At 36.5% G+C, this 288358-nt stretch overlaps 27 protein-coding genes, 1 long non-coding RNA gene, 1 other non-coding gene and 3 pseudogenes across 36 annotated transcripts; 17 read left to right on the top strand and 15 right to left on the bottom strand.

Moving 5' to 3' along the window:
* Positions 1-12461: 12461 nt before the first annotated feature.
* LOC143531333 (thymidine kinase a-like) lies at positions 12462-17693 on the bottom strand. Its single transcript, XM_077026651.1, has 4 exons — positions 17398-17693; positions 13896-14040; positions 12931-13052; positions 12462-12837 (listed from the first exon to the last, which is right to left on the bottom strand). Exons 1-4 carry the CDS (start codon positions 17691-17693, stop codon positions 12585-12587), a joined length of 816 nt encoding a protein of 271 aa, XP_076882766.1. The 3' UTR covers positions 12462-12584.
* Positions 14874-15765, bottom strand: LOC143531332 (uncharacterized). The gene is made up of 3 exons (XR_013135003.1): positions 15434-15765; positions 15302-15356; positions 14874-15193 (listed from the first exon to the last, which is right to left on the bottom strand). It is a non-coding gene; the product is annotated as an uncharacterized LOC143531332 (long non-coding RNA).
* Positions 17694-24444: 6751 nt separating the features above from the next.
* Positions 24445-28773, top strand: LOC143531388 (heterogeneous nuclear ribonucleoprotein 1-like). 2 transcript variants are annotated; one of them, XM_077026697.1, is made up of 5 exons: positions 24445-24563; positions 24643-24737; positions 24956-25178; positions 25968-27171; positions 28233-28773. In XM_077026697.1, the coding sequence occupies exons 3-5, from the start codon at positions 24957-24959 to the stop codon at positions 28244-28246; spliced, it is 1440 nt and encodes a 479-aa protein (XP_076882812.1). In that variant the 5' UTR covers positions 24445-24563; positions 24643-24737; position 24956; the 3' UTR covers positions 28247-28773. The 2 variants fall into 2 exon arrangements, with proteins under 2 accessions (XP_076882812.1, XP_076882813.1); XM_077026698.1 differs by lacking the exons at positions 24445-24563; positions 24643-24737 and having other exon boundaries at positions 24781-25178.
* Positions 28774-31228: 2455 nt separating this feature from the next.
* On the bottom strand, positions 31229-33716 carry LOC143531331 (ras-related protein RABA5a-like). Its single transcript, XM_077026650.1, has 3 exons — positions 33566-33716; positions 32333-32742; positions 31229-31616 (listed from the first exon to the last, which is right to left on the bottom strand). Exons 2-3 carry the CDS (start codon positions 32667-32669, stop codon positions 31273-31275), a joined length of 681 nt encoding a protein of 226 aa, XP_076882765.1. The 5' UTR covers positions 32670-32742; positions 33566-33716; the 3' UTR covers positions 31229-31272.
* A 13056-nt stretch (positions 33717-46772) lies between these two features.
* On the top strand, positions 46773-50078 carry LOC143531329 (inositol transporter 4-like). Its single transcript, XM_077026649.1, has 6 exons — positions 46773-46905; positions 47541-47611; positions 47953-48288; positions 48364-48471; positions 48897-49508; positions 49605-50078. The coding sequence occupies exons 1-6, from the start codon at positions 46773-46775 to the stop codon at positions 50076-50078; spliced, it is 1734 nt and encodes a 577-aa protein (XP_076882764.1).
* Positions 50079-50178: 100 nt separating this feature from the next.
* On the bottom strand, positions 50179-53413 carry LOC143531367 (subtilisin-like protease SBT5.4). The gene is made up of 11 exons (XM_077026674.1): positions 53330-53413; positions 53123-53217; positions 52944-53041; positions 52704-52868; positions 52511-52613; positions 51883-52420; positions 51712-51806; positions 51383-51619; positions 51167-51281; positions 50896-51085; positions 50179-50789 (listed from the first exon to the last, which is right to left on the bottom strand). Exons 1-11 carry the CDS (start codon positions 53411-53413, stop codon positions 50248-50250), a joined length of 2262 nt encoding a protein of 753 aa, XP_076882789.1. The 3' UTR covers positions 50179-50247.
* A 1365-nt stretch (positions 53414-54778) lies between these two features.
* On the top strand, positions 54779-56685 carry LOC143531328 (cytochrome b561 and DOMON domain-containing protein At4g17280-like). The gene is made up of 3 exons (XM_077026648.1): positions 54779-55456; positions 55587-55841; positions 56333-56685. The coding sequence occupies exons 1-3, from the start codon at positions 54824-54826 to the stop codon at positions 56651-56653; spliced, it is 1209 nt and encodes a 402-aa protein (XP_076882763.1). The 5' UTR covers positions 54779-54823; the 3' UTR covers positions 56654-56685.
* Positions 56686-58533: 1848 nt separating this feature from the next.
* On the top strand, positions 58534-62381 carry LOC143531327 (uncharacterized). The gene is made up of 9 exons (XM_077026647.1): positions 58534-58663; positions 59694-60178; positions 60268-60369; positions 60483-60564; positions 60682-60701; positions 60874-60934; positions 61115-61185; positions 61704-61808; positions 62137-62381. Exons 2-9 carry the CDS (start codon positions 59723-59725, stop codon positions 62200-62202), a joined length of 963 nt encoding a protein of 320 aa, XP_076882762.1. The 5' UTR covers positions 58534-58663; positions 59694-59722; the 3' UTR covers positions 62203-62381.
* Positions 62382-63040: 659 nt separating this feature from the next.
* LOC143531326 (uncharacterized) lies at positions 63041-64032 on the bottom strand. The gene is made up of 2 exons (XM_077026646.1): positions 63883-64032; positions 63041-63565 (listed from the first exon to the last, which is right to left on the bottom strand). Exons 1-2 carry the CDS (start codon positions 63895-63897, stop codon positions 63140-63142), a joined length of 441 nt encoding a protein of 146 aa, XP_076882761.1. The 5' UTR covers positions 63898-64032; the 3' UTR covers positions 63041-63139.
* A 5558-nt stretch (positions 64033-69590) lies between these two features.
* On the bottom strand, positions 69591-77556 carry LOC143531325 (uncharacterized). The gene is made up of 8 exons (XM_077026645.1): positions 77404-77556; positions 77238-77331; positions 76182-76301; positions 76045-76093; positions 75856-75955; positions 75715-75776; positions 75560-75618; positions 69591-69965 (listed from the first exon to the last, which is right to left on the bottom strand). Exons 1-8 carry the CDS (start codon positions 77553-77555, stop codon positions 69858-69860), a joined length of 744 nt encoding a protein of 247 aa, XP_076882760.1. The 5' UTR covers position 77556; the 3' UTR covers positions 69591-69857.
* A 1616-nt stretch (positions 77557-79172) lies between these two features.
* Positions 79173-82980, bottom strand: LOC143531387 (uncharacterized). 2 transcript variants are annotated; one of them, XM_077026695.1, is made up of 6 exons: positions 82472-82980; positions 81303-81414; positions 81048-81219; positions 80785-80969; positions 79636-79780; positions 79173-79449 (listed from the first exon to the last, which is right to left on the bottom strand). In XM_077026695.1, exons 1-5 carry the CDS (start codon positions 82957-82959, stop codon positions 79658-79660), a joined length of 1080 nt encoding a protein of 359 aa, XP_076882810.1. In that variant the 5' UTR covers positions 82960-82980; the 3' UTR covers positions 79173-79449; positions 79636-79657. The 2 variants fall into 2 exon arrangements, with proteins under 2 accessions (XP_076882810.1, XP_076882811.1); XM_077026696.1 differs by having other exon boundaries at positions 80785-80966.
* A 1582-nt stretch (positions 82981-84562) lies between these two features.
* Positions 84563-87539, bottom strand: LOC143531324 (alkaline ceramidase-like). Its single transcript, XM_077026644.1, has 3 exons — positions 87420-87539; positions 86386-86744; positions 84563-85362 (listed from the first exon to the last, which is right to left on the bottom strand). The coding sequence occupies exons 2-3, from the start codon at positions 86433-86435 to the stop codon at positions 84849-84851; spliced, it is 564 nt and encodes a 187-aa protein (XP_076882759.1). The 5' UTR covers positions 86436-86744; positions 87420-87539; the 3' UTR covers positions 84563-84848.
* A 1059-nt stretch (positions 87540-88598) lies between these two features.
* LOC143531323 (mitochondrial pyruvate carrier 4-like) lies at positions 88599-91724 on the bottom strand. The gene is made up of 5 exons (XM_077026643.1): positions 91513-91724; positions 89477-89575; positions 89344-89396; positions 89127-89200; positions 88599-88747 (listed from the first exon to the last, which is right to left on the bottom strand). Exons 1-5 carry the CDS (start codon positions 91565-91567, stop codon positions 88702-88704), a joined length of 327 nt encoding a protein of 108 aa, XP_076882758.1. The 5' UTR covers positions 91568-91724; the 3' UTR covers positions 88599-88701.
* A 526-nt stretch (positions 91725-92250) lies between these two features.
* On the top strand, positions 92251-97385 carry LOC143531385 (carboxylesterase SOBER1-like). Its single transcript, XM_077026693.1, has 6 exons — positions 92251-92557; positions 93713-93765; positions 95890-96013; positions 96156-96283; positions 96875-96982; positions 97064-97385. Exons 1-6 carry the CDS (start codon positions 92293-92295, stop codon positions 97151-97153), a joined length of 768 nt encoding a protein of 255 aa, XP_076882808.1. The 5' UTR covers positions 92251-92292; the 3' UTR covers positions 97154-97385.
* A 1958-nt stretch (positions 97386-99343) lies between these two features.
* On the top strand, positions 99344-102791 carry LOC143531386 (putative carboxylesterase SOBER1-like). Its single transcript, XM_077026694.1, has 6 exons — positions 99344-99499; positions 99794-99846; positions 100775-100898; positions 101005-101129; positions 101615-101722; positions 102529-102791. Exons 1-6 carry the CDS (start codon positions 99349-99351, stop codon positions 102616-102618), a joined length of 651 nt encoding a protein of 216 aa, XP_076882809.1. The 5' UTR covers positions 99344-99348; the 3' UTR covers positions 102619-102791.
* Positions 102792-102969: 178 nt separating this feature from the next.
* LOC143531322 (epi-neemfruitin B 7-O-acetyltransferse L7AT-like) lies at positions 102970-104936 on the bottom strand. The gene is made up of 3 exons (XM_077026642.1): positions 104654-104936; positions 104122-104563; positions 102970-103917 (listed from the first exon to the last, which is right to left on the bottom strand). The coding sequence occupies exons 1-3, from the start codon at positions 104794-104796 to the stop codon at positions 103006-103008; spliced, it is 1497 nt and encodes a 498-aa protein (XP_076882757.1). The 5' UTR covers positions 104797-104936; the 3' UTR covers positions 102970-103005.
* A 1759-nt stretch (positions 104937-106695) lies between these two features.
* LOC143531321 (uncharacterized) lies at positions 106696-113652 on the bottom strand. Its single transcript, XM_077026641.1, has 4 exons — positions 113535-113652; positions 109587-110036; positions 108401-108707; positions 106696-107171 (listed from the first exon to the last, which is right to left on the bottom strand). The coding sequence occupies exons 2-4, from the start codon at positions 110028-110030 to the stop codon at positions 107035-107037; spliced, it is 888 nt and encodes a 295-aa protein (XP_076882756.1). The 5' UTR covers positions 110031-110036; positions 113535-113652; the 3' UTR covers positions 106696-107034.
* A 3220-nt stretch (positions 113653-116872) lies between these two features.
* LOC143531409 (small nucleolar RNA snoR111) lies at positions 116873-117003 on the bottom strand. Its single transcript, XR_013135021.1, has one exon. It is a non-coding gene; the product is annotated as a small nucleolar RNA snoR111 (small nucleolar RNA).
* Positions 117004-119335: 2332 nt separating this feature from the next.
* Positions 119336-121790, top strand: LOC143531384 (protein CLMP1-like). The gene has a single exon (XM_077026692.1). The coding sequence runs from the start codon at positions 119336-119338 to the stop codon at positions 121631-121633; it is 2298 nt and encodes a 765-aa protein (XP_076882807.1). The 3' UTR covers positions 121634-121790.
* A 19916-nt stretch (positions 121791-141706) lies between these two features.
* LOC143531366 (disease resistance protein RUN1-like) lies at positions 141707-157882 on the bottom strand (annotated as a pseudogene).
* Positions 157883-165758: 7876 nt separating this feature from the next.
* On the top strand, positions 165759-171690 carry LOC143531383 (chromatin remodeling protein EBS-like). The gene is made up of 5 exons (XM_077026691.1): positions 165759-165831; positions 166701-167043; positions 170947-171015; positions 171113-171248; positions 171330-171690. The coding sequence occupies exons 1-5, from the start codon at positions 165759-165761 to the stop codon at positions 171354-171356; spliced, it is 648 nt and encodes a 215-aa protein (XP_076882806.1). The 3' UTR covers positions 171357-171690.
* A 1764-nt stretch (positions 171691-173454) lies between these two features.
* On the top strand, positions 173455-181286 carry LOC143531382 (cytochrome P450 CYP72A219-like). Its single transcript, XM_077026689.1, has 5 exons — positions 173455-173741; positions 178856-179076; positions 179178-179422; positions 179505-179889; positions 180667-181286. Exons 1-5 carry the CDS (start codon positions 173468-173470, stop codon positions 181090-181092), a joined length of 1551 nt encoding a protein of 516 aa, XP_076882804.1. The 5' UTR covers positions 173455-173467; the 3' UTR covers positions 181093-181286.
* Positions 181287-183495: 2209 nt separating this feature from the next.
* Positions 183496-188477, top strand: LOC143531379 (uncharacterized). Of its 2 annotated transcripts, none has more exons than XM_077026686.1 (16): positions 183496-183623; positions 185036-185115; positions 185206-185296; positions 185818-185944; positions 186022-186205; positions 186332-186476; positions 186655-186745; positions 186921-186979; positions 187049-187126; positions 187237-187320; positions 187401-187540; positions 187605-187733; positions 187800-187872; positions 187973-188058; positions 188136-188220; positions 188311-188477. In XM_077026686.1, exons 1-16 carry the CDS (start codon positions 183561-183563, stop codon positions 188341-188343), a joined length of 1548 nt encoding a protein of 515 aa, XP_076882801.1. In that variant the 5' UTR covers positions 183496-183560; the 3' UTR covers positions 188344-188477. The 2 variants fall into 2 exon arrangements, with proteins under 2 accessions (XP_076882801.1, XP_076882802.1); XM_077026687.1 differs by having other exon boundaries at positions 183497-183623; positions 185039-185115.
* Positions 188364-190401, bottom strand: LOC143531381 (chaperonin-like RBCX protein 1, chloroplastic). Its single transcript, XM_077026688.1, has 6 exons — positions 190125-190401; positions 189425-189519; positions 189131-189248; positions 188821-188837; positions 188656-188718; positions 188364-188580 (listed from the first exon to the last, which is right to left on the bottom strand). Exons 1-6 carry the CDS (start codon positions 190276-190278, stop codon positions 188506-188508), a joined length of 522 nt encoding a protein of 173 aa, XP_076882803.1. The 5' UTR covers positions 190279-190401; the 3' UTR covers positions 188364-188505.
* An 877-nt stretch (positions 190402-191278) lies between these two features.
* Positions 191279-206432, top strand: LOC143531365 (chitin elicitor receptor kinase 1 pseudogene; annotated as a pseudogene).
* A 1164-nt stretch (positions 206433-207596) lies between these two features.
* On the top strand, positions 207597-211684 carry LOC143531378 (lysM domain receptor-like kinase 3). Of its 3 annotated transcripts, none has more exons than XM_077026684.1 (11): positions 207597-208244; positions 208834-208867; positions 208950-209212; positions 209586-209785; positions 209895-209984; positions 210110-210206; positions 210598-210749; positions 210823-210917; positions 210986-211124; positions 211206-211304; positions 211374-211684. In XM_077026684.1, exons 1-11 carry the CDS (start codon positions 207623-207625, stop codon positions 211536-211538), a joined length of 1956 nt encoding a protein of 651 aa, XP_076882799.1. In that variant the 5' UTR covers positions 207597-207622; the 3' UTR covers positions 211539-211684. The 3 variants fall into 3 exon arrangements, 2 of the variants coding, with proteins under 2 accessions (XP_076882799.1, XP_076882800.1); XM_077026685.1 differs by having other exon boundaries at positions 211365-211484; XR_013135015.1 differs by lacking the exon at positions 211374-211684 and having other exon boundaries at positions 210996-211124.
* Positions 211685-215110: 3426 nt separating this feature from the next.
* LOC143531377 (lysine-specific demethylase JMJ26-like) lies at positions 215111-228719 on the top strand. Of its 2 annotated transcripts, XM_077026682.1 has the most exons (12): positions 215111-215224; positions 215977-216974; positions 217088-217188; positions 217273-217366; positions 217467-217599; positions 217686-217749; positions 218310-219003; positions 219969-220298; positions 221123-221531; positions 221610-221695; positions 228261-228380; positions 228464-228719. In XM_077026682.1, the coding sequence occupies exons 2-12, from the start codon at positions 215982-215984 to the stop codon at positions 228533-228535; spliced, it is 3096 nt and encodes a 1031-aa protein (XP_076882797.1). In that variant the 5' UTR covers positions 215111-215224; positions 215977-215981; the 3' UTR covers positions 228536-228719. The 2 variants fall into 2 exon arrangements, with proteins under 2 accessions (XP_076882797.1, XP_076882798.1); XM_077026683.1 differs by lacking the exon at positions 215111-215224 and having other exon boundaries at positions 215572-216974.
* Positions 228720-239044: 10325 nt separating this feature from the next.
* LOC143531320 (uncharacterized) lies at positions 239045-242087 on the bottom strand. The gene is made up of 7 exons (XM_077026640.1): positions 241839-242087; positions 240872-240938; positions 240330-240376; positions 240165-240252; positions 239946-240079; positions 239755-239853; positions 239045-239314 (listed from the first exon to the last, which is right to left on the bottom strand). The coding sequence occupies exons 1-7, from the start codon at positions 242070-242072 to the stop codon at positions 239240-239242; spliced, it is 744 nt and encodes a 247-aa protein (XP_076882755.1). The 5' UTR covers positions 242073-242087; the 3' UTR covers positions 239045-239239.
* A 1196-nt stretch (positions 242088-243283) lies between these two features.
* LOC143531376 (protein TRANSPARENT TESTA GLABRA 1) lies at positions 243284-244574 on the top strand. Its single transcript, XM_077026681.1, has one exon. The coding sequence runs from the start codon at positions 243381-243383 to the stop codon at positions 244386-244388; it is 1008 nt and encodes a 335-aa protein (XP_076882796.1). The 5' UTR covers positions 243284-243380; the 3' UTR covers positions 244389-244574.
* A 17424-nt stretch (positions 244575-261998) lies between these two features.
* Positions 261999-263924, top strand: LOC143531319 (putative pectate lyase 2). The gene is made up of 4 exons (XM_077026639.1): positions 261999-263207; positions 263296-263399; positions 263468-263606; positions 263706-263924. Exons 1-4 carry the CDS (start codon positions 262503-262505, stop codon positions 263922-263924), a joined length of 1167 nt encoding a protein of 388 aa, XP_076882754.1. The 5' UTR covers positions 261999-262502.
* A 1109-nt stretch (positions 263925-265033) lies between these two features.
* LOC143531318 (pollen-specific leucine-rich repeat extensin-like protein 1) lies at positions 265034-266591 on the top strand. The gene has a single exon (XM_077026638.1). It carries the CDS (start codon positions 265201-265203, stop codon positions 266458-266460), a length of 1260 nt encoding a protein of 419 aa, XP_076882753.1. The 5' UTR covers positions 265034-265200; the 3' UTR covers positions 266461-266591.
* Positions 266592-269522: 2931 nt separating this feature from the next.
* Positions 269523-273385, top strand: LOC143531317 (cardosin-F-like; annotated as a pseudogene). The gene is made up of 10 exons (XR_013135002.1): positions 269523-269951; positions 271135-271229; positions 271325-271437; positions 271536-271704; positions 272029-272068; positions 272146-272210; positions 272313-272390; positions 272474-272593; positions 272690-272769; positions 273108-273385. The product of XR_013135002.1 is annotated as a cardosin-F-like (transcript).
* The last annotated feature ends 14973 nt before the right edge of the window (positions 273386-288358 follow it).

The raw sequence follows: 288358 nt of genomic DNA, 5'->3' as shown, positions 1-288358 counted from the left end.
CGCACAAAGGTAAACCGTATATTTGGGGCTCGAAGCAAGAAGAAGCCTTTCTAACGCTCAAGCGTTTGTTGTGTGAAGCTCCTGTTCTTGCGCTACCTGAGGGTAATGATGATTTTGTCGTGTATTGCGATGCATCCAACCAAGGTCTCGGTTGTGTTCTTATGCAACGAGGCAAGGTTATCGCTTACGCATCAAGGCAACTCAAGGTTCATGAAAAGAATTATACAACTCACGACCTCGAGCTTGGTGCAGTTGTTTTTGCCTTGAAGATCTGGAGACACTACCTTTATGGTACTAAGTGTATCCTCTACACTGACCATAAAAGCCTTCAGCATATCTTTGATCAGAAGGAACTTAACATGAGGCAACGCCGATGGAACGAACTCATCAGCGATTACGATTGTGAGATCCGGTATCATCCTGGTAAGGCTAATGTGGTAGCCGATGCGCTCAGCCGAAAACCCTGCCAACTTAACTGTATCTTGCCGCGCACCCAGCTTCACTTCGCGCCGATTCAAAGCAACCTTGAATCGCGTATTCGTGACGCGCAGCGCGCATCCATCAGTAATGGTAACCTTCGCGCCGAGTTAGCGTGTGGCGCGGAAGCACTCTTTGTCCCTAATCTGAGTGGAATTCTCTGCTATCTCAATCGCATCTGGATTCCCTTTGATGAGAATCTTCGCGCTGATATCCTGAGTGAAGCGCACAAATCTCGGTATTCTATTCATCCTGGCGCTGATAAGATGTACAAGGATTTGCGCATTACTTATTGGTGGCCCGGTATGAAAAAGGATATTGCTGTGTTCGTAGCTAAATGCCTGACTTGTTCTAAAGTGAAAGCTGAACACCAACGCCCATCTGGTTTGCTCGAACAACCAGAAATTCCTACGTGGAAATGGGAATGTGTAGCGATGGACTTTATTACCAAGTTACCTTTGACAGCAAGCAAACATGATAGCATTTGGGTAATAGTGGATCGATTGACTAAGTCTGCTCACTTTCTGCCCATTCGTGAAAACTACCGTGTTGAGCAACTCGCGCAGCTTTATGTCAAGGAAATTGTCTGCCGCCATGGTACTCCTTTGAGCATCATATCCGATCGCGATGGCCGTTTTATATCTCGCTTTTGGAAATCTCTCCAATCTGCGCTAGGAACTCGCTTGGACATGAGTACGGCATATCATCCTCAGACTGACGGACAGTCTGAACGAACTATTCAAACTCTTGAGGATATGCTCCGATCTTGTGTTCTTGATTTTGGAGGTAATTGGGATTCGCACCTGCCTTTGATTGAGTTTTCTTATAATAACAGCTATCATTCCAGTATTGGTATGGCCCCATTTGAAGCACTTTACGGTCGTAAGTGCCGCTCCCCGATCTGTTGGAGCGAAGTGGGTGAAACTCAAATCACAGGACCCGAACTTGTTCAAGAGACAACCGATAAAATCGCCAAGATCCGTGATCATCTGCTGACTGCCAGAAGCCGACAGAAGAGTTACGCAGATCGCAGGCGAAAGCCTCTCGAATTTCAAGTTGGTGATCTTGTTCTCCTCAAAGTGTCGCCCTGGAAAGGTGTTGTCCGCTTTGGGAAGAAAGGTAAGCTTGCTCCTCGTTATGTTGGACCATTTAAGATTCTCGCGCGCGTGGGAAAAGTTGCCTACAGACTTGACCTGCCGCCCGCGCTCAGTAATGTGCATCCAACGTTCCATGTATCCAATCTCAAGAAGTGTTTAGCTGACGAGAACCTTCACATTCCACTTGATGAAGTTCAAGTTGATGAAACTATGCATTTCGTTGAGAAGCCTGTTGAGATTATGGATCGCGAGGTTAAGCAAACCAAGCGCAGTCGTATCCCTATCGTGAAAGTTCGCTGGGAGTCCAAGCGCGGAGCCGAGTTTACATGGGAAAGGGAAGATCAAATGAAGATCAAGTACCCGCACCTGTTCTCTGCGCAACCTACTTCGAGATAAATTTCGGGACGAAATTTCTTAAAGTAGGGGAGACTGTGACATCTGCCCGATCCGACCCGACCCAGGTACCCGTTTCTCTGACCCGATCTCTTTCTTTTATGATTTAATATTTATTTATACTTATATTTTACTTTCAATAATAATAATATACTTTTCCCTCCCGCCTCTTTCTCTCTCTTTCTTTCCGCCGTTCCGTCCCTCTCCTCTCTTTCCGCCTTCTTTTCCCTCTTGTCGCCGTCCCGCCCTTAAGCCTTGTTTCCCTCTTTGCTTGTCCTTTGGTTCTTCCCGCCTAAGGATGTCTGCAGCTCCACGCGCCAGACTCCTTACATGGAAGCCTGCGTGAAGACATCTTGTTCCTGCGATGCGTGAAGAGAACTCTTCTCGCAGCGCGCTAAGAATGCATATTCTTCCCGCAATGCGCTAAGAATGTATGTTCTTCCCGCGATGCGCTTAGAATTCTAGTTCTTCACGCAGCACGCTAAGGATTTGTGATTCTTCCCGCAGTGCGCTAAGGATTGTTGTGCCAGCCTTCGCGCTCGCGCACTCAGCCTTCCCGCGCTTAACCCTTATATCTTCTGTTTATTCTAGCCGTTTGCTTTTGTCATGTCTTTTCTTCTGAGCTGTTGACCTAACCTATCTAATGTCTGAATAGTTACTTTCGGCGCAGCATGCGTACCAACCCCATTGGTTGGTAGAAAAAGTGACTGACATTATCTTTTGAGATCTGCTTTTTCATGCTTTATCCAGTACCTTTATCTGATCCGCCCATGCTTTTTACTGTTCCCTGGCAGCTTTCCCTTTTGCCTTTTTCCTCTTTTTCCCTGCTACCATATCTTTTGATATCTTGCTTTTGGAATCTTTTTACTGTTGATATCTTTTCTTTTACTTTTGGAGATCTTTTCTAGGGTTTGTGTCCCCTAGGGTTTGCCTATATATAGTACTATTTTCTTAACACTTCACACACTACACTTATTATCTCTTCCTCCCTTTTCGCTCTCTGCCGTTGTCCTCCTGCCGCCTCCCTCCTCTCTTGCCTCCGTTTTCTCCTCTCCTCTGCCCTGTTTTCCGGTAATATATTATATATAATAACTTATTAATTATGCTAACTTATAATCAAGACTTAAAACAAATCATTAAAACAATAATCTTGTTTATAGGTTAACTTGTGCTTGTTTAAAGTTGGTTCTTACTTTATCTTACACCGCATCGTTTATCAAGTGAGTTATCTCGTATCTAATCCCTTTTTATTTTAAATGCTTTGGGATGTTCATGTGTTCATACAAAACTTGAGTCTTAAACTGTTTATGAACTTTAGTCGCGCAGTATCCCATGTGTTGAGGACGTTTACTTGGCTGTTTATTTGTATGTGTGTATCATTAACCGCTTTGTTCGGCCTATTCCGAAGTTTTCATGGTACCATTAGATGAACACGGGAGACCTATCGTTTACGGTTTTCTTTGTTTACACTTGCACAGATGTTTTCTCGTTTTTGTGCTCAATTGGGAGCACGGATTGAACTATGAACTATGAGCTATGATCTATCTAGGCTTGATCACAATCTGATTGCACCCTTGTTAAACACCAGACATACACGTGTTGCGCGCAGATTTATTGTTATCTATGTATTGTATTAAACTTGATTTCTCACCAACACGCAAGTGTTTGACGTTTATTTTAACACATGTTCAGGTTTGCAGTAGCTGTTTTGGAGCTTGTGGACACGTAGGACGTTTTTACTTTTGGACCTAGAATTAAAATGTATCAAGACAAGTTAATGTTGTTTGAATGTTATAATTTATAATATATTGATTTATGTTTGATTTATGTTCTTTATTTTCCCCGCTGCGCGTGCGCGATAAAATGTGTATTAATAAATATTGACACCAATAGTGTCGCGAGTAATGAAGCAATATGTGGCGCCCCGATGTATAATCCGCCTTTGGTCGGGGTGTTACAGTTTTGGCGGATTTCATCACGGAAATCCCAGAGGGAAAGATTGAAGAAGCTCAGCGCGAGGTAGACCCTCCGCGAGCAAATGATGAAGAAGATGTTTGGAGGCTATTCACTGATGGAGCCTCCAACAGCGAAGGGTCCGGCGCAGGCCTCAAACTGGTGGACCCTGATAATCATGAATATACTTATGCTATTAGGTTGGACTTCAAGAGTACCAACAATGAGGCTGAGTATGAAGCCCTGCTGGCTGGTCTGCGCATTGCGCGCAAGTTTGGAGTTAAAAGGCTAGAGGCCCATGTTGATTCTTACTTGGTAGCTGCTCAGGTCAACGGCCTATATGACGCCAAGGAGAACACAATGCCTCTATATCTAGAGCAGGCAAAAAAGTTCGTTGAGCAGTTTGACTTCTTCAGAATCATACACATCTCGCGCAGCGAAAACAAGTCCGCTGACGCGTTGAGTAAGATGGCATCAACTAATTTTGATCACTTTGGCAAAGATGTCAGGGTGGAAGTGATGAGCAACCCGTCAGTACAAACGCAATCGGTCCTTGTAATTCATACAACCCCTTCATCCTGGATAACTCCGATAATGGAATTCCTGAAGGAGGGGACGTTACCGGATGATCGCGCACAGGCGAGAAAGATAAGACACAAGGCGCAGAACTATGAACTACTTGATGGTACATTATATCGGCGCTCTTATCTTGGACCGCTCATGAAATGCCTGGATGCTGAAGAAGCAAGCTATGTGATTAGGGAGATTCATGAAGGAATCTGTGGAATACACGCTGGTCCGCGCATGGTGGTTGCCAAGGCAATGAGCTCAGGCTACTATTGGCCAGGCATGTACTTGGATGCGCTAAAAGAAATCCAAAAATGCAAGGCATGTCAGAGCTACGCGCCAAACACCATGCGTCCAAAGAACAACTTGATTCCAGTGACCTCCGCATGGCCTTTCCACAAATGGGCCATTGATATTGTGGGGCCCCTGCCGCAAGCGCAAGGGCGAGTGAAATTTTTGGTAGTGGCGATAGACTATTTCACAAAATGGGTTGAGGCCAAGCCACTAGCAAAAATCACAGCTGAGGCGATGAAGCAATTTATCTGGAGCCACATCATTTGCCGTTTTGGCCTTCCTATGGAAATTGTGAGCGACAATGGCAAACAATTCACTGACAGGAAGATATCAAGCTGGCTCAAAGAATTGCACATCAACCAAATCTTCACGTCCGTCTACCACCCTCAGGGGAATGGCCAAGTGGAGCGCGCGAATCAAAGTTTGCTAAATGGGCTGAAGAAAAGGTTAGAGGGAGAATCCCATTCTTGGGTCGAAGAGTTACCTAATGTCCTGTGGGCGCACAGGACATTAAGCAAAACTAGCAATGGCGAATCCCCGTTCAGCCTAACCTATGGGACAGAGGCTATGATCCCAGCAGAAATTGGATGCCCATCCCATAGGGTACTCATGATGAGCAAAACTGATAACGAGCGCGAAAGAAGATTGGACCTTAACTTGCTTGAAGGGCGCAGAGAAGCGGCTATCATCAATGAAGCCAGATACAAGAAAAAGCTGGAAAAATATTATAATCAGCGCGTTAAAGAGTGCCACTTCAAGAAAAATGATTTTGTCCTTCGAAACAATGAAGCTAGTCGCGCAATACCCCCAGGAAAAATGTCCCCCAATTGGGAGGGACCTTATCAAATTTCAGAAGATTTGGGGAAAGGCGCGTACACTTTAAAAGATTTGAATGGAAAAAAGATACCGCGCGCGTGGAACGCGGCACAACTTAGAAAATGCTTCAGGTAAAAAGTTCAAATATGTAACCAAGGCTTTTAAGCCATCATGAATGATGATTCGCGCTATCTTTCAATATTTGTCGCGCTATCTTTCAATATTTGTTCTATTACCTTTGCATACATGTTTCACACTTCCTTTATTAATTTGGAACAATATGACAACACTATATTGACTTCAAAGCAAAATAAAGCGAAGTAAAACATACATGCGCGAGCCTTAGCTCAAACGCGTTAACGAGTCTTAACTCTAAAACGCCAGGGCCTTAGCCCAAACTTACGAGCCTTAGCTCAAACACGTTAATGAGTCTTAACTCTAAAAACGTCAGGGCCTTAGCCCAAAACAAAGAGCCTTAGCTCAAAACACTCACAAACATCCATCTTACATCCCGCGCAGCCTGATCATAAAAATCCTTAAACACAACTAAGGCAAAGCACATGCCATATCATGTTAAGGTCTCAGGTCGAGGTCGCGCGCGGAATCATAGTGGATATCTGAGTAACACACGCTGACATGTAATGGCTAAACTCATACTTCCATATAAATACCGCACGACAACGACGCGCAAAAAAGAAATAATGAAAAGTTAGCGCGCATGTCAGCATGAGCAAGATACTGCGAAACCACAAACAAAATAGAACAGAGGTTAAGTGAATAATTTCCTTACAACCTTGTTCTTATTTTAACGTGCAAGCATATCTTATATCTATACAAGCAAACATGAAGAGATGAATGGAAATGCGCAAGATGTGAAAAAGAGAAAACAAGTTTCATTCCATTGGATTGAAATTTACAAGTATGATGAGTTACAAATTACAAGTATAAAAAATTAAATATGTAAAATTTGATGAAGGGCTTCTCAAGTCTCCACGTCGACGTCAGCCACTTCATCACCTTCATCATCTCCCGCAGCATCTGACGCGGCCTGCTCCTCATCTCCGAACTGACCATAGTCAAGTTCTTCCTCCTCATTGGAGTCTTCTATCACGACGGTGGCAGGAGCAGATTTATTCGCAGCGCCAGAGCCGCTGGCAGGGGCAACATCCCCCGCGCCACCATCATCGCCACCAGCCCTCTCGCATTCATCGAGCAACTTCTTTAGCGCGCCGAGGTCGGGCTGGTCAGCAAGCGCAGCTATCTGCAAAATCATTAGAAAAATATTGAGTACAAAACACTTGGAAAAATTAGTCAACTAAAACTCATTAAGGTCAAGGTACCTGCATAAGGATGGGGATGGGAGTATTCATATACTTTTCCCCCACCGCGGCCATGTCCGCGCAGGCCGCGTCGCTCTTGTAAGGGTACTCGGATGGGTTCTTCTTCAACATGCCATAGTCATACCCATCCGTAAACCCTTCAGCTCGGCCCACCAAGCGCGCGGCGGCATTGCAGTCCATCACAAGGGCCTGAAACTCGGCGGAATATTTCATCGCCAAAGCGCAGCGAGTTATGCCCTGTGACACCAGCCATTGGCGATCTTGCGCTAGGCCAGCAACAGACGTCTCGAGGACAGGAACCTGGGAGTTTAATAACTCAACAGTTTCCTTAGTCTTTTGTAGCTCCTCCTTATCAGACGCTGCTGCCGCCAAGATTTTTTCTTTCTCCGCCTGCGCAGCACCAAGTGCTTCCTGGCTGGACGCCGCCGTCGCCAAGGCCTCATCTCTATCGGCCTGCGCGGCCGCCAACTCCCTCTTCAGGCGCGCAACCTCGCTCTCCAGTGATGATTTTTCAGTGATACTCTGGACGATAGCTTGGTCACGCGCCTCAGCCTGCTGTTCCAAGACACGCACTCTACGCGCGTACTTGGCAACTTCGGCCTCCGCCAACTGCTGCTTCTCCCGCGCAGCTTGGAGCTCATGCCCGCGCTTAATATAGGCGGTGTTGGCACTTGCTCTATTTTCGCTGAGCTCAGCCTGGAGTTTCTCAGCTCGTGCGCGAGCATCAGAAAGGTTCCAGGCAGCCACCTTAGCCTCTTGCTGGGCTGCCACAAGAGCATCGCGTACTTTAATATAATCGCGATGAAGCTCTTGGGAGGCAGCAAAGAAAGCTGACCCAGCGAAAATGTGATCGTTGAGCAAGTCAGCGCGAGTGCGCTCCTCCTGATACCTCCTTTCAGTAGGAGGCACGGCATGAGCCCAGAAGTCCTCGCATACGCCCATGGATTGGAAGGAACTTTCTTCATTAATATTCCATCTCGGGCGATAAACGTGGTCACCTTCCTACAAAACACAAGAAATGTTCTAAGTCATAAAACATACTTATATGGAGGTACGCGCAGCGGAGCAACAAATTAAAACATACCTGCGGGGATGAAGCAGAAAAGTCAGCGCCAGCCCCACCAGAAGTATGCGCTGTGAAGACTTGTGGCATCGCAGGGCTGGCGCGGTCTCCCAAGGAGCCCTCAGCTTGAGCCCCCTCATCCTCCTCATCTTCTTGAATAGGCCTCTTCTCCTGCGACCTGGGGGGCTCCAAACCAGCCTCGCGGAGAGGGCTGCGCGTAGGAGGAGGCGAGGGAGGTCTCGACGCCGCCAGTTCGGCGCGCAATACGGCTTCCTGCTCTTTTGTAACCCTAATAAGGGGAGAATCAGCACTAGCAGGAGCAGGACCAGAACCAGCGGCGCCGCCAACGGCGCCAGGAGTGTTGCCAGCAACTTGTACGCCAGCTACAACTCCTATGAACAAATCAACAAGGAAAAATGGTTTATGACTGAATCCAAAAGAAAAATAAAGAAGACAAGTGTGCAAAACATACCTTGGCGCAATTCTGTTCGCGCGGCGAACATCGCCATAAAATTCATTCTACCCTTTTCAGAGGGTAGAACAGGGGACTCCGAAGCAGCCCCCGGCGCAGCCTCAGCACCTTGTGGCGCCTGTGGCTCATCTCCTACCGTCGCCGGTTCTGCAAACATTCAAAGGAGGAAAGGTTTAATAACAATTCAGCCAGATGAAGATAAATAAAGTATACCTGTTGCAGGCGCGGCACTGCTTCTCTCTTCAGCCGCGCGAAAGGAGGAGGCGACGCCACCATACCTCAAGTGGACAGGAGGTCTGCCCACTCTCACAGGCAGAGAAGCTAAAGAAACCTTTGTGGTAAACACCTGGGTTTCCTTAGGTCCCTTCGTTTGAGCATGGGGATGAGCGACAGGGGTGTCATCTTTCTTCTGTTTCTTACTGGCCCCTGCGCCAGATTTCCCCTTAGCTTTGCGCTTTAGTAGGGGCGCCTCCTCTTCCTCCTCCTCCTCTTCCGCGAGCTCTAGCTCGTAGTTTTCAAGCGCATCTACAAAAACAACCAACAGAACTGTTAATAAACTTGGATATTCTAAAGGAATGAGCATAAGTGCGAAGGCTTACCAGGCGCGTCACTGTCAAAGTCAAATTCCAGATCCACTGGGATGAACATGTCATCGAAGCGATCTGGGAAACCAACTTCCCCAGCGCCAAGCGCGACGGAGCCACCCTCCACTTGTTCATCATAAGCGGCAAGGACATAATCCTTGGTGACTGCGCAAAAACAGATCAAGTGATATCAGCAAAAGAATTATGTTCGCGCAGAAAAAATAAATAAACCAATGAAATAAACTTACACAACCCGTCGACTTGGATAACGGGCTCAAGCGCGCTATCGGCCCAAAGCTTACTCATGCCGACCCCAACCAGCGCCTCCTTTCAAATTTTCTTCGCGGGGGATGGTTCGGCGGTCAGTTTCTTAACCCAGGCGCCAGTTGGGTTCTTGAGGACACCCTCATCCGCAGGCGCAGAAGAGATAGAGCGCATGGTCATACGGATGGGGATCACACCAGCCCTTATGTAAAAGAACCTCTCAGACCAGTCATGAAGGCTCTTGAATGAAACAGTGGAGCACTTCACCTTCTGACTGCGAGGAATGAAAGAGATCCAATTGTCCTGGATCTTGGGCTTGTAAAAATATTGAAAGCGCCGAGGAGTGGGTTCCTCGCGCTGGGATTTGCACATGAACTCAAAGTGAGTCACGCGCACGAGTCCAAACGGATGGACTTGGGATATATGAATCCCATAGAACTTCAGCAGTGCACCCACAAACCTTGTCATCGGGAGACGAAGGTTGCAGTGGGTGAAAAAGTGGCTATATAGGGATATATAGCCGGCAGGCGGGTCCGCCGCCGTTTGCCCGGACCTAGGCAACATGCAGCCAAACAGGGTGGGAAAGCCCTGAGAGGCGATGAGGTTGTCGAGGTCGGCCTGCTTCAATTTGCAGAGGATTTCATTCCACCTTTTGGTGGCCTTGGTCCTCCCTACTTCCTCCGATGTGGTCTCAACAACCCTCTTCCCTTTCCCCTTTTGCTTCAATGTCGACATCACCACAGACTTCACACGGCGTCTTCGAGAGGCAACAGAGGTGATTGAGGGGCTAGACGAGTCTGAACTATCAGACATACAACTGCACCAGCAAATAATCGAAAAATCGAAAAGATGAATATACTCAATTCAGAATATGAAAGGCAGAAAATAGAAAATTTGAAACAATGAAGATGAAGATAAAAATTTCCTAAGGGCCTGCTTTTATAGGCCCAGGAGAGAGAAATGTGGCAGCTGATCAGATTTCACGCGCCTCAACTCGCGGGTACAAGCCAACGAGGGCGCGACACGTGTCCCTAACACTGTTGAGGGGACATAAAATTGTAACCGACCTGCCACGGAACAGAGACGCGCCCCCACTCGCAGGTGCTAACCAATGCGAGCGCGACACGTGTTCAGGACAGCTGTGTGAGGGGACATGAAAGGCAACTGTAGCACCTCGAGCACACGAAACGTCTGACACGTTTACGGCGCACGTCACCACCAACTAACCACGTGTTTGGACCCTTCGTTTTCAACCAAATGGATAGAACTTCGCGCAACGATGGAAGCAACCAGGAAAACGACAAAACCCCATTAAAAGACAAAAATCAGTAAGTCTAATATCCATCTTACCGCGCTCGCGCGAGATAAGACACACATTAGACTGGGGGGGCTTGAAGAGGTATGTACCCGCCTCAACACCGAGCAAGGCGGGTCAACCCACAAGATAAAGACATTATGAAGGCACAAAGCCAAAACCTATGCGCATGGCGCATACAAAACATGCTCAGGCATCATATGCCCAGGCACACATATGCTCGCGCATCACATATGCGCGCGGCGCATCAGCGCGCGGCGCATATCACATGCCCGTGTATATCGCATCTGCCCAGGCACACATATGCTCGCGCATCACATATGCGCGCAGCGCATCAGCGCGCGGCGCATATCACATGCTCGTGCATATCACATCTGCGCATGAAATATCTGCGCGTGAGAATAAAGAGAAGACCCCGCGCATCCTCAGGGTGAGCGCATATCATACGTGCACATCATCAACCTCGTCCTTATCCAAATCAGGATTAGGGCAACCTTGATTGTGCACATCAGACAACCTTCCAGAAGGCATCTTTTTAAGGAGAAAGAATATGCTGATGTTGATAGCTGCCAAATGAAAGGTCGACAACTCAGCATGACACATGTGTTACCACGTGATTACAACCAACGAGAAAGCGCCAGGTGTCCCAAAGGACACGTGGCGCAGTGCGATTGGAGGAAGCCAACGAGGTTGAGCCCAACCGGTGGTAACCCTAGCACTATAAATACAGCATCAACTCCACTTTGATGACACATTTCATACTCAATCATTGACAGTTACAAGCAGTGATCACACATTCAATCATATTGAATCACATTCATTCACAGTCAGTTACATACAATCACACAGTCTCACAACCAAAGGGTATTGAGCAATTAAGCAAATACTCTTGAGATTCTCTGACACACATTATTATCTTCTCCACAAATATACTGATTCTCACGCCGGAGGGTTACCCCAAAGAGGACCCCTCTGTCCCTTTCTGAGGGGTAAGTAACGGCGCTGTTCATTTTGTAGGTGGAAGAACACTGATCCAGAAGAACCATCGGTGAAATAGTATAATCACACCCGAGGAAAGTAGATCTGCTACCAGTGAGTAGATCCACGTTTCTTCAAATGTAATAACAAATAAACTTCAATTCCTAATCAAAATGAAGTAACCTACTTGAATGAAGAACCCGCAACAAATTGTAAAACGTCACAGCCTCACAGGGAGACCAAATATTATTGTTAACTACGTAATTAATAATTATAATATATATTAACCGTAAATAGTTCTAAACAATAAATAGGCTTACAGTCAACATGTTATAAATATAGAATGACAAATTAAAGGAAAAATAAATGATGGTCAATATTTAGTTAATTAAATTAAAGAGCAAATTCTTTGTATTTAACGCACCTTATATATATAAAAGAAATCAAGTTATCGAGTCGAGCCTACGAGCCGAGCCACCCTAGGCTCGAGCTTGACTCGTTTACAAAATGAGCCGGCTCGGCTCGATTTTAAATCGAGCTTTTTTCAAACGAGCTTTTTTCGGACGAGTTTCAAGTGAGCTTCGAGCCACGGGTTTTTTGAACACCCCTTTACTCGCTAGCCTTCTCAAAATGTTGCAATTTTAGGACCAACCTCTAGTTGCCAAATCCATCTTTGAGGTTCTCCATAGGTCAAAAGAGTCCTCAATGGTAAGGTATTTCACTCCTTAAGTTTTCATGACGGTATAGTGAAAGCAGCGTCGGTTCAACGATTATGGAGGCCTAAATCGAAACCAGATTTTCTGACCCTTTCATGACAATTGTGAAAAAAAAATGTTGACATGTCCCTCTTAACAAGAAAACACCACATAAACATACACTCAACTTTAAGCCAATATTCGTTTTACACAAACTCCCATCAGTAAAAGAATAACACAAGGCAACCAACAAAAGGGTAGCCAAACAAGACCGGTTTATGACAATGTGCCATATTGAACCTTGTGTGATTGAAGAACAGTTCTTGCAGCCACTTTGACCAGTTGACCAGTCGAATAGTGATGTCTACAAACCGGCATGTAAACATCTGCACCCGCAACAACTTCTCTCTCTGTTTCCTCTGTCTTTCTTAAAGTAAAAGCAGCAGGCTTTCCGCATAACCCACATCTTGCCTTTAACTTGGTTACAGACTCTGCAATCGGTACTAAATCAACCACTCCAAAGCTCCATCTGAAAACAGTATTCATATTCAGTCATCAAATCACAGTGTCTACAACCTCCATAATTACCACATGGAGGATGAAGCTTAAATCTGAGTGTTACCTTAAATAATCGCCATCCAATCCAGCAACAATTACAGTTTTACCATCATGGTCGGCAGCGTTGATGCAGAAATCATACAAGTCGTCAAAAAACTGAGCTTCATCGATCCCAATCACCTCTAGCTATTGTCATGCAACAGCCACATGAAAGAAAACATCACTAAATAGGATTGTAAACGAACCAAACGAATCGAAGGAACCAAGCAAATGATCAAACAACAACCATACCCATTAAACCCCACCCATAACAAACGATCGAGCACTAAGAACTAAAGAACGGGTTTTCTTGTTCATTCATTCGTTAAGAAAATGAGCGTGCTTCTGGTCTTTTATGTTTGCTCGTTAACATTATAAACAACGGGTCACAATCGTAAATGAACGAACATAACTGAGCATAGATGAAAGAGCATAATTAAGCTAAAACCAATTAAAGGTAAATGTGAGCAACAGTTTGTTGGGCCTAAAATGTTAATAAAACAAGATTAAGTTGTAATGGGCCAGAAAATTTTAAATAAATATATTAATGAATGAACATAAACAAACGTTTACTCTACGAATATAAATAAATACAAACTAACGGAAATAAACGAATTTATATGAACAAACGATATGTGTTCATGTCCGTTCGTTTTACTTCATTCAATTTATTAAGTAAACAAAGCGGTTCACTGAACATTTGGTTCACTCACAGGCGTACAAAACAAACTACACACAAACCAAAACACTAACAAAGATAGAAGACTCTGTCTGTAATGCGGCCCACTACATATATATATTTAAATTTATTTCATTATTATTAAATTTTTAACAAAAATGAAGGCAGGGTCCCCAATTTGCTTTAGAAGCTAATTTTTCAAAACATGACAACAGCTCAAACGTGCACGTATTTATCTGTCAAATTCATATTAAAGTGTTATATGTTAACCAATTTTAAATGTTGACGAATAAGTTTTATTATGAAGTTACCTTATGATAGGCTTCATGACCAATTCTTTCTTTAAATGATGATAAAGCAGCCAGTGGCCAGCATGGTAATTTCTCCCCGTCATGTGTCACAAAGGAATCCAATCCGTATCTTGTTTCCTTGCTGGACTTTATAACAGCTACGTTTCTGATAGGAAATACATAATTAATATAACACGTATGATTGCCGACAACATAGAGCATACACAGATAAAGAAATAATATCTGTAATATAGTGAAAAACAGACCTATTCACAAGAAAAGTCACTAACTCTCATATCTAAACTCTCAACCAATGCAAGCAAACAAGCAGATTCACATCAAACTAATGAACATAACAAAAACCACAATAGAGTATAAACATGAAAAATAAAGATATGTTAGTTAAAGTTTCTTAGAAGATACCAGTTACCACCACTGAAAAAGATATATATACAGCACTCACCCATACTAATAGATTCTCTAATACTAACTTTTATTTGGTAATCGATTCTCTAGGAATACCACCTATTTGGTAGCATCGTTTAAAACACTCAAATATTTGTAAAGTTTGTTCATAAAATGCCATGTCCCATTAAGACTAAAGACTATTAGAGATAATAATCTCCCTCCAAAGAAATAATTCAAATTCAAATATTGTAACTCCTATTTTATATTTAGATAGTCTTAACTAGGTTTGATGATAGCTTATTTCTTGGGATTTATTCATGCAGTTTTGGTTTATATTTGTGTACATATTGAACAAGCAAATGCAATTTATTTCTTGCAACAAAGTGAAAAAACATGCAAGTTTATGAAAAGAACATCAGACTCATTTTGTACTTCAAAACAAATAAATTCTAGCTGGCATCCAGCATCAAGACGAGTTGTCATATGAAGAACCAACATGTCGAATGCCAAACCCGTACATCTTTTTTGCCGCACTAGCCACCGACCTCGAAGTTGTTTCCCTTCTATCAAAACTAGGAATCGAGTTCCCATCTCAAATCGTGAAGAAAACCCATCCACAATCAGAGAAACAATCTCTACAAGAAACACTCGAAAGTCATTTGATGATTTCTTCCTGTAAGTCATCATTTAGTGGGCCATGGGACGAATGAGACTGTTGCATTAGGATTGTTTCTTAATTGAGCCAAGATTGTTGCATCCTTACGCTCTTTCTCATCGCGGTCGACGTTCATGTGTATGTTGATTGTCTTCAGTGTCAAATAACTAAATGTCTTGACTCAATGCAGCTTCTAAATATTTGATCCTCATTTTTGTTGATTGTCTCTCACCTGTATACATCCAACATGATATCTCTGCAAAAAAAATTTAAAAAAAAATTAAAAATAATTCTATCATTTTCAAGAATCTTTAAGAATAAAACCCTAGATTGATAAGTTATAACAAGATTAAGACCTGAAGACCTGCCCATGAAGAAGCCCATATTGCAGCTCCAACCACAAGAAAGTAGAATGCATACTACAAAAACAAAAAACCCATCAAGAAAAAAGTAATCTTGAACCAAAAAGATCAATTATTTTTAATAAAGTTGTTACCTTTAACACTTCTTGGCTCAATTAAGAAACAATCCTAATGCAACAGTCTCATTCATCCCATGGCCTTTCATCCATGGCCCACTAAATGATGACTTACAGGAAGAAATCATCAAATTACTTTCGACTGTTTCTTGTAGAGATTGTTTCTCTGATTGTGGATGGGTTTTCTTCACGGTTTGAGATGGGAACTCGATTCCTTGTTTTGATAGAAGGGAAACAACTTCGAGGTCGGTGGCTAGTGCGGCAAAAAAGATGTACGGGTTTGGCATTCGACATGTTGGTTCTTCATATGACAACTCGTCTTGATGCTGGATGCCAGAATTTATTTGTTTTGAAGTACATGATAAGTCTGATCATAAACTTGCATGTTTGTTCACTTTGTTGCATGAAAGAAATTGCTTTTGCTTGCTCAATATATACACAAATATAAATCAAAACTGCAATAATAAATTCCAAGAAATAAGCTATCATTAAACCTAGTTAAGACTATCTAAATATAAAAGAAGAGTTACAATATTTGAATTTGAATTATTTCTTTGGATGGAGATTATTATCTCTAATAGTCTTTAATCTAAAGGCTGCATTTATCATCCTATGAAAGCTTTTCAAAACCTCCTTGACATTTTTAACAGAGAATTTATGAAATAGTGAAATACTAGACAGTCTTCATATGTACAGCAACTTTTGAAACAATTAAGAAACCAATATGTATCGATTTATCGGTTTGCACCATTAAAATAAAATAAAATACGAATACTGAAAACAAAAAAGCCTAGTACCGATTGTGTTAGGTACATACAGTATTGAATTATTGATACTAGTAAAAAGTTAGGGGTAAGCAATAACTAAACCAAACCGAAATTAACCGAAAACTGGTTATTGGTTAATTTTTGTACCCTAAGTTAACCGAACCGAACCATTCATATTTACATATATTTCTAGCTATTATACCTTTATTTCATGTGTTAATGCATTCATTTCATGAATTTCTATGTGAAAGTTCTAGGGGTGTGCATGGTGCGGTTCAGTGCGGTTTTGGGCTAAAACCAAACCGAAAACCAAACTTTCGGTTTTTTTTATTTTTCAAAACCGTTCGGTTTCGGTTTTTGGTTTTCGGGTTCAATCGGTTTTGAATTCGGTTTTTTCGGTTTTCCTACTCGTATTTTGGGCCAAAAAAGTTTGACCCAAGATATTGAATTGGGCTTAATATTTTTTTAAAAAAACATAATGATTAACAAAATATTGTTTATTTGTGCATTGAATATTAAGAGCTAAAAAAGATGCCTACATTTTAAATTATAAATAAAAATTTCATAAATTCAATAGCAAACGTTAAAAATAAAATAAATATCCAAGTGAATAAAACATAAATGATTTAACCAAAAAGTAATTCAACATAAACAATGCACATTTAATAGAGTAATATTATTTGTTGTTATTATTATTATTATTATTATTATTATTATTACTAATCACATGAAAAATTAAACAAATGGTTATAGGTCGGTTCGGTTTTAATGATTACGGTTTGGTTCGGTTATTACGTTTTTTATTTTAGTTTTTTTGGTTATTTCGGTTCGGTTCGGTTTTTCGGTTATTCACAAAACACAAAACCGTACCAAAACCAATATTGCGGTTTTTAATAAAACTCAAAACCGAACCATTGGTTTCTAATTCGGTTTGCTTTTTTCGGTTTTTCGGTTTCGAAACGTTTTTTTTTTTCATGCACACCCCAAGAAAGTTGTAACCAAAACCTGAATTTGGTTATTAACCGAACCGAATTCCGACAAGTTAACCGAACAAACCGAACCGGGTTAACCAAAAACCGAGTGGTTAATTTAGTTGAGGCTAATAACCGAACCGAACAGAACCCTATAAAAAATTGGTGATATCTGCATACAATAACTTTATTAACCAACGTATCTTATGAGTTGATATACAAACAAACAAACAAACAAACAAACCTGCCATTGGAGCTTTCGGATTGAATCCGGCGAAGCAAACTGGTGGTTTTTCCGGCGAATATGGGCCCCACAATCACGTGAATTTCACCATTATCATTTGTGCTTGAAGAACAAGAACATGATGATGATGATGATGAAGATGAACTAGCAGAGACTATATGAAGAAATTTAGGGTTTCGAACATGTACGGAGTTAGAAGAGATTGAAGATAGCGACTTTGAAAACCTGATGACTAAATTAGGGATTAAGGTTGTTGATGTCATTCTTGTGGTTGAAAAGATTAATGATTTCATCATCATCATCATCATCATCATCATCATCATCATCATCATCATCATCATAGTATACGAGGGTTTTGGGTTTTAGTTTTAAGGTGTGACTATTGTTGTTGACTATTTATGATTGAGCATTCCTAGTATGCTGACCACTGTTGACAATCACAAACTTTATTACAAATGTGTCTGCTGCGGTTTTTGACTAAAACCGAACCAAAAACAAACTTTCGGTTTTATGATTTCGGTTTTTGGTTTTTGAGTTTGTTTCGGTTTTGAATGTGATTTTGTGTTAATGGTTACGGTTAAGATATTATGATTATTTCAATATTTTTGGTTATTTAGGTTCGGTTCGGTTTATAACGAAACACAAAACCGAACCAAAACCAATATTTCGGTTGTTGCTAAAGTTCAAAATTGAACCGTCGGTTTCTAATTCAGTTTTGGTTTGGTTTTATCGTTTTGGTTCGGTTTTTTCTTTTTTTTTTTTCACACCCCTAGACTTTTATACATGATCTCTTCTTTAGAAACCGCATCCCTACTTACAATTAATTACCTTTGGGCTTACATCATCTAGCCTCCGAAGTCTATATCATTTTACCCCTTCAGACGACCCAAAAATTACACAATTTTTATAGCCTTTGGTTCAAGCTTCTCCTAGTTCACATGTGAATGAGCTAGGCACCCAAACACTTTCAACTTCCCATAATCATTCTCATGTCCAGACCACCAAATAACATGCAATTCTCATGGCTTCTGCCCAAAATGCTCTTGCTAAGCCATAATTGGACAACATGCATCTAACCTTATTATATGTTTGTTTTTTAAAACAGACTTCGCGTAATAATGTACAGCTCTTTGAAGCACACATGTATACACGCTTCAAACTTTGTTTCTTTCTTTTTTTTTTGGTATTTTTAACTACATTTCGATATAAGTGTTTTTTTTCACGGATTGATGACCGACGTACAAGTCTTTGAAACCAAGCCTTACAAAAATAAACAGTCCTGCCACGAAGCACGGCTTAACATCCTCGTTCCATCAAATATGTTATACTCTTAAGTAGTTAGGTTCTACCCAATACTCCTAATTTAGTCATTTGTTTGGTTTACCAATGACATGTAGTCATGTACTCTCTTCTGATCAACCTTCTTTTCTTTTAACAATAAGTGCCATTTATTTGGATCCTAACTAGAACATCAACACACCAAAAACATGTTGTGTCTTATGTACCATTCACTTTTCGACGATATTTCTTTTCTTTAGGACCGGTTTGAGTGTCAAAGAACGTCCCACTCTTAACTTTCAAGAGGTTATCTAATGATTAACTTTATATATTGTTAATAATAATATAGCACACATAAATATAATTATGTTAGATCTTTTATTATGTGTATTTACTTATTCATGTTTTTAATACATGTTACCTTGGATGCTTTACACAAAATTAAGTAGTATCGATCCGGTATTGTTTTATCCAAACTCTTTTGGACCAAAGTACGTAGTAGACAAAATTCTCTAATAGTAAGCTTGCTATCCAAGTAATTGATAAGCTGTCTTTTGGTGACTTGATCATGAAGTTTATTATAGATAAGGTTTACTCTTAGCAATTTAACCCACATTAGTTTTTGGCCTAGCAATAACTGCTATTATATGAAAATAATGATAACCCTTAGTGGTTTTTTTTCACACTTTATCAATACATGATCAACTCAAAACTGTGTTCAAATCCTTCATTTACGATTTTAAGATGAAACAATTAGGGTGTTAATCCATGAAACCAATCAATGTATGGGGTTGTTCAATCTAATCTTTTAACAAGTCTCGTTTTGAGTTGACTTTTCAAACTCATTTCATAAAAAGGTATTGGTCAGCATAATCTAAAACTAGATGAGTCGACCCGTCAATCCGTTTAAAGTTAGAATGTATAGATGAAAACATATAAGATCAACTCATCAACTCACAACTTGGTTAAAAATGCCCCGGCAAAGAGTTATTTAACCTTGTATACAATTTAATTACAACCCGTAAAATCGTCTGACCCTAAAATAATTTCATGGGTCGTGTTCGGGTAAATGATTCTAAACATGTCCTGATACAATTTAAATATCTTTAACATGAATGTGTATATAGTTTGGCCTCAACAATTTTAACCCGTTATCATTCACACCTCTAAAATGCTAATAAAATGATAAATCTAAGACCAATTTGTTTTTGTTAAGAGGGTTAGCTTTAGTCAAAGTGGCCGACCACGAATTATACCAAACCACCCAAGACTTGTTCGTATTCTCTCTATAATATTTATATATATACACACTATACGTTTATCAACCATTTCATATTATAATTTAATAACAGTACAATTTGCTTTTAAATAATATATATGCTAATTTTAAATAACTATGAAATAAAGGAATATATTGTAAGTCATTGTAATGTTGATTTAGTATATATTTTTGTAAATAATACAAAAATTATTTTGTAAATCCACTATTCTATTTTTATTTAAGGGGACAATCCCTTGTGCCTTAAATTATTACACATCGGAAATTTAATATCTATATTATTATGTCTTAATTATTGAGGTTAACATGTCACGAAAAAGGGTGATTAGCTTTTCATTACATTAAATAATATAAATTCTAAATAACTTATTTTTGTAACTAAAAGTGTTTCTATATTATTTAACTATCGTTCTTTTAAACACATATTCTGTCATATTATATTATTTTTGAATTGCAAACAAAAGTCGAATTAATATATTTTCATTTTCATAGTTTGTTGATTGACTAAAAACTGGGGATCATCATGAGCATGTTCGAGCCATTGTTTTAGTCGGTCTAGACCATATGATTGCATGTTGATTGACTCAAAACTCAGAATCGTCAATTCATGAGCATGTTCGAGCCATTGGTTCAATCGGTCTAGACAAGTTTTTGAATTACAAATTGATTGATGAGGGGATTAGGTCATTGATTATGTACTTAATTGGAGAGCATGTGGACCAAGCAAGTATTTAGGGAAATCACCATAGGTGTCCTTGTGTGTGAGAGGGTAAGGGGACAAGTGCCTAATGCATATGGATTACAATAATTGATTTTTAGCAAACTAATTAGCAAGTATTTAGTTGTTCAATATAACTTTTTAATTATATATTTACTATTTTTTTGTAGTTTAAGGAAATCAGATTAACAAGAAACTAAGAAAAATAGTTGTGTAGCTATGAATATTCGCTCTAATCGTTTTCTTACATTTACACAAAATTGTGTAGATCTAGATGCTAAGTATCGTGTCAATAAAAAAAATAGTGTTACATGCGTGTTATGAAATTTGAATGTTATCGTTTATTATAGACAATTACATGAAAAGCTCAAAAGAATGAGAATTGAGAGGCTTTTAATTTTTAAAGTTACCTTAGTGATTATCATTTTGTATTTCTAGACCTAGAAATGAACGTTATTCTTAAAAAAAAATCGGTGATAGTTAACTTGGTGATCTACTCTAATATTATGAAAAAAGAATTTCTCTAACACATCAAAGGCATAATTAGATTAGGGTCTATTGTTGGAATTACAATTTAGGAGAAAAAATGTGAAGAAAAAAAAAAGAGTTGGTGATAATAACAAAGTTGCATTGCAACTTTCCAACTAAGAATGAGGAACAAGTAATATACACCCTAGCAATCCCTTCTGTCTTTCACACATCACCCCCTCCATTTCAACTTCTTTCTTAGTTTTAATATTCCCTTAAATTCAATAATCTCTTAATGCAAACTATAATGATTTAATTAATAAAACCCAACTGTCCATTTGTATAATAACAACCAAAAATTAAATATGTCAATTAAATGGTTTTCCTTATGCACACACCGCAAAACCAAATGTTAAATGAATAAGGATTGCATTTTTAAATTTTTTAATCTATTAGCATTTTAACTTTTTTAAAGTTAACCTATTTATTAGAAAGCACACAATATTAAATGATGTGATCTTAATCTGATTGAAGAGGTTAGTGTATTTATGATATTGAGAAAATGATCTTTTCAAAAGTTAAAAAGTTGAAATTAGGAATTTCATGATCGTAGAAGATCACGAAGGATTTCGGATTGCTAATCAACTTAATATATGGACATATGGTGAAGCCCTTGGTCCAAACAAAGGGTTATAATATGCAAAACTACTTTGAGTTTTGCCACAATAAGAAAATATTTCATCTTATGGCTAAGCCCCGTTGTAACAATAAGTATTAAATTCCGCAAAAATTTTGTAAAATAATCTAACCATTTTGTTCGTAATGACGATTATTCTTACGTATCTCGAGAAGTGATGTGGCATTCTTCACATTTACTTGATAAGTCTAGATTATTCAGGGTAAATAAAACCAATCTAAAAGCTAAATCTTAAATCGGTTGTGGTTTAAACCGATTAAAAAATCTGAAGATACAAACTATATTCTAGTTTATATAAAAAAAATATATACCCATAACAAGGATTTATTTTCACATAAGAAGAAATTATATATAAGTTTAAATTTTGTGTTTGGTGTTGCAATTTATTTATTTTATTTGAGTTTTTCCTTTTTTTTTTCGTTTTAAATTAACATCTGATGAATTTATATGTTGAGTTTAGTTTCGGTATCATAACGAACATGATCAATACCAAGCGAATTTGTATTGCTTTAATCATAGGTTGTATGCGTGTTGATATCGTTTTGGGCGTAGAGATTTATTATTTGGATTTAGTTGTGACATAATGAACTCAATATATACATGCCGAATGCGTGTTGCTGCGTCGCGACAACAAAGCGAGTGTTGTTACCTAGTCATTACTCATTACTAATTCTTTCCACGAAACACACATTTACATATAAAACAATATATGAGAAACCCGTGTATCAGACGAGTTAAACAATGAAAAAAATAATAAATACGTAAAAACTTTTTATAACTTTAAATTACGTATTACATTAGGGATTTTAAGTTACTATTCAGAAAATACTAAAGAAATAATAGTGTTGATATTAGTTTATATAATATAAATTATTAATTCATAATGAAACCAATATACTAAATAAGTAATGATAATAATATTAATATTATATATTGATTTAATTAATGTCTAGACGAAGGAGGGTTTGTCGTCCCTTCTTGGCGACCGCATAGTGGTTTTACTGTTCGTGTTGACTTGGCTGATGTGAAGGTTTGTTGACGCCCAAGAATAAATCCACGACACATAAAAAACAGGCTTTTTCAAAACTCAAAATATACAAATAAAGCAATTTCATGAATATGTTATTCCGTGACACATAATAATGCATCAACTAATAAATGTTGTTTACGAAAAAAAGAAAACAATCTTCAAGTAGAGAATAAAAGTATGTCAATTTTCAATAAAACGTGTTGATTACTGTAATAAATTTAGTAGAATAAAAAATGTCATGTGCTCAAAACTACCAAAAGTTTATTAACTTAAAAGCATGTTTAAGTAATTTCTAAAATTATTAAAAGTATGCTCAAACTACCATATATGTATATAGTCTATTCATAGTAATCAAGTAAAGAATATAGGCGTGAAAAATAAAGAATCAGGCTACAAATATTAGTTAAGAAATTTCTATATATACAACTTATAATGGAAATTGAAATCTCGTGACAACTGTTTAGAAAAAACGGTCCTACTTTTTTCTCTAAAACATTTAAAGAAAATAAAGCTTTTGACATCTAAATAATATCTGCTAGTATTTACGACCCGCACGTTGTAATGAAATCGTTAAAGACAAATACAAATTTTATGCGTTAAACTGTGGAAAGTTTAACGTCTTCGAATTTATGTAAAATAAATAAAATTTTCTATATAAACTCACGTGTGATAGCATTCATGTTGATAATGTCCAAAAGCTTAATAAAGATCAGGCGTGTTGCGGCGGAACCATTAAACTGAACAAAATTAGACGTAAAAACACTAAACCACGTATGCATATTGTGACATATTAACTCGCATCAATCGAATTTTAATTATAACAAATAAACCAAAACTCGTCTAGTAACTTGTCAAAACCATTTAACATCAGTCTAAAACACTAATTTCTTCTACAACGTTCACAAATGTCTTTATACTTTCACATTATCTTTAACTTTTATATTTACTTTTTAATACCAAATTATTTATTATACTAAACTATATAGTTTTAATATGTATAAAATTAAATTTAATAACCTTAAATAATTACATAATTGAAATATAATAAAATTTTAACAAGTTAATCTAGATATATACCATCGTTTTATTTGTTTACACTACTTTCAATTTTTATATGAATTGATATTATAAATGTTTAGACTTTAGTAAGTTGATATACTTATAAATTGTATAAATTCTAAATTCGTGACCCTTATTTCTTTCAAAATTTATTCTAAATTCAGTAGTATATAATATGCAAGTTCTTAAAATAACAACCTTACATATTTATCTCTTATAAAAAAAACTAGACGAAACATCCTTAGAGGCGCTATATGATAATCTTATACTTAATCATTAAGTCTGATGATCAATAAGTAGCCATCGAATTATTCTAACGTATTTTAAAACTTTTATCAAAATTATGATATGACAAATTTGAATTTTCATTATAATCAAATCCAACTTAAAGTTGAAATACATATTATTTATTTATTATACCAACATGACAAAATTAAATAAAAAAACATTCCAATTTTCACATAATGTAGAAATTGTTAGAAAATTGTGTTAAAAAGAGTAATTTAAAACATTGCAGTCACCCCTTCATTAAGATCTTCTTCTTCTTCTTCTTCTTCTTCTTCCTCTTATTATTCTCCAATCGCCATTGTTGCATCTCATAATTCTCCAATCAGATCTTTAATTCTCAATCTCTTTGGTACAATTACCACTCTCCTCACAATCATAATTTATAAAGCTTCAATCTTGAAATCAAAATCTTTAATTTCTTCTTGTAGGATCAACTATCGATCTCCGATCCGATGCTTTCTGATTGAATCCAACAATACCCTTTTGTTACTTACTTGTTCAGTAACACTCAATCCGAAATTGGGTACTTTTTCTTTATTATTTTTACTTAATTTTGGTCTTTTTTTTGTTTATGCACGCCAGGTGTTTGATAAAATCCCTGACAGAATTTATATTGTTTTCATGAGCTTTGATGAGATCTGTGTGATGGGTTTTTGCTTAAATTTTGTTTTAGTTGGTTGATGAATCATGAATTGATGAATATGGGATTTGATGTTGAATTTGGTTGTGTAATTTGTGTAGAATGGAGATGGAGAGTGGGAAGCTGTTTATCGGTGGGATTTCGTGGGACACGAATGAAGAACGGTTGAAGGAGTATTTTCAGACATTTGGTGAAGTGATTGAAGCTGTTATTATGAAGGATCGGGCCACGGGGCGTGCGCGTGGGTTTGGTTTTGTTGTGTTTTCTGATCCTGCTGTTGCTGAAAGAGTTGTGAAGGAAAAGCATATGATAGATGGTAGAACTGTAAGTTTTTATGTGTTTAACATTGATTTATTGTTATAATCTTGTCTTATAAAGTATATTGATTATTAATCTACTATATTATTGCGTTAAACAACTGCTTATGTAATTCTCAATCAAAGTAGTTATTTAGACCAGTTTTAGCTGTTTCAGACCTGTTGAATTTGCGTCTGTGCGCCTTCATGGACGCAAGGCGCTATTGTCCGTGGGCAAGCGCTTGGTTTCAGAAAGTTTGAGGTGCACTGATGCAAGGGGATCTAAAACGAAACGAAAAGCACAAAAAGCGCCAGCTTTTTTTATGCGAGGCGCACTTATATAAAATTTTTATTAGTTCTCATAGGTTTCTAGCATTGGATACCTAAAATTTAGACATTAAGCATTATATATGGTCTAATATATACATAACCTATATATGTACAACTTAAAAGTCATATGTACATCCCCTGAACGCAAGGCTATATGTATCCGACATTTATGTTTGTATAATTTTTTCATTTATATTTCTCATAGGTTTCTAGAACCATGCCAAAATTTAGTTATAAACAATCTCTATATGTGGTTTAATATATAATTAACCTATATGCACAACATAAAAACTATATGTACAATATATTCTTGATGCACAAAACCTTTCTATACACCCTCACCTTTTGAAGTCTGAAGCGCAAGCCTGTGCGCCTTAGGTTGGGTTGTGCCTAGACATGCTTTAGGGCTGCTGTTTTGTTTCATTTTCTAATTTTTGTTTTCTGCCGTGTGCCTTTGACAAAAAATGACTGAAACATTGACTTTCAGGTAGAAGCAAAGAAGGCGGTTCCAAGAGACGATCAGCAAAACGTCAACAGGAGCAATGGCAGCATTCAAGGCTCACCGGGCCCCACCCGCACAAAAAAGATCTTTGTCGGAGGATTAGCATCCTCAGTAACCGAAACCGATTTCAAAACCTACTTTGACCAATTCGGAACAATAACCGATGTCGTAGTCATGTATGATCACAACACACAACGGCCCAGAGGTTTCGGATTCATCACATATGATTCAGAAGAGTCTGTTGATAAAGCATTGCTCAAAACATTTCATGAACTTAACGGTAAAATGGTGGAAGTTAAACGCGCAGTTCCAAAAGAATCCTCTCTGGGTCAGAACAGGGGTCAGATGAGTGGATTTAACTATGGGTTAACTAGGGTTAATAGTATTCTTAACTATGGTTTAGGTCAGGGGTATAATAGTCCGAATTATGGGGCGCGATTGGATGGTAGGTTTAGCCCGGTTTCGGTTGGTAGAACTGGTTATCCACCGTTTAGCCCTAATTATAATTTGGGAATAAATTCCGATTCGATTTTCGGTTTAAATTATTCTGGAAATGGAAATGGAAATTTTGGCCATAATGTTGGATATGCGCGTGCAGTTAGCCCTATGTATGGTGTGAATTCAAACCGGTTTGCTGATCCGGTTGGATATGGCATCAGTGCCGGTGGCGGCGGCGGAGGCAGTAATGCGTCTGTTTTGAACTCCGGTAACCATAATATGTGGGGGAATGCAAGCCAAAATTTTAGCCAAAATATGATTACTAATTCTTCGAATTTGAATAACTTGTTGGGTGCTGGAAATGGTGACGGGATTGGAGCGATTTGGGGGCATTCCGGTGGCGGTAGTGGTGGTTTTGTTGGTGGGAATGCTAGTTATGGTGGTGAAGAGAATGTTATTGGGTATAGGAGGAATAACAATAATAATAATAATATTAATAATACCAATAATGGGAATGGTGTTGATTCTGGATCCTCTTACGGTGTGGTTGATAGTGGTGATGACGTGTTTGGCAGGGGTGGTGGCGGTGGTAGTGGTTCGTTTTTTGGGGATTCGACTTGGCGGGCATCGTCTCCTGATCTGGAAGTGTCTGATTTGTTTGGGTATAATATTGGCAGTGGTGGTTCTGATAGTATGCCTAAAAATTCAGTTGGTTATGTTGGTTATAGTGTCGCAAATAGATCTAATACAGGTATGTTTTCCGTTAACCCCATTTCTTTTTTATTGTTAGATGTTACATGAATAATCGAATATATGGACACCGATAAATTGTTATTTTTATCTTTACCATTTACTCTAGAAAGCAATGCGTATCTAGACCAATAAATGAAAGAATTTATCTCATAATCTATACACGGAACATGAATAATAAACATGCATTTTCTCATATGTTTATTAAGTTTCCTATTTATACAAATTAAAGATTGTATTGATTTGCAGTCAGAATATTTCTTTATTCGGATTTTTACATAGATATAATTTTATTCTCACCGAGTTATTAAAATTCGGTTTTGTGTATCGGTGAGGTCAATAAAAGTTTAAAACCCTATAAAATAGTTAATTTTTTATTACATTTACTATCATATATTGTTATGCATATATTTAACATTTTTACACGCGTAATGCCATAGAAAGTTAGAAACAGCATACTCTCATTTTGCATCAAAAACTCCTCAGCCAACTTGTTTAACTTTTAAAATACATCCACTTTTGAAATTTTTTAAATACATTGATTAGTAACACAATAAGTGCCTATGGCGAGACTGTGTCGACAACTTTTTGTTGACGTGAATGACATGCAGTCTCTTTTGGCGACGTGGAAACATTTTTGAATATTTGGAATGTCGATACATCAAATCCTGACTCATTTAAGAGTTCACAGGCTTTAATATGCCAAAATTGGGTTGAGTGTTTTTTTTAGCGCAAAATGAGGAAAGTATGTTTTCTTTTTACAATTTTTTTTATTTAACTCTGTATTCTTACACATATAAACACCAACCGAGCTACATCTGGATAATGGGTAAGCGAGCTACAAAATCAACTTTTTATTTAAAATAGTATCATTTTTGAAACCATATTTAATTAATTTTTTTTGTAAAACCATATTTTAATGTTATAAAAATCCTCCTGATGTTAGATTTTGCATACATATATGAATATCAATTAATATCCCAAAATGTTAATTTATATACATTCACATTTTTATCATAAAACATGTTTGGTATCTCATTATCTTTAGTTATCTCGTTTCAGGAATTGCTGCATAGAAGATTGTTATCTGAAGATACGGAAAGTTATGAACATGAATTAAGATTGAATGGTTTTGTGAATTCGTTTAATACAGCACGCATTGAAAAAGGTACATCAGTTTTAGAAAACCGTACATTTCGTTAGCCCTAATCAGAATCGTCACCCGTTCTATAGAACAACATATCACAAGATTTGGTTTTCAAAATAGGCTTTTTTTTTAAATGTGAGTTCATATGAGATGTGAAACTTGGATTGCAGATATAGTTGGTGTCATTACTGATGGTGACATCAAGATACATACATATAAGGAAAAGAAGAAAAAGAAAAATTGAAACTTTTTATTATTATTATTTTTTTAATTGATATTTGTTGTTTTTCAAACTTTGATATAGTTGTAGCTTTTGTAAGGTATGTGGTCTTTTCTTCCAATACCCATGTTGGGTTGTGTTATTGATTAGATTGTATGAAATGATTGGTGTGAAACACTCTTGTTGGATGCTAAATTGGGATCCCATTTACAATGAAATTTCTATATGTTATAGTATATGTGTTTATCATGTTGGGAATCTATCATGTGCTTGTTCATATCCCTTTGCTTTCATACAATTTAAAGAGTTTCATAAACTTTGCTTTCATATAATTTAAAGAGTTTCGTAAAGCGTTGAAACTGATCAAACAGTCTAAATCATAGCGGGTTAGTTGGTTCAGCTGGTTTGAGATCTATGTTGTTTAGTTTTGACGTTTTAATGGTCACGCCGACATATAGAATTTGTAAATTGGTTATTTAATCTTTATTTAATTTATTTTTATTAGAAAATTTATTCATGTATATGTATTATGCTTTTAGAAAAGTTAGTAAAACTTATATATCTATTATATAGATGGGTTATGTTGTCCCTTATCCATATACTAGCCTTTCAGTTGTTTTCCAAGGATATTGGTGGTCCAATTCTTTAAATAGGTTTTTGTCCCATTTTATTTATTATTTTCCAAATTGAGGGGTACATATTTGTTAAAAGAAAATCTTGTGTTGTTATAAACTTATAATGGTTTAAATTGAGGGGTACCCATTTTATTTGTATCAATAGTGGAATGTGTGACCCATCACAAATTTCAAATAAAGTTAACAAAAGTTTGATAATAATAATTTTATAACAATGGACAATAATTTGGATGTTTGGTTTGGCTATTTGGTCCAAACGATTTCAAATAAGTAGGTGTACAAATACCAAAAAAAATCAATATATTTTTTTTTATTTTATTTACTGTGCTACAACGGATATAGCTAACAATATGGATATGGCGGTTCAAGAGTATGTGTCTAACAAAGCTTCCTAACCTGCTAAGATTCAAAGAAAACACGACCGGTTAGTCTCACCGTAGGTGGGGGCCTCCTACGATTAACCTTCAGCGTGAGAATCAGTGATATGATATAAAGATTGATATGAGAGTACGTATGAAGAGAAAGTAGTGAGAAATAGAGTGAATGTGAATGAGAATACATTTGGCTGAAATGTTCCTTTTATAGGTAGTCAGAAGTTTCTCTCGAGGAAGCTTAAGCATCTTAAAGGGAAATTGTCAGCTCTACATTCAGCTTAAGCTTATGCTGACTGGGTGAATGTCATTTCCGTGCAAGCTTTGTCTAGCCTTTGTCTGTCCTGTCGTTGCTTTTACTTTTATGACACGCACCAGCTTTTTGATAGTCATGGCTTTTTCTGTCATTTACTGTTGCTAGAGCTTCCCTGCCTGGCTTCCTCCATTTGTGTATTCATAAGATGCTTCTATATTCCTAAGCTTTCTCCATTAGTGAGCTTCAGCTTGTGGGTGGGTAAGGCTACACACGTCATCACTCACAAAAGTTCCTTGGCCTAACTTGTGCATTATAAACCCTCAACTATTATTTTTAATAAAATTGGGAAGTTTATATAAAATAAAACCTGAAACCACTATCATGTTATAATGTTAACATGGTTTCCTTTTTGAACCGAAGTAAATGTTGAGTGCCTAAGTTGGATAAATCTACTTTTCTTTCGACTACGGAAATTGTTAAAAGCTAATTACGAGACAGAAACATCTTGACAAGAGGAAAGGCAGAAATAATGACAATGAAAAAAGCATAACCATAAACAACATGTTGTATAACCGTAACTGATTTCACAATTTTATTTAAAACTAACAAGTAGAGGGACTTTGGTATGCAAAAACCAGGTTGATGGACTTTTGTAAACAATACAAGAAAGTAGTTGGTTTTTGTGGTATTGGATATATATTTTCTTTGAACATTTTTTAATAAATTTTAGAGTAACAGGTTTATAGTCTAACATTTAAAGTAACAAGTTAGGTATTGTAGTTGTAAGTTAAGAAACTTTTTAGGCTCTAACATTATTTTATGTTAAAACCTTTTAATTAATTACCTTTGCAGTTATACGATAAAAGAAAAAGAAGCTTTTAGGGTTGGGCTTAAACTAATTAAAAAAAGATTTAATTTTAAATTTTTTTTAGAACCAAATTCTTTTATTGTAATTTTTTATGATTTAATATTTATCTTTTTTTCTTGATTTCTTTCACAATTTATTTGCGACCAAATCTTAATTTTCAAAATTTATTTTATTTTTCTGTTTTGCCACCCAAATAAACCACTGCATGTTCACAATGCAGTCTACACGAACAACTTAGACGACGGAGCTCTTCATCGACCAGTGGGAGACACTCGTAGCTATGATAACATGCCGATGCTAAGGTGGCTCAGGCTGATGCTGCTGTGCTCAGGTTGCTGATGGGATGCGTGGTCGTGTTGGTGATTGAGGAGGCTGCCAAATCACTCCAGGCTCCACAAATAGAAGACCACCTAAAAAGTCCTATGCGGCTCGTATAGCATCTTTGCACTTATCGTGTGCAGAAAACTTATAAAACAACATATAAAATACAAACACAAACCAAAAATCCCCTAATTCTTTTCCCATTCTCAAATCCTCATGTCATTTACATTATCTAATTAATACAATTTCACCTATACCCAAAAACCACAAGATAACATTTTAACCTAAGATGAGCAACACCAACTTTTTTTAGGCGCCTCTTCTTTTTTCTCTTCACTGTTAGCATCTTGTTTTGGGTCTAAAACAACCGTCTTTTTGCTTCCAATCGACAGGTCTTTTTTCAATTCTTGAGATTGCATCACCTTCTTGCTCAAAATGTTGTAAATCTCTGTGACGATTGTTAGAAACGCAGCGTTTACGTTTGAGGAATCGAGAGCTGAAGTTTCCATGAAAAATAGGCTTCGGGCTTCTGCTAATGATTTCCCCTCTGTGGTTGAAACTTCTCGCGCGTCTTTAAGATCCGACTTGTTTCCCACGAGTATTGTGACTACATTCATGTCACAGTGAGCTGGTAAACAAGTCAAAAAAAGTCGACTTGGTTAATAGCACAAAAAAACCAACTGCCATGTCATCATTTTTATCTTGTAACTTGACTGTATTAATTTAAACTAAAAAACTTTAAAAGTGTGATAGTTTTTATCAATATTATTTAAAATTTAAGGCTTTGAGAAAAAAGATTGTTACCCTAAATACACAATGAAAAGACCAAGATCAAACAGATACTTTTGACTTAGAATACAATAAGATCCTCTTCTTTCTCAAAAAGTAATAGAAAGAAAACTTTGACTGCAAAAGTCAAAAAATCAAAGGCAAATGCCATATTTTAAAGACCTTATTATTTTCTTTAAATATCAACAAAAAATATATATGGTTACTAATTACTAAACTTGATATCTTATTTTGAAACATCAATGTTAATTCGTTAGTATAAACTAGAAAAAAACTTGACTTGGTCGAAAAAGTAAAATGCAAAGCTAGAAAACCTTATTTTCTTGAAATACCAAAAAAGACGATATTTTTAGATACTGATTCCTAAACTTGATTTCTTAATTTTGCAACATTAGTGTAAATTCTTTGTTATACACTATAAACTTGACTTGTTTGACCAAAACAAGTCAAAATGCACAATTATCCTAAAAAAAAAGTCATAATGCACAACTTTTTGACCCAAAAAAAGTCAATGCACAAATCCTTAATAAAAAAATTTAAAATGCTAATACTCACTGTGAAGTTCATTAAGCCATCTACCAACACTATCAAACGTTTGGCGTCTGCTGACATCATAAACCACAAGAGCTCCAACCGCCCCACGATAATATGCTGATGTCACCGCTCTAAAACGTTCCTGTCCAGCCGTATCCCATATTTGTGCTTTAATTTCCCTCCCGTTGACTTCCATTTTTTGAGTTTGAAATTCAACTCCAATGGTTGACTTTGAATTTGAGTAAAACTCGTTTCTTGCAAATCTAGCAAGCAAGTTTGACTTTCCGACACCCGAGTCACCAAGTAAGACGATTTTGAAAAGGTAATCATCGTGTGAACCGTCTTCTGATAACGCCATCTTTTTTATAATTTACAAAAACATAATCAGCAGCGCGTAGCTTCTTACAAATGGCAGTCCCATTATTGTTAATCTGCACATGCAAAAAAATATTAATCTTTATGAAATGCAAATAGGTTATAACATATGATGATTTATGATGGTAAATATATGATTTGTGCAATAACTTTCATCAAAGATGACTGAAGGTACAAAGTTGCCGAAAATCATGATGTTTGGGGTTCAAAATTATTTAAGTTATGATTAGTGCTAATATTTATCATCGAAGATAATTAAGGATAAAAAATATGATTTGTGATTGAAAATTATGATTTTCAGGGCTGACAGCTATTTAATTTATAATTTGTGCTAATACTTTAATCAAAGAATGGCAGTTCACTCGTAGAAAAAAACTATAATTTGTGGTTGAGAATTATGATTTTTGGAGTTGGAAATTATTTAATTTATAATTTGCTCTAGTATTTTCATCAAAGATAATTAAGGGTAAAAAGCTATAATTTGTGATTGAAAATACAAGTTATGGGGTTAAAATTATTTAATTTATGACTAGTACTAGTATTTTTTATCAAAGATAAATAAGGGTAAAATAAATTCATCAAATATTTTACAAAGGACAGATAAGTAATACTCAGAACAAAAATTGTTGCACTGTTCATGTGATAGATGGAAGAAAACACAGCAGAAAGACACATTAAACTTCTAAACCATATTATTAAATAAAAAATCAAGTTATGATTGTGATAATATAACTTTTGTAATGATATTAACAGGATTAGACTAATGTAGTCCGACCGCTTAACTGGCACTAAAAAGTTATCGACTTTGACCCAAACACGTATTGAACCTCTATCCAACCCGTCTATTTTATCATTTTTAAACGACCCTCACGGCCTCACCTAATTATTTTTACGGTTGTTGAGTTCCTGCCCAACTGCTATTCATTGCAGACCTCAGATATCAAACCTGAAAAAAAAACAGAGAATAATCTTTAGGATATTTATGCACAAATGCAAGATGTTTGTATGCACTACCACAACCATAAAAAGGTTTAAATAGACGCGCTAAGATAATATATATGCTATTTTTAATTCTTATCACCCTATAAATCTTTTGCTGTCTTACATGTCAATCAACTGACGATTTAAAATATTTTACCTTCCAAAGAGCCCCTTAATCAATGTCAAAGTGCGTAAGTGGAAACTAGCATCCATAGTTATCAAAAGCGCTAGACGCATAGGCCTTGCCTGAGGCCTAGGCGCAAGGCGCACAAAAGTGAGGGCCTTAGAAAAAAAAGGTGCACTTAAATAAAAAAATCAAAATATTTTATGTATTAGAAAAATAATACTATTCTTCATATAGAATAAACAAAAAGCTATGATATAACATTTAGTATTTTAGCATCATCTAATTAGTACCAAAAGTTCTAAAAGAGTCAAGATTCAAAAATGTAATTCCAAAAGTTCAAAACATGAAAACCAAAATTTCATAAAGTAATAAACAATCTGGTACAGAGATCACTATCACTGAAAACTAATATTTACTTTACATTTTTAACGGCATTACCATCACAAAAAATAAAGATCCCTTTTGATCAAAGGTGTGTCAATAAAAATCCTCACTTTTATATGTTACTTGCGCATCCGACATGCGAGAGTCGAGTGACACCAATTCACCAAACAATCTCAAAGGGCGACCCCACTAAAAAAACCTTCTAACACCAACAGCTTTCAATTTGCAGATAATGAAAAACAAAGATCACTTTTGATCAAAAGCGGGCCCGCTTACTAAACAACTTATAGTATCCGATACTCGTTTTTATGTGTCGTTTACATATCCGACAGGCAAGTTAAACCAAATAACCAAACATCTAGTTAAACAAACCTCTACTAAACAGGTCCAACAACATTCAAATGCCATCATATCTTGACCAACATAAAAGTCAACACATTTCGAAAGTCAAAGCAATTAACCCTTTTGAATCCAAGACAGATCCTCTAAAAAACACACAAATATAAAATGATTACTCTACCAAGAACAAAGCAAGTGCATTAGCAACAAAATAATATTGTTTTCTGAATAAACCCATAAATTAAAAGGCATTAAATCGCAAAAATTAACAATCTTTATCAAAACTAAAGATTTTTTTTTTCAAGAACCAAATTATTGAACGTACCTTTGACTTATTTGGCATTTAAAACAGACCATTTTCATCTTATGCTGTGAATTTAACAATGAAATCAAATTAAGCAGTCAAAATGTGGGTAAAATGTGGTTGATTAATTAGTGAGAGTGAGAATAATAAAGAACTAGGGTTCGTGGGAAGGTAAATGAATCGAAGGGGAGTGACGAGACGAACCAGATTCAGAGTAATGGAAGACATACACGCATTTGGTGTAATTTTGGGCCTTCAATTGGGCTTATTCAATGGGGCCAAACTGGTTCGGGTTATAAACCGGTTTAGAACGAAAATATTCAAACCTATCAAATTGATTTAGTCCGGGTTATAAACCGCTTGGTGGCAACATCGGGTCGGTTTGGAAACTGGTTTGCATCTTAAAAGCCCGAGCGGTTGTACCAACCTATGAGTTGGGCTGATTTGGAAACCAATTTGGCCCAGATAAGTACCGGGCTGGTTTGGAAATTGGTTTGCATCTTCACAGTCCGAACCTCTATACCAACCTATGAATTGGGTTGGTATGGAAACAGATTTGGCCCAAATTAGTTTACGGTTGTTATCGGGCTGGTTTCGAAACCGGTTTACCATGTTGGAGCTTGTTTTTCCTTAACTTGATATGGGACTAAAAGGGGGAAAAAGTAGTGGTTTTATAATAACCCAAATATAAAGATAACAAATAAAATATATTAATAAATAGGATTATTATTAATTAAGGTGTGGTTGTGAATTTAATATAAGTATTTGAAATTTGAGATTTTGTGATTTGATCAACTAATATTAAACAAAATGATACAGATGCATATTATGATTTGAATTTCGAATAGGAGGAGAAATCTAAAAGATATATAGTATTATTAAATCAAGTATAAATCGTATAGCTATACTGGATCAATAATATTAGATCAAGACTAATTAATAACCCATTCAGCCTCTTCAAACTAACCACCGGATATTTTGGCAAATATGTTTCGTGCGTTATCCGTATCCCCGACGATCGACGATGTATAAAGCTTCAAATCAAACTTCACAAAACCATACCAACTTTTTCTTACTCTCTGCCTCACCACCACATCACACCATCACCCTAAATTAGCCTCGCAACGAAGATTGTCCGCCATCACAGTGCCGCCAACGGCTGCTGCAAATCAGACGACAATCGGCAACTGCCGCAAGCCAGACGCCACCGGTGCCTTCGTTAGTTCGCATCTAGTTCGGTGACAAATTTCGGGCACCGCCACTCGTTTCTGTTTCTCTCAAGTACCGACCGCCGTTTTTCCCTCCTCGAGTAAGTCACCGTAACGCATCGCATACCACCACCGTTCAAGTTCCGCCTACGATCTGTTCTGTTCTGTCGAGAGGAACCGATTAAGTCACTATCACATTTACGTACATCACCGACCTGTTCGAAAACTAAGGTAACCGTCCGCTCCTTTTCTTTTGGTTCGTACACCTAATTAAGTCGTTCGGATGAGATCGTTGATTCGTTCCTGTGATGGATAACGTTGTTTAATTAGAAACTCTATTTAAATTGGTATGTATAATGCATGCATGTCATTAAAGATAGGAGGACAAGAGTTTCTATATGCATAAAGTTAACTGAAGCACCATAATAATAAATATGAATGGCTTTACAGCCACTACGTATAACTTAAAATCAAATCTGAGAAGTTAGGAATTTAAAATGATAAATTAAATTTTGAAAGTTTTTGTGATCATAGGTAAATAATAGTTTTGGTCAGTTACTTTATTCATAATATTCCCTTATAATGAAGATGAGATTTAAAATTCAACATTTACATATTAGTACTTATTTTTGGTAGCTCTAACGATATTTAAATAACCACCTAAACAAGCCTATGGTTAAACAAGTTTTCTTATGGATTCTTAAAGTGTCTTCCCGGGAAAAATCAACGAATCATCCATCGTAATTATGCGAGTATATCTAAAATAAAATGTGAATAAACCGTAGGTTCTCATAATTATTGAAGACAGGCCAACTTTTTTTACTTTTACATAATAATTAAGGTACGGATTCTGTTTCTTGTTACTTTATAGTACGGTTTCTGGTTTCTTTCACTCATAGTATTAATTATATTCCGTTACTTCGTAGTACGGTTTCTGGTTTCTGTCACTCATAGTATAAATTATATTCCGTTACTTCATTACGGTTTCTGTTTTCGGTTACTTATAGTATTGAATCTATTCCGTTACTTTGTAGTACGGATTCTGTTTCTTGTTACTTCGTAGTACGGATTCTGTTTTTCTTCACTCATAGTATTGGTTCTAGTCCATTTTATATTCGATGTCCGTCACTTCGTAGTGCGGATTTTTGTTATCTAGTTCGGTTTATTCGTATGATATGGTTATATTAATTTTATAGCATGCAATAGGTTATATATGTTTTGAATTCATTATTGCATGTTCCTGTTTAAATATCTTTTAGTTATACGACTTTAGTTCAGTACTCTGTTACCCGAGCATTTCTGACTTGTCGTTGGGGCGTCAACGACATGGCACTTATCGTGACAGTGCGTAATCAAAGTTCACGGCGTCTCTGAAAGTACTCATGTAGTACCTTGGCCACTTAGAGGCGTATAGATCGATCTTAGCTCCGACTCCTGACTCCTGACTCCTGACTTATGTTTGAGATGGAACAAATGTGTGCACGCCACCCACACCGTCTCCTTGGTGCATGGACTAGCTAGCTGTGTACCCCTCTGTTTAGGCTCTGGGTGCTTCCGTATTACACGACCTATTTATTTTAACATCATCGTCATGTATATTAGTAATTATATTTTGTTTCGCTATATTTCTGGTCCGTTTTGATATGTGTGTATGCATTTGGTTAAATTTGAGTATATTCATATTACGTCCCGATCGTGTATCGGATTATGTTTCGCATCTAATTATAGTTCGGTCTAAAACGTGGTTTTATATCCGCAATAGTTTCAGTTTTATTTCAGTATGTGTTTTGTCTTATGTATGCCTTTACCTGTACTATTGTTCTCTTCGTTACTGGGCAATTTTTGGCTCAGCCGTGTTTTCTTGTTTGTGTCTGTCTTATTTGCTAACAGGTAATTCGGGAAATTGGGGAGATCAGTGATGAGAGTAAAATGAAGCTCAAGAATAAGGACTTGATTTAATTTTCTTTTATTTAAGCATTTAATAAATTTGACTTAGAATTTCTTTCAGTGTTTTTAACTCTTTTGGTTGCCATGGGATTCTTTTCATTTCGTTTAAATGGTTTTTGTTTGGTTTATGATATCTGTAATAGTGACACGTCAGCCTGCTCCGGGTTGGGGTGTTACAGTTATGGTATCAGAGCCCAGGCTCTTTCTTGTAGAAAACTTACACGAAAATAATTAAAAATGTGAGTTAATGGGTAGACGTCGGGTTAGGATTTTCCTTTTCGTCTTTCGCGTATTCCGTAAATCCTTATCGATCAATTCATACGTTATCTTACTTTCAGATGCCTCCTAGAAGACGTGTTAACCGCCAAAACGGGAATGATGCTGGAAACGACCCACCTCTTGCGACCCTTGTCGCTAACGCCGTCAATGCGGCTATTGCTGCGGCAGTCCCTAACATCATACAACAGTTGCAGCAGAACAATGCCGGTGGCAACAATGTCGGTGGTAACAACGCCGGTGGCAACAACGCCAGTGGAAACAATGCTGAGGCAACAATCCTCCTGTTGGTATTCATGTTTGGCTTGAGCGTTTTCAAAAGCAAAAGCCAAAATCCTTTAGTACTGCTAGTTCTCCAGTAGAAGCTGAAAACTGGATCGCGCACATCGAGAAACTGTTTGAAGTGCTGGGTGTTGAAGATGTGTTTAAGGTTCGATTAGCTACTTACAAGCTCGAAGATGACGCTCACAGATGGTGGAAGACACTGAAAGCTGCCCGTGGTGGAGACAATTATGCTGCTACACTTCCTTGGAATGAATTCCGTACATTGTTTTACCAACAGTACTTCACTGATGCTGATCGCAGTGAATATTTGAGAGAATATTCTTCAATTATTCAGGCTAATGATGAGCCCATCGTTGAGTTTAAAAATCGTTTCAGTCGATTGGTTAGTTTTCTTGGCCCAACTGTAGGCACGCAAGAACAACAGACCAACCATTTCAAGTGGGCCATTTGTGACCGAGATAGGAAGTTTATCTTGAACCTCCGTTTTAATGACATAAATGAGATAGTTGATGCGGTTAAGAACCTTGATAATGATAAGAAACACCGCCAGAAATCTTTTGATGAAAGTCGTAAGCGGCGTAGAGAAAATAATCAGGGTCAATCTTCTTCTCAAGTTGGAACCGAACAGTCCCTTGTGCCCCGAGACCGTAGACAACGTACTGATAGGAATTTCAACAATCAGCCACGAAATGGGGGAAATCAAAATCAGAATCATAGGCCCGCACAGAATAATATGCAACAACATCATAACCCCACCAGAGCTCAACCACTTAATCAACAAAACCGAAATACTCCTCTGTGTGGCACGTGTGGGAAACGTCATGGAGGTGCTTGTCGTCGAGCTGAAGGTCGTTGTTTTAGATGCGGAGATGCAGGACACATGATCAGAGACTGCCCTCAGCGGGACCCTAGGGCTAATACTAGGGAAGATGCTAGATTTGCTGCAGGAGGACGAGTTTTTACACTTACAGCTAATGATGCAGCTAATGCCCCAGGTATGGTTTCCGGTAATTTACAAATTGGTGATCGTGATACGTATGTTTTATTTGATACTGGTGCGACACATTCTGTGGTATCACTCTTATTTGCTAAATATTTAATGACTATGCCTACTGCCTTAGAGTACCCTTTAGTGATATCTACTCCTCTGAGAGACACCACTGTTATCTCTCACGTTTATAATGAGTGTCCAATCCGAATCAATTCAGTTATCCGTGCCGCAGACTTGTATCCTATGCATATGAGCGACTTTGATGTTATTCTGGGTATGGACTGGTTATCGCAACATAATGTTACGATCGAATGTCAGACTCGTCGTGTTTTATTTGGAAATCCTCAGTGTCCCGAAATTATCTATCAGGGGAACCAGCCTCGAAAATCTTTAAAAATTATTTATGCGCTTAAGGCTCGTAAGTTTCTATCGCACGGTTGTGTGGGATTTATTGTTTCGGTTAAAGCTACATCTTCTAATGAACCCAAAATCTCCGATTATCCGACTGTTTGTGATTTTCCGGACGTTTTTCCTAAAAAATTGCCTGGACTTCCACCTGATCGCGAGGTAGAGTTTACTATTGATCTTGTCCCTGGTGCCGAGCCGATTTCTAAGGCACCCTATCGTATGGCACCTTTGGAGCTTAAGGAGCTCAAAGAGCAGCTACAAGAATTATTGGAACTGGGTTTTATTAGACCGAGTGTCTCTCCTTGGGGCGCACCGGTCTTATTTGTGAAGAAGAAGGATGGTTCATTAAGACTCTGTATTGACTATCGGGAGTTGAATAAAATCACCATTCGAAATCGTTATCCCTTGCCTCGTATCGATGATCTATTCGACCAGCTTCAAGGCGCCAAATGTTTTTCTAAGATTGATTTGAGATCTGGTTACCATCAGCTTAAGATCAAAGATTCAGATGTTTCTAAGTCAGCCTTTCATACTCGTTATGGCCATTATGAATTCTTGGTGATGCCGTTTGGGTTAACCAATGCCCCCGCCGTTTTCATAGACTTGATGAACCGAGTTTTTCGAGAATTTCTTGATAAGTTCGTGATAGTCTTCATCGACGATATTCTAATTTATTCTAAAAGTAAAGCAGAACATGAGGATCATCTTCGTATCGTACTCGAGATTTTACGTAAAAAGAAGCTTTATGCAAAATTCTCAAAATGCGAGTTCTGGCTAAGCAAGGTAGCGTTTTTGGGTCACATTGTGTCGGCCGAAGGCATTACAATGGACCCGGCTAAAATCGAGGCAGTCACTAATTGGCCTAGACCTACCTCAGTCTCAGAAGTCCGTAGTTTTCTCAGCCTTACCGGTTATTATCGCCGATTTGTTGAAGGTTTTTCCGCCATCGCCCTACCCCTCACGCAACTGTTAAGGAAAGGGGTTAAGTTCTCCTGGAATGATGATCGAGAGAAAAGTTTTGAAGAACTAAAGAAGCGATTGGTTTCTAATCCGATTCTTACACTTCCTTCAGGCACGGGTGGATACCAAATTTATAGTGATGCTTCTAAGAAAGGTCTCGGTTGCGTTTTAATGCAGCATGGTAAAGTCATTGCATACGCCTCACGACAGTTGAAACCTTACGAGGTTAACTATCCGACGCATGACCTTGAACTCGCTGCAGTTATTTTCGCGTTGAAAATCTGGCGTCATTATCTTTATGGAGAGACTTGCGATATTTTCACTGATCATAAGAGCTTGAAATATATCTTCACTCAGAAGGAACTGAACATGAGGCAGAGACGTTGGTTAAAACTTCTAAAAGATCACGACGCTAACATACAGTATCATCCGGGGAAGGCAAACGTTGTAGCCGATGCTCTTAGTCGGAAGAGTTCCGGAACGATAAATTCTTTTCAGCTGCAACCTCATATCCTCAATGATCTGGATAGATTGGGTATTGGTCTCCATTTTGGTGATACCAATGGATATCTAGCCAGATTTCAGATTGAGCCTGATCTAATTTCTCGAATCAAGAGTGCGCAATATGAAGACGGAGAAATTTGGGCAATTATGCAGAATTTGGAGGTTGGTAAACAGTCAGAATTCAGAGAAGACGAACATGGCGTAGTTTGGTGTGGGAAACGGTTATGTGTTCCTAGCGATTCCACCCTACGGGAGTCGTTGTTAGCTGAGGCTCACAGTTCACCGTTCTCAATCCACCCCGGATCCACAAAGATGTATCGGGATCTTCATCAACATTTTTGGTGGAGCGGTATGAAAGAGGACGTGGCCAGTTATGTCAGCAGATGCCTTACTTGTCAGTAAGTTAAAACTGAGCATCAAAGAGCTGGGGGTTTACTTCAGACACTTGACATTCCGGTATGGAAGTGAGATGATATCTCAATGGATTTTATTACCGGACTACCTAAAACGTTCAAAAGAAATGATGCTATTTGGGTTGTAGTCGATCGTTTGTCAAAATCGGCTCACTTTCTTCCGATTCAAAAAGGATTCTCAGTCAGTAAGTTTTCCGATATTTTTACTCGAGAGATTGTGAGACTCCATGGCACCCCCGTCTCTATTGTTTGTGATCGAGACCCACGTTTCACTTCGCGTTTTTGGAAGGGGTTGCAGGCCGCATGGGGTACTAGATTGAGATTCAGTACCGCGTTTCATCCTCAGACTGACGGTCAGTCAGAACGTGCCATTCAGACACTCGAAGATATGCTTCGAGCATGTGCCTTAGAGTGGAGTGGAAACTGGGACGAGTATTTAAGTCTGGTTGAGTTTGCCTACAATAATAGTTGGCAAGCTAGCATCGGTATGGCGCCATTCGAGCTTTTATATGGTCGTAAGTGTAGAGCCCCTAATTGTTGGGATGAGGTTGGTGAGAAAATTATTGAAGGGCCCGAGTTGGTACAGATTACAAATGAGAAAGTTACCATTGCTCGTGAGAAGCTAAAAGAGGCTCAGAGTCAACAGAAGAGCTATGCAGACCGACATCGTCGAGTTTTGGAATTTAATGTCGGTGATCGGGTATTCTTGCGAGTTTCACCTTGTAGAGGCGTTCAACGTTTTGGAATCAAGGGAAAACTTAGCCCAAGATTCATCGGACCGTTTGAAATTCTTGAAAGAGTTGGCGAAGTCTCTTATCGTTTGGCTTTACCACCTCAGTTATCTCATGTGCATAGAGTCTTTCACGTATCCCTTCTTAGGGGGTATAATTATCACCCGTTACATGTTGTTACCTATCCGCTCCATCAGATTCGCGAGGATTTAACTGTTGAAGAAGAACCTGAAGCTATTCTTGACCGTCAAGAACGCATTATGCGCAAGAAAACTATTTCGTTCGTTAAAATTCTTTGGAAGAACCATTCTGAACGAGAAGCTACTTGGGAAATGGAGGATACTATTCGTTCCCAATATCCGTATTTATTTTCATTTTAGCAGTTGGTGATTTCAGTTTGGATGGTTTTGATTTCATATGAATTCTGTTTTATATGACCCAATATTTGCTTCTGAGACTTTGAAATTGTCATGTCTGAATTTATGAAAGTTTAAGTTTGTTTCGTTTCCGTGATATCCGAAAGTATGTGTCACCGTCTTACAATTTCGAGGACGAAATTTTTTTAGGGGAGTATAATTATAATAACCCAAATATAAAGATAACAAATAAAATATATTAATAAATAGGATTATTATTAATTAAGGTGTGCTTGTGAATTTAATATAAGTATTTGAAATTTGAGATTTTGTGATTTGATCAACTAATATTAAACAAAATGATACAGATGCATATTATGATTTGAATTTCGAATAGGAGGAGAAATCTAAAAGATATATAGTATTATTAAATCAAGTATAAATCGTATAGCTATACTGGATCAATAATATTAGATCAAGACTAATTAATAACCCATTCAGCCTCTTCAAACTAACCACCGGATATTTTGGCAAATATGTTTCGTGCGTTATCCGTATCCCCGACGATCGACGATGTATAAAGCTTCAAATCAAACTTCACAAAACCATACCAACTTTTGCTTACTCTCTGCCTCACCACCACATCACACCATCACCCTAAATTAGCCTCGCAACGAAGATTGTCCGCCATCACAGTGCCGCCAACGGCTGCTGCAAATCAGACGACAATCGGCAACTGCCGCAAGCCAGACGCCACCGGTGCCTTCGTTAGTTCGCATCTAGTTCGGTGACAAATTTCGGGCACCGCCACTCGTTTCTGTTTCTCTCAAGTACCGACCGCCGTTTTTCCCTCCTCGAGTAAGTCACCGTAACGCATCGCATACCACCACCGTTCAAGTTCCGCCTACGATCTATTCTGTTCTGTCGAGAGGAACCGATTAAGTCACTATCACATTTACGTACATCACCGACCTGTTCGAAAACTAAGGTAACCGTCCGCTCCTTTTCTTTTGGTTCGTACACCTAATTAAGTCGTTCGGATGAGATCGTTGATTCGTTCCTGTGATGGATAACGTTGTTTAATTAGAAACTCTATTTAAATTGGTATGTATAATGCATGCATGTCATTAAAGATAGGAGGACAAGAGTTTCTATATGCATAAAGTTAACTGAAGCACCATAATAATAAATATGAATGGCTTTACAGCCACTACGTATAACTTAAAATCAAATTTGAGAAGTTAGGAATTTAAAATGATAAATTAAATTTTGAAAGTTTTTGTGATCATAGGTAAATAATAGTTTTGGTCAGTTACTTTATTCATAATATTCCCTTATAATGAAGATGAGATTTAAAATTCAACATTTACATATTAGTACTTATTTTTGGTAGCTCTAACGATATTTAAATAACCACCGAAACAAGCCTATGGTTAAACAAGTTTTCTTATGGATTCTTAAAGTGTCATCCCGGGAAAAATCAACGAATCATCCATCGTAATTATGCGAGTATATCTAAAATAAAATGTGAATAAACCGTAGGTTCTCATAATTATTGAAGACAGGCCAACTTTTTTTTACTTTTACATAATAATTAAGGTACGGATTCTGTTTCTTGTTACTTTATAGTACGGTTTCTGGTTTCTTTCACTCATAGTATTAATTATATTCCGTTACTTCGTAGTACGGTTTCTGGTTTCTGTCACTCATAGTAGAAATTATATTCCGTTACTTCATTACGGTTTCTGTTTTCGGTTACTTATAGTATTGAATCTATTCCGTTACTTTGTAGTACGGATTCTGTTTCTTGTTACTTCGTAGTACGGATTCTGTTTTTCTTCACTCATAGTATTGGTTCTAGTCCATTTTATATTCGATGTCCGTCACTTCGTAGTGCGGATTTTTGTTATCTAGTTCGGTTTATTCGTATGATATGGTTATATTAATTTTATAGCATGCAATAGGTTATATATGTTTTGAATTCATTATTGCATGTTCCTGTTTAAATATCTTTTAGTTATACGACTTTAGTTCTGTACTCTGTTACCCGAGCATTTCTGACTTGTCGTTGGGGCGTCAACGACATGGCACTTATCGTGACAGTGCGTAATCAAAGTTCACGGCGTCTCTGAAAGTACTCATGTAGTACCTTGGCCACTTAGAGGCGTATAGATCGATCTTAGCTCCGACTCCTGACTCCTGACTCCTGACTTATGTTTGAGATGGAACAAATGTGTGCACGCCACCCACACCGTCTCCTTGGTGCATGGACTAGCTAGCTGTGTACCCCTCTGTTTAGGCTCTGGGTGCTTCCGTATTACACGACCTATTTATTTTAACATCATCGTCGTGTATATTAGTAATTATATTTTGTTTCGCTATATTTCTGGTCCGTTTTGATATGTGTGTATGCATTTGGTTAAATTTGAGTATATTCAGATTACGTCCCGATCGTGTATCGGATTATGTTTCGCATCTAATTATAGTTCGGTCTAAAACGTGGTTTTATGTCCGCAATAGTTTCAGTTTTATTTCAGTATGTGTTTTGTCTTATGTATGCCTTTACCTGTACTATTGTTCTCTCCGTTACTGGGCAATTTTTGGCTCAGCCGTGTTTTCTTGTTTGTGTCTGTCTTATTTGCTAACAGGTAATTCGGGAAATCGGGGAGATCAGTGATGAGAGTAAAATGAAGCTCAAGAATAAGGACTTGATTTAATTTTCTTTTATTTAAGCATTTAATAAATTTGACTTAGAATTTCTTTCAGTGTTTTTAACTCTTTTGGTTGCCATGGGATTCTTTTCATTTCGTTTAAATGGTTTTTGTTTGGTTTATGATATCTGTAATAGTGACACGTCAGCCTGCTCCGGGTTGGGGTGTTACAGGTTTTGGGGCGGGTGTATTGTTAGGCGATATCAAGCATGTTTGATTTGAGCATATAGTTGATTACTTTAAGCTTACACGGAAGTTTTTTGTTTTTTACTTTTGGTTTTCTCTATACTTGGGTTGCGTGTGTGATTTATCATATTTTGAATTTGTTATAGTTTTATAATAATCAGGTACTCAACAAGTAAAAGGTCGTGTATAAGACACATTTTGCGATTTGATATGAGACTGATTACTTATGCACAATACATAAACAAATACATATGAAAGTCAATTGTTCAACCTACAAATACAATAGCTAAAAACGAAATTTATTTAGTACACCAATCTTTCCACATAATATTTTTAGGGGAGATTTTGATCCAAAAGAAACTTATCGATTTGACATCTGCCGATGTTTTGGATAAGCAAGCCGATTTGTTTTTAAAAATGATCTCATTCATTGTCTTCCAAATGCACCAACAAGCCGAAAAATGATCTGTCATATAACCTTATTTATAGATGACCCAAGTTGATATTTTCATGAATAGTTAACAAGTCACGAACTGAGAACGCATAGAGGGAGGTAAATTGCACCAATTAAGGGTTAGAAACAAAAGTAAAAATCAAAGGATATGTGAACTAGAACTTTACATTTTACATTGGAGTTCGTGATCATAGTAACAATAAATTCATGCTGAAATTTATAGCAAACAAATTCAATGCAAGTGTCATCCAACTCCTATTATTCAACTAATTTCCATGCTATAAATTCTGATGACTAACCAGCAGCACTCATTAATGACCCATAATTAAATCACTGTCCTATAATATTCACCAGAGAGAATCAAAGGAGAAGCAAAACAAGATCAAAAACCACAACTAGGTATTTGTAGATTATTATGTTCTTTGTTCATCTTGCATGCATGCATCAGTAGTACTAGCAAATCTTGATGAGTTTACTTTTGCATCATTACATTACAGATTGTATCCAGAAGAAACTGGAATATGGAAGGAGGCGTTGTCAAGCCGGATAAGATGGTGTTTTTGGAGTGTTTTAAGACCATTTGGCATAGACCTTATATAATGTTGCTTGCTCTTACAGCCGGTATTGGAGGGCTATTATTTGGTTATGATACAGGTGAAGTTGATTTTTGTTATTTGGGTTCTAATTTGATTAATATCAATCAACCAATCATACCCAGTGAAGTCCCACCAACAGCAAAGCTATAAGTAGGGTCTGGAGAGGGTGAGATGTAGGCACACCGTACCTTTATCCAAATGGATAAAGAGGTGGCTTCCAGAGACCCTCAGCTCTAATATGTATGAGGCAATATAAGGAAATCAAAGTTCAACAGTAAATAGTAATAATAATACAAATAATAATAATAATACTATATATATGGGAAGAAAATACCATTATTGTGTGTGACCAGAATAAGGTAAATAGACGCCCTAAAATGTTTATTTCTCCCTAAAAATTGTTAACTTTAATTCTACTTCTCCAATAATTCTTATCCTCAATCATGTCCTCTGAGAGGTTTAGGTCTATCAGATCATGTCTAATCCTCTCATCTTAAGTCAATTTAGGCCGTCCTCTACCCCTCCTCCCCTCTATAGTAATGTTTTCTACGGATCTAACAGGATTCGTCGTCTGTCTTCTCTTCACATGTCCAAACCATCTCAATCTCCACTCTCTAATCTTGTCTGATATGCTCGTTACCCCTAATCTCTCCCGAAGTTTGATATTATTATTTATGGTTGAATCTTATTCAGGAGTTATTTCGGGCGCCTCTCTATATATTCGAGATGATTTTCAAGATGTCGAAAGGCATACGTGGTTGCAGGTAGCTAGATCATTGTATTCGGGCTTGTATGTGAAACAATTCTTTTCTTTAAAGGGTGACTTGATCTTAAATTAAAAGTGTTCCAAATGACTTAAACAAAATGTAAGTTATATAAGTTTTTTTGTTATGCTAGCTACATCTTATAATATCTATCACACATTATGATAAGTCATTCTTTATTGGAGATATTAATAAGTCATTCTTCATGTTTCTTTATTGGAGCTATTAACAAGTCATTCTTCATGTTTAACAATATAGAGTAAGAAACAAATTTTGATAGAAAAACCAAGTCAATAAGTCATTCTTCATGTTAAAGCCATGAATTTAATTTGAACTTGAAGGAAACCATAGTTAGCACGGCTGTAGCTGGAGCTATTGTTGGCGCAGCAATCGGTGGATGGACGAATGATAGATACGGTAGGAAAAAGACTATATTATGTGCTGACCTTTTGTTCTGTCTTGGTTCAATTACCATGGCTCTAGCTCCAAACCCATGGGTCATTATTCTTGGCAGACTTTTAGTTGGTTTGGGCGTTGGGCTTGTCTCCATCGCATCACCATTATACATATCCGAAGCTTCTCCAGCCCGAATAAGAGGCGCACTTGTTATCACCAATGGTTTACTCCTTACCGGAGGACAGTTCTTATCATACCTCATTAATTTAGCATTTTCGAAGGTAAATTAGTCACAATCATGATGTTTTTTGAGACAACTTGTTTGTTTTGTTGTTGGATTAATAAATTTGTTTCAGACGCAAGGAAATTGGCGTTGGATGCTTGGGATTGCGGGAGTTCCACCGATGGTGCAGTTTATCTTGATGTGCTTTCTACCCGAGTCACCAAGATGGTTGTATCGCCAGGTAGAGCTCATAGTTTATGACACAACACTTTGACACAACACGACCTGACTCAAGACACAATTGAACGAGTAAGTGTTTTGGGTAAATGGGTTTGGGTCATAAACGAGTTAGCAATGCTCGTTCATACCAACACTCTTTGTTAATCTGGCTCAGACCGAAACGCAAATATAAAAGAGAAACCTTTTGACATAAATGTAGCACAAGTTATATTGTTTTAAAGTTGTGCCATTTACTAGCTCAATGGGTTTGTATAGTCGAACCTAAACCTAATATGAGTTCGCTAGATTTCGAGTTCTCTGTATCAAAATTTCACATGTTATTTATAAATAAACTGGGGTCTAAATTGTCACCTCTACTCAAAACCTTCCAACATATTTGGTTTCCTGATCTATGTTTATGTGTCAATGTGACATGCCTTTGATCAGAATCAGATAACTGAGGCACGGAATATACTCAAAAAAATTTATTCAACAAACGAAGCGGAGGAAGAAATGAAAGCTTTGCAATCATCTATCCAAACCGAAAAGGAAGCCGAAGGATCCTTAGGAGATGGTTTATTTTCAAAGATAAGAAGTGCATGGGCTAATAAGGTTGTTAGAAGAGGACTATATGCTGGTGTCACCGTTCAAGTTGCACAACAATTTGTTGGAATCAATACCGTCATGTACTACAGTCCCACCATTGTGCAACTTGCTGGATTTGCTTCAAACCGGACAGCATTAGCACTATCACTTGTGACCTCGGGCCTCAATTCGTTCGGTACCATGTTAAGTATGTTGTTTGTTGACAGGTTTGGGAGGAGGAAGTTGATTGTTATCTCAATGGTTGGGATTATTATTTGCCTTGTGGTTTTATCAATTATGTTCTTTCAAGCTTCGGTTCATGCTCCTCGTGTTGATATTATGGAGTCGAATCATTTTGGGGTTAATTATACGTGTTCGGATTTGATATCATCAACAAATCCATCATCATGGAACTGCATGACTTGCTTAAGAGCATCCTCCAACTGTGCTTTTTGTGCCAGTAACGAAAATATTGTAAGTTATAATCCTTTGGATATTCTATTTCATACCCTTTAAATATTTGTTCATATATGTTTTAATTACATGTTATCTAATTAATAAACCAAACAGAATAATCCTGGGGCATGTTTGACTGCGGACACCATCACACGAGCCGCTTGTCGAGCACAACATCGTACATGGTACACCTACGGTTGCCCAAGCAAGTTCGGGGTTTTCACAGTTCTACTCCTTGGGCTATACATCTTATGTTACGCTCCTGGGATCGGGACAGTGCCTTGGATAGTGAATTCAGAGATATACCCGTTAAGATATCGGGGCACTGGTGGGGGGATTGCCGCGGTTTCAAACTGGGTTTCAAATCTAGTTATAAGTGAAACGTTTCTAACGTTAACTGAGACGTTAGGGGCTTCTGGTACGTTTCTGCTTTTCTCAGGTTTCTCGACCGTGGGACTTGTGGCTATTTTTCTTCTTGTCCCGGAGACGAAAGGGCTGCAGCTTGAGGAGGTTGAGAAGATGCTAGAGAAAGGATATCGACCAAGGTTTTGGTGCACTGAAGACAAAGATATGAAGTCTGCTTCTTAGGTTTATGGTTATGTTTTCCATAAAGATCTAATATGTATTTTAGTTGTTTTTTTCCCACAAAAATCATAATATTCCAATTAAATAGCTATAAATTAACAAACTTCAAAACTAAAAAAACTAGTGAATAAGTAACATTGAATTACGTAATTATCAACTACTAAAATATGGTTTAGGCCACAGAAACCACAATGGGGCTCTTCACATGGTACTGCTTGCCATTAGACCATGTTAGTTCCCCAAAAACATGATCACTAATTTGACTTGTGTCATCAACTTCTTTCATCGTCAACTCAAATTTCTGTTCTTCACCCTTCTTCCCGAATGCAAGAGTGCTTGGCTTCACATCCACTGATATCCCAACAGGGCTCTTGACACTAACTGTATATTTGCCAGGTGGGCCCACATTCGTCAATCTTCTTGTGACGGTGACAGTACCGTTAAGTTGATGGACAGTTATGGAAGGGTAGTTGAAGTCTAAGATGTTGTTCTTTTTAGGACATTCGTAAGGCTGATCAGAAAACTTCCGAATCATGGCGTTGTTGTATCCTCTAGTGCACAAGAAGTCAAGATAATCATTTGCAGTTAAGTTATAAACGAGACCAGGATCCATTGCACGATTAGGATCAATATGTCCAGCACCACGGCTAAATGGGCTTGCCTCATTTTTAGTTTCATCCAACATTGGGTTCCCTGTGTTGTCTTTTGTATATGCTGTACAAAAATAGCACGAGAATTAAACAGTTTTTAAACTAACATAATATACATTTTTGTTGCTATGTTTAGATACATGATTAATAATACATACTGTTAAGTTTACCAGTGGTCATGATGGCGGATTTGATGGAAGCAGGGCTCCAGTCAGGGTGGACACTTTTGAGAAGCCCAACAACTCCAGCAACATGTGGGCAAGCCATTGAAGTGCCTGATTCTAAGTTATATGGAGATACTGGTTCTGGTTCTTCGGAGAACGCTGCAATGATATTCACTCCAGGCGCGGTAATATCAGGCTGTTGATTTTCATAAAATTAAAGTAATTATGTTTCAGTTAATAACATGCAAACCAAAATATTAGATGGAAGAACAAAAACCTTAAGAATCTCTGGTGTGATTGAATTCGGGCCCCTGGAAGAGAACCATGCCAAAGATGGAGCAGGCTTTATATCCATGACAACTTTATTTGGGGTTATGTAGCCCAATGGTTTACTACATCAACATAACATATCATGTCATAAATATAATGGGTAACTAAAATTATTGTTTTCAGTTAATATAACATATCATGAGGTTGGGTTAATGGTAGTTACTTGGTGGAGTTGAGGTAGGCATAGAGACGAAGCGCATCCGCATATGTGATGTGTGTTGCTGGGAGCACATAAGGTTCAGTTAGTATCTCATCACCATTGTCTGCATCATTGCAAACAATCATGCCTGCAGCACCAGCAAGCGCGGCTTCTTTGCCCTTATCATTGCTTCCGACTAAGCACACCAAGATTTTCCCTTGAACCTTCTTTGGGTCAAGCGAACCTGGAACGCAATATATTCTACACATGTATACACATATTCACACAATCAATAATAATATACAAAACCGAGAAAAACCAAGTAAATGTTTCAAGAAAATAAAAATACATACGCATCCATAAATGTTGCGTTTTTGGCCATAGCATTTGCTGCATTAATTAGAGGATAATATCCAGAATGTGGCAAGGGTTTGGACATGCTCAATCCCTGTTATTATATATAGTTAAATACACAACAAAGAAAAACAAGATGATAATATATTGCACACTATGGTTGATTGTACCTTTAAGTTAAGTCCACTAGCAAGATGAACATAGGATTGAAACTCGCGGTCAATCGTGCTAGCCCCTACGGTTATAACCCAAGGAGCCACATTGTTGACTGATCCAGGTGTTGGTCCACCATTCCCTGCAGAAAACACAACAGTAATGCCTTTCTTGACAGCATGGAATGAGGCAATGGCTAGACCATCATTCATGTAATCAGTAGGGGTTCCACCAAGAGAGACCGAAATCACATCAACGCCATCTTGAATTGCTGTTTCAAACCCTTTGACTATATCTGCATCATCGCATTCAGCTCCAAAAAAGGAGGGTGGCCAGCAGACTTTGTAAGCCGCCACTCGGGCTCGTGGTGAACCGCCTTTAGCGATTCCATTTCCGATTCCGTTAATACTCACTCCTGGAACAAAGTTACCACCTGCAGTAGATAATGTATGGCTACCATGCCCTTCATGATCAAGGGCATTGCTCACTGAAGGATCCAAATTTCCAAATGAAGCTTGATAACCTTTGTTGTAGTACTTGGCACCAATTAGTTTACTGCCAACATCATCAATAAATAAACAAAAATTGTATTACTATTGGTATATATAAGTTAAACAGACAAGAACAAAGAAGTGATATGCTTACTTGTTGCAAGAAACTGATGTTCCATTCTCACAACCACCCTTCCACTTAGATGGAATGGGCCCATAACCGCTGCCATTGAAGCTTTTCGATTCGGGCCAAACACCTTAAATATGACAAAGTTATAAAATAAAAACTAGATAGATTAAAATACAACACTCAAAATTGATCATTAGTAGAGGACAAAACATGTTACCAGTGTCAAGATTGGCAATGATGATGTTTTCACCAAATCTTGCTTTCCTCCATAAAGAAGACGAACCGATGAAACCATTGTTTTCAAGATTCATGAAATCCCAAGACCGGGTTGTGTGTAAGTTTCGCCCTTTAGTCTGGATCACGGTCACCACATCCGGATGCTCTACATGACATAAATGTGAAAGAGTTCAATATTAAAGGTTTCCATGCAATATACTGTTATAAGATACTAACAAACCTGCAATTTTAGCTGCATCTTCTTCGTCCAAAAGCGCAGCAAAGCCGGTAAACTGCTTATTGTATGAGTAAATCATGGCCTCATCAACCCTCTCTTTGCTGTTTCAAAACATAATTAAGAAAAGATAAGTACAAAGTAAACTTATTATGTTTTGTTTTTGTATACAGATCATTAATTACCTCCCTAATATCGAGCCAAGAAACTCGAAGTGCGAATCTTCAATCTTAGATGCTTCAAATTCATGATCTAATGCTCCAAAGTAGACTATATAAGACTGCAAAAGTCCGAAAAATTATATAAAAATAATTTACAGAAAAAGAAAAGAAAAATATGCATATTATAAATGCATGCATGAATGCTGCTTTAATTAGTGGTGAAAAGTAAACCTTTTTGCTTTTGATTGCCAAAGAAGATGACTGCAACACACATGCAGTGATGAAGATGGCAATAAGAACTGTAAACAACTTCATGTTCAGCAATTGAGTTTTGATTAAGATTAATGTATATATTTATAGTCTTTGGAATATTAGTAGAAGTAGGACTCTTGATTAAGAGCTTTATCCAGTTATTGAAGATAAATAATAATAATTATCACGTTAATCCAAATGGACTTGAATCATATGTGCGTTCGAATTTCAATTTTGAAGATAAATAATAGTTAATACGTACTGCCATACGTATAAATTATAAGTTATACTACAGATTATAAGTTATAAATTATAAATTCTGAATAAATTATAACATACTAATTGTTTAAGTAAGTGAGGAGGAGCTATTCTATACTCTCTAATAAAAGCCTACAAGTTTTGTCATTTGTCACTTCTACATTAAACCTCACTTTGTTTAACAAATTTATAATAGTAAAATAATAGTTACCATATTCTTAAAATTTATGCTTCAATTTGTTAATTTAATATTTACTTCCTGTTTTTTTCAAACATTTGATATTTATAATTATCTTTTACATTAAAATTTTTTAAAGACTATTGTACAACGATTGTATTAATAGTATTTAACGGGTTTATTCTTTCTTGTATACTGATTATTTATTTAATATTTTATTTTCAAGAACTACTCGTGTAATACACGGGCCTCAAACTAGTAGATTAATATAATGTTATTAATTAGTTTTTAGGATATGGAGTATTTGTTTAGAAGTAGAACTTCGATCAATTTTTGTTTAAACATGTATTTTTTATGCTAGAGGTTTGGATTATATTTAACTAGTCCGAGATTCGTAATTCATCAAAATACAATATTTAATAAATAACGGATATACAAAATATATTAAATATTAAACCTATCGAACACTGTTAATACACAGTCGTTGTACAATACTATTTACATTAATTTTAAAATAAACAAACATGTTTATTTTTTGAAGGGTTTTTTTGATGTTTAACACAAATTAAATAAACAAAAAAACAAGAAAAGACCGTTAAAAATTTATTAAACAAGCTTTAGTTTAATTTTAAACTCTAAGTCGATTTCAAGTTTTTAACAAGTCAATATCGAGTACCTCAAAAACAACTCGATTCATTAACTTCATAGGCGAAACTAGTCTAACGATAATACATTAATTATAATACCTAGAGGTTGGCATTGGTTATATACGGTTGTTGTGATTGTGTTTCAAATACAAGCAAACAAACAAACACCTTTTTCTAATTTCTACTCATCAATCAAACTATCAAACTCTCACCAAATTAACAAATGTCACATAAATAGAACCTTCCTTACCAAACTTATAACCTAACTCATTACCTCACCAACTTCAACTCACTTGCCTATAATTACATTACTATAACTCTTTCTCCCTCATACTTTCCTCATAATCAAGGCTTCTTGTAGTTGTGGTTGTATATGTTTTGATAAAAAAAATGAATCAATTTCCCATGAGGTTTGTGTTAAGAAGGGTAGTTTTGTCATTTACTATAATTATAACTGTGTCTACATCATCATTTGCTCAAACATGCTCAAACTATGCATTTGCAAGCAACAAAATATTCACTTCTTGCAATGACCTCCCAGTTTTAAACTCTTTTCTCCATTACACATACAACCAATCTTCCAAAACCCTCAAAATCGCTTACCGTCACACGAATGTGGGTTCTTCTCGGTGGGTCGCATGGGCCATCAATCCAACTTCTCAAGGCATGGCTGGCTCACAAGCACTTGTGGCATTCCAACAATCTAATGGCAAGATGAAGGTTTACACTTCACCTGTTACAGGTAGTACCACACAGTTGCAACAAGGTGAACTGAGTTTCCCGGTTTCTGACTTGTCGGCTACATATTCGAATAATGAGATTATTATTTTTGCCACTTTGGATGTACAAAATGTGAGCACTAAAATGAATCAAGTTTGGCAAGATGGTCATGTTACAAATAATGTCCCAATGCCTCATGCTACTTCTGGTGATAATATTAAGTCTATGGGTACACTAAATGTCATTTCGGGCAAATATGGGAGTGCGGCAGGAGCACGAAGCATAAAAACCAAGAAACGAAACGTAAGTTCAAATAGTATATGTTTATACAAATATACACAAATTAATATATAAAAAAGGTTTCTAATGTAAGTCATTGATTGGCTAATAAGGGAAATATGTAATTGATTTTTCGGCTTGAGGAAATATGCAGATTCACGGTATCCTAAATGCGATAAGTTGGGGGATCATGATGCCTCTCGGCGCTATGATGGCGAGATATATTAGAGTGTTTGAATCAGTAGACCCTGCATGGTTCTACCTACATGTGACTTGCCAAACTTCTGCATACATCATTGGAATGGCTGGTTGGGCTACCGGAATCCGGCTAGGGGGTCAGTCTCCGGGCATCCAGTTTACCTCTCACAGAATCATTGGCATAATCCTCTTTTGTGTGGCCACTCTCCAGGTACCACCTCTAGATTGATATATCATATACATGTATATATTGCTAACCCATGTTTGAAAATTCTTTGGTCAACTAAAAGGGCAAAAGAATATAAAATTTTAAGTTAATAAAACATTGCATGACAAATATTTAATCTAACTTATGTCAAATATTTGAAATTGACAACTTGTAATTTAATATTTAAATTTAAAACGTAAATAAACATGTAAACTCGAAAAATAAGCGACTTACACGTTCTTACACACTAGAAACCGAAAGATTGGAAATTGCAAAAGTTGAGAAATATTTATGCTCGTTCAGTGGTACATGACTAGTAACCCATTTATAGCTAAATTTTACTCGTTTTATGTCGAGCTTCTTTTTGCCTAGTTTTTCCCTGTTGGTCTGTTGGTCTGATCCAAGAGAGCTGGCTAACTCTTGGATCAGAACTTAACCCGTCCAGACTACAAAAAGGGTTCAAATTCAAGATTTGGTGGGTTGTACATGTGTAGGTAATCGCGTTGCTTGTAAGGCCTAGGAAGGATCACAAATACAGGATTTATTGGAACATCTACCACCATTCACTTGGCTATGGCATTATCATTCTAGGAATCATCAACATATTCAAAGGCTTTGATATTTTACAGCCTGAAAAGATATGGAAGAGATCTTATAGTGGCATTATCATAATGTTAGCCATTATTGCAGTGGTTTTGGAAGCCTACACATGGTTTGTGGTTTTAAGGAGGAAGAAAGCCACAAAATCGGAAAAGATGACTAATAGTAGCAATGGCCAAAATGGATATGGCATGGCAACTAATGGTCGAGGTTGACTCGATCACCTTTCGATTGACCTATGATTTTGATCGGACTTTTATATAACAATTGGATTTTAGTATCTAGAACTATTGATCAGTGGCAGATAATAATCTATACTTACAAAGTGAACAATGACACTTTTAACTTTCATTTATGACATTTAAAAACAATTTGCATCATACGGTAAAAATCAGTAAATTGTTTTGAGTATTATTGTCGGCAAATGTTTATAATTTAGATTATTAAAATCCAATTTGCCATGTTAAGTAATTAGATCACCTTTTTTTTCCATTGTATCCTTTCATTGTCTTTAGGATTCATTGATTGGTGATGGTATTGTATTGATCGGGGTATATGTATATTCGTATTGATGTTTTGAGTTTATACTTAGTTTTATTTCATATGTATACTCTATTTGTTATACACTTTTTGTGGTGTTTGGCATAAGAATTCTTCAAATTTGTCCGCATTAAATATCACTAGACGAACTAAAACTGTGTGTTAGAATCGTGCTTTCTATGCCCCCACACGAAAGATCTTAATATTATTATCCGAAGTCGTTTAAAAAAAAGGTTATCAAAAATACCAATCACACTCTAGAAAATACAAGGACAAAAAATGTCTAATTGATCTGCTCAACAAACATACATATAGGACCGTTGTTTGACTTAGTAGATATTATTTCTTTTGTATAAAACCCATAACAGGGTTAAAAGAATGATAGTTCTTCATAATATAGTTGTAACTTGTTTTTTTATTAAGATATTTCTCCAACTTTATAAATTTGTTATTTTTATCTTCTTATTATTAATAAATAATAGTTTTAATATAAAGGACATCTAATAAAAGTTATTTTTTAAGACTCAGTCCAGAGTTCGTAGTAATATAAAGGAAAACAAAATATACAATTTAACATAGGCTCATCAAACTTAAGATGTTAGTGAAATCTAAAAAAAATCCACATGTCTCCAAGACAATGTTAAGAATGCACATCGGCCTTTAGAAAGCCCAAATGAAAACGGAAAATATCAAATCAATTTCTTGTTTTTTAAATGAACTGACTATAATATCAACCCATAAACCAATAGTATGCATTAATTCTTACTTTTCTGCATATATATTTTTGATGCACGGGTAAGTGGGTAACTGACGATGGCGTACATAGGTCTATACAACTACAACGCTCCTGAGTCCGGACATAGTGGCTATTCATTCTACATGTTTTTTTCTTTAAATTGAATTGATTTATGCAATGTAGCTTTTAAAATCAGAACTTACACAATCGACATGTTTTGATCCATTATACTCGACCTGTTTTGACCCGTTACAACCGAGTGTTTATATCAAACATAACCCCCACCACTGGTGAAAGTTCCTGGATCCGCCACTGCAATTTAATCAAACGGTTATTGTTGTTGTTGTTGTTATTGTTGTTGTTGTTATTATTAACGTACTGCTTAACTTAAAAGTACACTCCTATTGGCTCAATTAGCACCAGATGTGCAAACAAGCTGAGCAGGGTGCGAACTACCTGAGTTCGAGCCTTAAATAGAAAGACCGTTTAGACTCGTCAAGCCTTAACGAGACTTGTATACTTTTAAGTGTAAACTATTTTTTACTTCATTATATTAATTTCACACTAAATAATCAAGCTCGATCCAAGCTTTAACTCATTTAAGGCACCGCACCGCACACGAGCTCAAGCTGAGCTCAGCTAAGGTTTTCTCAACATACAAAAAAAATATATTCCTCCCAACTCGTAAAGACCATGAAAAATGCTGAAAAAACTTAAACAACCCGACCCGTATTATGAATTTACCCGATTAATCAGCCCAATTTAAGCCCATGAGCCCAATTTCATTAGCCCAACAAAGTAACAAATCATTACAGAATTGCTCATAATCATTTTCCTGTATGTCTTCTTGGCTGAACCCTAAACCCTAACCACAAATCCAGTCCTAAATTGACAGTCCGGCTGATTCTCGACATAGCTGTTGGCTGCTTGGTTGATTCTTGATTTAAAGGTATTAGCTTTATTATTATTATTACTGTTATTATTATTATTATTATTATTATACTTTGTGTAACTGTAAGATGTATTTCACACAATCAAATAGATTATTCTTGTGTTTAGTTTTGAGGTATGCCAATAGATTGCTAAGCAGAGTTGAAAGTTTGTGGGGTTGAATTCTGTTTATTCGATTAAACCCCGAAAACCAAATTAGCTTTTTATTTGGTTTTCGCCTAGGGGTCGGTTGGGATTTTAACATATATTTACCTACCTCTAAATAAAGATTTCATAGGGGTGGGCGGACCCCTACACTCTACGAATAACCCGAACCAGATAATGAACTAACACCCCTAAGGTATTGCCAGTAGATATTTGAATTGTCAGGGTTTTCAGAAAGTAGTTTATATTTAATATAATTCATTTGTTGAGGTAATTGAGTTGATGATATTGTACATGCACATAGAACATTTTAAAAATTGATTTTTTTTGTTGAATGCTAGTTTCCGGCAAGTGTAACGTATATGGCTTGAAAAGATTATTGAAATATTTATGTTCTTATTTTCTTATTGCTTTTTGTAATCATATCCAACGCAGTGATTATAATCAAAGAGTTTAAAAATGGACACAAATCGTTTGGTTCGCGGGTCGACTGACTCGTTTCAAACCATCATCTGGTTTGCTCTTTTTCCGGTATAAGCTTTCGGATGTCACAATATAATCTTTGAAGTATATGAGAAAACATCGATGTTAATGAATAATAACCAAATACTTAGTTTCAGTTGTGACTGTTGAGTACGATTTTTAGTGGATTTGGGTTTATGAACAATAGTTTTTATACAAATGATTATTGTTTGCGAGTGTTAATACTTTTGAGATAAATTGAGTTATACACTAACTTCCAAACTCTGTTTCATGGTTTTCTTATTCATCTGTAAGTTTGATGCAGTTGTTGTAGAATATTTAATTATGACGGTGGTACAGATAACTTAATTTATGTATACAAACTTGACTAATTAGGAATACTTTGATAATTATATTTTTAGGTTTTAAGCTAAGCAAAAAGATTAGTATAATGGCAGAAGAAGTTCAAATGCAAGAAGCGGGACAAGGTCGGAGGAAGAGAAAGTTAGGACACAAAAAGGGTAAAGGCAAGAAGAAAATGAAAGTGTTTCAAGGCAGCGGTCAAAAGGTCAAAATGGACGGAAAAACGAAAAAACTTTTTCAAAAAAAAGCAAGAGATTATAATTCAGATGATAGTGATGATAATGAAGATATAGACGACATCAATGAAAAGCAGGTGAAGTTTGAAAAGAAACCGTCACATATTAAAAATAATGAAAAAGATGAAAAATCTTCAGATGAGGAAATGGACAGTGATGATGATGATGTGGGTGATGATGTGGACAATGATGTGTCGGATGATGAAAATGAGGTAGCTGACCACGGGATTATGAAGTTTTCTGAAGGAAACATGTCTTTTAAAAAGGCGTTTAAGAAAATATTGAAAAGTAGATCGGATGAAGTACTTGTAAGTATATCATTATATTAATTAACATCAATTTTCGATGTATTTATTTAATTTGGATAATTTGTTTATGAATTTTGATATTTTCTCAGGGTCCTGTGTTGTCTGCTTACAAGAATCTTGTAGTAAAAAAGCTTGCTGCAGAAGCTTCTGAAAAGAAAACTAAGGGGGATGCAAAAAAGGAGAAAATTTTGGTAATAAATTTTGACATGGTTTTAACTTATATATTCATGTTTTTTATATATCTATATGTATGTATTTTGTTCTTTTAGTAATCATTTGTATTGAATTCTATTTGAATACATAGTTAAAAGAGAAAGGTCATGTAAAGCCTGATGCTTTTTCAGTCTCACATGAAAAAATGCTCATAGGAGTTGCTACAAAAGGAGGTAAACTTTATTTTATTTTTTTAGTTTGTTTAATTATGTTTGAAACATAAACCTTTGTATTATTAGATTGTCAAACTAATTAATTTACATTTTTTCATGTGTTGGTGGAACTTTTAGTGGTGAAGTTATTTAATGCTGTAAGTCACTAATTCAAGAATATGATTTTTATTTTTGTTTTCGTTACATGTATGCCTAGAGGTGGAAAATTGGGCCCGTTTTGGCCCAACTCGTCAAACTTGGCTTGTTTTGCTACCTCTAGTTGTGAGCTATATATTATGAATTTGATATCATGTTGGTGGTTGTTTATAGGTTAACAAAGCTCAAAGTGCACAAAAAGGTTTAAATCCATCAAGGTCTAAAGACGCTAAAGGTATGCAATGGAGAATTGTTTTGGGCTGACTTGGTTTTTATATTGCTATTAACTTTTATAGACTTGCATGTACTTTAGCCATCGCTTGTTTTGCATGAGCTTTGCATAACATTAGGTTTTCGTAGTTTAAATAAGATTTAACAATTGAAAGATGGTTTGACTTTTTTTTTGACTTTGTAGTTATTCAAAAGCGGAGGAAAGAAACATTCTTTTCTGAGCTGGGCAAAACTCCATCTGGATCAGATGCTAAGGTTCTCTCTCCCTCTCTCGCTAACACACACACACACATTTATGTGTGTGTGTGTGTATGTAGAATTGTAGATATATCAAATACAAAGTGGTGTTAACATACAAAATGTAAGTGATAAGTGACATATACCCAAAACAATTTAAATTGCTGTGAAGGATAAAATGGTAATAGCCTACAATTATTGAATTTTGTACTCAAATTAGTTTTATATACTTTATTTTTTTTTATAAAATATATACCATAAAATTGAAAATGTAGTTACATTTTAATTTGAGTAAAGTAGTTCTATAAATTTTTTTATAAAAATCCGAAATTTCTTAAAAAGATATTGATGTGTTGTGTAATAACGTGCGTGTAGTTATACAATGCGTAATTATAAATATAGGTCGCGTAGTTGTAAACATTGGTTTTGTACTTATTAAACGTGTTGCAAATATAGATTGTCTGATTATTTACATATGTTACGCACACGCATGTATTTACATAGTCGCTCATTCCCACCATTAATATGTGAGACAGGCTGGCACAAGTGGAAATGCAGGTGATGAAGGTCCTGCTTGGGCTCCTTTACGTGATAACTATATGTTGACGAATTCTAAACTAAAGGATTGGGATAAAGCAGCTGTAAGCACCACCCTCATGGGTTTTTTTTTTTTTTTGTATTAATCTTCTATGGAAATCACAACTTTAATTTTGTATGCGTCAATGCACGTCAGGTTGGGTTGACCCAAAACTCATTTGCTCTAAGATATTGTTCTTTATATATAATTAGCGCGTTAAATATATTCAAAATATGAAATATTTTCTTCATTCGTGCATTTAATCATAGTTTTTACAATTTGGTCATTTTTTTTTTTTTTACTTAATATTTGGCAATTTATAAGTAAATAATGCCACCTGTAGTTGATTATTTGAGTATTTACTAAACGTGAATTGTGATCGATTTGTGTAGGACGAACCTGAAGCAGCAGACGATTTTGGAAGACAAGAAGATAGTTCATCTGAAGATGATGATTAGTTGGCCATATGCTTATGCTAAAAATGCGCTAATTCATATTTTGAGGTAAAAAGGCCGTTTGGTTTAGGGTTGAAATATTTACGCAAATTGTATTTGTGAGTATATGAACGTTTGACCAAAATTTTGGCATGATTATCTGTTGACATTTTTTTGATTTTGTTGATCTTGTATTGAGTTCTAGAGTCTTATTTTATTTACCATTCTCCACTCTCAAGACTTGCTGGATGTTTATTGTTCAGTTTGGAAAAGTATTTTTTAAATCAAACCGTCGGTAATAGTTTTTAATTGTTGTAAACCAGAACCAAACCGTCACTATGTTCTATTATGCCTTAAAAGTTTAAACTTAAGGCATGAGGTGACCGTGGACCGAATAAGCTTACTTTTGAAACCGGTAAGGCCACAGTCTTCCTAATTACAGTATTTGTAGCCTCTACGTGAGTTGGTAAATATTTTGAGCTGGTGCTCGACATTGGTTGTGCGTTGAGCAAAGCCGAAGCCTTAGAATTGAACACAAATCATTTTGTACTAAGCCTTAGACGGCACTGGGTATTCTAAGCAACGATTGTTTAATCCGTTTGATGCTATGAATTATTTGAGTGATTTTATTTCAATATTTTGAAATATGAGTTAAAAGAATTTTGATGGTATTATACTACAAAACTATAGTTATGACTATTTGTAATCGGTTCCATTTAATCTTTTATTATTGTTATGCTTAACATAAGAAAAAAAAAAGAAGGTAAAAGTTCAATACAAAAATTAAAAATATAAAAATAAAACTTAGTATTAAAAATAAAAATCCAAGGTGGCACCCCTTTCTTTTGATCTAATCATTCTTGCCACTTGGATATTAAACATTACACAATAGAAACCAAACAATAATAAAAATAGAAAATAACATAACTTGACACCCAAACAAATATATAGATCACACACTCTATTCCTCACTTGCAACTTCAGTGGTGGTAACAACCTCTGCTGGTGTTTCATCTTTCTCCACCGCTTTTTCGGCCTCTTCGACAACCGCCACCGGAGTTTCCTCCGTGGTAGCAGCAGGGGTTTCTTCGGGAACCGCCTCTACGGTGGGCTCAGTTTCTTCAGTAGCTTCCACAGTTTCTTTCACAGCTTCTTCAGCTGTCTCAACCTTAACTTCTTCCACCTCGGTTTTAGGCTCATCCACCTCTTTTGTCTCGGTCTCAACGGGTTCGACTGGTGATGGTGCATCAACTACTGGCTCTACTGCTGGCTCCACCACCTCAGCTGGCTCGGGTGCTGGTGGTGCATCAACTACTGGCTCCACCTCTTTTGGTGCTTCTTGGGTGGTTTCGACCTTTTCGGGCAAGGTGTTTGCAACAGATTCAACCTGGAATATTCATAAAAGATTAAGAACAATGTGTAAAAACATTTTACATAATATAAAGTTGTTAGTTCTATGGAAAACCAACATGCCAATATGCCGAACCACTAGTGGTGGATCTAGGTGTCACGTGACATGTCACGGATAAAAAATGTTGTGTTACATGTTTTCTTATATGTTATTTACGTATCTGACTCTAAAACTGCTTTGTCAATGATAGACACAAGTAAAAAATTTGTTCAATATATTTTAAGTGAGATGTTATAAGTTTTGAATGTTATAGATGATAAATGGAATAAACATAGAACTAGTGAAGAAATTACCTCGACACTTGCCATTGGGAGTCCTTGAGAGTTGAGAGGATATGAATGATGAGAATATAGAACAAAGAGTGTGGGTTGAGTGGAATAAGAGGCATATGAGACCTATTTATAGTACTTCATGGTGTTCAATACAATTTTATAAAATAAAATATTACGTAATAAATACTAAATATTTAATAGAAGTAAGATTCATGATGTCTAGCTTCTAGTCACATGTATCATAATCTTGAAATATTATTAATGATAACAAATCAAACGAGTAGTTTTAGATATATTTTTGATTTTTTTCTATTTTTATCTGGTACTTATATTATTTATGGGAAAAGTTAACGTATAACTGAAATTAACGTGTTAATTGTGAGAATCATGTAGAAATTACTCTACTTCTATATTTAATTGCCCTACATGATTCTTATAATTAGCACGTTAATTTTATTTGTATTTTATCAAAACCCTATTATTTATAAAGTTTGAATATAGAATAAAATTTTAATTAGTCCTAGCAACTAACACGACCCAAGCATTAGATGAAACTCAAAAGATAACTTGCAAGATGTCTACGGACGGATCTACATGGTGACTACCATTGTTACATGAGATTCGTGAATTTGTTTACGTGTTGCATATATTTGGTATTCGAGTGACATCATATATTTTAAACGACAAGAACATATGTATTCTAAAGCTGGCACGGTAAGATTAAAAGAAAGACACATGGCCGATTTTGTAGTTGTGAGTCACTTTTTTTTTCAATGAATTGGAGCGTTGTCTATCTAAATACGATTGATTGTATATATTTCTGGATTGTTATAACTAGAGAATTAACTGGCTTGATATTTAAATAATATATTATATAATTTTAAAAAACATAATGAATAGCATGTTAAAGCTGCTACCACTTCAAATTAGTAAAACAAATAAATTGTTATAAGTGTGGTTGAGAGTATATGATATTTCACGTCCGTTTGAGATTAGTTTTTGTGTTAGTCACTTGACATCCGTACGGGTATACCATGAACCTGATGGGTAATTAATAACGGACACCTGACATATTTGGGACACGCTTGTATAATTGGGTATGATAGTTATAAAATGGATTTAATCTTTATTAAGAATATTGTAATATTAATATGGACATTTATACAAGGATATGTATAGATGTTTCAAAATATTATTTAGATGTGATTGTAGGTTGTAAAGCATAGACGTAGGATGGGGATAGGGGAAGTTCACATGGTAAAAGGGGTAGTGAACTATGGGTTTGATTTCATCTTTTTTATTTGAGTGGAATCCATGTTGTAGGATTCGGGACAATCATGTTTTCATGTTCATGCTTTTTTTATTTCATTTTCATACTTTTTAATAATTTTATTATTAAATTTTTTTATTGAGTTGTCTAATTGTTAACATTATATTATAGGTTTCTGGTTTCTATACTAATTCCAAACAAATACATGTTTGGTGATGAAGATAGTTTTAAATATTTGAAGTAAAAGAAATATAAAAGGATCAAAAGCCGGGTTAGATTTAGTAAATGAAATAAATAAAAACTTTTTGACCAAAAAAAGAAAAGGGTTAAACAGTTGGATAATTTTTTTTATAGATTATCTTTTCTATTTTTTTTCTCTCTGAATAGTTTTTCGTTTTTGGCTATATCGGCGTAAGTAATTAAAGTTTTTCTATATATACCATAGAGATATATATATTAGCAAAGTCTATATTTTTCTTCAAACATAAAACATTAAAACTTGTGTTCAAAAGCTTTAAAAATCGTGGTCATTTTTAATGATTCTAAACTTAATTCAGCCAGGAATCACTTATGTTCTCAAGAAGCGTTAAAATTTATGGGCCGGATTCGAGAAAAAATTGGGTCTTTAAGTATAAAAGGTTATTTCTATTTGATTTAAATAATTAAATATTATGATTTAGATTGTGAAATTTTTTTTATAAAAATGAGTTTAAATGAATTGAATAATTTAAACACTAAAAATACACATATATTTTTTTTTTCAAAAGAATATATTTTATATTTAAAAAAAATCAGGACTACCAAGGCAATCTGTCCGGGATCAGTCACCCTCCCCGCCTCCTCTCAAATCCGAAAGTCTAAGGATCTATTAGCGTATATCGACTAAATATAAACCAATAGGATCTTCATCGTCAAGATATGATCGATTCGATCATGGCTATTCAGTTTCTTGGTTCTTTCAACTTTTAATCACTTATATGAGACGTGTCTGGTAACATCACTATATTTGTAGTATTTCAATAATGATAGCCTATTTTAGGTGATCTTCAAAATGTTTTTAGAATGTAGCATGAAAAAGAGGGATAAGTTTGGCCATGACATGAAGAGAAGGTTGAACATGAACATGATGCTTTTAGTAGGCCGGTGGCAACATGGCCCACAAACCCAATCAAATTTATAATATTGTGAAAGCTTTCAATCAAGGACCATGATCATGACCATGACCATGAATGATGTGCTGGCGGGACCCATCATATTAACTTTTAACCTTTAGGAAAACAAATAGTGTGACAGTGGATCTCAATGCCTTTTATATTATGTACTGTAGCTTGTGAGTTTGGGACCCATAGTACCATCCCTCACTTGCCATGTGTGATTACACTCATATTACCTATCCATGTCTCCCTAGTTCATTTAATTTTAATTATTTTCTAATTTAGCATGTCTTGGTTTCATTTTTAGACATAGCAAATTAAAAGTAGGCTAGTTTAATTGTTTGTTGATATCTAGTTAATCACCGAGGTTTGTTTAAAGTAGGTAGGATTGCTCAATTATCTAGACTATTATACTTAACCATATAAGTCTAGTAAGTCAAAACATTCAGTAGGCCTACTTCTTCCCACGTATTCCTCTATGTACACATTAATCTGTTCAGACAACCCGTAATTTTACGTATGCCTACAAGTGACACTACTAGCTTTGTTATGATGGTAACATGTGTATTGAGAGGATTCGTTATACATGCATTTATAGCCTGAATTATGTCTAGTAAAACTGTCATACGCATAAAGTGTTTTAGCCAAACAAATCCATGTTTTAAAAAATGTAGTAAATGTTTGATTCAGCTACTTTAAGGCTTTAAAATCATTTTATGTGTCAAAAACATGAGACACCTTTACAATCTACTACAAGGTTTAGAATGTCTAGGAGCTACCATACGTTCATCATAATCTCTAACCTTGGGACTTCCATGATCCAGATAACGTTTTAATCTATTATAAGGTTTGGCATATATACTTGCCAAGTCATTTGAAACGGTTTACAAAATCACTCTGCAACAAATTCCCACTCACATTCTAACAAGAACTTCAGATTGAACTTGAAAGTGACATTACCTAAAAATCCCTAAAAGGTTAAAAATAAAGCAATTAAATTGATACCCCCGAATATGAGTGTTAAAAGACTCAAGAGACCTTTATATTGTTCTCAAGCAATTTTTTTGTACGTCTTACAATCGAGTCAATATATATTTTGAATACAAGGAGTAACGTAAAGTATGAGGTAATCAGCCATATCAACATATCATGAAGTTTATTGTTAAAATGTAAAATGAACTATATGTCTCGAAGAGGGTTTTATAAAGCTTATATGTATTACAAATGTTATAACCTGGCTGAGAGAATTAAACAACATATTTGTTGTAGTGTGATCGGTTTCACTTTCATATTACTATATATGTGAAAATGTTTTAGTTCCACTCATTTTAATATTATTCATTTATTAAAGGTTATTCATACTTAATTAGATCTAATGAATGTCCTTTTTCTCTCACAATTTTCTTAGTAATATATATGAGACTACATAATTTATCCAATAGTGTCAAGTACTAATGTAACATATCTAGAGTTTGCATTTAATAATCTATAATGTGTGATATATGCCTCATAAAGAGTTATAAAGCTTATATTATAAGTACAATTTTATTCTCTCACTTAGAGAATTATAATCAACTTAATTATTGTAAGTAGGTTTAAATTTCGGTTCACTATATATGTATGTGAAATATGTATCTGTAATGTTTTATTTTCTCTCATTCTTAGCATATTCTAATATTCTATATATTTAGATCTAATGAATAACTTTTCTACGGTTATATATAGTAAACCAAAAGGTTATTTAATTTTCGATAATTGTTAAGAGTTGCAACTCAACAACCATTCCAACTGTAAAAGCTATAAGCCGAATCATAACCGAATCGAACTCATATTAAAAATCAGAAAACCAAAACCGATTGGTTTCCTAAAACTAAAAAACCGAAAATTTGATTTTGGTAAGCTTTAACATCAACATCACCTTCTTCGTGGTTAAAATACAACCCAACAATATCAAACCCGTGGGAAAACCACTATGATTTATATTTGACACTTCCTAGTAAAAAGTTTGTACTTTTAGCCTTTTAGGCATGATGGTCTTTTCATCCATGTGGCTTTCAAGTGATATAATACATTGCTGTCAGCTGTACTAATTCATAAAATATAAATTTTAACTAATAACTTCTTATATATGACATATAATTAATTCTTGTAAAATGTTACGTTGCGTAACGCTCTTTTCATCCACTTTCCGAAGAGACACGACACTTTAAAACCGTAAATTTAACTGAAGATCAATACATTTAAGTTTAAAATATGAATAACTATTTCATATATGAGTTATATTAATAATTGGTTCTTGATAATAAAATGGCTGTTGATACGTTGCATGTTAATTTTGCTTGCTTACAAGACATTCAATTCCAATATACATGTGTCCAAATGAAGTGGTTAAAAACTTAGCTTTAAATTTGTTTGAAAATGGATGGAATATTGTATATTTGTATGTAGTCACAAATCATCCATACCCGGAATATGAATGGCCCATCAAATAAATGGATTAATCTGTATGTCAATCAAAGATACCCAAATCCAGGTGTAATAAACAAGCATGATTTTGATTACAGAACAAACAAGAGGAAGGTATGATTATGATTTTTGGAGTAAAAAAAAATATATATAATTGAGATCTTAACCATTGATAGCAAAAAGATGATGTATCCCGCATTTGCATAGGGTCCAAGGAGGGGCCGGGTCGCTTCTTTATCTTATTTACGCAGTCTTACCCTACACTTTGATAAAAGTATGTCTAATTTTAAATTAAAGTTTATACCCACTCAAAACAGGTTAGATACATCTCTTATGATTAGCATAGTAGTTTGATGACCAAAATTTTGTATATTTGAGAATAAAGATGTGTTATAAGATTAGCTTTCGACAAATTTTGATGGAACGGACAAAGTAGGGAATTATATAAACGACTTAGTGTAAGCAAGCAACATGATTGTGATGTTTAGGGTGAAAGAATGATAAGAAAATGAGATCTCACCAGCTTAGTAAAAGGTTACATACATTTTATATGATCAGTGTAAGAATATGATGGCCAAGTAACATTTTATATTTGAGAACCAAGATTTGTTACAAGATAACCTTTTGAAAATTGAAAATCTTGGTGGTGAATGTGAACAAAGGGTTGGATGTATTGAATGCAACATAATTCGGTCGGGAAGTTTTGGAATGATTACGTTGATGTTCTTCTAGCATGTGCACATTTTCGGTCTAAAACTTTTGTGATTATAAACTTATAACATGTATGATTATTCATAGACTTAATTACGTCAACATAGCATGTGCACATTTTCGGTCTAATCCTAACATTAATGGAAATCAACAAATTATCTTAATTGTGTTTGCTACGGATAAAACGGTCATTACATAAACTTAAGATCAATAAAACTACCAAAGTTTGAAACAAAACCAGTATGTCTAAATGAAGTACCTTATTTGAATTGATCCAAAAGTGAGTATTAAGATCAGCATCAAGTAATTTTGATAATACAAATAAGTTTCTTTTAAAAAGTCCCCAAAACAAAAGATCTATAACCATACCTTACCACTAAATACAACATGGTAAGTTAGTTGCTAAGGCGTTTTCTGAGAACAGCTTCGGCTCGCTGCTCAAATTTTGGTAGGACCCAATCATGCTGAACTATATCTAAACCGTCTTTCTCAGCGCCTAAACTCTGTCAAATTAATAAAAACAACATTAAAATTCATTCATTTGTTATTCAAAATTAATAAATAATGCAAAGGGTTTCTGCCTATAAAACTGAACTTGTATTCATGGAACTTAAACTAAATCTAATTTGACATTAAAAAAAAGTCATGATAAAATAAAACCGACATAATGGGTGTGCATGAGTTGATTTGGGTCTTAGGCTCAAACCAAAAATTTGGTTTTTAAGTTTTTTGAAAACCGTTCAATTTCAGTTTTTTTGGGGTTTCGGTTTGGGTTTTACCATATGGGCCAAATTATGTAGGTTCCGCTATTTATTAAATTCTTAACACTCAAATTTGTTGGGCGATGTGGTATCCCCGGACCCACATTTAGACAACTGCATATTAAAGGAGTTAGGGAGGTTATTTTTTTAGCCGGCCCTAACCCTATTGGGCCCAATTGGGTTCTAGCTTGTTTAGCATGGGAGTAGCCCTAATATGCGGTCTATAAATAGTCTCTTGTACTTGTTATTATATATCACCAAAATAATACAAACCTAATTACCCCGTGGACGTAGGTTGTACACCGCAACCGAACCACGTAAAATTCTCGTGTTCTTTATCGCTTTGATTTCTTGTTCGTGTGTGCCTTTTGTTCCTAACAACTGGTATCAGAGCAAGGATCACACTATAAACCCCAGCCGCCAGTCGCCACCAAACCCTAATCAGAAACCCTAGCCGCCGCTACAGTACCGCCGCCGCTACAGTGTTTCCGGCGTGTGAACAGTGCGCGCTACAGTACAATCTGTCTTTTGACCAGAAGAGGTCAAACAGTTCTGATCAGTATTGCAGGTTGCTTCCGTTAGAAACTCGGTAAAGATAATGACTGAGGACGGTAAGATCAGAATCGAGAAGTTTGATGGGCAGGATTTTGGATGGTGGAAGATGCAAGTCGAGGACTTGTTATGCCAGAAAGATTTGCTTCCATGTTTGAGAGGTCAAAAACCCGAGAATATGAAGGATGAAGAATGGGCCGATCTAGACAGGAAAGCCCTAGCAGTCATCAGATGCACGTTGGCTAAGAACGTTGCTTTCAATATAGTGAATGAGACCACTGCTAAGGGTTTGATGACCGCGTTGTCAAACATGTACGAGAAACCTTCCGCGTCTAATAAGGTATTCTTAATTAGACAATTGGTGAATACGCGTATGCGGGAAGGTGCGTCTGTTACCTCTCATATAAATGAGTTCAATTCTATCATATCCCGGTTATTATCTGTTGATATTAAATTTGATGATGAAGTGCAAGCTTTGCTATTATTGTCCTCGTTACCTGAAAGTTGGTCAGGAACAGTCACTGCCGTTAGTGGTTCAGCCGGAACCACCAAACTCACGTTCGAGGGTATTCGTGACTTGATCCTAGGAGAGGATATCAGGAGAAAGAATGCAGGTGAATCATCCAGTACTTTGCTAAGTACTGAGGGAAGAGGTAGAAAGAAAGATAAGAGGGTAAGTAACAGGGGAAGATCAAAATCAAGAGACAGAAAGGGGAGTTCAAAAACAAGAAACGACATAAAGTGTTGGAACTGTAATGAGAATGGTCATTTCAAAAGTCAATGTACAGAACCACCCAGAGACAAGAAAGAAGTGAATGTTGCCTCCTCAACAGCATCAGATTCTGATGATGCATTGATCTGCTGTATTGAGGATATAGTCGAGTCCTGGATTATGGACTCAGGTGCGTCGTTTCATGCTATCTCAAGCTCGAGAAAGATGAAGAATTTCAGACGGGGCAATTTTGGTACTGTAAGTCTTGCTAATAACCAAATCTTGGAAATTACTGGGTTGGGAGATATTGACTTGAAAACAAGTTTTGGAACAATTTGGACATTGAAAGATGTCAGGGTAATTCCAAAATTGAAAAAAATGTTAATTTCCATTGGGCAATTAGACGACCAGGGTTATGATGTAACATTCGGGGGAGGACAATGGAAGGTCGTCAAGGGTAGCATGGTAATTGCCAAGGGAAAGAAACGGGGTACTTTGTATATGGTTGAGGTTTCTGCAGGTAGTGCTAATGCAGTAACGAGTGGACCGAGTCTATCAAAGTTGTGGCATCAACGACTCGGCCACATGAGTGAGAAGGGCATGAAGATGCTTGTCGCCAGAGGAAAGCTTCCAGATCTTAAAAGGGTTGAATCTGAATTCTGTGAACCATGTGTTTTTGGAAAAAAGAAGAGGGTATCTTTTGTGAAGACAGGGAAAGCACCTAAAGCTCAGAAATTAGAGCTTATCCATTCAGATGTTTTCGGACCAACACGTGTTGAATCCTTGGGAGGCTCAAGATTCTATGTGACTTTCATAGACGACGCCACACGCAAGGTATGGGTTTACTTTCTTAAAAATAAATTTGAAGTATTTGATGTTTTTAAGAAATGGAAAACTGCTGTTGAACTTGAATCTGATCTGAAGGTAAAGTGCTTGAAGTCAGACAATGGAGGGGAGTACATTAGCTCAGAGTTCACTAGCTTTTGTGCTGAGCATGGCATTCGGATGATAAATACAGTTCCAGGTACTCCTCAGCAAAATGGAGTCGCAGAAAGGATGAATAGAACGTTAAATGAAAGAGCCAGAAGTATGAGGATAAATGCAGGGCTCCCTAAAATGTTCTGGGCAGACGCTGTTAAAACTGCTGCCTATCTTATCAACCGAGGTCTATCAGTTCCGTTGGGTTACAAAACACCTCAAGAAGAATGGAAGGGGAAAGCGGTTAATTATGAGCACTTATAGGTTTTTGGGTGCAGTGCATATGACCTAGATCCGAATGCTGACAAGATAGATTCAAAAGCCAAGAAGTTTTTTTTCATTGGTTACGGGTCAGACAAGATGGGCTACAAGCTTTGGGACTTGAAAAGCAGAAAAGTAGTCCGCAGCAAACATGCTACATTTAATGAGGCTGAGTTGTACAAAGATGTGATAAATCCAAACTCTAGGGTTCAGAAGCAACAGGTTGAATTCAAAATTGAAAACCAGAGATCTGAACCGATCCCCGAACCGGTTCAGGAACCCGCTACAGAAACTGAAGTCGACACAGTTCCTGAGTTTGAAGCTGGTGGAAATAATGAGTCAGAAGAAACTTCTGACAGTGGGAGTTCAGAGTCTGAAGACGAGGAGATCCCACAACAGCCTGACCAGACTGAAAATTGGGTCAGGAGATCCACCAGAGTTACTAAACAGCCAGAAAGGTATAGTCCCGGTCATTCCAATCCTTCAGTTAACTATATTCTTTTGACAGAAAACGGTGAACCCGAAAGCTACTCTGAAGCAGTCAAGATGAAGGATTCTCGCCAGTGGGAGAATGCTATGAAGGATGAAATGAGCTCTCTAGAAAAGAACAAGACATGGGACTTAGTCAAGCTTCCGCAGGATAAGAGAGCGTTGCAAAATAAATGGGTCTTCAGGGTCAAAGAAGAACATGATGGGTCTAAACGATATAAAGCCCGTTTAGTGGTCAAGGGTTTTCAACAAAAGAGAGGAGTTGATTATGATGAAATCTTCTCTCCCGTGGTGAAAATGACTACCATCAGACTTGTTTTAAGTCTTGTAGCAGCAGAAGATTTACATCTAGAGCAACTAGATGTGAAAACGGCATTTCTACACGGTGATCTTGAAGAAGACATTTATATGATGCAACCTGAAGGGTTTCGGGTTGTGGGGAAAGAAAATTGGGTCTGCAAACTAAAGAAGAGCTTGTATGGTCTGAAACAGGCGCCTAGACAGTGGTACATGAAGTTTGATAATTTCATGGAGAGGTCGGGGTTTAAAAGATGCCAGATGGATCATTGTTGTTATCTGAAGAAATTCAACAACTCTTATATCATATTACTGTTGTATGTTGATGATATGTTGATTGCAGGATCTGATATGAAGGAAATAAGCAAGTTGAAGAAACAGATGTCCCAAGAGTTTGAAATGACAGACTTGGGTGCAGCAAAACAGATACTGGGAATGAACATCACTAGAAACAAGAAGGCAGGTACTCTAACACTATCCCAGGAAAAATACATAGGGAAAGTGTTAGAAAGGTTCAAGATGAATGATGAAAGAACCAAGCCTAGGAATACTCCATTGGGAAGTCATTTGAAGCTCACCAAAGATCAGTCTCCTAAAACTGAAGAAGAAAGATCGAAGATGACCAAAGTCCCATATGCATCAGCAGTCGGGAGTCTAATGTATGCAATGGTTTGCACTCGACCAGATGTTGCTCATGCCGTTGGGGTTGTTAGTCGGTTTATGTCAGATCCAGGAGAAAAACATTGGGAGGCTGTCAAATGGATACTTAGATACTTGAAGGGTACTCAGAAGATGGGGTTATGTTTCAGAAAAAAGGATGCCATACTCAGAGGTTACACAGATGCTGATCTGGGTGGTTGTAAAGGGACGTTCAAGAGCACTACCGGGTATGTTTTCACAGTGGGAGGGACAGCAGTTAGCTGGATGTCTAGACTTCAGAAAAGTGTGGCTCTGTCAACTACAGAAGCAGAATACATGGCTGTTGCAGAGGCCAGCAAAGAACTAGTTTGGTTGAAGACTTTTCTTGAAGAATTAGGAAAACAACAACCCGACTACTCATTGTACTGTGACAATGAGAGTGCAGTTAAACTTGCAAAGAATCCAGTGTATCACGGAAAGACAAAGCATATAGGGATGAGATATCACTTCGTGAGGGGGTTGATCAGTGAAGGAACAATCAGTCTGAAGAACATCCCAGGTGCTAAAAATCCAGCTGATATGTTTACCAAGTGTGTGGTGCTGGATAAGCTGAAGCTTTGCATAGCTTCAGCTGGTCTCCAGGAATAATGTTGAGGAGACAAGGGTAATTAGGATGGTTTGAAGATCAGGAGGGATTTTCATTTACAGAAGTACAGAAGAGATGGTGCATTTCTAGGTCCGAAGACACCAAGTGGGAGATTGTTGGGCGATGTGGTATCCCCGGACCCACATTTAGACAACTGCATATTAAAGGAGTTAGGGAGGTTATTTTTTTAGCCGGCCCTAACCCTATTGGGCCCAATTGGGTTCTAGCTTGTTTAGCATGGGAGTAGCCCTAATATGCGGTCTATAAATAGTCTCTTGTACTTGTTATTATATATCACCAAAATAATACAAACCTAATTACCCCGTGGACGTAGGTTGTACACCGCAACCGAACCACGTAAAATTCTCGTGTTCTTTATCGCTTTGATTTCTTGTTCGTGTGTGCCTTTTGTTCCTAACAAAATTAAACATGAAAATTCACAAATTCGGCCCAGTTCGGTTTCTTTGGTTTTATTACATGCAAATATAAGACAAAACCATTATTTGTGTTTGGGTTTGTTTATTTCGGTTTGTGTTAAATATGATTAGGAAGTATAAGTTATTATGGTAATAATGCAAGTTTTTGAATAAAATGATTTCATGGGTTGTTTTGACTTAAAAATACATTTTCAACATTTTTCGACCAGTTTCACCTATTTGACCCGTTTTAATATCAGTAGCTTATCTGACCCGTCCCAATTCTAGCTAAAGTTTTTTGTTTGACCCATGTTAGAGATCAAACCATTCATATATGTATGTATACCTTTGATGGATCAAAACCAAATCCACTCATTTGCATCATCCGCTGTGTATCATCTGTGGCTGCATTGTTATATAATAGCAAAAAAAAGGCGTAAACAATAACTGACAAGACATTATTAACTAATAAGAACGTAGTAATACAAAGAACATACTAACCGTTTTCCTCTCCAAGAATGAGACTAAACAAACCTCTCAATCCAAACAGATTAAGAAAGTACCTGATAAGCACAAAAAGTTTAAAAATGGGAAATATTATTTTCAACAAAAAAACAACTTTATTAATATATAAAGACGTACCAAGATCGACTGCTAACGTAGCTGACGTCAACAGTACTCAAATCAATCCCGTTCTGTAACATGGATCTAAACCTCTGCGTTAATGGAAAAGGTATCTTTGCTGGATAAACAAACAAGCACATGATTCACAATCAGTTACAACTTACAATTGCATGTTAAATGTAACACAGAAGCAAAAACGGAACTTACCTGCTACGAACCCGGAAAAGAAGAAGTTAACCCATGCAAAAGTGAGGGTCTGTTCAAGTAGGAGGGTGGGGGTGAATTAGGTCTTATATACTCAAAAACCGTGAAAGATATTGATTTAACGATGTAAAAGAACATACCTGTGGTATGATCATAGAAAGATTCTTCTTCATCATATCCATAGCCATGTTTGGATCGGAGAACATCTGTGCCTGCGGATTCTGAGCTTGACCCTTAGGAACATGAAGTAAACCGTTTTCCTGCAAATCCAAGAGCAATGACATATGAATTTGCATGCATTACTTTGTTTTTCAAGTAATTTCTGCATATTAATTGGTCCAAACTAAAATGTTTGGAATTTTTTTCTTTTTATCTTGCAAACATGTAAAACAGTAGTTATACTTAGGGGTGGGTGTAAACAAGCCAAGCTGCTTGTGATCTACTCGATATCGGCTCGCTAAAAGCTCGAATCGAACAGAGCTTAAATGAGCTCAAGCCTAAATATAAGCTTGTTTAACAAGCAAGCCTGAGCTCGAGCCGGCTTGCAAGCCTATTATTTATATACTTTTTTATTATTATCGTATATACATACTTTTACAATTATTTTACTGTACATAAAATAAAATTACGATAAAACTAGATATTAATATATATTACGTTATATATAAAAATTATAACTAAAATATATGCATAAAAAATAATTATAACTTTATATACACTAAATAATAAACAATAAACGAGCTCGATCTCAAGCTCTTGTAAGTTAAGCAAGCCAAGATCACGCTCAGCTTGGCTCGTTTACACCCCTAGATTTATACTTCAAATAGTTTCGAAATTCTTATCATATCAAAAAGAAATCGGCAGCGAAATCCACAAAAAGATTACAACTTTATAAAATCTTAATAATGTAAGACGCCAATCATGCATAGGATCTTTTCAAGCATAGGATCTCGATCTGATCCGATCTTGGTCAACACAGATTAGTAAATTCCAAACCACAAATGACCTAACTTTATTAGAAATAAAAACAATTTGCAACCTAAATCCCTCAAATTAGGGGTGTTCTTCGGGTAATTTAGTTCGGGTTTTACGTTGGCAAAAGGTGACCCCATTTACAGTGTCTGTGTTTATTTGGGATTTTATCTAATTGGGGTTGACTAAAAGCATAAGAATAGAATTGAAATGAAAAGAGAAACCTCATTGGTATAATAAACTTTGCGAGCACGAAAGGCCTTAAGAGGAATGAAATTAGCAGCTGCACGTAGATTTCGAGCCCTAATAATAACCTGCCTAGAATCAATAATAAAATAGGAGTCAGCATTATTATAGAAAAATGGGTTCATGAATTGTAAAATAGAATACCCTTCTTTGATGATTTTGGAATCAGGTAATTGAGAAGTACGCATGAGCTTGGAGACGAAGTATCTGAGGATGCCGATGAGAACCATCACTACTGACAGAGGGATTAACACCCAGTCTCTGATCGCTGTGTCCAATACCAACTCTTCCGCCATTCTTATTCTCGATTCGATTCGATCGCTTCTTCTTACTATCAAAACTGCAAGTGTGCTAACACTTGGTGAAACTATCAAAACTGGTTAGTAAATAGTTAAATTTTAATAACCTATTAAAATTAACCTAAAACTGAATAACCTTATTAAACTATGTTCGGTTCTATGTGAAAATCTATTATCGGTTCCTAATCATTGATTAGTACCTGCTTTTTCCCTATATAGAGTATAACTGGTTTATGCCGCAGTTCGGTTTCAAGTAATTGGTTAGAATTTGCAGCTCTAGTTAAAAGTCTTATACTTTTATAATTCAAGATTTTTCATCTTTTAACTTTGGTCATAAAACTTTTAGATTTTTAACTTTAGCTATAAAACTTTTAAACTTTCAACTTTAGTCACATAACTATCAGACTTATATTGTAACAAACCGAAAACGATACTGCCTAAGTTCTCGCCACATCCTCACCTCAATGAGCGGATTTAAGGGTTTCCAACGAGATAACCGGAGATGACATATGGGTTTATTCGCGAACCAAGTTCAAGTTCTTTAACTTGTTACACTACAATTTATAACTTCTCTCCAATATGTTTTATTTCTAAATTTATTTTCACCTTTTATACTATTAAGTAATATATGACTTTTAACACGATTATTTATTATTGAATTAATTATTTTGCAATATCTTATGTTTGTTAACTTTTTTAAAAGAAAATCGAGTACGCACTTGTGTTTAATTGTTCTCGACATTCAATGTAAATTTTGTTGAAAACAAAGTCGTATTCAAAATAAAGTATTTTTTGGTATCGTTGATCATACAAGTGAAGATACAAACCAAACGGATTTCAACCAAACATCAGTAGCTATAGGTATTATCAAAATTGGTATGGTTATTCGTTGTTATAGCTTTCAGTCAATGTAAAGCACATATCGATATCTTTTTGGGCATATCATGATTTTATGTTTTGGGTTTTACAGTAACATGACAAGCCGAACCGATTTCGACTGAACAACATTGGTACATATATAAATATTATCCAAACTGGTATTGATATTCCTTTTTATGGTTTTCAATCAATGTAAAACATGTTGGTATTCGCTTAAAGATTTTAAGTTTTGGGATTTCTCCTTTGGTTGATATTATAAGTGTCTATAACGTATGGACTGAAACGATATCGACTAAATTCCCACTCATCACGTCAGAAATCCCACTACTTAACTCAATAGGATATCGGACTTTGGCTGCTATAGCAAGTTTCTACACCGTATGGACCAAAACGATATAGACTGAATTCCTGTTGCATCACACTGGAAATCCCACTACTTAACTCATAGGATATGGGACTTGTTCTCTTGAACTCTTGTGATCAGCTTTTCCCACTTATTCTCTCTCTTTTTTGTAAAATATTAGAGCATAAGTCTCTTTCAACTTACCATTGCTTAATATGCTAATTTCCAATAAGAAAAGGATGAACAATTATCCCACACATTCTTATATAATAAGAGTAATATCTACATCCTGAATGATCAGAATTATCATCATCAATCATTGTATCATACATACATACATATGGCTTTCTAGCCAAAAAATGAAAAGAAAAAAAACAAACAAACAAAAGCAATCACACAAGATTCTAAGAACCTTTCCATTAAAAACCAGTCAAACTACATTCTGTCCAAGGTTAGGCATTTACAAACAGGACACACCTAAACATAACATAGGAAAACCGAAACCATGGACATATTTCATTCGGGTTTTACATAAACTCCAGTTACATCTATAACCGACTAACCACGTCAGCAATCAGCACAACCATTAAACACTAAAACATTAGGAAAAAACACCCTACCACTTCCTTCACAGTCAGACAAACCATATAACTATATTAGACTGCATATCTGAAAGAAAAAAAAAAGGATTAACAGAAATATATTGTTGCTTCATATACAAACCACCTAGGTGGTGTTTGGATGCGTGTTTTTAAACGGGTATATGACATTAAACCAAACAACCCCATAATTGCTAATCATGTAAACACATAGTCATTTCATTAAGCAATAGTTTAAAAAGCTGAAAATACGCACCAGTTGATGTAAGTTGATTAAGTTACTGCTTGGTTAAATGATGTCGGATCACCAACTCGGGTATTCCCATTGCAGAGATACTTTCACATCCAAATAGTTCTTTTAGTTTTTCATCACATAGAATCATCACCGAATTTTGAGGATCCTATTAGTAAACAAAACCAGATTAAAAACACATATATAAACAAGTTCACCTATTATGTAAACTATAACGCTGCTTACTTGTATTACTAAAATACACATAAGCAAGTAAACGAGCTCAGCTTAAGTGAACCATTCGTTATGACCGTTTATTTAAATGTTCATGTAAATTCTTTTTGACTGTTACTAATTTCATATCAAAGTAATGTTCATATTTTGAAACCGTTAAAACACCATTTTAGAAACAAGAATTTGGATGCAAGGATAACTATTGTATTTTCTAAACTTTAATTTGGATGCTCACTTTTACTTTTAATTGGTCTCAGCTTGTGTTTATTTATGTTCATGAACCAGTCGTTTGTTTATGTTTGTGAACTGGTCGTTTATAATGTCAACAAACGAACATAAACTAACACAGCACGTTCATTTTTTTAAAGAACGAAGATGAACGAAACAAATCCGTTCGTTTAAGTGTCTGTCTGTTTAACGTTAAAAGAACGAACACTAACAAGCCTCGTTCGAGTCCATTCGGTTTGTTCACAAGCCTAAATATAAAGCCATAAAAAAGAAAAATATATAATCATGTATATCACTATTAACATCTTATTAAACACCCACCGGACATTCCTTCTTTTGCTAAAAGCCAACCAAACTTTGATAGCAACAATATCTTATTTATCAATCTTTAAATCTAAAATTATTTGTTTCTTGGTCAAAACAGGTAGCTTTTGTATCACTTTATGTCAGAAGATTATAAATTTATTATAATCTTATGATTACAAAAAATTATAAACTTTGGTTGACTTTCAATTCAATTGACCTGTTTCCTTTCAAACTACATTCTCTTTAAAGAATATTGTGCAAATGGTCCTTGTGGTTTGACCATGTTGAAAGTTTAAATTTTGGGGACCAAACTTGCAATATGGTCAAACCACAGGGACCATTTGTGCAATTTCTCTTCTTACTATACTAATTTGACCTGTTGCAGACAAAACAAAAAGGTCAAACCTCAAGCTTGTTGACTTTTATATACTCCCAAACAAGTCTCAAAGCCTCTGATTGGGACATCTCTTTTTCACCAATACCCAAACAGTTTGCAAGCGCATCCGATATTATAACTTGACTAGAAACATTTTCTTGACTTTCAGCTTCAGGGTCGTTGACTTTTGCCCTTTTCTGAGACGATTCTTCTGCTAATATCAAATTTTATTTTGTAAATCCACAAATTATAAAAATGTATGATGATTAATTAATGTCCTCGTTTTACATACTTGTGGGCTCGAGTCGGATGATATGTTTAGCAAGCAACTTATTCATCTTGAACATGTCAGTGCAATCGGTTTCAAATACAACACGCAATGCATCATCACAAATAATCTTTCTTTTGTTCCCGGGATCTTGGAGGTTGTTTTTCTTTATGTATGCCCATAACTGCTTCACAATCTATCATCATACATAATAATACAATTAGTTCATAATAATATATGATAGTAAAAAACACACGTTACTCAAACTGTGAATCATACATCGGTTCTTGATAGTGCTGACTCGCCAACAATAACTTGAAGCTCAGGTGTAATGCCACATAGTTTGTTTAGCCCACCAGGCCCACCTCTTCTTTTGGTTCCTGTATGACCCCTGAGATGACATGCAAACAAGAGAATGTTAAACATGATGACACGACAAATTCTTGAATGCTTACATTTTGATTCAAATACAAACTAACATTTCCATGTCAAGCATACAAATCAAAGAAAGATGAGACACGCGGTGGTATTTTCGTAATTACTCAGTAATTATGCTACAACAAAATGAAGTAGGGTGATAATAATTACGCTACTTGTAAAGTGTAGCCTAACTATTGTTACTCTACTTGTATTTTCTTGAAGTGAAATTGCTCTATTAAAAGTAATTACGTAAATGCCCCCATGCAATTTTCTAGTTCACTTCGTATGTTCTGTATGATAATTTTGGTTTTACGTTAACCCTACCCTTGAAGAATATATACATTTTGTGTGCGTGTGTGAAAGGTTTTAACTTTACATTTTATACATAGTAGATAATCAAAAACTATAATCTTGTAAATACTTAACTTAAGAAAGTAAGAAACTATAGTCTTTTAAGCCATCACAATATTCATTGTAAAGATAGATATGAATAAAAAAAAGCCCTTTAAATTTACAATTTCATTTTGTTCTAGTTTAGTTTTGAAGTACAAAGTGTCATAAATATCTACACAGACGCACTGTTGAAGAAACAGCAGTCATGTACTATCAATCAAGCACATTCATTGGTTAGTCAACATGAATCTATTAACACCTAAAAGAACAACAAAGCCTAAAATTTTCCCCAATTCAAAACCCTAAATTTCAAAAACCCAAAACACATTCACAAAATCCATTCTAAAGTTCAAAAATCAAGCACGTTCATTGATGGGTTCACCTAAATCTAAATCACATAACATAACATAACATAACAACAATATTAACTTTTTCCCCAATTCAAAACCCTAATTTTCAAAAACCTTATTCATTCAAAGAAAATCCAAAATTAGTTCATAAAATGACAAAATTACCCTTTTTTCAGCCAACAACAATACCAATTAACCAAATTTTGCCTCAATTCAAAAACCCTAAAACAAAATCCCAAAATTCATTAAAAAATCCAAAAGTAGTTCACAAAAAGACAAAATTACCCTTTTTTAATCTTCTCAGTCGACTTCCCACCGGAACCCTGACCCACAACCTTCACCTCCGGCGGCGGCGAAACTTGCAACGGCGGCGGTGCAGGTTTACCAAAATTAACCTCCACCGGATGCCGTTGCCGCTGCTGCTGTTGTTGATGCTGTTGAATAGCAAAGTGGGTATTATTATTATTTTGAAACTGAGGCGGAGAGGAAAACCGGTAGTTTTGGTGTTGAAGGGCAAAATGGTCTTTTGACAACGGCGGCGGTTGTGGTGGTTGGTGGTGGTATTGAGACTGTGATTGTGATGGTGAATGGGATTGTGATCGGAGGATATGGAGGTTAATTTGGTCTCGAATAAAGAGGGCTTTGTGGGATAAATCAAACCCTAGCTTTTCACCCAGCTGCTGAACGACGTCGCTTAGTGAAGTGAAGGATTTGGGGTGAGATTGAGTGAGCAGGATCTCCACTCCTTTGACTATTTCTTGGTCCGACACCATGGTGGTTCTTTCTACATGTATTATTATTGTTATTATTATAAAATAATAATAATAATAATATTATTATTATTATGATGCTCAATTTTACTCTCTCTGTGAAAATGAAAATGAAAAGTGATAACCACTATCTGTGTGTATTTATGTTTCTCTCTCTATATGGATCTTTGTTTCTCTCTCTAGAAGTTGTCCTCTCCTTATCTTTATTTCTCTTTTTATTTTATGATTTTTACTCTCTCATGTTAGTAGAGGATTTGTTTCGCACAACCAAATGTTAAATTGTTCAAGTCTGTCGGTTTGAAGAATATTATATAATACGGTATTGTAATGATATAATATGTTAATTTAATCTTACTAGATGAACATTCTTGTCAGATTGACACTGGCGTCTATGAGAATTCATATGTCCAGGCCAAGCCCAAAAGAATATGTTCTTTTGGCCTAACAAACTAAATAATGAAACTAATTTTTTTAAATGATGATTAAAGTTATAGCAATAAACATAAAAATTAACAAAATCATGGCATTAGCCGTTAGAGGATTGATGAAGGATGAACGATCGAATAGATGTTGAAAAGGGCTAATCGATCGATTGAAAGATGGTGTAGCATGTAATGTTATTCCGCCTCTTCTTTCTCATTTCTTTCTTTAATATTATTTAACTTTTATTGATAAACTAAAAACAATGGGCCTTAATAATTTTTGAACCTATAAATCTTTGGGTAACTTAAAAATGTAGGCATATAAAGTGTCTGGAAATTATAAAAATAGTGGACTTTTAAGAGTTAAAGAGAATTAGGTAAAATACATATATAATATCAGGATATTTTGAATTTTTTATGGACCCGAAAACAACGTCCTACAACCGGACGCCCACATTGGTCATCCTCAATTCCTCATCCCCATATCCGTATAATAACTCTTACGCCTTGTTCTTGAGTTTTTTAACCAAGAAAAGAAAAGGAAATGACAGGGAAGGATAAGAAAGAGAAGGGAAGGGAATGAAATTTTTTTTAATTAGATGTCTCCTTAAGTTGGAAGGAAATTAGAGAAAAGAAAATGATAACTATGTTAAAAAATAGTTATCCTTAGTAATCATCCCATTTTTGGGAGGATAACTTATTAAGAAAATACATTAATTTAATCCCTCCTAACTCCTCCTACTCATTTCCTTTCCATCATAACTCAAGAACACCCATTTTTTAACTATCCTTAGTTTTCCTTTCCCTCCTTTAAAAAAACTCAAGAACAGGGCGTTAATGATACAATCATGTAAAAGCATTTGAATCAAATACCACTTCAGAAGTTCACGTAAATTCTCAAAAGATCAAACATTCACTCAACTATTCAAGTTTTTATACAAAATGTGAGAGCTATGATGACTTTAAAATACAATGAACAAACTGAATCATCAAGTTGTGCTCTTACCAGGTGGGCTAGATATTCTCCAATAGCCAAACTGTACCAGAATTAACCAATTGAACCGAACCAAACCGAAGCGAGTTAATCAACAAAACCGAATCAAACCCAAAACCGATAGTTCAGTTAACCATTTAAAAAGGTTAAGGTGTGTGTCAAAACTGAATTAACAGAAACAACCCAATGCTATCAGTTTGAAATACCACCCATGCTTTAATGTCCAGAAAATAAAAACTGATTTGTTTTAAAAATACAGAAAGTAACAAAACAAACCTACAAATTTTTTTAGAACAAAAGAACTACAACCCTTAAGAATCATATCATAAGAATCTAAACAATACCAACCAACAAGCATCCTACTTTCACAAACTACAACTTCAAAACAATATCAAATCAGTCCATAAAAATAAAATAACACGTCACCTTCTATCTTTGTGGGCCCACAAATCCCGTATCTACCACCATCCCAAATCTTAATCCGTCTTCGGTTTCTCAATCCTCACATAAGGAAGAACTCCCATAAACTTGACCACTTTCGGGCTCCACCCGCGTTGCTGAGCTCTACAAAACATCAAGAACGTGTTTGCAAAGTAAGAGTTCAAGCCCATGAAAACATGCCACATGGCATGACCTTGCGGGTTGACCTGCCAGGTGGATATTTGACTGCAACCGAAGCGGTCAACTAGCCAGCATAAACTACCGAGCAAAAGGGTGGCGATATAAAACTTTGCAAGGCGTTTGGCGGGTATGTCTTGTGTGTAAATGTAGTATTTGTAAACACGAGGGATGCATAATATGCATAGCATGACATAATGGATTTTGAAACCGATATCGAAACGGATAACTGAGTGGATAACGGCAAATGAGATGCCGTATAGGAAGAGGAATGTGGGCATGGTGCTGCGGTAGTGCCAATCGGGGGAATATAGGATGTAGATGTAGAGAAGCATTTCCCATACCATTGGTGTTTCATCACTTTGTTGTTGCCTGCAAATAGTATTATTCTCATGGTCAGCTTTAATTAGTTCACTATGCTTTTGTTGAACAATCATTTTACCTGATATTAAAGATTTAAAACTAAGACCATGCATAAGCTTATTAAAACATTAAAGGTGTTACTAGCAAGTAGCAACTATCATAAACTTGTTGGAGAAACGAATTACCCTTAAAAAAGAAAAAATATATCAAACTAAAACCAAATATAATCGTTTTCGAACAAATGATTGAACACAAACACTAAATGAATAAGCACGTTTACTTTTAATTGGTTTTAGCTTCGTTATGTTTATCTATGATCACTCATGCTCGTTTGTTAACGTCTGTGGACCGTTTTTTTTAACTTTTAACATATGAACAATTAAAAGAACAGAGTTTTCACTTTACCAAACAAACGATCGAAACTGAACAATTAAACGAATACAGTTTTCACTTTACCAACCAAATAACCGAAAATGAACAATTAAACGAACAGAGTTCTTGAGCATGTTTGTGGAATAAGAAAATAGGCGTAGTCATGTTCGTTTGTTAGTTAAACGTATAAACGAATGTTCATGAACATAAGCAAACAGGCATGGCTGAACATAGATATACGAACATAACTAAGTGAAAACCAATTACTAGTAAATGTTAACAATGGTTTGGGCCTTAAAATTTTTTAGCTGAATTGTAATGGGCGTTAAAAACTTAATCAAAAATTACAAATAACGAATATTAAACAAATGTAAACTAACATACGTAAACTAACGAACATAAACAAATTTAAATGAACGAACGTTCATGAACTTAATAGACGAGACATGTGCTCATGTTCGTTCCTTTGACTAAATGAACAAAAAAGACGTCATGTTTGTTCGCTTATTAAATAAACGAACTTCCCACCAAACGGTTTACAATTAACTGACGCCGGTTCGTTTACAGAATTATAAAGTAACCTTGTTGGTTGGGCCCGTTGCCACAACTACCAAAAGAAGTAACATAAAAAAGTTAAGCTATGAAAAAATGTTTACTTACACATGTTGTAGAGTAGCATGATACATCATGCTTCTGATCGCGAGTGCCATATTTGACAAGTGTAGAACACTAAATCTCTTCTCAAAACGTTGTATTAATGAACTTAGAAGACCAATAAGTGCCAAAAGAATGCACGGGACATTTGATATGGTATTATAAAACTCAGAACATAAGAAGAATACACATAATTCTTCTCACACCATTCATGGGAGGATGTGACTGGCCCCCAAAAGCTTGATATATCATCTGCCGTATAAATGTATATGTATATGTATATTTTCTCACCAAATCAATATGTTGCACTTATATCATCACTTTAAATAAGTTCCTTTCAGTATTAGAATCATCAACTGTTATACCTGCAAGATAAACAAACTATTTAATATTGCATCATTCAAACCCTAGAAATCAATCATCATTCATCAATCAGTTTTAATATATTTCCTTACTAGAACCATCAATTGTTATACCTACAGATAAACAAACTATTTGATATTACAGCATTCAAACCCTAGAAATCAATCAATCAATTTTGAACTGTTTCTGTCACTTTAAAAGCATCAACTGATATATACTTATATCTGCAAATAAACAAACTATTTGATATTGCAGCTTTGAAACCCTAGAAATCAAGCAATTTTCAAATCTTTAAAGTCAATCAAAATGAATTATGATTCTTATGAACAATGCCAAACCAAAAATCAAAATCAATTTGATTCAGTTTTCATTGATTTTGTCAGTATTCAAACAAAAACTCAAATCAAACAATTAAAACCGTTCATATATTGTGCGATTCCTACATATTACAACACGATTCGAACAAACATATTAAACCGCATCGTAATTTCAAATTCCTTCAGATCTCATCATACAAATGTATATGTAAACACTCTCACCTAATAAAAGTATAGTTACGCAATCAATTAAACCAATAGAGCGTAAATGAGATGAAAATGAACCTAAATGAACGATAGAGGACAGAATATGAACCCTAGGTTAAACAAAGAGATGATTTAATATTGTATTAAAAGGACCTGTAAGAGCATTAGATCGGCGTGCGAAGATATTCGATCGGAATGAATGATAACGGCAACAGCTGGTTTTCTTTTCAGGGATTCAATTCAACGTGAGTGTGCCCAGTCGGTATGTTATGTCACCGATTTGTTTTTTGTCGTTTAAAAGTTTATTCTGTAAGCATATTACTTACTTAAATAAATCATATGATGCCATCAATAGATTAAAGTTTTATTACTATTATTATATTGTCACATGAGGGTGAATAACATTGCACGTTTCAATGTTTGTTTTGTTTTAACTTGTGTAATCAAAATTAAGTTTATTCGGGTATTACACGTTATGCGACGCATTTTAATAACTTGTAAGAAAATGGTGAAGTCAAAGCTCTCCAGCAATTATTATTTTTTGTAATATAAATAAAAATATAATTTAAAAGGGGGAAAATATGATTGTTTGGAAGATAATGAGGAGACGTTTTTGAACATAACTTTCACCCTCAAAATATCACTCAAAATGCCAAAGGTTGTGTTCCCCGGCATTATGGACCCATAACGCCATCCATAATTGGCCACTATGGATGGTCTAATTGGAATTAAACATATAATCTTGTTGAAGTGCTTGAATAGCTAGTATAAAGTACATGTATATATATAGACTAGTTTAAAAAGGTAAAGATCTAAAAAATACTAAACCGGGTAGGAACTGTATGTAACCTAACAAGTTTTACTCTAAAAAATAAATAAAGTTTTGAATTATTAATTAAGAAAACTATAAACTAAATACTAGACTTGAGAGATGTAGAGTATGCCAAATAAGTAACCATTTACAGTTTGTTTGTTTGTTTGTTTGTTTTTGGGTGGGGTGGGGGGGTTGACAAAAGTTAACTGGATACTTGGGAAACAGTAGCGAAGGTTGGATGAAAACGTGGAGGGGGCCGAACGAAAATGCGTATAAAAGTTTTCATAAACGAAGGGGAGTGAACTCAACTTTTCGGGCGAAAACGGGTAAATTTACACTATTATAATAATTTTCAGACGAAGACCGAGTGAATCAACACTATACGCAAAAAAACAGAGGGAGCCGGGGCCACCTCTGCCCCTAATAATGCTTCATCAATGTTGGGAAAAGGTTATCACGCCAGTAAACACAAATTGTTGGAGAGGTCATGTAGTTTGAAAGGAAACAGGTCAATTGACCTCCAAATGTATCCAGCAAATACAAGAAATAATATATAAATTCATGAAAACAAATTGTTTTATAACAGGATCTTCAATTTCTTGCATCGAGGTTTTTTTATCGTCATTCCTTTATAGCAGCAGTCTCCTCTTCGTTAAAATAATCGTGCCTGCAAGTCGATATTGTATAAGTTTGTAACAAGTTTCATGTCAATATAGATTTCAAAACTAAAAAATTTGACCACAAAAGTCAAAACTCGTCTCTTCTTTGACAAAGTTAACTTATAGTTACTGATTGCAAAAGACCAGAACTGTTGATTTTGGTCAACAACATTCCCATTTAACATCTGACAAAAAGTCAACACTTTTTTGCTTGCCGGGTCAAACCTTATGGCCATTATCTTTACCAATTTTGTTAACTTATTCATCTTTTTTCATTCTTTTCTCACATAATTCCTATTAAAATAACTCGTGGAAACTGAAAAATAACAAATTATATGTATTGACTAAAATGTAAATTTTGATCCAATAGTTGACCTTTTGACTTACCGAATTTTTCGGGAGAGTTGATACAACCCTGTTCCAGCCATAGCAACATTTACACTAAAAAGGTTCCAATTTTTCTGTAATAGAAAGTATCAAACATGACCAACAAGTCAAAATCAAGAAAAAAAACACCAGTTTGAAAAATTATAAAATGGTAAATGTATATATCGAAATTTTAGATGGTACAGATAGGCCAATAAAGTATAAGAATTTGACTTACCGGGGTGATTACCATGCTGTACCGAGACCAGATTATACCAGTGGCTGTGACAGCTGTTATTAAATGTAAGTCAAATATGGAGCTTTTTTTTAAGAAATAAAATATTTGCAGAAAAAAAGAAAAAATAAAATACCAAATTGTTGAGGGTATGAAAGTTTCTCTGGTGGCTTGGCAAAATCTGCAATATTAGCTATGCTGATTCCCCATTTAAAAGTTGGAGCCCAAAAATGAACTACAAGACCATATTAGTCAATTACTATATATATATATAAACATATATACAAATGGTCAGTGAAACAAAGAAATTTAAGAAATGGAATTTCATATAAGTGAAAACATAAAAAGACTATTTTTCAAAAATCTAAATACCTTATAGAATATAATGATTAATCATATTATAGCAACACCATGAGTTACCAAGTTCTCAAATTTCTAGATTTATGGTTGTAAAGTTCATATTGATTACAAGTTTGAATGAGATTAAAGTACAAAGGCTGATGATTCATTGTGACAAGTTTAAGCTGGAAACCAAACAAATGGTTTGATTTTTAAGAGAAAAAAAACATCTTGAGTTTTAAATATTTACATATTGAACCGTAACACAGATGAATGACAGCATTTTTTTTCCTTATTAGACTAAACGCAGACACAAAATTTCCCAAACGTAACTTCTTTAAAGCTTTTTTGACCAAACAAAGACGAACCTGATTGTGTTTTAAACACTTCTAATATTTTTACAATCGAGCAAGCTAAGACCGAGTCAAGTCCAAGCTCAGCTCAGTTATGTGAATCAGAGCTGAGCCAAGCCGAAGCTGACCCTGACTCGGTTCTATTCGGCTCATGAACAGCCCTAGACAGCGACTCCTTGAGTAAATTAAATAATTTTTTTTGTATACAAATATTCTTGTTAGTGAAAAGATCAAACATTGGACAAAAGAAAAGTTACATAAAACTGTAGAAAACAAGCATAACTGAAAAGTGCTTATAATAAAATAATGTACTAGAACATCTTTTATCCTATATTAATTATTAAAAATTAACCCCCGCAACTCAGTAAAATATATGCTCAGTTTACATGTTTTCTATTCTATAGATGCCAAGACAAATAAGGGTGTGATTGGTTTGCAGGTTCAGGTGTTTTAGGTGTCTGCAATAAGTGCTATTAACAAGCATGGTTTTATATTGGCACATAAATTAGATAATCTACTTTTAAGTTGTAAGAACCAAGTTTCTAACCTAATTACACCAACGATGGGAAATAAAATAAATCGTATATTGTTATTTTGTTTTTCATGTGGCATTACATTAGAAAAATGGATTAAAGTAACGAAAGTTAATTAACAGTTTGATTGATCATTGAACTTTTAAGAGTACTAATTTCAAGATAACATATATAAGTATATGAAATAGCATATCGTCAAATATGCACTCATAAAGTTTAATGTTCGATCACATTTTTAATTATCTTTTGTTAGTTTAATCATTTTTCTAATGTAATGCCACATGATATATAAAATAAAAATGAATAACAACACAGTCTGTTTATTCCCCATAAACACTAACTTTATCAAAGTTAATTAAGTTAAAAATGTTAACTTCATGTCACTAGTCGCAGAACCGACCTTAAGAATTTAAAAAAAAAAGTCATTTCCTTTTCTATGAATTTATATCATAAAACTCCAACATTTTTACAAAATTTTAAACATAACTAATTCTAGTTCTCACATGCATAATCACAATTTCTTATCAGTCAAAATAAACCTTATTAGGAACAAACTCTTATTGCTCTCTCACAAAAGTTATCCTTTGACTTTGACAATCAAACATGTTCCAAGTCAACTCTAAATTCCTTTATGGGTTCTAAATATCTCCTCAAAAAGATTGATGCCCAGAAAAAGTTTATTAAAACATGAACTGGGATTAAAAAATTGGGGAAAATTGGTACCAAAATCCATATCCTTTTTTGCAATTGAAAAGTTTAACCTTTGACTTCAAAAGTCAAACTATGGCACATCTATAAACTAGGTTAACAAAATGGTACCAGAAATCATACAAATAGATCATCAATCAAGTCTAAAAATGTCTAATTTCATGGAATTATCATGATTAAAACATCTATATTTATTAATATATATAAAAAAAAGATTTAATTTAAAAGAAAGGACTTACTGGTTTTGGGGCCAGCAGGGTGATTCCAAAGAGCCTGTAGCTTCGATGTGGCCATTGAAAGCTTTGGTTTTTAACTCTAAAAACGTCTATAAAAGATTACGAAGAGTGTTTGGTGAACACCAATGGTAGGTGAGGTTTTTCTTTTCTTATAATAGCAGCTGATGTTACTAATTGTTAATAATTAATAATATTTAATATTTAATAATGCAACTGAATACTATTAAAAGAATATGTGAGGTAGGAGTTGTCATAGCAAAGATGATGATTGTGACACCTATGTTTTTTATAACTTATAACACGGGTAACAAATTCGTCACACAACGAGATTTGATCAGGATTAGCTTAGGTTGTTACGGTATCAGAATATAAACGAACAAAATAAATGTGTAAACTCTCAATTCTCAAAACATTATCGGCACACTTGCAACTTAGAGTTAATTGCAGAAATCGCCCTTGTGTCAACACCCTTATGGTCATGTATAAGTAGTTTCTGGCGTTGGTGTTACCACAAATTGTTCATGCACCCCAGACTCCTAAACTCCTAAAGTTTCTTTTCTCATAATTTTTTTTTTGGTTCATCACTGGTTATACACTAATTTCGAGTAACACAGCATGCTTATTTTTTCAATGGTTCGATATAACGTTCACTCAAACCCGAGTTATAATTGAAACATACACCTATATTATTAAGCCTAACCGATACCGTCCGATTTTCCGCTTTTGAGAAAATTTCCTTATGTAAATTCTCTAAGCAAGCAAAAGAGAGACCAAGAAAAGAAAATGAAGGGTTTAAAAACAGTGGCATTATTCTTCCTCACTCTCTCCATCACTATTTACACGATATTTATATCATCTCCTTCTTCTTCTTCTTCTTCTTCTGAGTCAACTGTTGCAATGGCGTCTCGAAGCTTCATCTTGTGGCTACACGGTCTAGGTGACTCCGGTCCAGCCAACGAACCCATCAAAACCGTCTTCACTTCCCGCCAATTAGCCAATACCCGCTGGTCTTTCCCTTCGGCTCCATCTCAACCGGTTTCGTGCAATCGTAAGTCACAGTTGTTGATTAACGGACTCATTGTTTGATTTGTGGTGTTCGGCAATCGATTGTATGTGATCGTAATGTGTATTTGTAGGATTTAGGATTTAGGGTTAGGGTTTTGTTGATCTTATTGTAATATAATCAAATTGGTGGTGTTTATGGTCCATAATGTGGAATTGTATGGCAAATATTGAGATGTGAGTTTATATGATTGAAAAAATTATCGATCGAACAATGAGTCGGAGTAACAAATTGAGTGTCGTGGAACTCGCTAGGAGCTAGTCAGGTGGTGTGGTAGGGACTAGCGATTAATTGGATTGAAATTTATCTGAAGTTTTTTTAAATATACAAGTATATGCACACACACACATATATATATACCAAATTATATATATGTACTTTTACGGCTGCTAAGTCCCAATGCTTCGTTTTTAGTAGTATTGGCTTTGCTATTCAAAAGGGGGTCGCCGCATTGCTTGTTGCCCGTTTGTCTGCCATTTTCTTGAAATCATTTTGAATTTAATGTGAGAACGTAGTTTCTTTCAAAAAATAAAAAATTTAAAATGTAAAAAAAAAATTATATATAAAATTTTCAGTTTTGACCTATTTTGATCAAATAGCGATTAATAAGCAAGTAGTCGGTAGCAATTAATCAGTGATTAGCCAACGCCTGGTTGCAATTTTTACAACTATGAACAAATCTGATCAGGATTATGAGAATTTCTTATATTTTAGTGTTTGATGATATTTAACAAGTTAAATATCAGCTGCAAATGATTTTTTAGTACTTTTTTAATAATGAACACGCTTGCTAAACGCATTGGAGCATCTCGCGTCTTTTAAAAGTAAGATTAAGATATGCAAGCTTACTATACAGCCCATAAGCATTATCCCTCAGTTTAGGGATAAGGGATAATGCTTATGGACTGTAAACTTAGCTTGGTATGATGACACAAAATTATAAATTTCTGGGAAGTTGTATGGTATAAGCAACCTTAAGCATTGACATGTGTAGTTCAAGCATCTAATATCATTTTTTGATGTTTATGATTGCAGAATAAGTGTGTTGTTTACTGTTTTTTTTCTCGTCTAGTGATTTGTTGACATTAATGTTTTGGACTTTGTATACTGTTATGATATCTGAACCAACAACTGTTGCAGGTGGGGCTGTGATGCCTTCTTGGTTTGACATTCCGGAGATCCCTGTAACGGCTGTAAGTTATTTTCTTTTTGTATTGATCTTAGTCTCGTAATTTAATGGAATCCCTGTATCATCAAAAGTCAAAACAGAATGCTGCCAATGATACATATTATGTTCCATAATTGTCATTGTTCTTTATGACATGATATATAATCAACTAGTTAATCTGTATCATGTCTTTAAACTTTGTCTACTTTTTAAATGGCAAATATTAGGGAATTTAGATAGCAACTTTGTGTGGAGCCACAATAATATACCTTTCCTAATGCTTATGGTTATTTTGGAAGCAATAATAATTTAATGTGGTTGTTTAGTGACTCGTGTTGATATGTTATAGTACTACTTTAAACAATATTTAGAATGATGGAATAAATATGATTAGCATGACTGATGTTTAGCTGCTATTTTGTGGTACAAGAAAAAACTAGAAATAAAAATGCGTAAAACTCTTTGTAGTAAAAAAAATAATTATGTGGACCAAAACAATATCGTATTTGTACTTGTAAAGATGTGTAAGGCCCCGTTACCGGTAGCCCTACTTTCGTGTTGGATTTACTCATAACGCAGTTCTAAATATCAGAGTTAATTAAAACATTCGCGGAATATAAAAGCTTTCATAAAACATTTCATAACAAAACATATCTTGTCTTAAAACGTCATCTTGTCTTTCAAATAAACAAAACATTAAACTTAAACGTCTTGAGTCTTCCGATGCCAGTCTCTTATTCAGTGCCACGTGTCTCCTCAAGCGAGCTGCCTCATCCTACTCACCTGCGTGCATACTAAAAGTCAGCTACGCTGAGTGAGTTCTAGTTAATCATACATTATACAATACACATAAACTTATATTCTTTCAATCATACTTTCATACTTTCATACTTTCTTTTGTTTTAACTTGCTTTCATATCTTTCGTTATAAAGAGCATTACGCCCTACATTCCTCGAGTATTATTAGGGCTCGGTACCCTCCTTCCTCGAGTATTATTAGGGCTCGGTACCCTCCTTCCTCGAGTATTATTAGGGCTCGGTACCCTCTTTCCTCGAATATTAGTAGGGTTCGGTTCCCTAGTTCTCGAATATTAGTAGGGTTCGATTCCCTCTTCGTTACCATACAACCATACATCATACCTCGAGTATTATTAGGGCCCGGTACCCTCTTCGTAACCATACAACCATCCTTTCCTTCTTTTATTAACTTTATCACATTCATACACATAAGCGTACATATCATACTTACCTTATACATAGCGTTACAACCTGGCAGTACGTGCAATATCCGAAGATCGTTCACGTACCATCAGGCAATCATTCATACATTTCACATCATTCATATAAGGCATACACTTATCACTTAGGATAAGTGTATTAACAAACATATCGAGTATGCACACAGCCCCGAAAACATAACACAGAAGTGGGGCTAGAAACTCACCTGAATCCTGTTACGCTCTCCGTTAATAGTTATTCCCTTCTTGAGCTGTGCACGGCTAACTGTATAATATTTACACGTATCAATTAACTACTACTACTACTCATGTTGTATTTCTATCTTTATATGACCCACAACGAACGGGGGTCCGGGGGCAGCGCCCCTGGCACCGGGGTCTAGGGGCGGCAGACCCTAGCAGGGTCCAAGGGGCAGAGCCCCTGGCTGGGGTCGAGCTGCCAGGTCAGAACATACCTTTAGCGCTCGTTCGATCTTGGTTAGCTTGTTTATGCACTCTAGATCTCGTGTAATAAGATCTAATACCAACTAACGTTTACTCTCTCTCGGATCTTGCTCGTTTATGGTGTGTGTGTGTGTTTGGAGTGTGTAGAGATTATGATGGAAATGAAATGAGGGTTTAGGGTTTTAGGTTGGTTTAGGGGATATTTATATCCCTTAAAGCCCATGGACCTAAGGCCCATTCTCATTTAACCCATCTCAATTAATCTAAGTCCATGATCCGTTCTTTACTCGATATTAATTAATTAATAACGCGAAATCACTAAACGTAACTTTCTTTATTCAACATTATAAATTTTAGGATGTTACAAGATGATGATGGGCGATTAAGTAATTTAACCCAAAATGGATACGTTGTTATTTTTGTGACACGGAAATATTAAAATTTTGTACAACTTTTTAAATCTATAGAAATCTCCAGTGGATGAAAGTTCATTGCTTAAAGCAGTTAAAAATGTGCATTCCATGATTGACAAGGAGGTGGCTTCTGGAATTGACCCTAAAAATGTGTTTCTTTGTGGGTTTAGTCAAGGAGGTCTCTCTCTCTCTCTCTCCCTCTCTCTCCCTCTCTCTCTCACACACACACACACACACACACACACACACACTGACAAAATCATACATACATGTCTGTGTGTGAATATATAATAACAGTAACAACCTTTTACATTTTGCAGGTGCGTTGACCTTGGCTAGTGTTCTGTTATACTCAAAAACTCTTGGTGGGGGTGCAATATTTAGCGGATGGGTACCTTTTAACTCAACTGGCCCTATATTAGAACAAATCACTGCAGAAGCAAAACGGGTACGCTTCAACAATAATAACTAGGGATCTAGACATGTAATGTTGCATACATAAGGTATTATATACGTTATACAAACATAAACATGAACATGAACGGACGTGCTTGTGTTTGTTCGTTTAACTTTAACTGAACAAATGATCTAGCACAAACAATTTAACGAACAGGGCTTTCTTGTTCATGTTTGTTAATAAATGTGTTTGTTTTTTTAATAGTATAAATGAACGGACACAACTTAACATAGATGTATAAATGAACGGACACAACTTAACATAGATGAACATACATGACCAAGCGAGAAGTAAATACGATCAATCTGTCAGGTTTAAAAACTCAATAAAACTGGACTAAAGTGTCAGAGGTTTAAATAATTTAACTGAATATATAAAGTATAGATGACGGGCGACATAAATGAACATCAACGAGCGTAAATGAACATACATAAACGGATGTTCATGAACAAAAATGAACGAACGAGACATGTGCTCATTCGTTTAAGTAAATGAACACAAATTTTTCTTCATGCTTGATAAATAAGTGAACATAAACGAACTTCTTGTTGAATGGTTCACTGAGCATTTGGTTGTATGCAGACTCCTATATTATGGTCTCATGGTACCGCTGATGGGACAGTGTTATTTGAAGCGGGACAAGCAGGCCCACCGTTGCTGCAACGATTAGGTGTAAACTGTGAATTTAAGGTACTAACCCTCCTTGACCTTGTTGGGCATTTTAGGTAATTTATATTTGGTGTTCTAACTTCGGGCGGGGTCAAATGACAGGCGTATCCGGGTCTTGGTCATTCGATAAACAATCAAGAGCTTAAACATGTGGAATCATGGATCACCTCACGTCTACAAAGTTCATCTTGAAGGTTTGACTATAGTTGACTTTTTATACGTATGGCTACTGGCTAGGATATTGAACTTATCTCGGTGGAAGACTTTGATATATGAGGTCAGTACGATCACTTTGGGGATGAGTTATTTTGAGTTTTGGAAGATATGTATGTAGATGCAATAATATGACACCACGTTAGATATTGAATTTGTGATTTATTTGAAATGAAGGCGCGTGTACTTTTTTCATCTATATGAAAAACATGGTTTGATTATACATGTTATGCTCATAAATATATTGCTAGTTGTACTATCTTTGAGTTTGATTATACATGTTATGTTCATTACTATCACAATTTTTATGATCTTAAAAGAGATGTTGAAATGTGTTCGGTCAGCAGCTCATCAAAAACTGCACTGTCCACTCACGGATTTGTTTCCTTCATTTCACACTCTTTCTACTGACTCACTGATAGGAACCTAGTTCGGGTCTATACCCATAATAGTAAACGGGTCAAGTCACATATTCAAGTTCCCCCCTAAACAATATAAATTAAAAGAATATAATGGAGGGAAAGTAGTGGGGAAGTTTTTATCAGTTTCTAGTAACCGTTTTAAGATTAGTATTAATTGCTTTGTTTTTCCTTTGTAAGATATGGATGTTTATGTTTATCAAAATTAGGGTTTTTTAACCTTGTAATTGGAGATCCAGCCTATCTCGAATGTGGCTATTATCTTAATTTTAGTACTTTAGTTTTCCGGTTTCTATCACTCACCCTATCTCTTATCGAAAAACACCTGAAAATGGCTATAGGAGATGGTATTACAAACACGCTTCATGCTATAGAATTCGCAAACAAGTGTCTGGTTGATGTTAATCGGTTTAAAGATAAATTGTAACAAGGTTTTTGTACAATAAATGAAGTGTGAGAGAATAACGGTTTCTTTGTTAAATGTATGCAGGGAAGGGAGACTTATTTAAAAGTCCAAAAGGACTTTACGTGAAAAGGAGTTATAAATTTATGACTTTTTAAAAAGGAGTTTGTATAAAAGTGTTTGGATTAGCTTATGTAAATAAGTTGTTTTTGAAGGAGTGTTTGGTTTAGCTTATTCATGTAAAATGACAAAAAAAAAGGCATTATTTTAAAAATTAATAAGATGTTTTTTAAAAAGTGTTTGGGATTGCTTATTTATACTATTATAATTTTTTTTTCATCTCTAGCATATTGAACAAAAAATACGAAAGATATAACATAAAACTCGTTTTCAAAAGTTTAATTTCTTGATTAGACCATAATAATATAACGTTCAGAATCTTAAAAAAACACCAAAATACACAATTATGACTATAATAATGGCATACTACATCACCCGTACGATTTCATTACTTCTTGCGCACTAACATCTCTTATCGCTGCCATAAGCATATAGCATCATCACCCGTATGATTTGTAACCGGAATTTCTTCAACATCTTCATTACCAGCACCATCTTCTGTGGGATTGTAAGATTCTTGTTAGGCCGTGTTAAATCCTTAATCAAATCTACCCGCCTTTCTAATAAAGTTATGGATCGCCAACGACGCTAACACAATACTCACTTGGTGATTGTATGTGTAATTAACGTGCATGTCTCTCAATAATGCCCACCTAGCTTTCCACACTCCAAAAGTTCGTTCAATGATATTTCGCAATGATGAGTTCATATAGTAAAATGTCTATTTTGCTCCGCGAGGAGCACACATAGCACTAGTTTGTCCACGTCAAAAATCCGGTATATGATAACGAATGTTCGCATCTTTCTATGGAGCAAGATGCCCTTTAGTATTTGGGTATCCGGCATCAACAATGTAATATTATCTACAAATAAAACAAACAATTATTAGTCGTTTCAAACAAATATTAAACACATACAAATTGCATTACTAAAATCATACTAACCACCCGTTGGATGTGGAAACTTAAGGGCAGATATCTGTAAGGCTTTATTGAAGATTCTCGTAATCCCCTCTCATCCGGCCCATACAAAAGTAAAGCACATGTTAAAATTACAAACAATGATTATATTTTGTGTGGCGCATCTCTTTCGACCAATGTATTTTGGTTGTTCGGGATGCAAGTGGTTGTTGAACAGAAAAGTAAAGAGAGAGTAGAATAAGAAGGTATAAAATGGGCGGAGGTTACTACGGTATTATTTTTTCTTTCACAGCATTCATTCATTGAATGGCAATGGCGTGTGGAAGCTTCATCATATGGCTGCACGGTCTAGGTGACTCCGGTCCAGCCAACGAACCCATCCAATCTCTCTTCACATCCCCTCAGTTCGCCAACACTCGCTGGTCTTTCCCTTCTGCCCCATCTCAACCCGTTACCTGTAATTGTAAGTCCCAATTCTTAATTTCATTTGTCTTGTCGGTTTTCGGTTAATGCGTATTTTATTTTAGTGTAATTGAATTGACTTGTCGACCACCAATGGTATCATAATAAACATTAAGCAAGTCAGCAGTGTTTACCAGTATGGGTTCGGGTTAAAAGGGGCCGGGTATAACCTAATACCATACCCGCGGATACAGTTTATTAGTAGATTTGTTTGAAATTGGATAAATCAATCATTGGGCATCAGCTGTGCTGTATGTAACAGTCTGATTTTTTTTATTATGTGATACGTGTGCAGATGGTGCCGTGATGCCTTCGTGGTTTGACATTCATGAGATACCTGTAACAGCTGTAAGTTCTAATTTTAAACTTCAATATTAGTTATTTGTTATTATGTCCTTGTTTTATGAATCCCTGTGTGGTATGAATCCATATTAGACCATGTGTAGTCGTAAAGCTCCACATCCAGGGGTTATGCGCCACGTGGCGCCCAGTCAGAGTTATGGTTTTGTACAAAAAACAAGTGTAGTCATAACTTGGAGGGGGGGCGGTGTTTCCAGAGTTATACACTTGTTTTTTGTTGACATTATCCGCGTTGTATCTAAAACGCACAAAAAAAAATTCAACATAACGCAGGGGGGGGGGGGGGCGGTGTACCCCCCGCGTTTTCACAAAACGTTGGCCAACAACGTGACCACTACACCTGGTCTTATATCCAAATGAAAAACCTTTGCTTTGAACGTTAGGATAATATATCTTGTTGATTATCATTCAATTTTGCGTAAGCATTTTGTTAATTTTTACCTAACCATGAAGTTGTAATCTCTCTAGTCAAAAGACTTGATAATTCAAGTCAACACTCTTAGCCCTAAAGCCCTATTTAAAATAACATACCACCTAAAGGAACAAAACTAGTCTTGTTGCTTAATAAGTAAACTAGTAGAACAAGAAAATTTAATATTAACTAAGTTTTTAACTAGACTCTGATAGTCTGATAAGTAAACTTTGTTGACTAAAACCATTTGAAATTCTGAAAATCGAGATCTTCAACGACGTGGCGCAGTGGTGAATGTCGTAATCCACTTCCACTAATTTACTGCCTTAACCAACTCCCACCCCACAAAAAAAGTTTTACAGTAACATTTCCTCTCATCTTAAATTCGTTTAAAGATTCATCACCCTCCATTTAGTTTTATAAACTTTGCTAACATTTGCAATTTCTAAAGCATCTCTCACACACATATATGTATGTATATTACAATTGTTTTTTAACGTACAGAATTCTCCTGTGGATGAAAGTTCGTTGCTTAAAGCAGTCCAAAGCGTGCACTCGATGATTGACAAGGAGTTGGCTGCTGGAATTGACCCTAAAAATGTTTTTCTTTGTGGATTTAGTCAAGGAGGTTTCTCTCTCTCTCTCTCTCTCTCACACACGCACACACACAAAAACATACATACATGTTTGTGCGAGAAAACAAAACAACATAAACAACTTTTTAAATGTTACAGGTGCATTGACCTTGGCTAGTGTTCTGTTATATCCAAAAACTCTCGGTGGGGGCGCAGTCTTTAGTGGATGGGTACCTTTTAATTCAAGTTCTATAATCGAACGGATCACACCAGAGGCCAAAAGGGTATGTTTCGACCTGCTTACGACTTACAAGTTAAATGGGTCAAACAGGTTGAAAGCTTTATAAATAATAGGCTTGTTTAGGCTTGCCAGCCAGTTCTAGCTCGTTTATCATACAAGCTTATTTTGAGGCTTGAGCTCATTAATCTCAACTCGCATCAAGCTTTTAGCGAGCCAAATTCGAGTAGCTCATGAGCTGATTGGCTCGTTACACCCCTACATACAATATAACATTCTATATAAAAGATATCGGATTATAGATTGACTTAGTAATAATCACTTAGTCTTTTAACAAATACACTATTTATAAATAGGCTCTAAAAATGGACAAAAAAGTGTTTGTTGTTCAACCCAATTTGACCCAGCCTGTTTTGACCCTTACTTAACTTGATCCATTACGCAACCCTACTTAACAGACATATTTGAAACCTTCAATGTTTTTCTATGCACATAATTTATTATTTACTGATGAGTGTTATGTTGTACTAGACCCCGATATTATGGTCACATGGTATAGCTGATGGAACAGTTTTGTTTGAAGCCGGCCAAGCGGGCCCACCGTTCCTTCAACACGTAGGCATGAACTGTGAATTTAAGGTACTACTAACTCTTGACTCATGAAATTGAATGTTGAAAGTTTTGTTCTAATTTTATTTTTAATCGCAACATTAAGTTGAAGGACATTTTAGGTATTCTATAGTTAGAACATTTTCTCAAGGTTTTCGTAAGCTAGCCAGCAGGCCACCTTAGCGGTCTACGGAGCCGTTTCGAAAACCGTATCATGTCATTAACATTTTGAAAACGGATGTTAAACATATATAAATTTAAAAAAAAATATGACGGGTAAGTTGCAGTTTTCGTTTCTTATGGTGTCACACTTTTCGTCTTTTTCACTAACTGGTGTAAAAAATACCGTTAAATTTTTACAAAAATGATTACTGTGCCTTACAACTAAAGGACAAAAGAGTCATTTTGTAAAAAGTCAACAAAATTTTTAACTATAGTCAGTGAAAGGACGAAAAAATGATATCGTACGAACTTCAGGGACATTTTTTTTACTTACTTAAGTTAAAGGACAAAAGTTTAAGTTATTCCATACATAACATAAAGGACGAAATTGTAATTTACTGTTTTTTTTTTTTTAAATTTTTGTGTGGATTTAAGTTTTAGTCTGAAAAGCCTTTAATAAATAAATAAATATTAAGTCAGAAGTAGTAAATTAATCTGAAAATGAGATCTTGAGGAAAAAAAGGATTTGAAATCCAGTTCGACTACCCGGCCTGTTCAACCGGTCTGACCGATTCATATACACTCAATTGGACTAGTTATATAGCCAGTTCCCAGTCTGGTTCGGTTTTGAAAACACTATAACTTTATTAACTACACAGTTCTCAAAATGACAGGCATATCCGGGTCTTGCTCATTCTCTAAACAGTCAGGAGCTCCAACACCTGGAATCATGGATCAAATCACGTTTACAAAGTTCTTCGTGAAGGTTTGACTTTAGTTGACCTTTTTACATGTATGCCAACACTATTGAATTTTGGTAAGATATATGAGGTCAAGCTGATTTCTTTTGAATATCAGCAAATATATAAATTCTTGAATTTGATGAACACTCTAATTTTACAACTTAATAATTAGTTGATGTTGAAATCATGATATAATTCTTATGAATAATTCTCTTTGTTGGTTTCTCAACTGCTGGTTAGTAATCAACAAGCAGGCCTTAACGGGTCGGTGGATAGTTAGTTAGTTACAAACGGGTCAATAATGGGTTGCACGATATCTATACCTTTTTTTCATCATAGGGAAAGTATATTCACAAATGCATTTAACACATGCAACTAAAATGCAAAAGGAAAAGAAATCGGTGTCATTCAATGAACAAATCGGAGAGGACTAGGGTCAACAGTGGCATAGGATAGAAGCTCAGGATTACACTCGAATATCTCCATTTCATCCGGACTCAATGTGACTATAGCTTCAACACCACCACCCGTTAACGTTTCATTCAACGCCACACGTCTTACAATTCCATGATTCATAAGATAGACCCATATTGGTTTTCCCCAACCGAAATCCAACTCATATGCTCCACTGTTCAACAAGCTTGTAGCCACTAAGCAGTCTCCTTCGGCTGTCAAGTCCATCAGTTGGTTCGATGCCCTCAAAATCTCATTGAATGTCTCATGCCCTTTCTCCCCTTTCATGGACTCGATGTGAATGTCGTTTATCTTCGCTATTGATTCTCTTTGTTGACCCATCAGGGTTGGCAAATCTAGCTGACAACCAGGAAAGCAGATTGTACCCGCTGCTATAACAAGGTTTCCAATGGATTCTTCAGGCAAAGGCGGCGATGCCCTTTTTCGGAGATCCACCATTGACAATAAAACATGAGGTGATTGTGGACCAAATTGTCTTACTTTTGTTGCTGCTTGGGCTGCAGCCTTCCAAATAATTGATGTTGTAGCTTCCATGCGACTTGGTGGACGCGCTGAGCTGGCACTAGCAACCGGTTGTGCCTTGAGCAAAGCCAAAGAATTGGAATCGAACACAAATCTTTTAGTACTAAGCGTTTTGGTAGCCAATATCTTGGAAGGCAATGAATATTCTAAACTCATATTGTTAGGAAAGATCTCAGCACCAACAAAACTTGGTGAAATCGTTTCTGGTGAACCTTGAGCAGCTGCGGCCCATGCTTTCATAAGCATATAATTTGTGTGTCCGTCAATGATCTTGTGAGACGTACTAGTCAAAAGCCCAATCCCGCCACATTTAAAAATATTGACCTAGCAACACATCTCAAGTTCAATGTACTCGTTTATTCAAGACTCATATCTTGATCAACTACGTATATGACATTATGGTAGATTATTAGTAACTTGGGACCCGTGATGTACTTTTTCGTACTTAGGGATCAAAAACCCAAATATGGACATACCATAGGCACCATCCGCGTAACTCTTTATAGGATATTATATGCTAAAAATTACCTGAGTACGTATGATGTAATTTCCTATCGAAGAGGTTGTAGTGTTAGGATTTTCAGGCAACAACCCTCTCACTTTTTCGTCATCTGGATGCCTTAGAAAATCTTGGAGTGTCTGGTTGACTCGAGCCTCCGTATAATAAATTCCTTGATCGTTACATTCAATCTGCAAGTTGTCCTTCACCTCTCCAGCAAAAGGATAGAATCTTGTTAGAATCTCCGATAAAGTCTCTTTAAGATGTTTTGACCTTTTGTTCACAACATCTGAGACACTATCGTTGTTGGTATTAGGGATAAAAAAGGCGAAGGGGACGTAGACATCAACCATAAACTGGTCTAAAATAGATAAGTTGAAGGTTCTCAGATGCCGGGGAGTTGGAGAAGATGGCTTGATGGTTTCTCTTGAAATTATTTCAAGATCAACCTTCGTACTACTATCCGAAAGTCTGCAATAATGGTAATAAACCACAACCTATGTATGAGATACATCTTTACACAAAAAAAAATGATCAAAGTTGTCATATCTAAGTTCTAACCTGTTTGATGATTCACTAGCATTTAGGATTCTCGAGGAGCTATAAAAGCGACTATAATATAAGGATGAAGACCGTGTTTGATGATATTGTTGAGAATTTAGGAAACGTTCGGTTGTTTTATAGGCTGAGAACAACCACTTCATTGTCTATGTATTGATGTTGATCTGTTTCACTCACAACATGCTCTTCATTTTAAAGATATACCAAGTGTTGTAACTTTGCTTTCATCATATATTATATTGTCCATGATGATGACTGACCTATTGCTGTATGAATAAAAAACAAGTTAGCTTCTTGACATTTCATGGTCTTTCCAAATGTGCTGCTTATATATCTCACAATATGAATATTGATTAATATCAATATTAGTATATATAGAATTAAGCATGTGTCACCTGCATGGCATGTATAATAGATTATCAATATAATGTTTATATTATTATTATTATTTGCATCATAATAACCACTGTTAAAGGTGTTTTTTGGGTTAACATTTCGGGTTTGTCGGGTCGGACTTTCGGGTTGAGATTTTTGGATCCATAACCGAAACCCGATAAATTTCTTTCGGATTTTCCGGGTTGAGGGGGTTTTAAAGTCAGGTTACTTGGGTTTTGAGTCTCGGGTTACTTAGGTTTCGAGCATCTAACTAATAAAACAAGAAAACTGTATAAAAAGGTACAATGCTATTACTAAAGCAACATAATCATCTTCACTCGCAAGGTAACCAAATAATAAACCAATATAATTCAAAAAGAAGACGCGTGAATGAGTACAATTAAAAAGGGTCCAATGATAGAAAAAAAGAAGTCAAATATTGTAGCATCTTCATTTCTAGTTTTAAGTTTATGTGATTTTATTTTATAACTATGTGAGTGTTATATCCATAAATATTGTAGCTTTTTTACTAACAGTTTTAATTAATTAAAAAGGGGATCTTATAAAAAAGTAAAAACAAAATTTCGAAAAAAAATAAATTGGGCATGTACGAGGTATAGGAATATAACCTAACGATGTCTAACAAAAGTTGTCACTATACAACACGTATAGACCTACACGAGTCGTATAGCTGACACATGGTGTCCGGATATATTGTACTGTGTCCAAATATTGCATGCCTAACTATAACATGACATCAAAAAGCATTACACTACAACAATTTTACATGCAAAAAAAAATATCATTTGATCTCCAATTCAAATTACCTTCAATTAATATCCAATCACTAGTTCATGTATAGTATACTATCCTTTATATAAGGTAATGCAACATAATTCATGGGAAGACAAAGAACCTGTCTGCAAGAAGAGATGACGATATAGGCGCCTTCTAATCCGAGGCGTACTGGTTGGACTTTAAAAAATCGTTAGAAACTAACTGAATAATTTTAAACGAGCTAAATAGGTTGGCTCGATCGTGTTAGGGGTGATAGCTTTGATTATGTGTGAAGAAAAATCGCCCAAAACCTTAACACCGGCAAAACCATACTCTCATACGTACACTCACACTCTTCTCTCTCATTTATCACGTTCAAAAAACGTATTAACTTATTCTCACGTCGGAGGTTGATCACTATAAACTACATCCTGCGGTAAGCTAACGGATGTTCATCTTAGCAAAACAGTTCAAGCTATCAAGATCCGGAATCGTCTAAACCATCCTTGGTCCAGTATTTATCGTAGCAACATTTAATCTTAGCTTTATATTGAACACATCTTAATTTGTAACGAAACTCTCGTTATTTATTATTTTTTTTAGCCAATACTCAATATATCTTCATATATTAAATAAAAGGATCCAATTACAACAGAGAGGTGGATAAGCGGGCAACAAGCTGCGCCGCCACCTCCTTTTGAATGGCAAACCCGATCCTACTGAAAACAAAGTTATAGTTCTTTAGCATCGATAAGTTACTGTGCACGACCCGTTGAACTCTCGTTATTAAAAACACAACTCATCATACTGATATAATATTGATTATAAAGCAATACATCATTTTTTTAAAAGGTAGTAAAAATATAAAACTTTTAACTCTTATGTATACATTTTGGCATACAATAATATGCATAAAACAATTAATAAAATACAACTCCTCATAAGTCACAATAGTGTACCACAAATCTTCATTCCTAAATCACACGTCAGACCACTCCAATCATAGAATGCCCAGAAAAGCCACGTGGCAGTAGTCGCATGCAAAGCAGCACCAAACTTAGACCAATTACCGGGTGCGAAGTGGCGTTGCGACGTACAATGATGTTACAAGACGATCTCTGTCAAGCTAATACACATTTGAGAACACACACAATATGATATCCATCATATTTCTCTAGCCAAATCTTGATCAACAAACTAACTCGGTTTTGGACCGAAACAGGTCATGTTCACGAGAACCCGATGGTTTTGTTAAGCAGCCAAAGTGTGAGTGACATTTCGATTGCGAAGATGGTGTGCAACGATGTTCTATCCAACATGAATCCAAAGACAGTGATCCCGGCTCGGTTGTTCTCAAAATAACTCACTGCAAAAACCAAAAGAAAATAACATGATTCTTGATAACAATCCCGGCATCATGTAAACAAATAGAATGCAGCCACAAGTTAGTTTATTTATTAAACGAGCGAAACTGAGCAAACTTTTTTTGTTCGTTTACTTAAGCGAACGAACATGAACACATAATTGTTTATGAGTGTTTGTTTGTATATTCACTTAATTTTCTAGGCCTGTTACAATTTAGTCTAGTTTATGAAATTAAGAATCCCATGTTACAATTTCATCAAGTTTTATTAAGTTTTTATGCCAATAGGTTATGCCCACTTTACTTTAATTGGTGTTTTCTTAGTTATATTCGTTTATTTTCGTTCATCTATGTTAAGGTATTTTCATTCATTTACGTTCGCTGATCATTTATACTATTAACAATTTACAAACGAACACGAACATGTTCATTTCTTAACAAACGAACATGAACAAGAAAACCTTGTTCGATTAATTGTTAGTGTTCAATCGTTTATTCGGTTAAATATAAATGTAATGTTCGCCATGTTAACAAGCGTATAATTTTGTTTTTCTTTAATAAAGTCTTTTTAGAGGTTTTAATCATTTGCAAAAACACTTAAATTAGGCTTGTAAACGAACCGAACGTACACGAACGGAGCATGCTCGTGTTTCTTCGTTTAGCTTTAACCGAACAAACGATCGAACACAAATGGAGTTTTCTTGTTTGTGTTCGTTTGTTAAGAAAATGAAGATGTTCGTTTACGTTTATCTTTGTTCACTAACAATATAAATGAACAGCTGGACATAAATGAATATAGATGAACAAACATAGCTAAGCTAAAACTAGTTAAAACTTAAAAGTAACATGAAGAATAGTTTTTTGGTCTAAAAAGTTATTAAAACTAGACTAAGGTGTAATGGGCAAAAAAAATGTAAGGAATATATTAGCGGACTTAAACTAACAAACATATATGAACATAAAAGAACAAGCAAACGAATTAAATGAACAAACATAAAAGAATGTTCACGATAAATGAACAAACGAGAAATATGTTCCCGTTTGTTCATTTAACTAAATGAAAAAAAAAAAGTTTGTCCATGCTTGTTTGTTTATTAAATAAACGAACTTCCAACCAACGATGTGCGAACTGTTCACTGAATGTTCGGCTCGTTTTCTGGGCTACCCGTATATAGTAAACAGTTAAAATTCCCAACTATAATTTAAACTTATTATTGCAATTTGCAACTCACCTAAGGCTTGTCTTTTTTGGTATGAGATTGTATCCCTATAAATTGGAACCATTTTAGTATTATCCAATTCATCTTCTTCTCCTTCATCCATATCTGAATCCATATGTGCGTTGAAGTGGTAATTAGCGCGATCAGATATGTTACCAACCGGAGTGTCTTCAGTGGGACCCACATCATCAAACGAGTCGATGGTGGCACACGTGTGCCATTTGGCTGCTAAACTTGTCACAGACTGAGCTTTATGTGTGATCTTTGCCGCGCTACGCAGGCATATGGATAAGCCACTCACAAGTGTCACAGAACACAGCTGCATTACAAGAATAAAGTATTACAATTCTGTCACAGATTTAAGAACTAGTACTTTTATTTCAAAGTATGGAATTATAATGATTATATGTATTTTTGGAAAAACCATATTACAAAGAATTATGGTGATAGTCAAACCGATCATACCTTCTCCAGTTTCACCATTTTTTGACAATATTTTAAGTGAGCTTGGGCCTAGAAATATGGTTGTTTAATAAACGAGCCCCAGCTTCACATATCGAGCTTGAGCTGGCTCGAGAGCCTAAACGAGCCTAGTTTTTAAAAAAAATTTATTTAATAATTATATATATATATATATATATATATATATATTTATAGTTTTATACATTAATTCCTGTATACAAAATTATAATAAAAATAACTAAATAATATACATCATGTTATATATAATAATTTTAGTAAAAATATATACAAATAAGCATGAATATACTTATAAATTAATTAAATAATTGATTAATAAAAAACGAGCCAGCTCGAGCTTGAAAAACATAGCTTGAAACGTAACTTAAACGAGCCAAGCTCGAGCTTAGGCCTGGCTTGTTTTTTAGTTATTTATTAATTAAGCTTTGTTAATAACCGAGCTCAACCTTCACTTATCGAGTTCGAGCTGGCTCGTTAATAATAGCTACTATATACTAAATTATGATAATAATAACTTAATAATATATGTTATGCTATACATAATTATTTTTTGTAAAATAAGTATAAATATATATAAACTACTTAATAAATAATAAACGAGCCGAATACGAGCTTGATAACTCATAATTTTTATCAATTTCTAAACATGTGACGCATAAACAAATCGACCTGTTTGACCCACAAGCGGGTCAACGTAGCTGATAATAAGTAAAATTACCGCAAGTTCTCCAGCAGTGGAAATATTTACAAGCGATCCCGTTTCAGTTGTAACAAGCAGAGAAGCAAACTGACTGACCGTAACGAGGATCAAAGTAGACAAAATAAACGCACGAAACCTGTGACTAATAATCCTCAAAGTTCTTCTAATAGCAAGATGCTCCATTAATATGAGACCGACATCCGCTTGTTTCTCAAACACTTTAGCAAAATCCTCTAACCTTAGTATTTGTAACGAACATGTGAGTTTGAACAACACACAAACAAGATAGAAGAGTGATGTTCTGTATAACCATGAAAATAATAGTAAAGTACAAGCCAATGTGTGGCTTATGTAGATATTTGAAATGTATGGTATTTGGTTTGCACCAGAAGTGAACCACCATATTTTGTATGCACTGTCAGCAAGGAAACATGGAATGATGAATGAACACAGTAGCTTCATTGAGCTCTGCATGTATGTAACAAAACATGTGGTCAACATGTTAGTTTGACCAATATGAAAACAGTAATCATGGGTTTATCTCTATCATCAAATGCTTCTGTAGTTCTGTTTCATATCTAAGTTGTAACTTTTATTAAGTGAAATTTCTTTTGCTTATACATCACGGGTCACGGGTCAAATTCAACTTGACCCGCTTTCACATGTTTGATGAAAAAGTTACATTTATTTGACCCATCCATTTTGTCATCAATGGACATAGGAGTGTGAAATTCTTATGCAACACGAATTCACGGTTTTGGGTTTAGTATAAACGGGTTCAGGTTGGTTTCGGGTCAATCCGGCAAACACGTTTAGCCAAAAGGGTTGTATTCTTGCAGGTTGATCCATTTATTTTCTTTAATTAATTATTTTATAACAATATGTTTATAGTAATCTAGTATTTTGTATGGAAGTTTAAAAGTTAAAATAGAAATTGACCTAATAGAAATTTTTATCTAAAACTTGTATTTTTTGTTGGACTTAATTTCCGTTCTCGAGTCAATGAGGCGGGTTGGATCGACTCATTGAGCCTATGATGAGTTCGTGTCTTGTTTATCAAGTTGAACACGTGACTTGGTTGACATGGAATAAATTACTTGGTGAACAAGTCGAGCGAATGACTTGAACAACAAGAAATTTATTTATTAATTATTATTTAAATATCATCATCATCATCATCGTACTCAGTATATCCCACCAATAGCAAAGCTATAGTAGGGTCTGAGGAGGGTAAGATGTAGACAGCCTTACCTCTACCCCATAAGGATAGAGAGGCTGCTTCCGGTGAGACCCCCGGCTCGTTATTATTTAAATATGTTTTTACTAATTAGTATTTGAGTATGATAATGAGTTTGTATTCTAGTCTAGTTAGGTTTTCATGTTTAAACTAGTATATATACCCGAGCTTGTGGGTTATATAAAAAAAAGAGAGTTTTTAGTATTGTAATTTTCGAGCTAATGAGAATTACAAATATCAAGCTTATGATCTAAAACTTTATTATTGTGTTTATCGATCCTGGTCGCCAAACTTCATTTTTGTTGGCAAGATTTTATAAAGTATTAATAAGTATATGTAAAAATTGGTTAAAACGTGTTCATACATGTCAATCCATGAATATTTATGTTATGTTCAGGTTCACATGTCTCAAACAATTTTCGGGTTTATGTTGGCCCTTTGCCCTAAGGAAAGTAACAAATTTGAAAAATAGATTCCAACTGCATTTAATTTAATACACAAAAAGCAGAGTCTTCTAACTTCTAGACCCCACGAAAATGATACCTTCGTGTCCCAAAACAAATACCAGCTCATCACGCAATTCCAAAATGCATTGAAATTATAGACCAAAATTCAAATCAATCAAATCACAGCCTACTTTCTTAATCATGAATTCATGATTGTAATACACGCATATTCCGTTTTAAAACAGCTAAAAGAATCCCCAAATTTCCAAGCACAAGAAGTAGGTAAAAATTACTTTCGCAAAATGGTTAAAATGTCTATTTTACTAGTCAACATCGACAAAATGTACACCAATCAACTTTTATTAAAACCGGCTAATTGACTCATTTTAATCATTAACTTGACAAAACTTTTAGCCAATCAGATTGTGTCACGTGTCCTAATACATTAAGTCGATGGTTTATTTGAAGTCGTAGCCGACGAGATTCTGTGTCCTCCCCTCTTACGGATTACAACCAAATTTTCTTGGTTTTCTTGGAGGATGATGGGACTTTCTTGTAGGAAGACAAGATCTTCTAGGCAGATGACGAGATTACAACAAGTGGTAAAAAATCTGTTGGCTAAAAGTCTCATCGAGCTAATGATTAAAACCCAACAGATCGATTGGTTTTAGCAAGGACCATTTTGAACGATTTTGCTCAAACGAGCTATTTGTTGATTTTGACCCGTAAAATACACGCTTTTGTCATTTTCCGTTAACAAAATGTAGAGGTGGCAAATGGGTTGGGTTGGGTCGGAACGAGTCATGGGTTGAAATGAGTCATGGGTCAAAACGAGTATGAGTCAGAATGAGTTTGGGTTAAAACTGGTCAATTAAAAAAATGGTTGTTTTGGTTTGGGTCGAAATAGGTTAGGGTCGAACCGGGTTTTGAGTTTTTTTTTTTTTTTTTTTTTGTGTGAACGAGAATAACGGCGGAAACATTTTAGTTTTTTTAGATTTTTCGTTTTTTATTTATATTTTAAGTTATGATTTTTTTATTATTTTTTTTGAATTTTTTTAGGGGTTTTCTATTAAGATAAAAAACCCTCAAAAAAATATTCAAAAATAATAATAAAAAAATTATAACTCAAAAAAAAATCATAAACAAAAAAAATAAAAACATTAAAATGTTTCCTACGTTTTTCTCGTTCCATAAAAAAAACCCACCTAGAATCGAACCGAAACCTAAAGAATCGACGAAAATGAAACAAATAAACAAAAAGCCAAAACCGGACCACATCAATCGAAATCGAAAAAATCAATCAAAAGGAAACTAAAAGAATTCAAACCGAACAAAAACAAAACTGAAAAAACGAACAAAAACGAGTCTGGAATCGACCAGAAAGAAACCAAAACCCAACACGTCACAGGTGAAAACTCGTGGTGACTTGAAACTTGAACTGAACCCGTTCTGATCTGAAACCCGTTTCGTGCCGAAACCTGTCTTGTACGAAAACCCATTCCGATCCGAAACCTGTCACATTTTCTTAGGACACTAACCCACATCGACCCATTTCCTTGAACTTGTCGACCCGTTTTGACCCGAAAATAAAAGGATGGAATTTCAAAAGACTCATTTTGACCCATTTAGTTAAAACCTTTTACCCAAACCAACTTATTTAACTTTTAAAACAACTCAAATTGACTCATTTGAAAGAGTTTGGGTCAAGATTGTCACCCCTAATAAAATGATTTGAACGCATTCAATCCAAGTTATATATTGACCTTCAAAGGCAACAATTCAACAAAGAGTATATATAATGTTCCTCAATTCTGAGTTTTATCCGATCAATTTATTTGTGACCCACAAATAATTTTGATCTGAAAGTGTGATCACGACTCAGAAATCCAATTACCCTTTCTTCTACATAATTCCCCAACATTACATGTGATTAAATCGTGACAGAATTGTTTCGAGAAGTATAGATATAAGATTAAGCGAAATAACTCAATCCGATTTGTAAATTCACCTCCAAAATCACCCAAAAATACAATCAAGGATGAAACTTGTATTGTGGCCCGGGGGCTCCGACCATCATTTTTTTTCCTAATAGTGTAAATTTATGCGTTTTTGTCCGAAAAAATTTTTACATAGTGAAAATTTAACAATTTTCAATTTTTCATTCGAATAATTTAAGCCTGGTTACCGAGCGTTTTCATCCAAGCTTCGCTAGTGAACATGATGATCAAAATTTGATCTAAACTGAAGTCAATTAATTAGGATTAACAGTAGAAAGTAACGTACATGAAGCTGATCGGAATACCCATTGCGAACTTTAACGCTAACATCCGACAACTTATCAAGAAACAAGAACCTCCGGAGGCCGTATTTGCGAGCAAACTAATGAAGGAAAGAGTGGAACAGACGGACAGCGACAACTGGACGATTATATCAAACGGTCTTCGGTGGCTGTGATCGCAGGTGTTGCATTGGTAGACGATGTGTGCGAGTATAGGTACGCAGATTGAGAGCATGAAGAATACAAGCCATGACAAAGCAGACTTCCATGGGTTGGATTGGTCAGTGAAGATCCATGAGAAGGTTGTGGATTCGATCCAGTAGGTTGACTTTGACTTTGACTTTAGTTTGGTGATTGGTAATGGTATGTGAATGTCAGAGTCATGATCAGAGTTCGTGTGCTTTGATGGAAGAAGGTGAAGTCAATTATATGCTACTTTTTGAAATGTTACTCAAATGACCCTTTATGTTTGGCTAATTATAAGATAACACTTTACTCTTGTCTTTACGGTTTTTGGTGATCGAAAGTGTTGCCAAAACTTTAACCCTAATCATACCTATCAAGTGGATATAGACGTAGGAGGCTAAAAGTGGTATGATCAGGACTAAAGTTTTCCTACACATTTAATTATCGAAAAACGTAGGAACAGAGTTTGTTAATTTTCATTTTTTTAAAAGAAGAAATTGAAGCCACTCTTATAATGCCACATATTTGTCTTTTACCTACAACAACACATTATTTATTTTTATTATCACTTATATACGGTTATACTAGATATTTTATATATTTCTTTTGTATAAAAGGTAAGTATTATTGTTATTTTTCAATTCTCAAAATAGATCACTGCATTTCTAAATATCATAATGAAATATCGATAATATATTCTTGTTATAATATTTGAGATATTATATTACTAAAAAAAATTTTTACATACTGAGGAAATATTATTGTAAAATAGACGTTGATAAGGTTTTAATAAATCAACACACCCATTTTTTAAATCTACAAAACTGAGGAAATATGTTTGTGATGAGACTTTTTCTTGATCATATTATAAAAATACCAGAACAGGTTCAATAGTTATATTTAAGGGCACATTTAATAACGAAAAAACTAAAAATGATGTAGTTGGGAATTAAAAAATAAAGCATGTTGACTATATATTTATCTATATAACCTAAATTAAAATGGCTTGCCATTTTTTTATGTCAACTTCAATTCTTAAATAAATCATTATCTTTTTGTTATCTAATCTAACTGGTTGAAAGAATAACTTATATATTTTATTTATTAAAATTATATTTGCATTTCGGTTTACATGATAAAAACAGAATGTTTCTTACATTATGAGAAACGCATGTTGCCTTACAATAATAAAACCAATGTTATTTTTATTATTAATTTATTTTTTCAAACAACTTCAATATACAATTATACATTATAATGTCGAACCCAACAAGTAGCAACCCAAAAAAAAAGTAGGAAATCACAACAGAACACCAATATCAAACTCAGTCACTCTGACCAGTTGTATCATGTAAGGGACTAAGGGAGCTAAGTTTTGATCAATAATTTAACCAACAAAGGACTATTTCTTTTATCATCGCATTAAACTTCATGTTGTTTCTGCTAATCCATAATCTACACAAAATGCCAAAACCACAACCTTAGTTGACTTCGGATCAGGAGGAAACCCCACTGTAATCCACTTGCAAATGTCGTCTTAACTCTTAAGTTATAAGTCTTGTTACAAGCTAAACAGAATAACTCAACTTAAAAGACTAGTCAGGTGAGTGATAGAACTCATTTGACTTAAAAACCATACATCAATTTTTCATACAACCGATGTGGGATAATTCCATACCTTGCAATGATTTCAGCCCGTAATAAATTCATTCTATCTTCTATTGGTTCATATTCTTCTACTGGTCACCGATATTTCTTCATGGTTCGCAATGATCCTCCCCTACTAGGAGCCTTTTTCATCATGTTCATAGATGAGTCCTATTCTTGTGACTTCCTATTTCTATATGTACTACAAGTCACAAACCGGTGAACATGAGGGACCAATATTGACAAATAGGTCATAGTTAGGCCTATAAACGAAACGAACGTTCGATGAACTATTTGTGAACGTTCGGCGGGAAGTTCATTTATGTTTGTTTTTTTATAAACGAACGAACATGAACAAAAATTTATGCTCATTTAATCAAACGAACAAAGATGAACACATGTTTTGTTTGTTCGTTTATATTCATGAACGTTCATTTATATTCGTTAATATATGTTCGTGATTGAACTTATATATGCTTGTTTATGTATAAATATAAGATAATTACATATTATCTAAATGAGTAATTTACTTAAAAAATTTATATTTGTTAATTTGTTTTCATTAATGTTACAATGAACATGAAGAAAAATATTTATTCGATTAAGTGTTCGTGTCATTTAAAGTTAAATGAACAAATTCAGGCATTCCTTTATTCATGTTGTTTAATTCGCTTACAATCTTTTATTATTCACAATGATGAACATATCAGTCTCAATCTCTAGACTCTACCAACTTTATTTGTGTTCATGAACACATTCACAAACACAGACATAAAATCTTGTTCAGTAAATATTCATGAACCATTAAAGATCGTAATATTATTTTAATGAACAAACATAAACAAGGTCTTAATCGTGTTTGTTCGACTCATTTACAGCCCCAGTCATAGTTGATTATGATTCCTAATTGTTGTCATTAAAATTAGCAATTTCTTAACTAACAAGTTATGTTAGTTTACATAAACCGCATAATGGTACAACCATTATAGAACATATCAATCATAACCAAGTTAGGGTTCTTAAAAGTTGAACACATGAGATGCATTAAGTTTCATCAAAAATTAAAAAGTTTAACAACCTGAGTCTGAAATCAGCTTTTTAAATTAGGTGTTCTAATCAATAAACAATAGTTATTTGTTTAATTTGTGTTTGATTATCAATCTGGACATGATACACTTCAGCTAGCTTCTCACATTTGTGTATTATCTTGATTAAGGCAGCCACTACTCTGAAGAGTTTATTTGGCATCACAAAAAAAAAAAAATTACCACACCATTTAGACGTTAGATCAAATCAAGTTTTGAAATTAGTCAATTACAAAAGCCCTTTACGTAACCTAAGTTTCACAATTTATATATCATAACATTGGATCTTGTGTGTTTTACTAAAAAAACATTACCAGCTCGTGAAGTCCAAATTAATTATAAAATGGAAAACATTAACATCGAAATACAACGAAGAAATCAAGTATTTAGAAATTAGACAGATTCGATATAAATAAATAAATAAAATGTGGACGAGCAACAATCAGATCGTCAACAGAGAAATGACGACTGAAACGATATCTCGCCATCTTTATTTTATCCTACTGTTTTCAATTTGATGAGACAATCAATAACTTACTGTCTCCCAAATTTATTATTATATAAACAGAGGAATACAAATTAATTTCGATTTGCAAAAGATAATATGTAAAGAGAAACCAATAAGGACACGAATTTTAAACCTTTAAATTAAAACAGTGGACTGGAGGTTTTAAACATTAACTCTGAAGGAAAAAGAAGGCGGCTGTTTATTTGATGTAACAATGAAGCTGCTTTGCTTTTATAGAGGCCTGGACAAACCCTAGATGCACTCTTTGTGCGTATTTACCTTCTTGCCCCTGTTGCTGTTTTTCCCGTTGAAATAATCTTTTATTTAATTTGTTTTTTTATTTTAACCACGAAAATACCGATTCTGAAAATAGCAAATTCTTGATATCGGTATCGGTACCGAAACATTTGGTTCGGTACGTACCAGTATTGAATGTCAAATTTTGAAAAATACCGATACTGTACCGATCCCGAAACTCAAAACTTTGGTACAGATTCAGTACCGATTTAGGTACAGATACCGAATTTGCTCATCCCTGCTAGTTACACCATAATCACACCCGTATGCAATAAAATTCCTAAAGAAAACGAATATCATGTTTCCCAATCTAATCTCACTATTTTTTTCACATTCTTTACCCATATAAAAATATATCTTCTAATGTCTTCTTTAAGTTTATTAATAGACACTATTGTATTGGTTGAAAAAATGTCTTGTCTCTTGTCTCTTGCTTTCAGTTATTCTATATACACCAACACACCAACACTAACACTGTCATTGATTGAAATGCTTTCTTTTTTCAATTTGTTTTCTCCAAAAGTAAGATGTAGTTTCTCAAAGGCATATACTCGCATGGGGTGTGGTGTTTACACCAACTGCTTACATTTGCCATATCACTAATGCAATATAGCACAATAGTAAGATATGTTCCACCGACTCATTCTCACACTTACATAAAGGGCACCATTTGATTTCATAAAAAAAGATTTCACTAGGAGTCTTTTTATTATAGCTATTATGAGCATTTATGGAGTGATCTCAAACTCCAAAGGTCGTTCACAGAGCCTATCTAGTTGATAATTTCTAAGTAGAAGTGTGTGAGATGAGATGAGTGAGAAGTTATAAATGCCCCCCCCCCCCTTTTGTAGGCTTAGGTCGGCCCATTGGCTCGCCCGTGCCTAGGTGAGCATGAGCTTGACATAGAAGCACGTCCTTCACAGCCTAAACAGATTCCACCGACGATTGTGACTCCAACCAGAATGTCCTACAGGTTGGGCGATTCAAATTTTGTCGAATCTTCTTAGGCGATTTCGGTTGCCTGATCTTACTTGGTAGTTTTGCCCAATCTTACTTAACAAAGGCATTATAGTCACTATGTGTAAATTATTAAGAAAGGGATATACATAACTTAGGTTTTTGGTTGGGTATAATTTTTAGAGGATAAATGTACTTTTCCCTTTGTATTTTAAAGAAGAAAGGCATAAAATACCACATGCAATTAAGAATTATAGATAGAGCCTGTGAAAATGTACCAAAGGAGAAAAAAAGTTAGATAGTTGATATCACATAACATCAAACCATGAGTCTATGAAATTGAATAGCTAACATCCATTGGTCAAGCAAAAAAATAATACTCCGTAACAAAGTTTGACAAATTATTTTTCATATATAAGAAAAGAAACGAAGAAAGTCAATTTGGTAGCAAAAGCATAATAACCTTGTCCACTGAAACCTAAATGTTTTTAAATATCGTCATCCCTAGTCCTCTATATCACCGAACAAATTACAAATGAAATTGCTTGAATTATTAGGCACTCCTCTTCGCTGTTCTTTTGTTTATTAGGAAATTTCTACACCACTTTAAACAAGTCAAAATCTGACAATACCAGTCATTCAATTTAACCGAGATGTGGATAATGCCAAATCCATTGATATCCGACAACGAACCATTAGATGTTTCGAGATTTCAGAAACAAATCACATAACACACCAGTATCATCATCTCCGATGTTTATACCTCTTGTTATTAGTGCTGTTTTTGTTAAGACATTATTTTACGACTAAAAATGCTAACACACAAAAAATAAATGTTACAAAAGTTGAAGGACTATTTATACAATAACAATAATAATTCAAGTTATGATACACAAACACAAGTCGGCCCCGAACTCCACTTGATATTGATATTGTAAACTCATCTTCTCTGCAACTGCAACTGCTGTTATCTAGGGTTTCCAATCCAACCACTCTATACTATAACCCCCAAATCTTCAATCTTTATCTCAATTGCTTCAAAACCCACTTTCACATCAGTCTTCTAATCCAACCCCAGGTAATAATTTCATCTCCAATTAGTTCTGTTTTTACTTAGAAAACAAACATGGGCAAATCTGGTGGTAGGAAGAAGAAGTCTGGTAGTGGTAGTGGTAGTGGTACTAGTGTTAATCAAAGTCAAAACCCTAGTCAAACTGGTAGTCAAGTTAACCCGAAACCCGCTTCCGCCGTGGCCAACGGTGGCGGTATTGATTTGGATTCAACTATTTTCTTGAAAAGAGCTAATGAGCTTAAAGAAGAAGGTAACAAAAGGTTTCAAGCTAGGGACTTTGTTGGTGCACTTGAACAGTATGAGAATGCGCTTAAACTCACCCCGAAAACCCACCCGGACCGAGCCATTTACCATAGCAATCGAGCGGCTTGCTTGATGCAAATGAAGCCCATTGATTACAAAATGGTGGTGTCTGAGTGTTCTATGGTTCTTCAGGTTCAGCCTGGGTATGTGCGGGCCCTGCTTCGTAGGGCCCGCGCTTTTGAAGCGTTGGGGAAGTATGAAATGGCGATGACGGACGTGCAGACGCTCTTATCGGCTGACCCGAATCATCGGGATGCTTTGGAGATTGCTAGAAGGCTACGGGCTCCGATCATTAGAGCACGCCAAGAGGCCCAGCAGGATCTCCAGAGCCGTCCTTCACCGGCGGCTCTTGGAGCTTCTGCTATCCGTGGTGCCCCCATTGCTGGGCTTGGGCCCTGTCTACCGGCCCGGCCGGTTCCGAAGAAGACCGGGTCGGGACCTGCTGGGAATAATAAGGTGGTGGATAAGACGTATCCGATCCCACCCGTTGAAGTTGACCCCGAGGTCAAAACAACCCAAATGCCGAAGCTTGTGTTAAAGCCTTCAAGTGGCTCTAATAATAAACCTAGTGCTAATGGCGATAGTAATAATAATAGTAATAAGCAGGCTGAAAAGCTGATATTGTCTAATAAACCGGCTGCTACTGAAACTGCAATTCAATGGAGATCTTTGAAACTCGTTTATGATCACGATATACGTTTAGCACAAATGCCGGTTAACTGCAGCTTTAAAGTGTTAAGAGAGATTGTTAGCAAAAGATTCCCGTCTTCTAACTCGGTTTTGATTAAATACAAAGACGATGACGGGGATTTAGTAACCATAACGTGTACCCACGAGCTTAGGTTAGCCGAATCCATTGCAGATGGGCCCGTTCTACCCAATAAAGAACCAGACGTCAAAAAAACCGACCTGTTTGGGATGTTAAAACTGCATATAGTTGAGGTTAGCCCCGAGCAAGAGCCGCCGTTGCTAGAAGAAGTAGAAATTGAAGAACCGAAACCTGTTGAAATTGAACAGATCGAGTCTGTCGAGCCGGTTGAAGTAAACAACAGTGGGTCCCAGTCTAACCCTGAGACAGATAATAACAATAAGGCGGAAAAAGAAACACAAAAACTGGCGTCAACCGAAGACCCGGAGTTGAAAGAAGTTGAAATGGATGATTGGTTGTTTGAATTTGCCCAACTGTTCCGAACTCATGTCGGGATCGACCCCGACGCGCATATTGACTTACACGAGCTCGGGATGGAAATGTGCTCAGAAGCGCTTGAGGAAACCGTTACAAGCGAAGAAGCTCAAGTATTATTCGACAAAGCAGCTTCGAAGTTTCAAGAAGTCGCGGCTTTGGCGTTTTTCAACTGGGGAAATGTGCATATGTGTGCGGCTCGTAAACGGATTCCAATAGACGATTCAGGTGACCAAGAAATGGTGGCGAGTCGACTTCAAGCAGCATACGATTGGGTTAAAGATAAGTACACGTTAGCAAGAGACAAGTATGAAGAAGCCTTATCGATAAAACCCGACTTTTATGAAGGGTTGCTTGCGTTAGGCCAACAACAGTTTGAGATGGCGAAACTGTATTGGTCGTTTGTGGTTGCTAAAAAAGATGACCTGTCAAAGTGGGACCCGACTGAAACGATTCAGCTTTTCGATAGTGCGGAGCAAAAGATGAAATCCGCAACCGAAATGTGGGAAAAGCTTGAGGAACAAAGAGCCAAAGAAGCTAAAGAAGTTAAAGATAATAATAATGTGAGCAAGAAAGAAGAACAGTTGAAGAAAAAGTCAAAGGTCAACGAGGTGTCGGGTGATGAAGCAGCGGAACAAGCGGCGGTTATGAAGTCTCAGATTCATCTGTTTTGGGGTAATATGTTGTTTGAAAGGTCTCAAGTTGAGTGTAAGTTGGGTTTGACCGGTTGGGAGAAGAATTTGGAGACCGCAGTTGAGCGGTTCAAGCTTGCGGGTGCATCAGAGGTTGATATAGCTACGGTTTTGAAGAACCATTGTTCTAATGCGGAGGCGGTTGAAGGTGGCGAGAAAAAGGTACAAGAGTAAGTTTAAGATTTGATGGAAGTTGTGTTTATTTTTTTTTAGTTTTATGTGTTGGGAAATTGTGTTTTGTTTTTTTAGATTTGAGGAAGGGTTTGTTAAAGAACAAAATTTGGGGCCAAAATTTTTCATGGTTTGGATCATGAGTTTTTTTATTATTATTTATCTGGTATCTGGTGCTTGTTTTCAAGCCAATGTTTGTTTCAGTGTCTAAGATGCTAAGGTTGATTGGATTAATTGGTGTTCTTAACTTGTTATGATTGCTAGTTTTGTTCCAAGACAATAATATTTGCCTGTTCTCTCTTTATATTATTGTTGCTTTATGAGCAGAAGCCTGTCATGTTCCATACATTTGGTCTAGCAATGTTGACTTAAGTTATTGACCATTGAATTTGTTTGTATTTTGAAACCTGATTGAAATTTCAGTTGCGTGTATTGTGTAAAGAGGTAAGCAAAAACGATTAACGAAAACCAAAACCGAACAGAATTAACCAACCACAAACTATAACTGATGGTGCGGTTTTTATAAACTGAAATTACAGTTTGGTTTTGGTTATACATTGTTTTAGTTCAAAATCCATTAACAAATATTTTGGTCAAATGCTTTTGGCCCAAACTTATTATTTTAGGTTTATTTTTCCAAGCCAAACACATTTCATGCATAAATGCAAAACAAAAAACCGGCTCATAACCGAACTGAACCTATAAGTAAAACTGAAAAAACGAATATCTGAAACTGAAAGGTTTCATAGAACCGAAATTTTGAGTTTTAATTGGATCCTATAAACTTAGTTGATCATTAAAAAAAGTAAAAATAAAAAAAAGAGTAAAGCGCCAAAATCATCCCTGAGTTTTGGTCAAATATGCGATTTTAGTCCAAAAATGTTTTTTTTTTGCAATTGAACCACTGAGGTTTATCACTTTTTGCCATTATCGTCCAAATCTCTAACTTTGTTAGTTTTTTAACATTAAATGAAGGGCAAAACTGTCTTTTTGATCTACTTAATTTCTGGCCGATTTATTTATCCTTGTTAAATAACTTTTCTTCCTCATTCACTATCTACAAACCCTAATTCCTTATACCCCCCGCCACCCCCTTTTCAATTTCTATAACACCACAGCAGGAAACCAACAACTTTTATAACAGCGGAAAACTCAAACCAAGATCGAGATGTTTTGGGGCAAATCGGAATGATGAGAACCACAATTTTCCGGTGAGCAAAATTGATTTGGGGCAAATCGGAAAACCAAAATCTAGACGGCAGATCTGAAATTGTTAGCATGCTCAAAGTATGCTCTCGATTGGAGCAACAACACAACACAACGTAGATATGTGTTTGCTTGAAGTAATGAAGCCGATTTTGTTGTGAAATGAGATCACCGAACTAAGGTGTTGGTGATATTCAAACGGCGGCAGTAATGAGGACTGTATCAGTGATTAAGGTACAAGCCCTTTCCTGGCGAGCATCAGACGGGCGGAAGACGGTGGTCTGTCGTTAGAGACGGTGATGGTTCAAGTGTTGGACGAGCAGTGTTTGCGGTATCTAAGCCGGATCGAGTGGCGGTGATCTAGATGATGAAGATGGCTCAATGGTGGCGGTGGCGCTGTTTGTGTGGTGTCGATACATGGTGGTGGCCAGATGGGGGTCGACAAACCGATGATGGTTGTAACCACCATGTATCGACACCACACAAACAGCATACTGCAGGTTTCAAATCTTTACGTCCTTTGGCTCTAACTCAATTAAATTTGTTCGTTAAATTTGATCATGTGTCAGGGTAAGTTTGTAATTTCCACATTTATTAAATGATTGAAAATAAAAAACATATATATACTTGTATATGTGCCAAAATTTGAAACATGCTTTTCCCTGTCACGATTCACAGTATCATTCCCAGATCTCAAACCTTCATCTTTCTCTTCTTCCAGGTTTTTCCGGCCACCCATACATCATTCCGACGAGTTCTTTAAACTTAAAATTGGATTGCAAATTAATCTAGAAACCGTACAACAAACCCGAAACCTCAAAACGTGAATCATGATAGCGTTTTCACGCATTACAGGAACCATATGTATCGAGGCTACAATCGTGTTCGAGACATTTTACTCACCAAATCAAGTTATCGTTATCGTTCTCTCAAACTTCGTTGCACCCGCCACCTCCGCCGCCACCGTGTTTCCGGCCAGATTCTACATGTTGATCAAGCATCACTTCAAGGTATGAAGTACCGTATTCTTTTCGTGTTGATCCATCGAACAAAAGCCCTAACATCTCGTTCCCAAATTATTAACATCGGAAACGAATTTCAAACTTTTGAATCGGGTCATAGTCTAGAGTTCGATTATGGAAAGGGGATAAAATTGAGTATGTGTTGCAAGGATGATCGAAGAGTGACTTAAGGAATCATTCTGCAATTGTTGTAGTAGATCGGTGTCTGGTAATTATCATCTGATTTGAAAAGGTACGATGCTGGAGTTGGCCGACGGTGCAAACAAGAGTGGGCGAAGTGGTGTGGCCATGCTAAGAGGGTTTTGGTTGAAGAAGATAACAGTTGTGGGTGAGAGAATAAGAAACGGTGGTCGCTAGCCAGCGATGGTGGCTTGGCCGGAGCTGAAGATGATGGACGGAAAGGGACTACTGATGTTGATGTGTGTTTAGGACTTAGGAGAGAGAGAGAGAGAGAGAAATTGATGGGTTTTAATTTGTTTTTAATTAGATTAATAAAATTACAAACTTGCTCTCATGTGTATTGCACATGATCAGATTTAATGAAAAAATTTAACTGGGTTAGGGTTAAAGGACGTAACGTGAAAGAGATTTGAAACATGCAGTATGCTTTTTGCTATTAATTTTGCTAAAGGACGTCAATTGAGAAAACGTTCAAACACAAAGGACGTCTTTTGCCATTTTATTTAATATTTTTTTTTGACATGCGTATATATCTTTGAATCTTGGTCATGTTTTGCTTATTTCAGAATATTACGTGAATCTTGGTCATGTTTTTTTTTACATGCGTATATATCTTTTTAGTTTATGTTGTAATACATTATATAAAATATAATTATTTTTACTTACACCCGTTTTGACATATTACCCGACGTACATAGTGTGTTTATTTTACCATATATGAGAAACCAAAAAAGAGGAAATAACGTTTAACTTAACATCTACGATCATTAACAAAGAGCGTTGGTGGTCTTCAACGACACCTACAATACAAGAACAAATTTGAACAAACCTCATGAAAAACCTCAAGTATAACACTATGAAACTCCTCAAAATTCATAGATATATAACAATTCAAAAGCCTACGAAGATCTTTAGAGTTAGAAATCCGGTTTGTAGTAATCATCTCCATCATGGAGTCTCGAAAATCTTGTCTAAGATTATACGAAGATTTCTCCATTGCCACCATCACAAACAACCTATTACTTTCATCTCTTACCCTTCTCCTCTCTTCATATCTTCTTTCTTGCCTTTCTCTTATTAATTGGTCTAATCTTTCTTGAACCATCGCGTGTGCGAGGCTTGAGACGGCTGGAAATCTGTCTGATTTCCTGCTGTCGGTTTCTTCTTCGGAAGAAGATGAAACACTAAGCCTACAATTGCAACACAGTGTCTTGCATCCTTTATATGGGAGTTTTTGCTTCTTGAGAAGACCTCTAGAGGTTTGCATTTTGATATGAGGGTGTGAGTGTGTAAAAAGATATATTTATGGCAAGTGAGATTAAAAGCAAAAAGAAAAAGGTGGTCAAGTAGGAGATTTCATGATTGTGTCACTAAGAGTACAATGAATCAGCCAATCAATGGGTAATCTTGTATCCCCATTTAAGTTGGAGTGTGATAGGCCAAGGTGAATTATGAAGGTTATACTACAATAAAGAGTGTGTTTGGATGTACTTTCAAATTGGTCGTGTTTTTGGGTTGACAGGTCGAATACCAAACATGAACTTAAACACGACAAGAACTCGAAAAATCAAGCCTGACACAAAAATCCAAATAATGACACCCGTAGTCAGATGTCAACCCATTTTACCTGATTTTTCTTATTTAATATCGTCTATTGTATATTAATATTCTATAAAATTCTATATATACAATAAAAAGCACAATCATGTTCAGACTATTGTGTTTTAAGTTCTAATACTTAATGCCCCCTATTCTTTGATCTTAAAATTTTGACATAAATATAAAAAAGCACAAATATACCATTATTGACTAAGCTAAAACCCATAAGTTTCATGTTATATTAAAATTACATCCTAGAATTAATAATATATTATAACCAGGTGCATATGGCACATGACTATTGCCTGTCATTTGAGAAAACCTATAAGTTACCACACACCACATGGCTTCATTATTGAATAAAGTCCCTTTTTTACTTCAAAACTTAACACCAACAACTTATTTTCCATCTCAACTAGGGATGATCATTCAAACCGGTTCCTGGAACCGAACCGGTGGACCCGAACCGGAACCGAACCGGTTCCTACCCGTTTTTGGTAGGAACCGGACCCTATCTGATTCAACCCGATGATCCGGGACCGGTTCTTGAATTTTTGAGTTGGGCCGGGTAGGAACCGGAACCGAACCGGAACCGGTTCTGGAACCGAACCGGTTGGAACCGGTTAGGAACCGGTTCTAGCCGTTATAACCATTCTAGCCGTTGGAACCTGGTTTTATGGCCGTTTTTTGACCGTTGGGGTCAAAAATGACCGTTTTTTGGCTCCCCCAATCACCCCACTACTAGTATAAATAGGTATTTGGTGTCATGGGTTCATCACAACACTCAAAACGCAAACCCGAACGCAAAAAAATACAAAAAAAACGCTATTACAACGTTTTGAGTTCTCTAATCTCTTGTTTTCTCTTCTTCTATATTCATATTTGTTGTTATGGCTGCCTCACAATCATCGGTTGGTCAAGGTTCCATCGCCGAACCAAGTTTCGTTCGTATTGTACCTCATAATCGTAATCAAGAGATTTGGTGCAATTGGGATTTGGTTGAATTGAGTGACCATTCAATGAAGGCTCGGTGCAAGTTTTGTGGGATTTATTTAAACCTAATTTCGAATTCAAATTTGAAGAAACACATCGAAAAACCGTATTGCAAGGCGTTGAAAAAGAACGTCGATTCGCAACAAACGCAAATGGATAGTGAAGGCGGAATATTTACATACCAAATTGATCGAGTTCAAGATCGTATGGCGAAGTTTGTGATTCAAGAAGCTTTGCCGTTTAGCCACTTCGACAACCCTCGCTTAACCGCCATGATTCGAGATACGCTTCAACCACAATACACTCACGTAAGTCGTCATACTCTTAAACGTTATTGTTTAAAATTGTGGAAGAAGGCCAAAGAGGTACTAATTGCATATTTTGAAAATATAAATACGGGAATAAACTTAACTAGTGATGTTTGGTCGGCTCCACATGGTCTACCCGAATCTTATCTTTGTGTCACCGCTCATTGGGTAGACCCGTCATCGTGGGAAATGATGAAACGCACCATTGCTTTCGAACTCTTTGAGTATCCACATACGGGAGATAATTTGTTTGAAATTTTAGATTATGTTATAAAAACTTATAAACTAGAAAATAAAATATTTTCAATGGCATTTGATAACGCGTCGAATAATACATCGGCGGTTGATAAATTAAAATTAAAATATACGCCGATTTGCAATGGTGTATTTTTTCACTCAAGGTGTGTTGCACATATCATTAATTTAATCGTGCAAGACGGACTTGCTTCGGATGAGGTTACATCAGTTATAAACGATTTTAGAATAATGTTACATGAAGTTTTTAAGAAAAGTAAAAAAAAAAGACAAATGGAATATAGAAAATTTTGTAAAGATACGGGAAGAAAAGCTTTGGGAGCTAATTGGGATGTACCTCATCGATGGAATTCCACTTGCATAATGTTACAAAGTGCTTTGAAACAAAGAGAAACTTTACAAATGTTTCATTCTAGTCTTGCCGAGGATGATTTGGCAATCCCCTTTTCAAATGAGAAATGGGAAATTATCAATGACTTATCGACTTTTCTTGAAGTTTTTAAAACATCAACTACGAAACTATCGGGAACGTATTATCCGACAAGTCCCTTGGTTCTTTCGGAGTTATTTTTAATCGTTAACAATCTTAAAGAATTTGAAAATAAAAGTCCAATGTTTTCAAACATCATATTACCAATAAAGTTTAAATTAAAAAAATACTTTCTTAAATTGCCACCGATTTTTACTTGCGCCGCCGCTTTAAACCCAATGTTAAATGTTACGGGGGTTGAATGTGTTATAGACGAAATTTTTTCAGGCTTAGATATGCATGAAGTTGACCCAAACTTTTCAACAGAGGCAAAAAATTATTTTAACTTGAATTTTAAATTTATGTATGACTTTTATTTAAATAAATATGGGTCAAACATACACATGCCTACGCCGGGGGGGTCTTCATCAAGTTCAAGTGCTACTAGAGTACGAGATCCCATGATTAGCCTTATGAACACCGTTCGCAACGTAACGGCTAAAAAACAAAGGGGTAACACCCCTTCAAGCGAACTAGGAAGGTATAGTGCATATGATTACTCTACCGGTTTATCCGAAGAGGAATATGGCACTTTTGATGTTTTGGCTTGGTGGAAGGTAAAGGAAACCCAGTTTCCGATTCTTGCCACCATGGCCCGTGATTTACTAACTGTCCAAGCTTCTACGGTAGCTTCGGAATCCGCTTTTTCTCTTAGTGGCAGGGTAATAACGGTGAGAAGAACAAGACTAAATTCGGAGTCGGTGGAGATGTGCATTTGCTTAAAGGATCACTTGGACTCAATCGATCGTATTCAACACGTAACCACTCTCGAAGATGAAACACCACTTGATGTTCGAGTGCACGACGAACAAGAAGGCATTTCTACAAATAATTCCGAGGAAGAAGTCGCCGCTCAATAATTACGACGAACAAGAAGGCTTTTCTAGAAATAATATGTCACAACTTTATATTTATAAGTTTAATGTTTTGTAGTTTGTTTTTGAAGATTTTAAAACATGTAACCTTTTTTTTTTGAACTTCTTAAAGTAAATAAAATGAATTTTATGTTAATTGTTTTGTTTATTTTTCATGCTATACAAATACGAATCGTAGTTTAGAATCCAAATCGCAAACGAAAAACGAAAAAAAAAAAAAATTTTTACACTGTAACCGGTTGGAACCGGTTACAGTGTAGGAACCGGTTTAGGAACCGGTAAGAACCGGTTCCATAGGTTAGGGGTCTGAGGGTGGGAGAACCGGTTCGGTTCCCTAACCGGTTCGACCCTGGAACCGGTTTAAAAGGGGATTTTGATTATAGGAACCGGTTAGAAACCGGTTCCGGTTCCTAATCCCAAACCGTTTTGAACATCTCTAATCTCAACCCTGCCAAACAACCACTTTTGATCAGTTTTTAAATACATTTTAGTATCTTGAGAATTGCCACCATGTTTGGTGAGCTGCTGATATGGCAGAAGCTGTATCACTCCTTATAGAAAGTTCATAACTTTGCAGGCTTCTTTACTTTTGTTATTCTCACTGAAGAGGTAGGTCCCAGCAGAGCCCAGTTGGACCCGCAAGACTCACCTTGAAGAGGGACGTCTACGCAAAGACCAACTGGTTCCGCATGACCCACCATGCTCAGAGAGATGAAGACCTTACGCGTAGTACGCCAGCTGTTCCCGCAGGAAAAGCCTCCCAGTGGTAAAGTACCCCGCCTGTTCCCGCAGCTGCGGATACAAGCCATGAGGGAAGGCTACCCGCACTAATAGTAAGGCTACACGCACAAGGCACTAACTCTTAATAATTCAGTAATGTCACCTGAAGAAGGAATGAGCAAGGCTTTAGACCACGTGACTTCTCCAAAACCTTTAGACCAACTGTTGCAAATGCGGAAACGTCCAAGTTTGCAAGGGACATTGCGGAAGCAATCGCCCCAAAGAGTGCCAAACAGATGTCCAACATCGGCACTTATGATGGTATATCCGACCCAGACGATCACTTGAACAGATTAATAGCGGAGGCAACCGTCAGCAACTGGACGGAACCCACGTGGTGTTATATGTTCCAGATGACGCTGGTTGGAGCGGCCAGGGCGTGGTTTGATCGTATACCGGTCCACCACATCTATGATTGGGCGAACTTCCAACACAAGTTCAGCCAGCACTTCAGTCAACAGAGGAAACATACTGAGGAGCAGTGGACGAGCTCAACTGCGTTAGAGAGGAGGATGAATCTTTACTAGACTTCATCACTCGCTTCAACTAGAAAAAGCTGAGTCTGGGCACCATAAGCGAAGATCTTGTTCGCGCCGCTTTCATCCAGGGCGCTGAATACCCGGAGCTTATCCGCACGTTGACGGGTAAAGACGGCATGCCATCCACATGGGATGCCATCATGACGGTGGCCTAGCGCTTTGCCGAAACGGAGAAGCAACTGGGTAGGGATCTTCCCCAGAGTACAAACCCTTTCACGCAGAGGACTAGTGAAAACAACGTCCGGACCGCCCGGCAAAACAAAAAGAGAAAGCTAGGTATTTGGCAGTCAAGGGTAAACTTTGACACCTCATCCAGCTCTCGCCCTCTAGTAGGCGGAAGGGATAACACACACCCATCAAGCCGAAACCCCCGGTGGACGCCACTCACCAAAAGCGTCACGGAGATATTTGCCACCGAAAAACTCCCATGGCCAAAAGCTCCAATGATCCGGCAGCAACATAACGCGGATCAGAGCAAATCCTGTGACTTCCACGGGACAAAGGGTCACACCACTGAGGAGTGTACATCCTTGAAGGATATTGTTAAAACATTCGTCAAGGATGGAAAACTTACACACCTTGTGGCATCAATCAAGAATGGAGGGAGGAATGATAACCGATACAAAAGCAACGGACGAAAGCCCGTTGACATCAGCATCAACATGGTTCATAGTAACGTCAGAGGAAGAAAAAGACGAACGACAGAACCGTACGCGTGGAAGGAAGCTGAGGTGCGCTTCCCGCGAGTGCCAGGATGACCCAGCAAAGAAGGCCCTATCGTCATCAAAAGCCAGCTGGGGCACTACATCACTTCCCGCACTCTTGCTGACAACAGCGCCTCGTCAACGGTTATGTACAGGCAGTTCTTCGACAAGCTAGACGACGAAGACAAGGAACGCCTGGAAACGGTCTACGCCTCGATGGAAGGGTTCGACGGCAGCACAAACACCCCCCTGGGTATCCTATCTTTCCCCGTCATTCTCACGGACGGGAAACACTCCCGCACAGAAGACGTAGACTTTGTCGTAATGAGGAAGCCACACCACACATACGACATTCTCTTCGGGAGAGACGGGATGGCAAGATTCAATGCCGTGGTATCTTCAGTCCACGGCATGATGGGATGGCCAACAGCTGAGGGTGTAGCGATGATCACTGGTATTCCCCAGGTATGCATCGCATCTGTCTCATCTAAACCCAAACCAAAGATGGCAAAACCAACCATCACCGAACCAGAAGAATGGGCCTTCAATGGCAAATACCTTGACCAGGCTGTTACCATTGGCCCAACAGTCACTGATCCTACGCGCACCTTACTCAAACGCTTACTACAGAAAAACGCTGACATCTTCGCGTGGACACCAGCTGACATGACTGGTGTACCTCGAAGCAAGGCAGAGCATAAACTCAAGTGTGACCCTGCTTTTACGCCAGTCATACAAAAGCGCAGAGTAATGGGGGCGGAACAAGCTAACGCGTGTAGAACCCAAGTCAAGGAACTCCTTGACACGGGCATCGTACGCGTTAGCAGATATCAAACATGGGTTGCAAATCCCGTCATGGTACCGAAATCTAACAAACAATGGCGCATGTGCATAGATTTCAAAGACTTAAACAAAGCATGCCCCAAAGATTGTTACCCGTTACCCGAATTTGACCTCAAGGTAGATTCGTTAGCACCGTTTCGCCTTAAATGCTTCCTTGATGCGTATAAGGGGTACCATCAAATCCACATGGCCGTTGACGATCAGGACAAAACCGCATTTCGGACGCCCGATGGCACATTTTGTTATCAAATGATGCCATTCGGACTTAAGAATGCCGGGTCCACATACCAACGCCTGATGGACACAGAGTTTCATGCCCAAATTGGGAGGAACTTGGAAGTCTACATGGATGACTTGGTCATCAAAAGCCCTGACCCAGAAGCGATGTTGAAAGACATCGAAGAAACTTTCAACACGCTCAGAAAGAAAAACATGAAGCTCAATCCGAGCAAGTGTTCCTTTGGGATGGAAGAAGGGAAGTTCTTAGGAGTCATTGTTACTAAAGATGGCTTCAGAGCGAACCCTGAAAAGGTCGAAGCCATTATCAAAATGGAATCACCTACTACCATCAAGCAAGCTCAGACACTGAATAGACGACTAGTCGCACTTAACCGCTTTTTGGCAAACCATGCGGATAGGTCGTTCCCATTCGTGTCAACATTGAGAAACTGTTTAAAGAAAACGCACTTCCGCTGGACACCAGAAGCGGAAGCAGCTTTTCAGGAAATTCGGTCACGCTTGATCGAACTCCCAACGCTCACAGCACCAGAAGCGGGGGAGGAATTAATCCTATACCTTTCCGCCACAGATAGAGCAACCGGGGCAGTCCTGCTAGTAGAGCGAAAAGGCATCCAGATGCCAATCTACTATGTTAGCCGTGTCCTAACAGACGTAGAAACCCGGTACTCTACCCTGGAAAAATTAGTCTTAGCACTTGTACAGGCTTCACGCTGGCTAAGACGATATTTCCAGGGTCACCCAATCACCATTCTCACCAACTTCAAACTTGCAAATGTTCTAGGCAAACCCAAATTGTCAGGACGCCTAGCCAAATGGGCAATAGAATTGGGAGAATACGCGATAAAGTACAAACCGAGGCCAGCCATAAAAGGCCAGGTCTTGGCCGACTTTATTGCAGAAGTCCCCGCTTCGCGGGAGAAAGAGTGCCAGGAGGAGGCTCAACCCTCTCCAGCACAGGACATCGATGATGTCTGGCGACTCTACACTGATGGAGCAGCCAGCAACGAGGGTTCAGGCGCAGGGTTGAAACTAACCAACCCAGCAGGCCAAGAATACACTTACGCTATTCGACTGGATTTTCCAAGTACGAATAACGAAGCGGAGTATGAAGCATTCCTGGCCGGGCTGAGAATTGCGCGTAAGATGGGAGTGAAAAACTTGGAAGCCCACGTGGATTCCATGTTAGTAGCCAACCAAATAAACGGGACGTACACGGCCGTGAACGACACAATGGCCCTGTACCTCGCACAAGCAAAAACCCTTATGCGCGATTTTAACGATTGTAAGGTCATACACGTCAAGCGTAGCGAAAACAAATCTGCAGATGCGTTAAGCAAGCTTGCATCATTAGCCTTCACCCACTTGGGAAAGGACATCCGCATTGAACTCCTTGGAGCACCATCAGTCCCGCACAAGGAAATCTGTGTCATCCAAACCGGCACAGAAACGTGGATGACACCAATAATAAATTACCTTGCGGCGGGTATACTACCAGAGTCAAAAACACAGACAAGAAAAATACGCTGTAAAGCACTGAACTATCAACTCATCGATGACATCCTTTACAGGCGTAATTTTCTTGGCCCACTCCTAAGATGCGTGGACAACCAAGATGCTGGCTACCTCCTAAGGGAAGTGCACGAGGGCATCTGTGGAATACACGCAGGTCCACGCGCTGTTGTAGCTAAGTTAAACAACGCGGGATACTTTTGGCCGAGGATGCATACAGATGCGCTGGCATACATCAGAAAGTGTAGGTCTTGCCAACTCTACGCACCCAACACTCATCGCCCGAAGAATGAACTTGTTCCAGTCACCTCTTCATGGCCATTTCAGAAGTGGGCCATCGATGTGACAGGCCCATTTCCCACAGCAGCAGGGAACGTTCAGTTTCTAGTGGTAGCCATCGACTACTTCACCAAGTGGATAGAAGCAAAACCCTTAGCCAAACAACCGCAAAACATATCAAAAAATTTATTTGGGAATTTATTATTTGTCATTTTGGACTTCCACAGAGTTTGGTGAGCGATAACGGAACCAACTTTGCTGACAAGAAGCTACAAAAGTGGCTGGAAGAACTTCAAATCACCCACACCTTTACCTCAGTGGCGCACCCGCAGGGTAATGGTGAGGTGGAAAGAGCAAATAAGAGCATCGTCGACGGCATAAAGAAAAGACTCTTGGAACACATATCCGGTTGGGTGGACGAAGTTCCACACGTCCTTTGGGCAAACAGAACGTTGAAAAAGGCAAGTACGGGAGAAACCCCGTTCAGCCTCACTTATGGCACTGAAGCCATGGTCCCGGTCGAAATTGGTCTACCCTCACCAAGGGTCTTGACTCAGCCAGAAGACAATGATGCAGAAAGACGGTTAGACCTTATGCTAACCGAAGAACGCAGAGACTTAGCCGCAGCGCGTGAAGAGAATTACAAGCGACAAATGCAAAAATACTACAACACGCGGGTAAAACTCTGCAACTTCAATGTAGGAGACTACATATTGCGTAACAACGAGGCTTCGAACCAAGAACGCCCAGGAAAGCTGGCCCCGGTCTGGGAAGGACCATACATTATCAAAGAAGTTTTGGGAAAGGGCGCATACCGGCTCGAAGGGCTCGATGGCACCCCCATCCCAAGAACATGGAATGGAGCTCAATTACGCAAATGTTACATGTAGATCAATTCCAAACTTATAAAGAAAAGGCCTAGAGCCACTTCTAATGGAAATGATTCTCCTTTATCACATTGTGTTGATAGCCTTACCTTTATACTTATAAACTTTCCACACTGATATACCGGTATTCACCGCATAAATAAGTGGGAAAGTAAGTCGTTGCGTGTGGAAGGCGGCAAAACCCGCATAAACACAAAAAACGGTAAAAATTTCTAAGGAAAAGATGAGGAAAACCTTCACGCAGGTCAGTTATGGGTGAAGTTTGGTCATCCTAAGTGAAAGTGACGGTCCTACCCGCACAATCATGATAGAGGAAACTGAACATTAACCTATTGACAACCACGCATCGAAAGGTTAACTTATTCAAAACACTTAGAAAATTTCTAAGGAAAAGATGAGGAAAACCTTCACGCAGGTCAGATATAGGTAAAGTTTAGCCATCCTACTAAGTGAAAGTGACGGTCTTACCCGCACAATCACGAAAGAGGAAGCAAAACTTTAACCTATTATCTGCCACGTTGAAAGGTTAACTTATCCAAACTACTCAAGAAATTGCTAAGTTAAACTAAAATATGCGTGAAACAAAGATTCAAAAATAAGAGGGAATATACCCCCTTACCTTGGAAAGCGAGAAACCATAAGACGACTGCGGGTACAGTGTCAAGGCGAAACTCTTCACATACTTAGCACTTGCAGGGAATCAAAGCTAACAAGATACCTTGGGAAACAAGAAACCGTAAGACAAGTGCGGGTACAGTGTCAAGGCGAAACCCTTCACATACTTAGCACTTGCAGGGAATTGAAGCCAAGAAGGATCTTATGGACCGTGCTTGCGGAAAGGGAAATAACACATCCGCATAGCGGGAACGTTGAGAACTAACTTGTTTGAAACTTCAAGGTGGAATTGGTGGTTTAACATAACTGATCACTATGTCCAAAACTACCAAAACCTCGTGAAGAATCTATGCAAGTGAAACTCAACGCTCCCGACGTGCGAAGGGGTTAAACACCTACCCGCATCATAACCAAAGATCAGGCAGAAAAGTCGGGAATTTCTGCGAGTGACATTAGGAAAACCGCGGGAAGAATCCCCACGGAAAACCTTAAAACTAAAAACCCTTTTCAAAACCCCTTGCTTAAGTCCAAAAGTTCACCTCACTTATTAACAATTCATGAGAAGAACAATGGACTGGGAGGACTTGAAGAGGTAGGTCCCAGCAGAGCCCAGTTGGACCCGCAAGACTCACCTTGAAGAGGGACGTCTGCGCAAAGACCAACTGGTTCCGCAGGACCCACCATGCTCAGAGAGATGAAGACCTTACGCGTAGTACGCCAGCTGTTCCCGCAGGAAAAGCCTCCCAGTGGTAAAGTACCCCGCCTGTTCCCGCAGCTGCGGATACAAGCCATGAGGGAAGGCTACCCGCACTAATAGTAAGGCTACACGCACAAGGCACTAACTCTTAATAATTCAGTAATGTCACCTGAAGAAGGAATGAGCAAGGCGGGAATACTCCCGCCCAAATGAGCCAGTCCGTACGCTTCTGGAAGATCTTTTGTACTATACCTGCCAAGGTATGGACAAAATAGACAAGATCTGACCAAAGCAGCCCATGAACCAATCACAGGGTGACAGCTCATCGACAACAGTACTAGGAGGAGCACGCTCTAGTACAAAATGTCACTATCAGCCGCTGCCTACTCACCAACCCTCATCGTGGCACGTACATAGCCTGTAGTTGGTGGAAAAGGAATAGTACACAGCCGGCCATGTCACTATCAGCCGCTGCCTACCCACCAACCACCAGCATGGCACGTACGTAGCCCACAGTTGGTGGAAAAGGAATATTATACAGCTGGCTGTACCTGCTTGGAAACCTACCTTCGGCTATAAATACTCCAACACCTTGGAACGATATCACATCTTATCACATATCATCTGATATTATCTTATCTAGCTATTTCTCTTAATATACACTTATATTCAGAGCAATCTAGTCTGATTCTCACGCCGGAGGGTGGTCACAAGGAGGTACCCCCCCCCCCCTTCTCAGTGACGAGCTCACGGTGTCTGTTTTGCAGGTCATCAGAAGAATAACCATCTTTGCCGGACCTAACCCTCGTGGGAAACATCTACTTAACCCTAAGATTATCCTTAATCCGCCGGGGTCACTTAGTGTTTCTTCACTCACCTACTGAATTATGGGTACATAATGATTAAAAACAGCTTACTTTAATCAACACAACATATATAATATTATCTCCATTAAGGATTAATTAACTTCAATAATCAATACTTGTCGGGGTGATTTGGATAAAAGCGAGATTATTATGTGCTGTTTTTAGGTGGCTCCCAAGTTACTCTCACTCTTGCTTGATCCTGAGTCCCTAATCATGCTAAGAATCTCAAGAGGATTGTACAACTAGATAGAACCTTTACTTTAGATATTTCTACTTTTCATCTGATCTCATTGCACATTCTATGCACAACATAGAAGAGGTATATGAAGGTTTTAAAGTAGGTACTTGGTGCTTATAATGATGCTTTTGTTGGAGAGACGTGTCTCCCGAACAAACACATGCGAACAATTATAAGTTTTCGCACAGAGAGTACGTGAAAATTATCTAGATAGCTACTGATATGCATAAACTAAGGAATACAACTAGAAATGGGAAAACTATAAACAACTAATAAAAGTGAAAACAAAGGCAGTTTTCACAAACATATGTAATTTCACACTGTGCAGCAAACATAAATCCAAAACTCGCGCAATAATCCATATTCGGATACAATTATTCAACAATGATGTAATTTGATGATGTTAAGCCAGAAATAGAATTAAGGCTAAGGACTTTTGGGGATTAGACATCAGAGAGGATTAGACATGATTTGCTAGACCTAAACCTCTCAGAGGACATGGTTGAGGATATGAATTCTTGGAGACTTAGAATTAAGGCTAAGGACTTTTAGGGAGAAAGAAATACCTTAGCGGTCTTCTTTACCTGATTTTTGGTCACACACCATATTGTTTCCTCTTCTCATATAGTTTTATATGGTTATCTATAAATGTATTGGTACTATTAATTTTACTACGTGCTACTATCAATTTTATTACTATTGTACTTTGATGCTCCTTATTTTCCCCCATACAATGTTATTTTGAGCTGAGGGTCTCCCTGAAAGCCACCTCTCTATCCCATCGGATAGAGGTACGGTGTGCCTACATCCCACCCTCCCCAGACCCTACTTATAGCTTTGCTATTGGTGGGATTCCACTGGGTATGATTGATTGATTGATTGATTGATTGATAAGCCAGAAATAATGAGTAATCTGAACTATTGAACCACTGAATCAAACTAGAAACAATCTGTACACTCAAACAATCACCGATCCATTGAATTCTGAATGAACTGATGCTGAATGGCTTTTAAATTTGAATCGCACATCAAATAATACCGAAACACACTTAGATCATCAATCTTACAAGCACTATAGCATCTATCCAAGATCAAAATAGTTCTAAAATCAATCCAATTAAACACTCTCAAATGAGCTCCAAGCTCCGATAGCACGGGTAGGACCCCTAATCTTCACAAGATGAATTGATATGACAACATTAAGGCGGAATCAAAGTGTAATTAAACAAAAAAAACATGATTATAGAGTAGAATCGTGTAACAATACCGTAAATATCAGTTATAGCTTCATTCATCTTCAAAGGATTTTACAGAGAATCTGACAATACAATGAAAACAAGTGTTACAAAAATGAATAAGAAAACCCTATGTATACACTAAGCAGTTTCTAGTTTTGCAAATATAGAGTTCTCGCATTCTTCAGTTTTCGTACGCCTGTGCCAAGACTGCAACTAGCGTTCGTATGCCCGTTGGGGATACTTATTGAGCATGTTCCTTTTTGAAGTAGTCTTGGACGAACTGTCAAAGTCGATTAAGGAGGCAGTTCAGTGGGTGCATGATGTTCGCAAACGATATTGTGTTAATTGAGGAGAGAAAGCAACATTTGAGCATAAGGCTAGAGGAGTGGCAAGCAACTTTAGAGAGGAAAGGTCTAAGGATTAGTCGCTCTAAGATTGAGCATCTCCACTACGACTTTGGTGGGGGTAAATGACGACGAGGATGCACATATCACCATTGAAGACCTTGTGGTTCCATAGGTAACGAAGTTCATCAAGTATCTATCATCGTCTGTCCATAGCGATTGAAATAGATAGTGGCATCATCCACCGCATACAGGTAGGATGGTATAGATGGAGTGGAATATTGTGCGATAGGAGATTCCCAAATAAGTTAAAAGGGAAAATTTATAGGGGTGGTAGCATATCAGAAACGATAAGGGAAGGGAGAATGAGATGGGTTGGACATGTGAAGGGAAGACAGTTGACGACTCCAGTTAGAGCCGTATAAAACATTACTAAAAGGGGGGGGGGGGTGAGACTAATCCAAAATGAGTGTGATAAGATTAGGCATGATATGTTAGATTTACACATTTCCGAGGACATAGTTGAGGATAAAAATTCTTGGATATATAGGATTAAGATTAAGGATTTTTAGGGAATATACCGTCTTGATTACAAATGTGTCTTACAGGTTTATTTACCTTACTTTTGTCATGTGACATGCTAATTATTAATTTTCATATCCCTATACATCACGTTCATTTTATTTCAACTTAATTTAATTTTATGCATATGTATCTTTTAGTTTTTTTAGTACTAAATAATATATTATTGTAATATTTTATTTTTATATTATTATCTTGTATTTTGTTATTTGTTACCCTATATTATCACCATTGTTATTAATCTATTTAGTACTATGACTAATGTTAGCATTATCATTACTACTATTTATTTGTTTATTGTTGGTGTTTCCTTCTACGGTGTCACACCTATGATTTTAGAGCTTGGTATCTATGAAAAGCAACTTTTTTATTCTTTGAGATAGATGTATGGTTTGCCTAACCCTACTAATAGTTGTGTTATTGGTGAGATTTTCTTGGTATGATTATTGTTGTTCTTTACATTTGTCAGTTTTCGCATAGCCAACTTCAACTCCTCTGTTTTCGCATATAAGACTGTTTTTTTCTTATACCATGTCAACTTCAAAATGTGTTTTGATTCCCGGGCATCTTTTATAAGCTTTTCAGTGAGTTATACGGACAAGGAGTTACTCCCTCCGTCCCATTAGAAGTGTCCACATTTCCTTTTTTATTTGTCCAATTACAAATGTCTACTTTCAAAATTTATTAACCAATTTCCAAAATTACCCTTAAACACACACAACTAACATTAATAAATAGGGATAACTCCATAAAATAGTAACTAACTTTGAAAGTTGTTTCAATCAGGTCACTGATAAAAACTTTTGTTTTAATCAGGTCATTGAACTTTTATTTTTGTTTCAATCCTAGATATTTTTCCTGGATAGCAGGTAATCTAGGTTTTTTTAAATTTTTCAATGTTTTTAATTTGCATAATAACTTTTATAGGTTGCGAAAATTAGTAAAAATGCGAAATATAATTTTAAAATTCCGAAAATTTGCAAAAAAAAGTTCGATAAATTGCAAAAATTGAAAAAAAAATGAAAAATGTTCAACTTTTTTTTTTTGGAAAATTGCAATAATTTACAATCCTTTTAGTTATATTGTTAATGGGTTGGGTCGAAACGGGTCATGGGTCGAAACGGGTCACTTAAAAAAGGGTTGTTTTGGTTCGGGTCAGAACGGTTAGGGTCAGCAGGTTCGGGTTAGAACGGGTCAAGGTCGGAATGGATCAAAACGGGTTTCGAGTCAGTTTTTTTTAACCAGCGAATCAGCGCGTTTTCAACACGTTTCAGCTCATTTTAACTGCAAAAGCTCGTTTAAGCGTTTTTTTCAGTTCGTTTCAGCACTTAACAGCTCGTTTAAGCAAATTTTTAGTTCGTTTCAGCATCTAACAGCTCGTTTAAGCGATTTTTCAGTTCGTTTCAGCACCTAACAGCTCGTTTAAGCAATTTTTCAGTTCGTTTCAGCACGTAACAGCCGTTTAAGCGATTTTTCAGTTCGTTTCAGCACTTAATAGCTCGTTTAAGCGATTTCTCAGTTCATTTTAGCACGTAACAGCTCGTTTAAGCGGTTTTTCAGTTCGTTTCAGCTCCTAACAACTCGTTTAAGCGATTTTTCAGTTCGTTTCAGCACCTAACAGCTCGTTTAAGCGGTTTTTCAGTTCGTTTCAGCACCTAACCGCTCGTTTAAGCGATTTTTTAGTTCGTTTCAGCACCTATCAGCTCGTTTAAGCGATTTTTCAGTTCGTTTCAGCACCTAACAGCTCGATTAAGCGATTTTTCAGTTTGCTTCAGCACGTAACAGCTTGTTTCAGCACGTTTTGACCAAAATGGGTTGTTTTGGTTCGGGTCGGAACGAGTTAGGGTCAACAGGTTCGGGTCAGTATGGGTCCAGGTCGGAAAGGTCAAAACGAGTTTCGGGTCGGTTCGTATGCATATGGAAGAGTTGAAAACCAGTAGCAAAGGTGCGTATGATCATCTTATGGAACATTTACCTGCTATCCAGGTAAAATATCTAGGATTGAAACAAAAATGAAAGTTCAATGACCTGATTGGAACAAAAGTATTTATCAGTGACCTGATTGGAACAAATTTCAAAGTTGATTACTATTCTATGGAGTAATCCCTAATAAACAACATTTATGAACCCAATTTCCAAGGGCATTATTGTCATTTGTTAAGCAAAAAAAACAATAATTTAATCTACCTTAAACTTTGCGTTTTTCAAACTAAGACACTTTGACCGGGACATAGGGAGCATATGATTTTATAAAAAACATACTTGTTGCTACAAGCATATTAATTTACTAGAGAGCACGCTTTCTACGACCGCATTTCCAGTAGCCATCAATTTGTGACCGAAATTACGGATGGTAAAACACATGTCGCAATTGCCCTCTTGCCACCGATTTGCTACTGCTGATCTTTTTTATTGTGATTGAGGACTTTTGTGGCCGTTTTTCGACTGCATAGTACTAATTATTTGTGATCGTTTTGCGACTGCATAACACTGATTATTGCGACCTCTTTACGACTGCATAGCACCAAATATTACATGTAATAGAAATGTATTGTTGACATGTTACACAAAATTATTCGAATAACTAAATTTATGTAGACAAAAAGTTATTGACATATTCCACAAAATACACACCGGTCCAGAGACGATTATTGACAAGCTACCATCTGTCATAGCCTTCAAATTTTCAGCCATATACCTTTGATCATGTAATGAGAGAATAGTATAGAAGTGGAAATGTACCTGAGATTAGGTACATAATATTGCAGACTTCTTCTGGGAGAAAGCTTTAAAGACCACTCTATCCTCTAGTGAAAAGAAACAAGATGAAAAGTTATACATTTATACATTAACTATCCTTCACAATAGACTTGACCATATATTATCAATAAAAACAACACATACCTTTGTAACTAGCACCCTCTTCAATGAAAGGATGATAATTGTAATATGTTTCACTGGTACAAAACTTAAATAACCAGTAATCTAGAATGTATTTTCCTGTTGTTAACTGAAAAGCCGAGAGATCTCCACTGATTATGTGATTCCATGACTTATAATAACTCAACACATCTTCCTCCATCTTTCCATCATCATACACAAGGCCAACCCCACACTCCTTTGTAACTTGATCTTTACAATGTAAGCATTCTACAATAATATTAATGTCGTCACCGCTTTTCATCTCGTTCGGCCCAAACATCCAGTGGCTTAGCAAACATATCGAGCCATTTCCACCTAACTTGACCTTTTCAATATAATGTCTATAAATCCAGGTTTTGTTTTTTGTAAGATTACTAATTTTTATCATCGGCAACTTAAAATAAGAATGTGGATTTGTCTCTACATAGCAGAAATTCAATCCTCGGAGTGTCTTGGGACATGATGGGACGGTAACTGATATTGATGTGCCCTCGCTTCTACTCCTAATCCACTCCGGCATTTCTTTCCCCTCATACATAGTGCTGAATATTCCAAATTCAAAGTACATCTGTCAAATAAAACATTAATTAATCACCTTAAATTTATAACACACGTGCGCGCAGACGCACATAAATAACAAACAAGATAAATAATAGGAGGAAACCTGTGTTTGAGATTTATCCCATCGTCTACATTTAAGAGTTTCTAAGCGCCTTTCTTTAGTAAACTCTAAGCTTGTCCAGCCCAAACTATCTAGCACGTTTTCCTCGACACACGCCATATCTTGGATTTTGATCCTGCCATCAATTTCAAATGATGATAACAATTCATCAACTCCAAATAAGTTGAGTGGGGACATTTCTAGTTCAAATTTAATTTTCCTCAGCAAAGGCCTATAATCACATTTGAAACTGGTGTGAGTACAAATTGATAATACTCTTAGCCTACGTGGAGGATTCTCAATCGATACCACCTTATACCAGTCTTCCATATAAAGTTTCTCAAGCCTAGGAAGGCTTCTCACACAATTGGGCATTGAAACAACTGGATTATTATCTAAACATAATTCTTGTAACATCGATAGGCAACTCAAGTCCTTGGGAAAGGATTCGTTACACAAATTGTTATTGACAAGTGATAAAGTTCTCAATGAGCTCGGTAGAGAAAACACAGAGAGCTTCAAATCACTTGGTATAGCCTCTATTTGAGCTTGACAAGAACTACAACCATCTAACAATAGTGTTTTAACCTTCTTTAGCTTGCCTATAGATATTGGATGCCTTCCAAGCTTGTAGCAGTAACTCAGATCAATATGGACAAGTTCAACACATTGCGTAATTGATTCACACACCTCAATCAAACTGATGCACTTTCTAACTATTAACCGTTCAAGTGCAGGGAGTTCGATAAAACCACCAAGACTGTGAAGTTGTTCACTGAAACTCAAATCAAGAATCTTTAATGATCCAAGCAACGATTTATCTTTTGAGCATGATCCAACCAACTGCTAAAGCATAGATAATTCATGAAATGTATTTACTCAAGATAAATGAATAATAAGATTATATCATCATCATTATCATCATCGTACTCAGTATATCCCACCAATAGCAAAGCTATGGTAGGGTCTGAGGAGGGTAAGATGTAGGCAGTCTTACCTCTACCCCATAGGGATAGAGAGGCTGCTTCCGGTGAGACCCCCGGCTCGATAGTAGTTTTGCATCAAGCCTTGGACATAAGGCACATAGCACTCAATCATCGGGACACCAGCTGATCGGTGCATGTACCCTTATCTTTCAGCTATCAACGCCACTACATGATGCCTGATTAACCGTCCGTCACTTTTAACGTTATTTTCACGAGATTAGTAAAATAACGTCAAAATTAGTGCAATTTCACTTTTGCCCACCCGAGGGTTCACACATATATACATCATATGTGCGCACCGCAAGCAGGGCTAAAATAATAAGATTATATAATAATCTGATACACAATTATCTAAAGTTTTACCTTTTGCCTCTTCACGGATGGCTGTGGGTTACTATAAGACACGTCAAAAGACTCAATATTGCTATAGGACATGTCAAGAGCGACAAGATTCTCCAATGGCAAGTATAGATGTATAGACTTTAAAGGGAACCCATGCATACACAACCATCTCAACTCTTCTGGAATATTCTGGAAACACTCACTTATTTGCACATAATTGAGTTGTAGCAGCATTAGGTTATCCATCTTACTTAACGCCCCTGTTTGCAACTCAAATGACCCACGTAACTTCTTTTTGTCAAGCATTCTCATATCAAGGGTAAGACCTAGAAGACTTTCTGTAGCCTACAAAGAAAACAGAACTCAAAATAAAATCCCATGTATATAGACCACAAAATTACTTATAACATGCATAAATACCAAAAGAAGACACACTCTCTTACTTTTTTTTGTTTCAACACTTTGAATGACTCCTCGTGACACCATAATCGACTGCGCTCCCATGGCTTGTCACGTGATTCTTGACGTACTAAATCTCTTCCCATCTCTTGAACCAACTGATGCATCACCAACTTGTTATCCCGTTCGATTCTAAGAAGGTATCTGTCAATGAGATTCCTAATCCCAGATCTTGTGTTTATATCACATGCATTCAATATTGTTTCAGACAAATCTCTATTCATTCCCACAAAAAAACATGCAATATGCTTAAACAATTCCTTATCATTTTCGAATGGCAAAGTGTCAAAGCTCATCTTCAAGACGTTTTTTATATGGGAATGAGGTTCTTTCTTCAACGATTCAATGGAATCCTCCCATTCACCTACATCTCGTTTATGTAACGACTTGCCCAGAACTTCAAGAGCTAATGGATGCCCTTCACAATACCTTGCAAGACTTTTAGACACCTCTTCATAACCTTCGTTGGGATAGCTGCAAATGAATGCATGTAGACATAAAAGCTTCATAGATGCGTCCTCAGATAAGCCTTCAAGTGTACATTCCGTATGCTTTGGTCTAACTTTTGTTTTGAATAGAGCGCACCTCTGTATTAGGGACGCGTCCTTGGTAGTTATTATGATTTTGCTTCCAGAATGAAAACCTTTGTTTCCGAGTAAAGCATCCAATTGATCCAAACTATCGACATCATCAAGGACTAGTAACAACTTCTTACGAGTAAGTGCCTTCTCAATCATAGAGGTGTATACAAAAACATCATGAACTTGATTTAAACATGGTTTTGATATATGGTCACAAAGTTGCTTTTGAACGTCAAGCAATCCATGATGTTTTCCAGCACATCTCCTGCTTATATCTCAAACAAAGCTGCTTAAGTATTCACGACAATGTAACTCGTATATATGCTTGGCTAAAGATGTCTTCCCTATCCCGCCCATACCCCAAATAGTGAGAATATCGGCAGTATGGAGGGATCCATCTTTTAGCCATGAAGTGACGCGTTCAATGTGATCTTTCATTCCAATAAGTTGTGGCATAGTAGACCCTAATGGTGCACCTAATCTACCGTAGAGATCGTGAACAATTTCCTTGATAAGTTCTGTTTCTAACCTAAAAAACTGATTTTAGTGAGAACAAAAATACACAAACCATGAAACTTATAAACCGTATTCAAAATCAAAGTTTTATAATACCAAGATATAGTGTATTGAGGTTTCAAAACACAACACTATGATTTTAGATGGTTATATTTAGTTGTGGCCTAGTGGTAACTTGTATCACTTTGAGTGTATATTGGAAATGAAGGATTTGAGCTACGCCTTACGAGATTGTCAGTTCGGATCCCGAGCTCACCCTGGTTTTCGTCATACTGTGTGTTACGCCAGAGATTCTGCTCTTGTGGCGCCACAACGACTGTCAAGTGGCAGTTAGCGGTATGGTTCCGGGGAAACATCCAAGCAGCGTGAGCCCGGTTAAGACAACATAGTTTGGCGAGAGTGAAACAATGAGGTTCTACAAAATGGAGAGTGTGGTGGTCTAAAAACAAAAAGAAAGTCGTCGTTCTAAAAAAATTAAAAAAAATAACTTGACATAAACAAATATCTAGTCCTTTGCTATTGTCACTTCAGTCTTGCATTGAAGTGACAAAAATAATCAAGTCCCGATCGATAAACAAACACGAATTAAACGACTAACTATCGTTTATTAATCAAAAAATATAACTCAAAACACTGATTACAATCTCTCAAACCCTAACTTGTTAACTTGGTTACATCTGGTACATGTCTCTAGATGAACCCTAACTCAGTTGCATTACTTCTCACACACTTCTATAATGTCTAACTCGGTTTATATAAACCAACCTAACTTGTTAGCCAAGACATTACCAGTTATAATTACAATACAATTAGAAAACATAATCAAATTGGACCGACTTGTCATTATTGGTCCTCAGGTTCACTGACTTGTGATTTGGAGTCCGAAATTACGTCCAACATATGAGTCCTAATTCGAATACGTTAGAGGTGTGGTGAGAATTGTAGCGGCTCACGAGCAAGGGCACTAGGAGTGGGAAGCCTAGCTAACATAGTCCTCTTAGCTTAAATGTTGGTGGAGATAAAAAGTTAATAACTTGCATCATTGGGAAAAAGTTATATATCAAGCATTCATGAAGATAGTAGGGTATGGAATTCAATTCCATTGAAATCAAGCAGCATGTGGTGGTACACGAAAAACATCTCAGGACATAGAAGCGAATTTAAATAGGTTTCAATCATTATTCAAGCAATACTTTAATGTGTAGGGTCGGTGGAAATAGCATTTCATATGGAAATACAACAGAGGTACAAAAGTGTTATTGTTGATGGAGTAGTTAACTATGGAGTTAAAGAAAACTAAAAAGATCTTGGCTATGAAAATTCATAAGGAAAGAAATATGAGATAGTTAAGGCTAACTCAATATTCTTGTGTGCAAAAGGTGTTAGTAAAATATGGCATGGCTAGGTGTAAAACAGTAAGACACCTATGGATACACATTTCAGACTATCATGCAAAGATTCTCCTGGCCATTCGCCTGCATAAGACTTGCGATTGGCTATGTTGTGACTTTGGTTAGTGAATTCGAATCTAATCCACGTAAAACTCGATGGGAAGCTGTAAGATGGATACTCATGTATTTGGTTGAAACAAAAACATTTGGCTTGGTATTTGGTGGTTATTTTGACGGCCTGGGCAATTTGGTCATTGGGTATTATGTGGATGTAGACTATGCAAAGGATATTGAAGGACAGACCAATTACTGGTTATGCACTTATGCATTCAAGTTTTTGCGCAATGTAGTGAGTTGGATTTACTGGAAGACTCATTAATTGCAACATGTAGTAGCATTGTCTACTATAGAAGCTGAATTTATTACATTGACTAATGTTGTCAAAGAGACGTTGTGACTGAGAATTTGTGTGTGATTTGGGAGTTGAATTGGATGATACAGTTGTGTATTGTGATAATCAAGGGGCAAAACAATTGTACGTCTAAATACAACATGTTTCATCATGAAAGAACAAAACAAACCAATGTGAAATTGCACTTCATAAGGGATTATGTCAGCTCTAAAGAAGTCAAAGTTTAGGAAATTGATGCAAGTTTAAACTCTGCTTAGGCTAAGGGTAGTGGGGCTTGGTTCAGCCCCAAGTGATCCAATATATTTGCGCCACGTAGGCGATGACATGGCCATAGATCAAGCCCCTCAACCAAGCCCCAGAGGGTGTAGTGGTCCAGGTCTCAGGGGCTTGATCCAGTTTTTTATTTATTTAATTATTTTAAATAATACATTAAATAATAATATAAAACATTACGTTGATACTAGTCTAATACAAGATTATCGGGTCTTCTATCCCACAAATGCTCGACCATATGTGGGATTGGGACTAAAATAGTGACGTATCAAAGTTTCGTTAGTGGTCTTTCGATCATGAATACGCAGTTGCCGGAACAATAGGGCTCGGGGGCGATTTTGATCTCTCAAAAAGTTTACCGTCGTTTGAACCGCTTGACAAATGAGTTTGTCTTCTTCCGTAGAATAGGAAGACGAAGACGATGACGACGATGCCATTTATAAATATGGAGATAAAGAGAAGTTTTGATAGAGAGAATGTGTGGTTTGAGTTTTTATAAAAAGTGTGGATTTGTATTTATAGGTTAAAAAAAATTAAATATATTTGATTGGCCAACGGATAGGTTGAACAGTCAACGAGTCTCCAACGGCTCTTTCCTCCGGCGGTCACAGCCACGCCGGACCACCGCGCCCCCAACCACCTGAGGGGTGTAGCGGTGTTCGCGAGCCACTTAGGCGGCCGCGCCCCCCGCTCACCCCCCACTACCCGCAGCCTTATATGTTTATTAAATCTTTGCTAGACCTAAGATTGAATTCTGTGTGAGTCGTTAAGGATCGGTTAAAGTCATTATCTATAATATATATAAACGAAAACATAAAAATCCTATGTGTAGCGATGTGGTCGCTCCCCCTTTTTTTGAAGTCACCAGATATGCTTGATTTTTAAATGGAGGCTTCTCATGCATTTGACCCGAATTCATGGGTATGGGTTTTACCAAACCCAGATATTCCTCAAACGGGTTATAACATCTCATTAAATTAAAAATTATTCTCATCAAATTATTGATGTAAAAATCCTATAAAATAGGATATACTAAAAATTAATATCTTATTTATTTTAAAAAGATATATATATTATTTAAATTAAAAAATCAATCTGATAGTAAAAAAAATAAACAGGTCTTGGGTCTCATCAAACCATACGCATATTATTAACTTTCATAGATATTATATATAATTAAAAAACCAATTTTATAGTAAAAAATATAAACGGGTCTTGGGTCTCATAAAAACCATATAGCTTTTAAACCGGGTTATAACATTTCATTTATTTCTGAAACAATTTATCATCAAACCATAAGTATATTATTAACTTTCATACAATAGAAAAATATATAACTCAAAAAATAAATAAATATTAGAACAAACAAGATAAAACAACCCCGTAATACGGGGGATAAAAACTAGTAATATATATAAACGAAGATATAAAAATCCTACGTGTCGCGATATGGTCGCCCCCCTTTTTTTGGAGTCACCAGATTTGCTTGATTTTTAAATGGAGACTTCTCATGCATTTGACCCAAATTCATGGGTATGTGTCTTACTAAACCCAGATATTCCTTAAACGGGTTATAACATCTCATTAAATTAAAAATTATTCTCACCAAATTATTGATGTAAAAATCCTATAAAATAGGATATAATAAAAATTAATATATGATTTATTTTAAAAAAGATATATATTATTTAAATTAAAAAACCAATCTGATAGTAAAAAAAATAAACAGGTCTTGGTCTCATCAAACCATACGCATATTATTAACTTTCATAGATATTATATATAATTAAAAAACCAATTTTATAGTAAAAAATATAAACGGGTCTTGGGTCTCATAAAAACCATATAGCTTTTAAACCGGGTTATAACATTTCATTTATTTCTGAAACAATTTATTATCAAACCATAAGTATATTATTAACTTTCATACAATAAACAAATATATAACTCAAAAAATAAATAAATATTAGAACAAACAATATAAAACAACCCCGTAATACGGTGGATAAAAACTAGTAATATATATAAACGAAGATATAAAAATCCTACGTGTCGCGATGTGGTCGTCCCCCGTTTTTTGGAGTCACCAGATTTGCTTGACTTTTAAATGGAGACTTCTCATGCATTTGACCCAAATTCATTGGTATGGGTCTTATTAAACCCAGATATTCCTTAAACGGGTTATAACATCTCATTAAATTAAAAATTATTCTCACCAAATTATTGATGTAAAAATCCTATAAAATACGATATAATAAAAATTAATATATGATTTATTTTAAAAAAGATATATATTATTTAAATTAAAAAACCAATCTGATAGTAAAAAAAATAAACAGGTCTTGGGTCTCATCAAACCATACGCATATTATTAACTTTCATAGATATTATATATAATTAAAAAACCAATTTTATAGTAAAAAATATAAACGGGTCTTGGGTCTCATAAAAACCATATAGCTTTTAAACCGGGTTATAACATTTCATTTATTTCTGAAACAATTTATTATCAAACCATAAGTATATTATTAACTTTCATACAATAAACAAATATATAACTCAAAAAATAAATAAATATTAGAACAACCAATATAAAACAACCCCGTAATACGGTGGATAAAAACTAGTAATATATATAAACGAAGATATAAAAATCCTACGTGTCGCGATGTAGTCGCCCCCCGTTTTTTGGAGTCACCAGATTTGCTTGACTTTTAAATGGAGACTTCTCATGCATTTGACCCAAATTCATTGGTATGGGTCTTACTAAACCCAGATATTCCTTAAACGGGTTATAACATCTCATTAAATTAAAAATTATTCTCACCAAATTATTGATGTAAAAATCCTATAAAATAGGATATACTAAAAATTAATATATGATTTATTTTAAAAAATATATATATTATTTAAATTAAAAAACCAATCTGATAGTAAAAAAAATAAACAGGTCTTGTGTCTCATCAAACCATACGCATATTATTAACTTTCATAGATATTATATATAATTAAAAAACCAATTTTATAGTAAAAAATATAAACGGGTCTTGGGTCTCATAAAAACCATAAAGCTTTTAAACCGGGTTATAACATTTCATTTATTTGTGATACAATTTATCATCAAACCATAAGTATATTATTAACTTTCATACAATAAAAAAAATATATAACTCAAAAAATAAATAAATATTAGAACAAACAATAAAAAACAACCCCGTAATACGGGGGATAAAACTAGTAATATAGAAGATATAAAAATCCTACGTGCCGAGATGTGGTCGCCCCCCTTTTTTTGGAGTCACCAGATTTGCTTGATTTTTAAATGGAGACTTCTCATTCATTTGCCAAATTCATGGGTATGTGTTTTACTAAACCCAGATATTCCTTAATCGGGTTATAACATCTCATTAAATTAAAAATTATTCTCACAAAAATTATTGATGTAAAAATCTTATAAAATAGGATATTAAAAAATTAATATATGATTTATTTTAAAAAAGATATATATTATTTAAATTAAAAACCAATCTGATAGTACACAAATTAAACAGGTTTTGGGTCTCATCAAACCATACGCATATTATTAACTTTCATAGATATTATATATAATTAAAAAACCAATTTTATAGTAAAAAATATAAACGGGTCTTGGGTCTCATAAAAACCATATAGCTTTTAAACCGGGTTATAACATTTCATTTATTTGTGATACAATTTATTATCAAACCATAAGTATATTATTAACTTTCATACAATAAAAAAATATATAACTCAAAAAATAAATAAATATTAGAACAAACAATAAAAAACAACCCCGTAATACGGGGGATAAAACTAGTAATATAGAAGATATAAAAATCCTACGTGCCGCGATGTGGTCGCCCCCCTTTTTTTGGAGTCACCAGATTTGCTTGATTTTTAAATGGAGACTTCTCATTCATTTGACCCAAATTCATGGGTATGTGTCTTACTAAACCCAGATATTCCTTAATCGGGTTATAACATCTCATTAAATTAAAAATTATTCTCACCAAAATTATTAATGTAAAAATCTTATAAAATAGGATATTAAAAAATTAATATATGATTTATTTTAAAAAAGATATATATTATTTAAATTAAAAACCAATCTGATAGTAAAAAAATTAAACAGGTCTTGGGTCTCATCAAACCATACGCATATTATTAACTTTCATAGATATTATATATAATTAAAAAACCAATTTTATAGTAAAAAATATAAACGGGTCTTGGGTCTCATAAAAACCATATAGCTTTTAAACCGGGTTATAACATTTCATTTATTTCTGAAACAATTTATTATCAAACCATAAGTATATTATTAACTTTCATACAATAAAAAAATATATAACTCAAAAAATAAATAAATATTAGTACAAACAATATAAAACAACCCCTTAATACGGGGGATAAAAACTAGTAATATATATAAACGAAGATATAAAAATACTACGTGTCGCGATGTGGTCGCCCCCCTTTTTTGGAGTCACCAGATTTGCTTGATTTTTAAATGGAGACTTTTTTCATGCATTTGACCCAAATTCATGGGTATGGGTCTTACTAAACCCAGATATTCCTTAAACGGGTTATAACATCTCATTAAATTAAAAATTATTCTCACCAAATTATTGATGTAAAAATCTTATAAAATACGATATAATAAAAATTAATATATGATTTATTTTAAAAAAGATATATATTATCTAAATTAAAAAACCAATCTGATAGTAAAAAAATAAACAGGTCTTGGGTTTCATCAAACCATACGCATATTATTAACTTTCATAGATATTATATATAATTAAAAAACCAATTTTATAGTAAAAAATATAAACGGGTCTTGGGTCTCATAAAAACCATATAGCTTTTAAACCGGGTTATAACATTTCATTTATTTCTGAAACAATTTATCATCAAACCATAAGTATATTATTAACTTTCATACAATAGAAAAATATATAACTCAAAAAATAAATAAATATTAGAACAAACAAGATAAAACAACTCCGTAATACGGGGGATAAAAACTAGTAATATATATAAACGAATATATAAAAATCCTACGTGTCGCGATATGGTCGCCCCCCTTTTTTTGGAGTCACCAGATTTGCTTGATTTTTAAATTGAGACTTCTCATGCATTTGACCCAAATTCATGGGTATGTGTCTTACTAAACCCAGATATTACTTAAACGGGTTATAACATCTCATTAAATTAAAAATTATTCTCACCAAATTATTGATGTAAAAATCCTATAAAATAGGATATAATAAAAATTAATATATGATTTATTTTAAAAAAGATATATATATTATTTAAATTTAAAAGCCAATTTGATAGTAAAAAATAAATAAACGGGCCATGGGTCTTATCAAACCATAAGTATATTATTAACTTTCATAAATATTATTTATAATTAAAAAACCAATTTCATAGTAAAAAATATAAACGGGTCTTGGGTCTCAACAAAACCATATAGCTTTTAAACCGGGTTATAACATCTTATTTATTTGTGAAACAATTTATTATCAAACCATAAGTATATTATTAACTTTAATATAATAAAAAAATAAAAATTAAAAAAATAAATAAATATTAGAACAAACAATATAAAACAACCCCGTAATACGGGGGATAAAAACTAGTGTATTATATATTATTTAAAAGTGAAAGTTGGTGCCTCAAGATTATGATTGGTCCACTTGGAGTTAGGTCAAGATTTTCCTTATTATTATCTTTTTTACTTTGATAATTAAACGACTATTCGTGTCAACTCGCCGTCGCAACGTTCGGACTGAAAACACTCAAATTTTACCAACACCAAAGTTTTACCGACCATTACGTCTTAGTTCCCATATTGTAACAAACGTAACCGAAATCGACAAAATTCGCATCGACTCACCATCGCAGTGGCCAAGATCGGCAACACTCAGGTTTTACCAACGCCCAGGTTTTGCTGACTCACTGCCGCAACGCCCGTGACCAATAATGCTCGAGTTTTACCAACGTCTGCGTTTTACCGATTGAATAAACTTTTTTTAAATAATTTATGTTTTTGTATGTTAATTTGACGAATTTATTTTATTGTAGATTTTGACGCTTGGGTTTTACCAACGTTTTTTATATGGTATCGTAACGAATGTAACCAAATCGATCGAATTCACGTTGACTTGCCGCTGCAACACCCAGAGCCGACACAACTTGGGTTTTACCAACGTCCGAGTTTTACTAATTCACCTCGCGCGACAGACAACGTTATGGTTTTCCCTACCAAATAAACTTCATTTTAAAAGTTTTGTTCTTTATTTGTTAATTTGACGAATTTATTTTTTAGGTTTTAATGCTTGCGTTTTACCAACATTGTGTATAAGGTACCATAACCAATGTAACTAAAACGTCTGAATTCACGTTGACTCACCGCCGCAATGACCAGGACCGATAATGATCGGGTTTTACCAACGCCCGAGATTTAGTGACTCACCGTCGCAACGCCGAGGTCCGACAACACTTGGGTTTTACCTACGTTCGGTTTTTACCGACCCAATAGACGTTCTTTTAAACATGAGAAAATTCCAATTTGACTCCCTGAAATATATCGGCGGGATATGGATTAGCCACTGAAAACTAATTTACGCATATTGCGCATCTGTGATATTCCGGCGGGTTTTTTTTACTCCCACAGTTAGTTGACCGTCAGTTCACTGTTGGTATTTTAGTAATAATACCAACATATTAAGGGTATTTTAGTAATCTTCTTCTAATAAATAATAAATATAATAATAATAGTAATAATAATAATATAATAATAATAATAATAATAATAATACTAATAATAATAAATTGATAATAATAATAATAATTATTATTATTATAATAATAATAATAAAGCTCATCATTTTCTTAACAGCAACATAACCCACAGCAGCAAAACCCAATTCATTCCAATTCATAATAATAATATGATTTCTTCCACCTTCAATATCCCCAATTCATTCCAATTCCAAACCCTAGATCAATAACATCCTAACCGTCTTCTCACACAACACCGCCACCATAACAATAACCACAACCCCAACACCCAATCAGACATCCAGTTTGATGAATTTCACACACTTCACCATCCCGGAGCTTTCATCAAGTTCTGATTTTCCGGCGACTAATAATAATAACAGTAACGACACAACCGGAAATATCTACTTCAACCCGGGTTTACCCGGATTCGATGGGTTTCCGGTGACTCCATTGTTTCCCGCCGAAATCGATTTTTTTTTTATTCTTTTTTTGTAGTTTCTTATTGTAAGCGTTAGGTACAAATAAATTATTTTTTAATTTAGCAAAAAGAAGTTATAAAAAAGTGAAATTTATCATTTTTCTTATGCAAATTTCAGTTAATAGTTTACCGAAATAATGTGTGTTTTAATTATAACTATTTTTCCAAAATATTATATTGAAATCGAATGTTTTTAATAGTGGTGTTTATCATCGGTTTTTTCGATGGGTTTCTAGTGACTCCATTGTTTCCGGTGAAATTTTGGAAACGGGCGGGTGGAGATTTCAACCCGGGTCTAAAGTTCTCCGGCCGCTGGAGATTTCGCTGCCGGTGGGAGCTCAGCCGACTTTGTTGCAGAAACGGGCATTATGGCAGGAAATATTTCTAATATTGGTTTTGGGATGTGGGTTTTGCTTGGAAGATATGATGATGATGATGATGATGATGATGAGGTGTTAAGATATATTTACAAATCTGGAGATGATGCTGATAAAAAACAAAGTGTTGAAGTGGTAATATATATTTCATATTATACACCCATACCAAACATCAGATTAGCTCATATGGTAGGTTTTGTTTGTTGTTAAACAAGAGGTCGGGATATCGAACCCCAGCCACTACACGATTTTGAAAAGTTTTAGAATTAATTATAGGCTCCGGGGTAAAATGGTAATTTCAACATTTTTGGTAAGTCAACATGACGGAAGGGCACAGATTGCCTTGCCCAAATATGACAGACGTCCATAATGCGCAAATTAGTTTTCAGTGGCTAATCCATATCCCGCCGATAAATTTCAGGGAGTCAAATTGGAATTTCCTCTTTTAAATATTTTATTTGTTTATATGTTAGTCTTTTAAATATTTTTTAGATCTTAATGTTTGGTTTTACCAGCGTTGTTTATATCGTTACGAACGTAATCGCACCTTACCGAATCCGTGTTGGCTCACTATCGTAACGCTAGTTTTTACCCGCCATGGTTTTGCCAACGCCTGAGTTTTGCCGGCCAAATAAACGTAGTTTTAAATATTTTAATTTATTTTATATGTTAATCTTTTTATATGTTATTTCGATGAATTTTTGTTTTATGGTTTAATTATGGAATTGTTACGAAAGTAACTGATACCGACCAAATACATGTCGACTCGCCGCTGCAACGCTCAGATCTTACCAACGTCTGGGTTTTACTGACCTAATAAATAATAAACATCGATTATATGTTATAAAAATTATAATTGGTATACGAGTACCACTTCTTTTTCAAGGATTTTTTTTAATTTTAAATATGATAATTTAACGAATTTATTTTTAGCTTTAGTTATGGTACCGTTACGAACGTAGCCAAATACCGACCAAGTTTGCGTTGTCTCGGGGCTGCAACGCTCGGGTTTTCTAACCGATTGAATTCTCCACGCAACGCGTGCGGTAAAATCAGTGTCATTACTAGTACAAACTTTTTAACATGGTAATTTTTTATTATAAGTTATACGAGTGTCGCTGCTACTGTTTGTTGCGTTGACATATTAGTATATTTTTTTTATAGTTTAGTGTTGATATCTTAACGAATTTAACTCATACCAACCGAACCCACATTAGTGCAACGCAGCAGCGCGACGGATAAAACACTAATTAATTTAGTTTTAAGGTGGAGATTCTCAACGATAAAATTGAAAATCATGTTCTGGTTACTAATAAAGTCAAATGTTAAAGTTTAGGGGGTAATTGGTAATTTTTTCAAAGGTGAAGCAGTTTAGATTACTTAGAATGTTTGCCAAACATGAAGAACCAGAATTGACGATATGAAAGATGGCTTGTTAATTGTTTGCTAACTTCGGATTTGGAGGAAGAATAGCCGTTGCCTTTAAAAGGCTTGTTATATGAAATCTTAGTTAGAGGAATCAGTTCTGTAATTCCATTCTAATCATTCGTAATAATGTTTTCATCGTATTCGATTCGTTTAGTACATGTTTTTCTCTAGTGTTTTACAATAGGTAGGTTATAGTATGTCATTACCTAGGCCTGTAAACGAACCAAACGAGCACGAATAAGGGCATGTTCATATTCGTTCATTTAACTTTAAACGAACACGAACACTTAATCGTACACATATCTTTTGCTCATGTTCGTTTGTTTAAAAAATGAACATGTTCGTCTTCGTTTGTTTAAAATCTAAACGAGCAGTTCAAGAACATAAATGAACATAATTGAACAAAGATAAACGAAAATATATTAACATTTAAGTAGATGACTCATATAAATAATATATAATTTTTTTCTATAAATACATAAACGAACATAAACAAACGACTATTCACGAACATAAATGAAACATGTGTTTATGTTCATTCGTTTAATTAAACGAACACAAACTTTTTGGTCATGTTCGTTCGTTTATTAAATAAACGAACATAAACAATTCACCAAACGGTTCACGAACATTTCATTGAACGTTCGGTTCATTTACAGGCCTACTGACATTACACTGGCATTACCTCTTGATTCTTGATTTATAGATGGTATGATATTATAAAGTTATAGTAATTTTCACGTGTGAGATGAGATGGTTACCGGCCCTTTGCGTCCTTCCCTTTTAAGTTAGAAACTTGTACGAGTGCATTCCTCCATATCTCCATCTTCTCAGCCAACTTACGTTTTTCGTGCGCGTTTAACTCAGCCTCCATCTTCAGATTATGCTTTTCCATTGCTTTTCCAAAGCTACCTTGTTGCTTCCGGACATGGGCAGGCTCAACATGATAAAAAACAGGTATAACGATTAGGTTGCACTTCTTGTGTTGTTCAAGGATCATTACAAGTTCATCAAGACACCATGATGAAAAAGCGTAATTCTCAGACAACACAATGACGGAAGCCTTTGATGCTTTAATTGCATTCTCCAATTCGGGTTTCAAATACTCTCCAGTTTGAATCCCTTTATCGTCCAAAAAGGTTGTGAAGTTGGCATTCACGAGGGTGGTGTGGAGGTGATTGGTGAAGCTAAGACGCGTGTCAGCGCCTCTAAAACTTAAAAATATATCGTAAGTTGTTGATGGAGAAGATGAACTTGCCTCAACAACTTCATTAAGTATATACATTATAATTAAAATTAATTACAGGAAGGTATGAATGATTTTTGAGAGGTGTTGACAATCTATATAAATATATATAGAAGAAAATGGCTGGTATTTTTCAGAATAATTTACGTCTTTTCCAAGTCTTATGGATAAGGCCCTATTTAAGTGTTTTGATAATCAAGAAAAAAACCACAATGTTGACTAAATCCATATCTAATTAAAAGCAAAAAATATTCCATCAAAAAACAAAAAAAATATCGTACCTAAAAATAAAACAGGATTATCTTGGCCGGCTCGGACTACCTTTAGGTATTGGTGGTCGCATACGGAATACCTGGCGTTACTTAGTTGGTCGTTAAAAAAATATCTAAAACCATATCTAAAAACAAGAAATACTTTGAAAAAGATTTATCTAAATCGCCATAGTAAGAAATAAATTTTGAAATAATGAGAGGTGGAAATGATTACAAGAGGAGGATGGATGCTGACGATGATAAGGGTGATTGTCACTGTTTAACAAATGAGTATCATGGACACATAACCATGTAACAATTTACAGGTAAATAATAGGCTTTTTGTATTATACAATTAAGGAAATAAATGGGTGAAAGTTTGGGTTTTAGCTTTTTTAGGACTAAAATTCCCTTTAATTCTAAGGTAAATTGAAAATAAATAATCTCATATTTTGTGTATTGGTTGATAATAATCTCACCTTTAAAAATTCATGTCAACTATCCAACCTTTCGACTATTTTTCTCTCAATGGACCTCCATTAAAAAACACTTAACGTCGTTAAGTTCTTTTTCCGAATTTCAAACCGGTGTTTTAAGACTTTTGATTGGAAGAATGATACGAGTCGACTGATGTAAAACTTATCTAAATTCGTCTACTTGATGTTTTGCATCTTCAAGTTGATTAGCTAGATCATTGAGCTTGTGACAATAATCACCGATGGATGTGCATGAACTAAGCAAGAGGTTTGAAAATTCCTATTCTAGGGTTGTTGCTCGTGATCGTTTATTATTTATAATAATAAAGATTGCTTCAATTTTAACCATACCACACGTGTAATCATGTTGTTTTCAATAAACCAAACTAGTAATGTATCAAACACAGTACTATAAATCCCTTGTGGCATCAAAGAATCATGTTCCGACCATTCAACATATTCGTCGTATGCCAGTTTAGGTGCATCAATACCATTGATATGTTGTAAGAGTTTGTAGGGCTTTTGCGTGAAGCTAGAAAAGCTTTGTCCACAATGAGTACGAAACCTTCGTTCCATCTAATGAGCGAATCTTTATCTGGATGTCAGCTAAAGAATGTGAATGGAGAGCAGTTTTCTTGTAACCTTGATCGCTACTTTGACATGCACAATCATCTTGCTTGTCATCTTCGATCGAGACCAAGATGAAAAGAGCGGCGATATGATGAAGAACGAACATGAATTTTTATAATTTATAATTAAGGCTATGATATCATACAATGTTAATGGTATCAAATGGTTAAGTTAAAATAAGAAGTGTGATATTTATAGGAAAGATAAGAAATAATATAATCCATTGATTTTGAATTTAAAGGTTTGAGATTAGATTGAGAAAAAACTAAAGATAAAATAAGGTGAATGATATAAAAGAAATTACATATTTTCTTTCTTCACATGCAAAACAGTAAGCACATGCCAATTACCCTATCATTTTAAAACGTCCCTAATTTTTTATACGAAATCGTCTTTTGAAAAAAAGCACCATAATAACGAGATATTTTTATCTTGAAGATGAATACCATATTGTCATATAAAAACAAAAAAACATTAGTGGTTTCTTACAAATTGTCTTACAAAAATTGTGTTTTACAAAATTGTGTTATAAAATTGTGTTTTTCATAGTGTTTTTTCTGTTGTGTTTTTTATATTGTGTTATACAATTGTGTTTTTTTATAGTGTTTTTCCATCATCGAAGGTTGTAGATGATTGAATATGGCAGCGGCCGAAGACCTCAAAGATCCAGATCTAGATCCACGGAGCAAGTTGCAGGTGGCAACGACAAAGGAAGATGAGGGTAGTTGGTCTGGTGGCGTCGGCCAGTAGCAAAGGTGGATGATAGTGGTGGAGATGGGTGGGTGGTGGTGGGCGAAAGGTAGAGGAGATGGAGAAGTTGGGAAATCTAGAGAGATGAGAGAGAGATGGTTGACGTGTTCTTTTTGTTAGATAGAGAGTTTAATTTTAAATGAATAAAAATATCTTTATTCTTAAAACTTTTTTAAAAACCATACTTTTTATTTGAACTTAACTCTCACATCAAATGCTTGAATAATATTATTGAAATCATAAACCTCTGTTTATAGAGAATAAATTACATTGAGATAAAAACTACGTCCTGTTTTTGAGTTTTTTTAAAGGAGGGAAAGGAAAGGAAAATTAAGGATAGTTAAAAAATGGATGTTCTTGAGTTTTTTTTTAGAATGGAAAGGAAAGGAGTAGGAGGAGTTAGGAGAGAATAAATTAATGTATTTTCCCAATAAGTTATCCTTCAAAAAATTGGATGATTACTAAGGATAACTATTTTTTAACATAGTTATCATTTCCTTTCCTTTAATTTCCTTCCAACTCAAGAACACGCCTAATTAAAATAATTTTCATTCTCTTCCCTTCCCTTTCTTATCCTTCCCTCTTCTTTCATTTTCTTTCATTGGTTAAAAAACTCAAGAACAATTAAATCTCAAAAAATATTTACTAACCTAATTCAAATTTATCTCTCTAAAATATCTATCAGATATATCTCTATAGATATTATCTAATATTAATATCCACTGGTCTTCCTAAAAGTTCACTTCAAATAACTACTCCGTAGTATGGAAGACTTGAAGTCAAGATCTACATTGACAACTACTTTTGATAAGGGACCTAGTTCTTAATGTGGGTTTTCATATAATCTAAGTTAAAGTCAACAACCACTTTCAATATAATTGAGTAGTTGTGGAAATTTCCTGGAAGTTTCAGTATAAGAATTTATACATAATTAAATTTAGTTATAAGTTGTTAACATGCTTTAAAGCAGGGGCAGATTTAGTACGGGTTCCCCGGGTTTAAGGGAACCCATTGATTTTCAAAGTATGCGTTAAAACGATATATAAAAAGTACTAGTGAACCCAAAAGAATTTTAGAAGTCAACCAATATTAAAAAGTCTAAGATGATTTAGTGGTAAACTTCTTCTTTGAAACCTTCCTATCTAATCTCTTTTAAGGACTCAAGTTCAAGTCTCTCAAAGACCCATTTTGATTGCATTTCTTTTTCCTTTTTGGTAAACCATCATTCTGTTATTAGTTTCGGTTTTACTTGAAGGTCTCAAGTTCAAGTCTTTTTAAGTCCTATTTAGGTAATCTTGTTTTTTCTTTTTGGTAAACCATCACTCTCTATTTAGTTGGGCTTTTTAAGAACTAAAAAGAGAGAGTTTTCGCTTCCGATTATTTCCAAAGTACACCTATTCATACCTCACGCATCTACAACCAATTTATTGTAATTTTTTTTTCATTTTTAATGTCCTTACATGTTTTTTAAATTAACATATTGTTTTATTATGGTATTGTATTATATCATATTCTCCGATAAGGCCCGACTGACCCGAAAAAATTAACGTTCGGTTGTGTGATATTTGAACACCGAAAAGGTGAACCCATAGGAAAAAAATCTTGGATCCGCCACTGCTTTAAAGTTAATATGACTTTTTAAATTAGAATCAATGAAAAAAAAATATAGAATATTTATGAAATGGTGCATATAAAACTTAAAAGTATAAATTAAAAAACCACTCCGATAACAAAATATTATTACACGGATCCGAGGTACAATAATATTAGAATTAAACTAACAAACCATAACACAGACATAAAAAAGTGTAACGTCCGCGTGCTATTTTTTTATACATTCTATCATATATGTGTGATGGCATAGTTGGTTGCACAGTTACACCACCAAGAGGCTAAAGACTTAAAGCCTAAACAAGCGGAATATGTTAGTACCTTCAAAGCTTGAATAGTTAGATGCTTCCGCAAGTCAAATAGCATCTTCCTGGGTGATAGTGACCGCCCACACTCGTAGCAGGCCGGCCTTTGGGGGGGGGGGGGGTCGACGGCCCCGACCCAAACCTCGTTCGACCCGAAATGTTTTTTTTTTTTTAATTATATGTATTTTTATGAAAAACAAGATGTATATTTAATGTTTAAACTTGATTACACAACAACTAGTTTTGTTTAGTGACAAAGAGGTATTACCCTCAACCAAAAGGTTGTGGTAACTATTTCAATTTGGAACATGTTTAAGCCTATTTTTATATAAAAACTTTTTTACCCAACTCAACCCAAATTATAACCAAGTATGCCAATTTAAAATTAAAATTGTTTAAAGCCAACAAAGTACTCATTTTATTTGAGGCCCAAAATATTTTTCGCCTTCGGGCCAAAAAAATTTTGGCTTCTCGGAGCCGGGCCTGGCTTGTAGACCAAGTTATCACTGCCGACTGCGGTGAAATTTAGGTCTATCTATTATCCAAAGGATAATGAGATATTGGATTTTAATAATCTCAACCTAAGAAATTCCCTGAGTTAATCCCAACTTCACCCTATTGGCCTCCATCGAGTCTTTTTCCTAACGAAGACTAATCCGATTAGTTTTAGGGTAGAAAAAAGTCATTTCTCCGGGACAAATGAAAAAGGTGATTAAACTTCAAAACCCACATTCGTCTGTGCCGCCACCGCCATTGCCGCCACCATCATCCTGTCACTGCTGCCGCCACCACCACTTTGCAGACCACCACCATGCAAATTATAGGTTTATGAAAGGAGAAATTGAAAATTTATATTATTATTAATTAATATATATTGGTGGAGACGGCGGTGGCGGTGGAGGCGGCAACGACAGTGCATGACGATGGTGAGAACGTTGGCAGTGGTGGAGCTCGCAGCGGTGGCGTCGGTGGGTTGTGAAGTTTAACTATTTTCTCATTTGTCCCCCCCCCCCCCCCCCCCGAATTTTGATAAATGACATTTTTTGTACGAAAACTAACTGGGTTAGTCTCTGTTAGGAAAGTGTTCGATGAAGGCCAATAGGGTGAAAGTTGGGATTAACCTAGGAAATTTCTTAAGTTGAGATTAATATTAGCCAATATGCCAAAGTTCAGATTACTGAAATCCAATATCTCGCGGGTACTGGTCTTCTTTTCCCAAAAAGGGGAAAAGTCTCCTCTGTGATCCTGAAAAGATGAAGGATGTGTTATCCTTTCAAATGTTTGCATGTCGACCAAGTCCAATTCTCTTCGACTATAAAACGGTGCCTTAAGCACCTCAGGTTCGACATCACTGCTTCCCTGTTCTCTTCTACATATCCATTACTCTCAACAATTAACATATTCCTACTTCAGAGGTGGATCGCAGGAGGTTCCCTCATGCGATGAGCTAATAGTTGTGTTTGTTTTGCGAAACCTTTTAAGCCTCGAACCCCTGGAGATACCAGTACTATCCTTGTCTCATTATTAGTTGTAGCAAAATGTGCATCTGTTTAGATTATACCTATTTATATGCCTTCTAGTTTAAAACTACGGGTGAGCATGAACCAAATAGGGTCGAGGCCCCGCCCTAAGAAACCTTTAATATTGTCCGGGTCAGGTATTGTGGGTGAGACCGATTGCTCACCCCTATTTAGAACCAAGTATAATAAAAACATCACAAATCTTGTGTTTAAAGTTGTTAGAAAAGGACGTCCAGAAGGCACGATCCACTAGCTTCAGGTTATTTAGAGTTGTCCAACACTTACACTGTATTCTCGAGTTTTTTATTTAAGGGTTTAGAAAATGATATATAAGAAAATTTTTCTTTTTTCATTCTTGAGTTTTGTTTTTAAAAGAAAAGTTGGGACTTTTTTCCTCCAAAACTTTCCTGTCAAATATGGCATGATTGTGAAGTAAAGTTTATAGTCTATTGTCATATTACTAATTTACCCTATCTTAATTCTCTTTTTTATGTTGCTATGAGGATATAATTGTAAAATTATAATTCTTTTTCTTATTTTTTTCCTTCCAATCTAACTCAATAATATAATTAACAATTTATTTTATTTTATTTTAACTCGAGAATGTCTTTTAAATATACAATTTCTTTCCCTTTATTCCTCTATCCAATCTTATCATTTCTTTTCCTTGTATTTTAAACCCGAAAATGCAGTGTAAGTATGCAAGGAACTACAAATCTTAGAGGCCCCACAACAAATGCTTTTAAAGATGTTTATGAATAGACAGATACTGATGTAAAGGAGAGAGCATAAGAGCATTCATAATGGTGGATGAGGAAAAATAAACTGAACACGCCACATCAGCTGTCACATCAAATTTCCACGTATTCACTTTCAAATACCAAAAACTCTTATTTTTTACTCCAACACTACATCCACTTTTAAGCATCTCTATATTCCACATAATCACCTACTTCTATATTTTCTTTCTATAACTAAAATATTTTTATAAACTAAAATACTTGTATTTAAGTATCTTATTTTTTATTTCATATTATCTAAACATAAAATAAATTCTAGTAAATAAATTTACATAAATAATAGAAGTCATATAAATAAAAAATTTAAAATTACATAAACAGTAAATAAAACAACCGCACGCAAACATAAACTAAAAAATTTAAATAAACTAATGTTAAAAACTCTACCTCACTCAAAACGACTATTGTTTAAAGTGGTGGTTGAATTGGTTTTAAAATTTAAATGAAAATTAATTACACTCGGCCCACTTATCATGTTTAGTTTCATCCAGTTTTGTAAATATAGTCTAAACTGAACATCATCTCCAACGTGCAGTTATTCAGTTCAGAATCCTGAACAATGTCACCTTAGAATTGAACACTCCATAGAAGATGCTCTTAAGATTACTTATTCTACAAAGCATTAAAAAAATAAAAATAAAAGTTTATGATAACATTTTTATGAGCTCGTGATTAGTGCAACATAAAGAAGGATGGTAAGGCTATGTGTAGTAAATGGACTATAAAATGAGGTCAGTTTAAATAGTTAGGATTATGATTACTTATGTTTAGTATATTGTAATAAGTAGCTTACATTAAAGGTCAACAGGTCAAAGATAGTCAACCCTAAAAAGTCAACATTCGGTTGGTTAAAACCGTTGGAGGGTATATACGTTAACATACATAGGGTCAAAATTGTATGTATTAAATAGCAGAATTGCATATTTCAAGGGTAGAACGATCTTTTCCTATAAACCCAAACTTGGGGTTTACCACGGGATCATAATTAAAAAAAATGCTGCAATTAACTGAAAAAAAGAAAAAAGAAAGAAAAAACTAATAAGTTGTGTAGGCTCTAGGGCTAGATATACAAACAGTTGATTTTCTTCTTCTTCCTCCCAAAATATAGAGTCCTGGATTTTGGAATGACGTAACGCCTCAATAATAATAATATTGAGGTCCCCTCTTGTTGGGATTAGAAACACTGGATTTGTAGCAGGCCAGGCAGCATTGAAGGCGGCATCGGGCAAGGTTGCTAAACACGTGAGAGCTTGTTTGGAGAATCAACACGTGTTTATCCCCTTCGCCTTTGACACTTTTGGTTTCTTAGCCCCGGATGCCGTGGACCTTTTGAATAGGGTTCAGAAAGTTGTGTATAGTAACGTATCAGCCCATAAGAATCAAAACTTTGTTTTTAGTCGGATTGGGTTTGCTATCCAAAAGGGGTTGCGGCACAGCTTGTTGCCCGCTTACCTGCCACTTCATTGTAAATTGTTTGGATGTTTCTATGAGATATAAAAGTTGCAAGGAATATTACATGAATTTTTCGATTTATAATAATAATAACAGTGTTAATCTTAAAGATCTTAAAGAATGGCGAAGACTAGACCAGGCAAGCGAGACTTGGAGTCTTACACCATCAAAGGCACCAACAAAGTCGTCAGAGGTAACTAACATTCATTTGTTTATTTATTTCTTCTCAGATTCTAGGGTTTGTCATACATTTTAGGGTTTTTAATTGGTGCTGGTAGACTAGTTAATTGCAGACTGTTTCTCTTGGATTTTGTTTGTGTGTGTAACAATATAACCACTTAACCCTTACAACTGATTACATGATGAAACTATAGCCCACTCCTTGTTGTGCTTTTTTCATTTTAGCCTTTAATCTTATCTTAGCAATTTCAAAATGCTGTCTGTCAACTAGCAGCCAGCTAATGAGGATGCTCATGACACATCAGCGCTAAACCGATAAAATGGTGTTGGTTTGTTTGCCCCAAAAAGGGGGAAATGGAGTCACCATTTTGTTTAATCAATGAGATTTTGACGCCTAAGCCCAAATATGTTCTTTATTTTTAATTTAGGACACGAGGGAACAAACCGTACGTTCGGTTAACTGTTTGGTGGAAAGTTTGTTTAGTTCAATGAGCGGACATGAACAGGTGTCGCATTCATTCATTTATGTTTGTGAACGTTCATTAGTGTGCGTTTGTTTAAGTTCGTTTGTATACTTCAATTTTTTAGGCCCGGAAGATTTTCTTTTTGTTACTGTTCGGTCAGTTGTGCTCGTTAATCTATGTTCAGTTATGTTCGTTCGTGAACCGCTTGCTTATACTATTAGCGAATGAACATAAACGAACACGGACAGGAATCCCCTATTCGATTTATCTGTTTGTGTTTGTGCGGTTCGTGTGCATGCATACACATGACCGATATTACCATAAATCGACACACTTTAAAAGTTTGTTACATATCTATATGTGTACCAAACTAAGAAAACAAGATTTTAATTTTTCCTATTTTCATCTTATTTGCAAGTTGGAGATTCTGTGTTGCTTCGATCCTCTGAGAACGAAAAAAATCCGTACGTGGCTCGTATAGAGAGCATCGAGGCCGATGTTAAGGGAAACGTTAAGGTTCGAGTTAGATGGTATTATCGGCCCGAAGAATCAATTGGCGGAAGAAGACAGTTTCATGGAATAAAAGAATTGTTTTTATCAGATCATTATGATACTCAAAGTGCTCATACAATTGAAGAAAAATGTATTGTTCATACTTTCAAGAATTACACCAAGCTTGAGGATGTGGGACCCGAGGACTACTTTTGTCGGTTTGAGTACAAGGCTGCAACAGGAGGGTTCACACCTGATCGTGTCGCTGTGTAAGTTTTTGCATGCTCGGTGATAATGTTGACCTGTTTAGAATAGGTCAGGTCGGGTTCTGTTATGTATTTAACTAGTTAAATGGGTAAAGTAAAATTGGCATACGGGTCGACCCAAAATGCTTTAACTTTTAATACATAAAACCCCAAATCTTTTTGTTCAAAGTTAGAATTCTTATTGCAAATTTTTAAATCAAATTTGAAAAACTAATTATTTTGTCAAAATTTATATTATTTTAATTAATTATTTATTAAAAGAATATAAATTTTGACAGAAGTTTTTTGGGTCATTTCAACCATTAGGGTGTGTAAACGAGCTGAGCCCGTGCTCGACTAAGCTTGAGTTCGGGCGTGGTACAGGTTTAGGTATAAATAGTTACATAATACTTAGTACTAAAGAAAACATCTAAATGAAGTTAACTTAAATTAATAAATAAAAAATAGAAAAAAAAACGTGGGGAAGCATGAGGGTATGAAACAAACATCGGAGAGCCACGAGACAAAAACTAAGATAAAGTTAAGCTCCTAAGACATATTTCTAACCGAACTATATCCCCCCCCCCCCCCCCCCCCACCCCCCAAAAAAAAAGTCCTCAACCTTATTTAATATATTTAAATATATTAAATAAAAGTTACATAAAGAATAGACTTGTGAGCCAGCTCAAGCTAGAGGTGCACAAATCGGTTTTTTTGAAAAAACCGGTTCGGTTAATAACCGGACCGGTTATTAACCGGTTTTTGTCAATGAAAACTCAAACCGGCCAAACCGGTTTGGACCGGTTTAGAAACCGGTTAGAACCGGTTATTAAACCGGTTTTTTTACAACCGGTTTTTAATAACCGGTCTAACCGGTTAACCGGTTTTTTTTTTTTTTTTTTTTTTTTTTTTTTTTTTTTTTTTTTTTTTTTGCTTTAGGGTTTAGGGTTTAGGGTTTCGTTGTTAGCATTCTTTGCTTGGAAGATTAAAAACACATAACTTTCATTTATAGCTTTTACATTAAAAATACAAACATTAAATCGTTATCGCATATTCGTAACTCAAAAATACTAACATTAAAGAATGCTTAGACACGATTACATTAACAAGTTGATGTTTGTTACTCATTTTCTTCGCTACCCGATCCCGAGCTATTCCTTAGGTAATCGTCGTACGCGGCTTCTTCATCGGTCATTGGTTGAGTGTGTCCTTGATTGACCTCGTCTTCATACAAGGCCGCCTCATACTCCATTTCCCCCTCGAGTGAGCGTTGATGTTGTGCCCTATCTAAAGAGTCCAAGTAATCCTTGTAGCAAATCGACATCTCTACAGCTGGTGGAGTGAGTCGAGTCCTCCTAATCGATATAACCCTGCCAGAAACAGAAAAAGCAGACTCCGAAGCTACCGTGGAAGCTTGGACCGTTAGTAAATCTTTGGCCATGGCGGCGAGGATCGGAAACTCATCCTCCTTACCTCTCCACCAAGCCAGCATATCAAGACTTCTAAATTCATCCGGAGTCATGTGTTTCACAAAGTTGGTACCACCATACCTTCCAAGTTCACTGCTTGGGGTGTTTACCCTTTGACGTTTACCGGCGTCTTCCCAAATCATGTAGTACATCCCCATTTCAAGGTCGGTTTGGGATTGGGATTGGGCAACAGCTCTTAACGAGTCATGAATTTGGGAAGACGACCCGTGTTTTGTAAGGTAAACATCATACATGTTTGCCAAGGTGGTGTTGAAAGCATTCTTTAAAGTTTGGTTATAATGGGGGTTTTGATCGTCGTTTAACTCTAGCTCATCACAAATTTTTTCTATTAAAGCTTCAACACCACCAACATTGATGCAAGGGTTTAACGCAGCCGCACAGGTCAAAACAGCGGGTAGTTGTTGAAAATATTTTCTAAATTTTTCTTTCATTTTTGCACCCATATCAAAATAAGGTGCACCCCTACAATGAATTTCAGTCAACTTTGTGCACATGACAGCAATTTTTGGTAAAGCAATGGGGCTTGTTGGATAGTAAACCCCGGATAAACTAGTTGTGCAAGATTTAAAAATTTGAAGAACCTCCGTAACGATCTCAATCAATAACCAGTTTCTAGGATCGTACGGTGCACATTTACCCCTATTTGACAAAATTTGATGAAACGCAATTAACGATTGTTTTTGTTGGATGGCTTTCTCAAACATTTCACAAGTCGAGTTCCATCTTGTTGGACAATCCCAATTAGGCCCCAACCATTGACAGTTAGCTTCTTCACAAAATTTTTTGTATCTTGAAAATGTTGAATTGTTGCTAAAAACATCTCGTAACATTCTTTTAAAATTGTTTCTTTGCGTTTCGATCACGTTTAACCCATCTTGCACGGCCAAGTTGATAATATGTGCAATGCATCGGCTATGAAAAAACGCTCCATCACAGATAGGTTTATACTTTAATTTTAAATGGCCAACCGCGGCCGTATTGTTGGACGCGTTATCAAACGATATTGAAAAGATTTTATCTTCAATCTTGTATTGTCGAATGACTTTATCCAAGAGTTTAAAAATATTTCTACCCGTGTGCGGGTAATCAAACAATTGAAACGCAACGGTTCGTTTCATCATTTGCCACGACCGGGGGTCAACCCAATGAGCCGTCACACAAATGTATGAGTCGGGCGAACCATTAGGTACCGACCACACATCCGTTGTTAAGTTCACACCAGTTTGTAAGTTTGAAAAGTATGAAATTAGTTCGGATTTAGCGTTTTTCCATGCTTTAAGACAATCTCTTCTAAGGGTCGAACGACTTACGTGTTGGTAGCGTGGTTGAACATACTTTTGCATCATCTCCGTGAATTGAGGGTTGTCGAAGTGGTTGAAAGGAAGTGATTGTTGAATCACAAAGTTGCCAAACTGTTGACGTACCGCTTCAAGGTCGTACGTAAACACCGTTCCTTGATTCGTCATCTCCGGCTGCGAACTACTTCCGGATTCGTCCTTCAAGACCTTGCAAGAGGGCTTTTCTACATGAGCTCTTAAACTGGAGTTTGCTTCTTTGTTATAAAACTTCAAACAATGTTTGCATCTAGCTTTTTGGGTTCCGTTAGACATTTCGCATAGGTCGAAATGTTGCCAAATATCTTGGTTTCGTTTCGTGGGGATGACCCGAACGACGGTTTCTCCCGTGTTCGAGGCACCCATGTTGACCGATGAAGCAGCACTTTGGGAGGCCATGATAATCGACTACGAATTAAGAGTGGTATACTCGAGTATGAAATAAACGACTACGAAAGAAGAGCGTTTGGAGTTGTATAATCGCGTATGAAATAAACGTTTAGAGCGTTTGGAGTTGTATAATCAAGTGTGATCTAACCAATACCCAACCTAAACTATATATAGATGTTTGTGGGGGTAAAATGGTAAAAAAACAAAAAAAAAACGGCTAAAAAACGGTCAAAAAAAAAAAAAACGGCTATAAAGCCGTTTGGTAACGTTCGACAACCGGTTTAACCGGTTAACCGGTTATTAAAAAACCGGTTAACCGGTTTTTTTTATAACGGTAATAAACCGGTTATTTTAAAAACCGGTTAACCGGTTTTTTAATAACCGGTTATTAAAAAAAACCGGTTATAAAAAAAACCGGTTATAAAACCGGTTTTGGCTCCAAAACGTATAACCGATACGTAAACCGGTTACGTAAACCGGTCAAACCGGTTTTTAAAAAAACCGGTTTTTAAAAAACCGGTTTCCGGTTGAACCGGCCAAACCGGTTCCGTAACCGGTTTTTTTGAACACCTCTAGCTCAAGCTCGTTTAAGCTCAGCTTGATTTGAGTTTTTCGAGCCGATCTCGAGCAGCTTGGCTCATTACACCCCTGCTACTAATACAAAAAAGAACTGTTTTGACCAATTGTTGTTTCATGATTTTCTTTTTGAAAAGGTACTGCAAATGCGAGATGCCATATAACCCTGATGACTTGATGGTTCAATGCGAAGCCTGCAAAGACTGGTACATACATTTTCAAAATGCTCATACAAATTTCATGAGTTGTGCATTAATAGCGGTTTGAATTATTATGCCTTTTATAATCCATATATTATTTCAGGTATCATCCTGCTTGTTTAAATATGACAATCGATCAGGCAAAGCAACTAGATAGCTTTACGTGTGACGAATGCTCGTCCTTAGATGGTAAAAGGCCTCACAGTCGGACTTCAGGATCGGGCCTGTCCAATGGCAAGGTGAGATTATATTTGCAAATCTTAATTCAATTTATTTTGTATCGTTGTCATCTTGATTTGCATTTCTTGGATGTTTTTCAGGCGGCAAACAAGCGCCAAAAGAAGTGAGTTAGCTTGAACAAGGTCGTACCACATGTTATGGGTGTTGTACAGTGCAGACGTTATGCTTGAAAACCTTGTGGTGTTAATGATTAGTGATGAGAAGTCGTAGTTTGGACTGTATTTTAGTGTTTCTACTTGTGATTCAAGATTTCTGTAGTTCCAAATTTGGTGGTTCATTTGCCAGGCTTAGTTGTTTTAGACCGTTTTAGACCGCACCGTGGTCTTGGTTTACTCATTCGGGTTTTGCTAGCTGTTGTTAAGTTGACTTTGATATTATCGGGTTTGGTCCCCTGGGTGTGTTATCATCCTAAGTACTCTCAACTATGGCTTCCAAACTTTTTAAAACTTATTTTAATATTACAATATCAGTATTGAAATGATTGTATGTATGTACAATTGTACATACACACACTTCATTCTCAATATTGGGTTCATATATAAAAAACACATGAAGGAATTATGGATATCCATAAGCATATATATAATTTAACAACCTAAAGGGATTATATAAAACCTTAGAAGCATGTATGTAAACAATGATACTAAACATTTAAAATGGCAAATCTAATTTGTATGTATATGATGTTAATTTTTCAATATAGATATCACCGTGACCACCACAACAATGCCAACGCCACGCCGTGAAAGTGACTCATGTTTTGGATGTATAGATTTTTGTTGGTGGTTAGGGCTTTGTTTTTGTTAATCTGATGTATAACCATTTGTCTGTAGGTGATGTTAATCTATTTATGTGAAGATATTGTGTATGTAATTTTGTATATGTGGGTATATAGCCTAATAGCCATATAGGTGTACCTACCTCAATTTGCTGGACTTAATGGTGGCAGGAATTATTGGTGGTGGTGGGGTGCGTTTTGTGTGAGAGAGAGAAGGGCGGAAGTTAAAAGTTAAAACACACTTAAATATTTTACTAAAAACCACTGATTGGTAGTTTTTTAATGATTTTATTAAGAGTCTATTTATAAATTAATCATATGTAGGGTGTGTTGGGTTACAAATTCTAATGGCTCTCGAAACCTTTTAATGGTTAAGTTTTAGAGACATGCTTAGAGACTACCTCTAAATTTATTAGACCTCTTATCGATTCAACATTAGATTGCTAAATAACCCTAAATAAAATTTATATTTCTCTTTTAAGTTTAATTTAATGAATTTTTAATAGGAAGGGTAGTTTGGTATTTTTGTTTGAACTTAATTGAAAAATTTAAAGACGTTAGCTAATAAGGACCATCCATGTTATGAAAACCTAAATATCGGGCCAATTAGTGAACATTTTTTCAACCATCAAAATTAACTGTGTAATTACTTAAGAACCATCCACGTTATGAAAACGAAAGTATCGGGCCAATTAGTAAACATTTTTTCAACCATCAGGATTAACTATGTATTTAGTGAACCTTAAGAATCAAACATGTAAAAACTGTAATTCGCAAGGATCAACCATCCAGTTAACTTGTTAGATATTTTTAAATTTTAATAGTTATAAATCATCGTACTGTGACGGGTGAAAAGATTCGAACCTCTCATACAAAACATATTCTAGAAGAACCACGTTTTATTTTCTTGTCCTGCACTCCTTTGTCCGACTATGTGTTGTGTTTTGAGTTTTTCTTCCTTTATAATTTTTTATTGATTTTTTAAACCAATAAAATATTTTATTCCTAATTATCACAAATAAACTTTTTAAGAGCTTTCATAAATAACTAGTATGCATTTATAATAGCTACGGGTGAGCAAAAATCGGATAAGACTCGCGAGACCCAAAAGACATGTCACATCCGTACTTGTGAAACCTATAGCATATGGATAATTTTTTATTATCTCGGATTTACGAATAATTCAGATAATTTCAGATATTTAGAATATCCGAAATATTTCAAAATACTATGCACATTCACGTGGACTGTGGAGGGCTTGCCATGACAACATTAAAAAAATATGGATAATAACCATCAACCACTCAAACCACAAGAGAGTTAAGTGAACATAACCCCAACAATAAATACCCTCAACATATCATTCTTTTTCATATCTTCACTAGCTTCAAAAAAAATAATAATAATAATAATAAATAACATTTCTTGTACCCTCCGACTATGGAGATCACTAAACTTTCCTTTGTTCTTGGAATAGCAATAGTTTTCTTGTTATACATATGGAGGATTTTGAACTGGTTGTGGTTCAAACCGAAGAAGATCGAAAAGTTTTTAAGAGATCAAGGACTCAAGGGTACCCCTTATAAGTTATTGTATGGAGATTTGAAAGAGATGGTGCAGATGATGATCGACGCCAAGTCCAAACCGATGAATCTTACTCATGATATCGCTCATCGCGTATCACCTTTCTTTCATAAAACACTCACCGCTCTTGGTAAGAAATTAACGTTGGTTATCTTATTTTGTTTGGAACTATTGCATGCTGTGACCGATATTATCAATGGCCTATACGTGTGTTTCATATAAAGTTTGACAGCTACATGTAACTATGGTAGAAAATAATAAATTAATTAACAGAAAATGAAAATCTCAAGTGAAACTCATTCTTTATTACTGTCTTTTGTGCCGGCCAAATTAATTATTTGTCTTTATAAGTTACCCCTAGCCATTAAGTTGTAATTAAGAAAGAAAAATTGGTTTTAAATAATTCTAAGTATACTTGATCGTAAATAGTCGTCTTAATTTCACACTTAGATGGTGTTTGTGTTAGGATTAAACGCACACACGAAACTGAACACGACACGAAAGCAATAAACGGACACGAGGATTTAACGTGGTTCGGTCTAAACTGACCTACGTCCACGGGTGGCAACTAGGTATATTTTTGTTGAGTGACAATGATTACAAGCACATAACAATCATATATATAGAGATGCAACTAGGGTTAGTATCTTATTAAACAAGAAATCCAAACCGGGCCGGGCCTGCCCTTTGGACTTCAAATAATAAACCGGGCCTACACCGAAAAGGCCTACGAAACCCAACAAACTCCCACTCGGAGGCCTTGAGTACTCTCGTATGCATTCCTGATTGTACTTCTGTAATCCGAACATTAACCATCTTCTAGTTGCCACCGCCTTCTCATCAATTAACCTGAAGGCCGTTGAAGCTCCTTGGAGCTCCAATACGTTAGTCACGGCTAAAACTGCCCCTGACCCGTTCTCTGTCCCTACCGGCTCCCACTGAAACAAACTACCGGATCCCGAGATATCCTGAGAACAAACACTCTCCATATTTAGCAAGTAATTCACTGGAGAGACTTTTACAGCCGGAATACTGGTTTTCTTAATCCCTGTCGACCTAGAACTGTAACTGAAACACGACTTGTGCTCCCACTGTCACGATATCCTCTGACTGATTTAACCTTCCTAGCTCGTTCATCCTGAATATTCACTTTGGCTCTGGGTTTGTTACTTGCAAAACGAACCTTCTTCTGCCCACGAGATTCTGTGAACCGGACTTTGTCTTTCACCAAAACTGGATCCATTCCTTTCGGTGACATATCGACCATATACAACGAACCCATTTTCTTGCCACGAGCAACAACGAGATTCCCTTTGACTACTTTCCACTGCCCATTCCCGAACTTAACATCGTAACCCTGGTCATCCAACTGCCCAACTGAAATCAAACTTTTCTTCAAACTTGGAATAACCCTAACATCTTTCAAAGTCCAAGAAGTACCGGCTGAAGTTATCAAATCAACATCTCCCATACTCGTAACCTCTAGAATATCATCGTTCGCAAGTCGAACCTTTCCAAAATCCCCAAACTTTAGATTCTTTATCGTTTCACTACAGTGAGTGGCATGAAACGATGCACCAGAATCCATCACCCAAGCATCAAAGTTATCCTCAACACTAAGAACGTAAAACTCATCCTCTGGGTATTCTTCTGCAGTGTTGACTTCTGTAACGTTCACCTCTTTCTTACCATTCGGACACTGATTCCTGAAGTGTCCCTTCTCTTTACAACCCCAACATTCAATATCATTACGAGTTCTAGACTGACTCCTCTTCCTACTCTCACCGCCTCGTTGTTTTCCCCTACTTCTGCCTTCTGTGACTAATTAATATATTACTTGATGATTCACCTGAATTTCTGTGTCTTGAATCTTCTCCAAGAATCAAATCCCGAATCCCATCAAAAGTAATTTTTGTAGACGAACTACAAACTGCAGTCACTGTTTGCGACCAACTGTCGGGCAAAGAGGATAACAATAAAAGACCTTGAACTTCATCATCAAACTTAATGCCGACTGACACTAAGCGGGAGAGGTTCGAATTAAGATTATTAATATGCGTTGTAACTGACCCACCCTCTTTCATTCTGGTTGTCACTAGCTCTCGGATAAGATAGACTTTATTCGTTGCCGAAGGCTTCTCATACATGTTGGATAGTGCCTCCATCATACCACGGGCTGTGGTTTCTTTCATGACGTTAAACGCCACATCTTCCGACAACGACAAAGTAATACAAGCCCTAGCTTTCTTGTCTAACTTCTTCCAATCTGCTTCTGACAACTTTTCTGGTTTTTCATCCTCAAACACTACATCCAAGTCTTTCTGACAAAGTAGTGCCTCAATCTGCATCTTCCACCAACCAAACTTATGTCCGTCAAACTTCTGTATCGAAACTTTTCCGTATTCTGCCATGACAATGACTAAAACGAAAAACTGGATAAAAAACAGAGACATACACAGCAACACGAGCCTGAACTTAACGATTGTTCTACTAAACTCCGTTAAACAATCAACCTATTTTAAACGCGCAACAGGATAACGAACTGTAAATCAGAAAACTGAAACTTTAACTGAAATGACAAAACCTGACAAACGCGGTTGGCACTGGCTACCCGTTTCTTTAAACAATTTCTTCTGATTTGACGACTGTTTTTCAACAAAAATAGGATCTTGACTCAAACGGTTCTTGACTCGTTCTGCGCCTTTTACAAGATATGAACTCCAAACAAAAAGTATATAAAACCAATATATATTATTATTTTTTGTTTCTTAGCAAACCATCCCAAATATAAAATAATAATAACAACAGTAATCCTCTGTCACGTAAACTCCAAGAAGCAATATGGCTTCTTCTTTTCCCTTTAATGGTGCAAACTCCAAGAAAATAATAATACCTATTCTTTCTTGTCAATCGCAAACAGCAGGATCAAAAAACAAGAAGCGGCAATCGAAGGACGACGCGACAAATCAGATTACACGAGATGGTGGTCAAAGGGTGGTGATGCAGTGCTCGACTGAACCCTAGTCGTGATCGTTGGGCTGGGTTTAGCAGCGGCGAAACAGCGGCGGCGGCGTATACCTTAACGCCAATCGGAAAACCGTAGCAGCGGCGGAACCCTAGCGCGGTAGGGTGGCGGCGGCTGGAAGGTTTGGCTGCGACTCGGCTGGTTCTCATGTTCTTCGTGTGATCCCGAACCTAAGCTCTGATACCACTTGTTAGGATTAAACGCACACACGAAACTGAACACGACACGAAAGTAATAAACGGACACGAGGATTTAACGTGGTTCGGTCTAAACTGACATACGTCCACGGATGGCAACTAGGTATATTTTTATTGAGTGACAATGATTACAAGCACATAACAATCATATATATATAGAGATGCAACTAGGGTTAGTATCTTATTAAACAAGAAATCCAAACCGGGTCGGGCCTGCCCTTTAGACTTCAAATAATAAACCGGGCCTACACCGAAAAGGCCTACGAAACCCAACAGTTTGGTCCAAACTAAATGTGTATTTTTTTTTCAACTGTCCACGACAACGGATGATTAACTTCGTTAGCCTGTTGCTTACGTGACACGCCTAACGGGATGTTGAAAAAATATACATCTTTAGTTGGGACTGCTATTTGCTAATAGGGGGCACAATTTTGATTATGTAAAACCAATTTTTAAAACAAGAAACAGATGATTATAGTCACGGACGGTTAACATTGTTAGTCACAGGCCATTGATAAAAAATACATATGTAGTTGAGACCGTCACCAACTAAGAGCAAAATTAAAATTGTTATCTGAATAAGGAAAAATTAAGATTATTTAAAATCAGTATTTCATTAAATAATCATTAAACACTTTTCTTTTGTGAATCATATTTAATAACTAGAATATTTAATTAATATATAGGATATGTGTATTTAGCGACTAGGATATCAATTTTTATTCTTTTTTAATAGCAGGATATCACATCTATTTAATTGAATGTGATATCCTAGTCATTAAGAGTAAAATACACTTTCATATTTTTTGTACTCCAAAATCATAAAACGTTACCTCCTACATATTAAACATGTAGAATTTTAATATTGTATTATATATATAAACTAATATATCCTACACATAAATTGGTACATTCTACACTTGAATTAATATATCCATTACAAAAAAATATGTTACAACCCACGCATCAAATCTACACATAGAACAATATAACCTACCCATACATTAATGCATCCTACACATCAAATAGACACAGAGAAAATAGTAACATACATATATAACATAATAACTTGTAAATAGCACTTAACATCCTACATATGACCTAAACATAGATCTTAATCATCTACATGACGAACATAACATCCCACATTGGTATAACATTCTACATTAGTGTAACGTGCACATGGCATCCTACATATGGCCTACACGTAAATCTTATTTCACCGTGCAGGGATTGTTAGTTCATTTCATTTCGCCAACACATAACTAATATTCACTTACACAATGTAAGTCTAAAACTGAGATGAAACGACAGTGTGTGTGTGTGTTTTGGTTGTTTTAAATTTTATTTTGTTTCGATGAACCTTTGTTTTTTTAATACATAAATGGTAAATTCGCTTTATTTAAAGGGATAATGATAGCTTTAACTTGTTTAACTAGCCGTTGGTTTTATTTATATAAAGAACTTGATATCAAAAATAAAATAAAAAATGTAGATTTCTTTATTGATAAAGGAAGATATTGATTATGGGAATTCAAAAACATGAATAAACTATAATAAAAAAATGGTAAATTCATAATTAAAAAATGTAGGTTTGCTTGTCATAATAAGAAAAATATAATAATAAGTTATTAAAATTCAAAGTTATGATAAACTGGAATTAAGGAACAAACAATATAACTTATAATAAGGAAAAATATAATTTATAATAAAAAATATATAAAACAATTAATATGTAACTATCTTCATAGAATAAATAGTTACGAAACATAAGAAAAATTATTTGTACTAAACCACCTCTATAATTAAAATAAATCATATCACAAAAAAAATTGTGATTGGTTGGTTTATTTATCACACTTTTCGTAATAAAAAATCCTATAAATAGAACGAATTGTTTGAAATTCCCACTCGAGTTGAGAAACTCGTGACCCAGTGTAACAATTAACTTTTTTTTTCTAAAAAAAATTATCACCATACTTGTTATTATAATTTTAGGGCTTTCGTGTTGATTATATATAGGTAACAATTGTTTTACATGGATGGGAACAAAACCTGTGGTACATGTATCTGAACCTACTATGATACGAGAGGTGTTGGCTAATTATAGTAGATACCAAAAGCCAAGAGGAGGTAATCCATTAACAAAGTTGCTAGCTAAAGGTTTAGTAGATGCTGAGGGTGATCAATGGGTTAAACATAGAAAAATCATCAATCCCGCATTTCATACGGAGAAGCTCAAGGTTTCATGTTACTCATTTTTCTTGTTTGTTACTAGATCAACATACCTTAACTTACTGTTCCTAATATATTATTAAGCAAATGTCTATAACTGTTTTTGCAGCATATGATACCATCATTTTACGTGAGTTGTGGTGAGATGATCGATAAATGGGATAAACTTTTAACCCAAGAAAGCTCATGTGAAGTGGACGTGTGGCCTTATCTTCAAACGTTTTCAAGTGATGTAATCTCACGTACAGCGTTCGGTAGTAGTTTTGAGGAAGGAAGAAAGATATTTGAGCTTCAAAGGGAACAAGCGGTGCTCGTTATAAAGGCTGCAAATTCAGTTTACATTCCAGGTTCAAGGTAAGTGAGTTTCCAAACTTTATTAGACGATTATATTAGTAAAATCAAAAGAACCTTGTGCTGATAAAATAAGATTGAATAGATTTTTGCCAACAAGAAACAATAAAAGGATGAAAGAGATTGACCAACAAGTGAGGAGTTCAATAACAAGTATAATTAATAAACGGATTGTTGCGATGAAAGCCGGGGAAGCTAGCCATGATGACCTTTTGGGCATACTTTTGGATTCCAATGACAAAGAAATTAAACAACATGGAAATAACATTTTCGGATTAAGCATTGAAGATGTCATTGAAGAATGCAAGCTTTTCTATTTTGCTGGGCAGGAGACCACAGGAAATATGCTTGTTTGGACTATGATTTTATTAGGTAAACACTTAGAGTGGCAAACCCGCGCTAGAGAAGAAGTTTTACATGTCTTTGGAGATAAAACACCAGATATTGATGGCTTGAGTCATCTAAAAGTTGTAAGTTTACCTACTATACTATTAAAACAAGTGATTGATGACTATTTTTAACGTACGTTCACTTAGGTCTGTAAACGAACCGAACGTTTATGTTCGTTTATTTAATAAACGAACGAACATGAACACAAAATTTGTGTTCGTTTAATTAAATGAACGAACATGAACACATGTTCCGTTCGTTCATTTATGTTCGTTTATGTATTAATAGAAAATAATTAAATATTATCTGGATACGCCATCTGCTTAAAGGTTTTATATTTTTTAATTTGTGTTCATTTATGTGTTTTCAGATTTAAGTTTGTTTATGTTTGTTTGTGTTCATTCACATTGGTTCATATATGTTTATTTATGTTCGTTTATCTTTGTTTAGTTTTGTTTGTTTAGATTTTAAACAAACGAACACAAATGTCCATTTTTAAATACGCACATGAACATAAATATCTGTTCGATTTAATTATAAAGTTAAATGAACGAACACGAATATGCCCTTGTTCGTGTTCATTCGATTCATTTACGGGCTTTCAATATTCACATTGATGAATACATCGGTCTTATTATCTAGCCTCTACCGATTTTATTTGTGTTCGTTTGTGTTTGTGAACCGTTCCTGAACACATTAATTTTCTTAATGAACGAACACGAACATAAAATCTCGTTCGGTAAGTGTTCGTGAACACAATATTTTCTTAACGAACGAACATGAACAAGGCCTTGTTTGTGTTCGATTGGTTCGTTTACAGCCCTACGTTCACTTGTTCTAATTTCTTTTATATGCAGATGAATATTATATTTAATGAGGTTCTTAGACTATATCCACCAGCCGTATTATTGAGACGACTAGTACATGATGAAACCAAATTAGGTAACCTAACTTTACCCGCGGGGACTCTTATCCAAATAAATGCATTGATTTTGCATCATGAAAAAGATATGTGGGGTGAAGATGTGAACGACTTTAAGCCTGAACGATTTTCTGAAGGTGTTTCAAAGGTTACTAAAGGACAAGCCGCATACCTTCCGTTTGGTGGGGGGCCGCGTATATGTATTGGCCAGAATTTTGCTCTACTGGAAGCGAAAATAGCTCTTGCAATGATTTTGCAACGCTTTTCGTTTGAGCTATCTCCATCATACTCGCATGCTCCGCACGCAATGCCTACTTTACAACCTCAGTTTGGCTCGCACTTGATCATGCACAAACTTTAGGCGAACTATCGCATATATTATAGTTTAATTGCGATTGCGATCGCGATATATGTTGTGCCATGTATGTCACATATGTTGTATGAAAGAAGTGACAAAATTTTCCAGAAAAATGGAATCGGTGGTCTTCGCCTAAATCTATCAGTTCTTGATTTCAATCATTTTGATTCTTAATAATCTTCTTATTCAAACCTGAATGTGTGAATTAGTTTTCTTCAATCTCCATTGATTGTTTTAGACTTTTAGTATATACTTTATTGATGTATATTGATGTGTTGGAAATTATATATTACACCATCGGATAGATAGGATAGAATAAAAGTATTGAGGAAAACATAAATACTTTTTAACAGAAACCAACTTACCAAGTCCATCTATGAACAACAACTCAGAGGTCACCAAATAGACTTTCAGAGGTCTTTGAAAGCACTCAAAGATAGAATCCAATCAGGAATAGCCTAAAAACCAATGTGATCATCCCTTTGTAAAGCAAACAGAGAAACTGGTAATGTTAACATCACACTAAGGACAACTAATCTACACTACATATTGCTGGGATTTTTATACGGTTTTCTTAATTTGTAGTTAACGAAAGCGAAAACATATACAACATCATAAAAATATCTTATATATCCCACATTGATCCATTTGCAAAAGTAAAATAAGAAATCAACCACAACTATATGGTGTTTTGAAATTACGACCTTAAAGATAAACGGGGTTCAAGAACCCGACCCTTATCCAAACCCTTAACCCGTTTACTAGTTTCTAGATGTACATCAGATTTGCGACTCATCTGAAATTTAGGAAAAAATTGTATGTAATATATAATTCATCAGAAACTTTCCAGCTACTAAAGAAAAAAACAAATGGCCGTACTACCGATTGGAATTAGATATATGGGAACTAATGAATACGTCTCTACATGTAATTTGTGAATGTGAATATTATTTGCATTAGTTCAAATTGTTGATAAACTTTTGAACTTACTATGTTATTAAATGAAGCATAGTTGTTTATATATTAAAATCACGTATAAGAAATGCTACTTGCTAGCGGATGTTGAAAAAGAGAGGTTTTTAGCCATAAGATGGATTGTCGCCCTTAAACTATACCTATCTGATTAGCTTGGATCCTTGAAATCCTTATTCATACCTGACCCGTTTATTGTTTATGGTCACGGGACATGTCTACTATGCTGGGACTAGGGGTGTTCATCGGGTCAACCCGATCGGGTTTCGGGTTAATCGGGTCGGGTTAGTCGGGTTTTCCAAAAAAAAATTAACCCGCAACCTGACCCTATTAAGGTTCGGGTTAGTCGGGTTCGGGTTATTCGGGTTTCGGGTTATTCGAGTTAATCGGGTTAACCATGTTACTTTTCATAATTATAAGTTGTTTTTTGTGTTTGTAACTTACAGATTGCAAAATTTCTCATTCCACTCAATTTTCAATTTCTTTTACAAGTAATTATATTATAATTACACATATAGGCCTATAACGAATCGAACCGACAAGAATAAAGGCATGTCCGTGTTCATTCAATTTACTTTTAACAGACACGAACACTTAATAGAACAAATATATGCATTCATGTTTGTTAGTTAAAAACTAAACATGTTCTTGTTCGTTTATTTAAAATCTAAACGAATTGTTCACAAACATAGTTAAACAAAGATAAACAAACATGAAGGAACATATATGTACATACATTAACGAACACAGACATACATAAATGAACACATTTAAATAAACACAAACAAACAAATATAAAACATATTAGGGTGATATAGTTTCTAAATACAAATAATATTTAATAATTTTCTATTGATATGTAGACGAATGAACTTAAATGAACGTTATAAACAAACGTTCACGAACATAAATAAACGAATGAAACATGTGTTCATGTTCGTTCGTTTAATTAAATGACACAACATAAATGAACTTTCTGCCGAACGGGTCATGAATAAGCAAAATAATTAACTCATCTATAAAGCTTACAATATTGCCTTTATAGTGCTTATTTCACGTTTTCATCATTGTATTTAAAGTTAAGAATTACCACTAATCGGGTTATTGGGGTTAACCCGAAGCCCGACTTTTTTCCAAAAATAAACCTGAACCCGACCCTATTAACAATTCGGGCTAACCCGAATAACTCGGTTAATACTTTTTGACTATTTAACCCGACCCGAGTTAGCTTATTCAGGTTTGGGTCGGGTTAATCGGGTTCGGGAACGACGTTAGCTAGGACTATTGATAAGGCCCATTTGTGAGATTAGTTATTGGGCTTTGAAGGAATGAAACCAAACCCCTGTTCAGTGTTGTTGTTAACCAAATGAAAATCAAATGCATAGTTACAGTCACCATGATCTATAACTACTGAATTGATTAGATAGGTTGACGTAATCATCGTAATCTTAAAGTCAAAGTGAAATCACATTATTATTATTATTATTATTATTATTATTATGAACAAAAAAGGTCTAGCGATTCTCCTCCGTTCTAAAATGAGGCCACTTTCCCCTTTGTCTGTAAGTACTGTATTTTCCTCCTCTGATTATTATTTCTGTATATAATTGAAATTATTATTATTATTATTATTATTATTTATTTTCCTAATTCTTCTCAGATTTCGAAAATTGAATTCAAAATTCAAATTTGATTATTATTATATTATGTAACTCTGATTCAAATTGATGCGGTTTCGTTGGATAAAATTTGTTAGGACTGATATAAGCATTGTAATTTTATAATTCTGCAATACATCAGTCTTGTTGTACAACTACTGATTAATTGGAATTTTTATATAAGACCCCGCCAGACCCCACCCGGACCCGTTTAGTGGCGTTTTCAGGACCCGGGAACAGACCATGTTGTAAATAACCGGGTTTGATAGGTCCAGGTCTCGCGGGTCTCACTTGGATTTTGTAAAGAGCAAATGCATCAGACACGCGAGACCTGACTCGGACCCCTTTTAATGTTACCCTATTGTAAATAACCAGTCTGATCATGTTCGGGTCTCGTGCGGTTTATGCTCACCCCTACAATTTTCTATAATTTTTATACACACACACACACACACACATTTTTATGTGTGTGTATATATATGGAACCGTCGCATATTGCTTGAACTAGGCCGGAATTAAGGCCTGAGTTAAGGTCCGACTAGGTCTGACACTCTGACTACTGATTTGTGGCTGATTACCCAAAATTAATCAGTCACCGGCCAACTAGCAATTAGTCGCTGACCTTTACAACACTGCAATAGATGTGTTTGTATTGTATGTATTAGTATCTCAGTTTTGGAACTATCATCATCATCATCATCATCATCATCATCATCATCGTACTCAGTATATCCCAGCAATAGCAAAGCTATGGTAGGGTCTGAGGAGGGTAAGATGTAGGCAGCCTTACCTCTACCCCATAGGGATAGAGAGGCTGCTTCCGGTGAGACCCCCGGCTCGATAGTAGTTTTGCATCAAGCCTTGGACATAAGGCACATAGCACTCAATCATCGGGACACCAGCTGATCGGTGCATGTACCCTTATCTTTCAGCTATCAACGCCACTACATGATGCCTGATTAACCGTCCGTCACTTTTAACGTTATTTTCACGAGATTAGTAAAATAACGTCAAAATTAGTGCAATTTCACTTTTGCCCACCCGAGGGTTCACACATATATACATCATATGTGCGCATCGCAAGCAGGGCTAGTTTTGGAACTATGCATTGTTGTTCTTTTCTTGCTTAGTTATAGTTCTTAATAATTATGTCCCGGATCATTTGCAGCATATTTCTACTATTTTTAAGATAAAAGGCTTGCTATGATTTTTTATAAATAAACTGGAAACATGTCTGATGTTTGTTTATCTCTCAATATTTGATGCTGATATGTATATGTTTTTTTTTTTTTTTTTTTTTTTGGGTTTTTTGGTAGAAGAAAGTTAACCAACTGCAACATGCTCCTTTGGAAGGGAACATATCAGTCACTCAAAACGCCTCGATCAAGACCGAAAGGTTTTGTATGCTTAATCATTATATACAGTTTCATCAAGATTCTTTTTCCTCCGTTTATGCAAACTTCTAATCTAATTTAAATACTTTCAGAGATTTTGGGCAGGTGCGTGAATCAATGCATTCAGTCATATCAATGAACAAGAAAGAGATATTAGACACTGCACTAAATGAATTCTCGGAGGTAAAGGAAATAAATTCTGTTGATTAATGTTCCATGTATGGTGCTATTTGATAATGTGATGAGTACTGATAATAGGCGTGTAAATAAACCGAACGTTCAGTGATCTGTTTGACAGAAACTTCTTTATGTTCGTTTATTTAATCTATGGACAAACATGAACAAATTTGGTTGTTCATTTAGTTAAATGAACGAACGTGAACAAATTTTGTTTATGTTTGTTAGTTTAAATTCCTTAATATGTTCATTAAAATTTTTAAGGCTCACTACATTTTAGTCTAGTTTTAATAATGTTTAGGCCAAACATGTTCATTCATCTATCTTCAGTTATGTTCATAAATCGTTCGTTCATACTGTTAATGAATGAACATAATTGGACACGTTCATTTTCTTAACAAACAAGAAACCATGTTCGTTATATTACTTTTTTGGTTGAAGTTAAACAAACAAAAGCGGACATGCTCTGTTCATGTTCACTCAGTTCGTTTACATGCCTAACTGACAGTATGGATGTGGTGGTGCAGGGTTATTTTAGTCTTTCTCAAGAAAACCGTCACAAACTACTACTCATTCTCGCTCGAGAGTATGATCTTAACAGGACTAAAGTTAGGGATTTGATGAAGCAGTATGTTGGTCTTGAGATCCCTAAAGGTGGGTCTTCTTTTGTTACAAATTTGCATTTTGGTTTATATTGTTTTGACTTTTGAGTGTAAAACAATTAACTGCAGGAGATGAAACTGATGATCATGGGCATGAATTGGATGGTCAACTGTCTGCTTTTTATAGAATTGAAAGAAATTTGAGACATGCGCTTAAGCCGATGTATGAGGTTCTCTTCGAAAGGCTTAACACACATCCTGGTGGTTTGAAGTTTTTGGCTTCGGTTCGTGCTGATATTTTATCTATTATCGCGTAAGGTTATGCCCAAAACTGTTGTTATTTGACCCCTGAGTTCCTAAAATTGTGGTATGAAAATGTTGAAATGTTATAAAATGTGATTATTTTGTTCAAGTTTAGACGGTTATGTTAAATATTTAGGGATGAAAACATTGCATCAATACGTGCTCTCGACTCTTATTTGAAAGAAAAGCTTATTACTTGGTTAAGTCCCGCTAATTTGGAGCTTCACCAAATTACTTGGGATGATCCTGCTTCTTTGTTAGAGAAGATTGTAGCTTATGAGGTTTGCATCTGTTACTGCTTTTGAATTATGATCCACAACGTTTAAACTTTTTGTTAAACAATTTTGTACATGTTTGGATCATAATTATTGAATATATATAGTTTTTTAAAATTTAAAGTTATTTTAATTTTTGTATAAATTTTTATGTTTATGAGTTCAATAAAATTTACATTTACAGGCTGTGCATCCCATTAGTAATCTTATAGATTTAAAGAGGAGATTGGGACTAGGTCGCCGCTGTTTTGGATATATTCATCCATCTATACCGGGTCAGTCTTCCTGCACATGGCTTCCAATGCTCTTACTGATACTCAAAGAAGATAAAGATTCGTTTGATTTTATAAATAAAAAGATGAATATTTTTTCTAGGAGTAATGCTCTGAAGCAGAAAGTTGTAGTCGTTTTTGAATACATAACATGACTAGTGTCTAATCTTTTTGTCAGGTGAGCCTCTTATATTTATTGAAGTTGCACTTATGAAGCATATAGCTTCTACCATACAGGTAAATGTTTTACCATCATCATTTTAATTTTTTATATTTTTTTATTAACCATTACTCGCTTCATTCCAGGAAGTTTTATGGCATGATCCTCCAACACCTGAAGGTGAAGCAACAACTGCATTATTCTACTCCATTTCATCAACTCAGGTTATTTAACTTCAATATTTTTCATTCTAATTCCGACATTCGGATATATTATTTCCCTCGTTTACTTTTACATGACCAATACGGATAACTTTTAGTTTTAATATTGGCAGCCGGGCTTAGCAGGAGTCAACTTAGGAAAGTTCCTTATTAAACGAGTGATATATCTCGTGAAGAAAGACATGCCAAATATACATGTAAGTGGTATAAATCAATTATGCAAGCGTCATTTGCATAACTTATTTTGGTTTTTAACCTTTTACACATTTTTTTATAGAATTTTGCAACCCTAAGCCCTATCCCGGGCTTCATGCAGTGGCTGCTATCTAAATTAGCATCATCCGAGAGATCGGGCCCCGTTTTCTGTGAGAACATCCTCAAACCCGAGGAAGAAAGAGCACTGATGGATGCATACATGTAAGATTAGAATATTGTAGGCCCTACTTGCTTCATTTGAGATTAAAAATAATCTATATTGTAGGGACTCAAATACAGTGGAAAATGGGATGGAAGTGTTGCTGACCTTGTTGACCTCATCAAACCATGAGTGGACTCGATCTGATCAACTGTTAACTGTATTAGAACCGATTCTATTAAGACTATGTGCCAGGTATGTTTTATTATCTTTAATTAATTCTTGTTAAGTTATGTTAATTAAATTTGTTAAATATAACAGGTACCTTGTACTTGAGAAGAAAAGAGGGAAAGCTCTAGATTCGGTTGCCAATTTTCACTTGCAAAACGGAGCCGTATGTAAAAAAAAAAAAAATTGCATCTCTGCCACTTTTCCTGTCCTTTTTTTTCTTTCCCCATTTATGAAATTAATCATTGTTAATTTTGTATTCATAGATGATTGGAAGATTAAACTGGATGGCTGATCGGTCCGAAAAGGGTCTTAGTCAAAGTGCAGGAATTATGGTAAACTACATTTACAGGTAATTAAGATATTAAACTCTCATCTCAGTTTATAAAATTTTTTAACATAATATAATTATGAAAAACATATTTGCAGTTTGGAAAATATTGAAGATTATGCGCAGGCTTATTTTAGCACGGGGCATATCCAAGCCTCTCCTGATGTCCATAACCATATCAAGGTAATCTCTCCCTCTCTTTCTCGCACACACGCACACACACACATACATACACACATGCTTAAATGGTAATACACATATTTCCATGTGTAGCCACTGGAGAGAAATGAAGATTCAATAAATTAGGCACGATTCATTGAACCGACTTCTGTAAATACTTTATAATATGTTACCTTCATTTGAATAAGATGTGATATGATGCATTACATGAAATGTAAATATACATGATTGTATGCAACACTTGATGGAGAACAAAATAGCATATTATCATCCATAATGTAACAAGTTTCATTTATCATTATCTACGTGACTTGTTTCCAACACGTAATCCCTCATAATTCTCGTGTTAGAATCATCAGCCATCTGCAGAAACATAAAAAATAAGAACTAAATTATTGGAGCAAAAGAAGTAACTTATAATATGGTTTTCTTTTTTACCTTTAACGCTAATCGTTTTAAATTGTCCCACTCGAAATCTCTCTTGCAGTATGCAGACCGAACCTAAGTAAATTATATGTTTTATTAGATAAAACAAGCTTAACTTTAGTGCAGTTAGCAGAAGAATAAACTTAACAAATTACAATGAACAAGAGCTATACTTACCTCCAATATTCTCATAGCTATGAAGGTGGAAGCATCATGTGAATCCAACAAATTAAAAGATAAAAAAATAACAAATAGTTAAAAACTCTCAAATAAATACAACAATATGATAATAACATTTACTCTAACTTTATGTACTGTAGTGATTAGGAATGGACTAAACTAGTTTTAAAATTTCGAAGTTTTGACCTGTTTACAGTTAAACGGGCTGATTTGCGTTGTACTTACCTTGTTAACTGGTCAAATGGGTGGTAAAGTTTAAAAATTTAGATGGAAACTGTAATTGTGAATTAGGGAAGTTATTGAATACCTAGCGTTTTATGGTTTGGTGATTCGCGCATTAACTCTGCACAAAATTTATCACCATCATTCAAAGAGTGTGTTTCCAGAAACTCCATCAAATCCTTATATGCCTCAATATTGTAGCTCTGTTCTGTCAAAACTATATGTCAAACCAGATGCTGCATATCTCTTGGATAGTTAAACTTTCATTTAACTTTTATTTTAATTAAAAAAGTTATCATGTTATTCAAACATTTAAACACTGTATTACCACTTGTTTGACCATAATAAGTCAACTAATTCTAGGAGGAAGAGAACACACCTCAAGCTGTGCAGTGACAACCCTGACTGCAACATACGTAAAGAAATTGTGAAGATTTTGTGCTGCTTTGGACTCTGGCGATGCTTCTCCAAATCCTGTCAAAAGTCAACATTCAAGAGTCAAAGCAACCATATTTATAAAACAAAAAGGTTAACTTCTCTACCTATCAAAAGTCGATAGTCGAGTCTAGTCTAGCATAATCGAATTTCGGTTTACTTAAGGCTGTGCCTGGAGCTTTAAAAGGCCCGGTTACATTGAATTGATAATGATTAGCTAAAAGTCGAAACTCAAATCATAAATCCTTTGAAATTATTTTATTTAATATTTTGGTTCATGATTTTAGTACACATTTTTGTATGATCTTAAGTCGATTAATGATTCGTGAATTGTAAAACTAGTTCAACCCAACCTACATGCTCTCATCAACCCTTCAAGTTTATATATTTTGACCATTGTTCTTCCCAATATGCTAATTCATATCTTTCTAATAAGCAAACAAAGAAACGTATCTAGTAAAATCCTATTCCTAAAAGGCCCGAAGCTTCAAAGGTAATTTTTTCTTCGGTGTAAAAACTAGTAACTTAAAACATATCAATGACAAAAGAGAAAGAATCACAAACCGCCTAGAAACTAACAAGCACCGGCGCTAACAAAAAAGACTAATATTTTATTTAATATATGTGTATTATTAGATGATCACCTGAGACATGCATCTTTTGACAATTTGTAAGAGTGAGGTGAGATGCTGGCTTCAAGTGTTTAAAAGTAAAAGGAAGAGCTCCAATGGTTGTGTTATGGGGTTTGTGGCACAAAACAGCAAGGTGAGATAATGGAAGAATGGTTGAGGATTCCATAGTTGGTTAATCATTTGAATTTGATCTGTTTTTATCAACAACAAATGTGATTGGATGACATTGTATCATGCAAAATATCTTTGTTGTTTTTTTTGGCATAAATATCTTTCACTCTTTTATTATTTAGCTTACAACGATCCACGCTCAAGAAGACAAAATCGTCACAACTCTTCTAGTCACGATTGTAAAATTAGTTGTACAAAAAGGACCCTTACAATATTACAATATACATCATACAAAATAGTGCTTTTTTTTAACTATTAGAATTTTGAGGGTCGAAAAGTTTGTCATTATATCCTATGTGCCAATATAGTGATTTATAGGTTGGGGTGTCAACTTATCGCAAGAAAAAGAAATAATTAGGTTTGTGTTGTCATGTTTAACCTATTTACTAAACGGGAAATTTCCCAAAATAGTCATTTTTGACTATGGTTTTCCACAAATAGCCCAAGACCAAACAAAATACCCAAACTAGCAAAAAAATTTAGTCGGATCCGACTTAAACTATTTCTGATCCGACTGAATTTTAGTTGGTCCGACTTAATTCTTCATCTTCTACCTATCAAACCCTAAACCTCCATAACCAACCTCCATCTCCATCTTTCTTATTTCTTCATTAAATCAAACAAATCAATAGCACAAATCACTTAGTTTTTCGAGGAGAACACAACCATAGTAGTGTTCAATTTCACTCTAGAACTCAAAATCAAAAACTCCCTGAATTGAAAAATCTAGGGTTCGTTGGACAAATTAAAGAGTCAGATCCGACGGAAGCGTGAACTGAACTGTCGGATCCGACTGTCTTTTCCTCCGACGGTTCGTCTGGCTAATCGGTCGCCAAAACCTTGAAACATCAGATCCAATGAACATCAGGCAACATGGTGCATCGTGATAGGCTATAAATTCCGCCGGATCATTTATTGTTTCAGTCGGAATAATATGGCTACTTTGGGAATGTGGTTTGGTCTTGGGTTAGAATTGGAAAAGCTTGATAAAAAATATGGCTATTTTGGGAATTTCCCTTAATAAACTGGTCATGTTGGTGGTAACTCTTCAACCTTTTTAACTAGTTTAGATAAACAAGTCATGAGTTATATTTGACATTAATACAAACATGTTCGGAGTGAACGCTTCAACCCCAAAACCCATTAATCTCTCAACAAACAGAAGATGGCAACTATTTTTAAGGCATTGTAAAGTTATGTAATATTGTTTATTTAAATATTGTACTTCTAAGTTTAAACTTTTGCGTTTATTATATAATATATTTTAATACGACTATAGACATTATATAATCTTCAGCGCTGCCGTCATTGTTTTGTCATTGAGTCAAGATGATCTAAAATTTAATCATATGATACAACTTTTATATTGCATTCTTACTATTGCAAGTAATATCAAGAAATATAAACAAATAATAAAAGACAAGACATGACACATTAATTGTACTTGTTCATGATTCCTAACAAATTCCTTATACTATCAAACAAAACATACATTTATGTAATCAACTTCATTATCTCTATCCATCTCTAATTTCTCATTCAAGTTAAGTATATCATCTATCTGTCTCTCATGAACAACAATATATCAAAGAGAAAGAGACATACACTACAATTGTGGCTTTGTGTTCTTTTCTTCATGGTCAAAATTGAATCTGAAGAAACGTGGATCGACTCACTGATAGACGATCTACTTTCCTCGGGTGTGATTATGCTATTTCACCGATGGTTCTCTTGGATCTGGGTTCTTCCACCTACAAAATGAACAGCACCGTCAACTTACCCCTCAGAAAGGGACAGAGGGGTCCTCTTTGGGGTAACCCTCCGGTGTGAGAATACATGTTTTGCAGGAGAAGATAATAATATCAGAGTAAGGAAATTTGGAGAGTATTGCTTAATGTAGCTGAATACTGTGTAATTGGATGTTATTCTGTGTCTTCCTTGTGGAGTTGATGTGGTATTTATAGTGCTAGGGTTTCCACTGATTGGGTTTAGACCCAATTAGGGCCTTGTTGGCCTCCTCCAATTGCTTTGCGCCACGTGTCCTCTGGGACACCTGGTGCTTTTTCATTGGTTATAATCACGTGGTAGCACATGGGTTTTGCTGAGTTGTCCACCTTTCATTGGCAACTGTCAACATCAGCATATTCTTATTCCTTAAAAAGATACCTTCTGGAAGGTTGTCTGACGTGCACAATCAAGGTTGCCCTAATCCTGATTTGGATAAGGACGAGGTTGATTATGTGCATGTGTGATATGCGCCTATCCTGAGGATGCGCGAGGTCTTCTCTTTATTCTCACGCGCAGATGTTTCCTGCGCAGATGTGATATGCACAAGCATGTGATATGCGCCACGCGCGGATGCGCCACGCGCAGATGCGATATGCGTGAGCATACGTGATGCGTGAGCATATGTGATGCGTGAGCATATGTGATGCCTGAGCATGTGATGCCTGAGCATATGTGATGCCTGAGCATGTGATGCCTGAGCATGTGTGATGTGACATCTGCCCCGATCCGACCCGACCCAGGTACCCGTTTCTCTGATCCGATCTTTTTCTTTTATGATTTAGTATTTATTTATGCTTATATTTTACTAATAATAATATATTTTCCTTCCCGCCTCTTTCTCTCTCTTTCTTTCCGCCGTCCCGTCCCTCTCCTTCTCTCTTTCCGCCTTCTTTTCCCTCTTGTCGCCGTCCCGCCCTTACGCCTTGTTTCCCTCTTTTTCTTCTAACTCTTTGCTTGTCCTTTGTTCCTTCCCGCCTAAGGTTGTCTGCGCAGCTCCACGCGCCAGACTCCCTTACAAGGAATCCTGCGTGAAGACCACCTGTACAGCGATACGCGAGACAAACTCTTCTCGCAGCGCGCTAAGAATTGTAACTCTTCTCGCAGCGCGCTAAGAATTGTAACTCTTCTCGCAGCGCGCTAAGAACGGTAGTTCTTCCCGCGACGCGCTAAGGATTTGTAATTCTTCTCGCAGCGCGCTAAGAATCGTAGTTCATCCCTCGACGCGCGAAGAATTATAGTTCTTCCCGCGGCGCGCTAGGAATTTTAGTTCCTCCCGCGGCGCGCTAAGAAATGTGATTCTTCCCGCGGCGCGCTTAGAAATGTAGTTCTTCCCGCGACGCGTTAAGGTTGGTTTTGTCTGCCTTCGCGCTCGCGCACTTTTGCCTTCGCGCTCCAGCCTTCTCGCGCTATGTCTTGAGTCTTTTCTTCTGTTTAATCTAGCCGTTTGCTTTTGTGATGTCTTATCTTTTGAGCCGTTGACCTAACCTGCTTTATGTCTGAAAAGTTACTTTCGGCGCAGCATGCGCACCAACCCCATTGGTTGGCAGAAAAAAGTGACTGACATTATCTTTGGAGATCTGCTTTTCCATGCTTGACCAGTACCTTTATCTGATCTGCCCATGCCTTTTTACTGTTCCCTGACAGCTTTATCTTGCCCCCTGCAGCTGCCATATCTTTTGATATCTTTTGCTTTTGGAATCTTTTGCTTTTTGAGATCTTTTCCCCTTTTTCTAGGGATTGTGTTCCCTAGGGTTTCTCTATAAATAATAGTATTATTTTTCCTAACACTACACACACAAAACACTTAATCTCTCCTGTTCTCCTTGCTCTCTCTGCCGCCTCCCTCTCTGCCTCCGTCTTCCTCCCTGTTCTGTCCTGCTTTTCCGGTAATATATATATAATAATTTACTTATGCTAACTTATATCAAGACTTAAAACCGATCATTAAAACAATAATCTTATTTATAGGTTAACTTGTGCTTGTTTAAAGTTGGTTCTTGCTTTATCTTACACCGCATCGTTTATCAAGTGAGTAATCTCGTACCTAATCCCTTTTATTTTTAATGTTTTGGGATGTTCATGTGTTCATACAAACTTGGAGTCTTAAACTTGTTTATGAACTTTAGTCGCGCAGTATCCCATGTGTTGAGGACGTAGACTTGGCTGTTTATTTGTATGTGTGGATCATTAACCGTCTTGTCGGTCTATTCCGCAGTTCTCATGGTACCATTAGATGAACACGGGAGAACTATCGTTTATGATTTTCTCTTTTGTTTGCACATGCACAGTTTGTCTTGTTTGTGAGCTCAATTGTGAGCACTGGCAGTCTATGAATCTTAGAGTTGGTCCCGATCAGATTACACCCTTGTTGAAAACCAGACATACACATGTTGCGCGCAGATTTATTGTTATCTATGTATTGTATTAAACTTGATTTCTCACCAACACGCAAGTGTTTGACGTTTATTTTAACACATGTTCAGGTTTGCAGTAGCTGTTTTGGAGCTTGTGGACACATAGGAAGTTTTCTTTATTTTGGACCTAGATTAAAATGTATCAAGACAAGTTTTTGCTGTTCGAATATTATGATTTATAATATATTGATTTATGATGATTTATGTTATCTTGTGTCTACTTTGCGCGTGCGCGAATGAATGTATTTATTAAATATTGACACCCAATAGTGTCACGAGTAATGAAACAATATGTGGCGCCCCGATGTATAATCCGCCTTTGGTCGGGGTGTTACATGTGATATGCGTGAGCATATGTGATATGCGCCATGCGCATAGGTTTTGGCTTTGTGCCTTCATAATGTCTTGATTTCAAGCCTCTTGTCTATATCTTGTGGGTTGTCCCGCCTCGCTCGGTGTTGAGGCGGGTACATACCTCTTCAAGCCCCCCCAGTCTAATGTGTGTCTTGTCTCGCGCGAGCGAGGTAAGATAGATATTAGACTGAATGGTTTGCTCTTTTAATAGGGTTTTGTCTTTTTCTTCTTATTATTCATCGTTGCGCGAAATTCTATCCTTTTGGTTGAAAACGAATCGTCCCTGTACGTGGTTGGTTGTTGTTGACATGCGTCAGTGATGGAGACGTGTCAGACCTTTCGTGTGCTCGAGGTGCTACAGTTGCCTTTCGTGTCCCCTCACATAGTGTCAGGGACACGTGTCGCGCTCGCGTTGGTCCGTTCCTGCGAGTGGTGGCGCGTGAACTCTGGCAGCACCTGTATAGTTTCTTTTCGTGTCCCCTCACACAGTGTCAGGGACACGTGTCGCGCTCGCGTTGGCTTACACCTGCGAGTGGGGGCGCGTGAAGTCCGATCAGCACCAATTTTTCTCTCTCCTGGGCCTATAAAAGCCAGCCCTTAGAGTTTTATTCTTCATCTTCTTTGCTGTTTATTCAAAGCTTTTCTTTGTTTCATTCTTTTCTGATTACCGTCTTCTGCTTCCAGATCTCTGTTCTTTTAGAAGCATCCTCCGTTCGTTTTTACAGTTGTATGTCTGATAGTTCAGACAACACTATCTCCCCCCAACAATCGCCGTGTTAAATCGCTAGTAATGTCAACTTTGAAGAAGACCGGCAAGGGGAAGAAGGCTTCTGAGGCCTCATCGGAGGAGGTAGGAAGGACTAAGGCAGTGAAGAAGTGGGATGAGATCCCCTGCAAACTGAGGCAGGCCGATTTCGATAGCCTTATCGCCTCTCAGGGTTTTCTCCCTGAGTATGGCTGCATGCTGCCGTCGGCCGGGCAAACGGCGGCGGACCTGCCTACCGGCTATATATCCCTTTACTGCCATTTTTTCACCCACTGCAACCTTCGTCTCCCGATGACAAGGTTTGTGGGTGCGGTGCTTAGGTTTTATGGGATTCATATATCCCAAGTCCATCCGTTTGGACTCGTGCGCATGACTCATTTTGAGTTCATGTGCAAAATTCAGCGCGAGGAGCCCACCCCTCGGCGCTTTCAGTTTTTTTACAAGCCCAAGATCCAAGATTCTTGGTTCTCATTTATTCCTTGCAGTCAGAAGGTCAAGTGCTGCACTGTTTCATTCAAGAGCCTTCATGACTGGTCTGAGAGATTTTTCTATATAAGGGCTGGTGTGATCCCCATCCGCATGACCATGCGCGCGATCTCTTCTGCGCCTGCGGATGTGGGTGTCCTCAAGAACCCAACTGGCGCCTGGGTAAACAAGTTGACTGCCGAACCATCCCCCGCCAAGAACATTTGCGAGGAGGCGCTGGTGGGGGTTGGTATGAGCAGGAGGTGGGCCGACAGCGCGACTGAGCCCGTTATCCAAGTTGATGGCTTGTGTAAGTTAATCTCATTGCATTGCTTCTGCGCGAATATAATTCGTTTTGCTGATATCATTTGACTTGTTTTGTGCAGTCAGCAAGGAGTATGTCCACGCCGCCTATGACGAGCATATGGAGGGTGGCTCCGTCGCGCTGGGCGCTGGGGAGGTTGGCTTCCCCGATCGCTTCGATGACATGTTCATCCCTGTTGATCTGGGATTTCTCTTTGACAGCGATGCGCCTGGTAAGCCTTTGTACTTATGCTTATGCCTTTATAATACCAGATTTGGCTAACCTTTCTGTTGCGTGTATTGTAGACGCGCTTGAGAACTACGAGCTGGAGCTCGCGGAAGAGGAGGAGGAAGAGGAGGCGCCCCAACTAAAGCGTAAAGCTAAGGGGAAAACTGGCGCAGGGGCCAGTAAGAAACAGAAGAAAGATGATGCCCCTGTTGTTCAGGATCCTCCTACTCAGGCGAAGGGACCTGAGAAAACCCAGGTGTTTACCACCAAGTTTTCCCTGTCTTCCCTGCCTCAAAAAGTGGGCAGACCTCCTGTCCACCTGAGGTATGGTGCCACAACCTCCTCCCTTCGCGCGGCGGAAAAGGGGAGCGGCGTTGCGCCTGCCGTTCCCTCTCCGACAGGTATACTTTGCTTATCCTTTATGGTTCTATGAGCGCGATTCTGATAGAATTACTAATGAATCCTTGCTCACTTAAATGTTTGTAGAGCCGGCGACCTTGGTGGACCAACCTCAGGCGCAACAAGGTGCCGAGCCTGCGCCGGAGGTCGCTTCGAAGTCCCCTGTTTTACCCTCAAAAAAGGGGAGAATGGACTTCATGGCGATGTTTGCCTCGCGAACGGAGTTGCGCCAAGGTATGTATTGCGCTTTTATTTTCTGACTTTTTTTATTTTAGATCAAGTCATGAACCATTTCTTTTTGTTGATTTTTTCATAGGAGTCATTGCTGGCGTACAAGCTGCTGGCGGCACTCCTGGCGCCGGTGCCAGCGCCGCTGGTTCTGCTCCTGCTCCTGCAAGCGCTGAATCTCCCCTCATCGGGATTACTAAGGAGCAGGAGGCCGTTTTACGCGCCGATCTGGCGGCGTCGAGACCTCCCTCACCTCCTCCTGCGCACAGCCCTCCTCGCGAGACTGACTTTGGTTCTAGGTCGCAGGAGAAAAGGCCTGTTTCAGAGGAGGATGAGGAGGTTCAAGTTGAAGGCTCCGACAGTGGCCGCGCCAGCCCTGCAGCGCCACAAGGTTTCGCAGCGGAGCCTTCTCGTGGGGCTGGCGCTGACTTTTCTGCTTCATCCCCGCAGGTATAGGTTCGTTTTTGCTCCGTTGCGCGGACTTCCATCTTATTGTTTTGATGACTTAGATAATTACTTTGTTTTTGCAGGAATCCGATCACATTTACCGCCCGAGATGGAATATTACTGAGGACAGCACATTTCAGTCCATGGGTGTGTGTGCGGAATTCTGGGCTCATTCTGTGCCTCCAGCTGAAAGGAGGTTCCAGGAGGACCGCGCTCGCAATGACTTGCTCAACGATCATCTGTTTGCTGGGTCGGCTTTCTTTGCTGCCTCCCAAGAGCTTCGCTATGATTACGTAAAGGTACGTGATGCTCTTGCGGAAGCCAAGCAAGAGGCTAAAGTGTCTGCTTGGCATCTTTCTGATGCTCGAGAGAGAGCTGAGAAGCTCCAAGCAGAGCTCAGTGAGAACAGAGCAAGTGCTAACACCGCCTTCGTGAAGCGCGGTCATGAGCTACAGGCTGCGAGGGAGAAGCTACAGGCGGCCGAGGCGGACGCTGCCAAGTACGCGCGTAGAGTGCGCGACTTGGAGCTGGACGCGGAGGCGCGTGACCAAGCTCTTGTCCAGTCTATAACTGACAAATCATCACTGGAGAGTGAGGTTGCCCGCCTGAAGAAGGAGCTGGCGGCCGCGCAGGCCGAAAAAGATGAAGCCTTGGCGACGGCAGCGTCTAGCCAGGAAGCACTTGACCTTGCGCGAGCGGAAAAAGAAGAAGCCTTGGCGGCAGCAGCGTCTGACAAAGAGGAGCTGAAACAAACTAAGGAAACTGTTGAGTTGTTAAACTCTCAGATTCCTTCTCTTGAGACGTCTGTTGCTTCCCTCGCGCAGGATCGCCAATGGCTAGTCTCACAGGGTATGACTCGTTGCGCTTACGCGATGAAATACTCAGACGAGTTTCAAGCCCTTGTGATGGATTGCAACGCTGCCGCGCGCCTGGTGGGTCGAGCTGAAGGGTTCAAGGATGGCTATGAATATGGCATGCTGAAGAAGAACCCATCCGACTACCCTTATCAGAGCGACGTTGCCTGCGCGGACATGGCCCAGATGGGGGAAAAGTATTTGAATACTCCCATTCCCATCCTTGCGCAGGTATTTTAACTTTAATGAGATTACCTTTGACTTATTTTCCAAGTCTTTTTTGTACTCATATTTTTCCATATGATTTGCAGATATCCGCGCTTGCTGACCAGCCCGACCTCGGCGCGCTAAAGAAATTACTTGACGAGTGCAAAGGGGCTGGTGGCGGCGATGATGGCGCGGGGAATGCTGCAACTGCTAGCGGCTCTGGCGTGGCCAAAGGATCCGCTCCTGACACTATTGTGATAGAAGACTCCATTCAGGATGAACAACTTGACTATGGTCAGTTTGGAGATGACGAGGAGCAGGCTGCGCCAGATGCTGAGGGCGGTGATGAGGATTTTGAAGAGGCTGACGTCGACGTGGAGACTTGAGAAGCCCTTCATGTTTTTTATTTTTATTTGTAGTTTGTATCTCATCATCTTGTAAACTTGTAAATTTCAATGCTTTGGAATGAAATTTTGTTTTTCCCTTCTTCGCATCTTGCGCATTCCCTATTCATCTCTTTATATCGCATGTTTGCTTGTTGAAAATAAGATATGTTTGCACGTTGAAATAAGAACAAGGTTGTAAGGAAATTATTATACTTAATCCTTGTCATATTGTAAGTGATTTTGCCATATCTTGATTATGTTGACACGTGCCTTGGCGTTTTCATTATTCCTCTTTTGCGCGACGTTATCGTGCATTTATTATATGGAATTATGAGTTTTTTTTTAGCCTTTACGTGTCAGTATGTGTTACTCAGATATCCATTACAATTTTATGCGCGACCCCGACCTGAGACCTTAACAACTATGTTTTGGCATTTGCTTTGCCTTAGTGTTTAGGTATTTTTATGGTCAGGCTGCGCAGCATGTAGGATGGATGTTGTGAGTGTTTTGAGCTAAGGCTCACATTATTGGGCTAAGGCCCTGAGCTAAGGCTCATATTATTGGGCTAAGGCCCTGACGTTTTAGAGTTAAGACTCGTTAACGCGTTTTTGAGCTTGAAGCTCGCGCATGTATGTTTTACTTCGTTTTATTTCGTTTTGATGTCAATACAATGTTGTCATATTGCTCAAAGTTAATAAAGGGAAGTGTGAAACATGTATGCAAAAGGTAATAGAATCCACATTAAGAGAAGATAGCGCGTATCATTATTCATAATGGCTTAGAAAGCCTTGATTACAAACTTGACAATTTTTACATGAAACATTTTCTAAGCTGTGCCGCGTTCCATGCGCGCGGGATCTTCTTTCCATTCAAATCTTTTAAGGCGTATGCGCCTTTTCCCAATTCTTCCAAGACTTGATAAGGTCCCTCCCAATTGGGGGACATTTTTCCCGGGGGTATCGCGCGGCTAGCTTCATTGTTTCGAAGGACAAAATCATTTTTCTTGAAGTGGCATTCTTTCACGCGCTGGTTGTAATATTTTTCCAGTTTTTTCTTGTATTTGGCTTCACTGATGATAGCCGCCTCTCTGCGCCCTTCAAGCAAGTTGAGATCCAACCTCCTTTCGCGCTCGTTGTCAATCTTGTTCATCATGAGCACTCTATGGGATGGGCATCCGATTTCTGCTGGAATCATTGCCTCCGTTCCATAGGTTAGGCTGAACGGGGATTCGCCATTGCTGGTTTTGCTTAATGTCCTGTGTGCCCACAGGACATTAGGTAGTTCTTCGACCCAAGAATGGGATTCTCCCTCCAACCTTTTCTTCAGCCCATTTAACAAGCTTTGGTTCGCGCTTTCCACTTGTCCATTCCCCTGAGGATGATAAACTGAAGTGAAAATTTGGTTGATGCGCAATTCCTTGAGCCAGCTGGATATCTTCTTGTCAGTGAATTGCTTGCCATTATCGCTCACAATTTCCATGGGCAAGCCAAAACGGCATATGATGTGGCTCCAGATAAACTGCTTCATCGCTTCGGCTGTGATTTTTGCTAGTGGCTTGGCTTCAACCCATTTTGTGAAATAGTCTACTGCCACTACCAAAAATTTTACTCGCCCTTGCGCTTGCGGAAGGGGACCCACAATGTCGATTGCCCATTTGTGGAAAGGCCATGCGGAGGTCACTGGAATCAAGTTGTTCTTTGGCCGCATGGTGTTTGGCGCATAGCTCTGACATGCTTTGCATTTTTGGATCTCCTTTAGAGCGTCCAAGTACATGCCTGGCCAATAGTAACCTGCGCACATTGCCTTGGCAACCACCATGCGCGGGCCAGCATGTATTCCACAGATTCCTTCGTGTATCTCTCTGATCACATAGCTTGCTTCCTCAGCATCTAGGCATTTCATGAGCGGTCCAAGATAAGAGCGTCGATATAATGTACCATCAAGCAGTTCATAGTTCTGCGACTTGTGCCTTATCTTCCTTGCCTGTGCGCGATTGTCTGGTACCTTTCCCTCCTTCAAGAATTCCATTATTGGAATTATCCATGATGAAGGGGTTGTATGAGTTACAAGGACAGACTTCGCTACCACCGACGGGTTGCTCATTACTTCTACCCTGACATCTTTGCCAAAGTGATCGAAACTGGTTGATGCCATCTTACTCAGCGCGTCGGCAGATTTGTTTTCACTGCGCGGAATATGAATGATTCTGAAGCAGTCAAATTGCTCGATGAGCTTTTTCGCCTGCTCTAGATATAGAGGCATGGTGTTCTCCTTGGCATCATAAAGGCCATTGACCTGTGCTGCTACCAAGTATGAATCAACATGGGCCTCTAGCTTTTTAACTCCGAATTTGTGCGCGATGCGCAGGCCAGCCAGCAGGGCTTCATACTCAGCCTCATTGTTGGTGCTCTTGAAGTCCAACCTGATGGCGTAAGTATATTCATGATTCTCTGGATCCACCTTTTTAAGGCCTGCGCCGGACCCCTCATTGTTTGAAGCTCCGTCAGTGAACAATCTCCAAACATTTTCTTCATCATTGGCTCGCGGAGGGTCTACCTCGCGCTGAGCCTCTTCAATTTTTCCTTCTGGAATTTCCGCGATGAAATCAGCTAAAACTTGCCCCTTTATTGCTGGACGGGGCTTATAGGCGATCGTGTGTTCACCTAATTCCAGGGCCCATTTTGTCAGCCTTCCCGAGAGCGCGGGGCGCCGCAAGACTTGCTGGATGTTGTAACCAGTCAGAACTTCAATGGGATGACAATTGAAATATCTATGAAGCTTGCGCGACGCGTGTGTTAGTGACAAAACTAACTTTTCCATGATGGAGTAGCGCGTCTCAGGATCTGTCAGCACCCGACTCACATAGTATATTGGCGTTTGGATTCCCTTGCGATCCACCAACAATACTGCGCCGATGGCGCGCTCTCCTGCTGATAGGTACAATGTCAAAGTTTCACCAGGAAGTGGAGCTGTAAGCGCGGGCAAATTTATCAAACATTCTTTTATCTCAGTGAAAGCTTGCTCGGCCTCAGGAGTCCATTTGAATTGGCTTTTCTTTAAGCAGTTTCTCAATGTATTGACAAATGGGGTAGATTTGCTTGCATGGTTCGCTAAGAACCTGTTGATTGATACCAATCTACCATTCAGCTTCTGGACTTCTTTCATGGTGGATGGCGAGGGCATGTCAAGGATGGCCTCCACCTTTTCTGGGTTCACCTTGAAACCATCCTTGGTGACCATTACACCTAGAAATTTTCCCTCTTGTACGCCGAAAGTGCATTTGCTCGGATTGAGCTTCATGTTAACTTCCTTTAGGCGCCCAAGGGTTTCCTCGATGTCTTTGAGCATCTGTTTTTCCTCCCTGCTTTTGATCACCAAATCATCCACATAGACTTCTAGGTTTCTTCCAATTTGCTCGTTGAAAACGGCATCCATAAGTCTTTGGTAGGTGGCGCCCGCATTCTTCAAACCAAAGGGCATTTTCGTGTAACAAAAAACACCCTTGTCGGTTCTGAAGGCGGTCTTGTCCTCATCTTGTGGTGCCATTTGAATCTGGTGATAGCCCTTGTAGGCATTCAGGAAACATTTGAGCTTGAATGGCGCCACGGAGTCCACCTTTGCGTCGATGTTTGGGAGGGGGTAACAATCTTTTGGGCACGCTTTGTTGAGGTCCTTGAAGTCAATGCACATCCTCCACGACCCGTTACTTTTCTTTACCATCACAGGATTGGCTACCCATGTCTGGTATCGTATCGGGCGGATGATGTTTGCGCGCAATAGATCCTCAACTTGCTCATTCATGGCCCTCGCCTTCTCATCCCCCATGACTCTCTTCTTTTGAGCAATTGGTTCTACAGACTTGAACGTGTTGAGAGAATGTTGCGCCAGGTCTCGCGGAACCCCAGTCATATCAGAGTGTTGCCACGCGAAGACCGACATATATGCTGTGAGCAACCTTTTCATTCTCAACCTCGTGTCGTCTGATATCGTAGCGCCAATTGTGATTTTTTGCTCCGGGAATTTCGGGTTGAGAATCCATTCCTCTGGCGCGTTGTCTGCCATTGGAAGTTTCATTCTCCCTTCCCGCGGAGTACTTGTCACTGCACACAAATGATCTCTGTATACAAAAGTTACACCTGTTGGTGTTGGGAACCCCAACGCGCCGTGCGCTGGCGACGGTATGGCGTTGAATTGGGCAATCGTTCCCCTACCCAAGATCATATTGTGGCAAGAAGTGGTGGGCAAGACCAAGAAGTTAACAACTTCGGCTCGCTTGTGTTTCTCATCCCCCATGGTTAGTTCAAATTGTATTTGACCTAGGGGATGAATGATTTCATTTGAAACACCAGAGATTGGTGCATTCACAATTTCAAGCCTTGCTTGGTCTGCCGGATCCAGTTTTCTGAAACATTGCTCATACATGATGTCTGATTCGCTTCCAGTGTCCACCAGGACTTTTGACACTTCATAATGAGCAATGTGTGTAGTGATAACAAGAGGACTGCTGATAGAAGGGCCTCCCCTGATTCTTGGGAAGATTACTTGTTGCTCGCGCCAATCTCCTTGGATTTGCGCGCTCCTCTTTCTTGATCTTTGCCCTTGATTTCCCCCCTCGGCTACACAGATTCTTTTGTACTTTTTGCTGGCAGAGGCTCCTTCTGGTTGTTCACTTTCTGGTCTTGGGTTTTTCACCAGGTGAGCCAGCTTGCCTGATTTCACATCTTTTTCAATTGCATCCTTCAAGTGATGGCATGCATTAGTGTTGTGTCCTGTGGACTTGTGAAACTCACAGTACTTGCCACTGTTTGATGGTCCCTTGTAGTGTAGTGGCTTGGGGGTTTTGAACTGGACATTCTCAGTGCTCAACACTTGTGAAGGTGTTTTAGTGAGGGGAGTCCATATTCTTGGTAGAGGCCTGTTAGGATCTCTGCCGCCTTCCCTTTTGTCACCCTCCCCGCGATTACGGACGTCTTTTTGGGGCTGGGGTGAGCTTGGTTGCGCCTGCTTTTCTGCGGGAGAAAAACTGGTTGGTTGCAACCTGGACCATACAGTGTTCTGTTTGCCCCTTCTTTCGTTGCCGCGCGGGGTCTCTGCTTGATGCCCTCTTTCTCTCGCTCTATCTTGGGCAATCTGTTTTTCATTTCTCGCGAAGACTCGCGATGCTTCCATTAGCTTGGCCCAAGTGGTGGGCATGCCATCTCTGCTCACGAGAGCTCGGCGGAGTTGATCACTGCGCGCGCCTTGTATAAAGGCCACGCGCAATAGTTGCTCAGTGATACCTCCGATTGCCAGAGACTCCTGATTGAAACGAGTGATGTAGTCTTCAATCGTTTCATCATTCCTGCGCACGCAGTGCATGATGTCATTAGGGTCGCGCGTGTGTCTGCGCTGTTGCACGAAGTGAGCTTGGAACTTTTCCAATAGTTCCTCGAACCCATCGATTTGCCCAGTAGGCAAGCTCTCGAACCAGACACGAGCCGCGCCCGTTAGGCATCGAGCAAACATGTGACACCATGTTGGCATCGTCCAGCTTTCTAGGTTTCCAGTGTTGTAAAAACCTTGTAAGAAATCGTCTGGATCTGTTGTGCCGTCATATTTGCCCAAACCACTTGGCATCTTGGTTTTGTGCTGAATGGGGGCCTTCGCGATGCGCTCAGTGAATTTTGAATGTTTCACTAAGATGGCTGGCCTGTACGGTGTGGTTACGTCCACTTGCCCTCTCACTGGTGGGCTGTACGGTGCGTGCAGATCCAGATCGGCTCTAGCTCCAGGCGCCATGTTCATTTGCGCGCGGGGCTGTGAGCCTCCTGCATGAGTATCTCGCGTCCTCCTGACGCTGTGCACTTCTTCATCACTAAACTCAGCGTGTTCAGTGTGAACAGAGTGACCCTCTTCCGGCGCGCGCGCCCTTTTCGTTCCTTGAATGGCTTGCTTGTCAAACGCTAGCCTTTGTGTTAAGTCGGCTAACTTTTTCTGTTTGACCATCTCATTGTATTTGTCCATTAGACGCCATTGCTCGTTTATGAGCCATTCTTTAGGGTCATTTGTTTCATCTTCTGGACCCATTGGTCCTTTTTGTTTCGCGCCGGCAAGATTTTGTAACGTGAGATCGTCTGGAGGAGTTTCAGTCTGGCCATGAGGAGTTGTGATGAAGGGACGGTTACTGGTGGTGCGCGTAGAATCACGCGGCACCCTCAGAAACTGCTGTCCCTCATTAACATCCTCACGTTCAATATCCTCCAGAACTTGATCAACGTTACGGACGCCAGAAACCATGGTGAAATTTTTTTTTTTTTTTATAGATCTGATGAGATCTTGTTGCCGTTGTAACAGTGGATGGCGCCAATGAAGAAACGTGGATCGACTCACTGATATGCACAAGCATGTGATATGCGCCACGCGCGGATGCGCCACGCGCAGATGCGATATGCGTGAGCATACGTGATGCGTGAGCATATGTGATGCCTGAGCATGTGATGCCTGAGCATATGTGATGCCTGAGCATGTGATGCCTGAGCATGTGTGATATGCGTGAGCATATGTGATATGCGCCATGCGCATAGGTTTTGGCTTTGTGCCTTCATAATGTCTTGATTTCAAGCCTCTTGTCTATATCTTGTGGGTTGTCCCGCCTCGCTCGGTGTTGAGGCGGGTACATACCTCTTCAGAATCCAAGTGTAACAATGGTTGTAATTTAGCCTTTGCATCATATTATGTTGCAAAAGGATCAAATTTGTCTTACATAAGCAAGATTATTGGGCAACCAATCCCTCTAATCCTCAACTACAACCCTCAAATCCTGAGTAGCGATAGTATCGAAAGTGGGACCCGAATTAACGTTCCATTTTCATGTCTGTGCTTGAACGGTGATTTTTTAGGTCACACGTTCAAATACCAAACACAAGTTGGAGATACTTACAGTAAGATTGCAAGAGAGGTTTTTGCAAATCTTACCGATGAGTACTGGATCCAACGGGTTAACTTGTTTGACCCAGTTCAAGTACCGGATTTTGCTGATATAAATGTTACCGTGAATTGTACATGTGGCAACAAACATGTGTCGAAGGATTACGGGTTGTTTGCAACGTACCCTCTTCAACCTGAAGAAGATTTGTGGTCTTTAACTAGGGAGTCGGGTGTCCCAATGAAGTTGTTGGAGCGGTTTAACCCTGGTCCAATTTTAGTGCCGGGTCAAGACCGGTGTCTGTGCTGGCCAAAGGTTAGCCAACTTTCCAACTTATTTTAATAAAAGTTTTTTGTTAAATAATTGTTTTACCCTATTATTTACTGAAGTGAAAGGTGTATATATTCTTGACGACTTTAAATGGAATGTATACTAATACACTTTATTTAGTGTTTTAAAGGCTTTGCTTTTGCTAATGTACCACTAACCTCATTTTCTAGTTCGGTTCAATCACCTGATTTATATATATGATCTAAAACAATTAAAAATTAAACACAATATAAAATGAAAATTAACCGAATTATAATAATCATTTTGAATTTTGGTTTAACCTGAATCAAACTGAATTATATACGAGGAAAAGACAAATGAAGCAGTATACAAAATAGGCAAATGATCTTAGTAAATTGCACACAATATAAAACAGTAAAATTATAATAATCCAGAAGCATATCTCTAACACCCTAAAAAATATAAAAACAACCTATCTCAGAAAAACATAAACATGTAAATATAACAAATTTAAATAGAGCAACCACATCTGTTTCTTACACAAAATAAACAATCGGTCATATAGACAATCGGTCGTCCGTTTCTTAAAATTTTCCAAAACCGTTGAAAATTTTTTCTGACTATGCCATTGACCTATACCCTTACCACCACACCACAAGGGTGGGTAACAATGTCGATATAATTTGAACTTTCAGTAATTTAAGGGAAAATGGAAGAAATTGAAAGTTTACTACAAAATTCAAAGTCAAAGTAGACATTCAAAGTCCAGAGTCAAATCCACAATATTAATTCTGTTCCCTCAAAAGTTTTCCTCCAACATAAATTTGATGATAAGTTGGAAAATAAAATCTTGCCATTCAAATTTAACTAAATTTCCGGGCCAATCAAATTCAAACATATCACATTTTTTATATAGTATTTTAATAATTTTTTTATTTAAGTTCCATCATGTGAAACATGACACACTTTACGTGGGACGTTTTTCACCGTCGTAACAACGACGTGGGTCTTTCGAACCCTTTTGCACGTAAGAAACATAAACTTTGAAACCCTTTTGCACGTAAGAAACATAAACTTTGAAACCCTTTTGCACGTAAGAAACAGGAATCAAAGACCCATTCAAACACAAATAATATTTTTTATCAAACCACTTAATTCCAAAAAAACACTTCTTTCTGGACACAATTTTTACTTGAACTTGACCAAGTCACTAACTTGGTTACCAAACTATCAAACTGATATAAACCCTTGTCCTACTTATTATGTTACTCCATCCAAACACCTATTTTGATCATTCATTCATCATGAAGAATGACTTCAGTAGAAAATACAAAAGTTTATTCCTGTTTCTGGTGTTGTTTGTGACCGTTATTCGAGTTGAATCAAGATGCATAGACAAATGCCTTGCTTTAGCTTCTTACACAATGTGGGAAAAATCAAACATCACATTTTTAACCCAAATCTTTTCCACTACAATCCAACAAATTCAAAGTTACAACCCACAAATCACAAATCCAGACATAGTTGCCGTCGGTTCAAAAACAAATGTCCCGTTTTCATGTGCCTGTAACGATCAAGATTTTCTAAACCATCGGTTTGTTTATACTGTTGGTTCGGGAGACACATACTCATTGATTGCGGAAACTTATTTTTCGGGACTCACCAATGTTGATATGTTGAGGAGGTACAATAATTATAATGAGGTAAATTTGCAGTTTGGTAGTCAAGTTGATGTCATAGTTAACTGTTCTTGTGGGAATATTCATGTTTCTAAGGATTATGGGTTGTTTATCACGTATCCGATTCGAAGTGGTGAGAATTTGTCCTCTATTGCTAATGAAACCGCGGTAAATGAAACTCTGTTGAGGGAGTATAATCCGGGATCAAGTTTCTTGAATAAGGATGTGGTGTTTGTTCCTGGTAGAGGTATAGATTTCACCTTGCATTTTAGATTATTTCACTTAGGAATACTGATTGTTTAACAAAGTTTGTTGTTATATTTGTCATGATCATGATATAACATCATAATTAGGAGTATAAACGAGTCAATTCGCTCTTGACTCGTGAGCTACTCAAGACTGGCTCGCTATAAGCTTGAATCGGGTCGAGCTTAAATGAGCTAGAGCCTAACAATAAGCCTGTTTAATGCATGAGCCTGACTTCACAAATCGAGCTCGAGCTAATCTAAACAAGCCTGTTATTTATACAATTTTTATTTAATATATTAAATCAATATTAATACTATAATAGTTATATACAGATTTATACTGAGCCCGACCTGAGCTCGAGCCTAGTTGAGCTCGGGCTTGGATCGGCTCGTTTACACCCCTAGTCATTATAATCATGATAATTATCACAATCATAGTCATAATCATAATCAAACTAATCTTGATCATTATCATAGTCATATTCATATTCGACTCATAATCATATGCTCAGATCATATTTAAGAAATGAAATTATATGATTTGTCTTACTCATAAATTCTCAAAGTTTTTTGTTTCTTTTATTACAGATCAAAACGGAACTTTTCCGCCATTAAAGACCAGGTAGCCTATAACCCTTCTCAATTTGTTATCTGCAGGCCAAAGCACTTTGCTCATATCTGATTAAATCTTTATGTTTTTGCAGCACAAGGGGTAGTCTTCTTTACCTGATCATTTGGTTTACTCTTTTTCTTGAAATTTTGATAATTTCTAAATCAAATGTGAAAAGTCAACTGATTGATGTGATGGTTTATGCAGGGTTATCCGGTGGTGCCACAGCTGGTATATCTATTGGAGCAATTGCTTGTGTTCTTTTCCTTGGCATTTGCCTCTACTTTGTCTTATACCGGAGGAAGAGCGACGCGGAAGGATCATTGCTACTTGAAAACGGACCTGAACACCTTCATGGTAAATTGGTAATCCTAGAACTTTTATTTCTTCCTTTCCTTGGAATATTTGTTCGTTACAATTTGATGTAATGTGTAGCTTCAAACATTATTTGTTTGTTTTGTTGTTGATTATCTTATCTGTAACACCCTAGGTTAATCCCACATTAGCCACGGACATGTTAACTTTACTTTTTTTTTTATCGTTGATTATTTGATTATGATCACCAAATCTTAGACAACCGCTTCCAAATCAACACGCTAATTTTTTATTTATTTTTTCTTGACAGTTATTATTATTATCTCCCTCCATTGAAATCATAGCATTTAGATATTATTATTCCAGTCCTTTTGTAAGTTACAACAAATGATTTATGCAATTATTCTTTTTGTAGATGCAGGCTCAGGAGGCAACATGGGAGGAACTACCAACTCAGACCGTCTTATTGGCGGTGGGATCACGGGTATAACCGTGGACAAGTCAGTGGAGTTCACATACGAAGAGCTTGCTATGGCTACAGATGACTTTAGCCCCACCAATAAGATTGGTCAAGGCGGTTTTGGTACCGTTTACTATGGAGAACTCAGAGGCGAAGTTCGTGTTTTTAATGATCATAGACTTGTTTTCTAAAATCTTAAAAAAAATTTATAATATTTTATATAGTTTTTTGTAAGTTGATTATGTTTTGTGTTGACTAGTGCAGAAAGCTGCAATAAAGAAGATGGATATGCAAGCATCAAAAGAATTTCTTGCAGAACTGAAAGTGTTAACACATGTTCATCACTTGAACCTGGTAATTTCTTGAAACTTATGCAATTTTTTATTTGTCTTTAAGAATGCAATGCTTTTTATCTAAACCATTACAACATATTGTTCTGTTTTTATCCATTTTGATTTAAAGTTCTTGTTAATTTTCAGGTACGTTTGATAGGATATTGTGTTGAAGAATCGTTATTTTTGGTCTATGAGTTTATCGGGAATGGAAATTTGAGCCAACATTTGCGCGGTTCAGCAGGTAGGGTGACAAAGAAAGTGAAAACATTTTTTTAACTTGTCTTGTTTTTAATTGAGGTGTCAAATGGGCTTGGTGGGTAATGGGTCGAAAAGATTCAGGTTAACTCATGTGGTTTTCATTTACTACGGGTTAAATAGTGTTGTTTTCATTTACTATGGGGAAAACGGGCCTCGTTAGTTGGGATGACACTAACAACTTTTTTTTTTTATCTTTGTGAATAATTATGTGCTTAATATTTTGAAAAAAAAAATCGTTACAATTTAGGAAGTTGTAAGCATTAAAAATACACTTTGACCCATTTGACCCGAGAGGATATACCATAACCCGATACGACGTATTCATATAAGAGACTAGATTTTATGTTTTAACTATGAATTTGTAATGCTTTCAGGTAGAGAACCAATTCCATGGGCTACAAGAGTTCAAATCGCCCTTGATTCGGCTAGAGGGCTCGAGTACATTCATGAGCACACGGTTCCTGTCTATATCCATCGCGATATCAAGTCTCCCAACATTTTAATCGATGAAAATTTCCGTGCAAAGGTGATGAACATTTAAAAACTTATATTAAAACTTCCCACTAGAGAATAAACCCCATGCTCTTATGGTTCCATAGGTTGCTGACTTTGGGCTGACCAAACTTACCGAATTCGGGAGTGGTAATTCCTTACAAACCCGTTTAGTCGGGACATTTGGCTACATGCCTCCCGAGTAAGTTCCCTTCAATTCTTTAATAATTTCGGAACAAGACACGGTCTAAAGTGAAAATTTTGGTATAGATATGCTCAGTATGGTGAGGTTTCTCCAAAGGTTGATGTATATGCTTTCGGGGTCGTATTGTTTGAACTAATATCCGCAAAAGAAGCCGTTGTCAAGACGAATGAATTTGGTAACGAGTCCAAAGGACTTGTTGGTTTGGTTAGTTCTTGAAATCTTGATCAAATGTTTTTACATTATTTACATTATGTCTTGATGTTTCTTGTGCTTTCTTCTTTGTAGTTTGATGACATCCTAAGTTTATCCGACCCAAGTGACGGTTTACGCAAACTAGTTGACCCAAGGCTAGGATCCGACTACCCTCTTGACTCGGTCCGCAAGGTGAGTAAAACTTACAAGAATAAAATAGTAAATTTGTTTTTTAAGGTGTTAAAATCTAAGTGCATATAGGTAGCACTGCTTGCTAGAGCTTGTACACATGAAAACCCGCAGTTGAGGCCAAGCATGCGATCTATTGTGGTCGCGCTAATGACACTGTCATCGTTGTCCGATGATTGGGACATTGGATCTCTGTATGAGAATCAAGATTTTGTTCAACTGATGACGGGAAGGTAGCATAAGCATGTGGATCTCATGACGTTGTTAGGCGTATGAAATCGAGTCATGTAAGCGTCGAGTAGTGTTCCAAAGAACATGTATGATATGTTAAAACCATAAGATATACATCATCTTGTATTATTTTATAGAATCATGCATGTATTTAGTAGTGTAAAGTTATTCTTTTTCTTTTTTCCTTTAGCATCAGTTGTTGAAGGTGTCCTTCAATTCTTTAAGTCTATCCCACATATTAATACAAACTATACTATAATGAATTAGACGATGACAACGGATTGGCGACAATCATTGGCGTGTTACCACAACTCCGCTAGCAACAACGTTGATGGACAACACAAAAGTGTAGTCGGCGGTGATGACTTGGTGATCAATGTCGACGACTATAGCTGAATGGCAGCGGTCATGGTGCATTGGTGTGTTGATAAACACGAACATGAGAGAGGAATAGTAATAGCCAATGACTATGATGATCTATTCTGATTAAACGACCACAAATCGAATCCCTATGGGAATGAGATTGTGACTCGACAAGATGCTTAGATTAACCATGACTTAACATGTAAGAGTTAGTGAAACGTTAAGGTTAGAACTTTAATGGTTTGATATCATTTTTTAAAGTTGAGCGCAAAATGTTGTTGGAAAACGAATTGGAAAGACGTTGGGGTAAATGCTGAGTTACAATAAAGTGAATCGGATACGGGAGTGGATCGTATGATTCTAGTGTTAGTGCCAATTGGTAACGTGCCATGAAACGCTATGATTTTAGATAATTGTTAGATGTCGTGTGGCAGAGCAAAGATCAAGGTAATGGAAGGCTGAACGTGTTTAACGATTTAAGCGTGTTAAGGTGAGTTATATATAATATGACTCTTGTCCTTTTAAACGACTTTAGGATGGAATGCATGCTAAGTTTACTGGTTTTAAAAGCATGCAATAGTAATTTAAGTTATGATAAATATTATGTAGTTGGTTGGTTCAACAAATGTTCCGACTAAGTGATTGTATGAACCTGATCAGTGATCATCTCTCGGTGAACACATCAACGTGTTCCGACTAAGTTGTTAGCTTGTTGTTATGACATGAGCAGTGGCGGATCTTGTACATATAGTATGGACGGGTCGAAAGTAACGAGACTCAAAATTTCTCTTCCTACTTCTAAGTTTATGGTCGGCAATCCGGGTCGGGTCGGGTCAAACAATAATTCCAAGCCCTAACCTACCATATTGAAAAAAAAATACAAAATGGAGAAACGCGAATTGCCGAACCTAGTCTCTACTTGCTTCTATTGATTGTTTTGAGTAATCGATTTCACACCTACACGAGTAAGTTCCAAACCTCATGTCTCAGCACACAGCGACAATGCCCAATCAATTGATTAATCAAATTCACACCAAACTATTTCACCAATTCACTTGCTTGCTTCTCAGCTTCTGGTTTGACTTCTGTGTCAAACCTGACAAGTCATTAAGTCACACAGTGGCCAACGCATAATGGAAACTCCGTTTGTTGTTGTGTTCGAAACCATGTTCTAGGGTAGGATTTTGGGTTTAATGTTTGGTTTTATTGGTTTAAAATTTATTTGGGCTTGGGCTTATGAAGCTCTATTTCTTAGCCTTTCTTTTTATCTTTATGTTTATTTCGTAAAAAATTTATGGTTCTTCGGCTTTAAACAAGCTTTATTTTTTAAAAAGATTCAAGGCAAGCCTAGACTCGAATAACTTGGTTGGGCCGGAATCAATATATATATACTTTTTTTATTTTTTCAGAATATATACACACTACCGATTGAAAAACGTGGTGGGGCCGCGGCCCGCTTTGGCCCATTAAAAGATCCGCCGGTGGACATGAGTAAGCATGTTACTGTTTGGTAACTTGTAAGGACATGAATTTTTTTACGTAATGATCGATAACATTCGTATAAGGTTATTTAGATGAACAATTGGAGTTTCATTCTTGTTTTAAAGTTTAAATGCTTCATGACTTGGGTATCTATTCTTTATTTAGAACTTTTTTTTGAACGGTGACTTTCACAGTTAAGTTATCTCACTGCGCGAACACGTCGCGTCCCACCACCCCACCCAGGCCAATTATGTTGACATGATCGGGATCCACGCTGGCATCCGAGTTTGGCTTGGCGTTCCCGGTAAAATCCAGTTGGCTCACCTTGCCCGAATGCATGACAGGTTTTAATGCTCTGGTAAAATCTGGTCGGAATCAGGATTCGAACCCGACACATCCAGGTCATTCATCATGTTCCTGGACATTAGGACAACCCTGCCGGATATTCTTTATTTAGACCTAAGTAAGCTAGATGATTGGTTTGTTTATAATTCTGGTGCATATTCAATGACTCACGCACTCAACTTTTTTGAGGTGTGACACTTGTACGTTTCTTTTAAACCACTTTTATTACTTAACTAATCTAAAATTACCAAGACCCGGTGTACAATATAGTGGGATGTTTCCACATCCAAAAGATCCCAAAGCATCAGCGAACACCGTCCTCGAGGCGCTTTAAGCATTTGGGAAAGCGTTGGGTGAAGAGAAAAAATCTTATTTTTGATTGGTGGGTTGGTTTATATGTATTATATTTAATAAATAATAATATTAATACTAATAATAATTAGTATGAACTTCATTCACTACACCCCTTCTTGTCAAAAAGCATATATGGTGATGTGGCGTCGCATGACGCAAAACTCACCCATAAAAGCTTCTCCCACTTTACACGGTTTAATTTGCAACAACAAACTACCAATACGTACAAAGCAATCATGTTTAACCTATAACACAATGTCATTTGAAATTTAACCTTTGATATTAAATACTTAACTATTCGTTAGTCATAAAATTAAATAAATATAACCATCTAAGAACATTCTTAACTCATCCCTTAAAATTATGTGAGGGGATTTTACAAATTATAGGATGAGATTTCGAGTGGTCGTGTGTGTAAATTATATGGTGGAGGGAGAAAAAATAGAGATTTTTTAAATGGGTTATAACATCTTATTTATTTGTAAAAACGATTTCATCAATAAACCTTAAGTATAATATTAACTTTTTTATAATAAATAAAATTAAAATCCAAAAAAATATATAAATACTATAAACGAAAAATGTATAACCCTGTAATACGAGAGATAAAGGCTAGCGTGTGTGTGTGTATATATATATATATTATAAAAGTTATTATAGCACTAATATGCTCATGAGTTGGCTCAAGCTCAACAAGTGAAGTTCGGGCTTAAGCTCGTTTATTAAACGAACTTACTTTTAGACAGACTCAATCTCAATTAAACTCAGCTCAATTAAACATCTTTGTAAGCCACACAGCTCAACTCGTTTGCACCCCATATACCATATTTACCATATTCCAAAATTTAACATTTTTTTTGGTGAGTTGTCACATTATTTTGCTATTTTGGTCACACATCACACTTATCATCATCATCATCATCTGACATAGAGACATGACGTGGCCATTGCCTTTTTACTCTGTAGCTAGCGTTTTTCATGCGCTTGTCATTGTCAACGTAAATAAATTCACACAGATTATTGCGATCACAGAACTAAAACCCTAATTCACTCTCACCTAATCCTCCCCCAATTATCCGATCGCCGTATCGATTGATTCACGTTATCCGATCTCGTCTCTTCCGCCTCTCAATTTCATGAATAATTTTGTGAGTCTATTCTTTTCAGATTCATCGATTACAAAATTAGGTTTTTGCTTGTTACGTTATGTTGTGCTGTTTCTCGATTGTACGTGAATGCGAGTAATTGATATAATTGAAGAATTTAGGTTTGATTCGATGATCGATGATTGATCGTATAGTTTTCGAGCTGAATTAGTATTGAATTTAGATGATTGATCGTATAATTTACGAGATTTGTGTGTGTATTCGGTTACACGGGATTGTTGATGTGTTGACTCAGGACGATGACTTGAGTCAACCATCCTGTTTTAGGTATACAGTCTGTTATTTGTGATATGCTTTGTTCAACATTTGATTTTGAGAAAGTGAATGCATTTAAGGTGAAAGTTTATTGATTTTGTGATCTAGCTAGAAGTTACTTTGTTGATTTCTGTTTACTTGATTTAGCAGTGTTTGCTGGTTAATTCTTTCTGACTGACAAATGACTCATGGATTATTCCGCTGTTGTTGATTTAGAAATCTACTTCTTAATCAAGTTTTATTGATTGCTGAGTCCATTTGGTCTCAAAGTTTGGGTGTTTGATGACAAACTGACAGCATGTCTTTGTGCAATTTTTATTTTTTATTGAGTTCAACTTTAGTAGGAAGGAAACTGTATTGAGTTTTTACTTTAGGAGAATTTGAAATCTGTTTTATCTTATCTATTTATATTGGATGAACGAGTGCTATATGATGTTTATGTTCTTCTAAACATATATCTCTGTTTTCTGTGTTAATAGTGAAGATGGATGTGCTTGTTCAAAAGGAAGATCAAGTGAGTAGTTATGGTTATGATGCTAAAGAAATGAATATTCTTGGAGTTAAAAGGAAGATGATGAGTTGTCAACGGTCATCAATGAAAAGGACAAGATCTTGTATCCGGAAAACATGTTCTTCTGGTGATTCTGAAGATGAAAAAGAAAATGTTCGAATCATGAGGAGCACATCAACGCCAAAAACAAAAGAAGTAGATAAGACTGCAAGAACTAGTGGAAACAAAGGTTTGTATGGGAAGCAAATGGTTGAAGATGATGCTAGTGACTTTGATGAGGATTTTAGTGAGGAAGAAGAAGATGATGATGACTTTAAACCGTATACGCCGCGTAAAAGATCTAAAGCTTCAAAACGTAAAGGAAGACGCGCTAAAGATTCCGGAGCTTCAGATGGGAAACAAAACTCCAAAAACAAAGGTATTTCAAACAAAAAACAATGTGCAACAACCAACAATTTAGAAGATAAACAGGAGGAAGAGGAACTCACAGACAGCAATACGAGCAAACAAGATGATGGCCTTGACAGTAGTCCACGTGATGCATGGATATTAAGAAGCCATCGTACTGTTTCTAATAGAAACAACCTTGTTGAAAACAATATGCTATATTATGACTGTGATTGGGAAGATGAAGATGAAGATGAAGATGAAGATGAAGATGAAGATGAAGAATATGCTAGTGAATATGATGTAAATGAAGAAGATGATGATTATGATGATGAGGACGAAAATGTAATTTTGGCATCAATGGTGCAATATGAGTTGAATAACCTTGAGACAAAAGGAAGTGTGAAAGGCAGGAAGGTGGAAAAGGATGTTGAGTTAATAGAAGATAGAAAACAAACATCTTTTGTGAAATCTTATCCCAGTAAAAGCGATAGTTCAAATGATACGGCTATAAAAACAAGAAATAAAGACACAGGGAATTGTAGTTCTGCTTCATCAGGTGGCACTGCTATCAATAAGGTGCTTTTTAGTGGGTTTTTTTAAGACAGGCTAACATCAACAAAGAAGCTTGTTTTTTTATCCTTACATTTTACTTGGTAGTCTCACTCATGTTTCCGGTTTTAATCTACCAGGATCGGAAGTGTCATCAATGTAAGAGAAATGATAGAAGGACTATTGTACCCTGCAACAAATGCAAAGAAATGTTATACTGTATCCAGTGCATCAGACGATGGTTAGCACTTCTACTGTTTCCAGTTTTTGGCTCTAATGTGACATGGTGCTGATTTGCTCATAAATAAATTCTATTTCTTGACAGGTATCCTCAATTATCTGTGGAAGAAATTTCTGATTTATGCCCTTATTGTCGTGGAAATTGTAATTGCAACTTGTGCTTGCACTCAAGTTTCAAGGTTTGTTAAGCTATCTGAAAACATTTACTCGTACAATAACATGTTCTAACTTATAAGTTTTTAACCATCTTTTTATATTATGACACTTTTTAAACAACAGATGCCAAACATAGATCTAGCTGACGCTGAGAAGGTGCAGCATCTTCTGTATACTATTAACTTAATCCTGCCATTTCTGAAACAAATTCGCGATGAACAAAATAAGGAGATAGAGGTTGAAGCGGGTGTTCATGGTAGTCATTTAGAAAAATGTTGAATACTTTCTCTTTTTCATCAAAATAAGGAGATTTAGTTAAGTGAAAGTCTTCTTTTAATGCAGGGGTATCAGAGTCTTCAATTACAGTAAGTCAGACTAGCTGTTACACTGATGAACGTGTCTACTGGTAAATTTTCTTGTTAATTCCTCTATATAATAAATACATCTATTCTTTTCAACTACCATAATCCTAGGGCTGTAAACAAGGCGAGCAAGGTTGGCTCGACTCGGGGCCAGCTCGTTTATATTATAGTTATTTTTTACACATATTAAAATAAAAAATGTATAATTTTTTACATGCGCACAATGCAGAATATATAAACTATACAATTTATAACTTAAGTTCAACACATAACCAAGTTCTGAGGTAAACAATTACTAGTTCACCATTAAGGCTGTTAAAACATTAAGTAAAACAACATTTATTAAGTCTGTTAAAACAGTAAATAAAACAACATATTTGTCTGAAGTAACAGATCTATCACACAAACACACACAGACACATTAAAATTTGGGTGAGCCAAAAGAGCAAGCCACGACTCTCAAGCCGTGCCACCCTTGGCTTGAGCTAGGCTTGTTTACAGACTGAGCTGGCTCAGTTCGGCTAGCTTACATATTTGCCGATTTCAAGGAATCGGGAGCTTTTTGAACAACCGTAATTAATTCTGTGCCTGTTTCATGGAGCAGCAACTACTGTTCAACGTCAATCATTGATCTTCATAGAAGTTGTCCAAAATGCTCATACGAGCTATGTCTTAATTGCTGTCGTGAAATAAGGAATAACGGTCTTCGTGGTCAAATAAAAGTTGACTTCAAGTACTTGGATAGAGGTATTGATTATATGCATGGGGGGGACCCTCTACAAGATTCTTTTCATGTAAAAAGTCCAGAAAATCCCTATGATTCTGCTGTTGAATGGGTAGCTAAAGACAACGGGAGTTTGCTTTGTGCTCCAAAAGATATGGGCGGATGTGGCGATTGTTTATTGGAGCTCAAGCGTTTGTTAAAAGAGGACTTGATTTCAGATTTGGAAGCAAAAGCTGAGTGTATATTGAATAAATACAAACTTGATTCAAACATTATTACAAATTCTGTTAATTCTGTTACAACTGTTGGCAAGATGTATCAAGTGGCGGCTAGTAGAAAAGGTTCTGGAGATAACTACTTATACTATCCTGATTTTAAAGAAGCCGAGCTTGTTCAGTTTAGACACCATTGGGCTAAAGGTGAACCAGTGATTGTTAAGAAGGTTCTAGAACAAACACCTGGTTTAAGTTGGGAGCCCATGGTTATGTGGCGTGCGTTATGTGAGCATGTGGATCCAAGTGTGAGTTCAAAGATGTCACAAGTGAAAGCTATAGATTGTTTGGCTGGTTGTGAGGTAATTCTGGCTTCTCTTATTTGTAGTTATTGCTGCGAGCTGTCGCTTTTAGATTTAAACATTCCTTGGAGACTGACTAGGGGTGTAAATGAGCCAAGCTTTAACGAGCCCGAGCCTAATAATGAGCTTGTTTAATAAACGACCCCGAGCGTAAGCTTCTCTTATCAAGCTCGAGCTTGCGATCCTAAACGAGCCTATTAGTTTTTATTAATATATTTAATATGTATTCCTATAATAATTATTTTATTATTAATTTATGAAAAAAAAGTAATGAAATAACACGTATATTTTTTTTCCGAACAACATTAAATAATACATGCACTAAACTATATATAAGTTCATATAATTAAAAGTGTATATAAATTAACTAATTAATAAATGAGCCGAGCCCTAGCTTTACTTATGGAGTTGGTTCACGAGCCTAAACTCACCTATAGTTTGTGTTAGTTTGTATATTCTTTATTAGTATATTAGTATATATCGTTAAATAATGTTCTATATATAAATTCATGATAAAAGTATTTTAAATAGTATATATATTATGTTATATATAAATTGTTTTTATGGATATATACAACATTTAACCAAAAATTTACATAAACTAAAAAATAAATAATAAATGAGTTGAGCCATGCGGGAATCACTTATCGAGCTCGAGCACCCAAGCCTCTTCTTTATATAATATATTTTGTTATATTTGTTATATAATAGTTGTTTTATTTACGAAATCAAGATAAACGGCTCGGGCTCAGCTCTTATACACCATTAAGATTGACTATCTATGCTTATATCAGTTAGAGGTGGCAATTTTGCCTCATTTAGATAAGAATTGTTCAAACTGAGTCGTGTTTAATTTACAGCGGTTTAAATGGTAATATGAGTTATTAACCTGAAAAATGTTTATTATTTTATACTTTATTTCACCGTTTTTTTTTTCTTTTTACCAATTTTGTTATTTTGTGTAGGTGGAAGTTAGTACTCGGAAATTTTTTAAAGGTTATTCAGACGGAAGGCAGTATGAGAATTCGTGGCCTGAGATGCTGAAGCTGAAGGACTGGCCACCATCTGATAGGTTTGAGGATCTTCTGCCACGTCATTGTGATGAGTTTATCAGTGCATTGCCCTTCCGACTGTACACTGATCCAAGGTCTGGGTTTTTTAATCTTGCTGTAAAGTCACCACCAGGTGTTATTAAACCTGATATGGGCCCGAAAACATATATCGCGTATGGAATGGCTGAAGAACTTGAACGAGGGGATTCTGTTACCATGCTTCATTGTGATATGTCGGATGCTGTATGATATTTTATATTTACTTTTAATACCTAATTACAAAACTTAATTTTAAGGTGTGCATGGGCCTGTTTTGAGCTCAAACCAAACAAAATAAAAAAAATTATTTTTTTTTAAAAAAATCGTTCGCTTTCAGTTTTTTTGTTTTAAGGTTTTCGGTTTTCACAATGGGTTCAGTTCAGTTTTTGTTTTTACAATTTTGCCATTTGGCTTGAAATTTTTGAGCCAAGGAACAAAAAAGCCCAAAATAATGAATTTGGACTTGAAGCATTGGGCCTCAAAACTTTTATTAGTTTATTACTTAATGTTGGGGCCTAAAATTCTTCGGCTACATTATTTATTATTTTTTTATAAATTATTTAACATTAAAAATAAGATTATGATTCGCAAATTAAATAAGCAAGTCGGGGTTTTCTTTTTTCAGTTTTTACGGGTTCGGTTTTTTCAGTGTTTGGTTCAAGAAATTAAGTGGTTTGAATTAATGAATTTGGACCTAAAACTGTGTATTAATTGATTATCACGCATTTAGGCCTAAAATTTTTGAGCTACACCATTTATTAATTTTTCATAAATTATTTAATCTTCAAAAATAAAAATAAATAACACAAAGCCAGTTATTTATTTTTATTGTTTTTTCGGTTTTTTTGGTTTCCGGTACATGCAAAATTGAAACCAGAAATTAGGTTTTTAACAAAACATAAAACCAACTTGGATGGTTTTGGGCTGGCTTCGGTTATTTTGGTTCGGTCACGAGTCGGGTATCTTAATTTGATGCACAACTCGTAATTTTCATGCATAAGTTGTGATGTTTGTTTCTACTGGTACAGGTGAACATATTGATACACACAGCTGAAGTGTCGGTAAGTAATTATCAGAAGCAGGCAATTCAAGACTTAAAGAAAAGACACAAAGCTCAGAATATAAGAGAAAAAGATGGACCACATTTCGAATGTGCAAATGGATCTTCTGTAGGGAAAGATGAACATGCTATAAATGAAGATGACGACTCTAATCATGTTGCAAGTATAAACAAAGAAGATGCTGAAGAAACAGGTGGTGCACTTTGGGATATTTTCAGAAGAGAAGATGTACCAAAGTTACAAGAATATTTATTAAAGCACTCCAACGAGTTTCGGTTTACATTTTGTTGTCCTGTGGAGAAGGTTTATCATCCAATTCATGATCAAATGTTTTACTTGATGGTTGAACACAAAAAGAGGCTAAAAGAGGAATATGGTTAGTACTTGTTCATTCAGCTTGTCATGTTATGTATATCTGTAAACTGTAATTAATGTGATGATGTGTATAATTTAGGTATAGAACCGTGGACATTTGAACAAAGGCTTGGAGAGGCTGTTTTTATACCTGCTGGATGTCCACACCAAGTGAGAAATCTTAAGGTAAAGTTCTTCTCTCATTTAGTACTTTATGATTCTAGATGCTATGTTTGTTTTGAGGTCGTGTTAAATCTCTAGTTGATGCCTAATATGCCCTGAACATTCGAAGAAATCAAGGTAGAAACACTGCAAATGTTTTGCAGCTACTGTCATGACACACACACACACACACTTTTGTCTGAAAAAACTCTTATCTGCTGTGTTCTTAAATTTTTATAGATACTTGTGATTATTAGTTAATGTTAATCGTTATGATTTAGTTTAGGTTGTATATGTTTCAGGTGGCAATGTGGTAATATATTCGTAGTTCTCTGTTAGAAAAATAGACTAAGATTGGATAGTTTTCTTGATAATTATACCACTAAACATGAATCGTCTTGTTTATTTAACTAATGGAGGGTTCAGTTTATCCACCTTCCGCTGGGTGGGTTTCTCTTATCAAAGCAGAGGTTTGATTAATCAAAGTGGATTTCTTTATCCAAAACAAATATTATTTAAAGGTATACTGGTTTTTATTAATCCCAACTATTGCATTTTGGTCGCTGCCGGTTCCAACTAATGAATTGGCTCCTGACGGTCCCAACTTTTAACGTATTTGTTTTCAACGGTCCGCGACTAACAGACTTCTAACGTCGTTAGTTGTAGGTCGCTGGAAAAACGTTTTTGACGGGAAAACACACTTTTTTTCACTGGAAAACACCACCTGAACACCGTCACCACCACCAATTGACTCACCGCCAACCAACCACCACCCGATTTTGACGATGGTCCTAGGGTTCCGGTGACCTCAATAATTGGGCATTTTACTAGAAAAATGCTCCTAAATGTCTGATACAAAGTTACAAAGATGTCTTAGACGAAAATGTTGAGTTTTTTGGGAAAAAACGTGAGTTTTCCGGCGACCTGCAACTAACGCCGTTAGGATTTTGTTAGTTGCGGACCGTCAGGAGCCAATTCGTTAGTCGGGACCGACATCGATCAAAAGATAATAGTTGAGATTAATAAAAACCAATATACCTTATTTAAATGCAATTATGAATCTATGAACAATATACAATAGAGATGAATGGTATTTTGTAAAAACAATTGCAACATTAATACAATACAGAAACCTATACATACACACACAAGTAGGATAACAATTTTTTAATAAAATAACATGAGGGAATATGAAAGACCAAGGTTGCAGTAATATGACCCTACAAGCTAAACAATGGTAGTCACATGAAGTTTGGATCGAGAGATGTCGAATCGAGTGGGAAGACAATTCATTGGTTATATTTGATGGTAAGAGTCCATCAGAGCACCATATCACGAATGAAGTGTAAGTGAATCCCAAGGCACGTGGCGTTAACATTATCACACCATGACCATGCGAAGGTAAACATAACTAAGATATAGTGGCATAATCCAACGAATATCACACACTATGTGGGCAATAACCCGATACTCTTCTTTTGTACTAGATTCCGTAGCTGTATGTTGTTTCTTGGAACTCCAGCTAATGGTAGCTAATGGTGTTGGGCAAAGAACACACAATAGCTAATGGTAAATTAATGATCATTTGGTTAGCATCAACATATGCATGAACGGCAAGACTAGAAGACTTTTGAATAAATGGCCCATGGAAATATATTATCATCGTACTTAGTAAATCCCACCAACAGTAAAGCTATGGTAGGGTGTAAGGGTAAGATGTAGTCAACCTTACTTTTACCCGGTAGGAAGTAATAGAGAGGATGGTTAAAGTAAGACCCTAGACTCGATAGTAGTTTTGCATCGAGCCTTGGACATAAGGCACATAGCAATCAACCATTGGCATTGTTGCACGTTCCTTGTCTTTTGGGTATCAACGCCACCACATAATGCATGATTTACCTTCCGCAATTAGTAAAATAACGTCAAAATTAGTATAATTTCACTCCCCCAAGGGCCCACACACATGCACATTATATGTGCACACAGCAAGCAGGGGTATTCTTAAATATCGTCAATGCTTAACTGTAAGAAGGTGTGAAGAAACTAAAAATGTTTCTTTAACCATATGATCTCTTAACTAGTCAAGACGAGAGACTGAGGGGTATCAATCATGTTGTGGTACATATAAAGATCATTCAAAGGAACATCAAAATTATATATATCTGACGACCGAAAGCCACAGGGTAGACACCTACAGAGGTACACTATAAAAATGTCAATTATATACTGTTGTGAGAAAGGAAGAACATCAACATAGAACCATAGACGTGGCCTAAATACCGAAGGAGTTCTTGTGCACTGTGAGAATGTAAGCGTTCAATAAATGCTATCAAGTGTTGCTTGTGATACGAATATCATCAACATCAAGAACATTGCATATCACAGTCATAAGAGTTAATAAATATACATATATCCAAGTTGCGCTAACTAAATGCTTGTATATTAGAAGATAGCTTGAAAAACCAAGCCCTCGGAGCTTGCTTAAGTCCGTAAATGACCTTTTGGAGCAAGAAAACATGATGTGCTCGATCAGAGTCCGCAAACCCAAAAGGCGGGACCATATGTACAGCCACGGATAAATCACCAAGGAAAAATCATTATTAACATCAACTTGCCGAATATCGTAGCTACAAGGGAAAGTATCGGATACACAAGGCAAATAGTGGTTGGTTTGTTAAACGAGCTAAACGTCTCAGCACAACCAATACCCTTTAGGTCTTAAGCCCTTGGTAAGAAGTCGGGTTTTACAGTCATTAGATCCATAACTATGTTGCTTTTCCATGTGGCTTTTCTAACAATGTTAGTTGTAAGTTCCAATGGTATCATAAACGAATAAGGGAAAGAATAGAGTAAAAGGTATGTTGCTAACAACAGGAGACACAGACGTACTAGGAGACACGAACGTAATGATGGGAGAAAAATGGAAAAGATAGTTCGTGGAAGATGACATGGCCGAAATTGTATGTGCGTTAGGTGTGAGGAGACAAAGCCATTGGACTGTTGTTAAAGAATCACTATTGATATATTGGTTTAACCAAGATTGTAGCCACAGCTACTTCCGTGATCGGTATGTTGGTTTTGTTATCTATAAATAAGTGAAATAACTAGATGTGTCCTTTTCTCTTACATAGTTGCATATTTGAGAACAAATGGTGAGTAATCAGAGTTTAAATCTTGCAAGATTTGAAGACCCAAAGTTTAATCGGTGTCCAACGCTTTAAGTTGATATGTAAGTTTAGCATAATCACATAAGCTAACACAGTGTTTATAATTGAAAATTTGTTTTTTGAGTCGTATATTTTTTTTTTTGCAAATGCTTGTTGAAAGTATCTTCAATAATTTTCCAAAGTTATAACAATTTTTACGCAACCATCTTGTTTTTCACATTCAATGCTCTCGAATGAATTTGCTTTCGCCGTTTGAATATTGCAAATTTGTGCTTAGTGATGAGATTTACATAGCAACATGCTCATGGACTTCAAATTTGTGACTAGTGATGAGATTTAATTTCTCGAAAAATGTAGTCAGTATTTATGGGATGTCGGTCCTCATGTGAAAACATCGGCGATGTTATATTGATCAATATTTGACCTAAATATCTCCCATATTTTTTATATCAATGTATTAATTGTTAATCCTTAATTTTTGGTGTTTTAAGACTTAAATCAGCTACAATTGTTAGTGTTTTGCAAGTTACAAAAGGTTAATTTAATTGTTAATGGTAGGATGGTATACTGAATTGTGTGTTAAATTGTCATATATAAAACCCCTTATCATACATTACATACGCGAATTCCTACACCCTTTAATTTCTGAAAACACGCGAGCCCTAACGAGAGAAAACTACGACGGCTCCTCACCTAGGATTGAAATTCATCATTGTCGTTCAAGCTTTGAACTTTCTCCATGTAAATTGATCTTTTTCCATATCAATTTCTTGGTCATGTGATGGTTAATTCGTGCCTCAATGATCATAAGGTTAAACCTTTTTTAAAATTGACACATGAAATTATATCACAAGATCTTGAATTCATCAATATATATCCAAATAACCATCAATTCATTCAAACAAACACAGCTGAATCTTCAATCGAATCAATTTTTTTACTGAGCATAGTGAAGTTTTAACCTTGAATGTTTTAGGTTTCGGATTTTGACTTGAACGTATTCGCGTACCTAATGTACGTTAAACGATTATTGTACGTAACTCACCCCTATATGTTCTACATGATATTAAAATTACCAATACCTTGCCATGATAATAGATCTCAAATGTTGGTTCTTGACTGATATACGATATTTTTCCGCATTAATTGCATAGTTCTCGAATACTAGTACTGCACAGGTATATCAACGTTTCTCAAGTTTGATATTCGATATTTTTGGTATCACTTAAAATGGCCAAACACATGTGGTATATGGTACAAATTCTTAAGTTAATTTTACACATAGTTATCAAATGCGTTAGGCGCACTCAAGGCGCATAGGTCTCACATGGGGTGTAAAAAAGCGAGGACCTAAGAAAAAAAAGGGGCACTTAATGAATACATATATATATAGAGAGAGAGAGAGAGAGAGAGAGGTGGGGAATGATATTTTAAGAATTTGATGAGTTGTAAGAAGTTAATATGAGCCACATATTTAATTAAATAACTATAAAATATGTGGTTGTGATTAAATTTAATTAAAAAATGAATCAAGATAGAGAATATAGATTTTTGATGATTACACATTAGTAAAAAGTTTAATTCGGTGTGCAAAAAAATACTATATTTTTTTTACTTCACTTACAATTACATATTAAATGTGTAAAAAAATCAAAAAATAAATTGTTACGTTGAGTTCTTTCGAGTTCTTACAACAGTGATTCTCAGAAAAAATCAATATATTTATATTAAGATAAGTGGAGATAAGGGAGAAAAACCCAAAGCAGTACCAAAACAAGTACCGTACCGATATACATGTACCAACAAATAAGAACTTGATAAGTTGTAAGAACTTAATATATGCCACACATTTAATTACATAAGTATAGAATATGTGGTTGTGATTAAATTTAATTAAAAAATGAATCAGGGAAGAGAATAAAGATTTTTGATGAATACACGTGTAAAAAGTCGATTCGGTGTGTAAAAAAATATTGTAATTTTTTTACGTCACTTACACTTATTAAAAAAAATCAAAAAATAAATTGCTATGTTGAGTTCTTTCGAGTTCTTAAAACTCAAAGTGATTCTCATATTTAGATCAGTGGAGATAAGGGGAAAAAGCCCAAAGCAGTACCAAAACAAGTACTGTATCGATATACATGTACCAACAAATACTCGTACCCGAACTATACCAACAAATACGGTGTGGTTTTTGCTACATAGCTTTGATTAAATGCAGATTTGGTATTTTTGGTACCAGTACTATAAGTGTGACCATGTGACACTTTTAGCTAAGGTGTGTATGATGTGATTCAACTTAATTGAAATAAAACTTACAATGATTGCAACATTTGTAGATGATTGAGTGGTACATGACTTATTTATAGCCAGAAATTGGCGGATACCATATACAATACATAAAAGAGAAGAAAATATATTTCATTAAGACATGAACAAGAATATGCAGTCACAAGAAGATCAAGAAAGAGCAATACAAGATATACATCATAATAATAACATAATGAGGCTATATGAAATACCAAAGGGTGTAGCAATACACCCAATTCTATTTAGTGTGTGTTAGTGATTTTGAAGTTAACATGATGCCTATGGGTTTCATTTATTGTTAAAAGTTGATAAGAATTTACTTCTTTGGAGCCTAGTAATCTTGGAGAGAACCTAAGGGTTTTTTGTTTAGTGGCATCAGGGTGTTGAATAAGGTTTTTGCCTTTTCAAGTAGTCAAGTCCCGTGGTGAAAAAATTGATAAGTAAAACACACAATTGAAAACTAATTGAAAACAATTAGTACAAATGTCACACTATGATTAAAAAAGTAATAAAATTCAAATGTCACACTAATTGAAAACTAAAGTACAAATTACATAAGTAAAACACACAATGATTAATAAAATAGAAGGCCGTACTATACATCAACTAAAAGTGTATGATACTTAGAAATTAGTATTCTTATTTAATATGAACTTGTTATAAATTAATTAATGCTGAATTATAAATTTCTAAATAATAATGAACTAATAAATAAATATATACAATATACAAACTTTTTGAACCTAGGATATCTAAAACATCTAAATATGTCTTTCATGTATACAAAATTAAAATTCTATTTTTATAAATAATACTGGTTTTGTTTTGCAGAAGTGTTCATTTTTACTTCTGGTAGAAGTCTGAACTCTTGAAACTGCAAGTGTTCAAAGATGCTATGATGACAACATGGACACACAATTAGTTGTCACTATCTTCTTGTGATATCATGTAAACACTAAAAATTTATAAAATATAATTTAAAAGATTGACAGGAGTTTCTTAGAAGAAAGTAGGAACCTTGCATATCCTTTGTGACATGAAAAAATTATTATTATTATTATTATTATTATTATTATTATTATCCTATAATAACATGTGCTGCTTTGTTGCAGTCATGCACCAAAGTTGCGGTCGATTTTGTTTCTCCCGAAAACATACATCAGTGCCTCCAACTCACAGAGGAATTCCGTAAGCTGCCCGTTAATCACAAAGCTAAGGAAGACAAACTAGAGGTAACAATAGGTTGTTGCTATAATATTGTTTTTTATTATATTCCATGCAATTTATGAATTCCTGTTTAATTGTTATTGTGCAGGTTAAGAAGATGATCTTTTATGCAATGGACCAAGCAGTTACTGATTTTGAGAAGTTAACAGCTAATCTATAAGGGTAACAGGTCTTATATTTATTACTAGTGGCATAATCCGATGTTTAAACCACCGTCTCATCGGCTAATAGGTTAATGTGGTGTGCTTTTGAACATAAATGTTTTAATAGCATTCTTGTTTTACTGGGCTGTTTTTGGGTGTGTGGTGTTATTTGTCAAACTGGTTAGTAGGCTTGTCTTACAACTCTAAAAAAACTAATAGAATGTTAATGTTTCTTTGGATCAATTTAGCTTTTTTCATGAGAAGATCGTTTGCTTAGGAGCATAGATAAGGGGTAAAGAGGTCTTTTCCTTCACTGTTGGAAAAAAATACCTTTTTTTCTTTTTTCTTTAAAATACTTGATGCAACCGGAATCATACGGTTCACTAAAAAAGGAGAGAGTTTGGACAACAATTGTGTCGTGTTAGCACTAAAAAAGGAGAGAGTTTGGACAACAATTGTGTCGTGTTAGCATGTTGGTAGATTTGAGATTGAACAAGACAAACACTACTCACTTATTCATGTATAAAGCATCATCCCTAACTGGACAAACTTACATTGCCGAACACAATCGGTGTAACTCGTTTATCTAAACATGTCAAAGGGGTTGGCAAGTAAAAACTTGCCACCTTTAAGGAAACGCCTACAAATGGCTGACATGAAACGAGTTAACATTTTCTAAAGTTACATACCCGTACAATATTGAGTATTTGACAAATCATCTTAACTAGCTAGAAGCCTTTAACAAATTGTCAAAAGAAGGCATATTATTAATTGGATTCGTCTTCAATCTTTTGACGGATAAATCATGCTATTAATTTATACGTTTAACCACCTGTATAATTTAATAACTGTTTTGATCATTTTAGTTTCAAGATTTTGATACTTGACGATGCTAGCACTTAATAAAACACAAATTAGTTTTAGTTATCACTTAATTCTATTACGTGTTTTGTTTTCATCTTAACCTTAGTAGATAATAAGCTTTACACTTGAAAAGAAAAAAGAAAAAAAAAGATTTGTGTGATTACCTTCTTTTAATAGAGCATATCCAATGAATAATCATGTAACACCTTCCTCCACCCAAGGTTGTTCGGTTGTTGCCCCCAGGGATCACATTCTCATTAACGGCCTGTGATCATCGACCGCAGTGTACCTCTCCTCGATACACCTTATGTCTCCCATGTCTGCGTACCCATTGAAAATAGACTTATATCCACAAGATTTTGAAAGATAAAATAAACTACTTCCAAACTTCTTGATGCTTGGGATTTAAATCCCATAAAATCTAAATGTTAAGAAATAAAACCGAGAAAAATAATAAAACAAAAGTAAAATAAAGATAAAAATAAGGAATGAGATTTGAGGTTTTTTTTTAAATCAGAGAAATTTTAAATAATGTTATTTTTAGTTAAATTATAAAGTAGATTTTGATGGCGGAGGTGTGAATGCTTATTCATGTCTCATTCTCTATAACTAAACAAATAAAAAACATTTTTCTCTAAATTTTTGTTTTTTTTTTAAATCTATTGCATCTCATTCTTTATTTCGATTTTTGTCATGCTCATAAATAGTTTATTTTATTATTTTTATCTTCCAATCACACTCACAATAATTAATAGTGATTTATGAGACTTTACAAATAGAGAAGTAAAATCTTAAGTACTCTAAACCATATATCTATCTATTTTAGAAAATAGATGACCTCATACGCCTACAATTATAGGTGGCAAATGAGTTGGGTTGAACAAGTTATTGGTTGAAATGAGTTATGGGTCAAAACGAGTTTGGCTCAGAATAGGTCAATTAAAAAAAAGTTGTTTTGGTTTGGGTCGGACTAAGTTTTGAAGTTTTTTTTTTTTGAACAAGAATAATGATGGAAACATATTATTTTTTATATTTTTTTGTTTTAATTTAAAGACAAAAAGGCAAAAGACATCCTTTATGTTTGCACATTTTTTCAGTGGACATCATTTAGCAAACTTAATGACAAAAAATATCATTTATGCTTGAAAGCATTTTCAGATTATGTTCTTTGGCACTAACGTAGTTAACTTTTCTCGTTAAATTTGGTCATGTGCAATGCACATGAGGGTAGCTTTGTAATTTTATAGTATATTTAATAATTAAAATTAAAAAAATAAAAAATATATACAACACTCTCTCTCTTCTGTCTCTCTCTATTCCCCCTCTCCTCCAAGGGTAACTGCACACGAGGGTAGTTGTGCAGAGTGCAGACATGCTGCCACCACCACGGCACCACCCACCACATGCCGCCTTCACTAACACATGCCGCCACTTCAGCCTCGGACCACCACCGCCAACACATCACCGGACCGACACCACCTGCAACCACCGCGTATACACCAATCCACCACCACATGCAACCACCGCGTATACATTAACTATAAACACTCCACCATTGTTGACATCCTCAACCAGAAGGTTCAAATCTGGTAAGACGAAACCCCAAAATTTTCTGGTAGGTATTTGATTTTTTATGGTTTTATTAAGTCCGACAAGTTCGATTTTGCGTGAAACTGAAATCGGAGCTCCATTTTTCATCTATGATGCCGGCAATTGTAAAGCCTATATCATCGTTTCAAGGTGTTTTGGGGCTAATTTGTGCAATTCCGGCCATTTCTAGGGTTCCTGCAAGGTGAACAAAGGGGTATGGTTGATTGATGGTGATGGTCTGTAGCTATTAGGGTATAGTGGATTGGTGGTGTGGTGGTCCGGTGGCGGTGGTAGAGTAGAGAGAGAGAGGGAGTGCACGGTGGCGGTAGTTTAGGCGATGGTGATGATGTTATATATATATATATACATATATATATTATTTTATTAATTTTATTATAATTAATTAATTTAGTGCCCACTGATATTTTTAATATATTTTTTATTTTATTAAAAAGACTAAATTGCCCTCACATGAGGTGCACATGATTGAATTTACCGAGAAAAACTAACCCTCGTTAGTGAAAAGGACGAACCGTGCAAGGTTTTTTGAACACAAATGATGTTTTTTATCGTTAAATTTGCTAAAGGATGACTACTGAAAAAATGTGCAAACATAAAGGACAAGTTTTGTCATTTTGTTTAATTTAAACTTTAAGTTATGATTTTTTTATTATTATTTTTTTTGAATTTTTTTGAGGGGTTTTTTATTAAGATCAAAAACCCTCAAAAATAGTAAAAACACTAAAATGTTTCCTACGTTGTCCTCGTTTCATAAAAAAAATTCACTAAGAATTGAACTGAAACCGAAAAAAACGACGAAAATGAAACAGAAAACCAAAACCGAACCACATCAATCAAAATCGAAAAAATCAATCAAAACGAAACTAGAAGAATTCAAACTGAACAAAAACGAACAAAAACGAGTCCGGAATCGACCAAAAAGAAACAAAATAAACCAAACCCAACCCGTCACGGGTGAAAACTCGTGTTGGCTTGAAACCTGAACCGAAACCGTTCCAATCTGAAACTCGTTTCGTGCCGAAACATGTCTTGTACGAAAACACATTCCGATCCGAAACCTGTCACATGTCCTTAGGACACTAACCCACATCAAGCCATTTCTTTGAACTTGTCGACCTATTTTGACCAGAAAATAAAAGGATGAAATTTTAAATGACTCATTTTGACCTATTTAGTTAAAACCTTTTATTCAAACAAACTCATATAATTTTTAAAACAACTTAAATTGATCCATTTAAAAGGGTTTGGGTCAAGATTGTCACCCCTACCTACAATCGCAGACAGTGTTGGGCAGGTCAAGCTCACCATTTCCTGTTCAGAGGAAAACCAACTGCCTGAAGGAACAGTGCGAGAGACCCGGTTATGATCAGATTCATACTTAAAACCTTGTCGTATTCAGCCTAAATCTCCACTTCCTCTCCCATGTAGTGAGCTAAGGGAAAATTGGCTTTGGTGTATTTGTTACATTTTTCAATATAATTTAGAGACAAAGGTAATTTTAAGTAGCATTTGGTATGTATGAATGAAAAAGGATTGGAATAAGTCATTGTGAGGGAATGAAAAAAAGGGTGTTTGGATGGGAAATGAAATAGAATCTCAACCATTACACAAGGAATCTCATTCAATCAATATCATTCCTCCTCACCCATTTTTCTTCATTTCATTTCCCTTTCACCTGACAACCACCGTTGTCGTCGGCACCACCAACACCACTACAAATGGAAGTGTATCACGAACCTCGCAAATCTCATTACAGAGGTGTCATATTATTGGCCATTTCCATAAGAGAGCTATTACACGCCACCTTGCAGCGTTGCCTCCTAGAATATAAAAACCTCGGTTGAACCGAAATAAAAAGGCCCAAATGTCATAACGAGTAATGTAATATATAAGCTAATTTTTTTTAAAACGGCGTTTAACTTTATATCAATAAACATAGCAAAAATATAGTTTTAAAATGAATACCGTTATAACTAATGACTAACCGATGATTCATAGCACTGAAAAAAAAAACATACCTTGGTCCTTGGTGGGGTGACTTGATCAACATCAATCGATCCTTGTGGTCAATGGTGGCTGGATCGGTCATTGTTCAGGTTTTGTTCGGCATTCGCAAAGTAGGAAGGAGTAAAGAAAGAATTTCAATCCGCCGCTATTTCTTTTTCTATTTACTTTTTAGGCTTTTAATTTTAGTCTATACATAAATATTTAAACTTGATTAAATAGATTATTGATAAAAAACGTTTTCGACCAAAAACTATAAGAATCAAAATCCATTCATAGGTTATAAAATTGACACACAAAAATTATGTACCTTGATCGACGGTGTGGTTCGCACCACCCCCAGCCGGCCTTGCCTACCATGTGCTCTCCTTGTTATCGAGATGCCAAAAACAGCCCTATTATTAACAAGAAATTCAACTCTTATGAAATTTATAGTTGTAACTTTTTATATTTAAATGTATGTCTAATATAATAAATGAAACTTTAGAATAATAGATTTTAGTTGAGCTTATAAGTGAATCTCGAGCTCAGTCTCGCCTTTTAAAAAAAACTTTATTTTTTTTAACCTGGCCCGGACAACGACCCGGACGCCTTACCGAGTAAAGATCGGACTGACCCGGGAGGGTGTACCGGTGTTTGACTCGGATGACGTCATAAATAATTTAAATACATATTTACATATAAAAGATAGCAATAACCAAAAATAATAATAATAATAACAAACTTTAATGTTTATTTATGATTTATACATTGCTTTTTGAATATATATAATTTATGTTTAATCAATATAGAAACTTCAATGAAGTTTGGTTGGTTAGCTCATTGGGTAATTATTATAGCTTCTGTCACTAAAATGACCCATGATCGAATCTCGACATGCACATTTCATTTTAAATTTAATGAAAAAATGGGTTTTACCAGTTCACCCGCTGGATCAACCGGTCCGGGTCAACCGCCAACCGCAAAACTCAACCAGGTTTTTAAAAACGGCCCAAATACAACAACCCGGCCTGGTATAGAGACTGGGTCCCGGTCAAACCCACAGGCCAGATTGGGTTTCAAAACACTGTGAAACAATAGAGCATTAATATATAAATAAGATTTGTTCATTTCTCTAATGTGGTGTATGGGTGAGCTTTTAAAATTGCTTTTTGCTTATTTGCTTTTTAAAAAGCTCCAATTTAAAGTTTTTGTAGTAGATTTGTTAAACACATTTTGTTTTTCGACAAGCAAATAAACAAGTTTTAAAAGTTCATCCAAAACCCCCCTAAAAATTATTTTAATAAAAGTTCGACAAGTAATCCTAAAGACTCCTTTCCTAGACCGGGTACTCCCCGACTAGGTCGAGTACTCACAACTCCTCAATTAACCAACCTCGGTATACCCCTAAACTCCTAATTTTTATTTTGGGAAATCAATAATTAAAATTTAAGATTTCTTATTCGAGTGATTCTTCGTTTGAGAAATATGTGAATATCAATAATTAATAAAAGAATAACTAACCTCCTTTGTATCGTGATCAATTCTTCTCAACATAAAATCCATGTGTTCATGACCTAGATCTAGCCTTTGTAGCCTTTGTGTAGGAGAAAAAGAGCACAGAGAAAATAGAAAGAGAGAAAGGATTATCTTTATATATTTATATATAATAGTAGGAATGAGATCCGTACCATACCAATATATAACTAAGAAAAAATGCTGATACCGAAAATAAGCAAAAATTAAATCAAATCTCATACTGATTTTGTTGGTTTGGTACCGGTATTTGAAAATACCAAAGCTGAAAACATAAAAAAATGAGTACCGACAAGGTATCGATGATGTGCTGTTGGTATCAATCTAAGATGTAGAGATGAAGAGATGAGATCGGTATTGAATCGATATCTTATTGTGAAATACCAATACCAAATTGTGTGAATATATAAATCAAATATTGTATTAAGGACATGTTTGGGATTGAGTTTGAAAAATGTTAATTATTGACTTATATGCTTTTTCAAAAAATCATGATTTGGAACTTTTAAAAAAACTGTTTTTTAACCCTTTCAAAAAGCTAAAATAAGAAAGTTTTTTATGATTGTCAAACACATTTAAACTTTTTGGCTTTTTGAAAACACCAATAAGCATTTTTCAAACTCAATCTCAAACATGCTCTATTGTATCAGTTCGGTACAGGTATCATGGGAAAATATTGAAACCAAGGTGTACCGAAATCATAAAGAAAAAACAAATACCAAAACCGGTACGGATGTTGTGTTATTAATGATATACAAATTTATATCATCCAAAACTTCCACAAAGAAAATCATACAAATCTCAAGAACATAGATGATGTGACTTGGATCTAAGGAATATTCACCATCACCCAGAGAAATCATGCAAATTTCAAGATCTAATTTTTTTTTTTTGTGGTTCTTTCTCTTTCTACCGTTTTGGGCGTGGGATTGTGATGGAATATTTATAGTGGGAAAAGGGGATGGATTTAGGGTTCTTGCCACATATGGAAATTACAAAGCTACCCTTTATAGCTAATGGGCCACGGCCCTTTGCCATCCCTGTAGGTGATCATAATAAATATTGTGAGAGATGTTTTTAACCCTTTCGGTAGTTTTGAGTAAATTCATTTGTGCCTCTTGATTTTGACTAGTTTTAATAGGTTCCTTGGTGATAGGGTCTATAACTGTTTATTTAATTTAATTATAATATTAACTAGTTTAGAGCATTTTCATTCAACTCATTAAATACTATGAGAGATGTTTTTATAATTTAAGATGTTTTTATAATTTAAGAAGTGATTTAGGGTGTTGTAAGTAGAGCAGAGAAAAAATGCAGTGATTCTTTTTGTATATTTGAAAAGTTTGTGTAGTACCCTATAAACTTTTTAATATTTATTGAAAGTGGTTGTGAGTGGACGAGAGAGCAAATATATTGATAAATGTATGAAAAAAATATTATTTAATTGAAAATGAGAGAAAATATAGTACTTTTTAATGCAATTTTGGATTTGAAGATAAACGATTGGATGCGAATTATTGAATATGAAATAACTAGTGATTTACCCGGCGTGTTGCGTCGTGACAGGTCGATAAAATCTGGGCGATGGTAAAACCCAAACGTTGTCGGTCGCAAGTGTTGAGGTGGTAAGTCGACGTGAATTTCGGTTGGTTTCATTTACGTGTATTATTGTACAGGAACTTGATTGGTTGTTAATACTCTCAACTTTCATTCATTGGATGATAACACTCTCAACTAACGATTTGTCTTCCACAACTCCCAACTTGTAACATATTTTCTTCTGTCACTCCCAAACCTAACGGACCCTAACCCCGTTAGTTTTTTTGCTGACGTGGCATGTTTATGCTGATTTGGCATTCATACGTGGCATTTTTAAACACATGGCATGAGAATATTAATACTATAAATATTATATATTTTATTATATAATATATATTATCCAGTCACCACCTATTCCGACCACCACCACCACCAAACAACACCAGTGCCACCACTATTCCACCCCTAATCCACCATGGTTCTCAACCCCCCAAAATCAGTTGTTCACAAACAAGAAAAAAAACACTAGAACCAAATCGGAAGAACATGCCAACAAAAAAAACCCCAGAACCAAATCGGAAGAACATGCCAACGAATTTCAAAGATACCGCTCGTCGATTGAAGCAGCAAATCGGTTTTCTAGCGAATTTGGTGGGTTTCTTGGTTGAAATCGGTGGTGGGTTTGCCATTTAAATGAAATCAGGGCATGAAACTACCACCCAAATCCGAGTCGTACACTACCGGACTAGTCGATTAAAGGAAGGTGGAGATCAGTGGGATTCGGTAAGGTTTGGTAGAGACGATCGGAGGATGAAGCGATGTGGTAGTAATGGATGTCGTTGAAGGTTTTTGGGTCAAAGAGAGAGATTGGGTGTAGACTATGGTGCTCGTTGAGGTGAAATCTGGTGAGGATTGGAGGTTTCCGACGACCTATTTGAAGGGGATAACCCCTTAGATGAGCTTACTCTATATATTATATATTAAAATATATAATATTTATATTATTAATATTCTCATGCCATGCCATGTGGGTAAAATGCCACATATGAATGCCAAATAAGAAAAAACGTGCCACATCAGCAAAAAAACTAACGGGGTTAGGGCCCGTTAGGTTCGGGAGTGACAGAAGAAAACATGTTACAAGTTAGGAGTGGTGGGAGACAAATCGGTAGTTAGGAGTGTTATCATCCAATGAGTAAAAGTTGAGAGTATTAAAAACCAACATCCCATTATTATTACTCTTTAGATGAGATTTTTATGAGCCAAGTGATTTTATATAAAATATGAAATTATAATGGACTTTAAAACATTTTTGTCACTTTCAAATTACATTTATTAAGTGTGACTAAATAGCTTAAAAAGGAACAAAAATTATGAGATATGAATTACACATCCTACACTCGAAAACATGAAGTAATCACCACCTTTGGTCACCATCCTCTCTCCCGTGGCTAGCAACTTTCGTGAACCACTAAGAAAACTTTCAAAAAATAGACGTAAAAACATTGAACAGCGCACAACCAAGTAGACCGAATCATAAAATATAGAAAATAATAAATAAATCGAGTTAAACAATAAAAAATAGTCTTAAAAGCGTTAAATCACAGAAAAAAAAAATAGTTCCTCAAAGTATTAGTATTTTCAGTCTCATGAAATCTACCCATTGTGTTGAACAACGATTAACTAGAGCATTAAGTGAATCGCATTAAGTGGATCATGCACCTGATTGCATAAACCTCGCTTTATATGTAAAATTAAAATACTACCCAAAAAAATTAATAAAAAAAAATACAGATGCCCAATAAACCATATCAAGCAATAATACAACAAAAACAAGATGGTAGATGCCTAAACTAAAGGACTAAAATGGATTATGAACATAGCAAACAGATTAACACTAAAATTTAAACTAACAATTTTGATAACTGAGAATTGAGAAAAACCTTTACCTATTAACCAAAATTGCAACTATGTATTCTCAATGTGACTCAAATCAATCGCCAAATCGCCTGAAGAGGAGAGCCAATTAGTACAAAATTTAAGACGCTTATCGATCCACGAGTGGATAATACCTTAAATCGATTAACGGATTCATAATACGAGTGTCAAAGTAAAAGAAAAGGTATGCCATTATATCATCGAAAGCACATAAATGTTAGGTAATTAAACACGAGTGTTCAACATAAAAAAGGTATGACATTATAGATTCATAACCTGTTACTTTGTTTAACTCATATAAAAAGGTATTGACTGATAATAATGCTAAGTCAATTTATTGCTATTGGCGGTCTCAAATTTAGAAAAGTTAGCCCTCAATGCCCCCCGTTAAAAAGGACTTAACGGCGTTATATTTTTTTCGGATTTCAAACTAAATGTTTTAGGATTTTAATCATCTCACACACATCATTCTTTTGATATTTTTTTCTGCACACAAGATAAATCGAAATCCACATACGACACAGCCAAAAGATCGTCTCAAACACGTGAAATAATGAGTACATGATAGAACAATAAAAATATTCCTTTGTTCCTTTGCATCAACCACATACACGACAAAAAGACCAAACATTCCTACGTATGTACAACAGAAATTGCATAAAGTACAAACAAGTGATCACATGTTTAATGGTATTAAAGAGGTATCGGCGTAATACAATAGGAAACACAGACATGAATAATCACGCAACATATATTTTTTTGTGTAATATTATTTAAAAAATATTAACGAATGAAAAAATTAATTTTATTAAAATCGTTAGATGTTGGCTTAAAAATTAAATTAAAAAAAGTATATAGATAACCAAAACTTTGATAAAGATCCAAAACTTTGATAAAGATGAGGACAAAAAATTGTAAATACTTTTTAATGCGTGAAGAATTGTGTCTAAAAACAAATGTATCCCTTAGAACTTATAAGTACACGCAATAAGTGTTTTACATATAACAAATGTTGTATTATTTGAATTTAAGATATGCTCTATTACATATAGTATAACTTCACCACCAAAATCCGAACATTTCAAACACAATAACAATTATCGGTTTATTGCCACGATCCATGTCCCAATATGTAAGATTCAAAGCATTATTCATAGTACGCCCCGATCCACACAGTTCCACTTCTTTCAGCCTTATTCATATGTTTAGTGCATGAATTCATTGCTATGAATCCATGAAAATGATTTCATTCATTGTTTTTTCGGGTACTCCCTTGCTCCAAAAATGGTGGACCCGACTCTCACATTAGTACTGCCCATTTCAATCTGCAAAGATGAAAAACGATTAAATAATTGAAAATATTTATCGGGTTATGGGAGACGGGTCTTGATTGCAAATCAAAAGGTGTAAATATTAACTTGATACTGACGATACATCAATTTTGGCCATGTTTAATTTGTAAGAATTTCAAATTGATCACATCAAAAGATTTAGCTCAAATCATCTAGCTTTAGCTAACTTTTGACTCATTTAACCCGCTTCTTTTTTAGCTAAATCATTAATCATCTAGCTTTAGCTGACTTTTCACCTTAGCCTGTTACCAAACCGACCCATTTTACCATCACACTAGTAATCAGTTTTAAGAAATGCATTTGTTTTAGTAACGATAAGGTATCCACTATGACATCAGCATGCTGCCATTTATCACAGTTAGCCCATATTTATATTATGTAAATAAATTTCCAAGATTGAAAGTTCCACTTACAGCTAGCTCAAAGTCACCAGACATGCCCATTGACAGTTCACACTGCTCTTCGGGTATTTCAAGAGCATTGCATACTTCCGTTCTACAATTGGCTAATGTCTGAAATCAACAATACACAAAACTATTATCACTAATGCAACACAAAATGTGAATATATTTAAAAGAAAGAAAAAAGATGAGTTGGATATAACCTTGAAATTCTCTGGAGTTGATGTATAATCTGGCATCCCAATTGTCATGAAGCCACAAAACTCGAGATTTGGACACTTTGAAGTAACGTGTTTCACAAGCTCCAAGCACCCATTGGGTTCAACTCCAAATTTTGCTGCAATGATGTGATCAGTATATGTTGAGAAGATTAGTTATTTACTTACTGAAATTGATTAACATCATGTTTACAGTTAACTCACATGTTTCTCCACTTGTATTCACCTGAACCATCACCTTCAGTGGTTTCCTGCCAATGTTCCCAATAACTTTATCAAGATTATTTGCAATCTACATAAAAAGAAACAAAATTGCATTAAAGATTTGTCGATTTACATGTACAAAATCACATATGAAGCTGTTATTACCTTTTCATCATCTACAGTTTCCACCATGGCAAGATTTGGTACCCCGGCTGCACATAATATATGAACAGAAGATGTTAAAACAGCATGCTCACTATACCAAGATTCTGTTGAGTTTTTGGAGGCCCATTCTGGTTTTAGGCTCGGTTTAATGAAGAATATTATTAACTTAATGGAGATAAAGACATGGGAGGCTTTTGGGCCGGCCCTTGTTCTCTTTTATTTAAGCCAGTTCTAGTTTTCCTGTTCTCTAAGCTAGAAACCATAATGTATCTCTGTATATTGTAATCCTTGTAGGCTTGTACTATGAGAGGCAGAGCAATTAAATATATCCTAGCTGCCGCCCATCGGTCTGGACCAAACCACGTAAACCCTCGTGTCCTTATTTATCTACAATTTATATGTATGTGTGTGTGTGTGCAACCCGATCCTAATACATTCTTCTTTACTCAATAAGCAAAATGTTAAAATGATAAAAATACAATCTATTTCACCATCATATTTTCCAATTTATAACGTCTATAAAGCTAAGCATAAACACTTACTTAACAGAGGTTTCACTTTGTTACTCTGCAAATTCCCAATAAAATGCCACTCAATATCTTCAGGAAGCTGCAAATTCCATAAAAAAAAATTGTATTTTAGTAATGATCATTGTTCACCACTTCCTACTAAATACATATTACTCTTCTATTATCTTCAGCAAGCAACAAGCTAACAATACGTAAGGGTGGAAACAAATCGAGTCGCTCATGAGCTACTCAAGATTGGATCGATGAAAAGCTCGAAACAAGTCGATCGTGATCCGAGCTCGAGCCTCAAATAAAGCGCGCTTAGTTATCGAACCTGAACTCAATTCATTGTATGGGTAGATCATTTAGGCTCGTTAGGCCTTAACGAGCCTTGTCTATTACTCGTATTAAGTTTTAATTACTTCGGATTTCTCTGTATGAATTTAAAACCACACAGCCAAGCTCGAGCTGAGCGTTGGTTTTTTTAAGGGTGCACATGAGCTTGAGCCTAGCTTAGGCTTGTTTAAGGTTTTTCTCAAAATATATAGATACATATGCATACATACCTACATACAGAGCAAGGTTAAAATAAGAAGTAGATTTATCCTAAGAAGTGTAGAAAGTGTGTTTTCACCACTATATCTATTGAAACACACCGAACAAAAAACACACCACAACTAAAATAAAACACACCGAACAAAAAACACACTATCGATATCCACCGTCAGATCAACATATCTAATGCACCAGATTACTTCTTACACTTCTTAGACAAACTCCACTTCTTATTTTAACCCCACCCCATACATACATATATGTATATATATATATATATATGATTAAAATGTATATAAATATCAAACGAGTCGAGCTCCAACTTGAAAAGAGCTCTCTATAAGTCAAAACGAGCCCTAATTTAATATCCTAATTGAAAAGGTAAGTTTTATGCTAATATGTTAGCCCTAATTTCTAGGATTTGATAATTAAAATGAATGAAGACCTGAGGTGCTTTCTCGATAATCTCCTGGACGTAATTTTCACCGAAACAACGGTGACCGGCGTCGTACACTTCACGGAGGACCGAAACGGGCTTTGTTTTGCTTACTGCCACGACTCTTATCCGATCAGATGGGCGAGATGATCTTTCAGCTGCTTGTTTCACGCGTTGAAGAACTGACCGGAGAGCCGACGCAGCAACGCCGTCCATGGCGGAAGCTGCTGCTGCTGCTGCCATTGTTGGATTAGATACCCTCAGTCTGTCTGTGTCGATGTTCTTACTAGAGATGGGCAAAATTTAACCGAACCGAACCGAACCGAATCAACCCGGAAAGTTAGTTGAGACAACGCCGGGTTGAACTCGCTTTTATATAAACCGGTTTAAAACTGATTGAAATATTAATAGCGGGTTGAAGTTTTCTACTTGCACTTGTTTATGACATCTTTGATTGAGGCCACTCGGTTTAAAACTAAGTGTTTCCCGAGTTTCATTTAAGGAGAGAAAAGAAAAGGAGAAGAATTGAAAGAGAAGAAAGAAAGTGGAAGGAAAATATGTTACTTCATTTCATGTTCATGAGTTTAATGAAAATGAAAGAAAGGAAAGAGTTAATAGGTAGTTAGTGTTACGCACACATTTTCTCTCATAATATTTCCAATTTGGAATATGGACTTAAATTTTCTACCATTTTCTCTCCATTCTCCTCCCCTCCCCTCGCCTTCTTAAAAAATATTTGAAACATGATTCCTTCACATTTTCTTCTCATTTCTTTCCCCTCCCCTGCTTAACTGAGACTCGGGAACACAACCAGCTTGAGTTGCTTATTTAGGGTAATAAGTTTATAACTTGTTAGTAAGTCGGGATATTGTGACTCATATAAGTTAATAAGTTAAGATATTCTAACTTATATTCTAACTTATTAATTTTTGACAAAATGTCCTTTTCGCAGTTAAATAAGGAATCCCAAACACTCCCTAGGTTGCCAAGTCCTTGCCCATACTCTTTTCATTAGCCCGACTAGTGATTCATTAGTAACTAAATAATCATGTTACAATTAAAACCAACAAAAAAAACTCGTGGTTTGAAGCTCATTCAGAAAAGGCTCAAGAAAGCTTATTTGATTTGAAGCCGAACCAAGCAAAACTGGTCCAGTTTATGATCAAGGATGGCTCACCCATTAGCTCTACTCGGTGGGTCAATTTACATTTAGTTTAACTTTATTTTATTATATAAACTTGTATTAAGCCCCCTCTCCTGTCCCCTTCATCCCGCATTGTGATGGGGGCGTACAAATTAGCTGTAAAAACTTTCAACCACGCTCGCTCATTGCAATGCATCAATATGTAAAAATTAGACCAGTAAAATGTAAAAAATATAAATAAATACTAATTACTTGTGGTTTGACTTTTGATAAGTCACATAAGCTCCCACAATACAAACAACCATTGTCTTCTCTTCTAGTCAACACCGTGCTGCTTGTTGAATCTTCAACCTCCATTATCTATTTCACTTCCAATCCACCAACCTCAATCAATCCAACCACCACCAATGGACTCCTCAACCCTAGAATCCCAAACCCGACCCGACAACCTCATCACCTACGAATCCCCGTTCACCCTCTACTCCATGGCCATCTCCTCCTCCTCCGCCCCTCGCCGCCGCATCGCCGTCGGCAGCTTCATCGAAGAATACACCAACCGAGTCGACATCTTAACATTCGACGACCAAACCTTGTCCTTAAAACCAAACCCTAACCTCTCTTTCGACCACCCTTACCCCCCTACCAAGCTCATGTTCCACCCCACCCCTAAACCCTCCACCGACATCCTCGCCTCGTCCGGTGACTTCCTCCGTCTCTATGCTGTTAGGGATATTGTTGTCGAACCGCTTTCCGTTCTCAACAATAGTAAAAGTAGCGAGTTTTGCGCCCCTCTGACCTCGTTTGATTGGAACGAGCTCGAGCCGAGGCGAATTGGGACTTCCTCGATTGACACCACTTGCACCATTTGGGATATCGAAACTTCGGTTGTCGAGACGCAGCTGATCGCGCACGATAAGGAGGTACACGATATCGCTTGGGGCGAGGCGGGCGTGTTTGCGTCGGTCTCCGCGGATGGGTCGGTCAGGGTTTTTGATCTCCGGGATAAGGAGCATTCGACGATCATATACGAGAGTCCGCACCCCGACACGCCGTTGTTTCGGTTGGCGTGGAATAAGCAGGATTTGAGGTATATGGCTACTATTTTGATGGATAGTAATAAGATTGTGATTCTTGATATTCGGTCGCCTACGTTGCCTGTAGCGGAATTGGAGAGACATAAAGGGAGTGTGAATGCTATTGCTTGGGCTCCGTTGAGTTCTCAGCATATTTGTTCGGGTGGTGATGATTCGCAGGCGTTGATTTGGGAACTGCCGACTGTGGCGGGGCCGAATGGGATTGACCCCATGTCTATGTATACAGCCGGGGCTGAGATTAACCAGGTGCAGTGGTCGTCTGCTATGCCGGATTGGATCGGGATAGCTTTTGCTAATAAGATGCAGCTTCTGAAAGTTTGAGGTTTAGCATATGTTTTATACTTGTAGTATATGTTTTTATTTAATGTGATTCTTATATATAATTGAGTGGGATGGGATTTTGATTAAATTGTAGTAAGTTTCATACAATCTTTGTGAAACAGTATGTGTAACAAACATGTGTTCATCAAGCGCGTTCAAATGATCGATACTAGTTCGTTTTTAGTGTCTTTAAGTTCAATCATTGATTAAGATCATGAATTGAAGTTGTCATGAAGAGCACTATTATTCAAGTTTCATCACTGAATATGTGCTGATTCTGCTGTGTAATCTAAAATAAGGCTTCAAACTATAGGTGAACAAATCGGTTTGCAGACGCAAACTGGTTAGAGTTATAAATTGGTTTGGGTTGGGTTAACAAAAGTCAAAATCGGGTTCTGGACAAACTGGGTCTGGTTGGAAGTTGGAACTGGTTTTTGGGAAAAAAGGGTTGGATTTGTCTGGTTTGAACTTGGTCGGGTTTGAGCGGGTTTAAACCAGTAATTCATTGAGTTACAACCTGATTTCAGCCCCAAGTACAGTGCTAGAACGAGCTGAACCGATACTAGGGATGACAAAGAAAACCTAAGCCTGACTGGTATATCCGAAACCTGAAACATCCGGAATGGATTACCCGAAACCCGACTAATACTTGGCGGGTATGGGATTAGTTTCAATACTTGTTCATGGATATAGGATGGGTATACTATGAAGGGGCAGACACACTCTATGTTGGTCGGGGTTTGAGACCCCAATGTTTTTAAAATTTTTTGTAGAGATGATATGTTAATTTTTTAAACTCTATAAGAATAAATAAATGGAACCTATCGCATCAAATATTAATACATAGTTCTTGAGTTTTTTTTCTTTTTTTTAAACATTATCGAATTAAAATTCTCCAATTCTCTTTCTCACGGTAGACTTATCATATAAATACCAAACTATTCCAGCTATAACCAATTGAATTCAAAACCTTAACCATAAATTGATTAACAAGAATAACAATTCTTACCTCTCTTATATCGAAAGAAGAGATCTTTTTGCTAATGTTTCAGTCTAACATGTAATGGTTCATTTTCAAAATATGAAAATTGTCATCGTATTTTTATTGTGAGTTTTCTAATGAGTAATGATCATATATTCATATGTTTTTATTATAATATTGTATTTTATTTAACTCGACCTGACTCGAATGACGACTGGTCCGAAAATTCTAATGTTTTGTTGTGAAAAATATGTACACCGAAAAAAATGAACCACATTAGAACAAAATCATGGATTTGTCATTGCGGGTATCAGATTGGTGATTTCTGACCCGAAACCACATACTCGTTTTCCTAAATGTTTAAATTAAAATTTTTGTTTTCTTTTAATCATTGCCTATTACTTCTTCACTTTAGTGTTCCTTATATGAAAAATTAAAACATTTTCTTTTGAGATATGCATTTAATGATATTATTTGTCTTTGTATGTTATAAAGTAGATAGTGTATCATTACATAACTTTTAAATTATTTAAAAATTTGAAGTAACTTTTAATAACTGACATTTTTTTATAAATTTTTTTATATGTTAATGTTATTTGAGTGTAGTTTTATCACTTTTTATATCTATATTTATGATTACAATTATGAAAATTAGCTTTTACACATATCTATTTTTTTTACATACATGTATATGTGATCAAAAATTTATACATAAACCATGGTAAAACTAGTCTCAAACAATGTTAATATATGAAAAAAATTAAAAAAAAATGTCTAGTTGTTATGAGTTCATAGATTTTAACTTTTTTGAAGTTTTGAAATGATACTAACCCTTATAAAGTATATATTTGAAACTATATAAAAATTATTTACTTGTTATGATGCTTTTATGTATATAATATGTCGTATTTTAATTTGTAATTGACGAATATTTTTAATATACTAACAGGTATGCTCAGGGCCGGCTCAACGTGTTCGAATGCCTTAAATTAACTAAAATGTTTTTCTTGTGTATAGCTATAAAGAGTATCCACGAATAATAGAATATGGATGATATGCAATGATAATGGGTACGTGGCGTTCCTCCTAAACTTGTGGCTAATAACTGAGTTATTAATTCTAAAAAAATGACTTTCGAAAACCTATAATACAAACCTATATTTTATATTGAGGCCCTATAAAACTGGAGGCCCAAAACCTTCGCCTTATTTGGCTTACCCAAGAGACGGCCGCTGAATTCCTATAGAATACATGACAAATGCTCCAAAGACGACATTATATTGGGTCAAGTATTAGACATGACTTTACAAGCCTTTAATCTATACCGGAACTCATTTAGTAAGTAAACACAAGCCCAACATCACTTAACAAACAATCTATACAGGAACTCATTTAATTAGCAAAGTCAGGCTCAACTTCACATATCAAACTAACAAAGTTAACTAAGTAAGCGATCCTATAAAAGCCTACATTTTTTTTAAGTGAAGGCATGAATATACGGGGTCACCCTAACAAATAGAGTACCATGTCATCTTAAAAACATAATATTATGACCTAACCCTTTTATTCAGAAGGAAACCCACAACTAAGAAACCCTCTAAATCATAAATCACCCGAAAAAATATTTCAAATGAGACTTGATTTCATGACCTCCATTTATGGAAAGTCATGGTTACCACAACCTCCTATAAAAGCATACCATTTATATAATTTTAGTTTAACTCTTTATATATTTGTCATTTGTCATTTAAAAACCCACAATATTTTGCCACTTGTAATTATATTAATCCTTACAGTTTAAAACTAAGCTCATTCATTTCCATTTATTTATTAACTGATAACTACTAATTACTAATTTAATAGATGAAAATAAATACCTTTAAAAAAATAAAAAACTAAATAAATACTTTAATTATTTTAAAAACTACTATACAACGATCGTCTCTTAACAGTTAACAATGTATGATAAGTTTATTATTTTTTATCGCTTAATTATTAAATATTTTTTTCATCAATTATATGTGTAGTAGATGAGTTCAAATTAACGTATAAGTTAATTAAGATTTTGGCATTTCGCTGTCAAGAATATATCGAGCTTGTTCCACTAAGTATATATTTATGTACCATACGTCTAGTATACACAAGAAAATACCATCCAATTTCCATCCAATTTCTACATTGAAATTAATAAGTGGATTAATATCTATCTTTTTTCTTCAAATTCTACCTACGCAATTATATAATTTTCTTCAAAAACCTAATTTTTTCCCAACTCATTCATATTTCATCTCTATAAATACCATTTAATTCTTACGTTCATCACTACCATCAAATCCCTCTTAAGAAACCATGACTACCCTAGCCAAAATCTTGATAGCCCTCACCATTCTCATGGCCTTAGCCATAACACTCTCTTCCACACCAATCCAACAAACCGTGTTTGAAACTGAAGATGTTAACGACGACGCTATAGTGTCGGATTCAATATCAAGGGTTGGCAGGTTCCTTGCCCAACGATCCAAGGGCTTAATAAAATGCAACAAGAACCCTAGACTTTGTCATGCCAAGGGCAGCCCCGGACCAGACTGTTGCAACAAGAAATGTGTTAACGTGACAACCGATAAACAAAATTGTGGGCTATGTGGAAGGAAATGTAGGCATATGGAGATCTGTTGCAAAGGATATTGTGTGAACCCGATGGTGAACAAGCGTCATTGTGGGGAATGCAACTATGTATGCAAGAGAGGGGACTCTTGCGTGCGTGGGATGTGTAGCTACGCGTAAATCAAACTGTTAAATGGACATAAATCAGTCTATAACTACGAACAAATATACTATTATTATTATATATTTATTTCATTATGATGATGATGTGATTATAAAACTATAAAGACAAGCACTAAACCCTAAACCCTAAACTATGTGCTTTTAAGATTATTTGTATTAATTAGTTAAGATTATATATTTGTATTGTAACAGTTGTAAAATCATTGGCGTTTGTATTATTTAAGCATGTTAATTTCAAAACTTTTGAATATTAAAACCCAAGAGCATGGATCCATATTCAATTATTTATGCAATCTTCAAATAATATAAAACCAGCCATAATTTAGGTTTATAATATGACCTTAACAAGAAAGTGGATAGATGAAAACTTGAAAGCTAACTCTCCAACTTGTAGCACACAAGCAAGCTTCAACCCGAAGATGCTAGTCTTTGACTTAATATGTCAAGAACAAATAATGGTTATGTGTGTATCAAAGTTCGGATTCATGCAATTGAAAAACCAAGATAAAACACCAAAGCAAGTTAGTGATTTATGAGAGTTCTTGGATGCTTTCACCTTGTTACTTGTTCTTCATTGTTAGGTCTGAAATTGGAAAATGATATATGGTGGTGAAACTTCTGATAAATGTGTGAAGTTTTAAGAAAAACAAAGTTTTAAGAAAAACAAAGTTTATAGTAAAACAGAGTTATTTAGTTTATTTATTTATGTAAATAGAGACTCGGATGAAAGTGCTCCAACATGTACAATCGATGACAAGCCAAAATGCCAAACCAAAAAGGTTATATCAAATAAACAAACCTAAAATAGAAATCAATTCAAGGATCAACGTTCTGACAATTAACTTATGAATGAAATAAACATGAAAAACTATGCATGTAGTTGATTAAAAAATTAAAGCACAATACCTCAAATTGGAGATTATGTGTAATAATATTATTTATATGAATTTAGGTATAAATAATAAAGTTTTTCCCCCAATTTGAACATATAAATGTTTTGTGTTAAAACTTGGTCGGGTTTTGAAGAGGTAGGTCCCAGCAGAGCCCAGTTGGTCCCGCAAGACTCACCTTGAACAGGGACGTCTGCGCAAAGGCCATCTGCTTCCGCAGGACCCACCATGCTCAGAGAACCTTACGCGCAGTACGCAAGCTGTACACGCAGGGAAAGCCTCCCAATGGTGAAGTACCCCGCCTGTTCCCGCAGTTGCGGATACAAGCCATCAGGGAAGGCTACCCGCAGACAGCAGGGCTACATGCACAAGACAATAGATACTTCAGTAGTCACATGAAGGAATGAGCAAGACGGGAACAATCCCGCCAAAATGAGCCAGTCCGTATGATTCTGAAAGATCTTCTGTACTATACCTACCAAGGTATGGATAGGACAGACAATCTGACCAGAACAGCCCATGAGCCAATCACAGGGTGACAGCTCACCGACAACAGTACGAGGAGGAGCACCCTCTAGTACTGTTTGTCACTATTAGCCGCTGCCTACTCACCAACCCTTACTGCAGGGCGTGCGCAGCCTACAGTTGGTGAAATAGTGTTACTATTGGCCGTAACCTATTCACCAACCAGCATGGCCTGCGTATAATCCACAGTAGGTAGGACGTGCATAATCTACAGTTGGAGGAATAGTGCAGCCGACATAGTTACTGTTGGCCGTAACCTATCCACCAACCAGTATGGCCTGTGCATAGTCCACTGTTGGTAGAACAGGAATACTATTCAGCCGGCTGTACCTTCTAGGAAACCTACCTTCGGCTATAAATACTCCAACATCTTGGAATGGTAAGATCATCTGCTATCCTGTTATCTAGCAATCTCTTAATATACACTTATATTCAGAGCAACCTAGTCTGATTCTCACGCCGGAGGGTGGTCACAAGGAGGAACCCCCCCCTTCTCAGTGACGAGCTTACGGTGTTTGTTTTGCAGGTCCCCTGAAGAACAACCGTCTCTGTTGGACCTCATTCTCGTGGGAAACATTACTTAACCCCCAGATTATCTATAATCTGCACCGGGTCGCTTAGTGTTTCTTCATTGGCGCCATCCGTGCATAAAAGCTAGAACTAATTTAGTTTTTTCGAATTTTCTGAAGAAATGGTTAACGTTACTCCGGTCCAAAGGCCAGTAACCGACCAAGAAACCCCGGTAACAACCCCAGCAACTGGGGGGAACACCGGCGGTTATACAATCCTTACGAACACTACCCCGACTACCCAAGCCGGGGCAAGTGGAGTAAATATTCCACTGGGGTTCACCGATACCCAGCTGGAAAAACGAACGAGGGTCCCTCGCCAAACACTAGACCAAGTGAAGGCGTGGGCCGAAGAACGTCAGAAAGAGTTCCAAGCTGAGTTGGACGAACACTTGCGTTCAGTTCAACAGGCTGACGAATTCGGCAGTACTCGCCAACACCTCATTATGAACAGCGAGGGCGAGTACTCAGACGAGAGGGAGGAGTCCGATACCGACGCAAACCCTCGCCATAAGGCGAAAGGGAAGCGTAAGGAAACGGACTCCCAGCCAAAAAGGAATTTTGGGGAAGCCTTTAAACCAACAAATGTGGAGAAAAACCCGCGTGACTTCTCCAAAACCTTTAGACCAACTGCTACGAATGCAGGAAAGTCAAAATTTGCAAGGGACATTGCGGAAGCAATTGCCCCAAGAAGTGCCAAACAAATGTCCAACATTGGCACTTATGATGGTCTATCCGACCCAGATGACCATTTAAACAGGTTCATTGCAGGGGCTACCGTCAGTAACTGGACGGAACCCACGTGGTGTTACATGTTCCAGATGACTCTGGTCGGAGCAGCCAGGGCATGGTTCGACCGTTTACCGGTCCACCACATATATGACTGGGCGGACTTTCAGAATAAGTTCAGCCAGCACTTCAGCCAGCAGAGGAAGTATACTGAAGAGCAGTGGACGATCCTCAACTGCGTGAGAGAGGAGGATGAATCTTTACTAGACTTCATCACCCGCTTCAACTCCAAGAAACTAAGTCTGGGCAACGTAAGTGAAGATCTCGTTCGCGCCGCTTTCATCCAGGGCGCTGAATACCCAGAGCTTATCCGCACATTAACGGGTAAGGACGGCATGCCATCCACATGGGATGCCATCATGACGGCAGCCAAGCGCTTTGCAGAGACGGAGAAACAGCTGGGAAAAGATCTTCCCCAGAGTACTCACCTCTACACGCAGAGGACAAGAGAGAACAACGTTAGGACCGCCTGGCAGAACAAAAAGAGGCGGCTAGGTATTTGGCAGTCAAGGGTAAACTTTGACACCTCATCCAGCTCTCGCCCTCTTGTTGGTGGAAGGGACAACACACACCCTTCAAACCGAAAACACCGGTGGACGCCACTCACCAAGAGCGTCACGGAGATATTTGCCACGGAAAAATTGCCATGGCCAAAAGCCCCATTGATCCGGCAGAAACCTAATGCGGATCAAAGCAAATCCTGTGATTTCCACGGGACAAAGGGTCATGGTACTGAAGAGTGCACATCCCTGAAGGATATTGTTGAGACATTTGTGAAGGATGGAAGACTTGCACATCTCGTGGCATCAATCAGGAAGGGAGGAAGAAATGACAACCGGTACAGAGGTAACGGACGAAAGCCCGTCGACATCAGCATCAACATGGTTCATGGCAAGGTCGGAGGAAGAAAAAGACGAGCGACAGAACCATGCGCGTGGAAGGAAGCTGAGGTGCGCTTCCCGCGAGTGCCAGGAGGCCCCAGCAAAGAAGGCCCCATCGTCATCAAAAGCCAGCTGGGGCATTACATCACTTCCCGCACTCTTGTTGACAACGGCGCTTCGTCGACGGTGATGTACAGGCAGTTCTTTGACAAGCTGGATGATGAAGACAAAGAACGCTTGGAAATTGTCTACGCTTCAATGGAAGGGTTTGATGGCAGCACAGAAACCCCCCTGGGTATCCTATCTTTCCCCGTTACTCTTACCGATGGGAATCATTCACGCACAGAGGACGTGGATTTTGTCGTGATGAGAAAGCCACACCACACGTACGACATCCTATTTGGAAGAGACGGGATGGCAAGATTCAACGCCGTAGTATCTTCAGTCCACGGCATGATGGGATGGCCAACAGCTGAGGGTGTAGCGATGATCACTGGCATTCCCCAGGTATGCATCGCATCTGTCTCATCTAAACCCAAACCAAAAATGGCCAAACCAACCATCACCGAACCGGAAAAATGGGCCTTCAATGGCAAATACCCCGACCAGGCCGTTACCATTGGACCAACAATCGTTGATCCCACCCGCACCTTACTCAAACGCCTACTGCAGAAAAACGCTGACATCTTTGCGTGGACACCAGCTGACATGACTGGTGTACCCCGAAGTAAGGCGGAGCATAAGCTCAAGTGCGATCCGGCTGTTACGCCAGTCGTACAAAAGCGCAGAGTAATGGGGCCTGAACAAACTAACGCGTGTAGAACCCAAGTCAAGGAACTCCTTGACGCAGGCATCATACGCGTTAGTAGATATCAAACATGGGTTGCAAATCCCGTAATGGTACCGAAGAATGACAAACAATGGCGCATGTGCATAGATTTCAAAGATTTGAACAAAGCATGCCCCAAAGATTGTTATCCGTTACCAGAAATTGATCTTAAGGTGGATTCGTTGGCACCATTTCGCCTTAAATGCTTCTTGGATGCGTATAAGTGGTACCATCAAATCCACATGGCCGTAGATGACCAGGACAAAACCGCGTTTCGGACGCCCGATGGTACATTTTGTTATAAAATGATGCCCTTCGGACTTAAGAATGCAGGGTCCACGTACCAACGCCTGATGGACAAAGAGTTTCATGCCCAAATCGGGAGAAACTTGGAAGTCTATATGGATGATTTGGTCATCAAAAGCCCCGAGCCAGAAGCGATGTTGAAAGACATTGAAGAAACTTTCAACACGCTCAGAAAGATAAACATGAAGCTCAACCCGAGCAAGTGTTCATTTGGGATGGAAGAAGGGAAGTTCTTGGGAGTCATTGTTACTAAAGATGGCTTCAGAGCGAACCCTGAAAAGGTCGAAGCCATTGTTAAAATGGAATCACCTACCACCATCAAACAGGCTCAGACACTGAATGGACGACTAGTCGCACTTAATCGCTTTTTGGCAAACCATGCAGATAAGTCGTTTCCTTTCGTGTCAACATTAAGAAACTGCTTAAAGAAAACGCACTTCCGCTGGACACCAGAAGCGGAAGCAGCTTTTCAGGAGATTCGGTCACGCCTGATCGAACTCCCAACACTTACAGCACCACAAGCGGGAGAGGAGTTAATCCTATACCTTTCCGCAACAGATAGAGCAACCGGGGCAGTACTGCTAACAGAACGAAAAGGCATCCAGATGCCAATCTATTATGTTAGCCGTGTACTAACAGACGTAGAAACCCGGTACTCTACCCTCGAAAAATTAGTCTTAGCACTTATACACGCTTCACGCAGGTTAAGACGATATTTCCAGGGCCACCCAATCACCATTCTCACCAACTTCAAACTCTCAAACGTTCTAGGCAAACCCGAATTATCGGGACGTCTAGCCAAATGGGCAATTGAATTGGGAGAATATGCAATTAAGTACAAGCCAAGACCAGCCATAAAAGGCCAGGTCCTGGCCGATTTTATTGCAGAAGTCCCCGCTACGCGGGAGAAAGAGTGCCAGGAGGAGGCTCAACCCTCCCCAGCACAGGACATCAACGATATCTGGCGACTCTATACTGATGGAGCAGCCAACAACGAGGGTTCAGGCGCAGGGTTAAAATTAACCAACCCAGCGGGCCAAGAATATACTTACGCTATTCGGTTGGATTTCCCAAGTACGAATAACGAAGCCGAATACGAAGCATTCTTGGCCGGATTGAGAATTGCGCGTAAAATGGGAGTGAAAAACTTGGAAGCCCACGTGGATTCCATGCTGGTGGCCAACCAAATAAATGGGACGTACACGGCTGTGAACGACACAATGGCCCTGTACCTCGCCCAGGCAAAAACCCTTATGCGTGATTTTAATGATTGTAAAGTCATACACGTTAAGCGCAGCGAAAACAAATCTGCGGATGCGTTAAGCAAGCTTGCATCACTAGCCTTCACCCACTTGGGAAAGGACATCCGCATTGAACTCCTCGAAGCACCATCAGTCCCGCACAAAGAAATTTGTGTCATCCAAACCGGTACAGAAACGTGGATGACACCAATAATAAATTATCTTGCAGCAGGAACACTACCAGAATCAAAAACACAGGCAAGAAAACTACGCTGTAAAGCACTAAATTATCAACTCATCAATGACAACCTTTACAGACGTAACTTTCTTGGCCCACTTTTAAGATGCGTGGACAACCAAGATGCTGACTACCTCTTAAGGGAAGTACACGAGGGCATCTGTGGAGTTCACGCAGGTCCCCGCGCTGTTGTGGCTAAGCTGAACAATGCGGGATACTTTTGGCCGGGGATGCATATGGATGCACTGGCATACACTAGAAAATGCAGGTCTTGCCAGCTTTACGCACCCAACACGCATCGCCCGAAGAACGAACTTGTTCCAGTCACTTCTTCGTGGCCATTTCAGAAGTGGGCCATCGATGTGACAGGCCCATTTCCCACAACAGCAGGAAATGTTCAGTTCCTAGTGGTAGCCATCGATTACTTCACCAAGTGGATAGAAGCAAAACCTTTAGCCCAAACAACCGCAAAACATATCAAAAAATTTATTTGGGAATTTATTATTTGTCGTTTTGGACTTCCACAGAATCTGGTGAGCGATAACGGCACCAACTTTGCTGACAAGAAGCTACAGTAGTGGCTGAAAGAACTTCAAATCACCCACACCTTTACCTCAGTGGCACACCCGCAAGGTAATGGTGAGGTGGAAAGAGCAAACAAGAGCATCGTCGATGGCATAAAGAAAAGACTCTTGAAACACAGATCCGGCTTGGTGGACGAGCTCCCGCACGTCCTTTGGGCAAACAGAACGCTGAAAAAGGCCAGTACGGGGGAAACCCCGTTCAGTCTCACTTATGGCACTGAAGCCATGGTCCCAGTCGAAATTGGTTTACCCTCACCAAGGGTCTTGATCCAGCCAGAAGACAATGATGCGGAAAGACGGTTAGACCTTATGCTAACCGAGGAACGCAGAGACTTAGCCGCAGTGCTTGAAGAAAATTACAAACGACAAATGCAAAAGTACTACAACACGCGGGTAAAACTCTGCAACTTCAATGAAGGAGACTACATACTGCGTAACAACGAGGCTTCAAACCAAGAGCGCCCAGGAAAGCTGGCCCCGGTCTGGGAGGGGCCATACATTATCAAAGAAGTCCTGGGAAAAGGCGCATACCGGCTTGAAAGGCTCGATGGCACTCCTATCCCAAGAACATGGAATGGAGCTCAATTACGCAAATGTTATATGTAGATCAATTCCAAACTTGTAAAGAAAAGGCCTAGAGCCACTTCTAATGGAAATGATTCTCCTTACACAATGTGTTGATAGCCTTACCTTTAACTTATGAACTTCCCATGTGCCGGTATTCACCGCACCAATGCGTGAAGAAGTAAGTAGTTGCGTGTGGAAGGCGGCAAAACCCGCATAAACACAACGCTAAAAATGTTAAAAAGTTCTAAGGAAAACCTACACGCAGGTCAGTGGTAAGTAAAGTTTAGCCATCCTTGTAAGTGCAAGTGACGGTCTTACCCGCACAATCACAAGCAAGGAAGCAAAACTTCAACCTATCATCTACCACGTTCAAAGGTTAACTTATTCTGAACACTTAGAAAATTTCAAGGAAAAGATGAGGAAAACTTCCACGCAGGATAAATGTAAGTTTAGCCATCCTACTAAGTGCAAGTGACGGTCCTACCCGCACAATCATGAAAGAGGAAGCAAAAATAAACTTATAATTTACCACGTCAAAAAGTTAACTTATCTAAGTACTAAAGAAATTGCTAAGTGTAAACATGCGTAAAATAAACAAAGGACAAACACATTCTTTATTTCATCAACTTGAATATTACAAACATTGTTGGGTATATACCCGCATACAAAAGAAGTATAAGAGCAAATATCTACGCTAGTGGTGGAAAGGGATCTTTTGGATCATGCTTCAGGACCACTCCCACTTGGACCCGCACCATCGGCAGAGTGTGACGGTTCAAGGAAAGCTCTAAGGACAGCAAGCCCATCATCAGCAGCAGCAATTTCATTCACCTTCTCCACCACCGGATGCGGGAAGGCAGCATACTGGTTCACTGCTTGGTCATAAATAGTTTCGGTATCCGCATTATACAAAGGGAAGTTGGAAGGCGGGACGCCTTTCTCAGCAAACCCTAGACCAAGCAGGAAGCCGGTCCGTTCCCCATCCTCATGAGAAGCGTTGAGGGCTGCGCTCATAGCATCGTCGTAAGATGTCTCTGAAAAGACCCGATGCACAACCTACAAAAAATGTACAAGTATAAGAACTATCCTACAAAGGAAAGCGTGACGACATAAAGCTAAAATACCTGAGGCAACGCTTCTCGAAGAAGCCATTCCTTGACAACCAGAGCTTGGGTGCAGGCGCGTTCAGCTTCGTTCTTATTAAGATTGGCGAGAAGCACATCCTTTGCAGCGGCCTCTTCAACGCCCTTAAGCTTCCGCTCGGTGTGCGCAAGCACACCCCTCTGGTCCAGGATCTCTTGAAGCTTCTTCGCATCCTCCATAGCCAAGGCATCATGAGCCTGTTGAAGAGCCTCTAACTTAGCTTTAAGTTCTTCATTCTCCAGGCGGAGAGGCTCAGCAACAGCTTCAGCCTTGGTGGCCCTCTCGGTCGCGTTCCTCGCAGTCTCCTTAGCTAGCCGAAGCTGTTCGTTAACAGCTTGGGCAGCCTTGGAGCGGGCCTCGAGTCGCGCTTGAACCTCAACCTCGAGGGCCTTGAAGGCCTTCTCCTTCTCCGCAGATGCTGCGGTTAGTTTTTGGTTCTCCTCCCGGAGAGCACGCGCCTGAGATACTTCTTTAACGCGAGCTGCTTTCAACTTGTCGTTTTCACGACAAAGCAGCTCGACGCGTGGCTGCATCCGGGCCAGGAGAACCCGAAGCTCGTTGGTTAGCCTACCCTCCTGGTAGCTAACCATGGCTTCCCCCAACGCACCATGGGGAGCAGCGTGGCGAGCCCAGTCCACGCACTCCACAGGTGTGCGAAGGGTTGTTCCTCGGCGAATGTTCCATCTTGGAACATACACTTCATTGGAATCCGACACTGCAAAAGAAACAAAGCAGTTAGGAAAAGATGATAAAAATTGCATAAAGGACAAAAGAACCCTACGCACCTGTAGGGTCGATCACAGGCCGATAGCCACCGAACCCATCACCTGAACCTAAGGGAAATCCATCCAAAAGGTCAGGCAGATGGGAAGGTAACAAAGATCGGCGAGAAGCCTCGCGCGTACCTGAAGGTCCAGCCGTCGAGGCCGATGGCGGAGGCGGCATGGTTTCCGCCGCAGTCGATGGCGGAGGCATGGTGTCCGCCGCGGACGCCGCCGAGGAGTCAGCAGCAACAGTAACCGCCGGCTCGGTGAACGATGCTGTAAAAATTGCACTCACCGCCGGCGGTGACGTCATCTCGGCTGGAACAGTTGGCTCAAAGGATTGAGCAACTGGACCAGCGGAAGCAGGCGAAGGTGCCTGGGTCGACGCCTCAGGTAGGCTGACCGAGCCTACCGTCATTGGCGGAGAGGTACTCCCCTGCGCTCCACCCTGGAATGCGTCAACATCCACGCCTGCAGAAAGAAGACAAGTGTTAATAAATTTATGAAGTATGATAAATCTACAAAAAGAAGAATGTTTATACTTACGGGTTTTCTTGAGCCTGAACGTACGGACGGGCGGGGATGAACCCGATGGAGCCGGTCTCTTGATGCCGGTCACCGTCGTCGTCGGTTCTCCGGTGGTAACAGTCGTAGCCTCCGGAGCAGTGGTCTTCTCACCACCGGGGTTCCCCGCCACGCCACCTCTTCATTATCTGACTCGGTGTCAGATAGAAGCACCGGATCAGCTGTGGAGGCCACCTTCTCCTTCCCTTTCCCGCCGGCAGCCTTCTTCTTCCGCACTAGCGGAGGACCATCTGCGGATTCCTCAGAAGAAGACAGGATGTAAGGAATTCCAGCAGCGGGTACAGCATTGAGGGGTTGAGGATAGAATATCGCCTTACCTGGCCGCCGGTGGCTCAGGATCTCTTGGCCCGGCGGATAGACCTCCACAAACCGATCCGCCATTTGTTCCAGGATGGGCAACTCGTTCTCGTCTAGAGCACGAGTACCCATCCGCGCGGGACCGTCAGCTTCCCGCGGGTACAGGAGCGACTCCAAGTTGTTCCCCTCTGAAAGAAAATAAACAGTTAGAAGATAAACTCGTATAAGCAAAGAGAAACGGAGCATACCGTAAGGGATAGAGTTCGAACCGTATTCGAGGACGATTGGAACCTTTTGCGCGTCAGCCTCTTTCCACACTCGGCTCATCCCCAACATCACCATCCCGGACTCCGGAAACCGGAAAACCGGAGATTGGACCCGGGATATCCTCGAGAACCATTCCGCCTCCTGGTAGTTGGTGGCGTGAAGGCTCGGAATTGCTTGGCCATTTTTAAACTTCATGGCGATGGGGATGACGCGGGCAGAAATGTAGAAGAACTTCTGCTTCCACGAACGGAGACTGCGCTCGGTTGCACAAATCTTCAAACCCTTGATACGGGTTGTCAGTGTTTACCACCCCTGGATGCACCTCCAAGTGTAGAAGGTCATCAGGCGGTCAACATGGGGCTCGAAGCCCAAAATCCGGCACACCCACTCGAAATGGCGAATCTTGGCGATCGCCATAGGGTGCAACTCGGTCAGATGAACACCGTGCCTCTCAAGGACACGGTAAACAAACTTTGTCAACGGGAACCTAAGATTCCCGTAGACAAAGAATGCTGCATAAACCCCGATCTTGCCTCTGGGGGCATCGTACACGGTCTGATGGGGTTCAGGAAACTCAGGCTCGAAAGGATCGAGCATGAACTTCCTAACAATGTACCGGTACTGATCGCCGGGCAGAGCACACTGGCACTCACCAGCAGTACTCTTGTCATCGGCCGAAGACTCAAGATCACGAGAAGACATTGTGCAGAAAAAAGAAAGCGATTTCGGGAAAATGCTAGCCTGAAAAGGGGAGTATTTGCCGGAAATCGCTAAAGAAGAAGAAGAGAAGGGTGAAAGTGTGGATTGCAAACAGCCCTCTCCCCCTTTATATACTAATCGCAATTAATGCGATGAATTTAATGCGGAGGAGAGAGAAATCGAAGGTGCAATGAAACTATGACACGTGGCATAAAGCAGGCTGGCAACAGCTGTTGACAGGACGTGTGCCAGTAATTTCGCGGCCACGCGCCCGAAAATCGCGCCCACGCGCCTGAAAAAGAGACTGGAATGACCATATAATGTCACGTCACCATAACTTCCTGCACGTCCTGACACAGTCAGAAGAAACCGTCGCACGACGTTTCAGACGTTTGGACTGTTCCTATCTTTCTACCAACTCTTCGAATTTTGAAATTCAAAATTCAAAAAAGATTCAAAAGTAAGCGGGAAAACACCCCTTACCTTGGCAAACAAGTAACCATAAGCCGGATGCGGGTACAGTGTTAAGGCAAAACCCTTCACATACCTAGCACCCGCAGGGAATTGAAGCCAAGAATACCTTGGCAAACAAGTAACCATAAGCCGGATGCGGGTACAGTGTTAAGGCAAAACCCTTCACATACCTAGCACCCGCAGGGAATTGAAGCCAAGAATACCTTGGCAACCAAGTAACTATAAGACAGGTGCGGGTACAGTGTTAAGGCAAAACCCTTCACATACCTAGCACCCGCAGAGAATTGAAACCAAGAAGGATCTTCTAGGCAATGCTTGCGGATAGAGGAATAACATCCCCGCATAACGGGAACGTCGAGAATTATATTGTTTGAAACTCCGTAATGGAATTGGTGGTCTTAGCATAATTGATCACTATGTTGAAAACCACCAGAACCTCATGGAGACTATATACAAGTGAGACTCAACGCTCCTGCCTTGCGAAAAGGTTACATACCTACCCGCATCATACCCAAAGATCAAGCAAAAAAATCGGGAATTTTTGCAAGTGACACTAGGAAACCCGCGGGAAGAATCCCCACGGAGAACCTTAAAACTAAAAAGCCTTTTCAAAACCCCTTGCTCAAAGTCCAAAAGTTCACCTCACTTTATTAAACATTCATGAGAAGAACATTGGACTGGGGGGACTTGAAGAGGTAGGTCCCAGCAGAGCCCAGTTGGTCCCGCAAGACTCACCTTGAACAGGGACGTCTGCGCAAAGGCCATCTGCTTCCGCAGGACCCACCATGCTCAGAGAACCTTACGCGCAGTACGCAAGCTGTACACGCAGGGAAAGCCTCCCAATGGTGAAGTACCCCGCCTGTTCCCGCAGTTGCGGATACAAGCCATCAGGGAATGCTACCCGCAGACAGCAGGGCTACACGCACAAGACAATAGATACTTCAGTAGTCACATGAAGGAATGAGCAAGACGGGAACAATCCCGCCAAAATGAGCCAGTCCGTATGATTCTGAAAGATCTTCTGTACTATACCTACCAAGGTATGGATAGGACAGACAATCTGACCAGAACAGCCCATGAGCCAATCACAGGGTGACAGCTCACCGACAACAGTACGAGGAGGAGCACCCTCTAGTACTGTTTGTCACTATTAGCCGCTGCCTACTCACCAACCCTTACTGCAGGGCGTGCGCAGCCTACAGTTGGTGAAATAGTGTTACTATTGGCCGTAACCTATTCACCAACCAGCATGGCCTGCGTATAATCCACAGTAGGTAGGACGTGCATAATCTACAGTTGGAGGAATAGTGCAGCCGACATAGTTACTGTTGGCCGTAACCTATCCACCAACCAGTATGGCCTGTGCATAGTCCACTGTTGGTAGAACAGGAATACTATTCAGCCGGCTGTACCTTCTAGGAAACCTACCTTCGGCTATAAATACTCCAACATCTTGGAATGGTAAGATCATCTGCTATCATGTTATCTAGCAATCTCTTAATATACACTTATATTCAGAGCAACCTAGTCTGATTCTCACGCCGGAGGGTGGTCACAAGGAGGAACCCCCCCCTTCTCAGTGACGAGCTTACGGTGTTTGTTTTGCAGGTCCCCTAAAGAACAACCGTCTCTGTTGGACCTCATTCTCGTGGGAAACATTACTTAACCCCCAGATTATCTATAATCTGCACCGGGTCGGTTAGTGTTTCTTCAGGTTTTTTATTTGAATTCGTATAGTTTTCAGTTTATCTATAAACTGACAACAAAAATATTTGTATTATGGAGTTAATTTAGCCTATTAATTTTGTTTAATAAAACACAAAATATATAGATGTGTTTAATTTTTTTTTTCAACAATATATTCGGCACAAATAATTATGTGACGAACCTATATTTCTTTAGTTTCGTACCTCATAACTAGATACATAGATGTGCTTAATTATGTACATCACAATTCACAACTGTATTCTTTAGTTTTTGCTTTTGGTTGCTATATCGAAGGCCGGTTTCCTATCTCTATCGTAATTAATCAAACCAAACCGATACCAACACATGAATTCCACTAGCTATACTAAAATCCTTACTCCATCCACACAAAATTTTTGGGCCTAAGCTAGAGCTTTATTTGTTTATTTATTTTTATAAGTATATAAGACTTGGTAGTGAAATTAATAAATTGATGTGATGACGATCCGTGGACAATTTAAAAAACAAATATCATATTTAAAAATCATTGTACATAGTTATCAAATTCAAATACTAGTTATATAAGTTCGAATTATATTAAAAGATATACTAACTCCAACTTTATACCCAAAATCTTTATCCAAAAGCCTTTGGACCAACAATTTTTTTAATTTGACTTTTCATAAGTTCGTGCACTCACGTCTCCAAAGGCATTGCAAGTCAAAATCGTGTGTGCCACATTGTTCTAGCTTTATTTATATATAAGTACCTTATATTTTTATATACTTGACACCTTGTCCAAAAGGTACAATTATTTGAGCTAAAATGATATTGGTTTGAGTTAATATTTCAAATGATTTAAACATTAATAGTTTGCATTGTAATAAACCAATAATGAGGGGTGCAAAATAGATAAACTACAAAATTAAGGGTACAAGTATGTAATTATCCAATCTTATATATTGTGACGAACTCTCTTAATTGTTTTATCATCTCACTTTGGCAAGATCCATGGCTTCACTCCTCTTCTTCTTAGCTATCTTATGCTTTCATGCTTCAATCTCTCATGCAATCTACTATAATGCCCCTAAACCCATCAGCACCTACATTCCAAAACCGACTTCAAAAGCCTCGAACTTGATCGATGCATGTAGGCTTAGAACCTCAAAATGGGCGTCTAATCGTCGCGCTTTAGCTGATTGTGCCATTGGTTTTGGTAAAGGCGCTATAGGAGGAAAGAATGGTGCAATCTATGTGGTTACAAACCCTTCCGACGATCCCATCAACCCTAAACCAGGCACACTTCGTTATGGAGTGATCCAAACGAAACCGTTGTGGATTATATTTGCTAAGGATATGGTGATCAATCTCAAGAATGAACTTATCATGAACAGTTACAAGACCATCGATGGAAGAGGGGCGAAAGTTGAAATCGCGAATGGGCCTTGTATAACTATTCAAAAAGTGAGCCATGTGATTATACATGGAATCAGTATTCATGATTGTAAGCCTGGGAAACCAGGCCTTGTAAGAAGCACACCCATGCATGTGGGCCACCGTAGAGGCTCAGATGGAGACGCGGTTGAAATATTCGCATCAACGTACGTATGGATTGACCATTGCTACCTCGCTCGAGCGTATGATGGGCTAATTGATGTCATTCATGCTTCAAATTTTGTCACAATCTCTAATAACTTCTTTTCTCAACATGATAAGGTAAAAATACTAGCTTCTCATGCATCTATAAATGATTATATAATTTATATTGTTTTGTTGATTCAAGATGATATATGAAATTACGCAGGTTATGTTATTCGGCCACAACGACAACAATATTGAAGATAAAATCATGAAAGTGACTGTTGTTTATAATCATTTTGGCCCGGGACTAGTTCAAAGGATGCCAAGGTATTTTATGAATGAATATGATTCTAACATTGTAACTTCATCTTACATATATTACTTAAAAATCTCAGGGTGCGGTTAGGTTATGCACACGTGGCAAACAATCGTTACGATGAATGGCATATGTATGCGATCGGTGGAAGCGCGAATCCAACAATATTAAGCGAAGGGAACTATTATTTCGCGTCTAAAAATCCATCTAACAAAGAGGTACAATCTTGAAGAACTATGATTATGGTGTTAAGTTTTTTTTTTTTTCTTTTTTTTCCAATTTTATGTCTAAAGGTTTAATTGTCAAATCATTTGTAGGTGACTAAGAGGGAGTCTAACAAAGGCTGGAAGAACTGGAAATGGAGGTCTTCCAAAGACGTGTTTCTTGACGGAGCGTATTTCGTTCCATCTGGATGGGGAAGTTGTGCACCAGGTTACACGAAAGCACAATCTTTCGCGGTTGCACATGGCTCTCAAGTGCCTAGTCTTACTGCTAAGGCGGGACCGTTACGTTGTACATACAACAGAGCATGTTAAGAACTTTTTGATTCTGGTTTTCTTCTTTGTATATTCGTATCCTAATTAAGATACTTCCAAGGTTTTTCAACATGTAACTCGGTCTTAAGTGTTCATGAGAAAATGTGAACCTAGGCCCCTTCTTTTGCTTCTCAAAAGTAATGAATTAACATTATGATATTGAACTATATATTTATCCGACCAAGATGCTAATATTATCATGGTAGGTATTAATATGAAACTATACAAGTAGAGCGATTTTTAATAACGTCGATAAAGTGTTATTAACCCTTCATGTTACTGTTCTAATCTTTCCCCATTTCAGACGTCTACTCAACGTCTTTTACTCACAACTTACAAAACATTTTACTAATTTCACTGGCATTGGGTATCCATACTGGAATCCTTGATTTGGTCACATTCTTAGTTTATGTTTAGGCACTAGGAAAAGCCGGAATCATTCAAACTACTACTATGATACCATCTTGAAACTCCCTGAGCCCATGGTGTCTCAATGTCTGGGTTTACATATGTAATATACTTCTTAAACTTCAAACATTAACATAAAAACAATGGAAGTATCTCATACAAAGTCAAACTTGGAACGAAGCTAGTACAATGGCATTGCCTTAGTTATAAAACTAAGCAAATAAAATTTTGACTAAAATGGAAGCCAGTCTTGAGCCACGATAACCCGTTCAAGCGCCAATCATTCCTTATTCTTGCTTCAACTAACCTGTTAACCTGTTGTGCGTACAAAAGTTAGCATTGCTAAGTGAGTTTTAACTTTACTGTCTTACCCTTTTACTTCAGTTATTATAAAATAAAGCATGTGTAATTGTGTAAAAGAAAATTGTACTGCCACCACCCATCCACCACCACCACTGCCTACTGCTCCCCACGGCCAACATCTACCACTGCCTGCGGCCCAGCACCGCGATCGCCATCACTCATTACCCTATACCAAACAGACCTTGATAGTTTCATTGAGGTGAAATGACTTTAAGCATAATTTCACACCCCTAACTAAAACTAATTATTTATAGTATAATAAAGAGAACAAATTGTAGTAGATAAAATTGTGTTGTGAAATTTGAAGGGTATATATTTTTTAAAGGAAAGAATAACAACCGCCTCTTGTTATTTCAATGACAAAATCCATCGTTTATCAAGGAATGTCTCTAGAAATATAGTTGCATTTGCATGGAGAGGATTTGTTGCTAAATATAGATTCCAAATTCATAACATCCTCCATATAACTTCTATCCCAAACTATACCCCTAACTTGGCCTCCAACATGAAAGCCTTATGCTGGCTTCTTTTCCTCGTAATCTCATCCCATTCGATAAACAATGCATTTGTGTCTGCCAGCATACGGCGTCAACTAGGCCAGACAAATGAACCCCAATCTCTAACCGATATTTTTAATATCGAGGTTAACGTTGATGTACATTTACATTTTCCTAATTTAAGGCTTAAAAAGGCCTACTTTGCCCTCCAAGAATGGAAAAAGGTAATACACTCAGACCCGCACAACATGATCAAAAACTGGGATGGCATAGATGTGTGCTCGTATAATGGTGTGGTTTGTGCAAAATCACCTGATGATCCCAGCATATCAACTGTTGCAGGAATCGATCTAAACCGTGGAGACATCGAGGGCCAACTGCCCCCTCAACTAGGTCTATTAACCGACCTTAGCATGTTTCATATAAACACCAATAAATTTTCTGGGAATATCCCGAACACCTTCTCAAATCTTGCGATCCTTAACGAGTTCGACATAAGTAATAACCAATTCGCGGGAACATTTCCTAATGTTGTCTTGTACATGCCTAAACTGAAGTATCTAGATATTAGATTCAACAATTTCCAAGGGTTGTTACCACCTCAACTGTTTGATAAAGATCTTGATGCTATTTTCTTGAACAACAATCGATTTTCTTCAAACATTCCAGAAAATCTTGGGAATTCTAACGCGTCGGTGATAGTGTTTGCGAATAATGAGCTTAAAGGGTGCATTCCTAAGAGCATTGGTCAAATGGCTAACTTAGACGAGGTTATTTTCGCTAATAACCAATTATCCGGTTGTCTACCAAAGGAACTAGGGTTGCTTCATAATATAAAGGTTTTAGATTTGAGTAATAATGATTTTGTGGGGTGCATTCCACATGAGTTAGGGAATTTAAAGGGTGTTGAGAAGATTGATATCTCACATAATCAGTTGATTGGTAGTGTGGTTGATGTTATTTGTACCTTGCCAAAACTAGTATCTTTTAGGTTTAAGGATAATTATTTTAATGGGTTGGAAAAGAAATGCGAAAAACTGGTGAAACCGGGGCTTGCTCTTGATCACCGGTTGAATTGTTTGCCGCATAAACCGGATCAAAAGCATGAGGTTCAGTGTTTGCCAGTGGTGAACCGGCACATTGATTGTGAATCAGTAGGGTGTTATAAGCCTGAGGGAAAGCCTGATCAAGAGTCTAAAAGGAAAAAACCGCCAAATGATAACGATAGAGGTGCGCGTGGGTCAATTTGGATTGGTTTTAGAACCTAACTCAATGAATGTCGAAATTCTCGGTTACTAGAAAATCCTTTTTGGAAGAGGAAGCCTTGTAAATTTGTTGTTTAGAGCATAGAAGCTAGAAACTAATCATGTATGCAGAAACGGCTCCCTCAATATTATAGATGTTTTTAAGCATTTGTCATCTTAATTCTTTGGGTTCCTTTTATAATGTTAACCTCTTATGGTCTCAAAAGATTTAGTATATCACTAGATATTGCTAACGTCTTTAATATATGCATCAACACATAGTACTCAACGAAGGTTGCACATATAGATCTAAAATAATATAAAAAATACACTTCGAGTTTAATGATATATATCATTCTCTCAAAATAATAATAACAATAATAATAATAATTAAAGATATAGGATCGTCATGTCATTATAAAATTTCATACCATGACCGACTCGTAAAAGTTTAAAAGTGAGTGTCACGTGACTCGCTTAGGGGTCGTTTGAAAGAGCCATGGTAATGACGCTAGTCACGTGTCACATGACTCGCTTAGTTGTCATGTAAAAGAGCCATGGTACAACGCTGTGACTAATATGCTGATCATTTCCCTTTCACGTTATTCACATTCCCCTTAATTAATGCCATTTTAATTTTTAATCCCTTCAAATATTTACTAATCACCGTTGCTAATCCTACGGTTCATATTGCTGCGTGTTTGATGTGGATTTGATGCCCGATTTTTGGCTTTTAAACATTCTTTCCACAACACCCCTTAAGTTTCCATAGTTTGTCATTTGTTTCCCTTACAGATTACATTATTTTTCAAAGTTTCTGTTGAACTTTTTTTTTGTTTTTGAACATCAAGTGTGCATATTTAATACTTTTAAACGGATTAAATTATATATGATCTGCTATATAAAGGGAAAAAATGCTACTAATCTTACTATAATATGAAAGCAATACAATATATCAACATAGCATTCAACTAGCATGTTCACATAGGTTTCCGAGTCATCAGGTTTCTATATATAGAATTGTCACATTATTTACTAGTTAATGTTTTCTATAATCATAACCTCGCTAACTAATGTTTTCTATAATCATAACCAACCATTTTCTTTCAAATGATTTATAAATCGATTTTGCCACAATTAATTATTTGTAACTGATTTGTGTTCTTTTTTTTAATATGACTATTATTTTAACAATTCAATTATTTGTATAACAGTTTCTAGTTCCATCATTTATACATATTTTTCTTACATCTTATGGTTTTGCATAGAACAAGGTAAAAAATTCTTATGATATCTACATATATATAATGTTTGAAATATTTTTAACCCGTGTGTAACACAGACCAGTATCTTAGTAAGTAATATATTATCAAAACCTAACTCATATTTGCACTACTAATCTCAAATTTAATATTTTATTATATTTATATCAAATTACCGTATTTACATTGAAAAGGTATTTTACTTACTTTATGACTGAAAAAGTAGAATTTTTTATATAGTTATATTTAATTTATAAAATGAAAATGAACTTATAACATATAAGATGTTACTAGATCATCCTACATGGCATATCATTCAATTATAACATTTTAACCCGTAAATGGCTTTCTCGTTGATGGCGCACGGATGATGGTTAAGGCTTGAGATCTTTGAGGTCTTAGATTTGAAACCTGACATAAGGGAGTTTTCGATCCCAAAGTGGTGGGTTTCCTCGTTGATGGTATTTCTGAACGAATTAGGTATGCAGTGTCAAAATTAGTATTGACGATTGACATCCAATCTCAGAAATACTCACTCGGGTATTGGCTGTGGTTCCAAACATTTAAAGAAAAAATAATATATCTTAAATTAACATCCAACTCAATTAACCCATGTTTTAATATTAATGAATGTTAGGGGCTAAGTGTGATATTATCAAATTAGAAGGTACCTAATTATACATTGATACAAAATAAAAACCTTTAATCCTAAATGAGGAAAAAGTTCAATAAAATTAATGGTAACATGATTAATCCACCACAAGGATTAAAATCGTGGGCTTCACATATATTTTATATAAATAAACTATATACACATATAAGATTGAATCCCCCTTGTATTTCTCTCTAAAATTCTAAGCTTTGGAGTTTGTCAATTAATTTGTAAGTTTTCCTTTCTAATTGTTTGTTGTAAATTTATGTTTATATATGTATCCTTTTATCAACATGGTATCCATAAAATTTGTTCACTAGTTACTTGGATTACTATTTAAAATATATGGATCTATTTCTATAATCATGTTATAGAAAAACATGTATTTAAATCACCATATTACTCATCTGATTAGTTATATGTGAAATTAGTTACTGGTTACTCAATTTACTATTTGATATATGATAATATATATGGATTTCGATGATCAAGTTAAAGAAAAACATGCTAAAATCAGCTGATTACTCATCCGGTCCGAATTTTAGTTAATGGTTACTTGAATTATGTTTTGATCGATATGTGAATTCACGGATATTAATTAGATCATGTTTAAATAATAAGAATAAAAAAGATCCAGAGTTATTAATTGTGTAGATATTTTAATTTATCTATCAATTAAATTAAAGTTTTTATTTTCAAAAAGTTAGATTTTGTGGCATTAATGTTTGCATTTTCTTATATATACGCGTTTTTTGAAATTTTCATATAAAATTTAATGACAAAAAAATATAAAATATTTAATTACAACTAATAAATGCTAGATTTTAATTAATATATAGTTTATGAAATCTTTAATTAAACTACATCATAAAAGAATATTAGATTTATATCATAGTGTTTGAATCAAATACAAATGACTTTTATCATGAAAAATATGCAAATAATAAAAGTAATTATGTTAACACTAAAGTAATTTTTATTACTTTATAGCTTTTTTATTAGAGCAATTATTATTACACTATTTTATTTTTTATAACATAATTACTTTAGTTTAAACCTATAAACTGGATCTCACCACTTATATCAGAATAACCAAAAACAAAAATTAACTAAAATTATGTTTTGATTACCAGTTATTGTTAATTAATTTGTCATGAAATTATGCAGGCGTTATGGGACAATATTATCAGAAAGCAATTGCAATTTTCCTCATTTGCTCATCATTTCTTTATCCTCCCTTGACCATTTCGGATTCAACTAAAGGATACGTCAAAATCAAACTGAAAAAACTAAAACCGAATGACGTGAAACGTGTTACATCACTCCCCAAGCTGAATCAGGCGGGTGGTGAAAATAATCCGAGTGGGACACAAGAGTCGGGTATGGTGATGTTAAAGAACTACAGGGACACTCAATACTATGGTGAGATTAGCATTGGCACCCCACCTCAGAAGTTCACTGTAGTTTATGACACTGGTAGCTCTAATATGTGGGTTCCATCGTCCGAATGTGTGTTCTCGGTGAGTTTATGTAACGTATATGCTCTTGCTTCGTTCATCCAAAGTACAGTTCAAGAATGTCAAACACATTCAAGGGAAATGGTTAGTCAAATACTATTCACAATATAATATATTTAACCAATGATTACCGAGGAAGTCCTTTAAAATATATTTTAGTATCTTCCTGGGATATAACGTATCTGTTGATAATTCTCCACAATCACTAGATAATCAGCACCACCATTATACGTACCTAGTAATAATCCCAGTAATAACAAGGCTATCAGCAGAGTTTAGAAAGGACGGAAACTGTACTCCTTTAATTAAACCCTTTCTTCCTGGCCTATAGCCAGTGTTGCAAAAATCCCGATTAGGCGTTGACTAATCACCGATTAATCGCTAGTCCCCACTTCACTGATTAATTTTGGTCTAATCGGCCAATTAATCAGTCAATGGTCAAATCCGGAAAAAATCAAGATTAATCGGACTTAATCAGCTTTTTATGATAAGGTTCCAGCCAAAATTGGCGGTTTCCGGAGGGATTCCGGCCAAAATCAGCGGTTTTGGCGAGATTCCAGCCAAAATCTGGAGTTTCCAGCGCGATTCTAGCCAATTTCCGGCCAAGATGTGTTTGTGTAAGTATAAAACTAAAAATTACATATAAAAATTTATGCGTGTATATCTAAAACTGTAAATTATACATTAAAGTCTGACCCGATTAATCATAATTAATTCCGATTAATCGTTAGTCTTCACCCCGCCGCCCGACTAACGACTAACTATTTTTAAAACGCTGCCTATAGCTGATAAAAACACAGCTACCATTTACCTACCTTATAGTTGAATAGGTACAAATTTTGTGATATGAATCAGGTTTACGCGGACAATCACAACTAGAAAACTGACTTAATTTAATTTTGACTAAAAAATACATAGATAGTTCAAAACTAGAACAAAAAATATGTAACATTTTATAATATTTTGGATAATCATCAAGAAGCAACATGTTTCATGAGTTTTGGAGTTGGAGTCTCTCTGGAAACAACCTCAATGTAACAATTTGAACTTGATCATGTGGTAATCATGAGATCTATTTTTCTATAGAGAAATCATTTAGTTTGAGTAATAATTTGATTAGTAATGGGACTTTTTGGTCTACTCTTATGCGTCCGGTCCATCTGATTTGCCAAGCTTAGTTCCAATCCAACCTATCATCTTTTCACCTTTGTTTTTGACACTTACTCACACAAGCATATATATGACAAGTTGGTCTTGTAATGTACAGGGAAATATGCTGCAATTTCATACGGCAGTGGATCAATATCTGGAATCATTAGCAAAGACGACGTCAAAGTTGGAGATTTGGTTATTGAAGAACAGGTAAACATGAATATATATATTTTTCATCATTTTTCTCATGTTATACTCTACCATTCAATATTGTTAACAAGTTGATGGTTTTGATATATGATCAGGAGTTCATCGAGGCGACAATGGAGCCTGGAGTTGTATTTATGAACGGAAAATTTGATGGCATACTTGGACTTGGGTTCAAGGAGATATCCGTAGGAAATGTAACTCCAGTATGGTATGTTCGTTATCACTGCTAGAGCGATGAACCAATACATGGGTGATCGTATTTTTGTTATCACTGTTAGAATATAAACACCATACAATATTATATAGGGATAATATGATCGATCAAGGTCTAGTTGAAGATAAAGTGTTCTCTTTTTGGTTGAACCGTGATGTTAACGAAGAAAAAGGGAGTGAAATTGTTTTTGGAGGGGTTGATCCTGATCATTTCACCGGTAATCATACTTATGCTCCGGTCACGCAAAAGGGTTACTGGCAGGTTGTTATTCTACCCATAAATCCATACTGATTCTTCCATTAGTTAGTAATTATAGTTTATAGAATCTGATATTTTATATATGTGTCAAATGTACACTTTAATACTTTATTATGCTATATTCAGGTAAATTGTACAGTATTTTTTTTTTTCAATTTTTAAATTTTTTTAGCGTATTTGTATATATATTTACGATTTTACGCCAAAATTAGTAATTTGTGAATTGGAAAAGCTATATGCGACATGAAATCTGGTCGAAAATACCTGGTTTTCTAGTAGTGATATGTGATATAATGATTAATCTTTTGTTGCTTTACTCTATGAAAGTTCGATCTAGGCGATGTTCTTATCGATAGCAAATCCAAAGGTACGTTTTAGTTTGTTAATAACAATTTTTCATACCAAATTGTCGCATTTGATAGATGAATCGGTTTCTTTACGTAGAATATTGTCAAAACGGATGTTCCGCGATTGCAGACTCAGGAACTTCTCTGATAGCAGGCCCAACAGTATGCATAATCTAACTTAAGTGTACATTATTTTTTACCTAGTAACCATGATGAACAAATTTTAAATATATATATATATATATATGTTGTTTTTACTTTTAGTCTGTGATCACCGAGATAAATAACGCGATTGGAGCTAAGACCTTTGAGCATACTCAGCTGCAATCCGAATCTGAAGAGGTACAAATTACGAGACCAACTGTTTGCTTCATGTTTTGTTGTTGGTTTTCTTAGTAACCAATTAATAAGTTGATAAAATTCAGCTTTCTGATCGTTCTGTGGGGACAATGGATATCTCAACTGTTGATTGTGCGAACATTGCCTCCATGCCGAATATTTCATTTGTGATCGGTGGCAACGAATTTGCCCTTTCACCTCAGGAGGTACTCTCTTAACATAGTTTCTACTCATTTTTTAACAAAATAAATAGTTTCTTTTATAAGTGCATAACATTTTGCTCTTTTGGTGGTGTGTTGTAGTACCTTGTTAAAGATGGAGAGGGTAATTGTGTTAGCGGCTTCATGCCCCTCAACGTGCCTCCTCCTCATGGTCCTATGTGGTACGTATGTAAACGGGTTAATTTGGGATGGATTCTATCTCAAACAAGTCAAGTTTAAAAACTTATCTAACAACGAGTGGGAGAAAGCGGTTAAAATTCGTCCCAACTATATTTCAAATATGTTTAATCTATTAATCCAAGCAAGCTAGAAATTATTTTACAAGTGTAGGTTTAATGTTTATAATCATATTAACACATTAACCATTGATAATTTTTTTAAAGAAAGATGGATACAAAATGTTTACAGATAGACTCAACCAGACCTTATTGTTTTAAGGTTACCCTATCTTCGTTACTATTTTTGGTATATGAGAAGTAACATTTGTGTGATGCTTTAGGATCTTGGGAGATGTTTTCATGGGTGCTTACCACACCGTATTCGACTATGGAAATCTAAGAGTTGGATTCGCTAAGGCGGCATAGACGAGTCTAGATGTTTGTTTTCATTGGTTCGTATGTCGTTGCCATACAAATGGTTATTGGGAATAAAAATGTTTGTATATACATCAATCGATTGTGGTTATAATCTTGAACGTATCATATGGGTGAGGCAATTGATCATAGTTTAATCACATGTCTTGAATGAATATTATTAGATTGATGAAAATTTTAATGTTTGAAAGTTTCATGAAACTGTTGGGTAGTTGATAACTTGATACTAGCAAGCATTTGTTAGATCTACAGGGGAAAAAAAAATACAAGCATGACGGGTTTACCCGAAATCCAAAACATTCGGAACGGGAATACCTAATGCCCGACGGGTATTGGGTTAGGCATGTGATTAGTTTTAATTTTTTTGCGGGCATAGATGGGTATGGAATTAGGTGATACCCGGACATGTTACCCTAAACCACATACCCGTCTACCTTATATATATATATACATATATATATATATATACATATATATATATATATATATACATATATATATATATAGGGTAGGGTTAACGTAAAAAACAATATTTTTGTGAGAAGAATAAGAATAGATCTAGACCCTTAGATTTATGATCTAGAGGTTGAGATTAGTAGTTCTTAAAAAAATATATATTCATATTTACATGTTATAGTGTTCTATTTAGGTGGTTTTTTCTTTATTTTAAAGCATTTTCACACTTTTCACAAAACAATTGTTTTTTATTTGAACCCTCTTATATATATATATATATATATATAGGGTAAGGATCCTAAGAGAACCCTTTGCAAATTGAGAACTTTGAGAACCATTTTGGACCACTAAAAACACTTTTAAAAAAATATTTAAAAAAATCATAAAACAAAAATAAAAAAAAATTAAAAAAGTAAAAAAACCAAAATTCTTATATTTCATTCCAGTTTCATATAAAAAAAACGTCGTATTATATACACATGTATAATTTTATTTAATCTTTAGTTACGTAATATACACATATGTACAGTATCATTTATCTTAAATTATACATATGTGTATAAAAAACATGTAACTGTACATATATCAATATATGTATATATTATACATATGTGTATATAATTTAGCTAAACCGAGATTTTTTTTATTAAACTGGGATGTTAAAATAAGAATTTTGGTTTTTTTACTTTTTTTATTTTTGTGTTTTTTTATTTTATAATTTTTTTTATTTTTGAGTTTTTTGTAGTTCAAAGTGGTTCTTATAGTTCTCAATTTCAAAAAAGTTCTTTCATAATCCTGATCCTCTATATATATATATATATATACAAACATCTGATTAACCCGAATTAAAAGTTCAAAAATTTTATTTATAATTTTATTTTCCCTCAGCCTACCTTAACCCTTGTCTAGTAAAGCTCCATTTTAATAGATTTATCACAATATAAAAAAAAACTTTAGATATATTTTTAATGATATTATTTATATTTTATATGTTATGAATTATATACATAAATTGATATAAATATAAAGGTTATAATAATATTGTTTGTATATCTATGACAACATTTATATGTAAGAAATGTATCATATTTTAATTTTTAATAGTAAAAAAATGTAATTGGTAATCCTAACAAGAAATTTTCCATTTTAATAAACTAACTGCTACACGCGGGCATCAAGCAACCCGTTGGGCGTTGGGTAATGCAACACCCCACTAAATCGAAAGCACATGGTTTACAGATAATTGAATCATGAACACATTAAATTAAAAGAGAATACTAAAATGCATTCATAATCATTCAAACGATTGTTTACATAAACATTGTTTCAAGTTACACACACAGATGATCCAAATTAACATAAGGAAAACAAGTAATTTATGTCAATCACATCATGTACCTTGTTCATGCATGCCTTATCGAGCTTACTCATATTCTTAAAAATATACTACAAAACGTTAACTAAAAATAGTTGATGAGCTTGTGAGTTTAAGACACGATAAATCACTATTTCATAATGCGTGAAACACTGTACATCATATGCCATATTAATATTCACACGTAAGGTTTGTAATTTATTTTCTTTTGTTTGAATACGTTATATATTTTTCTCACTTTTAAGTTATAGATATCTTTACAACTTAATTAATTAACTAAGCAACTTATTTATTTTAAAAAAAATATTTATGTATAGAATTAATTATTAAAAGTTTAAAAAAATCTATAAATTAGTGACAAAAATATAACTTCAACATTCGAAAATAAGTAAGTTGAATAAAAACGTATAAAATAACATACATTTTATTAAATAAATAAGTGGTTAATTAAATAACATTTTTTTTTTCAAATCTATAAAATGTAAGTTTTCTACATATTTTAATAAAGTAAAATAATTGTGACATATGTGAGTTTACAGTTAAACCTCATAACTTTTTTCCCTCCAAAACCAAGATATTAAGGTGTTGTTTGTTTTTTAAGACAAAAATTGTCTGCAATCTGATTTCATCTGATTTAATGTCTGTAACTGAAGATGTGGTATAAGGTCTGCAATCTGAAAATATAATACTGTTTGTTTTATAAACTGGATATCGTCTGCATTAGTTACCTATCATATATATTAAAGTAGATAAAAGTCATTTAACGTTTGTAGACTGCTAAAATAATTGTTAGTGGTGTATGAACTATGGATGCGAGTGGTGGTAGACGATTGTGGTAGGCGGTGAACGGTGGGTGGTGGACGGTTGTGGTGGTGGGTGGTGGACCGTGATGGTGGCTGACAATGGGTGGTGGTGGTGATGAACAGTGGTGGTGGGTGGTGGACTATGGTGGTGGTGGATGGTTGTGGCGGGTGGTGGTGGTGGATGGTGGTGGCGGTGGACGGTGGGTGGTGGCGGATGGTGGTGGTGATGGACGGTGGGCGGTGGATGGTTGTGGTAGTGGACGGTGGTTGTGGCCGACGGAGGTGGTGGTGGTGATGGACGGTGGTAGTGGTGGTGATGATGAACGGTGGTGGTGGCGGACGGTGGGTGGTGGTGGTGGCGGACGGTGGGTGGTGGTGGTGGCGGCGGACGGTGGATGGTGGACGTTGGCGGCGGCAGGCGGTGGGTGGTGGTGGCGACAGACGGTGGTGGTGGTGGCGGCGGACGGTGGTGGTGGGAGGTGGTGGCGGCGGACGGTGGATGGTGGTGGTGGTGGCGGATGGGGGGTGGTGGTGGTGTTGGACATTGAGTGTTGGTGCTTGGTATGATGTTAAGAAGTGCGAAGATGTGTGAAGATAGTGAAAAAAGCTTATTTTTTAAGACCATAAAAACAATTTTCAGATCTTTGTTTTTTTAAAAAACAAACAGTCTTCAAGAGCTTATGTCTGCGCGCTCGCAGACATAGGCTCCTTGCAGACCTTATAAGCAAAAACAAACACAACCTAATTGATCATAATTAATGTTTTAAAAACCGGTATTTTAGTTGTACCGGATTAGGCTAAAAAATAGTACAACCGGTTGAACCGGTTTATTCCGGGAGGTTCAACCGGTTGAATAGTTTGCCTTATAATTTCCTATAATGTAACTTCAATCTAAAAATAACCCAAAACTAAATGATTTTTATTACAAAAAATAATCTAAAATTAATCCATATTAAAAAAATAATGCAATAGCACTCAATTTTAAAAAAGTAGCCCTAAAGTTTACACGTTTGAATGATAATTGTTGGGTTCAAAATGATTTTGAAAAAATATAGGAAGCATCATCATCATCATCATCGTACTCAGTATATCCCACCAATAGCAAAGCTATGGTAGGGTCTGAGGAGGGTAAGATGTAGACAACCTTACCTCAACCCCATAGGGATAGAGAGGCTGCTTCCGGTGAGACCCCCGGCTCGATAGTAGTTTTACATCAAGCCTTGGACATAAGACACAATCATCGGGACACCGGCTGATTGGTGCATGTACCGTTGTCTTTCGGCTATCAACGCCACCACATGATGCCTGAAAAACCGGTACTTTAGACAAAAACCGCCGGTACGATGTTCTAGCAAATCGGTCAAAAATACCAGACTCAAAATACCGACCTAGTGTGTGAAATCCGGTTTAACCGGTTCAACCGGGCGGTTTGAACCGGTTTTTAAAACACTGATCATAATATAACTTCATATTCACTTTACTTTTATATTTTATTTTTTATTATATTTATAAATTTTTATAAAAATATATGTTGACATATTATTTTACTTTATATTCGAAAATGTTTTGGTGAAATCCAAAAATTAACAACAAGTCATGTTTGTTAATGATTGAAAAGAATATCAAATGCTATCATTAACATATTTTACTATGTATATTGTTGAAGATTATAAAGAAAAACAAAACTCGAACAAGCTTTCATTTTTACAAAGTAATTTTTTAATTATTAAATCATAAATCTATGCTTGAAAGTTGATCATTTTTATAAAATCAATCCATTTATCTATTATTATTATTGTTGTTGTTGTTGTTGTAAATTGTCATACAAATTTATAAATTATAAATATATGCTTTAAATTTATCAATTTATTTTTCAGTTAATTTAGTAAACTGTATATTTTTTTTGATTAATTTAGTAATTATATACCAATCACTTTCATATATAACAAATTTTATCATATTTAACTTTTGTTTTTTTTATCAAGGATTGTTTCGAGTTTTGTGGAACTTAAATTTAGTTTTAACACTCAAAAATTGGTAAATAGATTGTTTGATACAAGTTAACTACATTTGGGTCAAAATTTGTTATGGGTCAAAAATGAGAAATATGAGTTTTTTTTAAAGTTTGAGAATGTAAATAGATTTATCGTCAAATTTGTTACGAGTTTAAAGTGTTGGCTTAAAAATGTCAAACGGATGAAAGTTAGAATTTTAAACATGATTTTGGTTTCAAATTTATTTTTAAGGACATTTTTGAAAAAAAAAATCAAAATGTTCGGGATTTGGTAAATTGACTATTTTTTCCTCGACTATAAAAATTTAAGAATATATAGTGAAAACTTACAACATGCCACCCCTAGGCCTATCAATACTTCTAACTTGTATTAAATTTGAAATATTTGTGTCAACATTAATTTTTCCTTCAACGGTGATCAGAGCGTTGTATGAGAAGCATGTCATACAAAACTATGCTCAAATGAAACAAAATATTCACAAAATTGAATAGGTTAATTTTAGTATACCACAATAGATACCACAATAGATGTAGTATAGATACCACAATAGATGTAATACATTTTTTTCGTATACGTTATGTAATTATTTTCTTTACGTGTAATTTTATAATTTGGATAATCGTGTGTGTTACACGAGGTCTAAAACTAGTAAAAATAATAAAAGAAAAAAAAAGGAAACATAGCATTTCTAGCATATGGGTTCAAAACCGCTAACAAAATTAATTGTTAGAGACTAATTTACACAAAAAATTTCATTTTGGGTTGAATAATCTATGGGATGTAAAGCACAAGAACCAAAATTGCAATTTACTCTATGATATGATATTATATTATTTAACATAGTAATATAATTGAATTAATGCAATAAATTGTTATGGAGAAGATACGATCATACGAGACCTTACATTACGATATGATGATGTGATACAATGCAATGCAACAGGATGCAATGTGATGATGTGATACAATGCAATGCAAGAGGATGCAATATATTACATTATGATATCATATAAGGTATTTTTGTAATCTTATTGTCATTTAATAAATATATCTTTTATATCTGAAATGTGATCTGATGAGTATAAAAACATATAAGTTGATTAATTAATAAATAAAATTTTAAGTAAATCTATAAATTAAAGGTGAACAAAAATATATCTTACTCAAACAAAGGAAAATAAATAAATTAAATAAAATGTATAAAAAATATACATTTTTATTAAATAAGTAAGTGGCTAATTAATTGAGAGCTTTTTTTTCAAAACTATACAATGTAAGTGATAAAAAAAATAAAAGAAACATAGCGTTTATAGTATCAGAGGTCAAAACCGCTAACAAAATTAAACATTATGGGCTAATATGCACAAAAGTTTCATTTTGGACTGAATAATATAGAGGGGTGTAAACCAAAGGAGCCAAAATTGCAATTTACTCTATGATATGGTATGATGATATGATATGATATGATAATCTTATTGAATTAATGCAATAAATTGTTATGGATACGATACGTGACATTACATTAAGATATGATGTGATACAATGCAATGTAGCAAAATGCAATATATTACATTAATTACGATATCATGTAAGGCATTTTCGTAATATTATTGTCATTTAACAAATATACTTTATAATTAATATATGAAATGTGATCTCACGAATATAAATATTTTCTAGAGGGTCTTTTGTAACATTTAGGATCTTTCGTATTTGTTTACCTGATTCGGGAACGTAATTCGGGCTTTCGAATTAATGAAAACTTGTATTTATTAGTATTTAACTTGGTTTAACTTATTTTATATATTCATAACTTTCAGTTATGTCAAATAGCCCTTAGAAATCCTTAAAATCACTTAAAATGGCTTTAATATGTATTTTTGGAACATCGGGGACCAAAACTAACCAAAATAGAAAGTGCAGACCACCATCCATGCCACGCCGCGCGGGGAGGGTGGCTTCATCTGGTCGCTTAGGGTACTACAGATTAGATTTTTGGTTATTACGGGTTTTAATGCAAAATCGCTTATTTTCGACCCAAATCTCGTTTTTAAGCTCCAAGAAAACCCTTTTAGTCATGGTATATGTCCACATTCATTTCCCCTTTCTACAAGAGTCAATCTATGTGTTTTATGGACCAATTTTGTCTTAATTATGTTATTCGTTTTCCTTAATCGAGTAATTACTAAAACAACTAACATAACCTCTGTGTATTTAACCATAAGACATTCTCTAATCCTAAAACACTTTGCCTCAGCCATGCATATCAATAAACCCACGAAATCCTTCTCTCCTTTCATCTTCTTTGATAATTAATCAAGTTCGTCTCGCTACGTGGACTTTAAAGTTCAAGAACTCTTTGAGGGTAAATTTCTTCTATTTCTAATCACTTTTCGGGTAAGTTGTCTTCTGTAAATTCGTTCAATTTTATTAAATAAGAAATAACCCTCAATAAATTTATGGGATTGAGGGGATTTAATGGGTCAATTGGACTCTGTCACACCCCGACCAAAGGCGAAGATACATGTCGGGGTGCAACGGATTGCCCAAGAACACAAGACACTATTAAAGTGACAATATTTAATCAACTCATTAATTTCATTCAATCACCAAAGTAACACATATTGTTCATACAAATAAACATCAAAATATAAGAGATAAATATTGTTCATTCTTCTAATAACCTAGCGGTATCAAAATAGAATGACGTCTTCAAACTCCAACTCAAGTAATAATCAAACCTGTAACAATGCATAAAATAATATTTGTCAACACGTATGTTGGTGAGCAATTTCATAGTTTGAGTTTATATAATATGAGCGAAATCCACAAACGTATGTGAGACCATAAATAAAAGCATCAATCGTGACATATAAAACATATGTAAATGAGGATCCTTTCTAATCGGTAACCACCGACATACTTGGATAATGAGGCCCTATTCTACCAGCACAAGGCTAAGTAATTAGGGGAGCGTATGATCATACTTAATGAGGCTCAACAACAACATAAAAATAAACACTCGTGCATGTAAAGCATATAAGACATATAACGCACAATAGAGCAAGTATTCTGGTATCATACACCCTAAAGTTTGTGGTTTGAGAAATGAGTATAATAAATCATTCTTGTTTTGAATAATTATGCATGTTACTCCCAAAATATAAAAGTGAAAACGGGGGATGAAATGTCTCACATTAACTAAGTAACTTGAAAGATTGATTTGTGAATAATCGGAGATCGGGTTAACGAGCAAGACCTAGATTAAACGGGTCTTAAGTTAGTAGGTAGTCTTGGAAGGGTTTAAAGTAAAATATGACAAGTAAAGTAAATAAATGAAGTTTATGGTTTAAAAATATAAATATTTGGTTTGAAAATGTAAATACCCAGGATGGTTGCCACATACCCAAATACCATAGAACTATAAAAATGATTTTTAGAAGTTATAATATTCAAATCTTACATAAACATGTTTATTTAACAACACTAGTAAACAAAACTATTTAAAACAAAAACTAGTAAACAAGAGTCCGGTCTTGGTTCGGTCCTGATTCGGTTCTAATCTCGGGATAAAACCGGGAATAGTGACTTCATACCCAATACGATGGAACTCTTTAAATATGAATTAGAAAGCTAAGCTACTTACAATATAAACAAGACTAGTAAAGCATTAAAGGAAAATAGTATAATCAAGAACTACAATGAGTCCTCTATGAAGCTTTGCCTTGTAGCATATCACCTCCCGGAGAAGATGAAAGCCGAAGGAAACAAGGGGTGCATATTATATATATGTTGTACCACAAGATATGAATTTGTAAGCAACAAAACAAAAATTAAAGAAAGTTGTTGCTTGATTATTATGAACCTTGAAGGTTAGAGATATGAACTTTGTTTGGGAGAGAAATAAGGTGAAATGAGCAAGGGGAAATGAATAGGATAGGCTTGTTTATATAGGAAAGTAGTCAAAGTTGTTTTCTATGTTTTATATCAAAGCTTTCATAAGTTTAAAAAGGTCTAAACAAGTCAAACAATACAAACAAATACAAAAAATCCGGAATATGTGAGCTGCAGGGCCTAGGCCACGCGCGACCATGGCTGCCTCCCATGGCCGCGCGGCGTGGCCTGGTTCGTTTCGCGAATTTTTTGGCCGTTTTCGATGCGTTTTAGGTGTTTTAAAGATTTTTTATGGCCGTTAAAAGGTGTTTTCGAAATCCAAAAGGTAAGAGATGATTATGAAACATAAAAACCCATTATTTTATATTATCGAAAGATTTTTTCTACAAATTGGGTCGGGTTTTGATACAAATACAAATACAAATACAACAAGAACAGAAAATGGCGAATGTTACAGACTCCGACTCGTTAAGGGTAAATTAGTCAACAAATTTGACTAATCGATTTCTATCACTTATGGTCAGAACTAGCTTTTGGACCAGAAGACTTTTATGTTTGTTTTGAGATTTAGAGTGTACTGACCAAAACCCGACTTCCGCGCAGTTCAAATCTGGTAAATACCAGCTCGCTTATTTACTGAAAATCTCATAACCCGAGTTTTGTACGTTCGTTTTGATTGATTCCAACGGCTATATTCTTAGTTTTTACTCTATTTTTTTTTGTTTAAGTCTCAAGTCTGTTTGGATCAGAATAATTGTCGCGATAACCTTGCTCGTTTATTTTCTCTCACGGTTTACTCGCTTAATCGTCAAGGTGAGTAATCACTCCCCTATTTTACCATTTTCAAATACTTTTGGGGACTTTATGCGTAACATTTTTTTATTTTTCATACTACATATTACCCATACTAGCAAATCATGATTATTGTGTTGTTAATGAATTAAATGTATTTGTTAATTGCTTACTTACTTATTTGTTTAATTCTAGCATTTGGAGTGGTCCATCATTGATTCTAGTATGTCTTGATTCTAGCATATTGTCTTAGTAGCCAAAGCCCGATTCGCTAGACAATGGCCAAACGACACCAATTACTTGCTTTCGTTTAATTGTTGATACTCACAATATTAGTTTGCAGTTTTTATCTTATATTGTATTTAGTGTCGAAAGATGGTGATTTTCTCATTCAACATATTGTTGACAATATATATATATATGTGTACACACTTTTACGCAAATTGTAGGCTATACTTTGGTTTGAAGCAAAGGTGAAGAAACATTTGAAGATGCCTTAAGACAAAATAAATACTAGACTTCTTGTGTTGATTTGGGATTAAATTGTAATTTGCTTCGAACTTGTGTACTTGTATGAAATTTTGAATTAAATAAATAAATTAGATATTGTCCTATTTAAATTGTATGATAGTACCTTATGAGCTGTGAGCAATCAGTTCGCGCTCTGGCATTTCCGTCGTAGGTTGGGGTGTGGCATATTGGTATCAGAGCCGAATGTTGTTGATAGATCGTTAGAGGTGTCCTAGTAACATGTTTAGGACCCCATACATGCTTACTTGACAACCTAGTGTATTCTATTTTTATGTGTTTACAGCTTGCTTATTTATTTATTTACTAGTTTAGGTACCTATGTCATGCGCGAGTTGAACAACTTAAATCCAGTAAGTGATAAATTTATAAATAAAAGAATGATAAATAAAGTTAAGTATTACATTAAATAAGTACGAAGTTAAATACAACTACAATTCCAAACATAAAAATAAATCATAAATCTCCATATATTTCTTTCGATACAATAGATGATGATACACTAAAAATATGGTAACAACTAAAGTGAATCAATAAGGTGAGGGGCTTGCGAATTAGGACTGAGATTTATTTGGGGAGAAAAAAAGACAAAATTGCCCCTTTCGTGAGGGGCACGATGATAGGTTTAACTACCAGATTTAACGGGGTTAATGAATTCAGGTTTAATTGTAAGTGAAATGAAACCACAAGGATGAAAATCACAAATTTAAAATTATTAGACTAAAAACTCATATTTAAACAAACCACATGAATGAAAACCGTAGTTTATTCTAAATAGTATTATGAGAACATAAACGGTATAGTCGCAACAATACGAACTAGTCATCAATCGAAGAAGGCTTTTGATCTGTCGAAGAATGTGCAGTAAAAGAGAATCAATAAGGTTTTGATCGGCAATATATGGATAGAAAGAAAGAGATTACGGGTACAGGAAAAAAGAAGGCGGGTCAGATTCGGTTAAAGATTCACATGTTTTTAACAATGAACCAGCTAAGTACGTTTTAGGAGCTAAAATGTTTCAGATATCTGTAAATGTTTTCTTATATATATAAATGATATAATTTATATAAGACAAGTTAAATAATGAAAATTTTCGGTTTATAAAAATGTTTTATTAACAAACCTATTTTTTTAAAATAAAATATGTTTTGTAAAAGCAATTATCGAAAGGGAATATCTCATAGAATAGTAACCAACTTTCAAAAGTGTTCCAATTAGGTCACTCATGCATATTTTTCTCAAATCGGGTCACTAAATCTTCAAATCGAGTCTCACCGATTTTTTTGTTTGTTAAAAAAGAAATGGAGGATAAGATGTGGGGGTCGGAATTTGCAATATATGTAGTTATATTTTTAAAAAATTAAAAAACGTTAATTATATTAAAATTCAAAAATAAAAAAAAAATCCACGTCGCCACTCAACGTCAACATCAAAAAAAAGATAAAAAGATTTCTTATGTAAAACAAAAAACAAAAACGTTAAAAAAACATGTTAAAACCTTTAATTTAATAAAATATGAAAGTTTAGTGACCTAATTGGAACACTTTTTAAAGTTGAGTGACCTAATTATGGAAATCATTAAACAAATTATATAAAAGAACTTTAAAATATATATATAATTAATGTGTAATTAATATGAGAGATAGGCGGGAAGATTGAATAAGAATGCATAAGAGAAGAGCATGTGGCAAAGGAAAACATTTATTTATTAAATAGTATTTTATCATACACACACATAAACTCCGTGGCTATGCCTCATTCTCAAATGTTTTTTTTAAATAAATTAGTAGATTGTTTTTATTTTGGGAAATTCCTTAAAAATTCCATTCTTTTTTTACTCTCGCACCTTAAAGCATGGGAGTATGACAAGTTCCTGTAGTAACCGGAAGGGGGAGATACCTGTGAGTTGGGCCTTGGCAAAACGATTCCGAGAATCAAAGGTAAGACGATATACCTTACTTGGAGGATAACTCGGCCATAGTTTTCGATCTTATAGGCCAAAGTGAAACAATTGTCATACAATCGGAACTTTAAGTGGTTAACGTAACCAATTAAATGGTTACATTCCTGATATAAAAATCGAATTCACGGTGGTTCGTGGCTAAATTCGGAAAAATTCCAAATGTTTATATATATATATATATATATATATATGACGTCCTAAAAGTAGTTAAATAATTTATTAACTAAAAATAAGCTAATCTAGACACTAAGTAATAATTCTATACTCTTAACTTAACTAAAACTACTAACCGACAAGTGAACCGATCGATTCTAGTACAGCTAAGTAAGTCCGGATATCGAACCCACGAGACTCTTTTAATTACGTAAACTAGCTAAATTAGACTCGACTTATTGACACGATTATTTAATAATAATGTTTAAAGGGGGTTTTTAAACTAATTATTAATTAACTAAACCTAACCCTAATTGATTAAAATATAATAAAACATAATCATTACTTAAAACCTAATTAATTAAATATTATAAACTTAACCCTAATTAAATAAAATGTAATAAACTATTAAAACACTTAGAGTAACTTAGATGATGAAAAAAACTACCTAGGCTAGAATCCCCAATATTACGGCAATCAATCAAATGGGAAACTTATGTTATGGAAGTGAGATCGTAAAATAGACCCTTGACAGAAAACCCGAACAGGACCCTTGACCTTCTAGAAGACACATATGGATTTCTAACAAGTTTTAAGACTCACCAGTTTTATGAATTAAACTTCCTTACGGTTATTTAATAATTTATGTGTAAGTATCTTTATGACGAAATCCTACCTTACAGCGCGGAAAACAAAGGTATTTAAGAAGACTCAATTGACTTAATAAACTAAGTTGACGATCAAACCTAGACGGACTCCTTACGAAGAACTAAATCTAACAATACTGACCAACAAAGATCTATCAATAACCTATCATCTTACAGCTTTCTAGGCTAGCACCTCACTTTTATCTATTTAATTAGTTTTATTGTTTCTATGATCTTAATGCATATCAATCAAAAACTAGTCAAGAACACACAGTAAGTGACCTAACAAAACCCTATCCTATGAAACAATCACCAAGGGTAATGTGAAACAATAAATCCAAGTAAATAAAACCAAGCAATCATGCGTATCAATTAATTCAAACTCAACAGTTTACTTAAAACATAAAATCCATAACAAACAAAAATCCCAATCAAAATCAAACATAACAAAGGTTTATCATAACATCCTACTTTCGGTTATATTAATAAAATAAAGTTCGTTTATTTTATAGCGGGTCGTTATCGGTTTAGTTGAATAGAATATGAGATGGACTTGTGTTGGGTAAATGGATATGGGTTATGGACTTGGGTTATGGAGGAATGAAGGAAAGACCATGGGCTTAAGCCCATGATCAAAAAAATATATATACCCTTAATCCTCCATTTAATTCATTTACACATATCCCTTACACCTCTCAAACACACACACTTAAGCTCTCTCTCTGTCTAGCCTCTCTAGCCGAAATATAGAAGAAGAATCGGATCCCGACCCAAGGTATGATAGTATTTTGTTGTATGAGCTTAAATCCGTTAGTTATGGTCACTAAACGACGAGCCGACACCGTTAAACCGTTTAAGTCACGAGATCCGGGTGGAATCGGGTATAAACCGAACCTATGATGAGCTTAGGGGTCACCCTAGCTCAGATCTGGATCGAACGGGACGAAAAACGGTAAACTCGTTTTTCCGACGTGTTCGCGGTTTCCGGCGGCTTTCCGGCAAAGGCGGCGCCGGAATAGTGGTACGAGGATAAGGAATGTCAGGGAATGTTCTAACATTCCCTGACCTAACCCTAGTTTGCTATGGGGGCTTAACGAATTGAAGGTGATTCGTTAGTTGATTCGCTTAAGGGAGCACAGCGAACTAGCTCTAGTTCGTCTATGATTCGTCTCCGATTCGTTAAGGGAAAAGAGTAACGAATTACCCTTGATTCGTTATGATTAGTTCGTTAAAAGAAATAACGAATTAGAAGGTCCAATTCGCTATATGGACTGATTCGTTAAGAAGTCCAGTTCGTTAAGGGTTCAATTCGTTATAAGAACCAGTTCGCTAGGATAATCCAATTCGCTATGAACCAATAACGAATTAGAAGTTTAACTGAATGACAATAACAGTCCCTGGACTTAGAAAAGAATGATTTAATTACAATTAGGCCCTTGAACTTTTAAGTAGCAAATTAATTAACGATTCAAAATGTTAATGGAAAATGTGTCACGACAGTTAATGAAAATAAAATTTTTCCAAGTTGACCTGGCAGCTTAACCCCAGCCAGGGGCTCTACCCCTTGGACCCCGCTAGGGGCTGCCGTCCCTAGAACCCCGCTGCCAGGGGCGCTGCCCCCGGACCCCCGTTCGTTGAGGGTAATGATTAAACTAGAAAGGCGATATGTGTAGTGATAGTTTACTGAAACGTATAATTATTATACAGTTAGTCGTGCACAGCTCAAGAAGGGAATAACCGTAAACGGTGAACGCAACCGCATTAAGGTGAGTTTCTAGCACCACTTCCTTGTTATTTTTTTGGGGCTGTGTGCATACTCGATGTGATAGTTAATACACTTATCTTAAGTGGTAAGTGTATGCCTTGTATGATTTATGTATGATGATTGTTTGACGGTGCGTGAACGATCTTCGGATATTGCATGTACCGTCAGGTGGTAGTTAAGATATGATTGATAAGTATGATGAAGGATAGGATGTATGTATGAATATATGATGTATGCATAATGTATGTATGTTATGATGATGGTACGTGAACGCTCTTCGGAGATTGCAAGTATTGTCAAGGAAAGTATGTATGAACAGGTACGGTACAGTTACACGAAACAAAGGGACCAGACCCTAATAATATCTGTGATGTTAGGGACCAGACCCTAATAATATCTGTGATGTTAGGGACCAGACCCTAATAATATCTGTGATATTAGGGACCAGACCCTTATAATATCTGTGATGTTAGGGACCAGACCCTTATAATATCTGTGAGGTTATAGGGCGAAAGGCTCTTTAAAACGTATGATTATGTATGTAAAGGAAGTATGAAGGTAAGAATGAAAGTATATGCACTTACGTGTGTATGTAAGAAAGTTAAGAGGTTAAGTATGAATAGGAAGAAGGTATTGTATGATTATGTGATTAACTAGAACTCACTCATCATAGCTGACTTTTAGTATGCACGCAGGTGAGTAGGATGAGGCAGCTCGCTTGAGGAGACACGTGGCACTGAATAAGGGGCTGGCATCGGAAGACTCA

The sequence above is a fragment of the Bidens hawaiensis genome, unplaced genomic scaffold, assembly GCF_021521415.1.
Source record: "Bidens hawaiensis isolate Kalapana, Puna unplaced genomic scaffold, B.hawaiensis_p1.1 tig00009159_1, whole genome shotgun sequence".
NCBI classification, from domain to species: Eukaryota; Viridiplantae; Streptophyta; class Magnoliopsida; order Asterales; family Asteraceae; genus Bidens; species Bidens hawaiensis.
The sequence above is the reverse complement of the archived record's forward strand: the minus strand, read 5'-3'. Positions and strand labels throughout refer to the sequence as shown.

Bases quoted from the DNA above. Each gene is read 5' to 3' on its own strand.
- LOC143531318 (XM_077026638.1), top strand. From the start codon at position 265,201: ATGAAAGCCTTATGCTGGCTTCTTTTCCTCGTAATCTCATCCCATTCG.
- LOC143531385 (XM_077026693.1), top strand. From the start codon at position 92,293: ATGAAGGGTTTAAAAACAGTGGCATTATTCTTCCTCACTCTCTCCATC. The intron at 92,558-93,712 runs GTAAGTCACAGT...CAACTGTTGCAG, and splicing joins TCAACCGGTTTCGTGCAATC to GTGGGGCTGTGATGCCTTCT. The intron at 93,766-95,889 runs GTAAGTTATTTT...TTAAATCTATAG, and splicing joins CGGAGATCCCTGTAACGGCT to AAATCTCCAGTGGATGAAAG.
- LOC143531388 (XM_077026697.1), top strand. From the start codon at position 24,957: ATGGAGATGGAGAGTGGGAAGCTGTTTATCGGTGGGATTTCGTGGGAC. The intron at 25,179-25,967 runs GTAAGTTTTTAT...ATTGACTTTCAG, and splicing joins ATATGATAGATGGTAGAACT to GTAGAAGCAAAGAAGGCGGT.
- LOC143531333 (XM_077026651.1), bottom strand. From the start codon at position 17,693: ATGATGAAATCATTAATCTTTTCAACCACAAGAATGACATCAACAACC. The intron at 14,041-17,397 runs GTTTGTTTGTTT...ATTTCCTATCAG, and splicing joins TCCGAAAGCTCCAATGGCAG to AAACGTAGCTGTTATAAAGT. The intron at 13,053-13,895 runs GTAACTTCATAA...GCATGACAATAG, and splicing joins GTCATGAAGCCTATCATAAG to CTAGAGGTGATTGGGATCGA.
- LOC143531324 (XM_077026644.1), bottom strand. From the start codon at position 86,435: ATGGCACTCGCGATCAGAAGCATGATGTATCATGCTACTCTACAACAT. The intron at 85,363-86,385 runs GTAAGTAAACAT...TACTATTTGCAG, and splicing joins CATGCTACTCTACAACATGT to GCAACAACAAAGTGATGAAA.
- LOC143531327 (XM_077026647.1), top strand. From the start codon at position 59,723: ATGGCAGAAGAAGTTCAAATGCAAGAAGCGGGACAAGGTCGGAGGAAG. The intron at 60,565-60,681 runs GTAAACTTTATT...TGGAACTTTTAG, and splicing joins AGGAGTTGCTACAAAAGGAG to TGGTGAAGTTATTTAATGCT. The intron at 61,186-61,703 runs GTTCTCTCTCCC...TATGTGAGACAG, and splicing joins CATCTGGATCAGATGCTAAG to GCTGGCACAAGTGGAAATGC.
- LOC143531379 (XM_077026686.1), top strand. From the start codon at position 183,561: ATGAACAAAAAAGGTCTAGCGATTCTCCTCCGTTCTAAAATGAGGCCA. The intron at 185,116-185,205 runs GTTTTGTATGCT...AAATACTTTCAG, and splicing joins GCCTCGATCAAGACCGAAAG to AGATTTTGGGCAGGTGCGTG. The intron at 185,297-185,817 runs GTAAAGGAAATA...GTGGTGGTGCAG, and splicing joins CACTAAATGAATTCTCGGAG to GGTTATTTTAGTCTTTCTCA.
- LOC143531377 (XM_077026682.1), top strand. From the start codon at position 215,982: ATGGATGTGCTTGTTCAAAAGGAAGATCAAGTGAGTAGTTATGGTTAT. The intron at 217,367-217,466 runs GTTTGTTAAGCT...TTTAAACAACAG, and splicing joins GCTTGCACTCAAGTTTCAAG to ATGCCAAACATAGATCTAGC. The intron at 217,750-218,309 runs GTAAATTTTCTT...TTCATGGAGCAG, and splicing joins ACTGATGAACGTGTCTACTG to CAACTACTGTTCAACGTCAA.
- LOC143531367 (XM_077026674.1), bottom strand. From the start codon at position 53,413: ATGAAGTTGTTTACAGTTCTTATTGCCATCTTCATCACTGCATGTGTG. The intron at 53,218-53,329 runs GTTTACTTTTCA...GGACTTTTGCAG, and splicing joins TGGCAATCAAAAGCAAAAAG to TCTTATATAGTCTACTTTGG. The intron at 51,620-51,711 runs GTATGTATTTTT...ATACATGTGTAG, and splicing joins AACGCAACATTTATGGATGC to AATATATTGCGTTCCAGGTT.
- LOC143531328 (XM_077026648.1), top strand. From the start codon at position 54,824: ATGAATCAATTTCCCATGAGGTTTGTGTTAAGAAGGGTAGTTTTGTCA. The intron at 55,457-55,586 runs GTAAGTTCAAAT...GGAAATATGCAG, and splicing joins TAAAAACCAAGAAACGAAAC to ATTCACGGTATCCTAAATGC. The intron at 55,842-56,332 runs GTACCACCTCTA...GTACATGTGTAG, and splicing joins TTTGTGTGGCCACTCTCCAG to GTAATCGCGTTGCTTGTAAG.
- LOC143531321 (XM_077026641.1), bottom strand. From the start codon at position 110,030: ATGAAGCTACTGTGTTCATTCATCATTCCATGTTTCCTTGCTGACAGT. The intron at 108,708-109,586 runs GTAATTTTACTT...CTTGTAATGCAG, and splicing joins CCACTGCTGGAGAACTTGCG to CTGTGTTCTGTGACACTTGT. The intron at 107,172-108,400 runs GTGAGTTGCAAA...TGGTTTTTGCAG, and splicing joins CCAAAAAAGACAAGCCTTAG to TGAGTTATTTTGAGAACAAC.
- LOC143531322 (XM_077026642.1), bottom strand. From the start codon at position 104,796: ATGAAGTGGTTGTTCTCAGCCTATAAAACAACCGAACGTTTCCTAAAT. The intron at 104,564-104,653 runs GTTAGAACTTAG...CCATTATTGCAG, and splicing joins GCTAGTGAATCATCAAACAG to ACTTTCGGATAGTAGTACGA. The intron at 103,918-104,121 runs GTAATTTTTAGC...ATGTGTTGCTAG, and splicing joins ATTACATCATACGTACTCAG to GTCAATATTTTTAAATGTGG.
- LOC143531378 (XM_077026684.1), top strand. From the start codon at position 207,623: ATGAAGAATGACTTCAGTAGAAAATACAAAAGTTTATTCCTGTTTCTG. The intron at 210,207-210,597 runs GTAGGGTGACAA...TAATGCTTTCAG, and splicing joins ACATTTGCGCGGTTCAGCAG to GTAGAGAACCAATTCCATGG. The intron at 211,305-211,373 runs GTGAGTAAAACT...AAGTGCATATAG, and splicing joins CTCTTGACTCGGTCCGCAAG to GTAGCACTGCTTGCTAGAGC.
- LOC143531325 (XM_077026645.1), bottom strand. From the start codon at position 77,555: ATGGCGGAAGAGTTGGTATTGGACACAGCGATCAGAGACTGGGTGTTA. The intron at 76,094-76,181 runs GTATGTTCTTTT...CTACTTGAACAG, and splicing joins TTTCTATGATCATACCACAG to ACCCTCACTTTTGCATGGGT. The intron at 75,777-75,855 runs GTACGTCTTTAT...TGTGCTTATCAG, and splicing joins TACGTTAGCAGTCGATCTTG to GTACTTTCTTAATCTGTTTG.
- LOC143531381 (XM_077026688.1), bottom strand. From the start codon at position 190,278: ATGGAATCCTCAACCATTCTTCCATTATCTCACCTTGCTGTTTTGTGC. The intron at 189,520-190,124 runs GTGATCATCTAA...GACTTTTGACAG, and splicing joins TCAAAAGATGCATGTCTCAG to GATTTGGAGAAGCATCGCCA. The intron at 189,249-189,424 runs GTGTGTTCTCTT...TTGACAGAACAG, and splicing joins TTGTCACTGCACAGCTTGAG to AGCTACAATATTGAGGCATA.
- LOC143531320 (XM_077026640.1), bottom strand. From the start codon at position 242,072: ATGGCAGCAGCAGCAGCAGCTTCCGCCATGGACGGCGTTGCTGCGTCG. The intron at 240,080-240,164 runs GTGAGTTAACTG...ACATCATTGCAG, and splicing joins GAATACAAGTGGAGAAACAT to CAAAATTTGGAGTTGAACCC. The intron at 239,854-239,945 runs GTTATATCCAAC...TGTTGATTTCAG, and splicing joins CAACTCCAGAGAATTTCAAG to ACATTAGCCAATTGTAGAAC.
- LOC143531382 (XM_077026689.1), top strand. From the start codon at position 173,468: ATGGAGATCACTAAACTTTCCTTTGTTCTTGGAATAGCAATAGTTTTC. The intron at 179,423-179,504 runs GTAAGTGAGTTT...AAGATTGAATAG, and splicing joins GTTTACATTCCAGGTTCAAG to ATTTTTGCCAACAAGAAACA. The intron at 179,890-180,666 runs GTAAGTTTACCT...TTTTATATGCAG, and splicing joins GCTTGAGTCATCTAAAAGTT to ATGAATATTATATTTAATGA.
- LOC143531329 (XM_077026649.1), top strand. From the start codon at position 46,773: ATGGAAGGAGGCGTTGTCAAGCCGGATAAGATGGTGTTTTTGGAGTGT. The intron at 48,289-48,363 runs GTAAATTAGTCA...AATTTGTTTCAG, and splicing joins TTAATTTAGCATTTTCGAAG to ACGCAAGGAAATTGGCGTTG. The intron at 48,472-48,896 runs GTAGAGCTCATA...GCCTTTGATCAG, and splicing joins CAAGATGGTTGTATCGCCAG to AATCAGATAACTGAGGCACG.
- LOC143531376 (XM_077026681.1), top strand. From the start codon at position 243,381: ATGGACTCCTCAACCCTAGAATCCCAAACCCGACCCGACAACCTCATC.
- LOC143531384 (XM_077026692.1), top strand. From the start codon at position 119,336: ATGGGCAAATCTGGTGGTAGGAAGAAGAAGTCTGGTAGTGGTAGTGGT.
- LOC143531331 (XM_077026650.1), bottom strand. From the start codon at position 32,669: ATGGCGTTATCAGAAGACGGTTCACACGATGATTACCTTTTCAAAATC. The intron at 31,617-32,332 runs GTGAGTATTAGC...CTTGTTTACCAG, and splicing joins ATGGCTTAATGAACTTCACA to CTCACTGTGACATGAATGTA.
- LOC143531386 (XM_077026694.1), top strand. From the start codon at position 99,349: ATGGCGTGTGGAAGCTTCATCATATGGCTGCACGGTCTAGGTGACTCC. The intron at 99,500-99,793 runs GTAAGTCCCAAT...ATACGTGTGCAG, and splicing joins TCAACCCGTTACCTGTAATT to ATGGTGCCGTGATGCCTTCG. The intron at 101,723-102,528 runs GTACTACTAACT...TCAAAATGACAG, and splicing joins GCATGAACTGTGAATTTAAG to GCATATCCGGGTCTTGCTCA.
- LOC143531387 (XM_077026695.1), bottom strand. From the start codon at position 82,959: ATGGTGTCGGACCAAGAAATAGTCAAAGGAGTGGAGATCCTGCTCACT. The intron at 81,415-82,471 runs GTAATTTTGTCT...ATGTCATCTCAG, and splicing joins ACTGAGAAGATTAAAAAAGG to GGGTCATACAGGAACCAAAA. The intron at 79,781-80,784 runs GTTTGACCTTTT...GTTTACTAATAG, and splicing joins TAAAAGTCAACAAGCTTGAG to GATCCTCAAAATTCGGTGAT.
- LOC143531383 (XM_077026691.1), top strand. From the start codon at position 165,759: ATGGCGAAGACTAGACCAGGCAAGCGAGACTTGGAGTCTTACACCATC. The intron at 165,832-166,700 runs GTAACTAACATT...CTTATTTGCAAG, and splicing joins CACCAACAAAGTCGTCAGAG to TTGGAGATTCTGTGTTGCTT. The intron at 171,016-171,112 runs GTACATACATTT...ATATTATTTCAG, and splicing joins TGCGAAGCCTGCAAAGACTG to GTATCATCCTGCTTGTTTAA.
- LOC143531323 (XM_077026643.1), bottom strand. From the start codon at position 91,567: ATGGCCACATCGAAGCTACAGGCTCTTTGGAATCACCCTGCTGGCCCC. The intron at 89,397-89,476 runs GTATTTTATTTT...ATTTAATAACAG, and splicing joins TTCATACCCTCAACAATTTG to CTGTCACAGCCACTGGTATA. The intron at 89,201-89,343 runs GTAAGTCAAATT...TTTCTATTACAG, and splicing joins ACAGCATGGTAATCACCCCG to AAAAATTGGAACCTTTTTAG.
- LOC143531319 (XM_077026639.1), top strand. From the start codon at position 262,503: ATGGCTTCACTCCTCTTCTTCTTAGCTATCTTATGCTTTCATGCTTCA. The intron at 263,208-263,295 runs GTAAAAATACTA...GAAATTACGCAG, and splicing joins TCTTTTCTCAACATGATAAG to GTTATGTTATTCGGCCACAA. The intron at 263,607-263,705 runs GTACAATCTTGA...AATCATTTGTAG, and splicing joins AAAATCCATCTAACAAAGAG to GTGACTAAGAGGGAGTCTAA.